This window comes from Saccopteryx leptura, chromosome 2 (genome assembly GCF_036850995.1).
Source record: "Saccopteryx leptura isolate mSacLep1 chromosome 2, mSacLep1_pri_phased_curated, whole genome shotgun sequence".
Classification (NCBI taxonomy): Eukaryota; Metazoa; Chordata; class Mammalia; order Chiroptera; family Emballonuridae; genus Saccopteryx; species Saccopteryx leptura.
In genome coordinates, this window is record NC_089504.1 from 266722403 (window position 1) to 266967527 (window position 245125).

The window sequence follows — 245125 nt, forward strand, 5'->3', positions numbered from 1 at the left end:
TTGATAACTTAGAAAAGTGCGATTTGGACAACAATGGCTCTGAGTTACAAACACAATCAAATCACTGAATATAAGGCTTCTGTAATCAAAGTCTTAGAGGGACATCTGCTCCATTTCTCCAAGCCCCAGTCCTATAAATCAAGGCAAGTCAAGTAATTACGCCTCAGCTATTTTGGCAGCTTTGCAATTGGGGTGGACAAAGCACTACATCTATCCTTTCGTGTACTCTAAGTATTATAGCTCTATCTTCTCACACCATATTTCACATGCAGTGACTAAAAATATCCATTTTGGTGTCAGGTTTAATTAAGGGCCAATAAAGGTCTTGTGATACTACATCCCCCCCCAAAGTGAATTCTCTATTAGATTTATTACTCACTGACCCAATTAAGTTTAGCTGGAATTTTTGAAAGCAGCTATTTATCCGCTTCTAACAGAATACGTTAGCCTGGCTCTAAGACACACTGTACATGAATATACACAGCCACACCTAGCACCGCTGTTCTCCGACCACCGAAGACAGTGCAGTGCCAGGCCCTCCGACTGCTTAGGGGAGGGTGAGCATATGACGTCACGGGAAGGAGAAAGATACACGAGTCTCATGAATATTCCTTTAGAACTGATTCGGGTTAGGCTTTAACAAATAAATAAAATGAATAAAGCCATGATTTCAACTACAGAGCTGTCTACAGATACCAACAACAAAATCTAAAACTTAAATGTGGCCAGCACCAGACTGCCACCAAAAAAAAAAAAAAAAAAGGGAATTATAAAGCTTGTATGGCTGTATGTTAGTTGCTGCTGTGTTTTCTACACAGGTTACCAGACTAATTTTTCAAGTTCATATCAGAAGAAATATTTGTTTAAAAAAAAGCAAACTTAAAAACCATGATTCAATAGAAAAAGTGACAGACTCCTTAGATACAACTTGAGAAACCAGAAACTATAGTTTCAAAAGAGAAAAAAAAAAATAGGTACCCTGATCACTACCACAGTTTTATCATGGCTTTCTAAGATAGAAAATGGAACAAAATGTATTTAGCTATCGGTGATACAGGCCTTGGGGCTCAAACTACATACTAACATGGGATGGAGTCAGGCTGATGACTAGAGGTAATGACCTCTAAGAGACATGAATGGGGAACAATTTATCACTCACCCTACCAGAGTATATATAACCTTAAGTTCCATCTCAGAGTAGTCACAGCTTTTCCTATGGAAAGCCCAATGGCAAGTTAATATGCAACATTATATAGTTTCTCCCTTGCTCCATTTTTCAAAAGTATTAAGTAATCAACTTCCAGCATATATTTTATGACCTTTTTACCTGGTCCCAATGATTAGTCTTTATGCAGAGAACTCATTGAGAAAGTACATTGGCTTCACCTTTGGTTTAAATGAAAAGGACACTGTTAAGAGGGGAAAAGAAATCAAGTCACCTTGATCATGTTACACAATGAAGCAAGTGAGAGAGATGAGCAAAGACGGTCAGCATGGACCCACTTGCTTCATTAACCACTTAGGTCACTTCGAGTGTTTCTGTGAAGGCAGCACAACCAGAATGCCCACAATACACATGTATCCCAAGAGAGCCGCGAACCCCAAGCCAAGAAAGCCGAGCTCCCTTTCCTTAGAGAGTGGTGCACTCCTATTCCCCACCCCTACCAACCGGCTCTCGTCTCCAGCGCTGCAGAAACCTGGAGCCTACGTGTGTCCAGTGGTCCTCTCGGGCCTGAGGCGCCACGGGGTGCTGTGATGCTGCCATCTGAGGGGACTGAGTTTCCACTTATCGTGGGACAACCGGAAACAAGGTCAGTTCTAATGCAGCCAGCGCCAGCCTCCTAGGATACCCACCGCTCCCAGCCGAACGCGGCTGCTCCTCACCACACTGAGCGCCTCCCACTGGAGAGCCTGCTGAGGAGGGTGTCACTAACCACAGTCTGCCTATTCTGTTTAAATACCTACCACCAGATTCTTCTGTGAGTCATAGCTCATCCTTCTCCATCATTTCAAATGCTTCTATATCCTCATTCCAGTCTGCTAATATGGAATCTATGGGCTGGACCTTTTTACCCCAGCTCACGCTGGGACTGGCATCTTCCTCAGTTTCTGACTGTTCTGGAGGTTGGTTATCTAAATCTGTACATTCACCATCGAGGCCTGCAGGCTCACGGTCTCCCGGGGGGGTGAGATCCTGTGGGGACGGAGTCGCGCCTGCAGCGCTGTCCATGTCCGCTGGAGGAGACGGTCCCAGGTGGGAGCCACGCGGGCTCTCGGGAGACCCCTGCTCTGCCACGTCCCCCTCCTGCGAGCCTGGGGTGGACTGCTCAGCGCTCTGGTTCTGAGACTCCTGTTCAGAGAAGGGCTGTTCTTCACCTTCTATTTCAGGGTCTGCATATGAAAGAAATGAGCTTCATGAAACTTTTCCCCTTAAAAAATTCATCACACTTTCAAAAGCATGCTGGTCTTTACAGTCAAATGAAAAAATAAAAGCGAAGGGAAACCCGTTACTGCTGAACAGTGACATTAACAGTAAAGAGTAAAAGACTGTCATACATTGCAATCATGTTTTTCAGTACCTTCATTTTGCAAAATGGGACGTTAGAAAATAAATGTTCTTCCAAATTGAGAGGAATGGCTAACAACTGGTGAGACTGCCTTCAATGGATACTATTAGTAAATGCCAAGAAATGCACTAAAGAGTAACACTATTCAGATGCATATACACTTGCACTGTACGGCAACATTTTATTAAATATCTAAATTCAGGGAAGCCTGCACATGAGAACATATCAAATAGAATTCTAAACAACACATATCACTGCTATATTTTTAGATAAGTCTTTTAGAAAGTAAAATTTCCACTCAGTAAGCCATAAAAATGCAGATAATACAAAATTTTGGATCATTTAAGGGCATTAATGTGGTAATTAAAAATTTTCACAAAGACAACTGAGTTAATAAAACTTCTACTCTTTACCTTTGGTCTATTAATTATAAGCTATAATCATTCTAAAATCCACTGGAAGCTGAATAGTAAGTTAAAACCTCCTGTAAAGAATGTACAATGAAGACACTAGAGGCATTTTATTTAGGGTTCCGACAAAAAAGTGCTTAAATAGCGGCCACGCCCACGTGCTACATCCCCCAGTACGGTCAGTAACCATCTCCCCAGTGTCCATGTGGGGCGGGCACTGTGCAGGTGCTGGGGCTAAAAGGAGGCAAAAACAAACACAGACCTGCCCCTGTGGGTCTTAACAGCTAGCTGGGGACAACATTTACAAAGAATCACAAATAAAGGGAGAACTCTGACACATCATCTGGGATTAGAAATAAGGAGATTTCAAGGTTTCCTTGAGACACTTGAGCGGAGATTTAAAAGAGAAGTGGAGTAAATTAGTTCAAGAGGTAGGGAAGATGGGCCCCTTCTAAAACCAGGAAAACTAAAGGAAACATAGGCAGGAAGGTACAGGCAGGTGCGTGTGTGTATTCACCAACTGATTAGGTAGGGTTCCCTTACTAGGGAAGTTCAGGTACTCGGGGCATATATGCTGGGGTAGTGGTGGCGGGAGGAATGCCCACATTCTCTCCTAAGCTGTGGAAAAGGTATATGTTAAAGAGACAATTAGGGCCTGAAAAGGCAGTGGTGGGCAGTGGCACAGTGGAGAGCGTCAAACTGGGATGCAGAGGACCCAGGTTCGAAACCCCGAGGTCACTGGCCTGAGCATGGGATCATAGACATGACCCCATGGTCACTGGCTTGAGCCCAAAGGTCGCTGGCTTGAGCCTAAGGTCACTGGCTCTGCTGTAACACCCCCAACCCCATCAAGGCACATATGAGAGAACAATCAATGAACAACTAAGATGCCACAATGAAGAATTGATGTTTCTTATTTCTCTCCCTTCCTGTCAGTCCCTCTCTTTCTCCATGACACACACACACACACACACACACACACACACACACACACACACACACACACTTAGGAAAACTGGAAAACTGTTGGGAGGGGAAGCAAGAAGAGAAAACAGGGGCTGCTTAGAGCTCATCAGTGCCAGGCTACCCAAAGTTCAAGAGAAACAAGTTAAAACCTTCAAGTTTCTTTCCAGTTTGCATTAGTCTAGTTTAGAAGGATGGGAAAAGGTGTAATGCTATCTCATCTATGTTTAGGCGTAATCTTGATTATTTAAAAAAATAACTACCCTAGAGGTTATTATACATTATTTTAGAACTCTAGTTAATACAATAGAATAGCATGATAGTCAGTGTAAATATAAAAAAAGGAAAGATTAAATTATCCTTTTCAGATTGTGTTGTATACTTAAACTTCAAGCAACTCTTAATTTTAAAAACATTAAGAATTTGATACCAAGAGTAAAATAAAATAAATAGGCATATACCAATAACCTCTCTATAGTAGCAGAACTAGTTAGAAATAAAATTAAGTACCCTTTCCATAATAAAAATAAAAGCTAAAGACACAGAAATGAATTATGAATGATACCAGAACCATGTTGCTTAATACTATTAAATCTTAATAAAAATAAAAAACAAGATCTGATTAAACTGACACATAAGTGTATGTTCCTAGATGGACAGTCTTAATATTTAACAAAAATTTCCCATTTATATGTAAAGCATGCAATTATACATTCTAAAATCCCATTTCTACTTCTTTTTGTTTAATTTGAGGACCAGAACAGAATCATACTGCTCACAAAAATTAGGGGATATTTCAAAACGAATATGAAGTGATAAAATATCCCCTGATTTTCATGAGCAGAATTAGGGGATATTTCAAAATGAATATGAAGCAATAAAATATCCCCTATTTTCTGTGAGCATAATTAGGGGATGTTTTAAAATGAATATGAAGCAATAAAATATCCCCTAATTTTTGTAAGCAGTGTATTTTTAAATTCCTGTGGAAGAATACATATCAAAGAGAAAAAAATTCTGAAAAGAATTAGTAAGAGGAGAGCTGCTTTATCAAATAAAAAAATTTATTCAAAACAGCAAAGCATTTACTTTTGGCAGAGTAATAAACAGATTAGTGGGCTAGAAGAGCAAGTCCAGAAACATCAACACGTAAGAATATCTGACGGAGTACTGCACAGAGGCAGCAGGCAGGGAAGTCAAGATGGCAGCTGGAGACAGACAAAGAGGAACAAAGGCGCGCCCACACTCTACAAGCTTTACTCTCCAATGTCTGTGTCACTAGTAACGCACTACAATCTTTACTCTCAGGTGTCTGTGTCACCAGCTTGGAGTTTCAGAGCCCTAATAGCGTAATGTCTACATTGTTACATTCAGGAACAGTGTATCAGAAACGTAGGAAGCAGAAGAACAAAGAAAATGTCAAGATACAATGAAAAGAAAATTATGTTTTAATAACAAAAGGACAAAGGAAAACTGGGGGTTCCAGAGCCAGAGGTTCTAGAATCATTCATTCACCTCCACAACCAGCGTTTACTGAAAGCAAGGAATGCAGAAATGAGAATTCTGCAGGTAAAGAAGCACAATGTAATATATATATATATATATAAAGGTCAAAGCAGAACTGTATTAACAAGATGCCTTTGAGACTAAGAGAAGATTTCATAAAGAAGATGGCATTTAAACTGGGAATATAGAATGGCTAAATTCTGAAAGGGAACAAGGACCATGGCTTTCAGGGATTGCAAAGGCACTTCCAGGAAGAGGGAAGTGATTTTGTGAATGTAAAAATGCATGAGAAAACATGACAGGGCTGAAGAAGGGGAGGTAAGTATCAAATCTGCTAAGAAGAATGATTGAGGTGCTACTACCCTGGCAGCAAGCCACCTACACGCATGCTAGATTCTTCTCCTCAGAATCAAACCCTTTCCAACAGCAACCTAACATCCGCAGTTCAACTTAGGACAGGTCCCCCCAGTACACGTCAGTGGGGGAGAAGCTTAGGGAAAGTAACTAACACTGCCCGTTCAAACCAGGGGACCTTCCTTTTCTCTCCCGTTTTCTCTGTCGGCCTCTTTATCAGAGTAACCCTGAAAACATCTGTCCACAGCTCTCAAGGCACTGTGGCCCTACTGCAAACTGCAAGCACGATCATGAATGAAAAATCCTGACCTTTATTTCCCTTGAGAAATATACTGAGAAAAGGAAACTGATTCTTAATTGCAAACTGTTTCAACTTGGAGCTAAAAAGGTAAAAAAAACAGTGTCTTTTGTCCGGGACAGAATTAAAATTAGTATTAAGTACCTTTATAAACTTCACATTTTGGAAAGATGAGACACATGAGAGACACATACTAAAACTTCTGTGGATAACTGAACTGTTAAAAGTGTGACTATTTTGACCTGAAGAAGCCTTATTTTCCCTTGATAAATTACTAATTCTTTACTTCTGAAGAGGAGTATGTACATAGCATACATCCTTATTTACAGGGATACATTCCAAGACCCCAGTGGACGTCTGAAACAACAGATGGTACCTGACCCTATATGTAATTTTTTCCTATACATATATACCTATGATAAAGCTTACTTTACACATTAAGCATAGTAAGAAGTTAACAATAACTAATAATAAAATAGAACAACTATAAGACTATACTGTAATAAAAGTATGTAAATATGGTCTTTCTGACCTGGCTACTAAGTGGCTAATGGGCAGGGACTGCATATACGGAGGCCGGGCCAGGTGATTCACGACCAGAACAACAGGCAATTTGAACTTGTAAACTGTTTATTTCTGAAATTTTCCATTTAACATTTCTGGACTGTGGTTGGCCATGGGCAATTGGAACCATGGCAAGAGAAACTACAGATCAGGGGGTACTGCTGTAATGGGATCTCTGAACATTTTTGCTAGCAGATATTTCTGTATTAATGGTTGGGCCTTGTCATCAGACTAAGGAGGAAGGAGAGCGGGTGGGGGCTTGTTCCGGGGCTTCTACTTCTGTTAATATGTGGGAAGAATTGCTCAATCACACCATGTGACTTTATAATGGAAATATGTATTTGTGGAGTAAGATCTTTAGAAAGGGCAATCTGAAGGACATTTCTTTGTTCAGATTTTTAGGTGCTATTATTTGTTGTGCTTCTATAATCGGACCTGGACCCTGGGTGGGACAATATGTCCAGCTGCACAGTTGGGAGAAGAAAGGGTGCCTTCTTGGTCTTGTTCAGTGTGTCTCAAAGTGTCTAATTACTTGGGATGCTTAACATCTCATTCTGATCCTCCGCCTTCAGAGAGTCTGATTCACTATTCTGTAGCAGGATCAGGAATCTACACCTCTAACAAGCTCATGAGCGGGTTCTGAGGCAGCAGAGAGCATGATTGTGCAGTAACGGCACGGACAAACTAGTGAGGACTGCTACAGACATGAACTTCTTAGGATATTTTTCTAAATAAGTAAAGTAGGTGACTTCATAAACCCGTTATCACTGACGTTTCACATTAATAAATATTAGCAATGATACTGTAACTTGTTGTTGATTTAGTTCATACAGCTGCACAGTTCTTGAAAGCGCTCCACAAAGGGTAGTTTGTAAAGACTTTTGGTCAAAAGATCGCTCTATTACAGAATCCCAGTTCAATAAATGTATCGACTACCCAAACTTTAAAATACACACTATAGTTTAAAAGCCTCTTCACTGCAAGGTGAAGAGAATATTGCTCAGATAAAATTTTTTTGGTAGTAGTAGAAATTTCTTATATATCTGGTATGGGAAGCACATGCTTTTACATAATCTCATAGTCCTAACCCCATGCATCCATACAAACACACAAGTTTTTAAAACAAGTCAATATTTTAAATATCTGACATTGTATTCAAATAAGAAGTGATCAAAAGTAATACATGCCAAAACAACACCATCTTTGTTAGGGACTCTTGCACAGACATGGACCAGTGAATTCTCATTATATGGGGTACTTAATTTACAGGATTTTTTATAACAGGATCAATAAAGAATTATTATGGAATAGCTGACTAGACATGAAAATAATCTAATTACATTAAACCAGATACTATCATGGTATCCACTGAAACAAAATTATATATATATATGTCCATGTATATATGTATATATATATATGCTTACATATATATACACACCAACATGGATATATATACACATATGTAATTTAAGGCTTATTAATGCAAGATACTTACTACTATTAATAATGTAGCTTGGAATCATTTTACCTTTTAATATTGCTGCTGAAATTCCAATGGTAGCACAAAATGGGGAAAAAGCAAAGGCATTAGAGTTATATGGAATAATCTGCCCACTGGATGTGCCAAAATGCACGTCAGTAGGAAAGATCTGAGTTTAGAAAAAGGGCTCATCAACACCAGGTACATAGGAGGATTAAAGACGACAAGAAATCCTCTCTACTCTGTTGTTTCCATCTATCACATCCTTACATGGCATCTACCCTACTCACTCCACTGCTCTCAAACAGCTGACATTAGAAAGAATCTCAAAGAAGAATAAAGCGATACAGAAAGACAAAACACTGATTTGCTAGCAGTAGAGTATTGCTAAACTTTTATGTTTTCTTTTTACTGTTCCACTTGGAAGTTATGATGAATTAAACCAGTTTCCTACATATCCGTCAAACAGACATCCCAGGGGACTCAACACCCCTGTATAAATTATAAAGCTTCATCCACTTAAGAGGGATGAGGGTCTATAGCCCTCTCTGTAGATCTCTCTGGTGGGTAAGAAGGACTGCTACCATAAGCAGGATCACGTCTATGTCTGATGGTTTCCTTTCCCTCACTTCTCCCCTATTCCTGAAACTATAAGACTACTAGGAAGACCTTGCATTTATACAGTAATAGGGATTTCAAAGATCTTTCAAATTAGAAATATTTTGGCCTAGAGAGGACTATATACTCTCATGATTTAATAAGGCATGCTGTCTTCTTCAGACATCAGCCATTTGCAACTACTGTAACCTATAACTAGATCTCAGTGGAGAGAAGCTGCTAGATTCCTATCGCCTTCGCCACAACACTGGTCATTCGATTACAGGTGCCTGGTGAAACCCAACTATTATACTGTATATACCACCATTCTGTGTGATCTCTTTTTACTCCTTATAAAAGAAGTATAAGGTGCAGTTATCAGTAAAACTGAATGGTGACCATCTGAGAATGTGAAAATGATGTAATTGCTTGTATTTTTATCACTTGGCAGAATCAGAGCAAAATTATAAATTACATATAAAAACAGAGTTCAGCCTGACCAGGTGGTGGCACAGTGGATACAGCATCGAACTGGGATACGGAAGGACCCAGGTTCGAGACCCCGAGGTCACCAGTTTGTGCGTGGACTCATCTGGCTTGAGCAAAAAGCTCACCAGCTTGGACCCAACGTCACTGGCTCGAGCAAGGGGTTACTCGGCCTGCTGCAGGCCCGCGGTCAAGGCACATATGAGAAAGCAATCAATGAACAACTAAGGTGTCACAACAAAAAACTGATGATTGATGCTTCTCATCTCTCTCCGTTCCTGTCTGTCTGTCCCTATCTATCTATCCCTCTCTCTGACTCTCTCTTTGTCCAAGTAAAAACAAACAAACAAAAGACCAGAGTTCAAAAGCCAAGTAAGTGTTTTACTCCTCTTATTTCTAAATGAAGAACATACTTGAAACCATTTTCTAAAAACTGTACTTATTGTACCAGTAAACCGAAAACACCTTTTTTCGCTCACTTTTGTTATAAGACTAGAAACATCAATCCTCAGCCACATGCGGAGAATGCCTTCCCCTACCTCGGTCCCTGGCCTTGTCGGACAGGAGCACCTCCACGGCCTCGTACTCGCGGACGGCGTCCAGGATGATGCTCCCTTCCTTACTGAACAGGAACAGCATGGGGATCCGGATGTCGTCGGTATCCTTTCCGTCCCCTGCCATCTGGAACAGCGGGGCAGTGTCGCTGCTGCTCCCCTCGTTGTCATCTGGCCAAAAAATGAACACAGCAAACAGAAAGCAGTCACCCTCAAACAGATCTGTGCACCAATCGGTACGGTTGGCGGCATTAACCTTATGCATCAAGAACCATAAAATAACACACTTTTGGGGCCCACTAATTCTATTCCTAGATATTTATCCTGAGAAAAATAATTCAAAAGAAGCAACATGACCTATGCCCAAAGAAGTTTACTGAAGCATGTGTTATCTGTAATTGTGAACTATAAACAGTTATAAATAAATTACAGTGAACTACTTAATGGAACACACAGGAAAATAAAATGTTACATGGAAAAAGGAGAACATAAAATTTTATGGTTATGACTGTAAAATACTCATAAGCTTATGAAAAAGCTTAGAAATGGAAAAATTCAAAGACTTGGTTGGGTGACAAAGAATTAAGAGTGAAACTTTATTGTTAAGATTTCCTCTAATGGCATAATATTCTTTTACAAAATTACAATTGATAGTTCTTTTTTTATATACTACTCACAAGAATCATTATGACTACAGTGGTGTTTCCTCCGTAAGTAGGATTAAGCAGCTCATTTTTACACTGTTTAAATATCCGTGGTTGGACACTGAAACACACGCCACTCTTGTGTCCAGCCCTGGTCTCAGCAGCCGGTCTCCCTGGAGAATGCCGGCCCCTCTCAGAGAGCGTGCTCTGACAGGCCCTGCTATGTGGGGAAGACCAGGGAGGACCCTCCCCTTAGCAGTAACCGATTAGACAAAGAACAGCGATGTGACCACTGGGCTCTCGGGGCACCTGGAAGTGGCACGAGGAAAGTGGGAATGGCCATTGGAAACCTACCGGCAAAGAGGGAGCAGGCTGATGAGAAGCTGGAGAAGGGACGAGAACCACGTCCCAGGAGGACACTGCGAGACAGAGCCGTGGGAAGCCCAAGCTAGCATGGCTCCTGCTGACTCTAGTTCCCACCTCACCTTCCTTAGAATGGTCAGTCGTATTTCTTACTCGTGGGTCCAATGAAAACCATCCATTCAAACACAGTAAACAAACCTCTTCCTAAACCAGCTTAAAAAACTGTCTCTTGCAGCCAAATGATTTCTAAGATAATTTGTATTTCTAGTACTTGCAATAAAGACAACTAAATCCTCATTTGCTCACTTACATACAATTAGAGCCAATAAAAACCAAACAAAATGCCTCATCAGAAACAAAAATAGACTTAGGGGAAAGAAGTTACCACACAAGAAAGTTTCCTTTCAAAAATTAAGTTTATTGAGAGAAAGGATCATCGCCTCTTAATTTATTTACCTACAGAACTCTTTAGAGAATTATGTAACAAACAGAAAATGTTTGACTTGACAAACCTTGCAGAGTAGACAATACATGAGAATTAAACTTCACCACCAAACGGGGAAACTAAAAAATACTCCACGTATATTGCAGACTTTATTTTTAGTATTTTTATAGTTTTAGTCTCAGTAAGAGATATTCAAAATGATAGTGATGTCAAGCTATTAAATTCTTCAATAAAAAGAATCTCAGGGTGGAAAACCGCCGAGGATGAAAAGATGAGTTAGGCCAGGCACCAGCGAACGTCACGTGGCACGGGTCAGACGGTGAGTACATTAGGCTTGTCAGCTCTGCTCAGGCCACCACCGCAGCCTGAAAGGAGGCACAGGTAACCTGCACACAGTCTGGCACGGAGGGTGCCGATGAACCTTTCCAGAAACAGGCAGTGGGTTGGCACTGGCCTACAGGCTGGAGTTTGCCAACCGCTGATTTAAGGTATTTGGCAGAATTATCCTAATACTTAACTAATGAAATCTATGCATTCATTAAACCAACACTTGAGTGCCCATATGGGATAAGCAAAAGGAACAGTGAATTTTTTTTATAAAAATAATCATAATATTTTAGATGTCTTAATTTTGATTCACCCTAAATTCAAAAAAGGAAATCTATCCCAATCAGAAAGAAGAAAAATCAAAATGGATTTTCCCTGTGAGAGAAGCTATGCAAAAGAACTGACTTCCCAATTCGGATGGGACTTCAGGGCGTTTGGTTACATTTTCTAAGTATTAACTCCTTCCTAATTATAGCATAGACATATTTCTATTTCCCCCAAGAGTCATGGCCTGCCTGTTATAAGTGATTTTCTATGAAAAATAATTAAAGCACATTGGCTGAAATACATGAGTGAAATGATTGAAGGTGTGTAATTTCAGTAGAAAAAAACCCCAAGATAAAAATTTACTAGCAACTAGCGCTTATACCTATGATATGTCAGCTATTATGCTAAGAAAATTTACATATGTTATCTTCAAACCTTATAACCACCTAAAAGACATTTATTACTATTTTCACTGGAGCTCAAAGACTATTCTGCTGAATGAACAGAGAAACAAAGCCAGACCAACGGGACACCGTGATTCGGGGCACTCCCCAGGCCTGACTCCAATGCCTGGGTTTCTGTGGTGGAATGGGTAAATTCAATGGCTCCCCCTGGAGGTGGCAGGACGTAATTCTTGCCCTTAGGGGCCTCTGGATATCGTGGGCACACTTTCTTATCCATTTTCCCACCGTCACACCTCTCTCTAAGTATCTGACTGGTAGTAATATGTATATAGAAACCCAAATCTTAACTTTCAAAAAAGATTATGAGAAACCTGAAGGTGGCAGCAGAGTAGGCGGACGCACAGACGCCCAGCTCTCACCACCAAACTGGAATACAAATCAATTTAGGAAAAATCAGCGTGAAAAACCAACTCCGGACTACAAGAACAGCTCTCAAAAACCAAGGAGCAAAGAAGAAGCCACAACAAACCTGGTAGAGAGCGCCTGAATCTCCTCTGCTTACAGGAACGGAGGGAGGGGGTGAGGCTGAGAGCCCAGAGGGGATCTCACTCCAGGGAAAAGAGCAGAAAATATTGCTCACAGCCACTTGCCTGGCGACCAGGGAGCGAGGTGTGTTGAAAAGACCAGTTTATCTCCCAAGTGGAAAGGAGAGAGAGAGGGAAAGACTGTGAGGGGCTAAGGAATGCAGGAGACGACCTAAAAAAGCTGACTCATCCATGCTGGAGGCGGCCATAGCTTGGGGAGGGACTGATCCTTCCACAAAACAGTACTGAATTGCTTCCGGATCAGAGATCTCCAGACATCTCTCCAGTTCCAATCAGCGCAACAAGATACAGCTGAAAACAAGATGTGGGGAGGAGAGGCAGTAACTTAGGTTTCATGGAGATCTGAGATACACCTCCCCCTACTGAAGCTGAGAAAACACCCTGCCCCCAGAGAGATTAGTTGGCTAAAGAGGCCTTCAGAGTCTCAAGTTACACCCATCGCATTCCTGGATACAGTTTCAAGGAAGCCCCCTGCTGAGATCAGTAAACAGGACTATCATCTGTTAAGAAAACAAACAAATCAAGATTTCAAAGCTGTCCAAATCCGAAAGTGGATCACAAATAATAGCTGATACCAACCTAAGAAGACCTAGAAATAACACAACTGAAAACTGGAGGCAGACAACACCAAGCCTAGACTCAACCAACTCTACAAACAAAACACCCAAACACAGACAATGAGAAGACAAAAAAGTGCAATCCAAATGAAACCACAAGAGAAAGCTTCAGGAGATGAAATGAGTGATATGGAAATAATCAAACTTCCAGATGCGGAGTTCAAAATAATGATTGTAAGGATGCTTAGGGATCTTAGAACAACAATGGATGGTCATTATGAACACCTAAATAAAGAAATAGCAAGTATAAAAAAGAATCAGTCGAAGATGACAAATACAATATCAGAAATAAAGACCACAATGGAAGGAATTAAAAACAGGATAGACAGAGCTGAGGATCAAATCAGCGAGTTGGAGGACAACTGGAATGAAGGCATGAAAGCAGAGAAGAAAAAAGAAAAGAGACTCAAAAAGTCTGAGGAAACTCTTAGAGAGCTCTGTGACAACATGAAGAGAAATAACATCCGCATCATAGGGGTTCCTTAAGAAGAAGAAAAAGAACAAGGGATAGAGACTTTGTTCAATCATATCATAGCTGAAAACTTCCCTAAATTAATGCAGGAGAAACTCTCACAAGTTCAAGAAGCACAGAGGACTCCATTAAAGAGAAACCCAAAGAAACCTACACCAAGACACATCATAATTAAAATACCAAAGCTAAGCGATAAAGAGAAAATATTAAAAGCTGCAAGAGAAAAAAAAGCTATCACCTACAAAGGAACCCCCATAAGGTGACATCAGACTTCTCAACAGAAACACTTGAGGCCAGAAGGGAATGGCAAGAAATATTCAAAGTAATGCAGAACAAGAACCTACAACCAAGACTACTTTATCCAGCAAGGCTATCATTTAAAATCGAAGGAGAAATAAAAAGATTCCCAGACAAAAGCAACTCAAAGAATTCATTACAACCAAACCAAAGCTACAGGAAATGTTAAGGGGCCTGTTGTAAACAGATCAAAGTGGGAAAAGAATATAGCAAAAAAGGAATACAGCTTTAAAGAATAAAATGGCAATAAACAACTACATATCAATAATAACCATAAATGTAAATGGATTAAATGATCCAATCAAAAGACATAGGGTAGCTGCGTGTATAAGAAAACAGGACCTGTGCATATGCTGTCTACAAGAGACACACCTTAGAACAAAAGATACACATAGATTGAAGGTAAAAGGATGGAAAAAAAATATTTCATGGAAATGAAAAAAAAGCTGGGGTAGCAATACTTATATCAGACAAATTGGACTTTAAAACAAAGGATATAGTAAGAGATAAAGAAGGCCACTACATAATGATAAAGGGAGTAATCCAACAGGAAGATATAACTATTATAAATATTTATGCACCTAATATATATAAAGCAGACTTTGATGGATTTAAAGGGCGAGATCAACAGCAATACTATAATAGTAGGGGATTTCAATACCCCACTAACATCACTAGATAGATCCTCAAGAAAGAATATTAACAAAGAAACAGACTTATTGGACACACTAGATCAACTCGATTTAATAGATATCTTCAGAACCTTTCACCCTACAGCAGCAGAATATACATTCTTTTCAAGTGCTCATGGTACATTCTCTAGGATAGACCACATGTTAGGGCACAAAAGTGGTCTCAACAAATTTAAGAAGATTGAAATCATATCAAGCACTTTTTCCAATCACAACGGCATGAAACTAGAAATGAACCACAACAAAAAAAGCTCAAAAATTCTCAAACACATGGAAACTAAGTAGCAGGTTGTTAAATAACGAATGGATTAAGAATGAGATCAAAGAAGAAATAAAAAAATTCCTAGAAACAAATGACAATGAGCATACAACAACTCAAAATTTATGGGACACAGCAAAAGCAGTCCTGAGAGGGAAGTTCATAGCACTACAGGCACACTTTAAGAAGCTAGAAAAAGCTCAAATAAACAACTTAACCCTGCATCTAAAAGAAATAGAAAAAGAACAGCAAGTAAAGCCCAAATGTGGTAGAAGGAAGGAAATAATAAAGATCAGAGCAGAAATAAATGACATAGAGGCTAAAGAAACAATACAGAGGATCAATGAAACTAGAAGCTGGTACTTTGAAAAGGTAAACAAGACTGATGAACCTTTAACTAGACTCATCAAGAAAAAGAGAGAGGACTCAAATAAATAAAATTAGAAATGAGAGTGGAGAAATAACAACTGACACAACAGAAATACAAAATATTGTAAGAAAATACTATGAAGAACTCTATGCCAAAAAACTAGACAACCTAGATGAAATGGACAAATTCCTTGAAACATACAATCTTCCAAAAATCAATCTGGAAGAATCAGAAAACCTAAACAGACCGATTACACCAAATGAGATGGAAACAGTTATCAAAAAACTCACAACAAAGAAAAGTCCGGGGCCTGATGGCTTCACAATTGAATTCTACCAAATATTCAAAGAAGAACTAACTCCTATCCTTCTCAAACTATTTCAAAAAATTCAAGAGGAAGGAAGACTTCCAAGCTCCTTTTATGAGGCGAGCATAATTCTGATTCCAAAACCAGGCAAGGAGTACACAAAAAAAGAAAGTTATAGGCCAATATCTCTAATGACTATAGATACTAAAATCCTCAACAAAATATTAGCAAACCGGATCCAACAATATATGGAAAAAATCATACACCATGATCAAGTGGGATTTATTCTGGGGAGGCAAGGCTGGTACAATATTCATAAATCAATCAATGTGATTCATCACATAAACAAAAAGAAGGAGAAAAACCATATGATAATTTCAATAGATGCAGAAAAAGCATTTGATAAAATCCAACACCCATTCATGATCAAAACTCTCAGCAAAGTGGGAATACAGGGAACATATCTCAACATGATAAAAGCCATCTATGAGAAACCCACAGCCAACATCATACTAAATGAGCAAAAATTAAAAGCAATACCCTTAAGATCAGGAACAAGGCAGGGGTGCCCCCTTTCACCACTCTTATTTAACATGGTCCTGGAAGTCCTAGCCACAGCAATCAGACAAGAAGAAGAAATAAAAGGCATTCAAGTTGGAAAAGAAGAAGTAAAACTATCATTATTTGCAGATGATATGATATTGTATATAGAAAATCCTAAGGTTTCAGTCAAAAAACTACTGGACCTGATAAATGAATTCAGCAAAGTGGCAGGATATAAAATTAATACTCAGAAATCAGAGGCATTTTTATACACCAACAATGGTCAGAAAGAGAAATTAAGAAAACAATCCCCTTCACTATTATAACCAAAAAAAATAAAGTACCTAAGAGTAAACTTAACCAAGGAGACTAAAGACTTGTACTCAGAAAATTACAAAGCATTGATAAAAGAAATCAAGGAAGATACAAACAATTGGAAGCATATATACCGTGCTCATAGTTAGGAAGAATAAACATCATTAAAATGTCTATATTACCCAAAGCAATCTATAAATTCAATGCAAGACCAATTAAAATACCAATGACATACTTCAAAGATATAGATCACATATTCCAAAAATTTATATGGAACCAAAAAAGAACACGAATAGCCTCAGCAATCTTAAAAAAGAAGAATAAAGTGGGAGGTATCACACTTCCTGATATCAAGTTATACTACAAAGCCATTGTACTCAAAACAGCCTGGTACTGGCATAAGAACAGGCATAGATCAATGGAACAGAACAGAGAACCCAGAAATAAACCCACAGCTCTATGGACAACTGATATTTGACAAAGGAGGTAAGGAAATACAATGGAGTAAAGACAGCCTCTTTAACAAATGGTGTTGGGAAAATTGGACAGCTACCTGCAAAAAAATGAAACTAGATCACCAGCTTACACCACTCACAAAAATAAACTCAAAATGGATAAAAGACTTAAATGTAGGCCGTGAAACCATAAGCATTTTAGAAGAAAACATAGGCAGTAAGCTCTCCGACATCTCTCGGAGCAATATATTTGCTGATTTATCTCCACGGGGAAGTGAAATAAAAGACAGGATAAACAAATGGGACTATATCAAACTAAAAAGCTTTTGCACAGCTAAAGACAATAAGAACACAATAAAAAGACAAACTACACAATGGGAGAACATATTTAACAATACGTCTGATAAGGGGTTAATAACCAAAATTTATAAAGAACTTGTAAATCTCAACACCAGGAAGACAAACAATCCAATCAAAAAATGGGAAAAAGAAATGAATAGACACTTCTCCAAAGAGGACATACAGATGGCCAATAGGCATATGAAAAAATGCTCAACATCACTAGTCATTAGAGAAGTGCAAATTAAAACCACAATGAGATATCACCTCACACCAGCCAGAATGGCGCTCATCAACAAAACAACACAGAATAAGTGCTGGCGAGGATGTGGAGAAAAGGGAACCCTCCTGCACTGCTGGTGGGAATGCAGTCTGGTGCAGCCACTGTGGAAAACAGTATGGAGATTCCTCAAAAAACTGAAAATCGAACTGCCTTTTGACCCAGCTATCCCACTTTTAGGAATATACCCCAAGAACACCATAGAACAGCTCCAAAAGGAGAAATGCACCCCCATGTTTGTGGCAGCATTGTTCACAATAGCGAAGATCTGGAAACAGCCCAAGTGTCCATCAGAGGACGAGTGGATTAAAAAGCTTTGGTACATATATACTATGGAATACTACTCAGCCATAAGAAATGATGACATCGGATCATTTACAATAACATGGATAGACCTTGATAACAGTATACGGAGTGAAATAAGTAAATCAGAAAAAACTAAGAACTATATGAATCCATACATAGATGGGACATAAAAATGAGACTCAGAGACATGAACAAGAATGTGATGGCGGCCCTGGCCGGTTGGCTCAGCGGTAGAGTGTCGGCCTGGCGTGCGGGGGACCCGGGTTCGATTCCCGGCCAGGGCACATAGGAGAAGCGTCCATTTGCTTCTCCATGTCCCCCTCCTTCCTCTCTGTCTCTCTCTTCCCTTCCCGCAGCCGAGGCTCCATTGGAGCAAAGATGGCCCGGGCGCTGGGGATGGCTCCTTGGCCTTTGCCCCAGGCGCTAGAGTGGCTCTGGTCGCAACAGAGTGACACCCCGGAGGGACAGAGCATCGCCCCCTGGTGGGCAGAGCGTCGCCCCTGGTGGGCGAGCCGGGTGGATCCTGGTCGGGCGCATGCGGGGGTCTGTCTGACTGTCTCTCCCCGTTTCCAGCTTCAGAAAAAAAAAAAAAAAGACAGTGATGGCTATGGGGGTGGTGGGGTAGGGGGAGGGGGTATGGGGCGAGGAAGGAGAGAGGGAGTGGGGGAGGGGAGGGGCACAAAGAAAACCAGATAGAAGGTGACAGAAGACAATCTGACTTTGGAGGAGGGGTATACAGCACAATCAAATGTCAAAATAATCTGGAGATGTTTTCTCTCAACATATGTACCCTGATTTATCAATGTCACTGCATTAAATTTAATAATAAAAAAAATCACATCACAAAAAAAAAAGAAAAGATTATGAGAACTATAGAAATTATTAAGAGAGTCACTGGATAACCTACGTATTATGCCACCTAGTAAAGTGAAAATACTACAAACTTTTTAATACAACTCTGGAAAATACCTTAAAATCACCTCCTTTTAGTCAACAGACTTACCAATAACAATGCCCCCGATGGCCCCAGCATTCTGGATGTTGCGTGCCTTCTCTGCAAACATGCACTGTCCTCTTTGTATCAAAGCAATTTTCCCCATCACAGCCTCGGGGTTTGTTAGCTCTGAACAGCCATTGTATGGTTTACTGCTTGCAACAAATCCTCTTGTCTGTCGGAAATAAAAGTGACTTAAATATTCTTTTATCTCTGCAAATCACTATCTAGTCATTAAACACAATTCAATATCTAGAGTTTTAGACCTCATTTCTTTACTAATAACAACATATCCAATCTATATTTAGCATGAACTTATGTTATGAACATTTTGTGTATCAAGTATGCAACCAATATTTCTATTGTGCTTTGCAGTTTATAAAGCATTTTTACATAAATTACTAAACCTGACCTTTATAACAACCCTGAATGAAATGACAAAGATATTTCATTTTACATATGAGAAAACTGAGACTCAGGTTAATTTGCTCTCAGACACCATGTTAGTGGTAAAGTTGGAGCCTGTAGGCAGATTCATGACACACCCACACCCACATTTACAACAGCTGGGAACCGCTATAATTGGTAACCAGAAAATGTTTTCAAAGAGAAAAAAAAACAATTTAGTCTACGTGAATCTGCTAGCAGGTCTTCTTCCTAAAAAAATTAAAGCCACCAGAAAACTGATTTGAAAGATGTTAGTGTAAAAATGTAATAATACTGGTATTCCTTTAGAATATAAACCAGTGAGGGAGGGCATGGGCCTTCACTGGTTTTGTAAACCTGATAGACAGCAAACATCTAAAATCGTTCTTAGATATGGTAGGGACTCAAAGAGTTGTCAAATGGATGAATCAATCTATATATCTACATAGCTTTAAGATATGCATAGAATTAGTCTAAATTAGGGGTAGTAGAGTTCAAAGAGCATTGTCTTTAGGTTGTCAGGATTCTTGGGTTCTGGTTCAAGCTCTGTAACCGGTTAGTCTGAAGAACTTGTGAACTGTTTGACTATGCAGATCATTTCCTAGGTGAAAACTGAGAGGACCAACTAACCCAGTGGTCGCCCCAGTCTGCCCAGTGGAGCTGCGACTCTGCCGCTCTCAGCACCACGGAGCACTCGGCAGCGAGACTCCAAGTCAGATTTGTGTTCAGAAAAAGGTTCTAGTCATTTAAACATCTGAAAACCATTTTAGGTCAAAATTCAAGGCACTACAGACCAAAAATTGGACAATGTCTGAACAATGTTTTAAGTTAAAATCTATAAACATATTGCATAGACAAATTATGACTCAAAATTTTCAAATTATGCTTTTAACTTTGTTTTATTCTGGAAGGTTGAATATTTAGGTTTAAATATTTAGGTTAATAGATTAGAAAAGAGACTAAGAAATCAGACAATGCTTAAACAATATTTTTAACTCAATCTCAACAAGCATGCTATGCATACACACACCTCTTTGTGTTTGGACAGATCCAGCCCAAACTGAGCGGGCCCCGCGGTCAGCACTACCCTGCCAAAAAACGGGTGGGAAATAATTTGCACAGCTCGCGGAGGCAGCTGCTGCTCTTTCTGTTGCTGACTTGACAATTCAATCATCTCCTGCATGAACCTCAACCCGTCTTCAGCATCAATTGAACTAGCAGCCTAGGAAAAAAATGGATCATTTTATTCTTCCTGGAAATGTACAGCTTTTTTTTTTTTTTTGAAACATTTAACTTTTTGATTTCTTAAGTACTACTGCAACTATAGTTTCTACTCTAAAGGTTTTGGTCCTTACCAAATATTTATGACCTGATTTGCCCTAAAAAAATTCTGGAAATATTTTCTGAAAATTACAGTATCTTCTTTTTTGTGTGTGTGTGTGTTTTTCTGAAGCTGGAAACGGGAGAGACAGTCAGACAGACTCCCGCATGCGCCCGACCGGGATCCACCCGGCACGCCCACCAGGGGCAACGCTCTGCCTACCAGGGGGCGATGCTCTGCCCCTCCGGGGCATAGCTCTGCCACGACCAGAGCCACTCTAGCGCCTGGGGCAGAGGCCAAGGAGCCATCCCCAGCGCCGGGGCCATCTTTGCTCCAATGGAGCCTTGGCTGCGGGAGGGGAAGAGAGAGACAGAGAAGAAGGAGGGGGATGGAGTGGAGAAGCAAATGGGCGCTTCTCCTATGTGCCCTGGCCGGGAATCGAACCCGGGTCCCCCGCACGCCAGGCCGACGCTCTACCACTGAGCCAACCGGCCAGGGCACAGTATCTTCTCACTGTTCTATAAGCCACTTTTTTTTTAAATTTTATTTATTCATTTTTAGAGAGGAGAGAGAGAGGGAGAGAGAGAGACAGAGAGGGAGAGAGAGGAGAGAGAGGAGAGAGAGAGACAGAGAGAGAGAAGGGGGGAGGAGCTGGAAGCATCAACTCCCATATGTACCTTGACCAGGCAACCCAGGGTTTCGAACCGGTGACCTCAGCATTTCCAGGTCGACGCTTTATCCACTGCGCCACCATAGGTCAGGCTATAAGCCACTTTTGATACAAACTGAGAACTGACTTCTACCCAAGGATCAAATGCTCACTCTGCTTGTTGTCTCCACTGTTTCCCCTTTCAAGGAGTAAACCTCAGACCTGATCCATACTTCCTTTCTTTGAAATTATGAACCAACACAAGATTAAATTCAAAACATATTTATCAAGAAACTATTGGCCCTAGCCGGTTGGCTTGGTGGTAGAGCGTCAGCCTGGCGTGTGGGAGTCCAGGGTTCGATTCCCGGCCAGGGCACACAGGAGAGGCACCCGTCTGCTTCTCCACCCCCCCCCCCCTCCTTCCTCTCTGTCTCTCTCTTCCCCTCCCGCAGCCGAGGCTCCATTGGAGCAAAGATGGCCCGGGCGCTGGGGATGGCTCCTTGGCCTCTGCCCCAGGCACTAGAGTGGCTCTGGTCATGACAGAGCGACGCCCCGGATGGGCAGAGCATCGCCCCCTGGTGGGCGTGCCAGGTGGATCTCGGTTGGGCATATGTGGGAGTCTGTCTGACTGCCTCCCCGTTTCCAGCTTCAGAAAAAAAAAAAAAAAAAAAAAGAAACTATTATAATCCAGTACTTAACTAGATACTGGGGAGACAGTCGTTTACTTGAAGAAGTCCGTATCTAGAGAGAGACATGTAATTTTAGCTACACTGAACTTTTCAAGTGGGAGAGTGGACAAGGAAACGACCACCTGTGCCAGTGTGGGCCTGGAAAATACTTAGAATGAATCGGAATGAGTCTTCACAGAGGGCCTGACTATAGTAGAAAACAGATGCTTCCTGACACTTTACAGGACAAGTTGATGGGACTGGTAGGGGCTAGCAGCTAGAGGAGGACAGAGAGAAGCAAGAGACAGAGAAGTGCAGGTCTAGCCTGAGATTCCTAGCTTCGGTGACTGAGAGGATGGCGACAGGGTTTACTGAGACAGAACAAAAAGGATGCGAGATGGACCGCAGTGGGGGTGGGGCAAGAGGACTCAGGCCTGCACAGACACCGAGACGGGGAGGCAGAACCTACGACAGGTGCATCCAAGCTGGTCCTCGCTGAGGAGTCAAGTTCAGATCAGGGTTACACGTGTATGTCTACGAAATCAAGTGTACAAGGATGACAGCGGGCTTGTGGAAACAGATGAGACCACAGAAACGACCAGAGAGACGAGTGTGCCCCAGACTCTCTGCCAGTGCCTACGTTGAGTGGTCGTGCCGGGCAAGAGGGCCCCAAAGGCACGGACAGAGACGTGGAAAGGTATGTGCTACTGGAGTGCCCTGGAAGCCAAGAAAAGGACACAGTACAAAGGGGTCAGTCAACAGTTACAGAAAGGTTCAATCATATAAGGATTAAGGGGCCACTGGTGGCAATTCTGTTGCTGTTGAAAGCAATGTCACTGGATGTCACTCCCACTACTGAGTGAGGGTGACTGAAACATAAGGAAGCAGGCAGAATATTCCTTAAGAAAGAATGGATGTGGCAAGAACAGAGATGAGAATCAAATCTGGGGGGGGGATAAGACTGTGGGAAGTTTGAATTATACCTCATTATGGTTCTAGGTTGAAATTATTTAACAAACTGTAGTTTTCTCAGGATTAATGTACTAATATGGTGAATAATTTAAAGACCTCATGTTACAAAAACTTCTAAAGCAAAAATCAATAAAAATTTCCCCCAAAGAAATTATCTTTTCTGGACATAAACAAATAAGTGCAAATTTTCACTGCTATAGTGAATAAAATAATTAGATTCAGTAGCTCTTTGGAAACTAAAATAATGTAAAATATAGCTATAAATATTAAAACTACTACCTTTTAAGATTATGCTCTAAATAAAAATAGTGGAAAGACAAGGGACTAAGAACAGAAAACTTAGCCTTGAGTCCTACAACTGATTTTATTAACTTAGGCAAATTATACAACCTTGCTGTGATTTAATCTATACTATGAAGGGGTTGAATTAGATAGCTTTCCAATATACTTCCAAGTCCTGAAATTGTGTTCTCTAACTTTAAACCATACATTAAAAGTTTGTTAAAAGCCCAATATCATATCTTATTTAAGCCAATGAGACCAAAAAGGGCAGAGTTGGAGCTAATTAGTACACCAATGTCTTACTTGGATTGCATGTTGAACCAACTGGACTCTCCCATCTTTCAGGTGAATCAAACTCACCCCCATCTTCTTCAAGATTTCTAAATGCTCAGGGTTAGTGGCCATGAAATCTCTGGCTCTCAGAGGGGGTTTAGCTCCACTCCTGAAACTCTCCTCTCTGCTAAAAGTAATTACAGGCAAGGCTTAAAAAACTACAAGTCAGAAATGGGGAAAAACATAAAGCAAATAAAAATAATGTTAGATACTTGCAAACTGCTTGTTTCAGAACTAGTGAAAATGAAATTGAAAACAGGCATTTGCATATTTATAACTTAGATTATTAATAAGTGGTATAGCTTTTAAATATAATGTTTTACAATTATAAAATCATGTATATTATCAGTAAGGTAGTATTAGTCAAGAGAATTATAACCATTTAAAAGTACAGAATAGGTTGGTTTCGGGATTTTTTACTACTGATTTCTTCCTCAAAAAACAAATTTTTCTTTCCATATTTTAAAAGTAAAACAATAGTTACATCACTGAATGATAACATTCACTTAAAATTTTTATTTTAATTTCCTAGTGATGGCCATTCTAATTTAACTATTCAGAAGAAAATAAACTCATTAAGGCAAAAATTTTATTTAACAACCAATAAGTTACCTTAAAAAAAAATAAAAGAAAAACACTATATTGGCATTGCACAAAAATATATGTAAAAGGAAAAATATTTTCTATATCTAGGAGACATCTGGAAATATTTGATGGAACTATTTTGTATAAAAATGAGCTACACAAGTTAAAAACTATTATATACTGCCCACTAACAATTACTTAGTTCATTAAACAAAAGATAAAAAGAAAATTTTCCATAATAATAAAGACACTGTAGTATAAAATTTTCAATAACTATACTAATTTTTATTTTAATCAGCGATAACTACATACTTCAATATTTTTGGTCTAAGCAAATGTCTACTGTGATATGTCCCTTATGTTCTCTGCCATTTACTAAGAATCACTTTGATCTTAACAAACGTAAAATAAGACATCTTACACTCTGATGATGCCTCTGGGACAGCTCTTATCCACCACATTTTTTAAGGGTTCACGAATGCTCTGAGCATACAGGGGATCATTAGGGAAAAGAATCTGAGTATTTGGACAAGTCCAATCAAAATTACTGTCATCCAGTTCTGTATATTCCGAAGTCTACAATATAAAAGAATGTCATTAATTATTTTACTTAACATTTTAGCTTGTTGAAAGGAAATACTAAATAAAATATAAGTGTATACAGGATGCAATAAAACAAAATAAGAAAACACAGTGTACTTTTCCTCCTACCATACTAAATTTATTGAATTCTAGTCACGGATTACTTTTCACTTGGAAAAGTAAAAGAAACACAGAGAAGTAATAAAGAAAATAAGACATCTGATTCAAAACGTAACCTACTGTGTTCTTCTTAGCAGTGGTTTGATTTGTAGTAGAAAGCCACAGAGGTAACAGATGAGCTTCTGTTGTGAATATGTAATCTTCAATGTCAAAAATAATATCTTCTTTATCCGCAAACAACAGGTAAAGATATTTAAACATTTCAGCCAAGAAGAAAGAATCCATTCTAAAATAAGAGGTCACAAGTAAATGTAAGAATATAAAAATAACCAAATGCCAACTATCTGAAAGCCAGTCTAGGCCAACAGATCTACTTACACCAATTTAGATGTACAAAGAACTATAGACTATATCTAATTCCTAGGGTAACAGCCTTGACCCAAGTATTTTCCAGAGAAATAAAAAGACCAGTGTACCTGCCTACCACACAGGTAACACTAAATTTTGCCAATACTGCAAATAACATTTTCCTACTGGCCTTCCAATGAGGGAGGGTTTTCCATGTCTTCTATAGAGAACCAAGAGCCAGGAAGTAGTGAAGATAAACTTCACTACTGAGAACCATGTCATCTTTAATTAATATTAATTGAATGAAATGAAGTAATAAATTTTTTTGAAGTACTACAATATTTTTGAAGTAATACAATTTTTTTTTTCCCCTGATGCTGGAAATGGGGAGGCAGTCAGACAGACTCCCACATGCACCCAACCGGGATCCACCCAGCATGCCCACCAGGGGGCAATGCTCTGTCCATCCGGGGCGTTGCTCTGTTGCAACCAGGGCCACTCTAGCGCCTGAGGCAGAGGCCATAGAGCCATCTTCAGCGCCCGGGCCAACTTTGCTCCAATGGAGCCTTGGCTGCGGGAGGGGAAGAGAGAGACAAAGAGGAAGGAGAGGGGGAGGGGTGGAGGAGCAGATGGGCGCCTCTCCTGTGTGCCCTGGCCGGGAATCGAACCCGGGACTCCTGCACGCCAGGCCAACGCTCTACCCCTGAGCCAACTGGCCAGGGTCTGAAGTAATACAATTTTGATAGCAGTTATTATTCAGCCATTTAAGTGATAAACAAGAAGGCTTTAAAGGCAAAGGAATCATTTACCAAAAGTTGCATTAAAAAAGTATAATACAAAATCACATGGAGTATAACTTTTGTAAATATTTAAATATCTGTCAAGAAGGGAATATGAAAAAATTAAGGGGATAAAAATATGTGACCTTACAAACTAATGTTATGATGTTTTAATAAGCAATATTTAAAAGCTTTAATAAAATTTAAAGCGGCAGGAAAGAGTACGGTTGTTAGATAGAGTTACTGAAACATGAACTTGAATTCAATTGCCACCTCCCAAGGCATCCAAGTTCTTGGCAGTAATGAGTAACTTGTAGTTTACTGGACAGGTTGCAAAGTTTCACACCTCTTGCCAAGCACCATTCCTGGCACACTGTAGGCACTCAATAAACATTTAATAAATTGAATGCAAATTTAAACAACATTACTAAAGAATAAAGTGGAGAGGCCGTGGAACATAGCGGTAAAGACGTGGGCTTTGGAAATAGAAAAGACCTTCCACCAGCTGTGTAACCACGGGGACATTATATACGAACTATGAGCTTCAGTTTCTTCTTCTGTACAGAATGTCATCATTACACACTTAACACTAGTGTAAAGACTAAATAAACGAGATGCTGTATGTCCATGACTTAGAATAGCACCTGGCATATTGATGAGCTCAAAAACAGAGCTACCATAATTTTTCTACATATACATGATGTTTTACTTTGGGACAACTCACCTGTCATGCTTCAAAACCTTTTTGAACATGTTAGATGTTAATCTTTATAGAACAGATAAAATACTTCTTTGTCAACCTGCAGTACACTTACAATAATTTTATACTTTCTGGAGGACTGACAGTTATTATCATGAGCGAATGCTAGCTTGAGCACTGGAGACTTGTGAGCAGGATGTTGATTTTTGACAAACCCTACAATTGATTACAAAACACTTGGAAAAGACATGGTAAGATCACTACATATGAGTTGTGTAAAGCTAGCAAGTTGGGTATCTTATCTATCTAATCTGTATTAAAAAACAATAAACATGTACACAAATGTAAACACATAGGCAAGGCATTAAAAATGTCTGCAAGACTATTTTTTTTATTTAATTTGTGTTTACATAGATTCTAGTGTCACCCCGATGCAAGACTATTTATCAAATATTCTTTTTGCCATTTAAATTCTTTCCGGTGATCAGCCACTATCAGGAAAATAGATGCTTCCATCTGGGAGCCAGTGCATGTGTGGATACTGGTGAGCCAGATGACAGCATGGACAGGTGTGCAGGGAGGTCACAGAGCCAGATGCACAGAGCTGGTCACAGGACACTCTCAAGTGCCACACCATGAAGTCGTGGTCCTAGCCAGCATTCTTCCCAAAAATGTAGGTGGAAAATTTTTAAGGCATGCTTATCTAATCTGCAGCTCACTAAAAACAGGTGGCTTAGCTAATACATTAGATGGCTGAGGTTAAGATTCAAGCTCTCCTTTGATCTAAAGACAGATACACAAAATAAAACAAAATATGAAATACAGTGTGTCCGTAAAGTCATGGTGCACTTTAGACCAGTCACAGGAAAGCAACAAAAGACAGAAATGTGAAATCTGCACCAAATAAAAGGAAAACCCTCCCAGTTTCTGTAGGATGATGTGGCAGCATGCGCACATGTGCAGATGATGACGTAACACCATGTATATAGCGGAGCAGCCCACAGCCATGCCAGTCGAGATGCAGATGGTACAGAGGAAAGTTCAGGGTGTTCTGTGGCTCGCTAAATTCGAATCCATGACCAAAGTGCAATGTGAATATCGGCACGTTTATAACGAAGTGCCACCACATAGGAATAACATTACTTGGTAGGATAAGCAGTTGAAGGAAACTGGCAGTTTGGTGGAGAAACCCCATTCTGGTAGGCTATCAGTCAGTGATAAGTCTGTAGAAGCTACACGGGATAGCTACCTAAGGAGCCCTAAAAAATCTGTGTGTGAGCCCACATTGAACTGCACTGAATAGGTATAAAACTGGGAGAGTTTTCCTTTTATTTGGTGCAGATTTCACATTTCAACCTTCTTTTGTTGCTTTCCTGTGACCGGTCGAAAGTGCACCATGACTTTACGGACACATTATATTGGTGGGATAAGTAGAAAGTTCTAAGTTTACAGGTTTAAAAAAAAAAAAAAAAAGTCGGTTGCTCAAAGCCTGGTGGAAAGTTAAGTATCTAAGGCCAACTGGCCACAAAGTTCACTGTAAGTTGAACATAAAACAGCTGCTAAAAAATCTAAAGTACATCTAACAGCACAGTATTAGGGAAATTGGTAGTTCTCAAGCTGAGGCTGGGCCCAATGCAGCAGCGTGCACCCTGCCAGGAGTGAAGTCACGAAGCAGTGGTCCCACTGCAGAGAGTGAGCCCATCGGCCTCAGCAAGGCACAATCTCAAGCCTGAACCCAGATGGTAACTGTGCTGTGGTGCCAGGCATCTCTCGGGTACGGCTAAGTCTGGATGTGATATTTTAAGAGACACATTAAACACTGGAACACAATCAGAATGGAGCAAAGGCAGTGTAAGGGGTCCAGAAACAATGTCATATAAGACATACTCAGTGGGGGGAACAAAGAAAGGAATTACACTTGGAAAACTGGAACTCTCTAAACAGAGGGAATCATGGCTTCCTCTGTAATTCCTCACTGCTACTCCTCTCTACTGCAGCTTCCACTATGTGGTTGTGACTCAGCCTTTACACACCTATTTTCTTCGCTGACTGTAAGTCACGAGAGGACAGGGACTGACTCTAATTTACGTTTCCATCCTCAAGTTTAAGTGCAGTGGTTGAAATACAGTAAGTGATTAATTAGTACTGTAGTGAAAAGCCAATATGCCTTGTTTAGAATTGACTCAACCTTACTGACTGTGTGACCTTGGGAAAGTCCCCTAACCTCTCTGAGCTTTGGTTTCTTCATCTATAAAATGAGAATTATAAAGAAATTATACATCAGAAGGTTTTTGTAAACATCAAATGAGTTAAGCATCAGAAGTGCTTAGCTAGAAGAGTGCCTGGGATGTAGGAAGCAGTCAATAAATGTTAGATGAATGTGCAGGCTACCCACTTTCATTACTTGTTGTCTGTCATCTGTATGCTTCCTTTCAGAAACTATCCATTTCTCACCCATCAGCTGTGCTCTGGAAAGGGGGTTCCAGGCCTAAGTCATTCTTATCTACATGCTCTGAGTGAAGGACGAAGGGACAGCTCTGAGTAGACAAGTGCCGTGTTGCACCTGCCTCTAGTCCCCTGCCCGAATTCCTTCTACCACTTTCTTCTAATTCTTGCTCATATAATGACATAGGATCCTCCAAACCTTTCAGTGACGATCACATCCCAATTTGTACTTCATGTCCTTTAACATGTTTTGTGGCAATTACACAATGTTTAAAAAGCCTGTTATTCTGCCTGTCCTCGGCAATTCAATGACAGAAAAGACATGTTTCCATTTCATTAGTCCTCAAAAACTAGTGTAACTCTGGCAAATAAGACACCTTGGCAAACATCTGTGGAATGAACATTTGCTAACCAAATGGACAAACAATCTTTATTGTTCTTTTAAGGATGTGTTGCTATGTTCTAACAGTTAAAATAACCAGAGAAGTGATCTCGGATAACTGGAATGCTAGTCAGTATCATTAACCAAAGCATGCCTTTTTATATCTTGAATACTTAGTGCCATCTATAGCAACCTAGTAGCCAATGGAACAAACTGCAATGGTCCTGCCCAGCTCTCCAAATCAGACACAGAACAAGAATACACACATAAACCACTGTTCTCTTTTTGAGGAATTCTTGTCTGAACACAAATCATAATCCAGATCATTCATCATCACCTTGATAATTTCTAACATTTTATACAATATAAAAAAGCTATTAACAAAGGAGAAAAAAACCTCAATATTCCTAATATTCCTAATATCAAGATTCTGAAAATTAACAATCATTTATTCATCCTTTTAAAAATCATTTGAGGCCCTGGCCGGTTGGCTCAGTGGTAGAGCGTCGGCCTGGCGTGCAAGAGTCCCGGGTTCGATTCCTGGCCAGGGCACACAGGAGAAGCGCCTATCTGCTTCTCCACCCCTCCCCCTCTCCTTCCTCTCTGTCTCTCTCTTCCCCTCCCGCAGCCGAGGCTCCACTGGAGCAAAAGATGGCTCCTTGGCCTCTGCCCCAGGCGCTAGAGTGGCTCTGGTCGCGATAGAGCGACGCCCCGGATGGGCAGAGCATTGCCCCCTGGTGAGCATGCCGGGTGGATCCCGGTCGGGCGCATGCGGGAGTCTGTCAGACTGCCTCCCCATTTCCAGCTTCAGAAAAATACAAAAAAAAAAAAAAAAAGAATAAAAATCATTTGAGCATCTACTATACGCCAGGCCCTATGATAAAAATATAAACTTTTCAAACAATTTAAACAATGAGCCTATTTAAGAGTTTTAAAGTATAAACACAACAAACGAAGGTTTGCATCTTCAAACACCCTCTGTAAAAGCATTAAGTGTATCTGAGTTCTAACCAATACTTGTATTTTCAGGAGCTGTTTTACCTGTCCTCATGACTTCCAGTACGAACATCCTTCATGGCAGCGAATCCACAAGGCACTCTAGCATATTTATTTAAATTTTCAATAAGGGTTTTCCCTACTTCAAGGTAGTAAGGGTCTCCTGTAGCCTATTAAAAAGGAGAATATACATATATACATATATGGCTTATATATTACCATACATTCATTTATCAAAATTTATTGAGTACCTACGAGGTGCCAGGCATTCCAGCAGGCACTGGACACAGTTACACAGAACTGAGCTCTGAAAATAAGCCACAGAACCTGCTTTACAGAATTAAACTCAGGATTGGGAAGCCATTCAATTGTATGTCTTAGCCTTTACATCAAACTTCTGATGCCCCAAAAGCTTTCCTGATTAAAGGAAGACAAGAGACATGCTTTAGAAAGCAGCTCTAGAATATAAAATTTCTCCTTAAAAAGAAATATTTACATAAATAACATAAAAAGGCATAAAACTTAGGTCTCAATGCTTACATCTTAGTAACTCCAGGAGCTAGATGAGTAAGAACCATGATATAGCCAACCATATAACATTAAATAAGGTCTTTGAAAACCCAGTGACTACTATAAGATAATGAGATATACAACAGAGAATTGAGAGGAGGGGTTTAGAACAGCACAAAGGGAGGTAAATTAGCCTACCTTATACAAGAAGTAGGTGCTTTCTGCAAATTCTGGTCTTAAAGGATGTTGAGCCCAATGTACCCTGAAATCTGTGGTAAATGCCTGGACAAAAAAAAAAAAATTTGAAGTAGGCAAAAAAGTGATTAAAAATAATAAACAAGTAGGTCTAGAACAGGGGTCGGGAACCTTTTTGGCCGAGATAGCCATGAACGCCACGTATTTTAAAATGTAATTCTGTGAGAGCCATACAATATGTTTAACACTAAATACAAGTAAATGTGTGCATTTTATGTAAAACCAACACTTTTAAAGTACAATAAGTCTCTGAATTCTTTTTAATAATATTGTTATGCTGTTGCTAACCAATGATGAATAAAGTACTTCTTACCATTAATGCAACTTCTGGTGCTGCATGGTTTTGCTGATGGCTTTGTAGTCTGGTTGATATGTGGTGAGGTTAAGCTGCACGCAGGTGTTGAGACATACATCCGTTAAATGTGATCGTATATTGGTCTTAACGTTCTTTAGATGTGAGAAAGACTGCTCACATGCATAGGTAGAGCCAAACATTGTCAGTACAGCAATACTCACATGCTGCAGTGTGTGGTATGTGACGGGAAGCGCGTTCCAAGTTTTGACAAGCAGCTGGTCCGCAGGTTGAAGTTTTTTCATTTCTCCCCACTTGTGTTTGCTTGCCAACTCTGCGTGCTGTCCTGCAAGTCTTTCCAAATCTTCATTCAGTGACTTGAACTTATTCGCCCACATGTCTGAGGCCTTTTGGTCAGCAGCTTATAGCTCAAAATCTCTGATGGAGACACGGGGGAGGTAACTCAGGTCGGCGCTGTCCACTGCACACTCAAAGATGAGTGCGCTCACAAAATTCTCCAAAGCACGCTTTGAATGACTGCAGGAGATTAGATGTGAAGCCAGCTAGCTGCTGGAGATCAAGATGTTGAGCAGGGTCACTTGCTGTGCATGCATCTTTAAATTCTCCCCGTTTTTCAAAGTGTAGTAAACGACCTGTCTCAATGTCTGCGATGAAGAGTTCCAGCTTGTTTTTCAAATGCAAACACTGCTTGTTGAAGGGATAAGACTGTATTTCCAACGCCTTGCATTTTCACATTGAGCTGGTTCAGATGTTCAGTCATGTCCACAAGATAGTAGAACTTCAGGAGCCACTCAGTGTTAGCTAACTCAAGATGCTTGACATTTTTCATTTCAAGAAAAATCCGAATTTCGCTCAGACAAGCCGTGAAACGGCTGAGCACCTTCCCTCTTGACAACCAACACACATTGCTGTGCAGAAGCAGACCAGAATAATTATTCCCAACTTCATCCAGCAGTGTTTTAAACTGGCGATCATTTAAAGCTTGGGCAACAATAAAGTTGACCACCCGAATGACCAGCGACATCACCTCACCAAGCTGCTCGCCACACATCTGAGCACAAAGCGCCTCCTGATGAAGGATGCAGTGAAAACTTAGGATGGGTCTCTTTTCATGTTCATGAAGAAGCGCTACGAATCCTCTGTTTTTCCCCACCATGCACAGAGCACCATCAGTACACACCGAAATAAGTTTATCCATCAGTAGATTTTTTTCTTTAGCAAACTCAGTGAAAGACTTGAATAAATCCTCCCCTCTTGTTGTCTCTTTCATAGGCAAAACAGCAAGACTTTCCTCACGTAGTGTGTCACCAACAGCATATCTTGCAATCATGCTGAACTAGGATATATGACTTACGTCTGTTGACTCATCCAAAGTGAGAGAAAAGAATGGTGCTGCATTTATGTCCTTCACTTGTGTTGCCTCAATTTGATTTGCCATCATGATGGTATGTACGATCGTGAACAGTTCTTGCCGACAGAGGCATGTCTCTTATTCATTTGATTATCTTGTCTTTATCCAAAAAATTGTCAAAAAGTTCATTGGCAACATCAAGCATGAATGTTTGGCATACTCCCCATCTGTGAATGGCTTTCCGTTTTTCACAATTGCTAAAGCACCAGCAAAGCTAGCCAAATTCCAGTCACCTTGTTGGGTCCAAACACAGAGTTGCTGCTGAATAGCTTGCACTCTGCACAGTAGCTCTTGACATGCTTTCTTCCTGCTGTCCCCCGCTGGATATTTCGATGCAAATGTAGTATGGCGTGTGTCAAAGTGCTGCTTTATATTTGACCGTTTCATCGATGCAATTTTTCATTGCATATTAGACACACTGCAGAACCTGCTCCCTCCACAAAGGCGAATTCCTCTGTCCATTCCTGCTGAAAAGTATGATACTCATCTTTTTTTCTTTTAGCCATCTTCTTCATCAAAAGGATTTCTGCAATTAGCTAGCTGACTACTTGATTAAAAGGAAGGAAGTTTACTTCCTGACCTCACAATGACCCGTGTACATTACGCATTATCCAATAAAAATTTGGTGTTGTCCTGGAGGACAGCTGTGATTGGCTCCAGCCTCCCGCAACCATGAACATGAGCAGTAGGAAATGAATGGATTGTAATACATGAGAATGGTTTTATATTTTTAACATTATTATTTTTTTTTATTAAAGATTTGTCTGCAAGCCAAATGCAGCCATCAAAAGAGCCACATCTGGCTCGCGAGCCATAGGTTCCCAAACCCTGGTCTAGAATATATAGTAGTACATAAATTAGATTATAAACACATAAAGATAATTAAAATACTGATAATTTTCATCTATAAAATGAAAAAGTTTCATTGCTTAAAATCACAATTCAGTTTTCCTAAGGCTCTTAGTTTTACCAATTAAAACAATTATTTTTAAAACGATCATCTGGCTAAGAGGAAGTTTAGAAGAAACTATGAAACTGGGTAATGACACCACATGGGCCCTGACGGTCCCACATAAGCCTGTTTTCTTCTTTTTCCTTGTCTTTCTGTCTTCTTCTCTTAATTAGTAAGTCCCTAGTTCTCACATTTCTATTTCAGCATGTGCTTTCTTTCATAATAACCTCAAATCCTCTGTGGAATAAGGAAAGCATCATTTAGAAATAAAACTTGTCTCAATTGAAATGCAGTCAATAACAGAGCCAAATGCTTTAAAGGAAAACAAAAGCCCAAGTGAGAAAGAACCAAATACAATTTCATCAATGTATTTAGTTGAAACCTTAGTTTATTCTGAGTAAATATGGACTGTCTACAATGCTTAGTCCTGCTGAGCTGAAGGCTAATAAAACTTTACTTTCTAAATTAAGCACTTCAGGAAGCACTCTAACTTGGCAGACGGCTTAGCTCACAGAGGGCAGTGAATGAGCAGGGACAGAACAAGACCATACATGAATTTGGAAATTTTTAATGGTACATTTCTGGAAAGCCAAAAGGTATGTTATTAAAATCTTGCCCTATGAAGCTAGCAAGAATATTTATTACTGAACAATACATAAAAACCAGGGAGAATACTGTCAATCAGCACGAGGAAGAGATGGCACACCCCACATTCCCAGGGGGAGTGTCTGATTGGCAAGCACACGAAGTTTACCATCTTTCTAAAATAAAGTCAAGTTTCTAAAGCTTTAGAAAATAAATAGTAAAAAGGTCTCCCTGGTGGCTAGACATAAAAGTTAGACTGAAATAATGTGAAATTTCATTGATTAGCAAACATTAAGAAATACTAACTAGGGCCCTGGCCAGTTGGCTCAGTGGTAGAGCATTGGCCCAGCATGTGGAAGTCTCGGGTTCAATTCCGGGCCAGGGCACACAGGAGAAGTGACCATCTGCTTCTCCACCCTTCTCCCTCTCCTTTCTCTCTGTCTCTCTCTTCCCCTCCCCCAGCCAAGGCTCCATTGGAGCAAAGTTGGCCTGGGCACTGAGGATGGCTCCATGGCCTCCACCTCAGGCACTAGAATGGCTCCGGTTGCAATGGAGTAATGCCCCAGATGGGCAGAGCATCGCCCCCTAATGGGCCTGCCAGGAGGATCCTGGTCAGGTGCATGTGGGAGTTTGTCTCTCTGCCTCCCCACTTCTCACTTCAGAAAAATGCAAAATAAATAAATTAATTAATTAAAAATAAAAAAAGAGCCCTGGCTGGTTGGCTCAGCAGTAGAGCATCGGCCTGGCGTGCGGGAGACCCGGGTTTGATTCCCGGCCAGGGCACATAGGAGAAGCGCCCATTTGCTTCTCCACCCCCCCTTCCTCTCTGTCTCTCTCTTCCCCTCCTGCAGCCAAGGCTCCATTGGAGCAAAGATGGCCCGGGCGCTGGGGATGGCTCCTTGGCCTCTGCCCCAGGTGTTAGAGTGGCTCTGGTCGCGGCAGAGCGATGCCCCGGAGGGGCAGAGCATTGCCCCCTGGTGGGCAGAGTGTTGCCCCTGGTGGGCGTGCCGGGTGGATCCCGGTGGGGCGCATGCGGGAGTGTGTCTGACTGTCTCTCCCCGTTTCCAGCTTCAGAAAAATACAAAAAAAAAAAAAAGAGAGAAAATACTAACTAGGAATTATTTTTACATAAAATTAATAAAATGTCAGAATTACTATAGACTTCTCTGAATACATGAAGAAAAGGAAAAATATATATAATATTGTATAAACCAAAAATAAAGTATATAACCAGAAAAAAATTAATGAAAAGAATAGCCAACCTGAACACAACATTTGCTACTTTGAAATTAGCAATTTAGAGTATATGAAAATTAGAATTCCAAAGATAATTTGCTTACCTCTGGTAGAAAATTGTGTTTTTTAATCACCTGATACAACATTTCATGAGTTTCAATAGCAGGTCTAATATCCCCCTTTAAGACCTAGAAATCAACATCACAACAAAATTACCTAATAAAATATGAATTGATTTTTTTCATCTTTAATCATTTTAGAAACAGGAAAATGTCAATTAATACAATTTTGAAATGTGACTCTGTTCAGTAACTCAATTTTAGAGATCACAAATGCACTTAGTTATAATCATTTTACTTTAATATTAGGCAAACAGAATTTTTGCTTTTTTTACCTGCAGGCCTGGAAAAAAGGCAAGCAAAGCATCCATCCAAGTCCGAGCATTCAGCATTGGCTTGTGGATGTGCACATCGAGTAGGAGCGGGGGCTGGCTGATATACCGCATGATGGCATCGTAGTGCTGAACGGTCACCATGTGTGTTCAGGAAAGGAGATAAAAAAAAAGAGCTATTCATAAAACAGCACTGGAAAGAAATTAAATCTGAATTCATACTTTAAAAAATCTACAATGTAAATAGTCACTTTAGATGAAAATTTTTCTAAAATATATTGTATATTCATTCTCCCGTGTTAATTCTGATGCAGAATATAGATTACAGTTAATATGCAGCTGTCTGGAGGAATAGATCTGAACGTGACTACGCTGTGGGATTAGTCCACGGTTAGTATACCCTGTGGCCCAAAGATGCTCTTACATCCTCTTGAAATACAGTTACAGGCTCCTAGACAAATAGAATGGTTTCATTTTCCCTTGTGTCTTGGAAGGTTGGGCCCTTCTTGGCTAATGTAATATTCTGGTGCTCAGCACTACCCAAACTAATGCATCTATCTAATCACTATTGCTACTCTGTGGTCTGCTATGTCTGCCTTTTAGATTCTTAAAGACTCTTTCCTGGGCCGTTACTGAAGCTGCAGCTGCTTCGAAAGAGCTGTTGTGGTCAAAAAGGAGCCCAGAGTGACCATTTTCCTTGACAGTCACTGTTCTGTTTCCTGTAACTAACTGATCTGCAACATTTCAGGAAGAGATGGTTTAAAAAAATAAATTCTTTTCCCCTTCTTTTATCTTCTTTTCCTAGTTATTTCTCTCAACTGTAACAATACTTTGAGCTGTTAGTCAATGAATGACAATGAACCAAAAAATATGTCTGTCCTCATTCACCTCAAAAAAATCTTGTTATAATCCAACTAATGACTTATTAGGATTCTTACTATTTTTTTTCTAACTCATCTAGTATTTAATCACGCCATATGCATTAACTCATTTAATCCTCCCCAAAACACTATCAATAGTACCAGTGCTCACATTTTGTAGATGAGGAAAAGAAGCAAACAGTGTCAAGTTATTTGCCCAAAGCCACAAAACCATTAGTGTGACCAGATTAAATAAAACCCAGGCAAGAAAACTGCCGACCTTTAACCACTATCTCATACTGTCTCACAGTAATGTGGGTGAACTAATGGGGAAGCAAAGAAATGATAGATTATTTCAAAAAGAATAGTGACATAGCTGATGAGTTTACTGTATTAATTTCAGTTTCCTTCAATTACAGGCAATAGTGATCCAATCAGATTCAATAATACTCCTTCTGCCCTGGCCGGTTGGCTCAGCGGTAGAGCGTCGGCCTAGCGTGCGGAGGACCCGGGTTCGATTCCCGGCCAGGGCACACAGGAGAGGCGCCCATTTGCTTCTCACCCCTCCGCCGCGCCTTCCTCTCTGTCTCTCTCTTCCCCTCCCGCAGCCAAGGCTCCATTGGAGCAAAGATGGCCTGGGCGCTGAGGATGGCTCTGTGGCCTCTGCCTCAGGCGCTAGAGTGGCTCTGGTCGCAACATGGCGATGCCCATGGTGGGCATGCCGGGTGGATCCCGGTCGGGCGCATGCGGGAGTCTGCCTGACTGTCTCTCCCTGTTTCCAGCTTCGGAAAAATGCAAAAAACAAAAAAACAAAAAAAACACACAAAAACAACAACAACAAAAAACAATAATACTCCTTTCACCTAAAAATGTGACTATGGCTCTGATCCAGACTTAAGACTTATAGACCTGCTTTTGAAATTAATAATCACTAGTTTCTTCAAGTTTCCAAAGCCCTGCACACCTGATATAATCAAGGAGTAGGCCAAACTTCCAAGATTAAAAAAAAATAATCCAAAGAAGAAAGCTAACTAGTACTTTATTCCAATAAATACTCTTTCCTCTGTAAAATATTAAGTTAAATTCAAATCTACATATTATATTACTTATTGTCATATCCTGAAACCTTCTGATAAAAGATGAAAATAAAACTTTGTAAACTAATTTTGGGAATGTATTCAGCTTTTACCCTGTCGCTGTCTAACATCATCAGAGAAGACTGACAAAAAAACTACTACACATTTAGGAATAACTATTTTTCAGAACGTCATTCAGATAATTGAGTATCAAAATCTGGCACTCAAATGAAAATTAGTTCTAAAGTTAATGCAAAATTGGATCAACTTACTGTATTAAATCTTTCCAGAAAACTGTCATCTCCAAGCAAGACATAGGCTTTCAATAGATATTCATAATAAGAATCAATGCCCGCTCCAACTCCACTATCTATGGAAAATACAGATAAATGTGACTCTTTATTAAAGTAGTCAAAAATTATTTATAAGTACAAGTGAGGGTAACAGTAACATGAAAATATTAAGTAAATATTACACATTTACAGAAATATTAACCCTACTATATGAATAATAGTTCCTTTGCTAGTAGTTTATATGTTTAAAAAAAACTGCTTTTCAAAATTGCTTACAAAGGTCTTATTTAAACACAGGGCATACTAGCTTTAAGAATTTTTTTAAGCTCATTTCCTCAGTGAGGAACTCCAGAAAGGAAGCACTACATTACACATTTTTTTAATCAGACCTTTAATCAGGAAGACATCAATCTTTAAAGATATAATAGGTATGAAAAAAAGAATGCTACTATTTGGAGATGCCCCATCTAATTGCTAAAATTAGCACCAATTGTTGCCTTCTTCCTCCAAGATCATCAAAGAGGTCCAAAAGAAAAAAATAAGAAGAAAATGATGAAAGTTGGCATGGTGGGTGGGGTGGGGAAGGGGGGAGAGGGGGGGAGGGAAGAGGAAGAGAGGAGGATGGGGAAGAGCGGGGAGAGAGTGGCTGTGGCCTAGAGCAGGGGCAGCCAGCCAGGCATGGCCACGGAAGGACCAAATAGGAGGGACACCGCTGGAGCTTTGCTCTTGCTCCCCCCTCCTCCCCCCACCCCCACCCCAGCTGTGACTCAGCTAGCTCTAAGCCCCAGGTATTCTCAGGAGTAAAATCCGGGCTGCACAGAAGCCCTGCACATGAGGAAGGAACTAACTTGAGCCTTTCCTGCTCCAAACTCCGAAGGCTGGTGAATTAAATCTAAGTTATAATCTTAGACATCCCTATACTCAGGGCATACTCCAGGACAATTAAGTCAGAATCTCCAGTGTTCCAGGCATTGGTATTTATTTAAAACTTCTTGGAACTTATCGCTAAAATCACTGGGCTGAATAGGAATTGGGATTTGACCTTGCCACAAAGTAGGTGATAAGGAAACATGAACTTATAGGTCCAAAACATTTAAGAAGCATAACTCTTTAAAAAGAAAAAGAAAATACTAGAATGAGTTCATCAGAAGAACCACTAGAACAGGCAGACCAAAAAACTTAAATTAGCCTACTAAACATATTAAAGTGATAAGGAAGATATTAGCAATACAAAATTTAAAAAAAAATGTAATTGAGCAGAAGTATATGGAATAAAGTCTACAACAGTTAAAATAACATAATAGATGAAATATAAAACTGAGGTACATATTAGCAAACTGGAAGACCACAGGAGGTAATCTTCCTGAAGAAAAAAGGGCAGGGGGGAAAAAAAATAAAAAAAATACATATATGCATATGTATATTCTAAGCTATATAAAAAAATAGAAAAAGAAATGATATAGATAATAGAAACTGCAAAAAGAAAGATAAAAAAAAAAAATGAAAAGGGCCTGACCAGGTGGTAATGCAGTGGATAGAGCATCGGACTGGGAAGCGGAGGACCCAGGTTCAAGACCCAAAGGTCACCAGCTTGAGGGGGGCTCACCAGCCTGGACCCAAGGGTGCTGGCTTGAGCAAGGGGTCACTTGGTCTGCTGTAGCCCCACGATCAAGGCACATATGAGAAAGCAATCAATGAACTAAGGTGTTGCAACGAAAAACTGATGATTGATGCTTCTCGTCTCCCTCTGTTCCTGTCTGTCTGTCTGTCCCTATCTATCCCTCTCCTGACTTTGTGTCTCTGTTAAAAAAAAAAAAGGATAAAATATCTAAAAAATAAGGCCCAAATTTCCAGGAATTAAAAACAAAGGTTTTTATTAGGCTCTACAAAATACCAAAAGGAGAAATAAAGAAAATTCTACACCTAAAATATAACAGCATTTTTAGAAATTTCTCTTTGGCTTTGATACTCCTACTCTTCCAGAATGAAAAAGAAGATCATATACAAGGGCATAAAAATCAGAGTATCAGATTTTTAATAGGATGCGAGAAGACAGTTGAGTTGTATTTTCAACGACTTGAAAGAACTTAAACTGAAAATTACATCCAGCCACACTGTCACTCAAATATGAAGGCATAATAAAATTATTTTTGGCACATAAGGCCTCAAAAGCTATTAAAAGCTATGGAAAACCATTTGGGATAAATAAGAAGAAAGACAAATCTAAACACGTTGCAAGCAATATACAAAGTACTGTGACCAAATGCCTTGATAAAGCTTGTTATCTTTAAAGAAAGACCAAAAGAAAAAAATATATTCATAATGAACAAGAATGTACTATATATCTCCACATAAAGGGGGTAAGTGTTGGAGCAGGGTGGGGTAGAGACAAAGGGATAGGAGAGCATGCTAAAGTTCATGTTTTACAAGGAGGCAAATATAGAGTCCAATAAAAATAAAGGAATCCAAAAGAAACGGAAAAGGTGGGACACACTGAAATAATAAAGATAGTATAAATAAGCCCAAATATATTGCAGAGGCAGGAAGAGTTCAATGACCATATGCAGAAGTAACAGGTTGTCAACTAAGTTGCTTCTGTAATAGATGGTCCATTTGTGGGTGCTTGTTACATATTAGAAGTGACTGAAATAAAATGGGCCATGCACAGACCAGTGATGAGTGTCATAAGCCAACAATTGTAATTTATTTAAAGTTAATTATGATTAATTTGTACCTGAGTTCCAAAGTAGGTAAAAAAAAAAAAAGAAACTGCAGAATTCTGAAGCCAGGATTCAGATTAGTTTCAGAAATCATTTAGATAAAAATTTAATACAATACTGAGTAGAGTCAATAATTTTAATATGTTCAAATTAATAATTATCTTTTTAATTTACTTAATTATAGGCAGTTATTTTTTATTTTATATGTAATAACATAAGCCTTTTGGGAAATAGAAAAATATGTAAAAAGATAATCTTATTAGGACTATTCTAGTGTATTTCCATTCTTCTATACTTGTTTTTAAAGGTGTCCTAAAAAGATAAAATCATATTCATTATCCAATCCTATACCTGTTTGTTCATAAACATTGTTATATCCTTTGTCTCATGATATGAATTCATTTTAATAAGAATTGGTAATAACATTGTTAAACAGATTTCCACTTAACTACACCTTCATGCGAGATGGCTGAGGTCCTCGAAGAAAGTAGCTCTAATTGTCTCTTCTACACCCTCTGCCTAGAATGCTATACCCATTAAGATATGAAACAGCACACTAAGTCATCTAGAAGAACTGTGCTATTTATTATTTGGTACACCAAAGAAGAAACTGAGCTAAATTAGGTATAATTCCAGCAATTTTGTGAGAAACACTGCTCTGTACTGCCCCAAAGATTACTTTACCAAATGACAATCCTTTATTTCTCAACCGTCTTGAGGACATGGAGGCTCAGCAAAGCCCAACAGACATACCTTTTCGTACCCAGTCTCCAGTGTGGATGTTTATGGTCACGCCCACCAAGTTACTACTTCGCTGTCTTTTTTCCCAGAGAAAATCAAGAGCTTTTCTTGCATATTCCTATAATTAAAAAGAAAGAAAAGTATACTTGAATAACTTCATGTTTCTGGCAAATAGGAAACAAAGAAACAAAAATCAAAGGCCCACACTGTATTTTAAGGATTAACTAAAATTCCTAGAATAACCATTATATGTTAAATTTCCTTACAAGTCAAATCTTGGCTCTTTTTCAACTAATCAAGACTAGCTAAAAAGAATGACTAAAAATGAGCTTTAGTGGCAGTAAACTCACTTTAAAACCACCCAGGCTCATCTACTCTTATAGTACAAGTTCATATTCACATTCAAGTATTATTAAATACTTGGTAAAATCATTTGTCATTTAAATGCAAAGGAAAACTCAGATACTCATAATTAGGAAACAGGAGGAGATATCAAATTTGTACAGTGTCTCTGAAACAGTCATTTCATTCAACAACCAAACTTAGAACGTTGTAACAGTTTCTTTTCTTTTTTTCATTTATTTTTATCTATTGGACACTAAATTAAAATAATTTTTTACCAAATTCTTGGCTTTGGATAAAATGAAGTTAAAATGAACATAAAAGCAAAAGGACATGTACAGGATCATTTCTAAGTTAAAATTAATTTCAGAGCATAAGTCTATTCAGCATTACAGAAGTTCTATAAAAGAAAGAAATCAAGCCAATCTGTCACCTTGTAGATTTTAATTCTTGATTCAAACTATGTATTTATGCTAATTTTTTTAAACAAAGCACATTACAACTTTAATTACAAGCTATAATTTCAGAGCCAGAAAGTTTCATAAAGATCAAAATTCCCTACTCCTATATTACAGCTAAGAAAAGAGGCCCAATAAAATCAAAGATTTAAACTGAATTATAGGGCAACTAATATGAGAATTCAGATACCTTTATAGATTAGATCAGTGTTTTTCAACCTCCAGTTGAAAACCAGTGGATTAGACCAAAAGTCAGAAAATTTTTACTGACAAGAGCCAGAGAGTAAATACATATTTCAGGCACAATTATTCAACTGTGTCACTGGAGCACAAATGCAGCCATAGAATAAATAAATAAATGAGCATGGCTGTGTTTCAATAAAACTTCATTCACAAAAACAGGAACAGGCTGAATCTGGCTTGAAGACCATAGTTTGCCAACCCTGTAACAGACTGATGCTCTATCGCTATATGAGGTTGCTTCTCTTAAATTACTGAACATTCAGGAAGTTTGGAAAAATCAGGATTTTCAACAGATCTATTCATAAATACCAAATAGCCTAGCGGAAAGAGTATGAGCTTAGAATTCAGGAAGGCCTGGATTCTGATTCCACCGCCCCTCATTCACCCACTAAGCTGTGTATCTTATCTTCCCTGAGACTCCCTTTCCTCACTGTAAGTGCATCAGTATCTCAGAGAGTTGGCAGTACAAATCAGACAGTATGCAAAAAGTGACTCCACTTTTCAGTAAGGAGAAATGTTAACAAGGTATAAAAAAAAATTAACCAAACATGATAAATCTGTCCCTTAAGACACTCTGAACACACACAAAGACCATTTGATTGGTTTTACCCACACTCAAGCCCCATGTCTCTAATGCTGGTATATATTCCTATTTTGGCTTGCTCAATGTACTCCGCTGGATGAATTTTTAAAAAGTCTCCTGTCACAATGCATTAAAAAAGAGAGTGTTTCATGTTAATACTGCACTCCAATGACAACCTTAAACTATTTAATAAAATAAAAAGTGTGAGACATAGCTAGTCTACAACAAACCCCTTAGGGGCTGTTAAATCTCTTGGATAGTGAAAAACATTTCCCTTGGAGTAACAAACTTACAGATAAGAATCAATCAAGACTTAAGTGCAAAAGTTTCACCATGTTTTAGATTAGTGAAGTTTTCAGAAAGCATTAGACCAGGGGTCCCCAAACTTTTTACACAGGGAGCCAGTTCACTGTCCCTCAGACCGTTGGAGGGCTGGACTATAAAAAAGACTATGAATAAATCCCTACGTCACTGCACATATCTTATTTTAAAGTAAAAAAAACAAAATGGGAACAAATACAATATTTAAAATAAAGAACAAGTAAATTTAAATCAACAAACTGACCAGTATTTCAATGGGAACTATGCTCCTCTCACTGACCACCAATGAAAGAGGTGCCCCTTCCAGAAGTGCAGCGGGGGCCGGATAAATGGCCTCGGGGGGCCGCATGTGGCCCACGGGCCGTAGTTTGGGGACCCCTGCATTAGACTATCTAAAAGTGCCTAACAAATAAAACATAGAAATATCCTATTTCATATAGGACATTTGTGATAACAAATTCATACAGGTAATATGGCTTAAAAAGAAATCTAAGAATAAACCTAAAAATGTATAGTTTATGAAAAAATACCAAGTTATATTTAATACATTTACTTCACAATGACTTCTATGTTTCTGACAAAAACTGTGATGAAATTTAGACAAAAGTCCACTGATGTAACAGTAATCCTCTGCTTGATAATCTTAATAGCTGATCAATGAGGAAAAGATATGAAGTTAGGTAGGCCCAATACCCAGGAGATCAAAGACTATGAAAAGCAAACCTCAAATATTGTTGCTCCTGTGAATCGACTTAAAGCAGCAAACTCAAGGATCAAGGTACCTGCACACGCAGTACAGGTATCGGTCTCAGTTCCGGTCCGAGCTTCTGGTTTCCTAATGCCAAACTTTAAATTAATCTAAATAAAATCAGATAATGATTATTAGCAATTATCAAGAGATAATGACTCTTGGATAAGCCAATATTTTTCAATCAAGACTTTTTATGAAAATAATTCACAAAATAACTAAATACTGAAATTTCATCTGATGATCTTTGTGACTTTCCAATTAACATCTAGGGAAGTATATTTTATGCACATAATATTCATAGAATAAATAAGTTTCATTTAGTTCCTTCCTCGATGATTCTGAAAGTCAAAATCATTATCAGAATTACATAGAGAAAATAACTTCTACAATAATTTTGTTTGCAGGACAGTTTGAACTGATTAGCACAAGAACAAGGAACCAGACCAACACTAGAAGAACTTATGCTTAATTGAGAATTTGTGAAAAAACATATTAAATAGTTCTTCATATTTAAATACTGAGAAAATACTGATTAAGTTATGGTATATATTTAAAAGGAAATTAAAATTTTGTTTTCAGGTTTTAAAAGTTTTGAAATACAAAGTATATTCCCTTGCTAATAGGCTAAACAGGCTAACAAACACAAAAGAATTCTGCAAAGGAATATTTTTTTAATGATTCAAAGACAGCCATACTGTCTTTTTATAATACTACAGTATAAACCTGAATTAACCAGATCCAAGCTGACCAGTAACTGATTAAAAATAGAATGTTTTTCTGTCATCCAAATAAATAACCAAAAAGCAAGCATATGCCAAGGATTTAGCATAAAAACAAACAAAAAAAATCAAATATAAAACATCACGAGTATCTCCCCAAGTCAGTTATGATTCAGATTCTTACAAAGAGGAGCTCAAATACTTATCTGCAGATACCAATAGCTGGGTATGCTATAACCATACAGGCTCTAGGAATATCTGAGCAAAGAGACAGGGAAAGAAGCCACTCAATCTCAACCAAACACAATGGAAGTGAAATGCAGGTGAGGCGTGGGGAGTGGTCACTACACTGGGTTCACTGCTGCAAACAATGTGAGTCCATTTTTCCTCAGTAAGTTGACAAAAGGATAACATACAATAATAGCAACAGCACAATGACGGGTGTACTTCTATACAACACTGAGGAACTAGAAAAGTAGAAACTTTCTGGAGAGCAACTGGGCAATAAGTACCCAAAGTCTTAAAAAGCATTCCTTATTTCTGTGACTTACTGTTTCCTCTTCTAATAATTTATCATAAGAAATAAGTAAAAACACGTTTATAAAGAAGAGCTATTTAAAATACCAAAAATTAGAAATTTAAATAAGAGATTTAATACTAGTCTGTTTCTGGGAAGAAAAAAAAAAGTGACCATCTACTAAACCGATGAGTCAAGTCAATGGGCTGTGACCTCTGGTTTGAAAAGCACTGCTCTATATCATGCTGTATCTCTGCCCAGAAACTTCTTAATGGAGGAAATGAGTCTTATTTGATTTATATTGCTAGAAGTTATTTTAGGTTATATAGATGCAGGCTTAAAAGCATGGCAATAAAAAATAAAACCCTTGGCAGTTTGGGGGACACTAATCAATTGTTTTGAAATGGCACACTCATTTCCCTGGAGTTCAGGATATGAGAAAACATCAGAAAGCAAGCATATTGCCAAACCATAAGGAATTCTGAAGGTTAAAAGACACAAGGTACAACAGGAAGAGTCAGTAAAACTTCTGAGGGTTATCTGATAAAAATGTATTGGTAAGATTAATTCTTTAAGTCTCTGAAGCATAAACCACAGAGAAAAGAGGAAGATGGGTATTTACTATGGCTCTGGAATACAATCAGACTGATTACAACTAGCATGGTAGCAATGAGAAAAGAAAAATATGAATAGAGGTTGGTAATGGCTGAGGTGTCTGATTTGGGTAAGAGGGAGAGAGAAACAGTGTTCATAAAGAATGAAACAAATTAGAAGAGAATTCTTCCCATCTTCAATGGCTTCTTTCCCTCCGCTTTAAATACAACCTTTTCTCTTGGGGGAAAAAAACCCACAAAACTCCTTCAAATGACTTGGCCGCCAACTCGCCTTAACCTGGAGAGAAACCTGAAAATGAACGGTCCGGTTCTGTCCTTGACTGAGCCCTTCTTTCCCTCTATTCCGCCACTGTCCATCTTCAAGGCTCTCTTAGCACCCACTCCAATGTTCTCTAGAACATCTCCTTTTGAAGCTTCTCTCTGTATTTTCTGATAGCATGCTCACTGTGGTTTCCCTCCCCCGTCTGCACACTCTCCTCCTCGCCGCCCATTTCCCCCGCATCCCCTCCATCCTGGGTCTCCCTACACCTCTCCTCTGGACAGTTAACGCCTGTTCTCACAGCTTCACGGTTATCTTCTGCACGAACCATCCTGTGCCCAAATTCTAGTCTGGCATCTGTTTCTTCCTTCTGCAGTGTAATTCAATCTGCTTTGCGGTGACACATAAAAGGCTTAAATTTACCTAAACTCTCACACCACTCAAATCCAAATTAATTGGAATGTCAAAATAAATTGGTTATTACAATGGCTCCCACCACAAACATGTGTTGTTGCTGTTTCTAAATAGCAAAGGAAGTCTATAAAGACGGCCGAACGTGTCAGAAGTACTCACTCTCGGGTAGGGAAGGCCGCTGGTCGTATTGAAAGCTGGCAGGAGCTTGTACCCCAGCTGCTTGGCCATCTGCAGCAGCTCGTCATTGTACCACTGCATGTACTCGCCCTTTTCTCTCAGCATGATGGCCAGTGAGTGTCCACCCAAAAGACCCCTGCAATCAGAGATGGAACGTCACCCACCGTTCACAGACTCGTGAGAGCCACCTCCTCAAGAGATGTGGGTGTCTTGTGACCAACAATGCTGCATACATAAGGAAAGGCCGAGGCCACAGAAACACTTAATTTTTTACCTAACTCCAGCTACTCACTTAGGGCAAAGCTTTATAATTATGTAACAGTATTAAAATTAAAAAAAATAAAAAAATTAGGGCCCTGGCCGGTTGGCTCAGCGGTAGAGCGCCGGCCTGGCGTGCGGGGGACCCAGGTTCGATTCCCGGCCAGGGCACATAGAAGAAGCACCCATTTGCTTCTCCACCCCACCCCCCTCCTTCCTCTCTGTCTCTCTCTTCCCCTCCCACAGCAAAGGCTCCACTGGAGCAAAGATGGCCCGGGCGCTGGGGATGGCTCCTTGGCCTCTGCCCCAGGCGCTAGAGTGGCTCTGGTCGCAGCAGAGCGACGCCCCGGAGGGGCAGAGCATCGCCCCCTGGTGGGCAGAGCGTCGCCCCTGGTGGGCGTGCCGGGTGGATCCCGGTCGGGCGCATGCGTGAGTCTGTCTGATTGTCTCTCCCCATTTCTAGCTTCAGAAAAATACAAAAAAAAAAAAAAAAAAATTAGGATGTTCTACCTATTGTAAAATGTCTGGCATTCTTAAAAACCTTAAGTTTTCTTAATGGAAAGAACAACAAAGAAGTAACTTATTTTAACAAGATTTAAATTATTAATTTAATTATTAATTAAATTTAATTATGTCATCAAATCTTTAACTCCCTTAGCATAACATCAAAAAATAAAAATTATTTCTCTACTATGCATTAAAGGTAATACGTTAATAAACTCTCAAAGCTATATAACTATTTAACTTTTTAATTTTTAAAATTTCTTAAATTTAATTGAATAGACTAATTTTGACCAAAATGAGTTACAATAACACAAAAGTAACCATTAAGTATAAAAATGTAATAATGTCAAAATTTGAATTAATAAATCCTGTAATTCTGTATTTTTAAATGTTCCAAGGGTATTTCAAATTATGGCGCTGAAAGGTAATCCTATAAATTCAGTTTTATTTGGCTTGAAGAAGTGTTGGTAAAGTTTAGCAAACTCTACTGCTAGTGAAAAACCTGTGTATGTCACTAATATGCAAATGTTCAACTGACAGGCCTTTTTTACCAATACGCAAGGATTGCCTTGGATCTGAGTCTGCAACTATTTCCAAAGCCTGCTGCTGACTGCGTCTCATTTAGAGCAAGGTCCTCCCACAGCCTGTTTCATAGTCCCCCAACTTTTATCTTTTAAACATAGAAATGTCTTGATTACCATCAAGAAATAAACAGTATACCCTAGGTTTTTGTTATTATAATTATAGCTTTAGTGTTTTACATACTTACCCAAGAACTCTGATGTTTGTTTCAAAGACCGATACAACTACATCATTATCTAAATTAACATCTCTTAAAACTTTTCTCACTGCATCTTCAAATTCTTTAGTTTTATTTAATACCTAAAAGAAAATTATGAAAATAAAGTTACTGTCTACGAAGTCAAAGAGAAACATCCTCAGAATGAGCTACTAAAAGCAAGTTAATATCTTAAAATTTTAAAAAGTAACACATACAAAATATTCCCCTTAAGCATATAACAAAAATGTAGTATCTAAAATGGAGGAAAAAAGTAAGTACTAATTATAAGGAATCTTTATAAACTTTTTGAGACACACAATTATTAGGACTTTAACCAATCATCAAGAGAAACTGTTAACTTGTTTCTTAACACAGAACCCATGACCTACAGCTACCTGAAGTGGGCTCTACCTGGATGTGGCTTCCAAGTCTAAACTAACAAAAAACCATCCAATGCACTACACATCATTTCAAAAGTTGCTTACTCAGAGAAGCAAGCACATCCTTCAAGGGCTGACCAACCAACCCTAAACCACAGACCACCTGCCACCTCTGCCACACGGATGCCCGCACCCCTAACTACAGAAGCAGTACAATGCCCTGATTTGGATTTGGATTCCTTCACTTACCACCTGTCTAATCCCAGTTATTTCCATCTCTGAGTCTGCTCCTACATATACAAAAAGAGGGAATACCTATTCTCATACGGTTGTTTTCTTAAATGAGGTAATGTCTACAAAGTACATACTTCTTGTAGAATGTCTGACTTAATAAGTGCTTCATATCATTGCTACTACTAGAATGCTTACCAAGCTAAGAAATCTGCGGATTCTGCAATGAGCTCCATGAAAGGGTCACTGTCACTACACAGTTGCTTTGATTTTTCAGTCTAAATTAAGGCCGCACAATTAGATGATATTTAGATCCTAGATCAGTCAAAAGTAGTTTTTCTTTACTTGACTGTTTAATCTTTTCATGGGATAATATTTTGCAGTACTTCTTCTTTTGATTTGATACTTTCACTAAAAATTCTAATTTAGAGCCTGACCAGGCGGTGGCGCAGTGGATAGAGCATTGGACGGGGATGCAGAGGACCCAGGTTTGAGACCCCCGAGGTCGCCAGCTTGAGCGCAGGCTCATCTGGTTTGAGCAAAGCTCCCAGCTTTGGACCCAAGGTCGCTGGCTTGAGCAAGGGGTTACTCGGTCTGCTGAAGGCCCACAGTCAAGGCACATATGAGAAAGCAATCAATGAACAACTAAGGTGTTGCAACAAAAAAAAACTAATGATTGATGCTTCTCATCTCTCTCCGTTTCTGTCTGTCTGTTCCTATCTATCCCTCTCTCTGACTCTCTCTCTGTCTCTGTCAAAAAAAAAAAAAATCTAATTTAGATATAAAACATTCCATAAGAGTACCTGATTAAGATTCAAATAAAAGTAAAATTCAGGTCAAGCCTTGGGCAAAATATAATTAGAAACCCCATTTTAAGTTGACTGCTTTCTCTTCTGAATCTCAAAGTCCATGTAAATCCTGCAGCAACCACCATCCTGATTAAGGTGCCATCACAGAAATTGACATACCTATGGATTATTTGAGTAACTCCATGATTCTACATAATTTCACTTGACATTCATGTGATGTTATTAACTCAGTAGTGTGCAAGACTTAGATAGAAGCAAAGACCAAGTACATCTCAAATTCTAAAGGCTTCTATTTCAGACTTACTGTGTACATATTACAAAATTTATAAAATAAGTAAATTCAAGAAGAATCAAACCTACCACAAGAGTGTCCAAAGAATCAATCAGCGTCAGAGAAAACCTAGGAAACAAGTATAAGAAGACACACATTAGAATTCTGAATATTTTATCCATTAATGTATAAGCTTTCAAGCAAATAAAATTATGAAAGCATCAATTCCTTATAATATGTCAATGACTTTACACACATGTTAAAAGTGACATCCATCTTAAAAAACTCAACCTTTCACTGATTCAAGAGAGAAACTGATTAATTTTTTTTAAAGGGTAACAGAAGGAATAAGGAACTTAATGTGGTACTTAAAGTGGTGATTGAAAGCCAGGCAATCGCCAGCAAGCAGACAGTGAGGTACCCCTACGAAGTCTCAGCCCTGGGAACTCTGAGGTGCCCCACACCTCGTGTGAGCACTCACTTTCCCAAGGCATCGTCAACATCGCCCCGACTTGGCTCCTGGCCTCGCACACGACCTCTGCAGGTCAAAGGCATGAGTTCATCAGCTGGGTAAGCATGTTCCTGCAAGGAAATCGTAGTGAGTCACCAGGAAAATAAGAGAAAGCACACATCATTTAGAGAACAGAACCTTTCCACAGTTTTTTTTTTTTTAATGAAACTAAAGGTTAGTCAAAACAAAGAATTCTACTATCCTTATAGTTTATAAAATCTTTTTTAAATTTAATTATAAATGTAATACATGCTTAAAAAAAAAAAGATTTCTTTAAATATCTGATCATTTGTTTCCCTTCCACCCAACCTCACTCCCCAGAAGTAAAGACTGTTGATTAGAGTTTAACCTTCCAGATGAATTTACATATGTTAAATATATAAACACATATTTTAAATTTTTATTTACAAACAGGTGTTCAGGTCATATGCAAATACTGCTTTAAAATTTGTTACTTAAATTATGGTGGGGTTTTTCCACTATAATTTTATAGATGTCTTTTATTCCTTTTAATAACTGCAAAGCCATACATTAACATAGGCTAATGTTATGGAGTACTTATGTTCTAAGCACTGTTCTGTACACTTTAGTTCATTTAATTATCACACAACCCTCTGAAATAGATTCAATTATCTCCAATCTACAGATCAAAACACTGAGGCCCAGAGGAGTGACGTAAGCGTATGTCATGCGACTAGCAAATAATAGCTCCAGAATCAAACCTGACCACCTGCTCCCAGAGCCTACACCTTCCTCTCCGCATCCCAAAGCACAGACATGCTGAAGGTTATTTAGTCCTCTACTGATAAACATGCATGTTGAACTGTTTTTCACTGCACCAACAATGCTGCAGTAAACATCTGTATGCATGTATCTTTTATACAAATATTTGTATTACAGATTAAATCCCTAGAAACGGATCCAATGGGTCAAAAAGATAGGAATGTTTAATTTTAGATAGTTATTATCAAACTGAAGACACAATTTACACTATTTCTTGTTCCTCCTATATTTGTATGCCCATATGACTGAATTTTTTAAGTTAAGCAAAAACATTCCTGATTCCATGTCCAACTCTATCCTGCTGCCTGCCTCTCATTAAACTCAATTATGTAATTCCAAACCCACAGCACAGTAGCAGAAAAACAGAACAGAGGACAAGAACTCTAAACACATGGTCAACAGAAAGGAAAAGACCCTCACCCCCAAATAATTAAAGGAGGTTAAAGAATACAGAAAGCATGGAAGACTGCAACCCTTTAGATACTTAAAAAAGTTCAGTGCTCCAAAATGATTCATTTTCCAAGTAAAAGATCCCAGGTAACAAGTGTGTTGATAGAATTACTTACAATCTACATACAGCTACTAAATTCTGAATTTAATATTTTATAATTTTACTATCACATATAATCTTAGTATAAATTCCTAATTATTTTGTGTCTTTTACGTGTCAAATTCCTACTTTTTCAGTGTTACTACCAATGGAACTATGATTTCCCAGAATGCACACGATTTTTATTGCTTTATACTTTCATACTTAACACATATAAAATAAAAACACTTAGAAGTAACTCAAGAAAAGTCATATTTTTTAAACTTGCTGATGTATTTTGAAAGATGTCATCCAAATGTTAATGTGATTTTCAAAAGTTCCTTTAAAATCAAAAGTTACTTTAAACCACTGCTTAGAAAGTTTCATACTGCTATTTTTAGGGTTTTGCAATACACACACACATAGATAAACCCTGATGTCTGAAATTAAATATGAAACTCAAACCCTAAGCTTATCCAGATAAGAAAAATATTAATAGCAATTGCAAACCAGAATCAAATAAAGGAGGTTTGAACGAGGTGTAAAAACACTTCCTGTCCCATTTCAAGATTAGGGATGAAAATAAAACCACAGCCTTTTCTTCGGGTTAACCACAAAGCAAACTACAGTTGGTCTGCATAAATCCAAAGTAATGCATACGTGGCAAATAAACAGCCATATTATGCTGAAAACATCCTGGCTATTTGAGGTACAGTAATATTTTCTCTTAACAATGTATTTATTACTAGAACTAGGGGTAAGTAATTCACATTGCTATGACTCAAAGCCATGAAAAACATTTATTAATTACAACTCAAAAATCAAACTCAGGTGATGAAAGAGTTCAATAGGAATTAAACAAAACTAATGCCTAGCTAAAAGCAAGAGCAAAAATATAATATAAAACAAAACATAAGAAACTCTCCACATCAGACTCCAGACTCCAAATTTCCTGGAGTTTTAAATTGACAAAGCCTTATCTGAAAATACTCAGGGTCAAAGCAGCATCAAAAACTGACTTTCCATAAAACCAATCCCAAAAATTAGGCAAAGGGAAGAGACTCTATTCTACTGAAAACATTAATAAAGCAAAAAGTATTATTTACAAAAATGAGTTATTGAAAATATCAAATCTATTCAATTCCCAATAAAGTCATTTATATTTTTAAATGTTTTATTCTACATCCTTAAGGCCCTCCCTCCTTGAGGCAGATAACATACTCCTTCTTAAAAAAATAAATGACATTTAATAAACTATCACATAAGATAGCAAGGCTAATTAATGATTGAACTTGCAGATTTTATCAGTTCCCTTTTCATCCCAGGTCAAATTTTCATGTTCCTTTTTGTTCACTATTTATATTCACTTAGCAAACCATATTTCAGGTGTTTAGGACTGCATTTATTTGGATTTGATCAATGATCAAATAAATCAACTCTGTGAAATGTTATCTGAAATAAATGATAATAAATAATAATGTTATAATGAAATAAAGTCCTGCTATTAACAGATTTTTTTTAGGAAGATTGTATCAATAGATGCAGACAAAGCACTTGACAAAATTCAATACCCTGTAATGATGCAAATTCTTGGCAAACTAGAAATAGAAACTTTAATATAGGGCATCTATGAAAACCAACAGCTAACATCATACTTAATAGTAAGAAGAAATTAAAGGCATATAGACTGAAAAGGAAGAAGAGAAAGTCTCTTTGTTTACAGATGACATGACTGACCATGTGGGAAATCCTAAGGAAATCTACTTCAAAAAGCTACTAAAAATAAGCGAGTTTTACAAAGTTGCAGGATATAAGGTTGGAAGACAAAAAGCCTTTTGTATTTCTATATATCGATGGACAATGGGAAATTAAAATTTGAAAAACTACAATTTACGACAGCATCAAAAATATTAAATATGTATGAATATATTAAGTTGTGCAAAACCTGTATAATAAAAACTACAAAACATTGCTGACATTAGATAAGAACTAAATAAATGAACAGAGACACCATGTTAAATTGGAAGACTCAAAATTGTTAAGTCAATCTCCCCAAATTGGTCTATAAAGTCAACACAATCCCAGTCAATGGCTCAACAGGGTTTTGTCTTGTTTTTTTTTTTTAGAACTTGACAATATGATTCTAAAATTTACAGAGAAATGCAAAGAAACTATTCAGAATAAATTTGAAAAAGAACAAATCTGAAAGACTTACTATCACACTTAAGATACTGTGAGACTGGTATATGAATAAACTAGAAAGCCCAGCGGTCATACAAAATGACCGCTGTTCTAGATATTATAAATTGTAATTAAAATGATTTGTGCAAAGGTGTCTGCTAATTCAAACTGAATTACCCAGGGCAGGTGGCGAGGACGCCCCTTTGCTTAGTGCCCCACGGGGTTTCCCCCTTCTACTTGCTTAATTGCTTAAAGTAGAGTGCAATGAAGGAAACCACTGGTGGTACATTTCTTAAGAGCCACCGCTAGTCAATAATTTATTCAAGAGTGGTGGATAATTCTCAATTAATGGAACTACAATGTTTCCGTACTTGCAACATTGAGAAAATCCTTTCTTGCCACATCAAATCAATTAGTTTCTAACTTGAAGTTTAAGGACTGACAGTGTTCACATTTAATATTCATGTCACCAGAGGAATGCTCAAAAATTAAAGTTTCTCCGTTTGAAACTGTTTTAATCCTTTTTGCATTTCGGTCAGCATTACTCTGTCTTTTTTTGCATTTCTCTCCTGCCTTTGTTCAAGGGACTCATTTTGTCGAGACAGGCTTTTTTGTCTTGCATCTGAGGCAAGCCTTGTTTCTCTATGCTCATCAGTCTCATTTTGCCGAGAAAGACACATTTGCTCTGCGACTGAAGCAAGCCTTGTCTTTCTCTGCTCAGTGGTTTCTTTTTGTCGAGAAAGCCGTTTTTGTGCAGCTTTAGCTCCTTTTCTCTCCTCTTCAGTGCTGTATTTTCTAGGAGGCATTCTTAAAAGAAATTACATTAAGACGTAGTTTTTATGTAAAACAGATGATTGCCAATGCAAACAAATGTTCACCTTCCCCCTGACACGCTCAATTTGCGTTCAGCCGTGGCAACTTCACCCTATTGGCTAGTACAGTTACACAAGCAACCAATAAGCTATCGGCGACAGACAGACACTTAAGCCACATATAATAAAGATATTTAGATCAATGGGAAAAAAATTTCAGTCTAGAAACAGACCCATGCATTTAAAGTTAACTGCCTTTCTGCAGGTGCCAAAGAAATTCAGTGGGGAAAGGGTCTTCTTTCAACAAGCAGTGCTGGAACAATTGGACATCCTTTGAGAAAAAATACATGTAAATCAACCTTTACCTCATACCATGCACAATCATTAACTTGAAATGGGTAACAGATCTAAATAAATGAGCTAGAGTTATAAACACCTAGAAGAAAACAAGAGAATCTTGTGACCCTGGCTGGCTAGGCAAATATTAGGTAGGTAGGATATAAAAGACATGAAAAGTTAAAAAAAAGGGTGTGGGGGATTGGACTTGGTCACAATTTAAAACATTTGCATTTTAAAAGATATTATAAAGAAAATTAAAAGGCAAAACACAGACTGCGAAAATATCTGCAAAATATAAAGGGGTGAGCAAAAGTAGGTTTACAGTTGTGAGTACGAGAAACACAGAGTTTATCCTTGTATTATTATTTATTATTGTATTATTTATTACTAATCTACTTTTGTCTACCCCTGTTTATGTGACAAAGGACTGATATCCAGAATATATCTCACAACTCAGTAATAATAAGACAAATGACCTGACTTTAAAATGGGCAGGAGATTTGAACAGACACTTCACCAAAAAAATAATTAAAAAAAAAAAAAAATAATAATATATGTGTGTATATATATATATATATATATATATCTCCAAAGCACAAGAAAAAAATTTTAACATCATTACTCATCAGAAAAAAATCAAACTGAAATCACAACAAAATACCCCTACATACTCACTAGAATGGTTAGCATTAAAAGACTGAGAATACCAAGTATTGGAGAGGATGTGGAGTAACAGAAGTCCCTATACACAGCTATTGGGAATGCAAACTGTAACAGTTCCTTTAGAAAACTTTGGCAACATTTTTTTTCTTTTTTAGAGAGAGAGAAAGAGAGAGAAGGGGGAAGGAGCTGGGAGCATCAACTCCCATATGTGCCTTGACTCTGGATTTTGAACTGGTGATCTCAGCATTCTAGGTCAACGCTTTATCCACTGCACCACCACAGGTCAGGCTGGCAGTTTCTTATCAAGTTAAACTTCCCCTTCCCATATGACCCAGCAAGCCCATTCCCCGGTGGGAAATATATAAAAATGTCTACACAAATATTTGCATTTATAGGTTCATAGCAGTCTTCTTAATAATAGCCAAAGACCAGAAACACGTCAAATATTTATCAACTATTGAATAAACTATATTCTAGCAAATCAGACACTACAGAGCAATAAAAAGTGACAATAGAGCCAACAACATGGGTAAGTCTCAAAAACATCATGCTAAATGAGAGAGCCTGAATCAAAAGACTCCACACAGTGTGAAGGCAATTATATGAAAACCTGGAAAAAGGAAACCACAGAGGCAAAAGGCAGGTGACAATGGTTGCAGGTTGGGAAAAGGAACTGCAAAGGAGGGTGAGGAAGCTTTCTGGGGTGATAGGAATGTTCTATGTCACAACTGTGAGGGTAAACAACTGTATGCAATTGTCAAAACGCAAAATCGAGCATTTAAAACTGGAAATTTTTTATCTGGAAATTATACCTAATTAAACAGAAAGACCTGGTTCTACTGACTTAAAATCCTACACAGAGTATATCAGAGTGTGATATTAAAACGTTATGAGGCCTGACCTGCGGTGGCGCAGTGGATAAAGCGTCGATCTGGAAATGCTGAGGTCGCCAGTTCAAAACCCTGGGCTTGCCTGGTCAAGGCACATATGGGAGTTGATGCTTCCAGCTCCTCCCCCCTTCTCTCTCTCTCTCTCCTCTCTCTCCTCTCTCTCTCTCTCTGTTTCTCCCTCTCCTCTCTAAAATGAATAAATAAAAAAACGTTATGAGGATACTATAGAATTTCTGAAGTCACTCTGGCCGAGTTTCAGGATGTTCTAGAAAAAGAGGCCAAGGAACAACAAATGGTTAACAAAAGTAGTCTCACAATCATCTACACAAAAAAAGGCATAAATTAGTCTTTATTCCCTCCTCTGAGTCATTAGTACCACTTCTAAAGCACTTCATTTACAGAATTACTTTTTGACAAAGAAACGATCAAAAAGAAACAGGGAATATGAAAAATTCTGGAGATGGATGGCGACGGTTGCATAATGTGAATGTATTTAATGCCACATAACTACACTTAAAAACAGGTAAAATTAGCCCTGGCCGGTTGGCTCAGTGGTAGAGCATTGGCCTGGCGTGCAGAAGTCCCGGGTTCGATTCCTGGCCAGGGCACACAGGAGAAGCGCCCATTTGCTTCTCCACCCCTCCCCCTCTCCTTCCTCTCTCTCTTCCCCTCCCGCAGCCAAGGCTCCATTGGAGCAAAGATGGCCCCGATGCTGGGGATGGCTCGTTGGCCTCTGCCCCAGGCGCTGGAGTGGCTCTGGTCTCGGCAGAGCGACGCCCCGGAGGGGCAGAGCATCGCCCCCTGGTGGGCATGCAGGGTGGATCCCGGTCTGGCGCATGCGGGAGTCTGTCTGACTGTCTCTCCCAGTTTCCAGCTTCAGAGAAATACAAAAAAAAACAAAAAAAAAACAGGTAAAATTTAGGTAAACTTTGTCATGTATATTTTACCACAAAAAAAAAATGTTTAAAAGAGCGTTAGGAAAAATAAAGTAATTTTAGAAACCTCACATAAACCAAACATCCATAAAGTTCTTTTGGTTTTAAAAGTTCCTTTGGTTTGAGTTTTGAATGATAAAAAAACTAATCTGCTTCTGTGAACTGTGCTCCCACAAGTCACGTGTAGAAGTAGTAGTTACATATGATTCTACCGGTTCAAGGGAAGTGTGCTTACCAACCCTTTTAGTCTATTTGCATTGTTTAGCACTCTACCAAAGTGCAGTTTTTGCTTTTAGCAGTTTGAGCTGTCTGCAGGGGACAGAAACACCCTGGAAGACAAAGATCAGCTCAGAGCTCAGGTCCTCAATGCTGCTGCACTGGGTGCCCAAATATATGTTATTCTGTCACCTAAATTAACCTGAAACTGGACCTCAGCACAAACACTAAAAACATGCTAATAGAAGCCGTAAAGTGGTTGTTGTCTGAGGTTAAATAAGGGCACAAAAGAACTGCCAAAACAATCAAATCTCATGTTATTTAGGCAAAAGAGAAAACCATCCGTGCAATTCATGTTGTGAGTTACAGCCCAGCCGAATTTTAGGAGGTCAATTTCAATCTCGGGCAGAGAATGACTGACAACAGTAGCAGGGACAGTGGCAGCAGCGGTTAGGAGCAGTAGTAAACTCCCAGTGCTTCCCACTCCGGGACAGCAGTTCTAAGCCCTGATACTAACTGGTTCATCTTTACAACAACACTGTGAGGCAAGCCCACCGCTGCAGAGAGATGAGGAAACAGCCTCGGGAAGGCTGTAACCCAGCTGGTTGGCGGCAGAGCCATTTCCGGGTGTCCGGCTCCCTTTCCAGAGTTCTTGCACTTAATCATTCTTGACTGTGTATCTTTGGAAAATACCACCGTTTTCCTGGGAAGTAAGAAGGTAAAAAGGAACTGCTCCAACTGTAGACTAGACTAGAGAGTAGTATTAAGAAGAATAGTAGTCTACGGCCATACCACCCTGAACGCGCCCGACCTCGTCTGATCTCGGAAGCTAAGCAGGGTCGGGCCTGGTTAGTACTTGGATGGGAAGAATAGTAAAAAATTTAAAGCTAACTACATTTAGTAAAAGCCCACCATTTGCCAGGCATTTTTACATTTTAGCACAGTAGACAACTGACTACTACAAAGAAAATTAAATCTAAAGACTTTATATCCCCAAATTCACCATAAATCTGTATTCTTTTCAATTGAATTTTATTGGGATGAAACTGATTAACATAATTTTAAAAGTTTCAGATGCCATTTGTATTTTTAATGAAATTTATTAAATGGTTTCTTTGAATTTAAAAGGCATCTTGCATCTTCACAAGAATTCAATTCAGTTCTTTCAAAAACAACTTATAAGCATTTACATGCCAGGCATGATGCTAGGCACAGGACATATAAAAGAAAATGGTCCTTGTCTTCAAAAATCTTATACTCTATAATCTTATACCCTTTGCAGTTTCCTCCATTTTATACAGAAAGACATGGCTCAGAGGGGTTAAATAATCTATGCAGGTCCAAACTATTAAATAGCTGAGATGGGATTTGAAATCAAACCAGTCTAACTCCAAAGCCCATACACTTTTACTCTACAGCAAGCTAATGGTGCTTGCTGACCTCAAATAGTGAATACAGGGAACCTGCTGTTTAATATTTTAGAACTGTTTCATATTAGTTAGGAACCTGAAAAGGGGAAGTGTAAATATTAGACTAAATCTTGGGTTATAAACCTCACATAAATTGAGCATGACACAAATATACTGTAGGAATCACTCATGTTATAAAACAGGCATTTTAAAATAAGCATTGCATGGACTGCAGATGGGTGTGTCTCTACCTCGAAAATGGAAGGCAATGTTAATTCCAGAGTTCCAGTCTTTGGAGCTGAAACTCCTCTCCTTTAGTTTATAGGTGGGTAGTTGTAATAGAATGTTACCCAGTTAGGGTCCAATAAATAGGAATTGAAATAAGAAGTCCTTCAAGGACTGCCCTCAATATCTGCTCTGTTGCAAACGCATTTATTAAGTGCATTCTATAATAGGAAAAGTATGTTGATTAAAAATACTGTGCTTTACAAAGAGAGGATCCTCTTCACCGTGAGATGTACTGAATCAATGCAGCTATATATTATTTTATTTAACTCTGGATCCGAAAGTATACATTTATGAGATAGCTAAGGTGTGAGGGTACAGCCTGGATCCATTCGGCCCCCTCAAAGCCACTAGCCTAGATGTTATACTAGGCTTTTGCTCAAACTGAATTAAGCAGGGGCAGATAACTCTTTTCCTCCATGGGCACCAGGGCCAATGCTCACCTCGCTGCCCAGACACAACAGTATGCTTCTGAAACATCTTGCTGTCAACGCTGCACATGTAGCAATCAAACTGCCCTACAAGTGCCACTCACAAAGGAAGCCCTTTTCTTTCTCTGGATAAATGATTTTGAAAAAAATATTAAGAAAACGGCTGAGATTTTAAGAAATGATTTTAAATCTGTGCTTTTGATTATGGTTAAAAAATACCCCAAACTGGCCCTGGCCGGTTGGCTCAGTGGTAGAGCGTCAGCCTGGCGTGCAGGAGTCCTGGGTTTGATTCCCGGTCAGGGCACATAGGAGAAGTGCCCATCTGCTTCTCCACCCCTCCCTCTCTCCTTCCTCTCTGTCTCTCTCTTCCCCTCCTGCAGCCAAGGCTCCATTGGAGCAAAGTTGGCCCGGGCGCTGAAGATGGCTCCACGCCTTTGCCTCAGGCGCTAGAATGCCTCTGGTCGCAACAGAGCGACGCCTCAGATGGGCAGAGCATCGCCCCTGGTAGGCATGCCGGGTGGATCCCGGTCGGGCGCATGCGGGAGTCTGTCTGACTGCCTCCCTGTTTCCAACTTCAGAAAAATACAAAAAGAAAAAAAAAATACCCAAAACTTCATTATCATCATACTCTAAAAACATTTATTAAGAACTCAATATGTACTCTTAAAAAATGTACACTATAAAAGGGAACAGGATCATCAAATATAAAACATAGTTAAAAAGCACAAAAGTGAAAAAGTGTATGTACTCAGACGTTATGTTAATATATGAAGATATTGAAGCAATATATAATGAAAAATGGATTCACAGAATCACATGAAAATATTAAAAGCCGAATGACCTAAACTTAGTTCTGTCAAACATTTCCCAACAACATTTTTACCGGCCTTAATCATCAAAGAAAATCTGCTGACATTTTAAAATGTAAAAACAAGGTCATAAGCAGAATAATTTTACTAAACTATTCACAAAATTACACATAAAATTTTCTTTTGAATTCTAAAACTTGCCTGCTATTTCATCGTTTTAGAAATTAAAAAAATTTTTTTTTCCAGTTTAAGGACCATTTTATTGAAGGGCAAGAATTTAGGAGAGACAGGGCCAGGGCAGCTACAGCACCTCCCATGCCCACCATGGGAAACACCTTCCACCTCCCAAAAAGTTCCCTCTGTACTATGAGGGAATCAGATTATTAACTGGGGTTAAAAAAAAATTCTCATAACATAAAATTTACCATTTTTACCATTTTTAAGTATAAGTTTAGCAGGCTTAAATTTCTTAACTCTTGTGCAAAAGACCTGAACTTTTTCATCTTGAAAAATTGAAACTGCTACTTCAGTTTTTGTGAGCAATAAGGCATTTTAAAACAGTGTGGATCAGTGCATCAGAAAGCCAAGTATGGCCTGGCCAGATAGCTCCGCTGGTTAGAACATCGGCCCGAAGCACAGAGGTTACTGGTTCAATCCCTGGTCAGGGTACATACAGGAATGGATTGGTGTTCCTGTCTCTGTCTCTGTCTCTGTGTCTCTCCCTTTCTCTCTGGCTAAAATCAATAAATAAAAAATTTTAAAAAAAGGTAAATTATATTCCAATCAAAGCCCTCCATGAGGACATAATTTGGACAGAGACTTCAAGACAGTGTGTCCTTTTTTTGGCAATGATTTTCTTCATAGAGTATATAAAGTATTATTGTAAACAGTTATTTTACTTAAGAAAATAATTTCCCCTAGGGCCTGAGATAACATCTTATTCATGTTTATGTCCACAGTCTCTAGCTATAGAAAGCACTCAATAAACACTGTTGACAGCATTAAAGGAAAATGTTTAAATATAGTTTTATAATCTAATTCAACTTATTCTTACCTAGTCCATAAACTGGTTCTCAAAGAACCACCAGCAGGAATACTGTTAGCCTATGTTTGCACTAATTTTTAAACACATTTTTTAATTCAAGTTTCAAATTCCCAGGGCTGTGCTCACATACCATATTTCTCCACGTACAAGACGCACCTTAATTTTGGGGCCCCAAATTTGGAAAAAAATGTATTACATAAAGTTACTGAACTCAAGTTTTATTCATCATAAAATTTATACAACTCCTCATTTGCACAAAAAAGCGGGAAATGCAAGTAAGAAAACCTACAACCACTGTATGAGACGCACCTGGTTTTTAGATCCCAAATTTTTAAATTTTATTTTATTTATTCATTTTTAGAGAAGACAGAGAGAAAGAGAGAGAGACAGAAAGAGAGAGAAGGGGCGACCTCAGCATTTCCAGACCGACACTTCATCCACAGCGCCACCACAGGTCAGGCAGACCCCAAATTTTTTAAAAGGGTGAGTCTTATACATGGGGAAATACAGTAATCAATTCACACAAACTGTATATAAAGATAAGCCTTCTACTTACCATGTAGTTACCATAAGCATGATCAAACATTTCCAGTACTTGATTCCTTAAAAGAGCAGAAATGAAAAAAGTTAAGTACATTCTCATTGTCTTCCAAAAAGCAAATTGTTCCTTCGTAAGCAAACATCAATAAAAAAGAAAAAATTTACTTAGAAAAGGACATAAACAGAGTCAGGAAATACACCAGTGTCAGTTGACAAACTTTCATGAACCACACAGAACTGGGCCAGACTTTTACTATCTCTTCCTAGCAACTCATGTAAAATTCATCTTACAATTTTTCCAAAGAAAACTGATGAATGATGTATGCCATGCAGAGAGAAGGAAATCTGAAGTGAAAAACAGTCACCTCTTAGCAAAAGTATTTAACATCTGTCTTGAAAGGGAGAATATTGCTGGGGAGCCCCCAAAAGAAATAATTATTGCTTATACTATATATTCCACCAAAAGAGAGGCATGGACATGTGTCTATATAGATATAAAGTAACAATACCAAGTCTCTCGCCTTAAAATTAATAAAATCACTAATGCCGAGTTAAATACATATTTATTGATATGTTTGTCACATTTTCAGAAGAAACATTTGATGATTTTATGGTATATTCTCAGCTCCTTAAAAAAAAAACTGTCAAAAGTCAAATACATAATATTTACCTCAAAAATGAGAAAACCAATCCTCAAAAAGAAATTTCTGTGTTTTGGCTGTTTCTCAAAATTCCCAAATTAACTGTTTAAAATGGAGATTTCTAATCCCTACACCAGATTTACTAAGTCAAAATCTCCAAGGCTGGGACCAAGTAATCAGTCTTTCAATTAAATGGTCTCAAGTTTAGGGGCTTAAGAGCTATAGAAAACACTAAATAAGTTAATGTTTTGGCTAAAAGCTCCCAATAATTAGCATGGGAAAATAGTTTAATAATTTTTTATTAACTATTACTATTATTCCCAAGTTTCTCATGGCAAGAATTGAAGAAGTGTTAGAGAAAATTGCTGGGTATATATATTTTTTATTTTGCTTCTTGTTGTATTGCAATTGTCAGTTTAAATATTATAATCATGAATAATGAAATACTGGCAATAAAGCTAGCAGATAGAAAGAGACTAATTTCCAGATCCTGGCTATAATGACCAGCAAAATCAAAGACAGTCAAACTTGTAAAATGAATAAATTAAGTCCTGACAACTTTTTCTAGTTATCACTTATAAACACCTAATCACTAAAAACAAGATCTTATCAGTTTGCTAAAACATTAATTCTTTTGTGTTTACATGTATGATAGGATAAGGATCAAGTTATCTCAGAAAATTATGGAGTATCTTAAAAAATCCTTCTAGACATTGCAGGTGATACAGATCTCTCAAAAATTAGCTAATAAACCTGCCCTGGCTAGATAGCTCAGTTGGCTGAGGGTGGGGGTGAGTATAGAGATTGCAGGTTCGATCCCTGGTCAGGGCACATACAGGAACAGATTGATGTTCTTGTCTTCCTCTCTCTCTCCCTTCCTCTCTCTAAAATCAATCAACAAAAATTTTTAATTAGCTAATAAACCAAAAAAAATAAGTTAACATTTCCTTTTCAAACAATGAGATCAATAAATGGAATGTGGGATTTTCCTTCCTCTGAAACAAAATACAGATTATTGCCAAGAAGTAGAAATTACAGAGTCAACGGCAATGCCTAGACATGTGTATGACAGATAACAGAACCCTTAACCTGTTAACCCAACTTTGCAAGCATTCAACTTCCAAGATTACGAATAAATTCAGAATGCACACAAGGACACACTATTCTCCAATCCTTAATTACATTTATATCATACAACACATGATCAACAAGTTTCACAACACATACTTCAAAGTGGAGATACTGAATATCCACTTAACTTTCTCTCTTCCTTTAAAATCCCAACAAAGTCATATTTAAACACAGAATGGTAGGATATTAAACAAAAAAAAGTTTCTATAAAGTTTTATATCTACTTAACAAATTGGATTAAAATGTATTGGAAATCAGATCTACAGTGCAAAAACTGTCTCTCTTCATTTCAAAATAATTTCTGTAAGTCAGCTTTTTCTAAAGTTACATTGCCTGCCAACGTGCTACAGAAATTTGTTTTATTCTTTTTATTGAAAAGGTAATATTAACAACCACTGTAACATTTAAAACACAAACACAAAAAAAGAACCTACCAGAAAGGATAAGACTACATCGGGCTAGGTAAATAATTCCAAAACTGTAAGCTGCAAGCAATTGAGTACTTGCTTACTATCTGGGACCAGTCTCTATCATCAGTTTGGTTTGGGAGGAGAGAAAAAGACATGGGGCATTCTTCTTTTTATCATAAATCATTATTTGAGCTTAAAAAAGCAAACAAACCTCACAGTTAAATCTCATGAATCAATAATTCATTTTCCTGAAACTTTCCAGAAAAGAAGCATCAAACAATTGTGTATTTACAGTTTAAAGCTAGAACTCTTCTTCTACCCTTACCCTAGAAAAAGAAAATCTGTATCAACAAGCCGAAACCACTGTAACTTCACTTTCATAAATGATCTCAAAATTTGACCTGAATTGGACTTTTTCAGTTAAAAATTAACTTTGGTCAAAAATGAATACTCTTCAACTAAACATTTTTAATTAAAAAAGGGAGAAAGGGGAGTAAGCGGTTAAATAAGATACAGGGTGGAAGCTTCTTTTTCCGAGTCTTAAAGAAGTGCAGGATAGTGGATAGAGTATGGGCTCTGAGGTCATACAGACCAGCGTTTGAATACTGGCTCTACCAGTTAGTAGCTCAGTGCCTTTGAACAAGTCAACCTTCAAACTCAATTTCCAAATCTGCAAAATGGGGATCACATTCACCTCATTATGAAATAGGGAGAATTATAGACATGTCAAGTGCCTGGCATAGAGTAGGGTTTTCAGTAAAACAATTATTGATATGCTCATTTCATATAGAGAAATGTAAGGTACTTTACCAGAGTTTACCAGTGGTTTTGTTTTAATAGCTGATATTTTACCTTCTTTTCCACCAAGCTCTCTTATTGATATTTTATTTAAAAATACAAGACTCTTGCAACAATACGGACAATAAGGAATTATATAAAATAAAACCTGATGGTTTCACCTCACCTCTTAACCCCAGAAAGTCATTCTCTTTTCCTTTTTTTCTGAGCTTATTTTCTTTTCTATTATCCAAAGGGGAGGGTACTATACGTATTATTCTACAACTTGTATTCTTTTTTCTTTTTGGTGTTAGGAATAATATATCCTGGATGTCCTTCGAATGGTCTACTTTCTCCTCAATGTCTGAGTATTATTCCATAATAGATGGTCCAAGAAACGTCTCGTTCTTTCACAATGCACACCCTTGTAAACTTATCTCTATGTTAAGTGTTTTTATTTCAGTAGGAAAGGGGTGGGAATCAATGAATCACAGAGTACAGACAATTTAAATTTTAGGAGTTACAGCAAGTGTCACTCCACCAAGGTTTACTTCTCACACCTCAACTAGTCAGTGCTCTATCCATATGTTTTGTATTTACTAATCTGATGATAAAAAGCAGCCGTGTCATTGCTTTAAGATGAAGTTACTTTTCCCGTTTATTGACCATTTGCATTTCCTGTTGCATGAATTAGCTCTTTAAGCCCTTTGTCCGTTTTCTACTGGTTCTTGGCTTTTTTCTTCTTCATTTGTGGGACCTAGGATATATCAGGAATCTTGACTGGATTAATGCGATAAATATAACAATTGATCATTTTATGACACTTTCAGGGGGTGGCAAAACTACTTTGAGTCAAGTGAACAGGTATACTTAATTCGGGCTTTTGAAAACATCATCGAACATTGTTCTATTATGAAAATGCACATTGCTCTATTAGGAAAATGCGGTGCAAGAAATGGTAACATATGGCAAGTGCAACTTCCAATGAACGCCCCCTTTTCCCGTAACAGGTGTAAACATTACTTCCTTAACTACTATGAAATCAGCAACATTTTCCCGGCGGGGAGCTTCACCTGTGCGGGAAACCTAACCACAGCTCCCAGGAAAAACAGCCGCAGGACTCTCCCGCGCAGCGACACGGCCAGTGGCCCCCTTCACGGGCCACTGACAGAGGAGCGGCGCTGACACACCTCGGTGGCCTCCAGGAGCCTGCACATGTCACCGACGGTCAAGGCAGTCCCCCGAGGTCGCAACGCGGGCGGCGGCCCCCACCTTCCCGGAACCTGTGCACTCGCCAGGGTCCTCGCGAGGCCAGACGTCCCATCGCGACAAGACAGGCCAGTGCGCGCCCCGGTCGCAATGACAGGCACCTCGCCTGGGGTCAGCCACCGGAAGAAACCCACCCAAGTCTGCCAAGCCCCCTTACCCGAGCTTCTGTTTCTCCTCCCTGCTCATGGGCGCGGCCCCCGCGGTCCACACGGACGTGACCGTCACCAGGCAGAGCGCTGCCGTCGTCGCCACCAGGCTCCATGGCGCTCGCTGGGGGACCGGGGACCCAGAGCCCCAGCCGCCGGCGGCTTCGCTCATGGCCCCGGGGTTCCGCGCACGCGCAGCGGCTAAGCCCGGCCGGCGGGACACATTGCTGGACTCGGGTGGCGAGGGGGCTGCGAGTCGTGCCGAGGGCGGGATGCGGAGTCAAGACAGCGACCGCCGTCGCAGAAGTGTTTCCCGAAGCCAGCCAGCCAGCCGGTCCCCAGCGCCAGCGCTGCCACCGCCCTCCGCCCTCGGCAGCCGGAGCGCCTCCCCCAGCTTTCCGGTGTCGTAGTCTAGGAAACCGCCTCCTCGGCGCGACTTCCGGGTGCGGCCCCGGACGCTGAGCCTCAGGGCCAATGGGGACCGGATAGAAGAGGGGCCGGCCCCTGGCACGGGAGACAGCATTGGCCTGGAGAAGTGAGACGTGGACAAAAGGCGGGACCGAGGAGGGATCTGTCGCTTGGGCCCGCCTCCGACCCGTGAACTTGCAACCCGAAGACTACGAGTCCCGGCGTGCACTGCACCCTCCCTGGCGGTCCCGCAGCTCGACTCTGCCGGGCTCTGGTGGGCGCGCTACACTCTGGGACATGTAGTCCTCCGCGGGTCACGGGCGTTTTTCTTGGGATTCCGCTGTCCCCGGCTCCCGGCGGTCAGCCCTCCTTTGGTGGAGCCAGCCCCTCCTCTCTGGAGCTGGTCAGCTTGGTATCCCTCTTGCGGCGAATGACGTTTCCCTGAAGGCTGGCAGGATGTGGCTCACATGTCCCCGGCTCGGTGCCACTCACTTTAGGGTATAATGTTGGTTGGAGTAATCCTCTGCCTTCAGGAAGATTACAAAACAGTAACAGCAATAATGAATTGAACCTTCGAGGGCTTTATACGGAGAGTTTTATTTGCACTCTCTCATGCACTCCTCCCAACTGTGACAGATAAGTATCCCCATCCCCAATTTGCAAACGAGGAAACTCAGGCTAGAGAAGTGAGTTGGAGAACAAACCCTTGTCACACTGCACTGGTGGATTAGGTAAGAGTACAACCAGCCTTATAACTTTGGAAGCCGCTGCATGTAACTACTGCATAACACCACTAGAGTGAAAGGAGAGGGCTCGTACTTGATTAATAATAGTTATCTATAAAGCTCACTGTAAGGAAAGTAGCGTGAGCTACTAGGAAACTTTAATGCAGGAGATTGGAACTTGCAATTCATTTCTGATGACGGAGTCCCGGGTTAATCACTGGTGAAATGAGGCATAGGTTCCACTTGAAAAACCACATTGTTTTTCTTGTGTGATAATGCAATAGTTAGGTGCAGAGTTTAGGAGCTTGGATGTGGCCTCTGACCACAGGAAATCTCTTACTCATCCCCTCAGCAGCATTCAGCTCTCTTTCTGGAAACTTCTTCCTTGATATCTATCAACTTGCCATCATCCTGTTCCCCCTCAGACTGACCATTCAGGTAATTCCTCTTTTTTTCACTGCCTCTCTTACCTCCGTGTTAAGATTTTAATTTTGCCTTTATTTTTCTCTTTATATTCTATTCCTTGGGATTTCTTCCACTAATATGGATTCAACTATCATATCCCTGTGGTTGATTTCTAAATCAATATCTGTCCTGATCTCTAGACACACATTTCCACCTGCATGGTAGAAATTCCCTTTGTTTGGCCCAAGGTTAACTTGAACATCATATGTTCACTGGTGCAAATTATTGCATCAGAATCATCTCCAACCCATCCTCCTTCTCCATTGTTTGTGCCCAATCAGTTGCCGAATTTTATAGAGTCTACTTCTGCTGTCACTACCTTTCTTTCCCCTCCTTTCTGCTCAGTTCCACGCTCCGTTACCTCTTTCCTGAACCACTGCAATGCTCTCTTAATTATTTCCCTGCCAACCTACTTTTCTGTATATTGCTACCAAAGTTGGCATTCAAGTACATCTGTAAACCCTCTGAACACATCGTCTCCCTTCTACCCCTACCCCACTCCCAAATCATATAGAACTAACAGATTCTCGTGTTATATACCTCATAGAAAGAAGAGCCTTTGCTCTTCTTATCTCCACATCTATCCCACCGTCTTTGGCTATAGAACACTCACCACCCATTCAGTCTCAGATTCCATCTCCTAAAAAACCCTTCCAAACCCTTCTGATCATCAGAAGTCATCTTTTTCGCTCATCTTCCCTTGTGTTTTGTGTCATTATTGTGTTTCTCAGTCAGCCATGTCCATTAAACTGTGACTGCTTTGGAGGGTATTGATGTTAACTGATGTTATGCTATGTTATGTTTTATGTTATGTTATGTTATGTTATGTTATGTTATGTTATGTTATGTTATGTTATGTTATGTTATGTTAAAAAACTCAGGACTGTGCCTCTCATTTCAGATGCTCAATAAATGTTGGACATACTTATTTCCTTATTCCTTCAGTTACCTTATCTATAAAACGAGAATAATATAGTCCTCTTATCTACTTCCGTGGAGGTTTTGAAAACACATGAGGTCATTTCTGTACAATATTTAATTTTATCCTCTTTATGAACCTGAAACCATATATTGGTTATATCCTGGATCCTCTTCGGCAGCTTTCATGATGAAGTCAGCTAAATAAATAATACCTGTGAATTGTTCTTGGCGCTGGCAGAGAGAATACGCTGAGCTAAAGGTCGATACGCATCATACAATATTTGAAAACTAGAAACAAAGAAAACAGAAAAATAGTGACCTTCAATTATATTGAAGTGTAGTCAGTTCAATTATATATTAATAGTGAATTGTTGGCAATGATTGTATTTTTTTAAACCTTCCTGATGCCCATGCCTTTAAAGAAAGTCAAAATTGACTAGTAATTATCATTAAGAAACAACAGTCTCAAGAAGTACTGGCTATTAATGTGTAGACTTTCTGGGGTTTTTTTCTTCTTCTTCTTCTTCTTTGGCTTATTTTCAAACTAACACTGCATTTTAAAAGTATATCATGAGAGGCCTGACCTGTGGTGGCACAGTGGATAAAGTGTCGACCTGGAAATGCTGAGGTCGCCAGTTCGAAACACTGGGCTTGCCTGGTCAAGGCACATATGGGAGTTGATGCTTCCAGCTCCTCCCCCCTTCTCTCTCTCTGTCTCTCCTCTCTCTCTCTCTCTCTCTCTCTCCTTTCTAAAATGAATAAATAAAAAAAAAATAAAACTGTGAGTTAAAAATATACCATGAGAACCTAGAATATGCTCTTTGTTGACTCGCTAAATAACAAGCATCTTTTTCTCCCTTACTGAAATTTAATTTCAAGACAATGATTGAGGCCCTGGCCGGTTGGCTCAGCAGTAGAGCGTCGGCCTGGCGTGTGGGGGACCCAGGTTCGATTCCCGGCCAGGGCACACAGGAGAAGCGCCCATTTGCTTCTCCACCCCTACCCCCTCCTTCCTCTCTGTCTCTCTCTTCCCCTCCTGCAGCCAAGGCTCCATTGGAGCAAAGATGGCCCGGGCGCTGGGGATGGCTCCTTGGCCTCTGCCCCAGGCGCTAGAGTGGCTCTGGTCACCGCAGAGCGACGCCCCGGAGGGGCAGAGCATCGCCCCCTGGTGGGCAGAGCGTCGCCCCTGGTGGATGTGCCGGGTAGATCCCGGTCGGGCACATGCGGGAGTCTGTCTGTCTCTCCCTGTTTCCAGCTTCAGAAAAATACAAAAAAAATAAATAAAAAAATAAAAATAAAAAAAAGACAATGATTGAGTCCATTTTCATTAATCTCTGCAAAACCCCAGGAAGAAAAGCCTGCACAGCCTAAAAAGCTTTTGCATCTTACCACCTCTAAGGTGGGGCCCCTTAAAGTGAAAGGAAAGTATATAATTAATAGTGTGCATTTCAAAAGAGAACCCATTTTGACCCCTTAATGGAAATAATAGAAATTCTCAGCTAATTGGTAGTTTATGGACACTGGGGGAAATTTTGCATTATTTCAAGCCTACACACGTTATTTTAGAACCTATACATGTGGTGATGAAGAGAATATAGGAGTTAAACAAGAAAAACCTTGATGGGAAGCATTAAGAAAAATAAGGATAAGGACTTTTTTTAAAAGAGTATGGGCAAAATTTTAGATGTGTGAAGCCCATTAGAAATGACAGGAAATAAGTACCATTTATAAGATGCCCTTTAACCAGTTCAGAGTTTGTTTGCACAGCCCTGTGGCTTATGTAAATATGTATGTAGGCTCCCCGTGGTTCTATTTACTTGCCTGGATGAATCAGGAGTTAGGGAGGGGTGCGAGTCCTGGTTAGAATCCTGTGGATTCACAAACATAAGAGAGAGTCTCCACTTGAATATTATGGCTCAGGCACAGTCCCAGGAGGCTGCGGCCAGCTGTGTGACACTGACTCTACAGCAGCAGTTGCCCCTAAATGACCGTGACAGATCTAATTACTCCTAAAACGCTGGGGTGGAATTTGGGAGTGGTGATTTTGTCATTCTTCAAATCACTGTTCCCATTCTATGCTAGTGCATGGCATTTACAGAACACTTTTCTTCTTAAGAACCCAATCTTGCAACCATTAAAAAAATGAAAAAAAAAAAGACAGCACTTATTCTAGGTTCACAACTAGGACTTTAGGGCCCTGGGAAGGGTACTTCATGAAAAAGATATTCAGTGAGTGTCGTGGACTGACTCCACACTTGGCTGTCTGCCTGACTTATCCAAATTCCAAGACGCAGAATGAGAAATTTGGATGGTTTACTACCCCTAGTGATGTTCCCGGGGCTTTTTCTACTTTTTAGTCATGAGTTGAGATCTTCAAAACCACTTCACCTTCAGATTATTGTTCTATTCTCTCAGGGACACCGGCTCCCGCTCTCTCAGGCAAGAGATTTTGCTCCTGAGTCATGTTGAATGTCAAGCTTACGCCTGTGGTCAGGTCTCTGTTTAGCAGCCATTTCCATTTGCTTTCATGTATCAGGGGGAAAAAAGAAGGCAAGTCACATGGCTGCTCACGAGCTAGTGCATCCTGCCACTGGCCCTGCTCCTGAATGCCCACTTTGCACTACTAACAGTTTTTAGTTGACATTTCAGTCTGGGCACACAGGTTGTACATTCGCACTGTCCAACCACATACCGCACAAGTAGCAAAGGTAGCACAGTGGCCAAGAACGATGGCTCTGAGCCAGCGCTGCTACTTATGAGCTATGTTATCTTAAGCAAATTACTAAAATTCTTTGTGCCTTAGTTTCCTCATTTGTAAACAGGAATAAGAATACAGTGGGTCCTCTGTATCTTTTAGTTCGCTTCCGGGATTCAACCAACAGCAGCTGGAAAAGATTCCTAAAAAAAAAACTTACATTGTTGCTGACGTGTACTATGTAGTTATGCCTGGGATGGTCCCATCTCTAGTTTACACGTACAGACATTTTTTTTCTTGTCATTATTCCCTAAACAATACAGCTCTTTACAAAGCATTTACATTGTGTTAGGTATTATAAGTAACCTAGAGTTGATCTAAGTAGTCAACCTGGTCCCTACCGCCCACTAGTGGGCATTCCAGCTTTCACGGGGGGGGGGGGGGGGGGCGGTAGTGGAGCAACCAAAGTATAAATAAAAAGATAGATTTAACTATAGTAAGTTTTTTTTTATAAAGATTTATTCTGCCAAACAGCGAAAATCCGACATAAAGTACTTGGTAAGTAATTATTATTATATGCTTTAACTTACTGTAACTCTCTGCTTTATAAATTTTATAAAGTAAAGTTACTTCCCTATTTTATAAATAACCATTACTGTGGAATCAGTGGGCGGTTAGAAAATTTTACTACTAACAGAGATACAAAAGTGGGCGGTAGGTATAAAAAGGCTGACTACCCCTGATCTAAAGTATACAGAAGGATGTGCATAGGTTAGATGCAAGTACTATGGCATTTTAGATAGGGGACTTGGGCATCCGCAGATGTGAATATCCAGGGAGTCCTAGAACTAATCTCCTAATGTCACCAAGGCATGACTGTAGTACCTAGTAACTCAGCATTTTTAAAGAGGATTAAACGGTTTAATTGTTGGAATACCTTCCTTTCAGGAGTGTTGTAAAGATGATAAGATGATGATGTGTAAAATATTTAGCACAATATGAAAGAGCTTGATAAGCAGTCGCTATTGGTATTTTCATTATTATGGGGTAGAAGGTTAGGGTTGAAAGGAAGACTCCAGGGTGGAGGCAGCTGCTCCACAGGCCCCAGGGCCCTGATTTTACTCTCAGCCCTAAATCTTTTGTATAACAGGAGCACTTTAGTGGATGGCAGTGCCACTCAGCAAAATAGAAGCCACAGGATGAAGAGCAGCTGAGGACGGGGGGATAGGTGATGAGTTCAGTTGCGACATGGGGAGTTAGTGTTTAAGGTACATGTTTGACAACCCAGGGAGGAATATGATAAGTAGCTGGATGCATGTGGGCCTAGGGGGAGAGAGAGAGATTCTGGCTAAAGATTAAACCTTATGAATGGTAGTTAAAGCCATGAAAGAGTAGTTCTTAACCTGAGCGATAAGGACCCTTAGGGAGTCGCCAGTTCCTTCAGGATGTTCATATACTCCTTAAATCAGGGGTCTCAAACTCGCGGCCCGCGGGCCGCATGCGGCCCGCCGAACAATTTTGTGCGGCCCGCAGACTAATCCACGAAGTTCAAAATATTTTGGATAAAATTAAGTAAGCCTAGGGGCCTACTTGTGTTTTTCATTTCTCTAGCATCCTAGCTAGATATTAGCTTAGTTAACAGCAGTTGTGATGCGAACTACAGTTTCTGGTCGTTTTGTGACACTGAGTAAACTGCATGTACGATTGTGCTTGTTGTACTGATTTTTTTTTTGTTTTCAACTGCAGTGAGAAAAGTGTTGCGTAACAGTTGCCTTTTGTAGACCTAGTGCGGCCCTCCGAACGGCTGTGATCTTGCTCTGCAGCCCACATGCTGAGTTGAGTTTGAGACCCCTGCCTTAAATTATACACAACCAGCCCTCCCCACAGAATGTATTTCATCACATTCTCCAAGAGGTTCATGACTCCAACAAGGCTAAGCATGAAGGGTGAAGAGAGAAGGTTCAGGAAGGAACACTGAGGATCTCCAACATTTACACAGTGGAGGAATAGCAAAGAATAGATCAGAAAGTTGGGAAGCAAACCAGAGAAGAGTACCAGAAGTTAAAGGATGTAAGTGTCAAAGAGGGAGTGGCCAATAGCGTCATGAGATCAGGACTGAAAGCTCTTTATCTTGCAAATTCCCTCAGGGTGGGTTTGGAAGCAGTGAATACTCAGTAACTGTTAACAGAAAAATTAATCCATTGAATAATTTGAAAGGAGTGAAGCACAAACAAAATGATACGTCAATGGAAGGATTCATTAGAATTGCTTTTATATTAACAAATGGAACATGAAATTAGATAGTACATATGGGGCCATTTTATAAAGTCTGTTAAGTGGTAAACTACGTCAGTCTTCCAAATAACTGGAGCTAACTTTACACACAGGTGAAGTAAGTGGCCACTTCCATGAAGTAATTGAAAAGATAATGTCTCTACATATTTATACTACAGTATCCCTCCTTTTGGTATATTACAATGCCTGGAAGTATGTGCATGTCAGCTGGGTTATGTTACCTGGAGGTGGGCCACATGAGCTGGCTAAAATGTTTGCAGAAATACCACTAACCCAATACTATCACGGATAATGAGCTTGAGATTAACATATGGCTTTTTATTTGCAACTCGTTTAAGTTTACAAAGGTTTCATAAATACTGTGCTGTATCATTTAATATTAGTAGCAACCCCCCAAGCAAGGGGGGTTAGAAGCCTTCTTTCTAAGTTTAAAAAAAAAAGTTTCTATGTCTGTTAAACAGAGAGTCTCATATATATAGATGATTAGAAATAGACAAAAGGTTTGAACATAGAACAAATGATAGTGACGATGATGCTAAACCCTTTTATTAGTTATGGTACAAGCCAAGGTGCTACAAGAAAGAGAGCCCACATACAATGATTTGTACATGAAAGAACATTGTTTCTCAGATAATATCAGAAACAAGTGAGTGATTCAGGGCTGCTGATGGGCAATTCTACTCCAAAAAGTCATACAGGAGCTCAGGTTGCTATTCTGTCCCCTCATAGGCATCTTTCTGGTAGAAGCAGGTTCACCAGCATCACATAAACCTTTCAGCTAGTCTGGAAGGGAAAGAGAGAGGAGGGCAGGCAGTTTCCTTTATAAAGGACCAGGAAGGTCCATGCATCACTTACGCTTATAATCTCATCGGAAAGGAGTTAATCAGTTGGTCACACATCACTGCAAGGAAGGCTGAGATTTTTAGCCTTTGACTGGGCAGACAGGTGCCCAGCTTAACCTCAGGAGATTCTGTAACTAGAAAGAAGAAGAGGAACAAATATTAGGAGTCATTTGACATTCTATGCCAAAGCCTTGCTTTGGTGCCTTTATAATCATGGTTATACTTAGTGAAAATGCACATGACTTTTTGGTACATACAGGGATTCCTAAAATGAGTTAATTGTGAAAAATCTGTCCCATTTTACTTTTAATTTTGCTTATAGTTCATCTATCAAATCCCTAAATACTATCAACAAATAATAGGATCTCCTTGGAGAGATGTTAAGAAAAAAAAAATCATTATTTTGTCTGAGCCTTAGGTACGTTTTACTGCAAAGGTTTCTACAGCTTATCTTTAGGACTGTCCTTTCCCTTTCCCCTCTAAGATGCAGAGAGATCACACGTGACTGGAAACACTGCCCGGCAGCCTCCCCAGGGAGTGCTGAATCTCCTAGCGATGAAAGACACAGCTAGTCTATAGTGAAAGCTGTAATGTCAGTAATGGCCGTTTCTCCTGGAATAAATGAATGAACGGTAATGGGGTTAACATAAAAGTACTAGAGGGCTGTTATTTACCGGTCCACTGTTGGACAGGCAGAGTCTGTTAGAAGTTGATAAGAAAACTTCACGGTTTGCCAAGTTATTTAATTTATTTAATATCAGTTTTTGGTGAGAAAGCAGGGACATTAGGAGAGGGGTCACCAAAGGGAGTGGAATGTATGCCAGCCCCACAGAAGTGCACCCTTTTGGAGCACTTAGGAAGCTGTCTTTGTTTTTAACTCCTAGAAATCTGATTCATGGTTTCATTAATGGTGTGCTCGAGAACTGTGCTGTTCAATATGGCGGACACTAGCCACCTGTCATTATTGAACACTTGAAATGTGATTAGTTCATCAATGTATATTAGATTTCAAGGATCCGTTACGAAAAAGCAGTGCGAAGTGTGTGATGATTTTTAACGTTAATTATATGTTTAAGCGATAATATTTTAGATACCATATATTGGGTTAAATAAAATATATTATGAACTAATTTCACCTGTTTCGTTTCACTTTTTAATGTCACTGCACCCCCTGGCTATCTCAGGTGATTGGGACCAAGGGTAGACACCTGACCCAACTTGGGCCTTACAGAGTCTCTCTCCCAGGAATCTGGGATCAAGATTCAGAAATTACAGTCCTTGCTGGTTCCTGGAAATGGGAATAAACCCAGGGCTGGCAGTTTGTCCCCGTCCTCCCTCTGTACAGGCAAGTAGAGAAAGTTACACTGCAGAGAGATGAGAATGGAACAGATGTGCACAGAGGAGCAGACGTGGGAGACCGGGTGGCCTCAGACACAGAGCAAGATGGAGAAATGATCTCCTGGTGAATCTGAGGTGCTGTAGTTTCCATGAAATCCTTCTATACCCGTGAAATAAACTCTCCTCTTTCTGCCAAAGCGAGTTCGAGTAGGGTTTTGTTTCTTGTATCAAAAATAGCATTGACCAAGGTTAGCACTTGGCAAGTAACATCTTATTGGTGCTACTAAAATACTAGAGACTAGAGTACCGGGAAACAAATCCTATCAAAAGGCCGAAGGATGGGACTTAGAGGTCCAGGCAAATAACAGAGGAGAAGAAAGCAAATTCTACATACTTCAGAAACTTCATCACTTACATCTTACAATTAGTTTAGTTAGCAAGAGGTCTTAGGCATAAATTTAATGTGTAATCCTATTATTCTCAAGGATTTTACTATGACACTGCTGATTCCAAACTAATATTTTTCAAAACAATTCTTGATGATGGCAGCTGCGTATAATTCAGTAAGGGTCATCACTCTTAATTAAGTGGAACAAAGTTATTGCTTTTTTTTTTTTTTTTTTTTTACAGAGACAGAGAGAGAGTCAGAGAGAGGGATAGACAGGGACAGACAGACAGGAACAACGCAGAGAGAGATGAGAAGCATCAATTATCAGTTTTTCATTGTGACACCTTAGTTGTTTATTGATTGCTTTCTCATATGTGCCTTGACTGTGGGCCTTCAGCAGACCGAGTAACCCCTTGCTCAAGCCAGTGACCTTGGGTCCAAGCTGGTGAGCTTTTGCTCAAACCAGATGAACCTGCACTCAAGCTGGCAACCTCAGGGTCTTGAACCTGGGTCCTCGGCATCCCAGTCTGACACGCTATCCACTGTGCCACCGCCTGGTCAGGCAAAGCTATTGCTTTTATGGTAACTATTTTATAATTAAATGAAAAAATATTTCACTTAAAGGAATGTCTAATTTTTATGGGTTTACTTAATTTTAAAGAGTAATTATGAGACAATCTTGTCCACAAAGACGTGTTTAAAATGCTTTGTGACCATGCATTCAATCTCATCCCCTTACTGGAGGCTAGCAATTTTATCTTCAGGTGATTTTTACCCACCTAGGGAAGGTTTCCATCTGTGGTTTTGATCTAGAAACCACTATTTTTCAAAGAGTCAAAAAAAAAAAAAAAGGTTTATACATCAAAGGACATTCAGAAGAAAAATTTGAAACTCAGGCTTTTCAGACTTCAAATAACCATGTGTTGTGTTTTTCCCAGCATGTCATGCTGTGCTTTAATGAATGTGATCTCTTTCGTATTTGTAATTTCTTAAGGCGTATCAAGCGAGCGGTAATGGCCTTATAAAGAAACATGAAAGTTGTCTTTCATGTTTGACCTCCTGGGGGCTGCCTCCGTAGCACATGATTGCAGACAGAACCTAGGAGTTCCTAACACCCCACTGGGCAGCCTGTAGGGACCTGCCACGCCCCGGTGCCTGGCTCGCCCTGGTCGAAGACAGTGCGGCAAGATGGTCTGGCAGATAGAATTCTGGGGAAGAAGATTTGAGTCAAGATCAGAACTTCAAAAAAGCAGCAGAGCCCTTCAACACAGTCCTCATCAAATGGCTGCCATCAGGAACTATTTCCCTTGGCAACCGTTTCTGGTGGCCTTTTCTCTTTCGCTTTCTATCGCTCCCATTGCTCATGGGCCTGAAGATAGGAGGAGGTGCACCCCAAGAACCCCTTGTCCTACGGGATTCTAGGAAAACGGGACACTTTTGCCAAATTTAAATTCAAATTTTAAATATTGTTGTTAAACATTTAGGTTTTTCTGATTTTGACATTGTGGAATAAAAGGGCCAGGGTGGAGGATACAAAAGACAATGATAACTATTTAAAAACTCACCAGCTGAAGCCACAGTTCCTATTTCTTTAAATTTCTTTGAGGCTTTTATGGTTATGCATGTGTATTATTCTTGTGATAAATAAAAACAAAGAACAAAAAAACAACCAACTCAGAACCGTGGCCAACCGTTTCCATTTGTACACAATTCTTTCCCAGGTTGGTTGGTACACCCAGATATATGGAAAATAAAATAGTTCAGCAGAAAACGTTAAATGGTGCTTCCTGGTGTTTTTTTAATTCAGTGCATCTATGAGTTTGGAGACCTGCAGGTGAAGAAGGCAGTTCTTTCTTTTCTCTCTTCTTCCTGCATTTTAAATGGAGACTCCAAATCCACTTTAGTAGATGAGTGGTGTGGGCTTGTTGTAGAGCTTCTTGCTAAAGATGGTGTCATTCACTCTCACCACGAGCTAGTGGTATGGAAGTCATCGCCAAGCACAAGTCACATTTCCCAGTGATGACCGAAGGCACCACCACATCTGTGATGTAGTCTTAGTTTGTGTTAGTAAGGATCTGGTCATAAACAATTATCTTCTTTTTTTTTTTTTTCAGTGAGAGGAGGGGAGGCAGAGAGACAGACTCCTGCATGCACCTCAACCGTGATCCACCTGGCAAGCCCACTGGAGGGTGATGCTCTGTCCACCTGGAGCGCTGTTCCATTGCTCAGCAACCGAGCTCTTCTTAGTGTCTGAGGCAGAGGCCATGCCTGAGAGTTCAGGGCCAATTCACCTCAATTGAGCCAGAGAGAGAGACAGAGAGAGACAGAGAGAAAGAAGCAAGAGGGGGAGGGGTGGAGAAGCAGATGGTCGTTTCTCCTGTGTGCTCCGACTGAGAATTGACCCCAGGACATCCACACACCGGGCATATGCTCTACCACTGAGTCAGCTGACCAGGGCCATAAATATAATTTTTAATGACTGTTATATCAGCCCAGGTTCTTGGTTGTATACAACACTCTAGCTAATTAAATTAATTCATTTAAAATCTAAAGTAATGTAAATATGTTAAAATCTTGGAGGGCCCAAGAACCAGGATTGAGGAGTATACATTCCAAACCACAGCACCAGAATGCTTCAGGAATTTAACTGCACCATTGGCTTTGGAGGGGACACTGGCTACCGGACCCTTTGTCACTGCCCCTCTGAGAACTGGGGTCTCTCTGCCACAGTCCACCACCCACAACAGAATGGATTTTTCATTGACACCTCCTTTTTCTTCCCACTCCATTGAATCAAAATTTGATAAGAGTGAGTCTGACTGGTGGAGCATACATCAGATACCTGTGCCCTAGCTACATGGGGAAGTGTAAAAGTAAGTTGGCACCTTCTAATTCAGAAACAGAAATTTCACACATATATGAAGGATGTTTATAACCTGCTGAGCAGAGAAAAAGTATAACAAAGTCCAAAGCAACTGTGTAATAATGTATCATATAAGTGTTTCATAATATAGTTCATATTTTCCTTGTTGAAAACTTGGACCATTGAAGAAAAACTATTTTTAGTCATCTTATTGAGGTGTGATTTACACATGACTAAAATGCACCCTTTTCAGTAGACAGTTATAGGAATGTGAACAAATCCATATGGTCATGGAGCAACCACCATAATCACGTTATAGAACAGTTCTCCCCTCATGTTGCCTTACATGCTACTTCACACTACCAACTACAGGCAACCAAGAATCTATTTTTTATTTTTTATTTTTATTTTTGTATTTTTCCGAAGCTGGAAACGGGGAGAGACAGTCAGACAGACTCCCGCATGCGCCCAACCGGGATCCACCCGGCACGCCCACCATGGGGCGATGCTCTGCCCACCAGGGGGTGATGCTCTGCCCCTCCGGGGCATAGCTCTGCCACGACCAGAGCCACTCCAGCACCTGGGGCAGAGGCCAAGGAGCCATCCCCAGCGCCCAGGCCATCTTTGCTCCAATGGAGCCTTGGCTGCGGGAGGGGAAGAGAGAGACAGAGAGGAAGGAGGGGGGCGGTGGAGAAGCAAATGGGCGCTTCTCCTATGTGCCCTGGCTGGGAATCAAACCCATGTCCCCTGCACGCCAGGCCGACGCTCCACCACCGAGCCAACCGGCCAGGGCCACCAAGAATCTATTTTTATCTCTATAGTTTTCCCTTTCCCAGAATGTCACCTAAAAGGAAGCATGTAGTATGCATCCTTTTTTGTCTGGATTTTTTCACTCAGCCTCATTATTTTGACTCATCCATGTTATTGCTCTATCTGTAGGGCGTTCCTTTTTATTGTTCAGTAGTCGTCTGTCACATGGACGTACCACAGTTTGTCCGTTGACCAGCTACAGGACTTTTGGATTGTTTTCTAGTTTCTGACAATTGCTAACACAGCAACAAGACACTGGCATACAGGTTTAGTTGACTCCTTTCAAGACCTCCATCAGTCCCATCCCAACCACACCAAATAAATATATATGCCCTAAGAAAAATGATGCAATAATTTTTCAAATCAACCTGCTTATCTCCAATTCCAAATATTGGCCCTAAATAGAAGTTGTGGAAGAGCCGGTCTGGGGATGATTCTGGCATACTGGATGCTTGGTATGGAAGGGGGAGAGGAGAGGTGAGGTTTATGACACACCAAGAGTCCCATCACCCTGGGGCTTTACTTCTCCGATGTTTCTTCCTCTCTTGTCTGAAGCTGTTGGTATAGATAGAGTTAAAACTGAGGTTATTGACAAGGTTTGTGCCAGGCAAGGAAGCAAATACTCCTTTTGGGCTCTCCCTGGCCATGTTCACCCTGCGAATTTGAGTTTGCTGTAGGAATCACGTCCGTCGTGTTCACCTCTCTTTCTCCAGCACCCATTAGAGTGTCTGTAGGTAATAGATACACAGTCATTATTTTGTGGATGAAATGAATTCATGGGTGAGCAAGCAACTGTCAACATTGGTGAGTGAATGTCGTTTCATTTATCATTAGAGAAAGAATGAATGTTTCACTCAGTGTCACCCACTGGAAATAAATTTGTTTGAACAGCGGTTCAATTACATCATGAGTAATTGCCCGCTGCTGTATTTAGACATAATCTAATTCCTAGAGAAATAAGCATTTTCAGTTGCAAAGTGTAATTACATCTGACATTAAGTGACTTCGCCGTGGATTTCTTCCTGATGACAGAAAATGAAAAGTTCCATAATACAGTCACAGTGACTCACCTTTTCATCTCTGACAGCTCAAGTGACGACACTTGCTTAAAAGATGAAACCAGCCCCCACCCAAATAAAAAGGACATCTGGACACCTCTTCAAGGATGAACATTTTATTGGGATATAGGCACTTGGCAGGTAACTACATGGTTACAAAGTGTTTTTAGTTTATTTGCTTTACATAGTGACCAAAAAAATAATAATAATAAAATCAATCCACAGTGTCGATTTTTTTCTTGACGTTACAAACTTCAGAAGGCAAACCCAAACCCATCTGTTTATGGTAAAGAAGACGTGTGGCCAACTTTTTTACCTAGTGAAACTGTATTATTCTTTTTAGCAGTGATATCCTTCACTTCCCCATATTAAAATGGCTATGTAGCATATATCATGTAGCACTTATTATAAAGAAATAAAGTCATCTGTCTGGGAGGATTGTGAAACCCTTAGAAATCACTGGCTTCGACCTGGAGGTTACAGAACCAGGCTTGAGAATCTTCTTGATAAATGTAGATGGTCAGGCTGAACAACATGCAGTTTTTCACACTTTATAAAGCTTTTGGACAAACTGGGAATGTTATCCTTGTGATCTCCAAAACGTTTTTTATTTTTTTATTTTTCTTAAAGAGAATTTTCTCTCCATAATGACCAGCTAATTATTTTTTAAAGGAAACTATTATTTCTTTGTAAAAGGTCAATAGTAACATAGCTACTTGAAAGTCATGATATTTTTGCCAAAAACCACATCTTGAGGTTTGGTGTATTTCTAATAGATTTGCCCATAGGAGAGACCCTCCCCATCCTCCACCCCCCGCCCCTGCCCCAAGCAGCTTGCAAAGGCTTTTCATGCTGTTCACTGAAATCACAGAAACCTCGCTCCAACCTGGAAACTCAGAGGCCACACAAAGAAGTCTGTATTAAAAGCAACAAACTCATGGCAGTAAGAATTTATTGCATTCACCCTGTTAAAGTGAACAAGGAATATTTTTAATGCACTTTAGTTTCCTGTTCCATCTACAAATGGAACAATCATCCTACACAGTCTAGTGAACTCGTCTTTTGTGCAATACGTACAGAAAAATTCTCTGTGTCCTCAGGTGCATCCTCCTACTCAGTGCCCAGTCCCCTTGGGCTACAGGACCGGTCAAGGGAGGGCACTGATGTTCTTCTATCCATCCAAGGCCGTGAAATGTACTCTCTTTTAGGGTTGGAATAAATTACTCAGCTTCCCAAGGGTTCAAGAAGCCCTGATGTGAGAACGAGGAGAAAGCTGAGAAGCTCCTGCTGGTGGCAGCCTGGGCTGTGACCTTGTCACCATTCTCCCAGAGAGAAGGGCAGTGGTTGGCAGGGCTGGGCACTGTTCCTTTGGCTCCTTGCCATACTGGGCAGAGCATCTGACCATGTGGCCATCGGCCCTTCAGACTTGATTTAAGGGAAGACTCCCCAAGGGCAGAGAGCCCAATTAAAAAACATCTCCCTGGCTGACAGCAAGCCCCAAATAGCCCCAGCACGGACAGCATAGTTAAGGGGTGTGGGTTCTTGCATTTCCTGAGCAGCCTGACATAGGCCAGTTCCTTGCTAGGCACCAGGGATGTTAAAGTGACTTGAGGAGGCACAGGGCCATTGCTCAGGGCTGTACGTTTCTAGCAGGAAGCACATCTGATGACTAAACCCTAGTTTCTGTCCTTGAAGAGAAGAACCCTGGAAGAGATGGGAAGTAAACATAGCTTTGGTATTCCATGCTAAATGCAGGGATAGGTGCGAGCACTGGGAATTACAGGCACCAGGGAGACGTGGTCTCCGCCTCCTTTACCCGTAAGGAGATCCTTCATCGATGTGAGGATCTAGGTGCTCTGAGAAAAGCTGTAATAGGAGATTATATTGAGGCTGATAATCTTTCTTCCTTTAAAACCGAGAAATCGAAGAAATTCTTCATGGTGAGGTAGAGAGGGAGATGTTTGACTTCCTGCTTAAATGGTTAAACTGGGAACAAATCCTCTAAAGAACCGATATAAACTTACTTGCTGATAGTGATCAAAACAAACAATTGGGACAATATATTGGGATCTAATATTAAAATTTGTGGAGGGAAATATGAAGATACAGTCCCAGGGCTGAAGCTTTTAGGAAGTAGATATTTTCTAAAGGACAACAGAATACTCCTTTGTTCAATGTTTTGTGTAAGTCTCTTCTACATCTAGCATTCGATTCAGATGTGTTTGTGTCTGTTTCTGCTAAAGTGTAACTTCTGGGAGGAAGGAACAGATCTTTTTAACTACAGAGCTCCAGCGCCTGAGACATAACAGACTCAATTAACTTGCCACATGACCGCACAAATGATTTCTACTTTTGCTCACAACTTTGGAACTTAAATGTGTGCATATTTTTGGCTTTTTTCTTTCTCGCTCTCTTTCTCTCTCTTTACTTTTTGATTTATTTTATTTATTTATCTACTTTATTTCCTTCTGGGAGTAAACCAGGACTGCTTTGATAGGAAGACAGAAGGCTTTCATGTCAGCACAGAAAACCTATCTTTTGAAAACTGGCATTTTCTTAGATTAAATTGCCTGGGCTTTTTAATTGATACTGAACAAAAGCACTTTACCTTTCTTCCTCTTTTTTTTTTTTTTTTTCCTTTGGTACTATGCCTAACCCAGCATGTGGCACAGAGTAGCTGTTTCAATAACATTTGTTTAACTGGCAGGCTTTATACCCAAGTTAGCTAAGCTCCTTCTCTGCACAGTCTAAGGTTAATTTGGGATGCTTAAACGTGCCAGGGAGATTTTCTTGCCTCCTCTGAATTTCTCCAAAAGCTGATTAATTAGAATCAACATGATTAATTAACAAGACATTGATAGCAGAATTATTAGGAGGCCCAGCCCACCCCAGGGAACACAGCCTTCCTCAGATCCTGCTCAGCGTCTGGAGACCTCTTGGGCTCCGTGAGCTGCACACAGCGGGGTGACCGGTGGTCACCACCTACCTTCTGCCTACCCTTTCCTGCAGCCTGACTGTGGACACCTGCTGAGCCCTTAGTGAGGTCGGTACAGTAGACGGTGGAGCTGGAATCGCATATTTGCATCCTGACAAAGATCTGAAAAGCCTTAAAGTTCAATAGAAGAAAGTGAGCAGAGTGCACTCAAACCGTGCTCCTGCCGCTTCCCCGTCCCGGTGCGACACTCCCTCCCTCCCCCAACAGCCTCAAGCCGCCTCTCACCCCAAACCCTCCTTTACCTTAATGTCCCTATTAAAATGCTAAAGCAACAATTCGTGAGAGTTCAATGCCACAAAGGTCTGCCTCAGTGCTCGTGCCCTGCGTGCATCCCCTCTGATTTCATTTCACAAATTAAGGAAGTACTTAATACATTTTTTTTGTAACAACCCCCATGCACCCCTTATGTGTACCCATAACTAACCCACTGGCTGAGTTTGTTCAAAGAAATGCTTTTGCCAAATCGTGCCTTTCACTCCTCCGACGGTTGCTCGGAGGGACTCTCCCTCGCATCCCCTCCCTGTGGACCCAGGATGTCGGTGTCTGGAGCGTCCTCAACCACCCACTGACACTCGTGGACACGGGCGCCCTTCATCTCTGCACTCAGGCTGGCAGTCGCGTGGGCTGCCCCGCCCTTCCCCTCCACCATGTCTTCTCCCGCAGAGACCTGGCTCTCACTGGGGCCGAGGGGCTCAGCACCTCCCTGGAGCGGGGCCTCCCCTCCTGCAAGGGCGTCCTGGCTGGGAGGGCTCCGTGGGCACTCCCTCCCCGCGGGACTCCCAGCCTGTGCCGGCCCCTCTGCGGGGCCCGGGCCGCTGGCACCCTGGCCGAGCCCCCGGCAGGCCGGCTGAGCCTCAGCACTCGGCCCAGGCCCCACCGCCCCAGCCCGGGCCTCGGCGGCCAGAGAAGGGACCGCCCTGTCCCTGTCCCCGCCTCCACCGTCTTCACAGGTGTCCTGACGGCAGGCAGCGGCCCCATGGGCCTCTGTGTAGGTTTGGGTTGTCTCCTCTTCTTTTTCAACTTCTTGGGGGACAAGGGGCTCCTGATGTGCATCTTTTTCCATCTCGAGGGCGTCAGACACCACTGGCACTTCAATGGTCACCGTCAACAAATTTCTGAGCTCCTTCAAGGAGCCCGAGGCGGAAGGGGGTCCTGGCTTTCCGCGGCCGGGGTCTCCGCCCTCAGGAGTCCCTCCAAACTCAGGCTGCGAGGAGCGTGTGCCCCCGGCTCCCGCCACGTCCTCGGTAGCCACAGTGTTCACGACAGTGTCCCCCATGCTGGAAAGAATCACCTGCCCGGCCGCACCTGGGAAAGAAAGGCTCTCTCCTTTGGCCAGCGGACTGGGGACCCCAGGCTGTCGCTGTGCCCCCGACTCCTGGAATACTTCATTACTGGGGGTCTGGCTGTCCGCAACCTCTGGCAGAATGGCCGAGGCTCTCCTGGCCGGGCTGGCTTGGTTTGACCCCGCGGGGGTCTTCAGATCCGTTAGGCTGGACACGCTCTCGCTGGGCAAGGCTACGTTGTCTTCGAATAAGTTGTGTTTTTTCAGGATAGCAGCTTCCTTTATCACTGAAAGAGACCAGAAAACAAAGCATGACGTTTATGCTCTGCGCTGGCCAGCCTGGCTTTTCCTGATGTTACCCAGAAGCCAAACTCCCCTCTCAGCCTTGCTAGCTGTCCAGAGTTCTCAGGTTCAAGTTCCAGCTTACATCCGCCCTCTTCCAGGTAGCCTTCCCTGATGATCGAAGCCTGCGAACTCATTCCAAACTCTGGACCTCTGCCGTATTCATTCATTCATTCATTCATTCATTTATTCGTGCACTCATTTATTCAAACAGCAAACACCAGGTATGGCTAGGGCAGTGGTCCCCAACCCCCGGGCCACGGACCGGTACCGGTCCGTGGGCTGTTTGGTACCAGTTCACAGAGAAAGAATAAATAACTTACATTATTTCCATTTTATTTATATTTAAGTCTGAACGATGTTTTATTTTTTAAAAATGACCAGATTCCCTCTGTTACCAATCCGTCTAAGACTCACTCTTGACGCTTGTCTCGGTCACGTGATACATTTATCCGTCCCACCCTAAAGGCAGGTCCGTGAAAATATTTCCTGACATTAAACCGGTCCGTGGCCCAAAAAAGGTTGGGGACCACTGGGCTAGGGGATCAGCTCTGTGAATCCAAAGATGCGTAAGATATGTCCCTTGCTACCAAGGAGCTGACAATGTATCACTCGCAGAGGCCCCCAGCACATTTTACTAGCTGCTAAGCTACACTGACTGAACCGCCCCTCGGACAGGCCTTACGTTGCTCTGCTTTTCCCCACAGGACAGTCCTGGATGGGTAACAGATTCTCAGCACTGAGCATGCAGCGAGAGTTGACCCGTTGCATCCAGAATGGGTTTTGGTACACTCGCCACGGCATCTTTGCTGTAGATACCTTTGCCACAGGCATTTCTGCCACAAACATTTTTACTGCACAACTTATTGCTGATTCCACACCGGGTGCTAGAGTCCCAGCAAGCTTTCCCAGCTGTGCCATCACCCGGTGTCTTTTTCTGCGCAGCTGAGAGGAGGTGAGGAATGTGTCACCAGGAGAACAGCTGCTCCTGGGCTCCCCTCCTCCCTCTCTGGGCGGGGCTGTGCACCTGCGGCTGAGAAGAGCCCTGTTTCCTTTGTTCTGTCGGGAACAGCTGGAGGAAGACAGCTGTCCATGAGACACCCTAGGTTTAATCTCCCCGAACCTCAGTTTTCTTGTCTGAAAAATGAAGCTTAACATTCCCGGCTCATGGAGTTCTTTGCATTGGAAGAGGAAGACTATCTAATGGGCCGGTATAGTGTCAGGGTTAGTTAGTATCCCTCCCTCCTTCCTGCTCTCCCCTCTCTATCTGCCCAGCAACATCAATTTCCCCTTCCCCTCGCCCACCTGCTGAGAAAACCCAGCTGGCCACAATGGGTCCCATTTCTCAGGTGACCCCTCTATTAGAATGCCCTCCAGCACCAGGTAAACCTTCCTCACCTTTCAGGGTCTCATCAAGGAGAATCTGATGTAAAATCTCCTCGTACACGTTTTCAACGTGGATCATGTTGGTGTGATCTGCGAAGATGAACTGCTCGTATTTCTGAAGTTCCTAGAGAGTGAGAGGCAAAGGGGACAACGCGTGAGGCCAGGTCGTGGAGGAGACACGGAGAGGACGAGTCCCACCCCGGACCCCCGAGGCTCGCGCCCTTAGACCAGGGTGCACACTGTAAGTGCTTCAAGGGATAGACCCAGAGATTAGATCAGCTCAAGGGGTGACAATGAATCTGGGCTCTTTCTTTTTTTTATTATTTTTCTATCATACTGAAGTGTTTTCTTTTTAAAAAAATGCCAACAGTGGGCCCTGGGGCCGGCTTGCTCAGTGGATAGAGCATCAGACCAGCATATGGACATCCCAGGTTCTACTCCCAGTCAGGGCACACAGAATAAGCAACCATCTGCTTCTCTCCCCCTCCCACTTCCTCTTTTCTCCCTCTTCCCCTCCCACAGCCAATGGCTCAATTGGTTCAAGCATCAGCCCCGGGCACTTAGGATAGCTCAGTTGGTCAGAGGGTGTCAGCCTCAGGTGATAAAAATAGCTCAGTTGATTAGAACATCTGTCCCAGACGGGGTTGCCGAGTAGATCCCGGTCAGGGAACCTGTGGGAGTCTGTCTCACTATCTCCCCTCCTCTCAAAAAAAAAAAAAAAAAAAAAAGCTGCAGTACTTAACAAGGTACATGTTACACATAATAAAATGCAAACATGTTAAAAGTACAGCTTAACGATTTTGAAGATATAAACCCACGAAACCATAACCCAAATCAAGAGAGGACATCAGTCCCGTGCCCCTTCCTAGTCGACATCTCCCCAAAGACAAGCACTGATCTAATATCCATCACACTAGCTTAGTTTTTCTTGTCCTTGAACTTTATGTAAGTGGAACCCTCTATTCTTTTGTGTTTGTTTCCATGATTCATCCACATTGCCACGTGTGTCAGCGGCCTGGGTGAGGCATTTGTCATGCGGATAAACTGAAGTTGTTTATCCATACTCCTGTTGATGGCTGTTGAGATCCCCCCCCCACTTTTGGGGGGAGGAATGTCAATGCTCTGAACATTCTTGTGCATGATTTTTGTAGATTTGAGGACTGAATTATTGTGAGTCAATACCTAGAGGTGGGACTGTTGGATCCTAGAGTAGATGTGTGTCTGACTTTATCAGAACGGGGCCCCTTCTCAGATGTGAGAATCTCTAGTCAAGGACCCTTCTGGAACATTCTCCTCACTCCCTCCAAATGGCCCCGGCACTCATCAATTCCTCTAAGACAACCCAGGCAGGATGCAAAATCTTTTAACCCTTCTTGCTTCCCAGGGGTTTCCAAGTGGCTTGCCAGTTATCAGCAGAAGGACAGAGCAGGGATCAAAAAGTACTAAATGGTATCCCAGCGATCAACTCAGCAGTCCCAGCCCCTGAGGATGCTGGAAGAGGGCCCCTGACATGTGGCTCTCAGAGAGCCAGGGACTTAGCAGCAGGGTTTGATGTCTTTTGCCTGGAGGGACCGAATTTACAACAGGTGATCAGAAGCCACCACATTCAGACCACGCTCAGCACTAGGACTTGGGGGTCTGTAGTAGCCCGGGACCAGATCATCAAGAGCTCTCCTGGGATCCCTTTCTATGTACCCTAGAGCAGTGGTCCCCAACCCCCGGGTCGCGGACCGGTACCGGTCCGTGGGCCATTTGGTATTGGTCTGCAGAGAAAGAAAAAATAACTTACATTATTTCTGTTTTATTTATATTTAAGTCTGAACGATGTTTCATTTTTTAAAAATGACCAGATTCCCTCTGTCACATCCGTCTAAGACTCACTCTTGGCGCTTGTCTCAGTCACGTGATACATTTATCCGTCCCACCCTAAAGGCTGGTCCGTGAAAAAATTTCCTGACATTAAACCGGTCTGTGGCCCAAAAAAGGTTGGGGACCACTGCTCTAGAGGAAAGATAAAGGATTGAGAGCCATGAGCCTCCACGGCCCAAGGGGGTCTGTGGGACAGGACTGGCACGCAGATGAGAACTGTACAGGAAGCACACTGCCCAAGTGACTGACACGGCCCGGGACTGGCTGCGGGGCCCTGGACAAGCCTCATGGCCGCTCTGCACCTCTCTCTCCCTCTGGGAAGCAAGGGCACAGGTTCCCGTCTGCGACACCCTTTCATGCTGCCGCGTGGTCTCCCGTTCCTTGTTCCCCTGATTGCTCGTCATCCCTCGGGACTCTGGGCAGAACCCCCGGACCCCACAAGCAGGGCAACCTCCTCGGATCTCCAGCCACAGAGAACTCTTCCCACAAGGCTATTGCTGTGCCTGTCTCCTGCCTCCAGGCTCTGGACCCCAGGACAGCAGGGACAGGGTGCTGGCCTGGCCCAGCACCTGGGTCATCTCTGATACATATTTATTACATTTGCTGAGAAAACAGGAGGCCGTTAAAATGTTAACCAGCTAAATAATTCTGTGGAGAGGGACAATTTCAAAGGACATTTATACTGTCGTGATGTGCCCAGCTTCACAAAACAAATCTTTTATATTAAATAAATTGAACTATGACAAGTGTCTAATTCTCTAGAGCAGTGGTTCTCAAACTTTTTGAAGTCGAGGCGCATTTGAAATCCTATGAATAATTGTAGGCACACCATATACAAATTTCTGAGAAATATGTTATAATAATTAAGTCAAATATTGAAGAAAAAAATATATAAAGTCCAAGCGTGCTTTTATGGAAATTAAACAAAATAAATATGACAAAATTAAATTTATTCTGACATTAAAAACATTTTTATGTTACATTTTTTTGAGTTATGTTTTTTAGAATTTGTAATAAAGGGGTTAAAAAATAAAATATATATATAGATACATTCTTAGTAAGATTTAGTAAATTCGGCAGGTCCCGGTGTGAATGTGTTAAGTTGTTTCATTCTTGTGTTTATGAGAAACATGAGCCTGATGTGTCCTAGTAATTTCTTCAATGTTTGGACATATATTTGAAAGGCAAACTCTCATTTCCTCATCAATACATTAAATAATTCCTCTCTTTTTACTCTTAATTGTGTTGAGTGCAAAAAACCCCCACCATACATATCATCTTAACTTTACAGCAAACAAAGGATAGAAGAAACTTGCCTCCAGTCTTTCCCGGGAACATGGGGGGTAGTGTAAACAATCCAGCACCACAGCTTAACAGCCTTTTGCAACCTAATCAGGCAAGTGAGGTGGGGGATTGGGCAGACTGTCAGTTTACAGCCAATTCCCCACACCTCTGTCCCCCCAAAATCTAAACTCCAAAATCTCTGTTTGTTTTTTGGTCCCCAACAGGCACATACTGTATTTCTCTGGAATACCATAGGGTGCACCAGGCGCACCCTTTGAGAACCACTGCTCTAAAGCAATTAAACTGAATCCCTTAGAGAGGGTCTTGAGGAACCAGAACTTCTTTAAAGCTGCCCAGGCAATTCTAACGTCAATTTTGAGTTAAGAACCTCAGACCTAGGAAGCTGCAACTTACAGACCCAAAGGAAACACATACTCTCACAAAATAAAGAATTCTTTTCTAAAGCTGATGCTCCCCTAATTTATCTATTCTGTAAACCCAGATTTAAAAAGAAAATCTCTTGACATCAACACCATATACTGTACTTCATTACAGAAAACTCTGGGTCTCAGCTTCCTTTGAAACTAGTCCCTCTTGATTAAAAAATACAAGAGCCTCTTGCAACTTGGGTACAGCTCTGCTGATGTTTGCAAAGAGGAGGGCAGATGGAGGGGAGATTTTCCTAACCCTTCACCCTTTCTCGGAGGAGGGGGTTCCGAGGCCGCAGACTTCCTTTGGGATCAGAAAAGGACAGCATCCTAAGCACGGAGTCTGTGTGCAGACACGGCCGGAGGCAGGCTGAGTCATCCTCTGGACGGCTGAACTTTTCCATCTACGTGGGTCAAGGGGCGATCGTATAGACAGATTCTTGACTCCTCTGGCCTCATCAAATCCCTTTCTATGGAAGAATTACACCCCCAGAAATAAATGCCAGGGACTCAATATGCTGATGACACTTTGAAGACAGACAGCATTTACAGAATATAAAAGTGACTGAAGAGACTGTCACAGTGAAATAACTCACGCAAAGGACTCTAATGTTCCCATGCTTGGAGACTCTCTAAGCTGCCAAAGGCCCCTTTTAAATTAGAAACACTCTTTATCATCTACTTCAAGATAGAGCAAGCCTTGCAAATGTCCAGCCTCATAGATCATGTCTGAAACGCATAAGGAGTAGTAGTACCATTAACCATTTACTAAGAGCATCCCATGTTAGGTGACCAGCTCTGCGATTTTGGGCCCACTACGTAACCCCTCATTGCTGCAACAAGGATATAAATAGTACCTCCTCATATACCTCCTCATAGGGCTGTCCTGAGAATCTTTGAGCTAATCCACGCAAAGTGTTTAACATAGTGCCTTGCATATAGTAAGCGCTCATTAAATGGTAATTGACTCATTCTAGTCTTCTCAATCATAAGAAGAATACTTGCAAGGCATTCCTATCTCCATTTTCTAGAAGATGAAGTCTAGGACAAGAGAGAGGAAAAGTAACTTGCCTGAGGCTCAAGAGCTGATACCTGGATGAACCAGGACTTGAACCCAGGTCTCGACCCAGCCTCCAGAGTCGGCTCACCCATTACTCTGCTCTGCAGACTAAGTCACACTTCATAATAATGGCTGTCCCTGGCTGCCTGGGATTCAAATCAGCTTTAAATGATTTTTTTTCATTGACTTCACTAAACAAACATTTCTGGATTCAACAGAACATAACCTCCCACAATCATGCTACTTAGGATCTTTTTCCTGGATGGAGTGGTCAAGTCTCAGAGGCCATGTTGGACCTCGGAGTCATACTATAATAAGGCACATCTGGTATTCTCAGGTGTCCTATAGCAAGCCTTAGCTTGGCTCAAACTCAGGTCATTACCCTTTGAGATTTTTTTCTAGTCGACGGGTCAGCAAATCCGGCAGGCTGCTTGGTTTTGTAAATAAAGTTACGTTGAAAGACAGATGTGCCTATTTGTCTATGTAGAGTCTATAGCTGCTTTGGGGCCATAACAGCAGATCTGGGTAGTTGCAACAGAAAAAGTATGGCCCATGAAGCCTAAAATATTTACTATTGGACCATTTACAGAAAAGTTTGCTGGCCTCTTCTACTGTTTGAAAGCACATCATAGCAAACAAACAAACAAACAAGCAAAATGCGCTTAAACTTCACAGGCAATAAGAACAGGATCTCTGGAGTATTCCAGCCCTTACTGGTTTGCACGTGGATGCCAGGGCCTTCTGCACAGTGGGCAGTGTGATTTGAACGAGTGCCTCTTGAAATATCCTCTTCCGGATGGTGCTGCTGTCATAATCATATTGCTGTCAATAGAGATAGAAACACATGCTAAATAACAACACTACCATCTGTTAGGTTACACTGAAACAAAAAACTCAGCCACCTACTTCCTCTCCCCCTCCCCTAATTCCTGAGGACCCTTGCGGTGTTTCCAAGATCTCTGAGATCTTCCCACACAATTTTCTCACACTCTAGGGGGAGGTTGTGACTGAGAATGACCCATCTCACCCTCCCCTCTTGCAGATATGGAAACTGAGGCAAGATCAATACAGCAACTTTGGCACGGTCTTGCAGTTAAACATGTCCAGAGAAAAAACGAACTGTCCTAAGAAGCACGAAGTGTCCTGACACTGGAGGGGATATTGACATTGATATATTTCCCTTCTCAATTTCAAGTTCATTATCATGTATGTCACCAGGATAAACATTGCTTTTAATTTCAATAATTTGGTTGCCAGTGTTTCTAACTGCCTGTGAGTCCTCAGGATCAGGTCTGAAATTCAGGGACCCCTCCTGGGTGCTGTGGAACTTAGATCCGCTCCAAGCACTGTTCAGGACAGTGATGTTCAACCTTTTACATCTCGCGGCACACATAAGCTAATTACTAAAATTCTGCGCCACACCAAAAGATCTATTTTTTGCCTATCTGACAAAAAGAATAGGTATAATTTTGATTCATTCACACCAGGTGGCTATTGTTGGATTGGCTGTTGCCATTTTTTAATTTGACGATCTAAGGGTTTAAAAGAGGTCAGTTCCCTGACTAAATAGTTAGGTATTGCAAGTTTTAAAAATTATTGTGGCATACCAGTTTAAAAAATGGTGGTTTAGGGGAAAGAGGAAATAAAAATTTAGTGCAGCAGGTTTAAGGATAATTTAAGCTCTAGGTTCACAATTGACTAGCCTATTGATCTTACATAAGTCACATTAGTCCTTAGAGAGCCAGTTTCCTTATGTTTACAATGGGGACATATTCTAATTATCTCACAGGTTCTTGTGAGGATCAAATTAAACAAGATTTTTCCCCCCAAAAAGCTTTAAAAATATAGCATACATGTGCAAGTTCCTATTATTAAAACCATATATACTTAAACAGTAAGCACATTATAAATAACATGATTTCACATGGCAGGTATATCTTCTTTTTCCTTTTCTTTTTTTAAAATTTTTGGCTGCTTTTTTTTTTCTTGGAATGTATTTTCTTTGCCGTGAGATGTTGATTTTTCTTTAAAAAGTTGGCTAATTTAAATGTAAACTATTTGAAGAAATAAGCTGTGCCTTCCCTATTTCTATATTTCATGCAATACCTATCATTCTGCTTTGCTTATAGTGGACAGCCAATAAATGGCAAGTCCAAGTGCTTTGAAAGTAAACTGGGACATGTCACTTCTACTGATGGGCAACGACGCTGAGACGCTGAGTACCTGCAGTCCCTAAAATAACCACTAGATGGCAGAAGAGGCATGAAAGTTGTGCTGGGGAAACTGCTGGCACTTAACAATCACTGGCACCTTGGGGAGGAAAGATGGAAAAGATGAGCAAGAAGAGGAGGCTAGTGACAGAACTGGTATTTTCCAGTTTAAAAGAAACAGGATTTACATTCTTGTTTTATGCTTCCCACAAGTGAAAAAGTACTTTTACCTTTAAGACTCGAAGCTTAACCTTCTCGATGGCGACTGATGTTTTGGAGGCCTCTCCTTGGAGATGTGGGGAAAGCAGCTGTTCAAAAGTGAAGACTGCATTCTCCATGAGCTAGAAACCAAGCAACGCAGAGAGAGAGAGACGGGGTCACTATCCCGGGTTTAAGTCGCCTGGACAGGAGGGAGGGGATGACCAGCAGAGATGACCTCAGGCGCTACTCTGAGAGTGACCCAGGGCAACAGGTCCTCATCCCACTGCCTGAACTGTGAAATAAATAGGCTTGTGGCCACCATGAAGTAAGAGACCCAGAAACACACACACACACACACACACACACACACACACACACACACAGATACATGTATGTAGCCTTTCTTCTCATCTCTTCTCCTAAACTCCTGAATTAGAAAATGACCATAAAATTAAAAACATTGTCACCTCCTGGGGTCATCCCCTTCCTCCAGCCTTTGGTACCTGCAGCCAGGGCTTAACAGAGGAGGTGGGAGTCCTCTTCAGTTGTTTTTGGCTGCTTCTGTTCTGCACATGCTCGCTCAGGTGGATGGAAACCCAGCAGTGTCTCCCCACTGCGTCCCCCTCCGCACACCTCTGCCAGGATGGGAAGGGAGGCAGGGCCAGCGCGCCATGCAGGCAGTGGCTGACCCGCGCGTGGGTTAGGAAACGAAGGCGCTCACAGCTCTGACTCCCCTGCACTCCCCTGTATATGCTTCACCGGGGGTTCAGCATTGTCACAGGGCCTTGTGTTCAACAGGTGCCCAGTTCTGTTCCTTGTCTGTCTTGAATCCCTCACAACACAGAAGTTAGACACTAAGGTGTGTCACTGAATCCTACCTATACATATATTTTTAGGAAATTTATCAAGTATTCTTATTTTTAATTTAATTTTTTTTTTAATTTATTGATTTTTAGTGAGAGAGGAAGTGGGGGAGGAGAGAGAGAGAGAGAGAGAGAGACAGAGACAGAGACAGGAACATAGATCTTTTCCTGTATGTGTCCGGACCAGGGATCGAACCAGCAACCTCTGTGCTTCAGTAACGATGCTCTAACCAACTGAGCTATCCAGCCAGGGCTGCCTATACATATTAAGGGGGCAAAAAAATCCCCTTTTCTTTTCCAAGCCTGTGATCCCGCAGCATCCAGCACTAGGACTCTGTCTCCCTATCAGCTCCCTGAAGCGGATCAAGCAGGGTGTCTGGCCCCGCAGTAAGCACCTCGGAGAGCCTGTGACATAGCCGCTCCGTGATCACATCTGTTCTTCCTTTCTAAATCGCCATCATATGGAAAGAGTCTGTGCTGTCCATCCCTGTTCCTTGAGGGGAAAAAGGGAACCTATCAAATACACACAGAAAAGCCAAGTGTGAAGCTGTGATTGAGTCACGAGCTGATTCTGCATCAGGTTAGGGCAGTAACTGAAACAATGGACCTCGGGCCCAGACACATTACTAGAAACAGTGGGAATGAGTAGGGTAAGTTTCTTCTTTAAATTATTATAATATAATATTTTAAATTAAATTATTTTAAATATTATTTTAACTTGTTAAAAATTTTAAAATATTGAAATATATATATATAATTTCAATTATTTAAAAAATCGTTAAAAAATATAGAGAGAATCAGAATCCCTAGGAGTGGGGTTTAGGCATCAGTATTTCTTAAAAGCTTCCCGGACAATTCTAATGTGCAGCTGAGGTGAGAAGCACAGATTTGACAAATCAAGTGATTATTAATTAATGTCACTGCATTTCCCTGAGCTGTTTCTACTCTATGACATTCATCAACATGGAAGAAAGACGAAGCCAGCGGGAAGGACAGACACGATGGGGAAAGCCATGGCCACACTCCTGAGTCCCATCGCCCCCCCACTCCCCCCCCCCCCCCGGGGCTGGCCTCCCTGCCGGCCCCACCCCACCCAGGATGCCCCTGCGGCTCCCACCTCCTGCATGTAGTTCTGCGTCCGCTGCACCACAAGGTCCACGTGGGGGAACCGGAAGCGGCTCTGGAGGTCCTGCAGTCGCTCCTGAAGCAGGTTGACTTTCACGTAACAAGGTTCCATCTTCACGGAGTCCAGCGGAAGATTCCTAAGCCGGTCCAGGTACTGCGTTTTGGTGACGGGAAAAGTTAAACACCTTCTGACTGATGAGCAATATTATACACATATTACATACTGCATAAATTCTAAACAACTGAACCGTATGGTGTTGGAGTGGATCACTCCTTGGATCACTGCACCTGTGACACGTACAATTCTCTTCCTTCCTTTTGTGAGTCTCTGGGCAGCTCTGTTGCAAGGACAGAGGCTGGAGAAGGACCAACTGGACCATGGGAGGGCCCAGGATGCATTCAGGGGTCCAGCCTTCTGAAAATCTTGATGGACTGGCTCCTAGCTCCCACTTCCAGAACTCAAGAACCAGGCAGGTAGATCCTTTGGCACATGGAATTATTACTGGGTCCATGAGCCTCCACAGCCTTCTTTAATGAGTGACATCCCTCTCAGAAAATCCCAGGGAGGTCAGGGTGCCCCCTGGACTAGGGGATGCCAGAGTCCCCACAGTTCGAGGCGCTGTCCGTGTGCCCGGGACTTCCGGTGCTGTAAGTTCTTTAGGGTGCAAGTGGATGGGGCGTAAGAGAGAGGAAGGGGCCTGGGAGATGTACCCAGTTTTAATAACTGGGGTCCTTCCTTCTCTAGTTTGCACAAGATGACTTGATCATGATGCTTCCAGCAAGAGGACAGTGACAGACCTTTTCTCCACATGACCCCCAATGTTGTCACATACTCATGCACCATGAGTGTTGTTGCCAACAGAATACATTTTATATTCCAAGGTTATTTAAAAACAATATTATAATTGGAGATTGGAAATCTAGAATAAACGAGTGGGTGGAAACAGACAGAAAGGAAGACGCTGAAAGCGGAGTTCTCCGGAGAACAGGAGTGCTCTCCAGCCCTGGGGGCGAGTGTGGATTGTCTAGGATGTGCTGCTGTCTCATTTCCAGGTCACCGGGAAGAGATAATTCTACATTTCTAGATTTCCCTGAACAGCAAGGGACAGGGGGCCCATTCTCACTGTGTTTGCAATGGGAAAATACTGCTACGGGGTCCTGAGAACCAGCGTTGGAAGCAGTCAGGCGATGCTGATGCTGCTGGTCCAGGGACCACACTTTCAAAAACACTGGGTTTTTTGTTTTGTTTTGTTTTTTACCATGAGTCTATATTTTTATAAACCAACCAACCAACCAACAAAATGTATATAAATTAGGCTATCTGGTTATATATTTGTATGACCAGGAAAATGTATGAGAAGACACATTCTAAGCTACTTATATTAATTCATTCAGGGAGTTGGGAGGGAGGTAGCCTAGGATTGGAGGTGGACTAGGATTGGGTAGGTGGGTATAATTTTGCATATATGTGTATGCTGTTATTTTGGCAATTTGAAGCCATTAATAAAGGAAATCAGGTAGATGGGTGAATGCATTGCTGGATAAATGAAAGACAGATTAGATGACTGGATAGGACAGATGAACGAAAGGAAAGAAGGGAGGGTGCACGGGAAGAAAGAGGGAAGGAAAGAAGAGACGAATGCAGATAAAGCTCCCAGAAAAGGCAGCCCCGGCCTGAACGACCATTCCCACTGAACTCCTTGGCTTCACATCTTACCTCCTTTAGCTGGGCACTGTCATGGCTGGTCTGAAAGTTCTGGTTGAGTTCATCCACCTCTTTCTCAAAAAGTGAGCGCACTTCGCTGAATCCCGAGCTCACTGGCCCCATGAGCTCCTCCAGAATGGACGCCAGGAACGGCTGCACGCTCTCAGCACAGGTTTTCTCTGCTGGCTGCGCCACCATCGCTGAGAGAAGAAATAGCCAGAAAACCAGGACTTACAGTAAAGTTGGAATCAAAGGCACTCGAGCCAGGCCGGGGCTGGAGAGGTGCCACAGAGCCCTGAGTAACCAAAGTGATCTCCAACAGCAAGACACACCAGCACAGGGAGCCCCATGCCAGCAGTGCAAGCCCTCACCATGCCCAAAACCATTCGGTGCTTTGAAAATGAAAACACACAGTACCCCTCCCCTCCCTACCTACTCCTTCCTCTGCCCTGGGATGAGATGCATTCTCCTGCTTGCTCCCTAGACGCATGCAATGCCTAATGCAACACAGATAATGCCAGTGACCCATCAATCATCCTCATTATACATGCATAGCTTGTCTTCTGAAAACACAATCCACTAAGTTTTTTTAAATTGAGGTATCAAAAAAATAAATAACTGAGGTATCATTGACATAGAACATTATATTAGCTTCAGGTGTACAACATCATGATTAATTATTTAACAATTTATTACATTTTAATTCATTTCTCTAAAAGTTAATCCATATAATTCAATTCCCCCCTCCCCTCCTCAAGAGACTTTCTAAAAACTCAAGTATAGTCTTTTCTTGGACAAATGGGAACAAATTCGTTTTATCTTGTCCCCCACCTCCCATTCCCATCCCAATTTTTTAAAAAAACATTATCTTTTGTTCTGATGATCGAGGATGACATGCCGGTGACACTAATGCACAGAGCACAGAAAATGAGAAAGAGGGAGGGGAAGAAATGTAACCACATCCCCTTTTCCCTAAGGCCAATACTGCCCTTTGATTTACGAGATCCTGCTTCAGAAAGTCTGGCTAGGACCTGGCAGTCGGTATTATCATTGTTGTTGCTGTTGCTAAGTGCTTAGGTGATGCTCACGACTGCCCAGATTTGGAAGCAGCGGTCCAGTGAAGGAAGCTCGGGCTGGAGGAGGCCTGATTTCGCTCCTGGGAAGCTGGCTTTGGGGAGCTAAGAAGTCACATAGCCTTGTCACGGCATCACAGAACTGAAAAGGGAGGTACACACTCATCTGAATGTCCAATCCTCCTCTTTACAGAAGGAAAAATAGAGGCCTAGAGATGTAAGATGGTTGACCAAGGTCACGCCCGAATGTGCAGAAACAGAACTAAATTTCCAATGCATTTCTTACATTTTTATTGGCAAAAGAACTTGCTCCCAGTGAGATAAATGGTCCCATTCCTATTTTAATCCACAGAAATAGTTCACAGAGTTATTTCACACTGCCTCTTATTTTGAGAACCTAAAATGACTAATACGGTTAATATTATGTATAATTCATAAATACGTGGGATATGGACTATTAAGCAGGTCATAGAATTTCTAGGGAAAAAGAAAACTTTTCAATTGCATGATTCACATGTGCCACAACCTATGACTCTTAAATGGCTGGCTTGATACCCCAGTGTGACATTATTTGCCAAAAGAATAATGAATTATTTATCAATTAACTTTGAGAGAAGACCTATTTGAAAAGCACCCAATGGGAATTTCAGAGTGATTGTGAACATGGGTCAGAAGCTGTGGCAATTCAGTGTAAAAGTGTGACAACGGGAGTGGGGGTGCAGGTGGCATCAGACTACACAGGCACCACTCCAAGTCAAGAAGCCAAGTTTCCCCCACCTCGTTCCACTGGAGTTTCCATGGGGAGGGCCAGGCCCTCCGTAGCATCTCTAAGCAGGCTCCCATGGCAACGGGTACCACTTCTCCCCAGTTCCCTCAGTTTAATTCTCCTCTGAAACCATGAATACTCACTATGGGACACGGCCCTAAACGCACGACTTATTTCACTAGTGGGAACCTGGATCGTCGCCACTGACCTTTGATCTTCCCAGTTAAAAAGTTCTTTGAGGTCACGATCTGATCCATGTCGGACCGAATGGTTCCTTCCAGGCCCTTCGTCAGAGCTCGACATTCCTCCTTCAAGGTGCGTAAGCCTTCAGAGACTTGGTGCTGGACCAGGTTGTAGGCCTCCTCGAGGAGCTGCAACGGGCATCGGCACGCACGTCAGGCTCTGTCGCGGGTGTGAGCCTGGCGGAGTCGCGTGCAGGATGGAGGCTCAATCACGAATTAGTATAATGTAAACCAGGGGTCCCCAAACTTTTTACACAGGGGACCAGTTCACTGTCCCTCAGACCGTTGGAGGGCCGGACTATAAAAAAAACTATGAACAAATCCCTATGCACACTGCACATACCTTATTTTAAAGTAAAAAAACAAAACAGGAACAAATACAATATTTAAAATAAAGAACAAGTAAATTTAAATCAACAAACTGACCAGTATTTCAATGGGAACTATGCTCCTCTCACTGACCACCAATGGGGCCATAGTTTGGGGACCCCTGATGTAAATGAAACCACTCACATTCTAATTTTTCTTTCAAAGCCAGAATCTGTTCAAATTAGTCCTTTTTAAGTGAGATGTAACAGACTCAAGGCACACCATTCTCTACCCGGAGAAGGAATTCGTTAAAAAAAGAAAAAGGAAAGAAAAGGTTACCCTAAAAAGAGATGAGAAAGGAACGTTTATTTTGAGCAGCTCAGAGCAAAGTCACCACTTACACCAAGCCAGGCCCTCTTCCGGTCGTTCTTCTTGCCCTTCATCTTAGGCAGGAGGTCGGTCTGAAGGGTGGGCAGCAGCTCCTCCATCACCAGGTGGCTCAGGATCTGCGGAGCAGGGGAGGAAGACAGCCCCGAGTCCCTTAGCTGGTGGTGGCGAAATCTGAGCAGCATGTCAATGGAAGACGCCAGGACTGGCCTTCCCCTTACCACTGGCTCCATGAGTTGTCCTGAGCTACATGAGACCTGCTAAGTGAATAGTTTCCCTCTGGGTCAGGGGCCACCAAAACCTCAACGAGGACAACCTTAGAAGGTAAACGTTCTTAAACATCCCCAAGGAACGATGACGTCTGCTAATGTTTTCCCATCAGAAAGGGCACATTCCTCAAATTCAGTCTTCTCATATCCAAACTAGAAGAAGCTAATGCATTTAGGAAAAAAGGGTTAAACTTTAATTCTGGACAAGGGCATCCTCAGCAAAACTGTGAAAAGATCAGGCTTAGTTGTGGTGGATTGAGTCTGCATCCCGAGACTATCGTCCCTCCTCAGACTCCCTTGGGATCTAAGTGCCTTCCTGCTCTTTGACTTGACTGTCCCCTAGATCCCACCTCCATTCTCTTTAAAGTTTAGAAAAAGAAGGGAGTAACAAAGACTTTGGAACAACTAGACATCTGTAGAATGAGCAGCATATAAGCAGGGAGGTCTAACATTTTCAGGGCGATTTTTAAAAATTGTTCCCTAGTCTCTCCTAAAATTTCGCCTGGTTCGGCAAAAATGTTTTTTCTGCATCTGAGCAGCATTCCACATGTCCCCACAAAATAAGCCAAGTCACACTGGCCCCTCCTTCTAACCCTCTCCCCCCCCTTGCAGCTCCCCCCTCCATTGGAGCAGCGTTTTTGCTCAAATTCACTTTCTAGGGGGGCTTTCTTTCGGGGCTTGGGTCTCGCAGCTCAACTTTCAGGCTGCAGACCGAGATTTGCAAAAGAACAAGAGTCACCTGGGGATGGAGGCGGGCTCAGAGCAGAATCATTTGACATCTGCTCCATGAATGTGAAATAATATTTGTCCAAAATAATCGACCTGGTGGAAATTCAAATTAAACTTTGCGAATGAGGAAAGATTTTTCTCTGTGGTCACAGGTCAGCCTCATGCTAGTGGAAACATGCATGAGCTCACTAGATATGCCTTCCACCAGGGATCTGTTATGGCAGCATGTAACGCTGAGCTGAACTGAATAGGAACACTCTCAGGGGAGGTGGGCAAGCCATCCGGTCCCCTGTGTGCCTTTGGTTCCTGGGAGAGAAGGTAGCTCGTGAGGGGCCCAGTCTCTGCGGTGCGGAACTCCATGGTGTGAGAGAGTATAGGACTTCCACTGGTGCCGGTAATTCATTGGTGGGATGTTTTGGCCTTTCTTAACCATTCTCTTGAGGCGGTCAAAAGGTGAACCAGCATTTTTAAGAACTTAAAAACTTGACGTGTGCAAACTCCATGAAAATCAGCAGGTCCAACGATTAGATTGGAGTAGGTAATTAAGATCCATGGACCCCCACCTGCTCGATGGAGCCAGCTCTTGTTGGGAACACGTCTGAACAAGAGCGGTGAAAGTGCAGTGCAGAGAGAGTGAGCTAAGAGCTAAGGGGACTGAAGCCAGTGCTTCAAATCTGTGGGAAATATGACCTCTGTTGAAAAGCGGTCAATTCAAGATAATTACGCTAATAATATTAATTGCCCTAATCCGTCCTTTTGCAGAGACTGGTTTGCATCTGAGCTGAAGCGTGAAAGGGATTTAAAAAGATGAAAATGTCACAAAAGGCCAGAGAAAAAGAGTGTTCTGTTCGGGTGGGTGCCCTTCCCGTGTAATGGTCCAAGAAATGTAGTTCTATTTCATAACTTAAGCAACTGAAAATAAAATATATCTTGAAAAAAAATTTAAAAAGGAGCAGGTGGGAGAGGGCTGCAAGGGCCAGGGGCTGAGGGCAGAGCCACAGGGCAGGGCGGAGCCTCAGGATGCGAAGCCCAGCTGTGTCACAACCTAACACAGCATCCTACCCCTCTGACCCCAAAACCTCTGGATGAGGCCTAAAAAAAAGGAATAGTTTTCTCGTATGTACTGAAGTCACTTTATCTTGTTGGCCCATCTGGGTGATTTAAAGGCAAATAAGGGGCCTTGGCCAGCTGGCTCAGTGGCAGAGCATCAGCCCAGCCTGTGGAAGTCCCGTGTTCGATTCTCGGTCAGGGCACACAGGAGAAGTGCCCATCTGCTTCTCCACCCTTCCCCCTCTCCTTTCTCTCTGTCTCTCTCTTCCCCTTCCACAGACAAGGCTTCATTGGAGCAAAGTTGGCCCGAACACTGAGGATGGCTCCATGTCCTTCACCTCAGACACTAGAATGGCTCAGGTTGCAAAGGAGCAACGCCCCAGATGGGCAGAGCATCGCCCCCTGGTGGGCATGCTGGGTGGATCCCCATTGGGTGCATGTGGGAGTCTGTCTCTTTGCATCCCACCCCCAGCCCCACCCCACTCCTCACTTCAGGAAAATACAAAAAAAAAAAAAAAAGGCAAATGATAAATACACCAAATAACTACATGTTTACATTTTACAAAATGCTTTCCATCTTGACCTCATTTTGATACACTTATATTGACAAGGAAGAAATATATTTACTGTTGCACAAATACAGTCGTCTCTCCTTATCTGCGAGGGAGACATTCCAGGACCCTCAAATGGACGCCTGAAACTGCAGATAGTACCAAACCCTAGATATGCTAGGCTTTTCCCAATATATACACACCGGTGACAAAGCGTAATTTATAAACTAGGCAGAGCAAGAAATTAACAATAGCTAATAATAAAACTGAACAATGTTAATAATATACTGTAATGAAAATTTATGTGAACGTGATCTCTCTCTCTCTTTGATAACTGATTTGATGACCATGGGGGCTACTAGGTGACTAATGGGCTGGTAGCACAGGCAGAGTGGACACAGTGGACAAAAAGATGATTCACAAACCAGGCAGAATGAAGCAGGACTGTGAGAGATTTCATCACACTACTCTGAGTGGTGCTCAATTTAAAACCTATGAATTGTTTATTTCTGGAATTTTCCATTCAGTTTTTCCAGACCGTGGTTGACCACGGGTAACTGCAACTATGGAAAGTAAAATCTCAGATAAAGGGGGACTATTGTATTTTCATCTGTATTAATATTCTGCATTAATAGTCTGTCAGGGAAGTTAGTCTAAGATATTTGCTTTGCCTGGACGCTTGCCTAAAATAACCACGGCCGTGAAGGCCAGCGGTACTGGCTGTGTGAGTCATGACTGTGAAGATAATAATGTAACAATGATGAAAATCTGAATACAGACCCCTAGGGTAGAGGGGGTTAGGGCAATTTTATGATTAAGTTCTTAGCAGAAACAATACAAATAAACCCAGTGCTTTAAACAAAAGATGTCATATTCTCAAACCCAGGAATGCGGTCACATTCTTTAACTACTCGGCAGCTACTTTGGGGCCCTGACCTTTTTTCTGTGAGTCTGAGGACAGACATTGTTTCAGCTCTCTGTATAAGAGGTTACAGCGAAGGTTACCCTCCCCAGGACCCTGACAGGAAAGTTCTGGAAGCCATTTCCTTTCACCAGCTTCTCCAAGGATAGCCCAACATGGCTCCAAATGCATTTCTGTCACAGACTGGCTTTGTGGCTTCAGCCAACTAATTTTCCTGAAAGTTCTTTCTCTCACCTGGAGGGTGTGAACACACGACCCCAAAATGCCCCTCCAAGCACGCACATTCTGTAAGTCTAGGATTTCCCCAAAGATACTCAGATTCTTGAGGGAGCAGAGCTTCTTGGGTCAATTGACATCTCCAGCTTTGAGTGATCTCAGCTCTGGGTTTTTGTTTTGCTTTGTTTTGTTTTCCCACTTAAGATATTTCTAGACTGTCGAATTAGCACCTTCCTATGACTGCTTTGTGCTAATGCTTTAAGATTCCTATATATGTACAGAACCACGTGTGTACCCACACATGCTTCTAATGCTGCCTTGTTCTCCGCCTGTTTCTAGGTAGGTCTTGCCTCACTGAGACAGCAAGGGATGAGTCATTTAGTTCTCTGCACCTCAGAGCACTCCACACATATTAGCCCAAAGCAAAAAGCAGAAAGGCAACAGAAGGGGAACAAACCACAACAAACACGATGCTCAACCCCCAGAAGGGCCGTATGAAGCACCTGCTCTCAATGGCATGGTGAAGGAGTGTGAGCTGACAGGAGATTTCAAATGAGAGAAAGAGAGGAAGCAAGGCGCTAAGTCATCACGTAAGGGTAGATTCCCACACTGGTGCGGCTCTTTCACTGGACTGGGAGTCAGACGCTGTCAGCTCCACAAGGCAGGGGCCAGGCTGCCTTGCCAATCTCTGGATCACTAGCACCTAGCAGAGTGCCTGGCTTAGGGCAGCTCAGTAAACAGTTGCTTTTTGGTTTCTGTTCTAATTTTTATTTATTGATTTCAGACAGAGAGGAAGGGGGAGAGAGAGAGAAACATCAATTTATTGCTCCACGTATGTATGCATTTGTGGGTGGATTCCTGTGTGTGTCCTGACTGGGGATTGAACCCACAACCTTGGTGTGTCTGGAAGACACTCCGAACAGCATGAGCTACCCAGCCATGGCAAACAGCTGTTGAATGAATAAAACTGGGCAAGTCACTTAACTGTTACATGCCTCCCTCAATTTTCTCATTTACATAATGAATATAATAATAACTGCTCTACTCACTTCGTGACATTGGTATGACCAATGGAGCAAATTCGGATATGAACATTAAAAGTATTGCACAGGGCAGTTTAATCCTGGTGTGTCTATTAAGTCTGTTTTTTTGTGTGTGTGACAGACCAATCAGGGTCAAGTTCTTCAGCTTCCCCTTAGGCTTTTGTTTTCTTCTTCGCATAAGTCTGGGTAGTCCTTAATCCTCTCAGATTTATAAATGGATGTGCTTCCTCCAAATATCAGAACCAAGATTTGGTTAAAGTCCTTGAATAAGTCTCAGGGTGGGAAATAAAGGAGTTTAGAATCCACCAAAAAATTTTAAAAAGAAAACAAGAAGGAGGAGGAGGAGGAGAAGGAGGAGGAGGAGGAGGAGAAGAAGGAAAAGAAAAAGATTCTGAGTCACGTGGTAAAACAATAAAGAACAGCCTTATCATTATTTGAAAGGGTTTTCAGCTTTAGATGCTTAATGACCATAAAGGCCAGGCACCATCTGGCATCTTTCAAATATTGCTCCCTAATAACAAATTTTACTGGCCCCTAAAAGAGGCACTCTGGGAGATGAGGGGAAATTAAAGCACCCCATTAATTAGACTCTGTGTGCCTCTAATTAAATAGTGCCCACACCCAGCCTCCTCTTCCTGGCTCAGTCAGCCCTGTGATTGGCGTCCTCATGGCGGATGGGCTCACATCCTGAAACACAGTTTCATTGGAGATTTGTAACAATGTCCCAGGGACAAAGTCATGGTGCTTAGCTCAGGACTGGCATTTAATTAAGATCCTGGAGAGTTCTACTGGACCACAGAGAATGGAAAACTAAAAAAGTAAAAGAAATATATAGAAAACGGTCTCATGCTTTTAAAATGTGTCTCCCTTAATTACTTCATTTAGAAATCATTCAAAAGGGACAGACAAGTGTGTGCCAAATTCTCTTCCCCATTATCTCACTGAATTCTCACGACCTCGCAAGGCGAACATTAGCTTTCTTCCAGAGGAGTCACCTGGGATGGAAAGAGGTTAAATAACTTGGCAAAATCTCACCCAAGTCTGCTACCCTAAGTCCCCACCCCACACTTGGCACTCCACCACGCCGTTCACATCTGCTTCTACTCGGAAAGCAGAAGGTCATCTGAAAGAATAATCATTTCTATGGAAAAAGGAGAAGCAGCTCTTCTTTCTCACTGCCCTCACAGTGATTTTTGGTTATTTGTCTTTTGTTTTGTTTTGGTTTTGGCCGCCCTAGTTCCTACCTGGTCTGGTGGTCGTTGGAGTGGGTTCCCTATCGTGGCCTTGCGGACCAAATGCTTCTAGACAATGAGAGATAATGGTCTTTGGTTCCGCATCTTCCATTCTTGTAACTTTTTTGTTGTTTGAGTGCTGGTTCTGACCCTGACCTTCTCCCTCCCAGACAGAGAAGAAGATCCAAACTTCGTGTTACCTGGATTTCGTCGCCGGTGATCATTTCCCATGAGCCATAGTGACCTTTCTCCTGCCGGAAGAACTGCACAGCTTCTAAGAAGGCCTGGGCCTCGAACGTCGTCTGCTTCATGTAATCTAAAAGAAAGAGGCAAGGGTATTTAGTGAAAAACAACAACAACTTTATTTTCCATTTGTCCATGGTTCTTCCAGTACGATGGTTCAGCAACCCAGCATTACCTGAGTATTATAAGGAGCAGAATTAGGAGACTCAAAAAATTAAGCAAGTGCTGAATTCAAAATTCATGGGCAGGTGTACATCACGTTACTTGCTCACCTACTAGCTAATTCTGTCCATTATTGGGCGTACTAGTGAGGATGAGAAGCGGATCCAGCCCTCTTTCTTTCCCTTGTAATTGTGTCCCTGTCTTGGGCACTCAGACACTGGTGGCTGCACACTAGCTCCCATTAACACCTCACATAGGCAGTCCATTCCTTAACAGTGCCTCGCATCTCTGTGGTCTCCACCCCTTTCCAGCCTCCTGAACAAAACTCCAACTTCTTTATGACCTGATATCAGCTTTCTGTCAGAAGAATATCGATATCATATGCTGATTTATGCAAATGAAGGATGATCATTGCTAACGCATATAGCAAAATGTTGTTCTTCTAAGCTCGTTAAGTATTTCATTGAAACCTCACAAAAACGTCTGAGATAGTATTGTTATCATCCTCATTTTACAGACAAGAAGACCCAAAGCACAGAGATTAATTAATTGCCTAAGGTTATATAGAGCCTACTTCTAACCACTACACTATACTACCTCACATGCTAGGTTTATGAGTTTGCCTTTTTAAGTATATTGGATTTTAAAAGGTGGCTCTGGCTGGCTAGCTCAGCGGTAGAGGGTCGGCCAGTGTGTGGAAGTCCTGGGTTTGATTCCCGGCCAGGGCACACAGGAGAAGCACACATCTGCTTCTCCACTCTTCCCCTTCTCCTTCCTCTCTGTCTCTCTCTTCCCCTCCAGCAGCCAAGGCTCCAATGGAGCAAAGTTGGCCCGGGTGCTGAGGATGGCTCCATGGCCTTCGCCTCAGGTGCTAGAATGACTCCAGTTGCAGCAGAACAGCGTCCCAGATGGCCAGAGCATCACCCCCTCGTGGGCATGCCGGTGGATCTTGGTTGAGCACATGTGGGAATCTATCTCTCTGCCTCCTTGCTTCTCACTTCAGAAAAATACAAAAAAAATTAAAAAAAAATAAAAGGTGTCATATCTGAGAGGTGATATCCTAGCACAAAGACTATCCAATGGTAGGATATTAAGTGAAGTTGAATGGCCTTCCCAGATTTCCACAAATCATACCGTGCAGGCAAATGTCTTCATTTCTATTATAGAGTGAGTGTTTGTATCCCCCGAATTCATATGTGGAAACCTTAATCCTCAATGTGATGATGTTTAGAGATGGAGCTTCTGGGAGATAATTACATTATGAAGGTAGAGCCCGGGGTTAGTGCTCTCTTATAAGCAAGAGCATGAGCACTCTCTTACACACACTCTCTCTCTATCATTCTCTCTTTCTCCCTCCAAACACTGGATCTGCCAGTGCCTCAATTTTGGACTTCCAAGACTATGGCATTTTTGTTACAGCAGTCCAAACTGACCAAGACAATTTTCAACACGTATAGCCAGCTCTTGAAGGATACAGTGATAGCAGAATTATAGATATCTTAGCAGGGAAATGAATTACAGAAATAATATGATCTAACAAAAGGACATCAAACTGTAGAAAGGGGAGATAAAAGGGGCCGAGTGAAGGGCTTCAAAGGGCCTGAATCTCTTGCCTCCTGCTTCTTCCCCTGCAGAACACAACGTCCTCACCTGTGGTCTGCATTCACAGGGCATTCTCACTTGGTCGGCTGATTCACGAGTGGCCCTTCAGAGCTTTACAGTCAAGGATTGAATGGCTGGTGGGTGGGACTGAGCAGAACTAAAAGAGGACCCATTTACTCAGAAAGGTGACAATCAATGAATAATTGTAGATGACTCTTTTAAGATTGGCTTATTAAGTCCTAAGCCTCAGGACTTAATCTTCTCTTTCTCTAATGAGAAAGAGAAAATAAAATTCAAGGCACAGCATCTAGTAGAATCCAAGCAAAATTCTTTGTAGTGAAGGTACCAAGAATCCAGAGCGCCATCTTCAACAATGTGGAGTGGTAACTGACATTTCTAATATCAACATTGGGATCTGGCCAAAATCTAAATCAGAGAAAGAAAAAAAAAAAAAAGGCTTGTCCCAAGCATCAAGTTTTTAAATTGAAGTCTTTTCTTCCTTGTTATTTTTTCTGGTTTGGCAATTGCTTTAGTGTTTAATCTTAGAGGATTGGGAAACAAAAATTAAGATCTTGGTATAAAATTGACAGCAAAGGGGTTTCAGTACGGGGCTCAGGACGCTGGCAGGGACTTCACCAACGGAGACGGAAACTATAATCACCACATTGAGATTCCAGATCGACTCATGTGCTCTTGTTTTTAACAGCTGTATTCATTTCCAACCTCAGGAAACAAAGAGACGGAATGAAATGCGGTACTTGGATGGGGTGAGTCTTGCCAGACCCGCGAGGCTGGGAATGGAGTTGTAAATCCTCCCGTCCTTACAAGAAGCATACACTTACTTATTTCTACCCTGGCTGATCTCAGTCACTGGAGGAGGTATTTGAAATCCTGTCCATACATTTTATACCTATATCAAAGCAAATGATGACATTCCCACTGGTGGTTGTATTTTCAGAGATCTTTGGGAAAAAGACAATAACTGAAGGAATGGGATTTGAGACAATGATGTGTGAGTCAGAGAGCAGATGAAGAAGAAATAGAAGAGCTAGAAAGTAGTAGTGGTGGAGGATAGGCACCTTCATATAGGCAGAGAAGGAAAGTATTACTACTCAAATGGACCACAGAGAAAATTATAGTAATTGAACAGCAGCAGTGAAGTCTAAAAGAATGAGGATATAGATCTGAATTTTGGTCTCTTTACTATTAAGAGAGACTTTAATGAGTTTTAACTACCATTTTTTTATAGAAGAAAAAGGATCTGATCTACTGATTATTAGATTTTTCAGTTTATAAGCTAATTAAATTAATCCATATAAAACTTGAAGAACAGTATCTGCCACATGGTAAGTTGCTTTATGGACACTGGTTCTTATGATTATATATGAAGTTCAACAGCAATAGCCAGATCGTTGAGGAAATAAAAAACAAAAGTGTGCTTTGCAAAAATAGAACTCTATTGCAATTGTAATATGATCTTCATTTCTTCTAAGTTGTTTGTAGAGGTGTTGCTGAACTTGGCCAGAAAGTACAGGTGTTTGAGAAGAACCAGATTATCAGTTACTTGATCAACTTCCTGCCCCAGATCCCATGGGAACAAATTCTAGGATCACAATCACCCATTCTCTTGCCAACAAGCAATTGAGACTTTAGTTCGATGGCCCCAGAATCAACAATGGGTTTTGGTCTTTAATAGCCTCCTCCCTGCAAGCTCACTTAAGAAAATGGCAGGTGTCAGCTCAAACTCTACTTTCCCAACACGCTGTAATTACTAGGATGCTTCAGGAGACAGATGTGCGGGGAGAATTCAGATATCATTAAATCCAGCTCCCTCGTTTTGTGGATGAGGAAACTGGAAGAAATGGTTAATTTCTTTGCTGAAGGTCACACAGCTGGTGAGAATCAGAGCCAAGAGTTGAAAAAGCATGTCTGGCATGTCATAAGTGACCTTGGCATTCATGCTTACTTAAATCATAAACTATGGGAGTTAGGAGTAATCTTAAAGGCCACCTATCCCAAGCTCTCGTTCAATGCTGGGAACCTTCAGGATTCCAGACAGAGACTCATTTGGCCTTAGCGTGAATATTTCCAGTGACAGAGAGATCACAATTTAATGAAACAGTCCTTTTCATCACTGAACTACTCTAATTATTTGAAAATTTTTCCTTTTACTGAGCCAAAATCTGTTTCCATGAACTCTCATTAATCCTATTTCTGTCTTTCAGAGCAAAACAGAGTTATTTCTCTTCCATATGGTAACTGTAAAAGATAGTTAAATATCCTATTTTTCTGTAACCAAAAGAACATAGTTTTGAGATTTGGGGGGAAATTTTACCCTTCTTATCTCTCCCTTCCCTTAGAAACCAATTCCAATTTATTGATATCGTTCTTAAATTTGGCCTCTAACCTGAATACAACACACTAAATATTGTCTAACTAGTGCAAATTATGTGAAGTAGAAAGATTCTTTTCATTTTTCAGGTCCCTAACCTCTCTCTCTTCCCACCACCTTGTACTGTTGACTCATACCTCTCTATGATCAAAGAAAATCCTAGGTCTTTCCCTTGTCAATCAAAGCCTTTCCTAACCTGTACTTTGCTCTTGATTTTGAAGTACAAGTTTTACAGAGACAGAGAGAGAGTCAGAGAGAGGGATAGATAGGGACAGACAGACAGGAACGAAGAGAGATGAGAAGCACCAATCATTAGTTTTTCTTTGCAACACCTTAGTTCAGGGGTTGGGAACCTATGGCTTGCGAGCCAGATGTGGCTCTTTTGATGGCTGCATCTGTCTCGCAGACAAATCTTTAATAAAAAAAAATCACGTTAAAAATATAAAACATTCTCATATATTACAATCTATTCATTTCCTACCGCTCATGTTCATGGTTGCGGGTGGCTGGAGCCAATCACAGCTGTCCTCCAGGACAACGCCAAATTTTTTAAAATTTATTTTTATTTTATTTTTAGTATTTTTCCAAAGCTGGAAATGGGGAGGCAGTCAGACAGACTCCTGCGTGCGCCCGACCGGGATCCACCTGGCATGCCCACCCGGGGCGCTGCTCTGCCCATCTTGAGGCATTGCTCTGCCGCAATCAGAGCCATTCTAGCGCCTGAGGCAGAGGCCACAGAGCCATCCTCAGTGCCCGGGCAAACTTTGCTCCAATGAAGCCTTGGCTGTGGGAGAGGAAGAGAGAGACAGAGAGGAAGGAGAAGGGGAGGGGTGGAGGAGCAGATGGGCGCTTCTCCTGTGTGCCCTGGCCGGAAATTGAACCTGGGACTCCTGCACGCCAGGCCGATGCTCTACCACTGAGCCAACCAGCCAGGGCCCCAAATTTTTATTGGATAATGCATAACGTACATGGGTCATTGTATGGCTCTCACGGAATTACATTTTAAAATATGTGGCGTTCATGGCTCTCTCAGCCAAAAAGTTCCCTGACCCCTGCCTTAGTTGTTCATTGATTGCTTTCTCATATGTGCCCTGACCGTGGGGCTACAGCAGACTGAGTAACCCCTTGCTCAAGCCAGCGACCTTGGGTCCAAGCTGGTGAGCTTTGCTCAAACCAGATGAGCCCGCACTCAAGCTGGTGACCTCGGGGTCTTGAACCTGGGTCCTCCGCATCCCAGTCCCATGCTCTATCCACTGTGCCACCGCCTGGTCAGGCTGAAGTACAAGTTTTAACATTACCTCTATTAAATTACAACTTTCTGTGATCAGCTCGGTATCCCAGAACCAGACAAAATCATTTAAAAATGGTAATTCTGTCGCCAAACTCACTTTTACCTCGGTATCATTAAAAATTTAGTAGGGTTGCCTTCTGTGTTCCTAGCCATCTCACTGATAGAAATATTCATCGGGTCAAGGGTGAGAACAGAGCCCTGAGAGACTCTGAACATGTTAAGAAACATGTGGGAGATGCATCTTGGTCATTCATTCAATAACCACATCCTCAGGACCAAGACATGTCTCTTCTCCTTAGTCTCTTCCTATCTCTCATCTGTGCAGCTGCCTGGAAAGCCCATATTCAGGAGACATGATTAAGAATTTTTCGAGGGAAGGAACAGTATTTTGGGTCCCTTGGGGACAATTATTTAGGGATCCAGCCAGAGAGAAACCACTTTTGTTTTTCCCACTTAAACAGATTTACAACATGACTGAGTCAAATGAAACACCAAAGCTCCAAGGCCCATGGAGTCATCCTGGATTCTGACTTGGGCTGCTTTGTCAGGACTCCCGGGCTCGGGCTGGGTTTGGAAGCTGCCTTGTTATTTTATCGGTCAGCTACGCCAAACCCTGTTAGCTGATCCGGCTGGTGATTTGCGAAAGTTATGTAATAGCATTACTCATTGCCCGGCTATGCGGCTCATCTCACTAATGTATACTTCTGAACTGTCTTTAGCTTCAGGTCATGTGTCTTTTCTAGGTGAGCTGCAGCAAGGCTGTCCTACTTTCTTCCCTAAACCAAAGGACAAGAAGCATGGGGGGGAAGGTAACTAGCATTTATTGAGTATCAGCGTGGTGCACGAACCATGTGCGATGTTTATGCACTGTCTCATACAATCCTTCCAACAATCCCATGAGGTACGAATCAATAGGCTAACTTTAAGGCTGACAAAGGAGCTGAGTTTCAGAAAGGTTAAATAACTCGCTTAAGCAGATATGGGGGTTAAGTAAGGCCTACTTGCTTCCAAAATCCTCTTATAACACCCTAAGGCTTAATGTTTTAAAAGTCTTTATTTTGATAAAACTATAGATTCACGTTTTTTGTAAGAAATAATATAGATATATCTAATTCTTTCACCCAGTTTCTCCTAATGGGAATATCTTGCAAAACTAGAGCATAACAGCATAACCAAGACACTGACATTGTTGTATTCTAACCACTTTATTTGGATTCATTAGTTTTACATGCATGCACATGTACACGTGACTGTGTGCGCGTGTATGTACTGATTTTTAAATTATTTTAAATTTCCTTTCCTTCGCAAAGATTAGAATCCTGTGATTCATGAGTTTAAGTATACCAGGGGAATCAGCTGGTCCAAAGCACTCCCTTAATGAGTGAGCAGATTGAAGGCCAGACAGAATGTGACATGATGTTATATTATAAATAAAACGAAACCCCCTCACTGGAACTCAAAATGAATGGTGTCCATTTCAATGAAATGGTAATACAAGTCCTGCTTTTTATTAAAACTCTCATTTATTCATGACCAACCTAAGCAAATATTTATTACCACTGATAAATGATAACCCTTCTAGGATCTAGCCCCAGGATTACTCAGAAGTCCCTGCATTGTATTTTATAAATTACTAGATTAAAATATTCATCTACTGACTAAATCAAATCTGTGTTAGTGGACACACACTTAACAGGAAGAGAAAAGACATAAGCCAAGAAAAAAAAAATATATCTATCTCATGGAGATACAGGGACACTAGGATGGGTTATAATGGTATTGCTCTAGATGAAAATAAAAAGGAACAAGAACTCACGCAGAGAATATAAAAGGCTTCTCAAATAAATGGAAGGTTCTGGTGAACATATTGTTTTGGTAGAAATTTTAAACCACACAGAAAAATGCTGCACACTTCATCCAGCTGAGAGCAGTGCATCTCATGATCTCTTGACTTGTCAATAAACGTTAAAAGACTGTCTGTCAACAGAGAAGAGGAAGTGGTGAGGACGGGCTAACCTCATTTCGTTTAGACAGACATACCAGGTTGGTAGACTAGAAGGCTGCTGGAGACATCTTGCATCTAGATTTTATCAAGGCAGTCATTTAAGTCTTGCATGATTTTGACCGACATACTAAAAAAATGTAGATTGGTTGAAAATCAAAATAAACAAAATCAAAGAGTTAAACGACCTAAATGGTAGGTGCTAGTTAAAGGGCTGAGGTGACTGATTTCCCAAAGGAAAATCTCTAGGGCTAATGGGATGTCAAAAATCCCCCCTGGGAGAGGAAATGCTTCCTCAGGACTACGGTGCTTGTTGAAACTGTGATTCTTGACCTTACCTCAGAGATTCCGATTCAGCAGGTCTAAGACTGGACCGAGACATCTGCTTTTAAACAAGCTCTTTAGGTGATTCTGTTGCAAGTGATTTACAGACCACATTTTGAGGGGAAACATCTATACACAGAAAAGATATGATAGCTCTTGAATGCTTAGAGTCTTAATGACCTATGACCTCATTTTCTCATTATCAGGTTAAGAAATGTCCCTATTGATTGCTCACCTGCTTAACAGGTATGAACCCTTGCACTTACTCAAAGTGGCATATAAAAATAGTGCCATGGTGAAGCTTTATCAAAAGGTTTGTGGAGAAGGAGACACTGCTTCGGGCAGGTTTATAAGGACATGATCTCAATCAACTAGAACTCTGCCCGTGAAGGAGAACCACCCCCCACCTCATTTCAGAAGCAATCATTATTGTCTGGCCATTAATCCTCAGATGTAATCGTGGTGGGTCTCATTTTTCCTTTCTGGGTACTCAATGGATATGTGGCCTGTATTTTCTCTGTGACAGCCTTCTCTTCTCTCGTGGTTTCCTTTACCTAAAGTTTTTTTTCAAAACGTTAAGAAAATAAAAATAGCCCATGCTCCCATCTCTTCCTAAAGTGAGGATGGTGCTATCAGGCCCCAGATCCTTGGGCAGAGTCAGACCAAGAGAACAAGGACACAATCAATGATTAACTCTCAGTGCAAGACAGATATAGATGGCTTTATAGAGGTGAGATTTGTGTTCTAAGACAGTGAGTGCAGAACTATCCCAATCCCCTAGTAACTGTTTGTGGAGCTGGTGCTCAGATGACCTCAGGGGGAAAAATAAATGACACCCCAAAACCTAAGCAAACAAATGAAAACGATTTCATTTCCTCTCTAACATGAGAATTTTATAAAGCATGCACTGTGTCATCGTATAGGCAGCTGTGGCAGTGCACACACTCAGGCGATCTTTCGGCTCAGACCACAGAAACTGGGTCATGTGTCTCTTACTGACATTGTGGGCAGTTGTGTGGCTGACTCCTTGCAGGCAAAAATCCACTGCATAACCTGGACACAATTAGAAGCAAGCTTGAATTTTCAAATAAATACAGAAGATACTCCCCAGCCACAGACATGCCCTTTATTTTCGATGCCACTTTCTCTTATTCCTGGAACATGACTAACTGGTATCATTTGTCACTGGAGCACATACAAACATCAGGGAAATTTTTCCTGACTGATCTTTGGGTGACCTTTGTCTTGTGAGCTTAGAACATCTTGCCTGGTCATACCCACGTCCATGGGAGCCCGTTTTCCCCAAGTAAAGGCAGACAATGGAATGACCTGGCCAGGTTTACCTTACAGAACCAGTTACTGGTGTTAGGTGGCATCATTATATCCTAGCCTGACACATCCACACAGCATCCCAGTCTGATGACACTATCGGGGGACTTCCTGCTCATCCTCATAACCGGTGATTAAGCACAGCATCCACCTTGCACTTGTCAGAAGATTTCACAGTTTACGTCTCATTTGATTCTTATAGCAATCTCTTAAGACAAGTAAGTCAGAGTAATCATTCCCAGGTAGAAAATGGGGGGGGGGACCGCTGAAAATAAAGAAGTTTATGTCATTGCCCAGTGTCATATAAATACATAACTCATTTTACTGGGTCATCAAATGAGAATAAAAATAATAGGATAAAATAAATTTCTGGTCCCCTATGGAGTCCATATTGCAAAGGACCTCATCTTACTTAAAAACTTCCAACTACCTCAGAGGCTATAAACATCTCGTTTTCTTTATTTGTAAACTTTCCCCAAAGACCTAAAATATTAAATCGACCTGTGCTCCATTCTCTTCCAAAGAGATGCGGATGGCAGCCGCAGACACCTGGGAACACATTACACCTCTCAGAATAGGCGGACGACACCAGTTAGTTTCATGGCCTTCTCCTCAGGTTCCTAGGGAGGGCAGGATTCAACCTAGGCCTTGGGTTCTTAAGCATCAGATCATTTTGTTTTAAAACTGAGAACTTGAGCAGTCATGTACCAATAAAAACAGCGTCTGCATTCCTGATCCATTACAGAAAAATGCAGCACTGCCAACAGAGTTCTTTGGCATTTCTGGGTTAGCTGAGCCCGTGATGTGTACCAGTTTTGCATAATTGCCTTAAGCCAAGAGACACTTGGGTGGTTGAAGGCCCGTGACTTTGCATCAGCATGTCTTGTCTTACTAAAGGGCCTACAGACAGTGGTTTCACACTTACAGTAAATACGCAATTTTATTGTGAAAATTCTAAGCATTCACAATTCTTTTCAGTTAAGTCCAAAGAGCATCGCGTTTAAAACAAGTTTAAGCCCTGGCCGGTTGGCTCAGCGGTAGAGCGTCGGCCTGGCGTGCGGGGGACCCGGGTTCGATTCCCGGCCAGGGCACATAGGAGAAGCGCCCATTTGCTTCTCCACCCCCCTCTTCCTCTCTGTCTCTCTCTTCCCCTCCTGCAGCCAAGGCTCCATTGGAGCAAAGATGGCCCGGGCGCTGGGGATGGCTCCTTGGCCTCTGCCCCAGGCGCTAGAGTGGCTCTGGTCGTGACAGAGCGAGGCCCCGGAGGGGCAGAGCATCGCCCCCTGGTGGGCGTGCCGGGTGGATCCCGGTCGGGCGCATGCGGGAGTCTGTCTGACTGTCTCTCCCCGTTTCCAGCTTCAGAAAAATACAAAAAAACAAAACAAACAAACAAACAAACAAGTTCAAGTAAACCGTAACAAGATTACTGAACGAAGTATTAATTACCCAGCCACTAAAATAACAAATATGATGACTTAGATACATTGTGGAAACATCGTTTGGAGATTATTTTAAGTGCAGAAACCGGATTATAAAATTACACATAAATCCCGATTAAGCAATGTAAAGGATTCGCCTCATGAGCCAGGACTGCAAGGGAATGCATAAGAAATAAAAAGTGAGTCATGGCAGGGGTTGTATTTGTGGCTCAAACTCTATGAAATGTTACACCTGCTCACAGAAATTAAGGGATCAGGGAATGTGCAGATACTCCAGTACTTTCAGCCTTCTGTATAGTGCATTTTCACCAGTGAAATAAAAGATGGTTTTGCATCTCGTTTTCATAATCAAACAACTTTCTTTGACTTGTCATTTACTTTTCTGATGTTCTTGTTTAATAAAAAAAATCAAATGCTTCTTTTTTTTATCGCGTCATAATCATTTTGAAATATCCCCTAATTTTTGTGAGCAGTATACTATCGTTAGCAAAATCCGTGCTGACCTAATGCCTTTTTTTTTAAAACCAATCTTCTCGTGAACAACAGTTGCCTTTCCAGAGTCAAACACTGTAGCAGTGAGCCTCCTGGCACCTCAGAGAGCTCCCGTGAGCACCTGCAGCTGCCAAGTCGTGGCCTGTTCCAGGGTCCATACTGCGGCGTTTGTAAAGTGAATTCACAGACATGAGTGGACCGCCTCTCTGTCCCTCAGGACGGGTGGAACTCAAGCCTGGCTCCTCACTCAGTTCACCAAGCAGTTTCCAGTGTGATTCAACTCAAAGGTCCTTCTTTTTTTTTCTCCTAAGACACTGCTTAATGTGGCTTATTCAGAATAGTTTCTGCTGCCTCCTGCACATGTTTCCTTCCCACAAATGGAAGGAAAACTCTTATACCTTGAAGCACCTTTGGGCTCATCGCAAGTGTACTTTAAAGTACTGTTGCTATTCCCTGCTCACCACGAGAACAGAGCAAGGTCAGGGGATGACGTGAGTGTGATGTGCATCGGAGGCTGGAGGCCCCTCTGTGCCACAGCTGGATGACTTGTGTGCCCCATGCTACAGGGTCCTTGAGGACAAGGACTGTCATGGTCATCACTGTACCCTGAGGCCACAGCACAGTGCCTGGCACCAGGTGTTCTTTTGATAGACCAGGGAATGAAGAATGAGTGACAGTAATACAGAGGCAGCACACAGAAGTGGGGACAACTGTCTAATGAGCATCAAAACCAGGTGCTATTTCTACTCCTGCCGCTTTGGCTGTGGGACTTGAGGTGAGCTACTTTGCTTCTCTGGGCCTGATTTATCTAATTTGAAATGAGAAACTGATGGTCAGGCCTCCCTTTTTAGCTATGAAACAGTGTAATTCTACGATAAGCTACAAGTACAATGACTTTATCAGCATCTGTAGAGTGCTTTTCATGTCCCAACTTGGGGATATAACATTCCAGCTGCAGGACCACCTTACCCCTTTTTTCCCACTAAACTCTCACTCAAATATGCATTTTCCTCTGGGCTATAGAAACTAACCAATGCAGCTACAAGAAAACATTAAATTATATATTGGCTTTCGTTATATTTCTATTCTGATTTGAGTCTCTTTGTCCTCCCCTCTTCCCTTTCCATTAATCTGAGTGACAGTTCAATTCATGGTTATTTCCACTGGGCTCACCACATGGGCTATTCAATTAATCAACGTAATAAAATAAAAGATTCAAGCTTGCCATTTCATGGTCTATGACAAGAGTATAGAAAAACTGGTTTGTCTCAAGAGAAACACTAAGGCATTAGCTTGGATAATCCTAGGGACTTGGTCTCTAAAAGACCCGTTTTTCCTCTTGGAAAAAGTCGAACCTGCCCGTTATCTCTTAATTTAACATTTCACAAAAGCACTGGGCCTTAAAAAATCTTCCAGTTCTCCAAAAATACCAGCGCATCGTTTTAAGTGTTTATTTGAGCCTAACCTGTAAAGCCATTAAAAGATTCCATCTCAGCCCGAAATTTCTCTTTTATGAACGGGTGCCGGAACAAAACAAAACGCCTCCTACCCTCTCTCTGTTCAAATCAGAGCTGGCACAGGGATGCAGGGATGCAGACTGTTCTCCATTGTCTTTGTTCCCTAAGGAAAGCGATGACAATGACTCTTGAAACGTGCTGTGTGCTTCTACACTGACGTTAGAGAAGCTTTGGGTGCCTTTATATTGGATGAGGCTGCTGTCCCAGTGACTCCCTCTATTTTAAAATAAGGAGCAGAGCTGCCCTGTGGGGGGGGGGGACTAACTTGTCGCAGCTCCTCCTCCTCCTCCTTCATGTCAGAGTGGATGGCATCTCAAACAGAAGTTGATCGAAACTGCTTACTTCTCTTTCCATCCCTTCCTTTGCTCCTCCCTTTTCCACCTGAACATTCGCGGGTCTCCATGCCCACCCACCAACACAAGCACACACAGAGACAGAAAGAAATCTTGCCCTGGGCTGCAGACAGTAATGAATCCTGCCTTTTTTTTTTTTTGTATTTTTCCGAAGCCAGAAACGGGGACAGACTCCCACATGTGCCCGACCAGGATCCACCCGGCATGCCCACCAGGGGGCGATGCTCTGCCCCTCCGGGCCGTCGCTCTGTTGCGACCAGAGCCACTCTAGTGCCTGGGGCAGAGGCCGAAGAGCCATCCCCAGCGCCCGGGCCATCTTTTGCTCTAATGGAGCCTCGGCTGCGGGAGGGGAAGAGAGAGACAGAGAAGAAGGAGAGGCGGAGGGGTAGAGAAGCGGATGGGCGCTTCTCCTGTGTGCCCTGGCCAGGAATTGAACCTGGGACTCCTGCACGCCAGGCCGACGCTCTACCACTGAGCCAACCGGCCAGGGCTTGAATCCTGCTTTTAAAGGTCTCGTCCAGGGTAATGGAAGAGGTGGGAGGGCAAAGACACTCCAGAGCAATGCTGTGCAGTCAATATATATATAAATATTTATATAATGAAAGCCACATATGCAATTTTAAATTGTGCCACATCAGAAAAGTAAAAAGAAACAGTTATGATTAATTTTAAGAACATATTCTATGTATACCAATATACCCAAAATATGTAAGCACTATAAATTATTAGTGAGATTATCTTACAGTCTTTTTTTATTTTTAGTACTAAGTCTCTGAAATCTGGTGTGTATTTCACACGATGGCACATTTCATGTCAAACTAGCCACATTTCAAGTGATCAGTAGCCGCATGTGGCCACCATACTGGACAAGCACAGCTCTAAATGCTCATGGTTTAAGAGTTACATCGTTTATCTGCATGGGTACGGAGGAGAGAGGCAATGAAAGTGGGCGTGTCACTAGATTCAAACAGCATTATTACAAAGTGGATCTGTTCAGACATATTTCTACTCTAAATCAATAAAGAAGGAAGAAATCTGATTTTCTAATTCATCATTACACACACAGTTCAGTTCATCTAATAGAGCAATCCCAGGATTTAAAAAAAAATGCACAAAAATAAGAAATGAGATGACTTGTAACAAGTCCCTGTATGGATTAAAGTTAGAGTTTAAGAGCCTTGACAATTACATCTCACTCCTAAACTGGGCATTATGGGAAGTGAGGAATCCTTGTGGCTTTAACGGTGAGGGCGCTCTAACAACAATGCCATATCATAATAGTCTTGTGTGGTAGAAAACTGCTAACCACCAACAGACACATTAAATGAGATCATTTTCAAACAGGATACAACCTTACAACAATCTGCCCTATTTGTTGTAACAAATCGTCCACCCTGCCTCTTATCTATCCTCCTCAAATAAAAAGAAACTGAAATGCTTGATGGATTTAAGTGCCTCCTGTTCTCATTGCAGACAATCTAGGTAGTTGCTATAGACTTGACATACATGACCCAATTAATTCATCCCATGAAACTATTTGGACAAATTGACCCAATGATCTAATTTCCTCATGGTAAATCAGAGAAAGAGGAAATGAAAACAAAACCTCAATTCCTGTGTTGGACATGTCAAAGCCTCTGAATGTATGACAGGGGGAGGGGGAGGGAAGGAGCAGAGGGGAGGAGAGACAGAGAGGATGTATGTACCTCTCCTATGACGATGTGTTAGTTACAAGGAAATGCCTTTTGAATGTTCACAGTTCTTAATGGAATTTTTACCATTAAGAAAGGCATGCTATGGAACCATAGAATTCGAATGGGCTTTTAATGTCTTCTTCATTTTTCTACTAACAGAGTGTATTTACTTATTAAAGAACTAAAACAGCGTATAAATATTTCCAGACCTATGATCATTATTAAAAATTGTAAAAATAAATATTATATTTGTTAAATAGTGCACTCCACATGGGTTTGCAAATATAAATTAATCAAGTGTAAGTCCTTCTGAATACATTTTCTTAATCTTTTCCATATATCACATTTTAAAACACAAGAGTTTTCAGGACCAGGCAGTTCCCGCACATTTTTCATGGTACAATTAAGAACATTTTTACATGTGGCATCTTCAGCAGAGTTAGAAATACCTTGCAAAGTCTTTGCGTCTCCCAGACCCTTTATGTATTTCAAGCTGGTAACCCATGTATCTCTAACGGTCCTTACGTTTTTTAATTTTTCATCCCCATACCTTCATTTTTGGCTCTCCTCTGACGGCACTCTACAACTCCACATTTCTTATATTTTAGGCAGGACATAGATCTCCTTTTTTCATTCTGTGCGTGTTTAAAATAACATTATTTTATATGTAGTTTGCCCTCAGCCCTCGACCTCCTTTTGAACCCCCTTGGTCTACTTTTCTACAGCACTATTGCCTTTTATCATATTATATAATTTGTTCATTTATTCTGTTGAAGATTTATTTTCTGTCTCCACCTTTGGAAATAGTGTATCTATTTTAGGCTCCTGACTGACATCTTTACCTGAGTTATGTTAGAGCTCACATGATTTTTGATTTAAAAATCTTGTGCACACATGCCACCTGGAGAAAACAGACTCACCTTTCAATTTTTTAAATACTATTGGTGTGGATTTATTTTTTATCTTTATTTTATCCCCAGTGCTTATCATGATGCCTGAAATATTGATATATAGTAAGGCTTTAGAAATAGGTATTTATTTATTTATTTATTTATTTAATGAAAAACTAATTCTGGCAAACTTAGAAAAAAATCTGACCAAGGACATTTGAGGTGGAATAGCAACAAGTACGGTATATTCTAAACAAGGATAAGGATTTAAAAGCGAGGGGGGAAGTGATATAATTAATTGATGTGGAACTGAGAACACTGTACTTCAACCAGAATTATTACTCCTGTGGCCTCCACCACTGACTCATCCAACAATGAGGAACATACTTCATGCATGAGTCACTGTGAGGATGCTCTGAATGCAAGGGAGTAAGATTCGGTTCGCAGCATGACGTGCATTGTGGGAGACGATGACAAATCCACCACCCGTTCACCATTGTATCTCCAGCACCGCAAAACAACCACAAGGCAGATGTTCAATTTGGTAAAAGTTTGGTAAAAAGGATGCATAATTATCCATAGTACAATAGGGAGTGTGAGAAATGCTACCTGTCTACGGCCATACCACCCTGAACGCGCCCGATGTCGTCTGATCTCTGAAGCTAAGCAGGGTCAGGCCTGGTTAGTACTTGGATGGGAGAAATGCTACCTGAGAAAGCAAAGGCTCATGGGAGTTCAGAAGAGGGTGGGTCTCTCTGGTTTGGAAGAGGGACATTTTCCTGGAACACAGAGCTAAGTCTGTAGGGTAGCTTGCACTGCGGCAGGTGGCAGGTGTTCGAGGCAACAGGGAAAAGCTGATCCAAAGCACAGAGGCAAACCGTGCAGAGTGCACGCGGCCTCTCCGCATCCAACAGCATTTCCTGCTTTTAAACATACAAGCTAGGAAACCTGCAAACCGAACCTACAGAAAAGGTTTTAAATTCATATTCGGTGAAAATATAAAAGTTTGTGGTTATAGAAGCTTCAGATAGACAAGAGTGGAAGCCGGTGGGCTCTGGAGCCCCAGAGGAGAGGATCATAGTCCTAACTGTGATCCAGATGCGGCTGTGTTATGGGACACCATGGGCACGGAGCCTGGCACTGTGGGTTCTCTACGGCTGTTAGTAACGTTCCTTCCTCTCCCTTGCTCAGGGTCCTACCTACAGACTTGAGCTTAGTGCTAGTGGTGAAAATGCACATTACAACATTTAGACTGTCCCCATCAGTGTGAGTCAGGTCTTTAAAATGAATTTTTAAAATCCTTTGTGGAATAGAATATGTAATATGCTAATAATATTTTCTAAAGTAATTTATAAACAAATGTCATTGCAATTAGAATCCCAAGAGGCATTAGGAGATAATTAGCTACAATAAATGTAAATTCACAAATAAGAATATATGGCTTAAAATAGTCAAACAAGTATAATGTGAATGAATTATAAGGAGAAATTTCTTTTATCAGATATAAGAACATACAACAAAAATTTACTATACCACAGGGGTAGTCAATCTTTTTATACCTACTGCCCACTTTTGTATCTCTGTTAGTAGTAAAATTTTCTAACCACCCACCAGTTCTACAGTATGGTGATTTATAAAGTAGGGAAGTAACTTTACTTTATAAAATTTATAAAGCAGAGTTACAGCAAGTTAAAGCATATAATAATAGTTACTTACCAAGTACTTTATGTCAGATTTTCGCTAAGTTTGGCAGAATAAATCTTTTTTTTTTTTTTTTTTTACAGAGACAGAGTCAGAGAGAGGGATAGATAGGGACAGACAGACAGGAATGGAGAGAAATGAGAAGCATCAATCATCAGTTATTTGTTGCGACACCTTAGTTGTTCATTGGTTGCTTTCTCATATGTGCCTTGACTGTGGGCCTTCAGCAGACCAAGTAACCCCTTGCTCGAGCCAGCGACCTTGGGTCCAAGCTGGTGAGCTTTGCTCATACCAGATGAGCCCGCGCTCAACTGCATTCCAGTCCAATGCTCTATCCACTGCACCACCGCCTGGTCAGGCCAGAATAAATCTTTATAAAACAACTTACTATAGTTAAATCTGTCTTTTTATTTATACTTTGGTTGCTCCACTACCGCCCACCATGAAAGCTGGAATGCCCACTAGTGGGCGGTAGGGACCAGATTGACTACCACTGCTATAACAGAATAAAAATTGTGTTAACATGGGAAGAAGATACTTAGACAATCTCAAGGTAACATACAGTGTGTCCGTAAAGTCATGGTGCACTTTTGACTGGTCACAGGAAAGCAACAAAGGACGATAGAAATGTGAAATCTGCACCAAATAAAAGGTGCAGTTTCATACCTATTCAGTGCAGTTCGATGTGGGCTCATGCACAGATTTTTTAGGGCTCCTTAGGTAGCTATCCCGTATAGCCTCTACAGACTCGTCACTGACTGATGGCCTACCAGAATGGGGTTTCTCCACCAAACTGCCGGTTTCCTTCAACTGCTTATCCCACCGAGTAATGTTATTCCTATGTGGTGGTGCTTCGTTATAAACGTGCCGATATTCACGTTGCACTTTGGCCACAGATTCGAATTTAGCAAGCCACAGAACACAATGAACTTTCCTCTGTACCGTCAACATCTTGACTGGCATGGCCGTGGGCTGCTCCGCTGTATACACGGTGTTACATCATCATCTGCTCATGCGCACATGCTGCCACATCATCCTACAGAAACTGGAAGGGTTTTCCTTTTATTTGGTGCAGATTTCACATTTCTATCGTCTTTTGTTGCTTTCCTGTGACTGGTCAAAAGTGCACCATGACTTTACGGACACACTGTATATTATATATATAACTTAAATGGCAGAGATAGCAGCTTAATTTGATAGGGAATGTTAAAATTAATAAATGGTGCTGGTATAATTGTTTTTTCATTAAAAGGGTAAATGTTAAGACTACTGGCATATGTATATAGACATGACTTCCAGGCAGACTAGAGACTTATATGTTAAAAGTAAAGCAATATAAAAACTTCAAGGAAATTACAGAAATGATCTAGGAGCAGGGGAAAGCTTAACAAAAGCAAGACATCCAGTAGCCACCAAAGAAAAGATGACCATATTTAACTGGACAAAAATGAGATAATTCTGTATGGCAAAATCTACCCTAATTAAAGGTTAATGACAATATAATTAGGGATAACGAACAAGCAATGGTTTGAGAAAGATGTTTTTAATGAAGATACCAAAAGGAGGTACTATCTAAATTTTCACATAGTTCTTATAAGAACAAAAGAATGAATCGATGAAAATGGGCACAGAGCATAGACGGGGATTCACATCAAATTAAGTCGCAATGGGACCAAATACTGGGCGGGCTGCTCAGACTCCTGGTTGGCAGGAAAGGGCATTCAAAGTAATAAGGAGATCCCCTCCTTCCCTGTCAGCTTGGTAAGAAGAGGAGCACCAGGGTCTGTTGGTGGCAGGGGTGCAGGAACAGGAGTGCTTGCATCCATGCAGGATGCGAGCCCATCTGGAATTTAATCCGGCAACATCCAGGAAATTAAAAATACATTGACCTTGCAACCGAGCAATCCCTCTTCCTGGACACTGCCTCATCAAACTCAGAACATGAGCACACATGGGTTATGGTGGCAAAGCTGGAAACAAAGTGAAGGCCATTGAGAAGACAATGGTTGAATAATGTAGGACATACACAGCCACTAATAAATGGTTTATAGCTATGTCCAGTGATTTGGACAGATGTCCATGTGGCCCTCTGGAGTAAGAAAAGCAAAATATAGAAAAGTATGTGTCACATAGTCCTATTTTTTTTGTGTGTGTGTATTTTTCTGAAGTTGGAAATGGGGAGGCAGTCAGACAGTCTCCCGCATGCGCCCGACCGGTATCCACCCGGCATGCCCACTAGGGGGCGATGCTCTGCCCATTAGGCATCGCTCTGTTGCAACCAGAGCCATTCTAGCGCCTGAGGCAGAGGCCACAGAGCCATCCTCAGCACCCGGGCCAACTTTGCTCCAATGGAGCCTTGGCTGTGGGAGGGGAAGAGAGAGACAGAGAGGAAGGAGAGGGGGAGGGGTGGAGAAGCAGATGGGCGCTTCTCCTGTGTGCTCTGGCCAAGAATCGAACCCGGGAGTCCTGCACGCCAGGCCGATGCTCTACCACTGAGCCAACCAGCCAGGGCTCTATTTTTTAAAAATCAAAGACCAAAAAAAAAAATCCCACAAGACAACAAACCTGTAAGTTATGCATGTATGTATATATATATGGGAAAAAGTGGAAAGATACAGGGTTTGCAATATAGTTTATGGAGGAATGAAGAAAATGGAAGGAGAGAACAAGGGAAAAAAAAGCCAAGCATTTATAATATGATCCAATGTATGCATTTACATAAAATTATATCTCAATATATAAATGGATGGATGGATGAATGGTTGGCTGGACATATGTATAGATAAGTGACAGAATTTTTAAGTAAAATAAAACAAAAAAAAAGGAGAAACAATATTCGTCTTAAAAAACCATTTGGATCATTAAAACCCTCTGCTGCCTGCAAATTTGCCCTCTGCCTACCCACATTGATCAACTCTGTTCTTCTTCCGTGTGATTCTGGGTAAGGTGCTCAACCTCCGTGTCCCGGCCTGTCAAAGGTACCAGTGGCGCACATGCTCTCTAAGGCTCTTCCCAGTTCTGACATCACTTGCTGCTTCTGCTTCCCATGTCACTGAGTCCAGAGAACACAAGTCTATCGGTTCCTTTTCTCAGTAATGAAGTAGCTTATGGAAATAAATAAGAAACGGTCCAAAAGAAGAAAGTACACTCTATCTGACTTCTGTTTTACCCATTCTCATTTTTTGTCTTGACCAGGCAATCGGACCAGTTATTGTCTTCCTGCTGCTGTGAGGTCATCACCATGTGTGTTAACATACTCACTTGCCCTGTGTTGCTGGTGTGCTCTGCAATGCTCACTAAGTTTCTGTTGGGTGACTTTTGGCCGTTAAATAATATTTTAAGGGCAGGCTGAGTGCCAGCTTTGTGAACAGCATGGTGAGAATTCCATTGCTCAGCAGGGAACTGAGACCTGGAACAGGAAAGGGGACAGCTGAGCGGGGCGGGTGGAAGTCAGTCAGCGTTCACCCTTGCCACCCATTCGCCTCCCAGCTTTTCAGATGATATTCACTCAGCACCCATGTGCTCCTGCCCACCAGAGCCAGAGGAAGTTGTAACCAAAGCCAGAACTTCAGGGTATAGTGAAGTGGGGGAGTGAGTAGGTTGGGACAAGGACTATAGATGACACAGAGAGAGAAAAAATAAGAAAAGGTTGGAAGAATAGGACCTCTCATCACCCAAGAACTGTGGTGTTGGGGGGGGGGGTGTGGAATTAAAGCTATAAGGTTAATATAGGTCAAGGTTGTAGCCTGAGGAAGCAGTGAAGAGGAAGTCATGTGCTGATGGGCATTTAGAGATACGCAAAGGCAGTTGGAGATAAAGACAGGAGTTCAGTATGAAGTATACACCCCCACCCCTGAGTCTCTGTATCAGTGGGGGGAAGTGGTAAGAGAGGCACAGTAGGCAAATCCCTTAAATTTAATTTCAATAACATGCTAAAACTTTCAAAGTATTGTAAAATCAGCTTCATAATAAGATTGTAAAAATTTGACTTAGCAGTTACCACTTTTATTTATCCTCAGGCATTGTGAGAATAGTTTTTGCTTTAAAATAAAACAAAAAACTGCAAGCCCTGTTTATGGGTGGGATGACATTACAAAACTGACACGTGATTTTATGAAAACAGTTCTGTATCTTAAAACCAACAATAAAGTATGATATGTAGTCTGCATTTAGTATATGTAGGTCATTGCCCTAAGTACTCTCTTGCCTTATCTCCTGTAATTTTCACAATAATACATTTCACAAAATAAATATATTAAGCCTATAGCTTTAATTCCATCCCCACATAACACCACAGTTCTTGGGTTTATTTTCAGAATATATCTGTCTTACTGATGAGGGAGTTGAACACTAATGAGGGTAAAACATACTTCTTAAGTGGCGAAGCCAGGATTTGAATCAAAAATCATCTGATTCCAAATATAAAGCTTGTGACCACCATGCCATAACAAACAGACAAGCCATCTGAAATATGCAATGTCAGGTTTTAGAGGAAGTTTCTTGTCTGCTTAAAGCCTACTTCATGAAGGGGCATACACTATTCTTGTCCAAATAGTTTATGCCCACCAATGATTCAGTCATGTAGTCTATGGCCCACGGTGCCTGAAAATGTATGGTTCAAACTAAATAGCGTAGCTCTTATTTTCAAGTATTTCCTAGACCAGGGTCAGCAAACTTTTCTTCAAAACACAAAATAGTAAATATTTTAGGTTTTGCAGGTTACACAGTCTCTGATGCAATTACTTGAATCTACCATTGTGTAGCAAAAGCAGCCATAGCATGCCCAGGCGAATGGCATGGCTTGTTTCACACAAAAACAGGTGGAACCAAATTTGGCCTAGAGACTATAGGTTACCAACTCTTGCTCTTCAGGGCTAATTTTTCAAGTTATTCCTTCACATGATCATTTCCTTGAACCATTCTAAATCAATTCCTTGTGTTATAATTTTTTTTGGTGCATCTTTTATACACGCATCTCAACTTTTAATTAAATTTCTTTAGTATTATGAGTTTGCAACCTCCAAGAATAATTAAACTAAGTAGACCCAACTGAGCTACTGACCCAGAATTTATCTCTAAGGCAGAAAGAAGCAAAAGACAGTGAAAATAGTGTTGTAATTCTAAGATGTGTTCTTTGGAGGAAATTTAAGAAGACAGAAAACATAATTTTAAGATTATAACGTGTAACAGTCCATTTAGTCCCAATTCTTAGGTCGCTCTTATAATATTTCCATTTCAGAGCTGCTCCCATCTCTCCAGTTATTAAATTCACATTTCTAGGAACATCTTCATCAGACTATACACAACTTAGAATCTTGACCTGGTAAAAGGACAAATGGTATAAATAGAATGTTTAAAAGTTTCTGGCAATCTTAAGAAACTTCTTTTTGCAAGCTACTTTGAGAAGAAACACTGGAAATTTTGCATTTGTTTCAGCCAGTCAGAATTCAATATTTCTTTTCCCTGCTATTGTTGCTCAATCAGCAGCACACATGAGGGGCAATCAGTTCATTTTAAAATAAAAAACTGAATATGATGACCTGTCTGGTCAGAAAGATATGAAGCGCAGACCTGCATTAATGCAGCAGCATGGATAAGGCCAGCCGGAAAGCTGGGGTGTAGCTTCCATCACACACAACACAATACACACACACACAATACGCATATCAAAAGTGGCCCAGTTGAATGCCCTTACTGAATGGTCCTGTTGCAAAACTGTGTGGTTTGTGATGAGGGCACACGATGCCAGGAAGTACGACTCACTCTGTGTACGTTAGGTTTCATCTGCCAAGAAGCGTTAGACGGGTGCAAGCTACCTGTGTTCTCGGCAAGAATGACTCATGAGTGTTACCAAGGAGTCTAGAATTCTGTGGAAAGGCTCTTGATTCTCAGAACGTGACAATATGTAATCTGACAGTGAAGAAGAAAAGAAGAGGGGAGACCTTCAACTAGCATCTTCCTCACAGGGACCGAAGCAGGAGAAGACCCGATGTAGAGGTGTCACGAGAGGGCATCTGGCCTGACTCCCCGTGTTCTCTGGAACAGGGCCACCTCGAGTTGGGCAAGAGCTGACTTGAAGTGAGATGGAATGAGGTGAGACGATGTTTCTACCTTCTAGTTTTTCTTTGCCACCTCCCTTTGAAAGCCAGGAGAAAATAATTCCAAAAGCTCTCTCCTATCGATTGAATGGGCGACCCTTAACAAATGAGCCTTGGTTATGAGCAGCGGCCATAGGTGTTTAGTTTCCCCTCACCCAGCATCTAAGACAATGTTCTGCATACAGTAGGCACTTACTAAAGGTCCTTTTGTTCTGCTTTTGCCTACCTTGTCATCTAAGGTGTCACATACATGCTCAAAAACTAAAGGAAAAGTGACTATGCTCAATCTGGGCCTTTGGGCAGTCCTACTTTCTTTGGAAGACTGGGGAAGGAACAGGGAAGTAAAACAAAAGGAAGTCTCCCTTCTTTGCTTTTGTTTTCTTGCACAGACCATGCCCAGATATCCCGCAGGAAAGGGAAGTTCGGTAATAGCTTCGTCTGAAAGCGGATATTGTGATGTCATTGCTCCTCTTCAACTTCCTTCTCTTTCACCTCCCTTTGTAAGTCCCTAAAATAGGAAGCTCCCAGTAACAGCCAGATGGTGGTCACTTGAAGCATAATTTATGGTCTCCACTGAAAAATCAGGTCAAGTCAGAACTTCCCCTTAGCAATAGTCAATGGAGGAATCCAGTCAACAGCTAAAAATGCCGAAAGGAAAAAGTAATAGTAAGGGCTAAGTACTTAAAACATAAGGAGGTGGTAGTACACATATAACTACCGTGAATTTTCAATCCATTCCTGCAACATACCCCACAAAATATTCTCAAGTGTACATCTGCATAAGCCAACCCCAGTTCTGACTTTGGAGAGCATTTTTACAGTTCACAATTTACCATGGAACACCCATCTGGGTCAAGGCACAACTTCATGTTCCACCGCGGAGAAAGCACTTAACTTCTGCATCTCAGTTGCCACCTGAATTTCAACAAATGTGCAGCAGCTGACTTCCTTTTCAGATAGAGATTATGAAATTAACCATGCTGGGGTCAAGTCCAGTAAGAAGTGATTAACCCCAAATCATTTGGCCCTGAATAAGAAACTGGATTTGATTTTTTTTTTTATAGCATCTGGACAAATAATGGTTATACAGTAGGTACTTAATAAGTACTCGCTGATGGAGAAGGCACATGGTACAGGGGGTGAGACAGCGCATGGGCTTTAGAGTCTGACCGCCTGGGGTTAAAATGTGCTAATCACCAGCTGTCATTCTGGCTGCCTCAGAATCCTCATCTATAGAATAGTAAAGATGGAAATCATTATGCTGGCGGGGAAGGAGAGGGGAGCAAACTGTATTTTAAGCGGCCCTCCAGGGGCTCTGATGCCCCCTGGAGTTGGAGAATCATGGAGTTAATTCCCATAAAGCCCTCACTCACTGTTAACTTTCTTGTTACTATCACTACTTAGCTATATTACACTTCCAGGGCAGCAGCTAGGTGAACTCAAAATTTTAAAACACAAGGTTCCTCCTCTCATGAAGGACAGCTTCCAAAACAGCTCAACAGAAAGGGAATAGCCTAAAAAACTTTTAGAGGTATTAGTTTACCTCTGGAATTATATAGCTATCTCTAACTGAAAGGTAATAGAGAGTAACAGGGTTCAAAACACGGTGCCCACAAAGGGCTGATGATTATTAGTGAGTACTGTATATTAGTTTACTGTTGCTGCAAAACAGATTACCTCAAAGGTGAACGGTTTAAAATAACAATAAATATTTATCTCATCTCATAGTACCTGTGAGTCAGGGATTCAACAATGACATGGCTGGGTGATTACAGTAACATGGTAGCCAAAGCTACCATCACCTGAAGGCGTGACTGAAACAGAAGCATCCACGTCCAAGGTCATTTGTTCCCATGACTGACAAGTAGGTGCTGGCTGTTGGCAGGAGGCCTCAGTTTCCCTCCACATGGCCCTCCACTACGGGCTGCTTGTGTGTTCTCTCTAACGGTGGCTAGGTTCACCGAAGTTAGTGATCCAAGAGAGGGAAAAAAGCCAGGAAGAAGCTATTTTTTTGTGACCTATTCTTGAAAGTTATATACCATTACTTTTTTTTTTTTTGACAGAGACAGAGAGTCAGAGAGAGGGACAGACAGACAGGAAGGGAAAGAAACAAGAAACATTAATTCTTCACACTCAAGCTGGATGAGCCTGTGCTCAAGCCTGCGAGCTCAGGGTCTTGAACCTGGGTGCTCCAGGTCCCAGTCCAACGCCCTATCCACTGTGCCACAGCCTGTCAGGCCATATACCATTAGTTCGGCCACATTCAATTTGTGATGGGGGAGTCACTAAGTCCAGCCCACATTCAAGAGGAGGAAAATCAGGCTCCACTGGGTCTGAAGGAAACAGTGTCAGAGAATTTGCAAGCACTTTTAAACAATCACAATGAGCTAAGCAGCTACCTTACGAGATGAGGGAAAAAAACTGAGCAAAATAAAGCCCAAGGAAATAGAGAACAAGCAATTAGAATGATAACATCAGAAATCAGCGTAATGGAAAACAAATACACAATAACCTGCAAAGTTCAAGTTTGGTTTTTAGAAGAAGTTCATAACACTAGGAAGACTGACCAAAAACTAATATTAAAATAAAATAAAATAAATAATATTAAAAACACAAAAAGAACAGCTGTAGATGCTACAGAGAAGAAAGGGGGCATCATGAATATATGCTTAAAAGAAAGAGGATACTACACATAACTTTATACCACTAAATTTTAAACATGAAAAAATGGATAAATTTCTAGAAAATTGTAATCTCCTGAAACTGACTTAAGAAATAGAAAAACTAGCCTGCCCAGGCAGTGGCACAGTAGATAAAGCTTCGACCTGGACACTGACTACCCAGGTTCAAAACCCTAAGGTTGCAGGCTTGAGTGCAGACTCACCAGCCTGAGCGTGGGGTCGCCGGCTCGAGCATGGGATCACAGACATGACCCCATGGTCACTGGCTTGATCCCAGTGATCATTGACTTAAAGCCCAAGGTCGCTGGCTTGAGCAAGGGGTCACTGGCTTGGCTGGAACCCCCGTCCCCTGGTCAAGGCACGTATGAGAAAGCAATCAATGAATAATTAAAGTGCTGCAACAACAAGTTGATGGTTCTCATCTCTCTCTCTTCCTGTCTGTCTGTCTGTCTCTCTCTCTCAAGCTCTCTCTCTTTAAAAAACAAACAAACACCAAGACAAAATGGTTTTATAGGCAACTCCCTCAAATATTAAAAATACAAATAATTCCAGTCCTACAAATAGTCCATCCAGGTTATTGAAAAGGAAAACAGAGGAGGGGGCACACTCTCTAACTCATTTCATGAAGCAAGCATAATTTTGACAGCAAAAATTTAAAAATGTCATTGAAAAATAGAAAAATTACAGGCATAATACACTCAAACACAGATGTAAACATTTCCTTAAAACATTAGCAAGCCGGTGCTTGCTTCGGCAACACATATGCTAAAACATTTGTGAACCAAATCCAAGTTAAATGTCTATAAACCAGCAACAAACAGAAAGTGCTCAGCACAGCATTGCTAACAATCAAAAATGGAAACAACCTAAACACCTATCATCAGTAAAATGGATACTAGAAATTATGGCATAATGAATATAACAAATTATATTCTAAAATGAAAATCAATGAAATACAGCTACAGGGACTAACATGGGTGAATCACTGGGGTATAACAGTGAAAGAGGAAGCCGTAAATGAAGACATGTAATCAAATTCCACAGGATAAATGTCTAAAACGTGCAGAACTGATTACACGGACATGATACAGCTATAAAAACAAAACAAAAAAGCCAACTACAAAATCCGGGACAGTGCTCTCTCTAAGGGATAAGAAAGTAATAGGGCCAGGGAGGGGCAGATAAGAAAAAAATAGAGATCACAGTAATGTTCTTCATTAGCATTCTTTTATAGCTACTCAATACTTACTCTAAAAACTCAAAACATCTCATAGAATTAACAAAAGCCAGCTCCTAGCACAGTTCTCTCCCATTTCACATTCTCTGACTTAGTTCACAGGATGAGACGGGAACTGTGGCTCACCACATAACCATAGGTGAGCATTTTCTCTGAGCTCCCCTGAGTGTTGGATTTTCAAAGAAATCCAGAAATATATGCCAAATAGAGTTATTTCATAATGTGGATTATCTAGCCACATGTTAACACAGCTACCCCACATGCTCTGTCGTTTTAACAAGTTTGTTTCCATCTTACCATATTCCACCCACAACTAAAAAAAAACACAAAAACTTGAAAGCTATTTAAGCTTTGCAAAGTCCACCATAATAACATCACAAACTGTCCAGTGATGTTGGAATTTACCCGGTCCAAATAGCACAGACCAAAATATAAAATAAAATAACTGCCTGAATTAGAGTCAACTCTGTTTAATCTTTTCTATTATTGTTGTAATTTTTCACCCTTAACTACCGTAATGATGCAACTTTTAGACCCTCCTACCCAGATAACTACTGGTTCATTGGAAGTCAAGGGGGTGGGCCAGAATCAGTGATTTCGCTGAAATGATAACAGTGTTTAACAGACCAAAAGAAGTATTTAGAAGTAGTTCCATAACAACACCGCTTTAGGCAACAGATGACTAAGTCTCTGCATGTTCTGGTGCTGATGAATGCTGAACGGCTGAGAGACTATTCCTGTTGCCCACGGAGACCTGTTCTTTCAGTTCTAACTCTTGGATTGTTTTTGAGAGCTTCAAGTGATTTAAGTAAACCCATACATATAAATAGCATGTTTGGATAATATGTTTGAATAAAACATGTTTGGATCTATTATTTCAGCTTGATTGGGGTATACTTTGACATAAAATTATAAGATGTTTGAAATATACATCATGGTGATTTGATATAAATATACCTTGTGAAAGGATTTCCCCATTTAGTTAATCAACTCATGCATCATCATATGTATTTATCTTTTTGGGGGGGAAGGGGACAAGAACATTTAAGTTCTCTTCTCTTAGCAAACTGCAATGATCTAGTGCAGTGTTACCAACATAGTCACCATGTTTTACATTAGATCCTCAGACCAAATTCATCTTATAACTGAAACTCTGTACCCTGTTACCAACCGCTCCCTGTTTTTCTCTCTTCCCAACCCTGGAAATCATCTTCTACTCAGTTTCTATGGCGTTGCCTTTCCTTAGATTCCATGTTGAAGTGATACCATGCAGTATTTGTTTTTCCTCGTCTGGCTTATTTTAGATCTATTATTTCTAAAGTATGCCAACCCATGTCCTCACAAGCAGCATAATCTTCCTAAAAACAAGTTAGTGTTTAAGTTGCATAAAATCATATATGGTTTGCATTTTACACTACACAAAATTTAAGCAGTAAACAAGCTACGTTATCAAATACTTTACCTCCAGAGCATACCCAAGCGAAAAGATATACATACTCATGTTTAGCTGGTGAACAAAGTAACAAGTTAAACTTGGCATTACTAACCAAGAAAGCAGACATATATCAGGTCTCAGATGACCTCAAGTGAATAGCTCTGGGTTTGCTTCACTTGGATCATGTAAACATAACACAAGAGTAGTTTGATTTTTCAGTAATGTGTTTTAAATGACAAAGAGACAAAAAGGTCTTTAAAAGTAATGCTGAAAAGACACTATGATATATACAATTGAAACTGATGTCAAGAACCAGCTGTCAGAACAACTAGTACTCTACCTCTAACTAGCTGTCACCTTGGACAAGTAAGTCACCATTTGAACCTTGTCATAAATCAGGCCTGAAGGTTGAAATAGGTAGCCACTAAGGACCCTTCCAAATTTATAGTTTTACGAACAGTAAGCAAGGGTCAGTGAAGGGAAGTGATAACTTCCTAAGAGAAAATGGCATACTCAAAAGGACAGAGAGAAATATTTATAATTGGTAGAGTATGAACCGTGTGAGTCAAAGAGCATAGACTAAACTTAAGGAGAGAATGTAGTCACCAAGCAAAGAGAGCCCTTGTAAAGAATTTCATTTGGGACAGTCCTATGAAAACTGGAATTAAACAGTCATTTAGCAATTATTATTGCATATAATGAACAGAGGTTTTTATGCATTGCAATAAAAGTACAGTGTAGAATATTTTTGTAAGTAAAAGATGTTTATAAAAATTACACCTTTATTTATCTATGTACAGACATTATTCATTTGTAGTAAAGTGTCCCCAAGAGCCCATAGTTTGAATGTTCTAACTCATAGATGTGTCTATAAACACAAGCATGTGCCACAAATTTAGAAGTATGTTTTCTTATATAACAAAATAAAATTCATTGTCTATTTTCTGTTAAAATCAATTGGTGCTGACATCAGATGCTCAGTCCCTCAAGTAATGACTTTGCTTCATAGATGATAATGGGCTGAGAAGATACTGTTCTAAGTAGAAATTTAGTGAAAATACATTTGAGATCTGCTGTTAAGTACTGAAGAGTACAGAACATTGTGTTCAAATAAACATACCAAAAAGGATTTGCTCTAATTCAAATTGTAAAATCCTTTTGTGTTTTAAAATCTAATTTGGCCCTAGTTGGTTGGCTTAGTGGTAGAGCATCAGCCCAGCATGTGGATTTCCTGGGTTCGATTCACAGGTTCAATTCCCAAGAGAAGCAACCATTTGCTTCCCCCCCCCCTTCTCTCTCTCATTCTTTCTCTCTTTCCCCTCCTCACAGCCATGGCTCGATTGGTTCAAGTAATTTGGCCCCAGGTGCTGAGGATGATTCTGGAACCTCCACTTCAGGCACTAAAAATAGCTCAGTTGCCAAACAACAGAGCAACGGTCCCAGATCACTTGTAGGGTGCTTGTCGGGTGGATCCCAGTTGGGGAACATATGAAAGTCTTTCTCTCTGCCTCCCCTCCTCTCACTTAATAAAAAAAGAATCCAATTTGATTTAGCAACATTGAACTAAACATACAAATGTCAAAATCAAATGTAATAAAGACATTTGATTTAACATGGGATTTCTGGGATAAGAGGTCAGGCATACAATCGCAACAGCAACTGATTCCCAAGTTTAATCACTGCCATAGTTCTACAATCAGCCTGACTCCTACATTCATCACAAGAACCCTTGGATGTCACAACTGTCGGGGTGATTGAACAGTCAACTTGAAGTAGAGGTTTGCTGAGTATCATTTCATGAAGTATCTTTTCATCAAAATCCTCTGGGCTCTTCTTTTATACTATTTTTTTCAACCCCTGTGCCCTCATGCTTCCCAGATATCCTACTGTCCCTCCTTCCTTAGTGTTTATGATGATGGGGACACTGGCATTGGTTTAGGGGCAGTACTGGTTGTCCTTCAAGCTAGCACAGTGCTACCAAACAAAACTTTGCCAGCATCCTATCTCCTTTCCAGAGTCACCATTCATTGGGTGGATGGTGGCTTTATAGTGACATACTGAAAAATACCTTCCCTTGCTCAGGCCATTGTGTTTATCAACGTGGCCAAACCAGACTTCTAATTGTCATCCCTAAAATCGCACTGAAATTCTGAAATCAGTTTTACCTTAGTATTAAGTTACTAAGTCATTAGTGTCTTTGAATTGTTTTGTGAAACACAAGATATCTGAGCACCACGAGGGATAGAGAGTATGACACAAGATTTCCCTCACAAGCCTTGGCTGGCATTAGAGAAACAGGACAATTAGACGTGAAAATGAATCGTGGAAGGCAGAAGGTAGTGACCCTTCGATCAATGGGACAGATAATAGGTACTAGTGAAATTATCTCTGTGGCCCTCGTGGTAGGGGTCAGACTGAAGCTTGTTCTCAAAGAAGGAAGAAAGAATCTGAATAGGTGAGGAGTGGGTGTTCCAGGTATATTAAAAGGCCAAAGATGTGCACAAAAAACTTCCATTTGACTTGGGCGGGTGAGGTAGGGCAGCCAGGTTGGGTGAAGGAGGCTTATGTTTGGGAACAGTAAGACGTTAGCCAGCAGGTCAGTCTCTTTAGCATGAAGGGTTTCACCTTTTTGACAACGGCAATGCCACTAAAAATTTTTAATCAAAAATTGCTTGAAGATGATTTATCTGACTGTCACATGTAGAAGGAAGTGGGAGTAACTGGCAAAAGTAAGATCAACTAAGAGCCTCTGGGAATGTTTTATATGAGTTCCAAAGCAGGGTGATGATGATGAACTTGAAATAAAATACAGAAGAGACACTGGCAATTGAGTGGGAAGAGGATAAGTCACCCAATTTCACAAGGGCTTTGTGTTCCTAATAAAAATGTTGCTTAAAGTTTCTATAGTAAAATCATAGATCCATGTAGTGAGTGAATAAGTTAGTACTTAACACAAAAGCACCAATCCATTTTACTTTAAGCATCTTTAAGCTGCAGCAAGTCACATGCCCCATGTTTTTTCCCACATGGGCCTATTTGCAAATCCACCTAAGGATGGAGCGTGGACATGTTTGCAGACCCTGCATCATGCACCGGACCCTTGGCCAATTTGGGGGAATTCAGAGATAAAAGACAGCCTGTGCCTGTGAAGGCTACATCCTTCTTCCAAAGTCAGCAGGTCTTCGATGGTCACGCCCAGGCTGCTAACTTCCCACCTGTGTCTCCACACCGGACTGTGTTCCTGCTCTCCCGCATTGTATGTGCGCCTGTGGCCTGGTTGTCCCCACGTGCCTCCTTCTTGACATCTGCAATACCGGACACCAACCTCTTTCCCTGGAACCAGCTTCTCCTCCGGCAAGGTCTCCACCCCCGAGAATGGCAGCAATGCAAGCTCTTCCTTCGGTGGCCCACTGCTGCCTCGCTCCCACGTCACCTCTTCCTCATTTCTATCAATTTGACTTCCTGGCTATCTCGTTCATCCAGCCACCTCTTGCCATTTCCATGGTCCCTTTGGTGCAAGCTACACCATCTGTTGCCTGCCACAACTTCCTAAGTGGCCTCCCAGCATCCCAGCCTGCAGCCCTCCCGTGTGTGTGTGACCTTTCTAAAATGGATAAATGACCGAGTCGCTTATCTGCTTAAAACCATTTAATGGTTTCCTACTGCTGTTGGAATAAAGTGCAAATCCCTTAATATGCATTGCAAAGCCCTTTATAGCCTGGACGCGGCTCATCTTCCCATCTTCACTTGGCTCCTAGCTCCTCTCTGAGCACCAGCCACACATAATCCTTTCAGTTCCTCTAATGGCCCTTACTCTAACTCTCTTCCTGGCCCCCACAGATCCTAGTCTGCCTGCCAGAAACACTTTTTCCTTTTCCTGCAAATTCCCTGCCGAGAAACGATTATCCTGAGCTGCAAGGACAGACACGCATTCATAATGATCACCATCCCACACTGCATGTGTGCAGCTGTCTACATTTGCTGAGAATTTTAAGTATATCCCTATAACTACAATGTAGCATAAGTCCAGTATTGTGCAAACAAAATCCTGGAGAATAGGACTGAATTTTGGGCAACAGAACTACCTTGGGATATGGTGGCTTTATAGAAGTCCCACTTTGTGGCAGCAGACATTTAGATCCCGACCTTCCTTCATCAGGGAAAAGGAATTGCAGAGTAATTCCTAAAGGACAGGGTCAGTAAATGCTCTAGGCACAAGTCATGCAGTGAATTGGATCTTTAGTCCAGTACGCTGGAGAGGGATGTTCTGCTAATGTTAATCATGGTGTTTTCATACGCCTGTTCAATGAAGAGGTGCCAAAAACCACACACACACACATAACACATGCCTCTGTGCTCCTCAGAATCTTTGAGGCATCGAGAGGCTGCTTCCTTTCTTGAAGGAAGGAGGAGCAGACAGCCCTCTATTTGTCCTTACTTACTATTGGGCAGATAAGTTAATTTATGCTCCCTCTGTTAAAGATGGCCACTGCTCTCACAGGGCGATGCTCTCGGGTGATACAGCTAATTACCTTTCTTGCTTGGGAAGGGGCTTGGTTATGCTAATGTGTGTTGGGGGAAGGGCTTTCACGCCAAAAGGTTTTAAAAGGAGGAGCTAGGAGGCCATTTTGGGAAAAAGAAACCATGTTCTTAGAAAGAGAGGAGGAGACCACGTTTTTCCAGGGGAGGGAGACCACATGGGGTAGAGGAGCCAGCCAAAGTAGCGGAGTGCTGAAGGAGAAGCCAGTGTGTGGAGGAGAAGGAGATGGGGAACAGAGGTGAATAAGACTGGTGAGGTGGAAGCTTTTTTTTTTTTTTTTTTTCATTTTTCTGAAGCTGGAAACGGGGAGAGACAGTCAGACAGACTCCCGCATGCGCCCGACCGGGATCCACCCGGCACGCCCACCATGGAGCGACGCTCTGCCCACCAGGGGGCGATGCTCTGCCCATCCTGGGCGTCGCCATATTGCGACCAGAGCCACTCTAGCGCCTGGGGCAGAGGCCACAGAGCCATCCCCAGCGCTCGGGCCATCTTTGCTCCAATGGAGCCTTGGCTGCGGGAGGGGAAGAGAGAGACAGAGAGGAAAGTGCGGCGGAGGGGTGGAGAAGCAAATGGGCGCTTCTCCTGTGTGCCCTGGCCGGGAATCGAACCCGGGTCCTCCGCACGCTAGGCTGACGCTCTACCGCTGAGCCAACCGGCCAGGGCCGGAAGCTTTTGATTATAGCAAAACTCGGATGAGTCAGTGGCTTTGGGAGCCCTGAATGGAAAGGGAAGTGTTTTTCCGTTGTGTGTTTTTCTCGCTTGCCAAGTGCGAGTCTAGAATAAAGGAAAATGGACCACCAGTTTTTGGCTCCACTGTTTCTTTATGATTGATCTGATTTAAATGCGAACCTAAACCTACATGGGCCAGGCAACTTTGAAGGTGGCACGGCTATTGGCTTTACACTTACCTTAGGAGACATTGTCCAGGAACACGGTGTGATCAAAGCCCTCTATCAGGGTTTAAGAGGAAATGGATCCAACCCATAAGGAGGTCTGGATTCAAAATGACTGGAGGTGGGTACCTCAACCAGTGCGAGCCCAGTGCAGAACTCCTGGGGCCAGTGGGTATTGGTGGGATTTGAACCCTAAGGGAGGTATCCTGGGAACACCAAGTGACAGACATCCTTGGTGGAACCAACCACAAAGGCAAGAAAATGATCTTCCCTCAAATCTCCCTTGAGAGCATTATGCTAAGTGAAATAAGTCAGACAGAGAAAGACTAGTGCATACTATCACACTTCTATTTGGTATCTTATAAAACCAAACTCAAGAGAAACAGAGAACAGACCATTAGTTGCAGAAGCAGGGGGTAGGAGGTGGAGGAAATGAGTGAAACGGGGTCAAAGGTCTAAACTTCCAGGTATCAGAAATTCTGGGGATGGAATGTACAACATGGTCAAGTGGCAACCAGAGTAAGACCTTAAAAGTTCTCATCACAAGGAAAAATTGTGAGTATGTGACATGATGAATGTTAACTAAACTTTGTGTGGCGATCATTTTTCAAATCATTAAACTAATACAATATTATATAACAATCATATCTCAACAAAACTGGGGTGGGGTGGGAGGGTAGAGATCCCCGAAGATCTGTGAGTGGACAGTGTCAGTCGTGATCCGCCATCAGCTGCAGGAACGTCCCATACCTAGTTGTCAACAGAGGTGCGTGGTGGCCTGAGCCAGCGAAGCCATAGAAGCAAGGTGCAGTGCTTACTCCAGTTAGTTAGGGGCAGAAGTCAGCAACCTCCTGAAGGCCAGTCTCACAGCCCTAATTTTACATCTATTTCTAAACTCTTCTGATAATCATGGAAAAAAACAATGGTTAACTAGGAGTCTGCGAAGCCTCTTATTGGTTAACTCAAGATCACACATGGAGTAACAGGTAGAGACTAAAACAAATAAAAAATGCTTCACTAAAGATGAGTGGTACATTGTGCTGCCAAAAACACAGCCACAGAAGTGAGAAGGGGAAGACCCATGAGCTCATCGGCTCATGAGAGTCAAGGACTGCTCCCTACAATGTTTTCATGGCCTCTGGCTCAGTCTGGAGCTCCTGGAAATTGTGCCAAATCACAGTAAATCTGCATAAAGTCTCAGTGAGGAAAAGTGGTTTCTGGACAGAGGAATGTGACACAGAACCAGGGCAACATGGCTAGACCTCATTATCTTAGTGCCTTTGAAAATGCACTGGAGAGCTGAATCGGGCTTCGAATCAACTCAAAGCTTCCATAAATGGAGTCTAAATGCAGGCTACATGACCTCCAAAGACTCCCCAGAGAAATTCCTATTATGTCCATGGAAGAGGAATGAAGCAAGTCCCATCTGGTTGGGCCAAGAATATTCTCTGCTTAGGAAACTGTGGTTGTTGCGTTTCGTGCCAGCTGCCTGTTCGTACTAGACCCAAGCCCCAAACACAGAGGTGTAAATGCACTGACAAACGAGCCAGATGGAGCAGGCAGTGCTGGAAGATTCTGACTTTAAAACACCCAAACCACATGGAAAGTTATTAATAAGGGTATTACGTTTATAAAGTCTAACTAGTTATGAGACAATATTATGATCAATGTTGCTCAGAGTTGCTATAGCAAAACAGAATGACAGTATCTTTTTTCCATTAGTCTATCAAAATGCAAGCTAAAATTGAGAACTGGCTGACATGCAGCACTAGTGACATTTGCTCTGTGGGACCGACACTCTCAGGGAAACACCAGAACTTTAAGTAAACGCACAATGACATTAGCCTTATTAGGAAACCAAGGCACAGATGGATGAGGTGATAACTCCGATGCAACCCACTCCAAGAGGCTGACATGCTGAGCTCCCTTCTTCACTACGCAGTAACCGCTAGTTACTCTCTAACACCTGAACTTTGACAACTAACAAGTTATCTCAGGAAGTATCTGTAACCGAAGGCTTCGTGGAGTCTAGAATAGTAGCATTCACATCCATTCGGCAAAAACACGACTTATTGGAATGGAACGTCTTTTTTATAGACACAAAGGTAATTAAATCCATACCTCAAGGCATAGAGTTCTGAAGCCACACCGTTGCAAGTGTGGTCGATGGACCAGCGGTCACCAGCCCCTGGCAGTGTGTCAGAAAAGTAAACTCGGGGCACACCGTAGACCCCGTGAATCAGAACAGCTGAGAGTAGAGCCCAGACATCTGTGTTTAAGTTTTCTAGGTGATTCTTCAGTACCTTAAAGTGTTGAGTAACTATTACTCAGAAATAAAGATGGAAATAAACAAAAAGTGTCATAAGGACTAGGATTTTTTCCAAGGACAACTGCCATATTCTTGCTGTCATTTAGATTTTTAAAAACCAGGAGAAAGGAGGAGGAAGGAATCAACGTGCAAACTTACATATTTTGCAAATACGTGCCCACCTGTGCCATGAGATACCTGCTCGGGTTCCCTCTCCTTCCCAGAGCATCACTGTCTGTGGCTCTCTCTAGGAAGCATCCCAGCAGATGACTGACCAGATCAATAAAGAAAAAGCAGCCCGGCTGGGGACAAGCAGGCGGGCGGGCCATACCGTGGTTGAGATGCCTGATGCAGTCGCTCAGGAGGGCACTGAACTTCTTCTGGCCAGCGGCCTCGTGGAAGCAGAAGTAGCCGTGCCTGAGGAACGGCTGCCACAGGTACACGGGGAACTCCTTCGGCAGGACCACGAAGGGCTGAGCGTTCTCCTTCTCGTTGGATGCTACGGAAGTATTGAAAACACAAAGATGTTTCAAGATGGGCATCTTTTATTTAAATCCTTAGTCCGGGCTGTGAAGGGAACTCTCTGGGGCAGGCCATAGGATGGAAAGGTGGCATTTAGATGTGTGTGTGTTTGTGGGGGGGGGAATGGGAGTTCAGGCTCCTCTCACATCGCTCCACCAGCTTCACGAGTGGCCTCACCTACCCCACAGGGACAACCAGGCCATCAAACGCAATCCTTCCCAACTTGCTCACATCAATGGAACGAGCAAGCAGAGCTCCCTCTTCCCCACTGGCCTCTGCAAGCTAACCCGTCCACCTGTGCAGCTACTCACCCTCCTGGCTCCCAGGATCCTTGTCACCCTCTCTGCTCTCTGCCCTGTCCCCTCTCTCTCCTCCCTGTCATTTTCTGTTTCCACGCCATCAACGCTGTTCTCACCTCAGTCTTGTTCCTGCCCCATCACTCCAGGAACCAAACGGCCAGGGTCACTATGTCACCCTGACTGCCAGCCTATGGCTTCTCCTTTGTTATCCATCCTTTTTCAAACTGATCTGGAACATCTGTTGCTGCTAACTACCCTTTCTTTTGAAAACAGATTCTTTCCATGACTTCCAAGAGCAATTCTCTCTTGCTGTCCTTTATGCTTTTTAAAAATTGTCTTTTCTTTGTCGCTTTTATTGCTTCCTCTGCCACTTCTCTCCATCCCCCAGTGAAGTGTTGGTGCTAGTTTCCTACCCTGAACTGGCCTCCACGCCACACTCAGTCTGCACTCTCTCCGAGTGTGGTCACCGAGTCCGTGCCTTTGCACACTGCTTCTGCAGTTATATTACCTTTCCTCTTTCCCTTCCGTCCTGATTTTGCATAGAACATTCCTATTCTTCTTTCAAAAGTCAATCCAAAAGACACCTGCTCTAGGGTACCTTCCTCTGCCATCTGAGACAGAGTTGGGTACTCCTTACCTTGTTCTTCCAAAATATTGTAGTGCTCTGTTTCCGTGTCCGGCACCCACACTGAGAGCGGGGGCACAGACTGAGATAAGCTCCCTCAGTGGTTCTCCCCAGGAAGCCGAACCACTGCCCTGGGGCCCCCAGGAGATGGAGACTGCATTGGACATATCTTTGCATCTTCAACACACGGCACAGCCATGGACCCTTTATATGCTGAGCTATAATTTGTTGAGTGAATAAATGTGCCACATTGTCCCAGGAAATTTTAAAAACTTTAAACAACAGGGGTGTTTACTTCTTCCCTCAAAATCAATTTCAAGAGACTCATGTTAAGCCCTACTACTATTCAGGTCCCCTACCTATACTTTGTTCCCTTCCAGGCATTACAATTATATGATCTTGCACGTGGTTAAATGAAACCCAGCTTATGCCCCAAGGCATGTACAGCAAGTAGATGAAGAATGATCCCTGTGCTCCTGGCCGACATCAGAAGCCTTGGTCTTGGGGAAAGAAAGAGAAGAAGGGCCCCCACAAGAAGCCACTGAAAGCCCTAGGCATTCCAAGAAATGGATCATACCATAAGGGCGGCTCTACAACCGACTCTTGCTACTGGCACATTAATAAATCAAGATAGGCTTAGAAAAAGAGTAGATTTCCCAGAGCCTATATGTAAGCTGTTTCAGTGTCCTGGAACCTGAAGGGGACATGGAAAAATGCACTGGGAGCACACTGGGGCCCATCAGTAAATTATCCGACATGTGATGACCTAAAAATGAATCAGCATATGAACAAACGAATGAATAAATGACCACTGTAGCAGAGGTCTCTAGTTGTCACACATATCTATTCTCCCTTTTTTTCTCAGTGATACAATCCTTGATTTTTAGTGGAGCAAATGCTGCACGGAATAAGGTCTACATTTCCAGCCTCCACTTCAGAGTGGAGGGCCACAGCCACCATGCTCTAGTTAATGGGGTGTCAACTGCAGAGGCAGTGACACTTCCTGGAAGTATCCTTTAAGAGAGAGAATGTTCCTATCTCCTCCCCTTGGCCCCTTCCTGCTCTCTGGACTGAGAATGCCAGGCTGGTTCTCCAAGGCCACCTAAACTATGTCAACAAGGGCCACAACTTAGAGTAAAAGGGGGAAGAAAGCTAGAACAAGTCCCTGACATTCATGGCATTGCCACACCTGCCCTGGACTGCTCATATCCAAATACTTTAAACAAGATAATAAAACTTTTGTGTATTTAATTTGATTTTTTTTGTTGTTGTATAGCAAACTACAGTCTGACTAATAGGACACCAAATAAATAAGTCACTTTCAGCAAGACGTAAGGGCACCTTTAATACCTCATCTTAGCAGAATAGACATAGAGAAGACACATTTATTGATATGCCTCCAGTGCTTTTTTTCTCAAGTGAAATGAATTCCTCTCATCTTTATTGTGCTTTTATCCTTCCCCATAGGATTAGTATCGCATTTGTTAACATGGTTTTGTCAAATGACTCTTGCCCTTTTGAAGATGTCACAATTTTGTACAAACAACTAAAAGAACATTGACCCTTTGTATTTAAAAGCTTCAGAAAGCCCTACACAATTCACTCCTATTGGCTTCCAGATATCTCTCATTTAACCTTTTACAACAATTTCCCAGATGCCTTTAGTCTGCATTTTCCCCCCTGAGCTGTGTTACAAGAATATCACAATTGATCTACTGTAGAAATGTTCTATTTTTAAAACTCAGAAGGCCACACCATACAATAACAAGTCATTGACATGCCCCAATCTGAAGTCCTGAGCCAAATGGCATTAGTCACACAGGACTTGTGATTTTTACCCCTTTTCACTCCTTCTGATACAATTTCATCAATAAGTCAGTAAATATATTGTCTGTTCTGACTGATTTCATTAGAAAGTCTTTTGGGGGAGATTCTGAAGACTCAACATGTTGGTATTCCCAGTCCCAGCAGTAACTCTAGAGCCACGATGACATATAAGTAGATGTTGAAAGAAAATATAATAATATGTATCGTGCACATAAAGTGTTGTTTTAGCTTGAATTACTTAATAATAGTTTGCAAACCTAGGTTTATGGTCCATGTACTAATCTAATAATAGTGCTATTAAAAACGCTATGCTAAGCATTCTGCACCAAAATAACAATTGAAAAAGTAACTATATTTTCTCCATAAACTCTAATGAAATGATTATACCCATTAATAAGAACCAGTGCTCTCTGCAAGAAACCAAGTAATTACTGTGTGGGATGATTTACACAAAGTCAGATGGAATTATTACACAGTTCATGAATCTCTATGAAATGCACTACTTGGTCTATATATACATATCATCCGTCACTTTCTCTACATGGAAAAAGTAGAATGAATGAGAATCCAAGTATATTAGAGATGGAAAAATCCTTCTAGATTTTCAAGTTCAAGGCCCTAGAGTTGGAGAAACATCAATCAGAGAGGTTCAGGAACACTAGGGAAAAACACTTGGTAGGGGGTGTGGTTAGAACTAAATAAAAAATCCAGTCTTCCTGTTCTCAGTTCAGTGCTCTTCCCATGGCAGCATTCGGCTATTGTTTATAAATATGCTAATTAATTCTATGCTTTTTTATACTGTAGCTATGAGTTACTGTAACACTTATTAAAAACATTTTGTCAGCCCTGGGCATTTGGCTCAGTGGTAGAGCGTCACCTGGCGTACAGGAGTCCTGGGTTTGATTGCCGGCCAGGGCACACAGAAGAAGCACCCATCTGCTTCTCCACCCCTCCCCCTCTCCTTCCTCTCTGTCTCTCTCTTCCCCTCCCGCAGTCAAGGCTCCATTGGAGCAAAGTTGGCCCGGGCACTGAGGATGGCTCCATGGCCTCTGCCTCAGGCGCTAGAATGGCCCTGGTTGCAACAGAGCAATGCCCCAAGATGGGCTGAGCATCGCCCCCTGGTGGGCATGCCGGATAGATCCCGGTCGGGTGCATGCAGGAGTCTGTCTGACTGCCTCCCTGTTTCCAACTTCAGAAAAATACAAAAAAAAACCACAACCCAAAAAAACATTTTGTCGAGGCCCTGGCCGGTTGGCTCAGTGGTAGAGCGTCGGCCTGGCGTGCAGAAGTCCCGGGTTCGATTCCCGGCCAGGGCACACAGGAGAAGCGCCCATCCGCTTCTCCACCCCTCTCCTTCTTCTTCCTCTCTGTCTCTCTCTTCCCCTCCTGCAGCCAAGGCTCCATTGGAGCAAAGTTGGTCCGGGCGCTGAGGATGGCTCTGTGGCCTCTGCCTCAGGCGCTAGAATGGCTCTGGTCGCAACAAAGCGACGCCCCGGATGGGCAGAGCATCGCCCCCTGGTGGGCATGCCGGGTGGATCCCGGTCGGGCGCATGCGGGAGTCTGTCTGCCTACCCGTTTCCAGCTTCAGAAAAATACAAAAAAAAGAGAAAAAAAAATTTTATCGATTAAGGATATTTTATTGAACAGCTTTTAAAATTAGAATAATAGTTCCTGACAGCTTACTGAAAGATAAGATCATATATTTCACAGACTGGGCCCTATTATGATATTTATTTTCACAGTCCTATGGAGTGCTAGTAAAGCCTCCAATATTTCCCAAAAGCCTCAAGATGCCCAGGCAGTGGCATAATTTTGATGCACTAAAAACACAGCAACTGACTTGTGTATGTACGTGATTTAAAATAAGAGAAGTGGCACAATGTTTACCTAAATTCGGGAAACTACGTCTCCTATTTGTCTATGAAGTATGAGTGTCTAACCAAAATCTTTCACCTTCAGCGACTGTTGATATTGTATGCCAGATAATCCTTCATCGTCAGGGGCTGTTCTGTGCATGGCAGGATGTTCAACAGCATCCTGGGCCTCCACCCACTAAATGCCTTGTGACTTCCAACTCCTCCCACGTTGTGACAACCAAAAATGTCTCCACACACAGCCGGATCTCCCCGGACAGTGTTACCGCCCCTGCCCCCTGCCCCCCTTGAGAACCATGGTCTAGCTAAACAAAGCAAGTCTAGGAATTTTGCCTTGGGAAAGAATGCTCAGACTCACCCAGAGGGTCTGGGAAATGCCGATCAGATAACAAATTGTATTCATCTTCTGAGGTTAACACCTTGCCACCAGCGGGAAGAATCCGGCTTTTAGGAGCAGCTCCTCTCTGATAGGCCTGGGAAAGGAAAAACAGAAATGAGTGATCCTTTTTCCCCATATAGATTTCTGAAAAACATTAAGAATATTAGAAATAGACAGACCCGGACACAGACACTCAGAGGTAAAACAATTCCCACACTATGTCATCGAGTAAGAGCTATTGATTTAAAAAATACACTTTGTATAACTGCTACTTGCAAGGTATTACTTTAGTACTTTTGTGTGATGGTCACAACACGGTAAGCCAGAGTGCCTAATCTCAAAGAAGAGTCACTATTGGTATGTTTTTCAAGTGAAGAAAACACGATCTTAGAAGCTTCTAGAAACCCTGCACCACACCATTTCAGGCACCTGAATCATTCTAGTAACCACAATGGCGATGATGCATACAGACATTTACTACACAAATGCTTGGAGGCTGATGACTAATGAGACTGGGCGACAGGTAACTGCAATCATGGTTGCCATGGATTTTCACCCAAAACATAGAAATGTTTCTATGATAAATATGCCACCACTCTGCCCTTGGAGGTGAGACTGTTTTGCAGTAAAGCGATCTGGAATGGCAGGGTAATATAATGACATCAGAACCAATTCTGGCCAGCACCCAGAAAGCGCTGCTGTTTGGGTCACGTACAGGAGGCACAGGGAGAACATTACTAAGGCACTAACACGTTTGTGAAGCAGAAAGGCCCACAAGGACATAAAGATAAGATAAAATTTAGTTGTGTGTATCTGATAGCAGGGCTTAAGTCTAGGCAAGATTTTAAAAATAACAAGCTAAAGGCAAGTTGAGAATTGAAGCCAAACAACTGTGGGACCCAAAAATGTCCAGTGAACTCTTGGTAATAACTAAAATAATGCTGATCAGGGCAACCTAATATGAGTAAGAATAACACCTTCTCTATCTATAAGGTAGTGACTGTAGAGACCCAAACAAAACAAACTCTCATATATCTGAGAAGGTTGCTTTCATACTTGTGAAAACCACTCATGACTGCCTAAGCACATCAGGGATCCAGAGCATAACAGAGAAGAATCAAAAGTTGTGTGGTGCCTGACCAGGCAGTGGTGCAGTGGATAGAGCATTGGACTGGGATGTGGAGGACCCAGGTTCGAGACCCCGAGGTCGCCAGTTTGAGCGTGGGCTCATCTGGTTTGAGCAAGGCCCACCAGCTTGGACCCAAGGTCGCTGGCTCAAGCAAGGGGTTATTCGGTCTGCTGAAGGCCCAAGGTCAAGGCACATATGAGAAAGCAATCAATGAACAACTAAGGTGTCACAATGAAAACCTAATGATTGATGCCTCTCATCTCTCTCCGTTCTTGTCTGTCTGTCCCTATCTATCCCTCTCTCTGTAAAAAAAAAAAAAAAAAAAAAAAAAAAAAAAAAAGGTGTGTGATTTTGAAAAGGTTTAGAAGCAGTTTGATTCAGGCTGGCCTCAGCTTTTATAAACATCCTATTATTTAATCCTAAAAGCAGCACTGTGTATTAGTTCCTATTTCCATCGTATGAATGAGAAAAGAGGTTCAATGCCCTGCCAGTGGCCCATTGGTGAGTCGGTCACAAATTCAGCAGTCACACCTGGGTCTGTCCGGCCAGTGCAAGCGTACAGGAAGTGCAAATTAAATAATTATGAAACAAGAGTGCTTATCCCTTTCCTGCTTAATTACCAGCCAAAACTGAACACTCAGTAAAATAAGCAGCAATTTGTAGGTACTGAATGTACACCTGTGAGGTGTAATTTTTAAAAACATACTCTTCTATAAATGAAAAAACAAAAAAATATATATTATTATTAAAACTTTGAGGAATTATGGCAAACTGCATGGCATTAGTTTAATTTCCAAGTTTTTTAAATACTTGTTTCTTATCCAATTCAGTAATCATATCTTAAAAATTCATATCTTAAAAATCCAAGCAGGATCCTTTGAAAATGATGAGCAAAAAATTTTAATATGTGGTTATTATCCATCTCAGTAACCATATCTTAAAAATCCAAACAGGGTCATTTGAAAATAATGAGCAAATAAATGGAAAGTTGGGGGAAATGTTTTAAAAAATGAAAAGAGGAAAACCACCAATTTCGATTCAAAATGAAACTCCAGTTAGTGCCAAATATGGTGAAAAGCATCATCAATCCAAGGGTAAGTTCTGTGAGTGTTTCCTCCCAAACATTCAGTCATCACACCAACAACCACTCTGCACTGGGCTCCGCCGGTGCTTGGCCATGTGCTGACTGCTGCAATGCACGGTTTGTTTAATGCTCCCAGCAACACCATGAGGAAGGGTTCCTGTGCACCTCTGTACAGGTGAGAAAGCTCAGGCTCAAGGAGATGTATGATCTATGAAAGGACACATCTAGTAACTGATAAAGGTGTAAGTCCAAGTCCACAATATCAACTATTAGATGATACTGCCTCTCCTCCAACTTCCCTGAGAGGACACTGTACCATGCCAGACAAAATAAACATGATTTGTTATTATTATCATTGTTATTTGTGGTGTATTAGTAATTTGCTTCAGAGAACAAATCAAGTGTTGAATTAAATCCTAATATAGATATGCAGAGAAAACATGAGCTTAATGAACGTTGAAAAGAATAAGACTACTCAAGACGGCATTACCTGCTTGCCTGTGGAATAAGTTTGTATTGTGTGTTATTTCTATTTTCCATCAGAAATATGAAGGAAACACATTGGTCTGTCAGTCTGAAGCTTCTTCCTAAAGGTTTAGCACCAGGGGGGTTGCTCAGAGTATCGGGGGTGGTTTTCCTGCTTGTTCTTGAACTTATTCGAGTCAAGAGAACAGGGTTTTACATCTGTTACAACTTTCAATCAATAAATAAAAACTATTCATGCCTGACCAGGTGGTGACGCAGTGGACAGATCATTGACCTGGGATGCTGAGGACCCAAGTTCAGAACCCCGAGGTCGCTGGCTTGAGCATGGGCTCATCCAGCTTGAGCACAGGCTCAATAGCTTAAGCGCGGGGTCACTGGCTTGAGTGTGAGATCATAGACATGACTCCATGGTTGCTGACTTGAGCCCAAGGTCGCTGACTTGAGCAAGGGGTCACTCTGTCTGCTGTAGCCCCCCAGTCAAGACACATATGAGAAAGCAATCAATGAACAACTAAAGTGATGCAATGAAGAACTGATGCTTCTCATCTCTCTCCCTTCCTGTCTGTCTATCTGTTCCTCTTTCTGTCTGTCTTACTGTCTCTCGCTCATAATAATAATAATAATAATAACTATTCATTTCAAAGGTAGCTTGAGAATCTATGTAGATTTAAAATATGTACAGTATGAGATCTGAAAGGAACTGGGATCATTCAGCCTAACTTCCAGTTTAACTGAAGACCAACCTACACTTGAGTTTTCTAAATTCCCGGCCCAGTGTTCTTTCCTCTCCACCATTACACTTTCCATGGGGAAATAAATGGGAACCAATGAAAACTGAAGTCTTCCCAGGTGCTAGGCCCTTGACATACATTATCTCATTTTCTCCACGTGTCACAGGCAAGAAAAAAAATGAAATAACGAGGAAGAAGTTAAAAGGGGGGGAAAAAAGGTCCCTAAGTATAAGTGGTATAAGTATGTAAGTGTTCTAAATTGCTAGGAACTCGTGCAAATTCAATCACACTCTTATTAAATAACTCCCCAGCCACCTCTCATGTAGGAGGCGTAAGTGTGGGAAGACATGGAGACACAGAGCAAAGAGAGTGATATTGGGGCAGTGACTGGGAATGACCTTAAAGGGGAATGATCAGAGAAAAGGATCCTGTGCTGGTCACTGGACATAACCTATTTCACGTTCACTTGCTATTATTTGCTCAAAGTCTGTCTTGCCCACTAGACTGCGAGCATCTGTCAGATTCACTGCTATACGCCCAGAACCTTTTATGATATGCGGCATATAACAGGCACTCAGTAAACATCTGTTAACTGAAATGAGTACCTGCTCGAGAGAGAATGCTTATTAAGGGAATCGATCCTGAAGAAGAGGGCACGACAATTGACCCACCCAATTGTTAAGGATATTTCAAGAGCCCAGGGTAACCAGGAAATATCTCACCTCTTTGTTCTCATAGCTCTCCACAGCAAAATCATTTTTAATCACAACATATCTCTCCTTCCATTTCTTTATATCTTCAGCAAACTGTGATAGCTCTGCTTCATACAAAACAGTTCCAGGATCCAACGGCGGCTTAAAGAAGATAAATACGATTAATTATGGAGCTAAAAAAAGATAACATACCATGCTGCTGCTAAGCTGTCCGTGGCATTTGCAGGACTATTTCAGGCAACTCTCTTGTGCTGAGATCCTGGAGAAATGGTTGCCTCTTTCCCTCCCTCCACACTTCCCTTCCCTCCTCCTCCTGACCAAATGCAAATAGGCATCTTATTGATATTTTTGTGATTTTCATTTCCTCCATTTTGCTACAGAAACAGAAGTGGTGGACAGGGTTATAATAATAATGTTACGCCTGGTATACACACGGCACTTAATAAATCCTTGATAAACTCTGTGGAAGGAGGAAGTGAAGCAGTTAAGTATAAATTGCAGACGTTTAGTCCAACACCGGGAATATGCCTCAAGACTAAGTCCTGAAGAACAGGGGAATTAACAGGCTGTTCCCCCAGCCATCACACCGCCAGGCAGCCCCAGAAGTCCATGCTCAATGGTTTTTCCAGGCCCCGTAGCCCTGGGGACCCAGGCTATAAACACTGAACCTCTATACCTGTTCTTAAGGAGACCGTGTTGGCTCTCTGATCAAAGAAGAAAGGAAACCAGCACATTTCAGTGCTCTCTCTTCTACTGAAAGCTTTGAGGATTTCTCATTAACTCTGGTGCCAGGCACTGTAGGGGAGTTTCTATAAGATGCCCAGTTAGGTCTCGCAATGGGCAGACTGTGTAAAGAATCATTCCTGCCCTGTCCCACAGTGCAGTTTCTGTTTTATCTCAAAATATAGACATGAACCTCTTTCTTTCACATGAATTTACATCTAGTTTCCCTTTATTAAAAAATCATAATGCCTTTAGAAACTCAACCTTCCACTTTCAAGCAAAATTCACAGGTACCATACGGAGAGAATAGATATGCTAATGTTTTCCCGACTCTTCTGCGGGATAAACTAAATATCTTTCCGAATCCCAGGACTTAATATTCTGTCCTCCCCCAAAATGAGGCAGTCTCTTAGGTGCCTCATTAACAGGCAAGAGAGGACCTCAACTCTTCTCGCTAAATGAGACTGAAACCACATTCAAGCTGAACTCTTTATAGCGTTGGTGGGTTTTTTGTTTGTTGGTTGGTTTGTTGTTTTTTACTTATTGATTGGTTTCAGAGAGAGAGGAAGGGGAGAGGGAGAGAGAGATTGAATTGTTGTTCCACCTATTTATGCATTCAGTTACTGATTCTTATATGTGCCCTGACCAGGGAAGCAACCTGCAATCTTGGCACATCAGAACATCACTCTAACCAACTGAGCTGCTCAGCCAGGTCTGAATTCTTAATACTGTAGTTCTTAAGTTTTCAGCAGTTCTTAAAGCTGGGCCACTTAAATCAACTGATATGCTTGTTTAAAATGTGGCCTCACCCTATACTTACAATATCAAAATCTCTGGGAGTGTGGACCAGAATTTGCATTTTAACAGCTTCTTAAGTTTTGAGAATCACTGTTTTATGGAGGTAACAATCAGTTATCCCTACACACCCATGCTGCTAGAACTATTGGTCACCTTGCTCAGCCTCTCAGCAGCATTTGACCCATTTAATACTCCCAACTTCTCAAAACCCCCGTTATATTTGCCTTCTGGAACATTTCGCTTTCCTGACTTTCCTTCTCTGCCACTGGCTATGTCTCCTCTGCTCATCTTGCCGGATCCTTCTCTTTCTGATCTCAAACTATGGAAGGAGTCAGGGGATGGTCAGGAAACCTCTTCTTCTCTCTCTGTTCTCCCTTTATTATGTCCCATGGCTTTGCTACCAGTTATCAGCTAGGAAACCCCAAACTTCTATTCTCTGGCTTCTACCTCACCACTGAGCTCCAGATCAGAGCATTCAACAACCTACTCAATATTTCCACGAGTATATGTCAGATAAGTATCTTAAACGTAAGATGCCAAATGTGAACTCATGCTTTCTATCCACTTCTGAGGCTTCTATCCAAAAGGCAGCTCCCTCCACTTATTTGTTTACCCTAGAAACGAAGAAATCATCACTGATTTCTCTCCTGTTATCTCTTACCCAATCCATCAAGTTCTGCCAGCTGTATCTCAAGTACATCTTGACTTGGACCTTTCCTTGTAACTGCCACCATCACCACACTACAGTGTCCTCCTCATCAATCCCCCCCCTTGCCCCTCCCTGTAGTCTTTTCACTATAGAGAGGTCAGAAAGATTACTTAAAATTCTAAGTCACTCTGTATTCAATACCTTCCAATAACTTTCCATCACACTTAAGATAAACACCCAGTTGTAGTCTACAGGTTGCACATGGTCTAACCTTAGCTGTCACTCTCCAGTCATTTCCCGTCCCTTCTCCCTTGCTTACACAGCTTTTCTGATATGCTTGTCACTGATGCGGGGTCTCTGGACTTGCTGGGACACTCTTCCCACAGGTATGCACAAAGCCTATGCTTATTTTACTCTAGTTTCTGCTCATGTGTCACCTCTTCAGAGGGCTTCCCTGGCCATCTTCTCTAAAATAGACTGCTTTATTTTTCTTTGTAGCATTTATCATCACCTGATATTCATTTGTTTATTTGTTTATTAGAAGAAATATGTACCTGTCTCCTACACTTATTTATTTTATTTTATTTAAAATTTTTTTATTTAGTGAGAAGAGAGGAGGCAGAGACAGACTCACGCATGTGCCCCAACCAGGATCCACCTGGCATGCCCACTAGGGAGTGATGCTCTGTCCATCTGGGGCCCTTGCTCTGTTGCAACCAAAGCCATTTTTTAGCGCCTGAGGCAGAGGCCATGTAGCCATCCTCAGCACCTGGGGCCAACTCACTCTAATCGAGCCATGGCTGCAGGAGGGGAGGAGGAGAGAGATATGGAGAAAAATGAGAGGGGGAGGGGTGGAGAAGCAGTGGGCACTTTTCTTCTGTGTGCCTGACTGGGAATTGAACCTGGGACATCCATATGCCAGGCTGAGACTCTACCACTGAGCCAACCAGTCAGGCCCTTTATTTCTTACATTTAAATATAAATAGAAAGTCAGAGAATTTGTCTTATGCCCCAGTTTTTGGAATAGGGTCTGGCACATAGTTAGTGTAAATAATTATTTGTTGAGGTCATGGATAATTGTTATAATGGATCAAAGGAAAAAGGATAAGTTAGAGGATTAGAAGAGAAAATCATATTTGATCAATGACCAAAATAAAAATATCCATAGTACAAGGCACTAAAATTAGGATTTTTTAAAATTAAACTTCAGTACAGCAAGCCAGATTCTCTGATATCCAAAGTATCAGTGTGGGGAAAGCATAATAAACTTGGATCATGCTAGTTTCTTAAAATATGGATTACACCATCAGCAAATAAAAAAAATAATAATATGTTTTAACTTCTGGGTAAATAGAGTTTTTCTGAGCATGAAATGATTTGAGAACACATATTTTTAAAACTGCTATTCACAGGATTGTTTCCTTCAGATATACTGTGAGTTATAAAACATCCTCAGTGGGAGAAGAAGTATGTAAACCAAACAGCCATGGGTTACCTTGGTCTTCAAAAATTGTGACGTTAAATCCCTCTGCTGCTCGACTTCACTGCGCACATGATTGCAGAAGGCCACGGAGTACTGGCGAAGGTAGTAGGGAGTGAAGTTTTTGATAGCAGCCTCAGTTTTCCCTGGAAAAATATGAAAGTTACAATTGAGAAAAGTAGCATCTCTCATGGAATAAACACACATCTACATAATTCTATGAACAGTCCTCCAGGCTGTCTTACACCACTGTTCCCCAGGAATTTACTGGTCCACGTGCCCTGAGAACGAGAACTTCGATGCATGTGGCACATGCCTGTATCTCTCCCTCTCCTCCTCCTGAGAGACTTGGTTGCCCCTAAGGACCATTCATCCAATAACCAACAGAATTGCTCTTCATTTTACATCAACAACCCATTGCCATGGCCATAAACTCAACATCCTTTAAATCTTCTACAATTACCATTCTGCCTCACCCTGTTCTCACTTCAACTGGCTCTTTACTCCCCTCCAACTCCATCATTCCACTCCTGCACAGCAGGGATCCCAGCACCCACCACTTCAGCTCTGCACACTCCTCATTCCATCTGTCCTCTTGTCTGGCTGACCACCAACCCTGGATGCAACACCAACAAACTATTTCTTCTTGCTCTGGTCCTGTGTTTCTGGTTTAAATTATTTGTGTGTGACTCAACGCATCATAAAATTACGATGAGGTAGAGAGAAAAGTGCTATGAGTCTAGAGACCTGAGTTCTAGTCCCAATTCTACTAAGACAGAAACCAGTCAAGTCACTCATTCTCTCTGGGTTCCAGTGTCTCCAAGCTTAAAGGAAGGTATCCACTAGCCCACACTTTTCTTGGGATTTATGTAACACTGAAGTATTACCTTGGAAGTACAGATGCCTCACAAGAGCGACCTACGACTACAATATGGCCTCTCGGCACCAGAAGGAAATTAAGCTGAGAATCAACCACATGGGGGCAGCTTAAGGACTTGAGATAGAGGAACAGGGAGAGTCAGGCACTGGGAATATTGTTGAGTCTTTTCAACCTGTGCTTAGCTTTAAAGAACAGGGTAGCTGCAAAGGAAGGAAAAGAGTGGAGAAATAATGGAGAAAGTGTAAAGGAGTATTCTAAAGCAGATTAGAAATCTTCATAACTTTTCAAAGACTTGCTACTGGGTATAGAAATAACTATAGGTTCCATTAACTGTTAGTCCTCGGAATAATTATTGAGGAAAAAGAAACCTGATATAATGCTCCAAAATAGTTTTAAATACTTTCACATGAACTTTTGCTTTCAAATTTGATATTACAGTCTACAAAGAAGTATTAAAATGCAACATACTGGCAAGATTTGTTTAGAACTATTACTCCTGTAGAATTTTAAAAATCATTAAGAGTTCTAACCACACACATTGAGATACTCAATACAAGAACCTCGCGTCCACGGCTGTCGACTTCTAACGTATAGAATCACAGCCCCAAACAGCCATAGTGCATGAATATTCTCTTTACATGGAGAAGTCTGTTTTAGCTCAGGAGTTTGGGTCTCGTGATATGTCTGAGGTAAAGGGGACTTCTTGCTTATTCCCTCAATAAAATGACATTTTGAAGCTTATTTATGGGCTTCAATAATTACTACTTGTTAGGCGCTTTGAGACTCACTAATAATAGGTTCTATGGAAATGCAAATGAAAGCTCCTATAATCTGAACCAGGCATGCTTTTGCTTGCTCTGTGAATTTATGGTATTACTGTTAATCAATATTTGCATAACACTTTAATACACGCAGGCTTTATAACTATCTAATTGGTTATAATTTTCATTAGCTTTTATATAGTGCATAAAACATGAAATTCAATACTGTTGTCTATAAATTTTCTACATAGGAGTAAGACATCATTGAGAATTCGCTCATCAAAACATCTGAACAATCAATACGTAACCACTTTGGATCCAAGTAACCACTATTTTGTCTAGCTGAAGAGCTGCCTGTTAGTTTCTAATGCTAATTTTGGCACAACTGCAAGAACATGGATTTAAATGAAAGGAGGTGGATGTCGCTTTATGATGAGCGAAAGCTGATTTCCTGCCACATCTCCAAGCCTCCCTCGAGGATGCCCAGCTTCTGCTGAGGTGCTGGGTGCCACCACTCCCTCCCAGTGTGCGAGAAAAATGCGTCTGTGATTTGCATACTGCATATGGTACCATCAGGCATCATCAACGGGGCAACACATAAAAAGGGGATGAGAGCTTGCTTGGGTAATTAACCTAATGACAGCTCCCAAAGGTAAGTAAAACAGCTAACAACATCACAAGTTCCAGGGGAAAGAGATCCTAAAGCAATACCCCAAATGACCTAGAGTAGTTCAGCCTATCTAAACCCAAATACAAGAAAGTCCAATGGAGGGATCTTGATACTTTGGGAAAAGCCTGGTGTGGGGGCAGAATGCCACTGTGGTTAGGGTGATGGTCTCCAGAGTCAGACAGATGTGGGTTTCAGTACCACCTCTGCTACTTACCAGCAGTGGCAACTCATGTAGCTTCCTCTTGTATAAAATGAAGACAAGAGGAACAATCTCATAGTGTTATTGTAATGACATGAAATAATGCAGTAAAGTGCTCAGCACTATAGTTGGCGTGTGGAAGGTGTTCAACAATCCATAGTAATTAAACTGATGGCAATGGCAATGATGGGCTCCCAAGCCAACCACCAAGGGAATGTCCTTTAGTTGAACAAAGATATCGAGGAGAAGCCAAAAGCAGGTCATCTACTATAACTCTCTAACTGGGGCCATCCCGCCTAGCTGAATACAGAATAGTGGTCCCACTCATTCCATGCACAAAACAAACATCACCTACATTTTCACAGATGTTTCAGAAACATGTATTGGCACCTCAGAGGCCCTCAATGCATCCCTGAATTGAAACCAACTAAATAAAACATTGGCATTAATAAGCCAAAGCGAAAGCATGAGTCAGTAGCTGTGTTACATTGAGCCTCTCCTTCTGAGCCTCAATTTCCTTGCTTATAAAATAGGGATAATAAGACATTCATTTTCACAAGATTTTGTCTGGATTCAATGATGTGGATTCTGCAGGTAAAAGAGATTCTAGAGTAGTGTCTGACACTTTAGTTGCTCAATAAAATTTGACTATTATGACTATCATTTAATAATCCACTGTGAAAACATTCAAATAAAATGAGTCAGCACACAGGCACCACATACAATGTCAGCTGAAAACAGCTTGTTTTCAGTTTTCAGGATTTTTAGGTATTGAATTGTCTTCGTTGCCCACCCCACTCCCCAACTGAGTATCACCTTCCCTTTCTTAAATTGTTTGTACAACACAGCGCCATGGCCTTTCACTAAAAGGCAGTTACTCACTAATGTAAAGACTAGAAGCAATGGAAGGGCTTCTTCCACACTGGATTACCCCAGCATTTTTGGTACATATTTCTAATCCTCAGTCATTGCAGCCTGTGCTGGGCATTGTGTGGGTACAACTTACTTCCCCAGGCTGCTCATAACACCCTTCAGGGTAACCATCACTAAAGCTAAAAAAAAAACCTCCTCTTCGACAGCTCTGACCACAACACTTAGCTTCAGTTCAGCTTTGTAAAAGTAAGAAAAATGTCTTCTGGCTCTTTCAAAACCATTTGAATTCACAAAGGTTAAAAAACTCAGCACAGTCATTTGATTCCTTCTTCCTCGTGCCCATATTCAGTCATCAGATCTTGTCACAACTATTTGTACAATATTTCTTTTTTTTTTTAGACTGATAACCAATTACTTCTATTTATTTCAGGATATAATATACTTTTTAGATCCATGGATGATACTAAGTTATAACCCTGTTTAAATATTCATAGGGCATTTTGTTTCAGCAAAAGTAGGTTCTGAAATCATGAAACCAGATAGATTAATAAGAATACAGATACCAAAATTAGATTAAAAATGTAAGTCGTGGCTCTCACTCACTGTCTTGGCATTAATGTTATAAAAATACCTATTTAGAATACGACCAAGTATTTCAACATACACAGACACAGGTATGGTCAAAAAGGTCTTTCTCTGATTTTAGCAAAGAGAAACCATCCAAGTTTTATTCTTTACTTGACATGATTTAGCTCTAGAATATGGTATTACTATTTCCTCTATTGTAGCAAGTTCTAGTTTCCTCAGGGCCTTTTCCAGCCTTTTCTGGAAATGAAGTGCATCAGGTTGGTATATCCACATATGTGCTTCCCATTTTTAGGTGAAGCAAAGACAAGCATTTAAGGCGGTATTAATGTTATTAAGGCAAAAGACAACCCAACCTATTATCAAGAGAAATTGTGACCTTTCTAATGCAGTGTTTGATACAAAAAAATGTTGATTTTGACATATCTTTTTTTTTTTTTTATCCAAATAGCATTCTGATCACTCATGGTCCAAGAATATTCAAATAATAAACCAAAACGAACCAGATGTTAAAGGTTGGTCTTCACACATGATAGCCAACGATGCCACGCTTGCCTATGATCTCGCCGACATAAAACCACATCCACACCTCAGTGGCCACCAAACCGTTCAGCAGGGCTTCCTCAAGAGCTGTTTGAAGCTGCCAGCTTGAGCTCTATTGGCTATTTTTTTTCAAGCGTTGAATAGCTGTAGGGTCTCAGCAGGGGGTGGAGGAATCCGTTCAACCTTGGCATAGTGCCAGGATGTGGCCAGTCAAGGTCTGGAGTAAGTCACGGCAGCCTTTACCAGCACGGGGGCTTTCTCCGTGAGGTCATGGACAAACTGGGCCACGGTTCTAGGATGGAAGTTCTGCACAGTATTTCTTGAATCCATCCCCTTTGACCCTATCTCCCTACATGTTTAACCAAATCTTTATCATCTTTTTTAACAACAATGTAAAAAGTCTCTCCATCTGCCCTATGTCAGCATCACAACAGATCCAAAAACTTACTACCTTTCTGCTCTAAAAGAGGAACCAAAGGAAGTCAAAACCAGAGTAGGAAGGGGAGTGCCCTTGCTGTTACGCAGATCCTGCTCAGTGTGGCGTAGGCAGGTTCTGGGAAGTGGACCGAGTGGGTCCAGGGCAATGGAGCAGAGCAGGAGAGGCTGAATCCAAGCTGCCCACATGGTCTCGCTCAAGAGAAAGCAGGTGCGGGTGATCAAGGCCCAGAGGTAAGAGAGGGGAACTGTCCTTCTGAACCAAGTCTTGCCATTCGTGCTCCCGCAGAACTCCTTTGAAAACCATACAAGGTCCACCTCAAATCACAGAGGCACAATTCTCTGGGTCTTTTTCTGATACGTTTCATTTGACACCTCATTTCAAGACAACATCACTACCTTCATAAAAACCTTCAACAGTTCCTCATGGCGACTCCCAGAGTAGTAACCACCTAGCCTAGCGCCTAAGGCCCGGTGACCTGGCCCACACTGCCCTCATTTCTCACCCCTCCTCCTCACACTATACCTCCCTGTCCCCTGCACGTGCCCAGGCCTTCACCATCCATCGCCACCTAAATGCCCTGCCAGCCACCTTTAGACCCTTCAAGCCCAGATGGCAATCCCAACCCAAGAAAAAGCTTTTCTGCCTCTCCCCAACTGAAAAGAGTCTCACCCTCTATTGCATGCTCCGAAACTGCGTACCGCTTTTGCTCCAACTGTTTAAATACAGCTTATCTCTCCTCCGAGGGCACACAGTACCTATGTACTCAGCAAATATTTGGTGGATGAACAAAAGAATGACTGTGTAATTATTTAAGAGTGAAGTAAAGTACAATGCATCATAATCGTGGAACCCACATCAACACCCCAAGACAGGAGAAAGGCCCTGTTCTCAGCTTGAATACTTATTTTTACAAACAGACACTCCTGAAGCTCAACTGATTTGTTTTTGGGGAAAAAAAGTCAGACTCTTACTGACTCATTCCTTTTAAGTTTTTCAGATGAGTTTTGTCCATTTAATGATATGTGGGAAATTATTTACAAACAAAAGCCTTTCTTTGTTTTTCTTGACCAGTCTGTAAAACACGGGAATTATATCAGGGACTAGGTAAAACTTACACGGAGTCTGAAGCACCTAAAAGATTTGTATATTTTCTCATTTTAGGAGGTTCTTTGTTCACGTTCCAGCTCTGTAGTAGTTCAACTCAAATCTAGTCGTTATCATTACTTTTCCTCCTTGAAAAACACTGTTTATAGGGGTGGGTTTCTAGGTGCCCCATTATTCCCAGCGTCAATTCAACTATATGATATTTTATAAAATCTTCTCTGAAATGCAGATTCTTTCCTGTTTCAATCACTTTTAGAAAAGCAGCTCATAAGCACAGAAAGAAATAAAAACCTGAACACTATTTTTGGTATATTTCCTTCTAATAATTTTTACAATTATTTTTAAATAGTTGAGGTTACTATATTTGTATCTGGTTTTATTTCTATAACATTTCACTTTGGGGCTGTATTTTTTTTTTCTATGACATTCCCAAAATAAATTAACATTTTTTCCGATGTTATAGTTTTACGGCCTTCGGAACTGTTTCTTAAAATCTGTTGAGGTTTCAGAAGAAGATTAATTTGGAGGAACAGAGAAGTGTCTCTAAAATTATGTTTAATATTTCTAAAACAGAGTCCACGGTCCACCACTGTTTATTTTCCTTGGAGTTTCCCGGATCGCCGAAGTTGACAAGTCCCGGTGAACTATAACATCAGCTTTAGTCTCAGGATTCCGGCGCATCACTTTGCACCTTGGGGTGGAGACACGGAAACCCCAGTTCACAACTCAAAGGTGAAAAAATCTAATTACACAGAATCAGGCCCAAGGACTCTCCTTTTCTTCTAGTAAATGCCTGAGAGAATGGGGATAAATTGAATTCTTCATAATTGAACTAAATAATGTGTTTTATTATTTTTTTAAGCGCATTTATTATTGGTGTTCAAGTGGCTGCTTTTTGAACAGAATCTAGTAGGCAGAGTCAAAAGTTCTTCCTAGGCCACCTTGATGTTAGCAAGTCCTGCATTCTACTTATTTTTTGAGCTAAAAATAGGTGACATATAAACCAACTTGTGTTATCTGCGATTTACTTCAGATACTAATCCGCAGAAGGGAAACACGCAAACACTTACGTTCCCAAAGCTCCTATTAAATATATAAAAGTCATTCCAGGACCCTCTCCAGATTCAGAAAGCATCTGGATAGAAAGCAGACACGTTTAGGAACAAACAGTTGAGCTGTTTCCTGGTTTCCAAAACTCACGCTCATGGAGATCCAAAACTCTGAGTGAGGCTTGCAGTACTGTACACCTGACCTCGAACTGGAGACGTTCAGTTTTTCCCAATCCCTGTTCTCAAAGCAGGCCAGCAGCTTTAACTTGGCCACAAAGCTTAATCCCTTAAGGCCATTCAATGAATCCACATGTACTTAGAGACGCTAACATCAGCTCCGGTGGGTGAGGCAGAAGTTAAAACACTTTTCTATAAATGATCTCAGGCACTGAAATAAATTAAGGTTGCTCTCCCTCACTACGTATTTAGAACAATACCTTCACAGGTTAATAATATAAGTAAAAAAAATGGGAGGAGATATTTTAAAAGGAAAAATACACTACTATTTTATAAGTTACAGTTCCCTTCATCTTATTCTATGAAAAAATAAAAACTTCACTGTGGTCGGCTATTCCAGAGAACAGCTTTCTAGAACTAGAAGACCTTACGTCTGGTCTCTTGGTTTTTAGGGGGAGAAACCAACGGTATTGTTGGAAAAATATATATGCCCGTATTTTTTATGCATGCATCTTTCTTTAGCCATAATTAGATGGAAGCTAGCTTTAAACTTTCTTCCATTTCATTTGGAAAAAGTACTTGGAAAGTTTTGAGATTATTTTGCCATTACTTCACAGTGTGTGTCCAATTTTTTTTAGGACACAGCTGATGAGAATAAATCGTGTTTATTTTGCCCCTTCTCTAAGCTGTCTAACGTCCCACAAGGACGTATAAAGATTGGCTTTTTTTTTTTTTGAGAAATGAGAGAAAAGAATGTGAAAAAAGAAAATTAAATCAATCTGAGATCATTATATTTTCCAAAAGCATCACATGAATGATGAATTCAGGAGCAATAATCACATTTTTGCCTAGTAGACAACCTTTTTGGGTTTTGAAGAAAGCAGATAACCAAAATTCAGAAACTGAAATAATGAGATTCCCTTTGCTCTTTTTGAGTCTATTTATAGTTATTCAATTCTTTCTGCACATGTTTGTCAGAGGCTCTGAGATTATTCCAAAATCCTGAAAATATTCTTTGCTTTGAGATCACAACCATGCAGATGAACACAACAGGCATTTTAAAGAAACCAGGCCGGACTTAAAAGAAACCAGGCAACAAGCCTAGGAATTTAATTAAGAGCATCTCCTTCCAAACCAATAGGTTCTGGTGTCTCCTCCAGTTTTCTCTTTTATTTCCCTAACTATAACCTTTCTTTCTCTTCATCCCACTCTCCACTTTCTTTTCTTTCCACACATAAGTATCATATATTTGTCTGGAATGCTTTCTATTAGAGTTTCTACTTCTCTTTCATGAATATATGCCATTACTGTAAAAAAAAAAAAAAAAAAGGAAACATTTCTAGAGAACTGTGTTTGGGCCCAGATACGCCTGTGTTGTGTTAGTCTGGGGATATGGTAACAGTAAGAAAAAGTGGACGTGGCCAGAGAAATGAAAGGTGGCGTTGCTAGGCTTGGGAGAGGGGTAGTCCAGGAAGAAGTTCATAAACTATTCCACATTTCTGCAGGCCGGCTGAGTTTTTGGAACTATTTACAAGGCAGATAAGGTACTCATTAGTGAAAATGATCTCAACAGGCTCTAATTTGTCCTCACAAGAATGTACGAACGGGCCCTGGCCTGTTGGCTCAGTGGTAGAGCGTCGGCCTGGCGTGCAGAAGTCCCAGGTTCGATTCCCAGCCAGGCACACAGGAGAAGCGCCCATCTGCTTCTCCACCCCTCCCCCTCTCCTTCCTCTCTGTCTCTCTCTTCCCCTCCCGCAGCCGAGGCTCCATTGGAGCAAAGATGACCCGGGCGCTGGGGATGGCTCCTTGGCCTCTGCCTCAGGCGCTGGAGTGGCTCTGGTCGCGGCAGAGCGACGCCCCGGAGGGGCAGAGCATCGCCCCCTGGTGGGCAGAGCGTCGCCCCCTGGTGGGCGTGCCGGGTGGATCCCGGTCGGGCACATGCGGGAGTCTGTCTGACTGTCTCTCCATTTCTAGCTTCAGAAAAATACAAAAAAAAAAAAAAAAAAGGTACGAACGGTCACAATGATTCTGACTCCTGTCCACTTGATTTGGTCAGGCACTGTGCCTTCGAATACAGTTTTCTTGACAACAACACGAATGTCTCCAATAAGAAAGTCTGACCCAGCACAGTCCAAAACACAGATCCTCACAGTCAAGTGTTGCTTTTTGACAGCTGAAAGATCACCAGTCAGTGGATCAGTTAATCGTCAAATTGAAAAATTCTTGAGGAATGTACATTAGTGAAAAATTATACAAAAGTTATGTTATGTTCTAAAAACAGAGAGACCAAAACCACCAATAGCACTAATTACTAAGGTAGTACCATGTTCTTTAAAATTACCCTTTTTCCCTGTGGAAATTGCTCTTCTATAAAGTGAATTCACATGGCACTTAGTAAGTGTGCTGGAACCTCATAAGATTAGCTCTGTTAGGAGTCCAACCCCCACTTACTTTAAACTAGTCATTACAGGCACCAAGGGAGAACTGTAAGTAACTGAGAATACCTTCCACAATACCCCCAAGGAAACAGCTTGAGTTCATCCGGATGGCAATACAGCCACGCCAATGTCATTATATTCTGACTTCCATACATTGATGAAAAGACCAAAGATTATATTATAGACTCCCAGAGCTGAATGGGATTATAATGCTTATTTCCATCCTGCTCCCATTTTCAGATCAAGGAATCACTTGGTCCCTGGTCACAAAACTAGCTAGTAATGGAACATTTATGAAAATAATAAAACAATTAACAGTTTTCCTCTCTACTAATACTGCATTGATTTTTTTAAATAGAAAAATCCAAGCACTTCCTTTCATATGCAGATATAATCGATTGACAGACATTATTGAGTCCCAACACAAATATGACCTTATTTAATGAATATTAAACTATTGGATCAACAAGTTAAAAGCGATGCAAATGTCTAGTGCTTCAGTATAATGAGTTCTCAATTTATCAGCAGAATCACCCTGCCAGTGTGTTTCAGAACACACTCTCAAATACAAGGACTCTGTGTTTAAAACATTCCATTAAGCGACTGACAAGGATGGTAAAAGCATTTGGCTCAGGTTCATTCCAATTGGCAGAAGTTGCCAGCAAGAAGGCAGAGACCCAGCGAAGCTCTGGGTACCAGGGAAACGAGCTGACCTTCTCCGTGTACCCCTTAATCTCATTCATGTGTTCCAATTAAGTGGCATCACGGTCTCAATTAAAGCTGCAGTCTTTGCTGGCTAATATAAGACTCCCTGGGAAATGCATTAAGTAGATTTTCTTATCTACTGATTAAGAATCTGTTTTGCACCAAATTAAGGTTAAAAGGTCCCAGTATGGACGAGCCCAGTCGCCAACATGACACACTGCTCACAAAAATTAGGGGATATTTTATCGCTTCATATTCATTTTGAGATAACCCCTAATTTTTGTGAGCAGTATATTTGAAACGTTTTTAGCAGAGTTTCTCTGGTTTCTTCTCTGTATCTTACTTGATATGAATCAAAAGATGAGATCTGTTCAATTAAAGACCACTAATAACAATGGTTTTACATATGTCTGTATTTTCTTTAATTATGAACTATTTCAAACATACAGAACAATAAAGGGAATGACATCCTTTCCACTATTCAGCTAAATAAAATCTTAACATTATGCCATATTTGCCTCAAAAGATTTTTAAACAAAACACTGCAGCTACATTTGTAGCCACACACACCCCCACGCACACCTGCCTTACAACACTAGGCACCACCACTATGCACAAAGTGATATTTAATCCTGTTCATCACTTTAGACCCTTACAATATGCATAAGTGTTCATACATAATTAATAACATATTTTTAGACTTGATTCTACCTGTCATTTTATAGCTTGCTTTTTTTTAGCCATATTACAGTTTGATGAATAGATATCATATATCTCATATATGGGATATTTAATTCTAGTTTATTCATTTACACTACTTTCTATACTTCTAACATGTACTATAATTTATCTCCTTGTCGATGACTTCCCACATGTTTCTTCTCTTTTTGCTCTTATACTCAATGCTGATGTGAACATATTTGGTACATAAATGGGAGACTTTTTCTAGAGTATGTGCTTCGAATACTGGGGCAAGAGTGGGTATCTTCACCTGCACTTGATATTGCCAAATTTCTCTCCAAAGTAACTGTGACATTCACATGCCAACAGTAGAGTATGAGAGTTTCCTTTTCCCACATTCTTAGAAACTTTGGGTATTGTCCTACTTACACATTTGTGTCTATTTTCATGGGTAAAAAAAACAACAAAGTGACTTCATTTACTTTTATCAGATTGCTAGAGAGTTGAGCATCTTTTTATATATTTATCTGCCATTCATGTTTCTTATTCTGCGAATTCATATCCTCTCCCCACATGTCTTCTTTTTATTGAGGGGTAGGCATTGTTCATCAATTTCAGATATGGGCCCTTCTGAAATATAGACACTGCAGTTCTTTTTCCCAGTCTGTGACTATCTTTTCCCTTTGATTATACAGTTGAACAAGAGTTTTAAAGTTTAGTGGAGTCAGATTTAACTATCCTATTATTCTCTCTGGTTTGTGTTTCTCGTGTCTGGCTTAGGAATTTCTTACTATTTTCTCCATAAGGATGGTCTACATTTTTATCAAAAGGTGATTTAGCATTAAGGCTTTTTACAACCTGGAATTAATGTTTGTGTAGAGTGTAATTCAGGAAAAAAATACTTTTGCACACAGTTAACTTATTATTCTGGAGCTATTTATTGAGCAGTCCACATTTCTCCCAAAATGTGGAGCCACTTCTGATATATGTCAAGTTTCCATATACGAATGGGTTGTTTTTTGAGCTCTCTAGTATGTCCCATTGGTCTACTGTCTAGCCATGTACCATTAGCACCATGCCGTGTTCATTATTACAGTGCTACAATAATTTTGGGTATTGGGAAAGTAAAATCTTCCTACTTGATTCTTCAAATTTTCTTATATATTCTTCAGCCAAAGCTCTTCCACTTAAACCGAAGGTGAATTATATGAAGTTCTATGGAAAAACAATGTTGGGATTTTGATTGGAATAACAACGGATTGGTGATTGCTACGAGACTACATGATAGCTTTATGATATAATCTTCCTAATTAAAGTTCCTGCTAGCCCATGCAGCACTTGTGTGCAAACTAGGAGAAGTTACCCTTCCTCGGGACAGGAGCAGCCCCATGAATGGAGAGTGCAGCACAGACTAGATTTTAGTCTCCACTTTGCCCCTGTGTGGTTAGGAGACTTTTGCTGTCAATATTCTGAACAGTTACAGAGAGAGGTCTTGTTCCCATGATCTTGTTCCCTTTGTTAGCATGATCTTTTCATTCATTCAATCTTCCTTTGTGTTCTTCAATACATTCTGTCATTCTTATTCTTAAAGATTTTGTACTTCTTCATTATATTTATTCTGATATCCCAATTTCATATGGATTTTTCTTGTGCATATGAATGGAACCTTTCTTCTTCTACATTTTCTAATTGGTTATCACACCTCTCAACTTTTATATGTTTGTCCTACATGCGGGAACATTTAAAAACTCTCTAAATTAATTTTACCTTTAAATTATCTTGGATGTTCTATGTACTCAATCCTGTCTTCTGCAACAAAGTATGAATATTCTCATTCATGCTTCATATACAATTCACACTCTAGATTACATTAAATCCCAAATATAAAGCCACATTTTAATTCTATGTGGGGATTTTAAAATCAGATGGGTTATTTCAGACGAGATCGGGCACGTTCAGGGTGGTATGGTCGCAGATGCCTCAAATGGGTTATTTCAGTTTAGAAAATGTTTCTATGTTCCTGTTCAACAGATCTGAAAAATATATGAATAGAGTAAATTGGTTTTGTCTGCCGTTTTTGTCCCCAATTATAATTAGTTCACTATTAAATTTAAAAAGATCTGTGTTTCATTAAGAGTTCATTCAATTAGTATGGTTTCATTTTGAATCCCTGCCCATTTCTTCAAAAGTCTTCATTTTAAAACAATTTTTTGTAGCCACTACAGTGAATTCTTTTTCAAATTAAGAGACCCAGAAAATATTTTGGGTTAACATAAGTTCCCATAGAAATACATAGGTATGATAGAAATACTATAATATACAGTGTTTCCCCCCAATTTTCCTACATGGAAACAAAATCTGAAAGGCAGTAAGACTTATAAAAAAGAGGTGGCCAGATTATGCAATGCTTGTGGTATTCATGCCAAAGCAGGCTAAAGAGTAATTGGATTTTACACATGTAATTGCCTTTCCAATCCAATCCAACAAATAATTAGATCCTTTTGTGTTTAAATAAGAGTCTATGAGGTCAAGGAGCATATAGCCGAGAAAGGAGAAATCAGATAGGCATCCGGGTTATTGTATTCTGTGACATGGGAGACTAGAAGCATTAAAAGCATTAAAAAACATGGTTTCTGGCTTGATCAAGGAAGGATATTTTATTGGACTCTTTAAGAATGTTTAGGTTTTGCGGGATAGAAGTCAGTGAGATTATCAGCTGTGAGCTTTGCACCTCCCTTAGACATTGTATGGACCTGCTATTGTTGTACAGCTGGACAGCCTCCAAAAAATGAGATCTTTGAGTCCAGTGTCTCCTGTAGAAGGGACTGCTGCTCTCTGCCCAGTTGTGTGTAGAATATATGGCAGCAGGGTGGTCAGTGTGTAGAAAAAACTGAAGTGATATTCATTCATTTTTTAAATTTTTATTTATTTATTTATTTTTAGGTGAGAGGAGGGGAGATAGTGAGGCAGACTCCCGCATGCGCCCTGACCAGGATCCACACAGCAACCCCATCTGAGGCTGATGCTCGAGTACTGAGCTATTCAAGTGATGTTTAAAGGAAACTAGAACTAATGATAATGATAATAATAGCTAGCATCTAAGCCCTTTATGTTATTACCTGATTCTACAGATGAGAGCATTAAAGCAGAGAAGAAACGTTTATAGTTCAAGCAGAAACAGAAATTGAACTTTTTCAAATCCTGCCCATCTCTGAAACAACAGACTTCTGAGGGTCAAATGAATCTTTCATATAAAAACATTTGGCAGGCAGAATGTCTGGTACATTCTAAGCCCTCAATAATTACTAGTAAGTATTTATAAAAGTGCCATTAAAAAATTGTGAAGTAGCCACTTTAGTCCCTAATAAGAATCATTGGCCTTAAATGATTTGTCTTTCAATTTATTTTTAATTGTGTTTATTTTATTAAATAGGTAATATATTCAAATAGTTCAAGAATAAAAGTAATATAGAAAGATATATTTTGAGACATATTCTTTCCACCCCAACCCTGGCCATTCCATTTCTACCCATCTCTTAAAAGCAGTCCACTTTATTAGTTTCTTATAGTATATCTTTCCAGTGTTTTATTACATATATACATATATTATTTTCACCTATGTATTACATAAAGGTTAACATATTCATACACTGCTCTGAACCTTGCTTTTTCACTTAACAGCATATCCTGAAGATTTTTCAACATCAATGCACAGAAAGTGTCCTCATTCTTTCTTTTTTTTAACACCTACATGGTGTTTCATGATTTGCATGAATTAGTTATTTAATCTGATGGTTCCCAAAGTGTGGGCCGTAGAGCAGCCTCATCAGCATCACTTAGAAGCTTTTTAGAAATAAATACAAATCCTTGGGCCAGCTGCAGACCTTCTGGATCAGAAATTCTGGGAGAGGAGCTCAGCAATTCGTGCTCAGCAAGAAGTCCGAGTGACTCTGATGAGGAGTGAAATTTGAAACCATTGGTTTAACCAGTCGCCTTTCGGTGGATAATTGGACAGTTTCCTTTATCTATTATAAGCAATGCTGTAAAGAATCATCTTATTTGAACCTGTGTAAGTATATATGTAAGATAAACTTGCAGAAATGGAAATACTAAGTCAAAGAGTAATGCATTTGTTATTCTGATTAAAATGAACAAATTGTGCTCCATAGTAGTTAGACCATTTTGCACTGCCACTAGCATTATAGAGATTGTCATTCACCCACAGACTCACCAGCAGCCTATTCTCAAACTCTTGTATTTTTGCTAATGAGAGATGCCTATTCAATGCAGATAAAGTTACTAAGAACCAAGACATATCATTCCACCTACCTGAACTCTGCCCTCCATGAAAACTACTGAGTTAATAGGTAATGGGAAAAATTATTCCCCAGTATAGATTTGGAATGTTCATTGTATAGTGTCAAAAAAGAAGAGTTGTAGATGGCAATTAAGTATAACTAATACTGTCCTTAGACATCTATATTTTAATTTAAGTCACCATTTCTTTCACATACCTTGCAGATTGTTTTGTAGGCCAGCCTAGAAACCAACCAACAGTTACAACATTGTCTCTAAAGAAAGAAAAGGCATTCCAAAATCCCAACCACTGACATAAATTGGAGAACATGAAGGACTGTCCAGATAGGAGAAGAGAAACTGCTATACTACGTTGCAAAAGAAAGGCATTTCAAAAGTAGATTGTCTCTGGGATCAGGTGAACTTCCTGTTGTTGACTGAATGTAGGGCAGAGGTGGACTGCTCCCATGGATGCCAGTTTGACTGTACAGTCAGATTAGTGGCTGTCGTCTGTCTGCATTATCCCAAAGACGGCACCATTAGAGGTTTAAACCAAGCACTCTCAAAAGACCCATTTGGTTTCAAAACTAACACCCCAGAGGGGGAAACCTGTGGTTTCAGATAGATCTGAAGAAGGCTGGTTCAGTCTCAGCACAGAAAAATTTCTCAAGCCTTTCCCTTTGGACAGATCCATCCTCTGCTGAACCAATAGAAGTCTATTTCAGAGAGGTGTAAGTCCAAATGCCCGTTACATTGGTCTCACCACTTATTAACCGCATGACTTTACCTCTAGCACAGTGTTGTTTAATAGACATTTCTGTCATGATGAAAACCTTCTACACTTGTTCTGTGTAGTATGGCTACTGAAATGTGGTTAGTGTGACTGAGAAATTTAATGGAAGTTAAGATTTTAGCCAGTTTCTGTTAACTTTAATAGCCACGTGAGGCCATTGGCCAACCAAGGTAAGTAGCGCAGCTCTAGAAAACTTTCATGCCTTTATCTTAAAATGAATATAAAAATCCCTGACTTGGTGTTTTCTTTCACCTTACTGGTCAAGATTCTCCTAGGTTGCCTGATTAAAAAACATAAATTCCATTCCCTATATCAGACCCCACTGAATCAGAATGTACCAAGCGAGACTAGCAATCCTGTATTTCCAATACGTTGTTCCAGTTGATTCTTTTGATATTTAAGGTATTGAATAACATTGTAATGAAGAATAGATACTGCTATTGGTAAGTGTTAGCAAGGTTCCTAGCACAGTACATACTACAGAGAAAACAGGCATGGGCTCTGTGGGAGTCAGTTTATTGTCCTGACCTATGTGCTCATTAGTATCTAAAGGACAGAAGGGGGTCATGAAATTCAACCCCAAAATAGGTCACTTTCACATAAAGCTGAAGGCAACTAAAAAGCAGCTAATGCAGAAAGAACACTTCGCCCGCCTGCCCCCACCCCACTGCCTCAAAGCAGGGTATACATTTCCCTTTGTGAATGTGTTACCCTTCCCCTCTCCCATACCAAGAGGAAGAAAACAACTATTATGGCTGGAGACACAAAGCTGGCACCCCAGTGGGTCTGAATAAACAAATCTTACTAAAATAACCCTTAACTTCCATTAGTTTCCCCCATATATTTACCTTCCCACAATTTACTGCCCTTAGAAGTCCAAATCCCTTTTCCTTGGTCTTGTCATTTCTCCACAAATTTATTACTCTTGGTTACAATGGTACATAAATCCTAAATTCTAACCACTCTTTTGAGACTCTCATCGCTCCCATATTTATGTGTGTTGTATGCATAAGTAAATGTTTATTTTCTTCTGCTTTTTTATCTTTGATCATTTTAAGTCATAGCTCTTAGCCACTGAATTTAAGAGGGTAGACAAAAGTACCCAATTCAAAGGTGGAAGTAAGATAGTCTAGTTTTGAAACTTTGGGGTGTCAGAGTGTTCAGAAGGCCGAGGGGACTTGACCTATTTTCCTTTGTTCTGTCATAATGAGAAGAGGTAGAACAATACAAGGTATGACGCTGACGATGGGAAGCTTGAGGGCCAGATGATCTCAAGTCTTCTGGCTGGAGTATATCAGACCGGAAATGTGGTGAAGGAACTTGGATATCTGGGAGGCAACAGAAAACTACTAACATTGAACTATACCATCAAGGTAATTAGAAAAACACAAGTACAAGAGAAAGGAGAGGGGAAGGTTGAAAAAAATTTCTTTTGCATAGTGAAGGCTTTGTTCATGTCAAACTTGTTAAATTTGTGAACTAGAGAAAAGAGAGATCTCAATAGGATTTAAAAAATGGCTTTTTGACAAATGGCTTGCGTTCTAGTCCATTCCTGCATTTGTTGCCGTTTCAAGAAACAGATTATATAACCACCAGAGGGAATCTCAAATTTCAGTATTGTTCCAGAAATCCATGAACATCCCCATTCAGTGGATGCACAAACCATCTGCTCAGATACTTTCCTTAAGAGAATATAATAAGATTCTTGCAGAGTACTCGAAGCTTTCCAAATAAAAGACATAAAACATTAAAAGAAAGGTTGTTACTTGCAGAAACATTGTAAGCTAAAAAAAAATGTGTCTATTATGGCTTTTGTGGGCTCTTCTCATCAAGGAAACTGATCTGCCTGACTGGTGGTGGCGCAGTGGATAGAGCACCTACCTGGGACACTGAGGATCCAGGTCCGAAACCCCAAGGTCACTGGCTTGAGCGCAGGCTCACCAGTTTGAGCGCAGGCTCATCCAGCTTGAACACAGGGTCACCAGCTTGAGCGTGGGATCATCGACATGATCCTAAGATTGCTGGCTTGAGCCCAAGGTCTCTGGCTTGAGCAAGAGGTCACTGGCTCGGCTTGAGCCTCCCCAGTCAAGCACTTATGAGAAGCAGTCAATGAACAACTAAAGTGACGCAACTATGCGTTGATGCTTCTCATCTCTCTCCCTTCCTCCCCCCCCCCCCAAAAAAAAAGAAAAATCATCTGGAATAGCACAAATACCACTGGGTCTGCTTTGTAGTAGAGATATGAGAATTGGAGAATAAAAAGATGGGCATGACGGGGAAGGAGAAAGCTGCAACAAGGAGAATAAATGATAAATAGTAAAGCTCAAAGAAGCTTGGGCTGGGAACTTCACCTGAGTTTACATTTTAAATTTCACTTTATTTAATTAAAACATGCATATTATAATGTTTGGCTAACTGGCAGATTTGACTTTTATTTTATGACTACAGCAGATGGAAGATAATTTAGCTATGCAAATAAATGTAAAATAATTCATTAATCCTTCTTTATGCCCTTTCAATAATTGTGTTATGTTAAGAAAGCCAAATAAATGATATACAACTTGGCCAAAGTTTTATTTGAGAGGTTTTTTTAAAAAAGAAGTGAAATATTTAACTTCTGAAATAAGGTTGAAAGTTGTTTGTTCCATTCAATGTAACAAAATATAAATACTGTATGTTAATAATAATAGAACAAAAATATTTTTATTGAATAAATATATGAATGAATGAACTGGGTATGCATGAAAACACCACTCCTTGTCTACAACATTCTCTCCTTTTTTCTCATGCACATTCATACACTTCCTCTCTCTTTCCTTCTATTTAAACTTTCAAGTCCCTTTGTAATTTTTTAGAAAACTCTATTTCAAAACGGGTCTGTTTTATATACAGAGAGTTTATATAAGTTTATTTTCCTGTCATTAGACGACCAGAAAGCCTTCAAAAAATAATAATTTGGCCCTGGCCAGTTGGCTAGGTAGTAGAGCATTGGTTCAATGTGTGGATGTCCTGGGTTCAATTCCTGGCCAGGGCACACAGGAGAAGAACCCATCTGCTTCTCCACCCTTCCCCCTCTTCTTTTTCCCTTATCTCTCTCTTCCCCTCCCGCAACCAAGGCTCCAATGGAGCAAAGTTGGCCCAGGTGCTGAGGATGGCTCCATGGCCTCTGCCTCAGGCGCTAGAATGGCTCCGGTTGCAACAGAGCAACAGCCCAGAAGGGCAGAGCATCACCCCCTGGTGGTCATGCTTGGGTGGGTTCCGGTCCAGCACATGTGAGAGTCTATCTCTCTACCTCCCTGCTTCTCACTTCAGAAAAATACAAAACAAAACAATAATAATAATAATTTGTCAAAAAGATTTGTTCTAAAGCAATGTTTAGCTATGTAGTGATTTAGTATGAGACAAATAGCAAAAAAATAAAAATTAAAAAATACATAAATCAGTAATTTTAAGCATTTAGATATCTTGTACAAACAGGACTCTCCTGACCTGTTGATGAAGCAGGGTGAACAGTATTGAAAAAACATTTCATGGTTTTTTTTTTCTCTAAATCTGATCTGAGGTTCACTGTCCCATTGGGAGCAAACCCTCACAACTACACATTTATAAAGAAAGTTGTGACATAAAAATTTAGATTAAGGCCATGCTTATATGGCACAAGAATTCTTGATTGATGTAGTCCTATTCAGCAAGAAGGGGAAAGAATCAAGTTTAAACAGTCTGAATATTAGAAATTTGCTGCTTTTAGAAAAGCAAAACAGGCCAACTTTTATGCTGGAAATAGTTTTAAAAGAGAGACCTTAGGAAGAAAAGACGTGAACTCCTTGGTCATCCGTTCTGCTCTTTGACAGGCAGGGTCTCTGTGCTGCTATAGACGTGTCTATATTTAGGTAACGGCAACAGGTGAGGAATAAAAATCAGGTGCATATGAACTCCCTGGGGAAGGGGAAATTCTGTAAACATCCTGGGTAATGAGGGCAAAATACACCTGAATACACAATGCCTTTTATGAGTCATAGGCTCTTTAATAATCTCCAGATAAACAAGTAAACAAAACAAATACCAAACAATAACCAAAACCAAATTTTAACCACACATACTCAAAAACATCTCCAGATTGAGGGAGCTTCCTTTAGAAGGGAAAGAAATGAAAAGCTTTGTCTCTTTCAGTTACCTTAGACTAGAAAGAAAAAAAATGTGTGTATGTGTATATATATCTTAGTTGTTATGGTTTTAAATAAATAAGACCTGCCAACCAAAGCCAGGGAAATGAACGGCAGGAAATGAGGCAAACTTAAAAGAGGAAGTGGTTTTGCATCAGCAATAGGAGATTGAGGAGTAGGAAACCCACAAGATGTGTAAAAATGGAAAATCAAGGGTCTCATCTTAAGAAACTCAAAGTCCACGACTAATTTATCACCAAGATGCATAATACAACCAAATAGTCTTTTATAGTTATTTAAAAATATAAAAAGAAAATCAAGAAAGACCATGAAGACAGAAGTATTATACATAAAACCTTCTAAATTCACCATTAAAATGTATGGAAATCATTTAAAAATCTAAAGAAGACATTTTAAATGTGACATATGAATACCTTTTTAAAAATTATATACACATCTGGGATTATTTAAAATTTGGTAGTTTGACTTTAAGTATCTTAATTGTTATAAAATTTAGTGGTTTATCTGACACTTTAAGGCAGTGTTAGTCAACCTGATCCCTACTGCCCACTAGTGGGCGTTCCAGCTTTCATGGTGGGCAGTAGTGGAGCAACCAAAGTATAAATAAAAAGATAAATTTAACTATAGTAAGTTATTTTATAAAGATTTATTCTGCCAAACTTAGCGAAAATCTGACATAAAGTACTTGGTAAGTAATTATTATTATATGCTTTAACTTGCTGTAACTCTGCTTTATAAATTTTATAAAGTAAAGTTACTTCCCTACTTTATAAATCACCATTACTGTGGAACCGGTGGGCGGTTAGAAAATTTTACTACTAACAGAGATACAAAAGTGGGTGGTAGGTATAAAAAGGTTGACTACCCCTGCTTTAAGGTTTTGGTATAAAATTTGAAACAAACAAAAATTTTCTCCCATCAGCCGGCCCATGTCTCTGTTACACGTAGACCTAGGAGGCTTTTTGATGCAGAGAGGATATAAGGCAGCAATAATTGTAAAAAAAAAAAAAAAAAAAAAAAGTCACTTGTGCATGTGACAATATTATTCAAAAACAAATAAATTAAATCTTACCCTTCACATTAAAAAATTTTTTTTTCTTCGGTCATAAAGAAATGGATTTCTGATTTAATTATGCATCATACAGTATAATAAGAAAGTGTTAAAATCGGGGAAGTAAAATATGGTACATTTTAAATTGAAGGCTACTATCAAAAATATATTTGTGAGAAGGAACTAACATGGAAAAAGGCATGTCATAGTACTTAGCAATGACGGCCAAAAAGAGTGAACACAGATGTTTACAGAGAGACTGGGAACAAAGGAGTGAAAGATGCAGAACCAGCTGGGCAGAGAAAAAGACTGGAAGGAACAAAACTAACCCAGTCGCAGTGGTTATCACTGGGGAACAGGCCCATGGGTGCTTTTTTTTCTTTCTATTGTTATAAGGGCTCTGCTTTGTAGACAAGTTTTATTTTAAAATGAGTTAAAAAAAACACACACAAAAAGCTTTATCCAGAGAAACAGTACAGAAAAAGTAATAACCTGCTAAGGTAAGGGCTAAAAAACCTACTCAGCAAGCCAAAATAAAAACATTACATATTATTGAATTAGTATTTAGAAATCAAGGAAAATGCCAAAATGTGATAGTTTATCTGATACTTTGAAGTTTTACTATAAAAGTTGAAGCAACTAAAATTTTTTTTCCATAAAAATTTTTTTCTGTCCCTAGCCGGTTGGCTCAGTGGTAGAGCGTCGGCCTGGCGTGCAGAAATCCCGGGTTCGATTTCCGGCAGGGGCACACAGGAGAGGCGCCCATCTGCCTCTCCACCCCTCCCCCTCTCCTTCCTCCCTGTCTCTCTCTTCCCCTCCCGCAGTGAGGCTCCATTGGAGCAAAGATGGCCCGAGCGCTGGGGATGGCTCCTTGGCCTCTGCCCCAGGCGCTAGAGTGGCTCTGGTCGCAACGAGCGACGCCCTGAGGGGCAGAGCATCGCCCCCTGGTGGACAGAGCTTCGCCCCCTGGTGGGCGTGCCGGGTGGATCCCCGTCGGGCGCATGCGGGAGTCTGTCTGTCTCTCCCCATTTCCAGCTTCAGAAAAACACACACACACACAAAAAAAAATTTCTAATTTAATTATGTATAATAAAGTATAAGAAAGTGGTAGGATCCGGGAAGTAAAGTATGGAATATTTTTAATTGCCAAAGCATGGCAAATCAATCCAATTGTTTTTAAGAGTAGACAGAATCAATAGCAATCTCTTAGACAGCAGCAACTCCGCCATCATTTTCAGGAACATTTACACAGTTAAAATGAGTAACTGGTTTAGCTAAACTCTGATTCTGTGTTCTAGTTATTTTCAGCATGTGGTCCCAATTTTAAAGCGCTGGTCATTGTATGATAATAGCAATTTTGGCTTAACTATTTCTTTTCTCATTTTTTGCTTCTCTATTACAATTTTGACACATGATTCTTTCACAATTTATTAAATGTTTATTTTATGCACAAAATTATAATAAGTGAATAGATAGGAGTAGAATTAAAAGAACTAATTCTCTCCACGGGGCACCCTCGCTGATTCCCTTCTTCCTTCTTTTTACTTGTCCATGAGGCACACCCACCCCTACCCCATCACCCTAGCCTACTCCACCTCCACACTAGAAATGGTTATAGAACTGAGGAGAAAACTCAGATGCACCGAGAAGTATAATAAGCAGGTAAAATACAATAACCCTAAGTCATTTATCTTAATAGTTTCATTCCATTTGGCTTCTGATCAAAATAGTAATAATTTTTGTTCCCATCTATGACCTTGATGTCATAATTTGTTCATAGATACTCCCTTCCTTGAAATCTCAGCCTGTTTTTTTCTAAACCCCAAAATATTTTTTGTCAGTGTTATTGAAGTATAATTTACACAAAATAAAATTTATTGCTTTTAAGAGTATAATTTGATGAGTTTTGACATGTTTATAATTTTACAACCACCACGTCATCGTGATTTGAAGTATCTTTATCACTCCCATAAGCCTAATTTTTAAAAACCAATTCAAGTACCCTAAGGTCATAATATTTAAAATGCTTACAAATAGTGTTGCCTTGTGACAGATTGAGATTTAGTAAGTCTGTTTTCTAAAAGTTTGAAAGAAAGGTCTATAGGACTTATTTTTTGTGAATAGCAACTTCTTAGAAGAATTTTTTTACCTCCAGAAAAGAAGAAATATATCTTTTAAGGCACTGATTTAGTTTTTGAGAAATAAAACTTACTTGTATAAGAATTTCCCTCTGAAAATGTCTTATTTTTCTCCACCAAATAGATGTACAGTTAAAAAAAATTTTTACTATAACAATAAAACAAGTGCTGGTTAATTGTGTCAGCTTAGTCAAAAATGTGAGAGTGTACTTAATAGGTTAGACTATTATGAAAGGCTACTAGAAAGATTTGTCAGACTTCTACGGAACAATGTGCTTGGTGCTTTAACTGTGGTCACATTTTATCATCTAACCAGCCATAAGACTGCACTTAGCAGATTAGACTGAAAACATCCCACCGGAGATGGTAACAGGAGTAAGATAAAAAACAGAAATCAAGAACCCTTTCACCCCAAGATTACATCCGAAGGATCAGTAGTACATCCAGCTCCGAGCTGAAGTTGCCCTCTTTGTGCTCCAACGACCTTAGGTGCCAAAAACCAAAGCCACCACTGTCTTCTTGACATGTCGTCTCTCGCAGACTTTTCAGGACTATCCAATTTCTAGGGTGTTGCATTGTCCTCTTTCACAACTTCCTACTCAGTGTTTTTGTTACCAGTGAGTGATAGGAGGAAAAAGGTTAGGGTAAAACTCAAATCTAACCATCTTTTAAACAATCAGCAATGACTTACAAGTCTTGAGAGATTAAATCTAGGTAGACTACTGAGAGAAAAGTTTGAAATCTGCTCAATTCAGAAGGAAGGCTGTCAAAACAGTTGTATCTATCCATCTTCAGCCTGGGAGATAAAGAGACTGACAGTTTGATTTCTTTTGGCAGGTTTCCCACATCTCAATTTGTGGGGCACACTCTGCAGTACAGAAATGCCTGTAATGAGCATGTGCAATGTGATAAAAAAGTGAAACTGACTTGAGAATAAGTTAAGTGATTTCAACTTTTGCTTCCTGTGTGTGCATGAAAAGATATGCCTTACTAAATGAGGACCATCAAGAAGTAAATCAAATAAGAAATGCACAAAATCATCTGACAAATAAACTAATTTTTAAAGACTTAGTAAACCTAAGTGGTGCCCGCATTTTGTAGATGGAAGGGAGCGGAAACAAATATGCCAATAAGGATTCCACACGTAAACGTACAACCATGAACTTGGAAAACAGAGTGCAGGAGTTTGAGTGCTCAGTGTTTCAGCCTCCCTCCTGGCAAATCCCTTTGGTAAAGTGACTGTGGTCATCAAATGTGCATTATGGTTTTAGGACCCATGTTAGAGCACATCAAGAAACCACAAAGGGATGTGGCTCAACCAATTTAGCTTTTAGTGATAGAGGCAATACTTTAGCAAGTGGTTAGATGGTCCCTGGGCATGTTTTAAAGTAAGTGCATTTCACGGCTCCTAAAATGCATAGTTTCTTCACATTTTAACAGCTCCAGATTGGGAATGTGTGCTATAATCAATAGGGTCTTATAACTGTCTTCCACACAGTTACTATCCTGGCTTTCCTTCCATTCAGTACCAGTCTTGTTCCATTTTCTTTAGCGTATAGAAAAATTATTCTTTGAGCCCTACCAAGGACTGCCTATGACCCTTCCAACAAAAAGTAGAAACACAACAGATGACTATTATAGTGGTTAACTCTCAATAACCTAGAAAGCATGACAAAAAGAATCTCTCCCCCCAATATTTGGCTGGAGAGAAATCAGAGAGTATCTCGATTGAATTACGTATTAAGCACCAAGTCTAACACTGGAAATCCTTTCAATAACCACAGAATATTCCCAGTATACATTTACTTCTCTTCTTCCATTTCCCTGCACTCCCGTCAAATTAGACGGTCCTGCCAGCATGACCTGCACCTTCCCATGTCCATGCTGTGCTCTCTGCTTGGCATGCTCCTTCTCCAAGTCCAACTCAACCCCCAGAATCTCATCCATCCTTCAACGTCTATTCATTCAACATACAGTATGCACAGCCTATGTAGAGAATAATAAAGATTTTTAAAAAGCAATTTGGAAGGTTCCTGACCTAGGAGCCACCAGTCTGACCTAGCTTAGATGTTACATCTTTCACAATTCAACTGTGATCTCTCCTGCCTTTAAATCCTCATCTCTTTTATTATTTTAATGTAAGAATCTTACTGACCTCCTACTATGTACCAGGAATTATGTCTGGCACTTTCATTTACATGTACATCACTTAATCCACAGAACACCTCCACTAAGTAGATTCCCCACAGACCCACGGGACGTATGAGAAAACCCATGTTCATCAATTCCCGTTCATAGCAAGTGTCTGTTAGGGACCTAGAACCTAGGCTTATTTCCATCATTTTTTTCATCAGCACTCACTTTATCTAATTAGTCATGTGGTTATCTTATCTTTTCTAGTACAATAAAGCCCTAGCCAGTTGGCTCAGTGGTAGAGCTCCAGCCCAGCATGTAGAAGTCCCAGGTTTGATTCCCGGTCAGTGCACACAGGAAAAGCAACCATCTGCTTCTCCACCCCTGCCCCTCCTCTATCCCTCTCTCTCTCTCTCTCTCTCGCTCTCTCTTTCTCTCTCTCCCCTCCCCTCCCACAGCCATGGCTTGAATGGTTTCAGCAATTTGGTCCTGGGTGCTGAGGATGACTCCATGGCAGCAACGGAGCAGCAGCCCCAAATGGGCAGAGCATCACCCCCTAGTGGGTTTGCCAGGTGGATTCTGGTTGGGGTGCATATGGGTTTCTGTCTCTCTGCCTCCTTGCCTCCTTGCCTCTCACATAATAAAAATTAAAAATTTCCCTGGCTGGCTGGCTCAGTGGTAGGGCATTTGCCCAGAGTGTGGAAGTCCCGGGTTCAATTTCCAGCCAGGGCACACAAGAGAAGCGCCTATTTGCTTCTCCACCCCTCCCCCTCTCCTATCTCTCTGTCTCTCTCTTCCCCTCCCGCAGCCAAGGCTCCACTGGAGCAGAGTTGGCTGGGATGCTGAGGATGGCTCCACCGCCTCTGACTCAGGCGCTAGAATGGCTCCAATTGCAGTGGAGCAACGCCCCAGATGGGCAGAGCATCGCCCCCTGGTGGGCATGCCAGGTGGATCCCGGTTGGGCACATGCGGAGTCTGTCTCTCTGCCTCCCCACTTCTCACTTCAGAAAAAAACAAAATAAGTAAATAAATAAATATTAAAATGAAAAATTAAAAAACAAAACCTTCTCTAGTACAATGAAAATTTAAAACATTCCAATGCATACTTTGAACACTAACTACTATATGAAATGTCTGGCTTCTAATAGGTGCTCATAATGTATTTACAAAGAAAGTTGTTTTCCAACTATTCTGGAGAACGCCAATATTGGTTCATAGAAATGTAGAGATGGCCCTCGCTGGTTGGCTCAGTGGTAGAGCGTCGGCCTGGCGTGCAGAAGTCCCGGGTTCGATTCCCGGCCAGGGCACACAGGAGAAGCGCCCATCTGCTTCTCCACCCCTCCCCCTCTCCTTCCTCTCTGTCTCTGTCTTCCCCTCCCGGAGTGAGGCTCCATTGGAGCAAAGATGGCCCAGCGCTGGGGATGGCTCCTTGGCCTCTGCCCCAGGTGCTAGAGTGGCTCTGGTTGCAACAGAGCGACGCCCCGGAGGGGCAGAGCATCGCCCCCTGGTGGGCAGAGCGTTACCCCCTGGTGAGCGTACCAGGTGGATCCCGTTCGGGCGCATGCAGGAGTCTGTCTGACTGTCTATCCCCGTTTCCAGCTTCAGAAAAATACAAAAAAAAAAAAAAAGAAATGCAGAGATGAGGGTCTGAGAACCAGTTGACCAACCTGACACTGTGTGACGTGGGCACATGCTGAACCCTTGTCAGCAGTGGAGATGAGAGTTGTGAAGGATATCAGACTGTACATGAGAAAGTCATTGGTTCAAGAAGGAGAAAATGACCTATGTGACCTACTGAGACTGGATGGCCTAAAGCAAACAACATGCTGGAAATGCATTAAAAGAAAAAAAATGTGCAAAAGAGGGTATAAGTTTGCAAGAATCCAGACTGGCTTGGCTGAACTCTGTTCACAGACACTGGGTGAAGTGTACGGACCTGGGACCAAAGAAAACCTAGTGGGTAAATTCCAACCTCTGAATCTAGGAATACCAACTGGGTTCCGAATTAACTTTTTTTTTTTTTTTTTTTAAGCTTTGACCAGGACCTGAAATCCAGAAAGAAAAATAATCCTCCTTCTCTGGGAACTTAGGTAGCTGAGAGAAAACTCAACTATGTAATAATAGAGGAGGATGCTACAGCGAGAAAAAGCTATAGGCTCATGGTTGAAAGCTAACCCAGACGACTGAGACAGTGACAGGATTTCAGAGCTGGAAGGAACCATGGCTATTATCTAATCAAACCTATTTTTTTATAGACACAAAAACAGGGGAAAGTTGAATCTATTTACAGGTCCACACTTATGCTAAACTAAGTAACACGAGCTTGCCCACTTATAACTGATCTCACCCAAATATAATTGTGATCCCAAATTCCGTCAGTAGGTCCTGAAAGCCTTAGGAACTCCAAATAAATGCACATGTGCCCTGCTCAAACTGTGATGGGTACCAGACCAGAGGATGCTGGAAAGGGAAGAACCATTGCTGGAGAGCTCATGAATTCCCAAAGTATAGTTCTAGAGGTAGAAACTCTCCATTCTTGATACCCTGGAAAGTGGAAATAGAAAGCCTTCCAGGGGAAGTGAGATAGGGAGTCATTCAAAGGAGCTCTCTGTTAATGAGGCCTCATTGCATTCTGAGATTACTGCCTCCCAGTGTGCATTAGTTTTCTGTGGTTGTTGTAGCAAATTATCACAAGCTAACAATAACTAGAACTTCTCTTATTCTTTGCTTGCAATAGCAGAAACTTCTTCTCTCATGGTTCTGGAGGCCTGAAGTCTAAAATCAGTATCACTAGGATGAAATCAAGGTCAGCCGGCCCACCCCTGCTGGTGGGGCCACACTCCCTGAAGAGGAACCAGGAGAGAATCTATTCCTTGCCTCCTTTAGCATGCCTTGGTTTGTAGCTACATCACTGCAATCTCTGCCTCAATTTTCACATTGCCATCTCATGTGTGCATGTGTGTGTATACGTGTGTGTGTGTGTGTGTGTGTGTGTGTGTGTAATCTCCCTCTACCTCTTTTATAAGAATATATGTGATTGGACAGCTGTCAGAGGGGATGGAGGTTGGGGACTGGGTGAAAAAGGTGAAGGGATTAAGCAAAGAAAAATAAACTCATAGACACAGACAACAGTGTGGGGATTATAAAAGAGAAAGGGGGTGAGGGAAGGTAGAAGGAGGTAAAGGGGGGATAAATGGTGATGGAAGAAGACTTGAATTGGGGTGACGGACACACAATACAATATACAGATTATGTGTTATAGAATTGAACACCTGAAAGCTATATTTTATTAACCAATGTCACCAAAAAAAATTCAATAAATATTTTTAAAAGAATACATGTGATTTACTATGGGGCCATGAAAAAGAAGGAAACCTTACCTTTTGCAACAACATAGATGGACCTGGAAACTATTATGCTAAGAGAAATAAGCCAGACAGAGAAAGAAAAATATCATATGACCTCACTCATTTGAGGAATCCAATGAACAATATGAACTGAGGAACGGAATAGAGACAGAGGCAGGATCAAAGGGACCAGAAGGAAAGCAGACAGAGGGAAAGAGGATGATAGGATGGGATCAGAGAAGAGTAAGAGATTGGTGAAATTATATACACATAACAGCATTATAGAGAGCAGGACAGCAAATCCTGGAGGGAAGGGGAGAGGGCGTTGTGGGGAGGGGGCCAAGGGGGATGTTGAGGGGAACACGGGGGTCGGGGGATGCATTCGGGGGACACTAGAATCTATGTAAACACAATAAATTTTTAAAAATGTGACTTAAGATCTAGCCTGAATAAAAAGAAAGATAGCTTTGCGCGCACACGCGCGCACATACACACACACATAAAGAGTACATGTGATTGAATTCGATCACCTTGTCTCAAGATTCTTAAACTTAATCACATCTGCAAAGACTTTTCCCAAATAATTAACATTTACGGGTTCCAGGGATGGAGACCTGGTATCTTTAAGGGACATTCTTCGGCCTGCTCTACCATGTTAACAAAAGTCACTTCCACTGCTAATATGAAAATATTTCAAATAAAGAAACCTAGGGTCTCGTACGAAGTCACGCTGCAAGACTCCTCCCCTCCACGCCACGCCCCTTGGTTACTTGCACAGCCACATTTCTTTATAAAACTTAATTATCAGTTCATCAAAGAAGCAGTAATATTAGCCAGCACAAACGTTCAAAAAAATCTAATAAAATTATCTAGGTATTCATTCCTGGCTTCTTTTAGTAGCTGATTTTTAAACCCTTCCCAAGATGGTTCTAGAGGCTGCACGGTTCCACGGTCCTCCTGGAACCCTTCCCTCAGAAATGGCCGCATCAGTTCTCCCCTTCTGCTTCTCCACACCACTACACAGAAAAGGCCAAGTTCAAGAACTCTCACAGGCGGTGGGAGTTTATACACTACTTACATATTGTTTGGCTCATTCACTAACTCAGTAAATATATCTTAACTACCTATCATGAGCCAGATACTGTGCTAATCCTTGGAGAAACAAAGATGAAAGGTGGACCGATGCCCTCAGGCAGTGTAGCAGAAATGGAGAATTGTGCACCCAGTAACTGTAATGAAATTAAATACACAGAGAGAAGATGAGGAAGATGTGAGAGGGCGTTGGCTAGGGAGCATGGAAAACTGTAGGACAGGCTTGGTCATGGAAACCACGGTAAACAACACGTTCACATAAGAGCAGCTATCTCAACAGCAGGGGAAAGGAAGACTGGGGAAGATGGATTTCATGAATACAGGTCACTGACAATATGAAAGTAATAGTTTTTGTAGATGAGTATGGGTGGGGACGGGACTGTAGGGTAATACAAAGTAACAGTGAGAGAAAGCAATGACTATAATCCTACTGTTGAAAAAAGGGTGGTGGTGAAGGAGAGGAGAGAGCTAGAAAGCAGCTCAAGGAATAACAACTCTAAAGATCAAAGGCAGGGACTTCTTGGTGAGAAGGATGGAGAGCCCGGTGATGGTGCAATGCGAGGCAGGAAAGACATGATTAGCCTGTTTCCAAGATGAGGAGATGCAACCAGTGAGGAAGCAAAGACTCCAGAGAGCGAGGAAGAGGGAATGGATGAGGATGTCAGGTCCTGGGCTAACTTGGGATATGACAATGTGGCCAATCGGAGACCATGATGGCCAGAGAGCCCAGCAGTCAATGCTCCTGGATTTCTAGAACAGCCTTCCCTGTTGTTGGTGCTCAGTAGAACCACAGCTGGACTTCAGAGGCTAAACGAACACCAGGTTTTGAAGAAATCGGCAATTGTGAAAGGTAGTAAGGAAATATGACAGAGAATAAAATTCTCTAAACTACTTTTGCAGGCCTTTTGGATCTTTAAAATTCCACAAATCATATAATACTATAGACTCTTTCTACACCACTCAGCAGCATGTGGCTTAAAAATATAGGGAAGAAAACAATTTATGAAATACCGCTTTTAAATGCTTTTCTGATGAACTCACAGTGATAGGTCTATCACACCTAATTGGTAGAGATCAGTTTGTCTTATTTTAGTAGGAGACTGGGAAGAGGACCACTACTGTCTTAAAAACCTTGTGACAGTAATATGATTCATATTAACCTATTATTAAAGCAGACACTTGGCAAGAAAGTTAACCAAAACAGTTGTAGAATATTTTTTTTAAAGATTTGTTCTAATTAGTTCCATGAGCAAAAATGCCTAGGCACAGTCTACATTCTCAGTTAACAGATGAAATAAATAAGCTCTGTAAAAATGTGAGAAGGCTCTTTCTATTTCTGGATGAAAAAGATATAGTGAAATCATCAACAACATTGTGCTGCTCCTTGTGCTTGAGACGGGTTGAATGAATTGATTTCCTACATCATCTGGCTGGTTAAAGGGGCAATACACCCCAAACATAGATACGACAGAAAGGGTATGTGGACCCACTTCAGTCTGCCTTTTCTTAGTTTTAAGAGTTTTTTTTAAATTAAATTTATTGGGATGACATCGGTTAAGAATGTTATACAAATCTCCAGTGTACGGGGCTATAACATATCCTCTGTACGTTGCATTGTGTGCTCACCACCCAGTCTAGTGTCTCTCCGTCACTACATATTTGACCCCTCTTTGTTCTCCCTACACCCTCCCCCTTTCCTCTGGTAACCATCCTTCAGTTGTCTGTGTCTAGGCATTTGTATGCTTTGTTTGTTGCTTTGTTTTACACCCCACATATGAGTAAAATCATCTGGTTCTCAGCCTTTTCCATATGATTTATTTCACTTAGTAGAATACTCTGAAGACCCACCCATATTGTCACAAATAGTCTGCCCTTTTTCATGTCCCGTTTATTTTCTGGTTCACGTTATGGGAAAATATGACAGATGTTTTATTGACTTTGGGCGTCACTTATAACAGTACCTAAACCACTTAGGGATTTGGCAAACAGAAGAAGAAAAAGGAAAGGAGAGAGTTTAAAGAAATAGAACAAATTGAGGCAAGTAAATTAAAGCCCACTGAAGCTCTTTGGTGGGCCTGTCTCCTTTCCAACGAGTCTCGTTCTAAATTAGAAAAGTTAAATATCTAAAATGTTAATGCATTTTGCAGGTTAAAAAAATACAAAAACACTTAGTTTCGAAGCAATCTGTGGCACAGCAGGAAGAACACAAGTGAAACAGACAGAAGCCTTGAAATTCACCACCTGTTTGAATAAATATTTACAAATATATTTAGTGGGTAAACTTTCATCTTAGACATGTGCAATAAAAATATATTAAGAGCTGCCATTTTTATTTATTTTATTATAAAAACAATGTCTGTTTAATTCCTTTGGTTAGAAATCTTAAATGGCTTACTGGAAAAGCTTCTGAATGATGATGATTTGCTTATACTTAAGTATTTGCTTCAACTCTACCTTTTCTGAGCCCAGCTGCTCCTTAAGGAAAATTCCTTTCCATTTTCCCCCATATTCTGATCACACAAAATAGATATAAGCCATGAGAAGAGAGGGAAGCAAGAGACAGTGTTGCTCTGGGAAGTCAGGGAGCCAGAGGTTCTGGGAAATCCTACTGGAGAATGCCTTTTGAGCTTAAAAATACATTTCTGCCCATCCATTAGGCAACGTTGAAAACCCTTCAATCATAATAATGATTTCCCACCAGCTAACGTGAGCTGTGTCCCAGGGCTGAGACTCTAACAGTGACGCTGCAGCCTCCAGAAGACAAAGCCCTTTTAGAAAGAAGACCACAGGGTTCCTGGTCAATTTTCAGAATCTAGGATAAAGGTCTTGGGCAACATTCAGAACCACGAATCCTGGGACAGCATCTACAGACTAAATTAGTTTTGACTTTCCTTTCTAAAACAACTTAATTTCATTAGTACTTTTAAATTCTTTTATTTATTGATTTTGAGAGAGAGAGAGAAACATCCATCTGTTGATCCACTTACTCATGCTGTCTCTCCACTCAAACTCTGTAGCTCCAGGCACTAACCACAAAACCAGCCCCTGTGACTGCACATCAAATACTTGCAGGTGACTTGAAAATCAACAATGTTTCAGAAAAATCCTCTACCCAGAGGAAAAAGAAACATGAGAATGTGAGCTAAGGGTTTTTGCTCACTTTGGAGAGAAAGTGATATATTTTCTTGTAACCTATGACATCTAGGAAAACGGTTCAGCCTTTAAAATATGCTAAAAGTTTTCAATACCAGAAAAATGAGTAAAGACAAAAAATTCTGCCACTTCAAATTCCCTGACCCCAAGTCAAGACGATTTCATTTAGATGTCTGTGAAGAACCCTTCTGAAGTTCTCAAGACTAATATTCTAGGTTACAAAATTAGATCAGAATGAGTTCTGTGGGAAGCCTGCAATGGCCAACAAATAATAACATTGGCTTGTTCTGAAAGAGTCAAGGAAAGGAGGAGATTACAGCTAAATGCATGTAATGTTTTAGTTCATAATTAAACTCAATTTTTTAAATGGTGACTCTTTGGAATTAATGGACCCCCCCCCCCCAACCACTGCAACTTTAATATACCAATGCATCAATGCCATTTCTTAGTGAGAAATTTCTATTTTCTTAATAGAAGCAGAGAGGTTATATTTGGTTTATTTATGAGGCTAATGAATGCTAATGCTAAATGACACACACACACAAAAACAACCATACCATTCAGAAGTTGATCACGTATCTTGCTGCTTGAATATCTGCAGCTTGCAAAGGAAATGCAGTGTAGCAAGTCAAAACTGGTAACTCAGCAACTGCAAATTAATGTTCAAAGATGTCTTCCGAAATCTTTGTTCTCATATGAAATAACCTCAAAAAATCTTTATTTAGTGCTAAATTCTCTAGCATACTACACTAGACACAGTGGGTGATACAAAAGAGTATATGTGTAGTTCACTATGGAAGAATTATGACCCAAAGGGGAAAAAGAAAGCTCAGGATTTGAAGCTGATAACAAAACCAGTAGGACAATCTTCCAAAAAATACATGTAAACTCATGACTACTCTTATCCCTGCCTCATTGTACAGCAATTGCTATACAGTTATCTCTGTGGATACCACAACTGCTGTCTTTGCGTACGTGGGGCATCAGGAGTCATACCCAGAAGACATCCAAGCACCATTAGAATAAAGAAACCTGCTACTGCCCTGGAGGGGAAGGATGGGTAATGGTTACTGCTCCTTGTTGGGAGTCTTAAGGGCTCTGTGCAGATAAGATTTGGTCAGTCATGCTTGCTGTCCATCTTTCTTTCTGGTGAGTAGTTATGGAATATAACAGTCTACTGAAATATTCGAAGCTCCACTAACCCAGGCTTCAGTCCTTGGATCTTCCTGGGAGTGGTTCACACCACTAGAACACAAAAGGAGCATCATTAGCACCTAAGAAGTCACAGGTTGGAGACTGAAAGACCCAGGAACACAAGTGGGGTTCTTAGGCCTCTTCTTCTCAAGGGTTAGGACTTTGTTAAGGTGAAAATAACGAGGCAATGGACAGCTTACAGTGAAGAAGTGATTGGCAAATAAGATGTCATTTTCTGTTTGATATCTTAATATACTGCAATGATGGACTGTAGGTAGGGGTGCAGTCCATCCCATGAGGACACGGAAGAAAGTCTTGAAGATGATTAGTCGGTCTTTAAATTGAAAACGGAAGAAGAAAGAAAGCAACACACATATAAAACCATGAATCCGTATAAAACCATTAAACCAGTTACCGAAAGGGTCTGCAGTCATTTTGTGGAAATAAGAATAATAGTTAAGGAGACATAATACCCCTATAAGAAAACAACTGGGAAACTTGCCCAAAATGATACTCTCAAGGGTCTCGTAGTTGTATGGGACCAGTACAGAGTATGGTAACTTGAGAATAAGACGATAAACACAATCTCATAATAATTACTGGGAGTTGGTAGTATTCCAAAGAAATATCTCCAAGGAAGGGAGGTAAAGAAATATCATTTATCACCTGTGCGAAAACCCATGAATCTAGGTTGTAAAGATGATGAAATGGCATTCAAATGAGGATGAAATGAGAGGAAAAGATATCACATTACTGATGAAACTGAAATTAACAGACTCTCTGGCCCAGTGGAAGACATGGATGATATGTTCTTAATTTAGTTTGCAATGTTGGTACAGACGTACAGAATAGTTGGGATGGGAACTACAATAACCTAAACATTTGATTGGAGATGCTAAACTAAAAACAGAATGTCTCACACATTACTGCCTGCACTGGATGGCAACTTTATTTCTCTATAGAGAGAGGAAGTAACCAGGGGAACTACTACTTGGATCTAATTGTAAACAAGAAAGATGTCAACTAGTGAAGTGAAATAATGAACTGTGGGTGAAAACAGTGATGTCATTTCAGCATATGAGGGACCCTTTTTCACCATCCTCCACTCACCCAAGGCTTTTTACTAGCTTTGTTAAACAAATATGCTGGGCCCTTGCTGGTTGGCCCAGTGGTAGAGCGTCACCTGGTGTGCAGGAGTCCTGGGTTCTATTCCTAGCCAGGGCACACAGGAGAAGCGCCCATCTGCTTCTACACCCCTCCCCCTCTCCTTTCTCTCTGTCTCTCTCTTCCCCTCTCGCAGCCAAGGCTCCCTTGGAGCAAAGTTTGCCCGGGCACTGAGGATGGCTCTGTGGCCTCTGCCTCAGGCACTAGAATGGCTCTGGTTGCAACAGAGCGATGCCCCAGATGGGCAGAGCATCACCCTCTGGTGGGCATGCTGGGTGGATCCCGGTCGGGCACATGCGGGAGTCTGTCTGACTGCCTCCCCATTTCCAACTTCAGAAAAATACAAAATAAATAAAAACAAATATGCTGATGCACAGGGACCTGGGTTCAAGTTCAACAGACTACTCACTACCACCCTTGCACCACCTCCAAGTTGTGTGCTTGACCCTGACCAGTTAGCTCAGTGATAGAGCGTCCACCCAGGGTGTGGATGTCCCAGGTTCAATTCCCAGTCAGGACACATAGGAGAAGCGACCATCTGCCTCTCCAACCCTCCACCCTCTTCCACTCCCGCAGCCATGGCTCAACTGGTTTGAGCACATCAGCCCTGGGCACTGAGGATGGCTCTGTGGAGCTTCCGCCTCAGGTGCTAAAAATAGCTCAGTTGGGAGCATGGCCCCAGATAGACAGAGCATTGGTCCCAGACAGAGGTTGCCAGGTGGATTCCAGTCAGGGCCCATGCAGGAGTCTGTCTTTCTTCTCACTTGGAAAAGAAGGGGGGAAAAAAATTGTGTGCTTATCAAATGTCTGTTGTGTTTCCTTCCAAACCTGTTCATCCTAGTTGCACTTGCTGTGGATAAATAATTTAAATTCAATATTATACAAACTGACCAAATAGTAAGGCAAAAAAAAAGAATTGTTAACTAAGTTAAATGTTTTGGAAAGTTTTGACAGAGTTCTATAAAGAATTGTTAAATTAGGTATGACAATTCAGTGAACATCATTTGAAAACTTAAAAACCACAAAAAAATATAGATCTACTTAGATGCTGTGATCATATTTTTTAACAAGATTTTCCCAATTTAAAGGAAATAAAAACTGAAAATTATAGATGGTCCAAAAAATGACAGTGTAGAACTCTAATAAATTTTTTTTTTAAACTTTGCCTTATGTCAAAATATTGAGAATGAATAAATTTGTTTCATTACTGTATTTTAAGGAAAAATATTCAAAGCATATGTATCTTTTTATAATTTGGCTCTTTTTAACTGTCTTTTTAAATAATTGTCCAATGTTATTCCAACAGCGACAGATAAACATCCTATATCCTGAAAGTTTTTGATCGTCGGGTAAGGGGTGGTCAAAATATGATAATAAAAGCTGAACTTCCAGAAGGCAGAATTCACAAGGCTCGGCAGAAACAGAACCATGACTCTGGTGCGAGAGATTGAGTGAAGGCTGAGTGGCACCCACCTGACCACCTCGTCTATAATTCTGTCTACACAATCCTCTATTGTGATTCCACCAACGGAGGGTGATGGCGGTGCCTACATAGTTCTATCATGATCTCTGATCTCAACTGGGCACTTGCTAAAAACAAATGTGACTGCTAGGGTTTTCCAAACAGATAGATCAAGACCCACAATTTTTAAGTACAACAAAGAGTGTGCTTTTAGTTATGTTAGAAACAGAAGGCGGGCCCTGGCCGGTTGGCTCAGCGGTAGAGCATCGGCCTGGCGTGCGGGGGACCCGGGTTTGATTCCCGGCCAGGGCACATAGGAGAAGCGCCCATTTGCTTCTCCACCCCCCCCTTCCTCTCTGTCTCTCCCTTCCCCTCCTGCAGCCAAGGCTCCATTGGAGCAAAGATGGCCTGGGCTCTGGGGATGGCTCCTTGGCCTCTGCCCCAGGCGCTAGAGTGGCTCTGGTCACGGCAGAGCGACGCCCCGGAGGGGCAGAGCATCGCCCCCTGGTGGGCAGAGCGTCGCCCCTGGTGGGTGTGCCGGGTGGATCCCGGTCGGGCGCATGCGGGAGTCTGTCTGACTGTCTCTCCCCGTTTCCAGCTTCAAAGAAAAAGAAAAAGAAAAGAAAAGAAACAGAAGGCATACCGGGAAGAGATAAATAAGATGTTTGGCACCAATGACATAATGTTGGTGGAATAAAAAAGAGATGCAAAACTGCTCCACTATTATTTTTATCCTTGTCTTCTCTTCCATGAAGAATGATTTTTGGACTTAAAATAGAAGATTAAATATGGTAAGGGAAAAAGTAAGCCCAAGATTGGTAAAGAGACTTAAAGGGAGCAGCAGGATACTGTAAAATAACTGCAATCCAGTGGCTGAGAAAATCCACAAATTAGATTGCTAAACTGTTGCCAACCAGTAGAGGTTCTGGAAAAGGCAAATGGACAAATCTAGACCTGATTCTCAAAAAAGAAGAAAGAAAGAAAGAAAGAAAGAAAGAAAGAAAGAAAGAAAGAAAGAAAGAAAGAAAGAAAGAAAGAAAGAAAGAAAGAGAAAGAGTCAGGGAAATGATTTTGATTTTGCAATATGCAGGCCTTTGAGCTTGATTTTAATGCCAGGAAAGATTATAAAATTGCTATTAATGGGATGTTTAACATTTCAAAATAAAATAGAACATAAACAGTCTCTGTTTCAAACTGAAAGCAACAATTAAATTTATTGGTGAAATAATAGAGTCATTTCTTTTAAAAAGTAAGATCAAAACCAGAATGACTGATATTGGGGGTGGGAGAGACAATTATTCTCCATTCTAAACATTTTCATAAAAGGAAATCTGGTAAACAGTAAGGAGAAATTGCCTAAAGAGCAGTAGCAGTATAGAGTTGAAGACAAAGAAATAAATTGTGTCTCCTTCCTTTTTTTTTTTCAGGTGAGAGGAGGGGAGACAGTGAGGCAGACTTCCCCATGCACCCCGATCAGGATCCACCTGGCAACCTCATCTGGGGCCAGTGCTCAAGTACCAAGCTATTTTTAGCACCAGAGGCTGATGCGCTCCAACAAGCTATCCTCAGTGCCCAGGGCCATGCTCAAACCAATCGAGCCACTGGCTGTGGGAGGAGAAGAAGGAGAGGGGGGAGGGGGAAGAAGCAGATGGTTGCTTCTCCTGTGTGCCCTGACCAGGAATTAAACCCGGGATGTCCATACACTAAGCTAACACTCTATCCACTGAGCTGCCTGCCAGGGCTCCTTCCTTGCTTTTGATTCAAGCAAAGTACATGCAGACAAAACCTCTGAGATCTTTGTAGAAATGTGGCAGTTTGGGAAACTGAACAAGTTTAGGAAGCTTAAATAGACAAAATGCTTTAGTGATGGAGAACAATACTATGAAGGTAGGGTGTTGTAGTAAGAAGAAGTCCAGCTTCAGACACAGAAGGATAAGTCATACATCTTATATGATTCCACTTATGAAGTGAATAGACAAATTCACAGACAGAAAGTAAAATAAAGGTTATTGTTTAATGGGTGTAAAGTTTACATTGGGAATTACCGAAAAGTTTGCATATACATAGATAGTGGTGATGGTTATACAAGATTGTGAATATTTCAATGCCACTGAATTATACACTTATAAATGGTCAAAATGATAAATATGTTATGTATATTTTACCACAATCAAAAAAAGAGATCTGGATTTGACCAGAAAGACCTGAGTTCAAACCCCAACATTATAGGTTGAATCCCTTTCCTACATGCACAAGAGCCTGGGAGATGAGGAGGGATCAGAGACCGGGGAGAACTGGCTGGTTTGGGCAAGAGGGGGTGGCAGAGGGCCAGGGACAGAAGCTAAGTGTGAGCCAGGAAGTAGAGGTAAAACTAGGAAGAATTCAGTTCTGAGACAGTTCACTAATAAAACAAGCTGTCCAAAGATGGACTGATTGGCTCTCAGCTGCCCAATGGATATACTGTATTGAAAACTGCTCACGGGTTTATTAAGAGCATTCAAGCTAAAACGACCTTTAACTACAGTTACATTCCCTTCTGGAAGGGCAAGAAAGTGATGTTTATTTTTTTAACATAATCTCCTTAAACAATGAGACATATAGAGTGATGCCCCTAAATAGTGGTGAAATGGAAAAATAATGGAGATGGAAAAAAAGTTCTCAGACTAATTAGTTACTCAACCTACTCCCAGGTAGGCACGATGAGCAAGATATTCAAGAATATGCCGCAAGAAGAAAAGCTCCTTAGGAATGAGAATTGTCAAATGCAATAATCACTATCACATATGCTTATGGAGAATCCGTAGGTAAACATGGTGTGGAGAAAGGGCTAATTCAGATACAATTCTGTCCGAAAGAGGTCTAGATTCAGTTAACTCTGGTTCAAAGCATATGTTTATTAATTTATTCATTCATTCAACAAATAAGTATTGAGGACAGATCATGGAATATAAAGGGGTTAGGGAAAATTTTCCGATGCCACGAGCTCAGATTAGTGACCGTGTTTCAGAAGGTTCAGAAATTCAATGTGGCTGATACATTACACTTCTACTGTGCCTTTCATTTGAAAGCTATAAGTTTTAAAATTGTTCACACTATTTGACATCTAAGAAGGACTCGCCAAGAAATAATCAGAGATGCACATAAATATTTATGCACTGGTTGCTCACTACAATATTATTTATAATAATGAAAATCTGAAAATGACCTTCATGTCTGACAACAGGAGAATAGTTAAATAAATTACAGGATATATGAAAGCTAGTGTTCTCTCACAGCCAATAAAACTTATGCTTTAGAAGAATATTTAGTGAAGTAGTGATAAGGGAATTGTTTGTGATATAGTGTGCAGTAGCAGTGGACAGGCTTGTATAAAAATATGATCCAGGGAGATATCACACTGCACTTTTCTCTCAAAACAGAGCGGTTATTAATCTTGTGATAACGCTTTTCTTAGAGTAACTATCAAAACCGAGCCAGGGCAGTAAATCGCACACATTCAAGTATAAATCCCGAGCTGGAATTTAAGTCTCAGTTCCTAATCTGGAAACTGAGGATGATCACATTTATAGAAAATTATTCAGAACTGGGTTTCACTTCCTGTTCCACCACAGACCAGCTGTAAATAAGGCTCTTGCACCACCATCCAGACAGCGATCATCACCGTCCCTATTGCCATCATCATCGAGTGGAGGCCAAGAAAGAAGCAACAAAGAGGTCATTCAATGGAGTGTTGATTTCAAACAACTCAATCAAGATAATGACTTTTCTTTTACAGCCACTCTATCTCCAACCCCCCTCCCAACTTGAGCGATTGTATTAGCCCCCTTCGCTAGTGTGGAGGAGTCCCCGTTACTTTCGAAGTTGATGTTCTCATGATCGACCACTTCTCAGCTTGACGCTGAATGTGGAACCTGAGCCTGTTGGTGAGAAGGTGCATCATTTTTTTTTTTCCAGGCTGTCCAGGATTGTTTAACCTGGTACAGTGAAATTGGCAGAAGGTAACTGAATAATGAGAAAGCGCTAATGTAAGTACTCTCCGCTGTAATTTACTCCCCGTTCTCAAACAGGCGGGCCCTAAATACACTGCCTTTCCACTCCATCATTCTCCTGCTATGTAATCGGGGCCATTAAAGCAGGGAGGAAGATGAATTGCTAGAGATGATTATGCACGCCTTCAGCAGCCCATGAAATGTATCCAAGAACAATAAAGATATCTGATGACCTGTCAGGGAGCTGCCTATGCAAATGAGAACATCGTGATTATATTTCTGCTTCGTCTAAAGGCCATCATGATAGATAGAGGGAAAAGTTTCGCTTGCTCATAGCATCACGAATAAGAAGCCGGTTTCAGATTAGGACAGGCTACACATGAAAATTCATGGCCCAGTGCCTAATTCAGCTATAAAAGAGGACAATAATGGCCATAGATCAGCAGCCAAGCTTATTTCCTTTGGAAACAATAATTTCATCAGATGACAGTCCTTACTGCTCTCCTGAAATTATAGTATTTGGCAGTGAAAATTATTTGCATTCCTCAGAAGGAAAATATGTTGTAAATATACGTCATCAGCATCTTTCTGCTCTTAAATATTAAATGATGTTTCTGAGCAGAAACCAACAACCTTTAAGGTGTCCACAAGAATGAAGGTACAAAGAGGTCAAGACAACCCATGTAGAGGCACTAAGCATTCTCCTTTTGGGAGAAGGAGTTCAGCTCAGTTGTTCTGAGACCAGCCTTTTCTTGGGGCTACACAGTGACATTGTACATAAGAGCAGGACTTGTATTGAAGGAGAACTTTATCCATTTAGCATTACACGTGTGGCTTTAACCCTAGACTTAATCTCCCTGGGCCTGTCTTTTTTTAAAGTTCTATTTTATTTTATTGATTGATTTTAGAGAGAGAAAGAAACATCAATCTGTTTCTGTATGTGCCTTCACTGGGGATCTGATTTCTCCATTTGGATATCCAACTAGCATGTCCAATACTGAACTCTTCATTGTCACGCCCAGTCTTCCCTGTTTCAGTAAGGGGCAACTCCATTCTTTCTGTTGCTTAGCTCAGAAACCTCAGAGTTGTATTGAAGCCACTGCATTGCCTCCTATTCTAGAGACATCATCAACAAGTCCTGTTCGCCCTACCTTCAAAATATATTTATAGCCCCGCCACTTCTTGTTGGAAGCAGATCAACAGCTGCTGGTTGACATGGTCACAGCAAAGAAGATCAACAACTGCTGGTTGACACAGTCACAGCAAAGAAAAGACTCAACGATACTTCCCCCTTTAACTTTTTGAATTAATTTGGTTTTTTATCCCCCCTTTTCTGGGTGTGTGTGCTATCATTTATGGCGCAGGGATAATAGCACCATGCTTTCCCTGCAGATTTGTAGTAATTTCTCTGGAAATGAGACAGAGGGTGTGAGTTCCACAGAAAAGCTTATAAACCCCCTTGCCTGGGCCCATAGATATAGGAGGCTGGCTATGATATCCCCTGAAAAGGGCTTAGTCTGTGGGAAAATTCCCTCCTATAAATCATATTAGGAAAAAATAGATTGTGACGTATGAATAGGTAGGAAACAGTAACTATACACAAAAGCACCTTTCAGCCTTCACTTAATTCATTACTTTACCTCCCTAGCCTTTTCATATAATAGAATAGAAAAACTTTCCTTTCCTCTTGCATACCTGACCAGCAGGTAGTAGAACACTCTGAGAAAAATAAAGTTAGAACTTAACTAGTATATAAATATAGTAGACAAATAAAATTTGACTAGACATTAGGCCATTAGGTAAGGTAGAGTTATTAATCAATACTGACCTTTTAGAAGCTTGCACCAAAACCGCTGTTGCTATTTTCAAGTTATTGTATAACTGTACTTAGAATGACTTACCATCTGATTTATAGCTTATAGAAATGTATTACCGTTGCCAAGAAATATGTAACCATAGTGAAATAAAAACAATTATTAATCAATGTATTCTGCATACCATGTGATTGTAAGAGTGTGTGTGTATAAAAATAAAGCTATACTAACCATTGGCGGAGATGCCTGGCAGTGAATGCTAAAGAATTCAGCTCTCTCACTTCTTTTGTGCTGATGCCGTCTCTTCCTGTAGGACCCCTGGATTCCCCTGGGGCTGGACCCTGGCAACTTCTCACTACCACCAGCTACCCCCTGGCCCAGACCACCCCCTAACCTAGATTATAGCTCTAGCTTCCCAACTGACTTCCTGCTGCCTCCCTTGTCCCCTTTACCATCTGTGCTCTACATAGTAGTCACAGGAGTCAGATTATGTCATTCCTGTTCTCAGAACTCCCCATGATTTCTCAAGCCCAAGTCTTCACAATGGCTGTAAGTCCCTCCGTGATGTGGCCTCCCTGCCCTCCCTCTTCATTAGCACACACTGCCTATGCCTCTCTAACCACTGTGGTGTTCTTGCTCTTCCTAAGACAAGATGAGCTCCTTTCCAAAGGCAGAGCCTTTGAACTTGCTACTTCCTCTGCGCAGGGTGTACCTCCCCAGGCCTTACCGTGTCCCACCTTGGCACTGCATTCAAAGGTTAAGAGAGGACTTCCGTGACCCTTGTCTGAAGGAGGAGCCCTCATCACTCTCTTTCCTCTTCCCTGTTCTGTGTCCCTTCATAATTTTATTACCACATACTGTCTTATTACTTGTTTATTTCCCACCACCACCTCCATAATGAAGTCTCTCGGGGCAGTTCAGTCTGTTTTGTTCATCTCAAGTCACAGAACAGAACATATTCTATTTGATGACTGGAATGAAAGGTATGAAATGAACGTCTCACCATTAGAAATAGATGTGTTCTGTGAAGTTTTGTAAGTTCATCCTCAGTAAGATTCTTTAAAGAGACTTAATCAATTAAACAACCTTTTCACTAAGAAGAAAACCGAGGCCTAAAGACAAGCCCAAAGTCACATGGTCAGTGTTAGAACCAGGCCTCAAACAACCTCTTCTGGACCAAAGTTCGGGTTCTTGTCCTGAAAGTCCATGCTTTCTATCTGGAGCACCGTCTAGTCTCACCTCCGTAAATTATAGAAAATGTGTATCAGCTCAGTTCTGGTTCGGGCAGTACTATGAAGCCCATTTCACAGAGGGAGAAACCAAGGTTAGAGGAGTTTCAAGAATTTCAAAAGGTTGCACAGCTGGCAAGCGATGGGGCCGATACCTGAACTTGGGTAGTAGGCCTGCAGAGCCAATATTCTATTGAATCAAAAAGCTGCACATTTCACATATATGATGAATGTCTTATAAGGATTGATCTGCTCTGTAAGTTCTTATTTTGTCCACTTATCTGAAAATGGGACAGACATATTTTAGAAATTCTTCCTCTATTGGAGTGACATTGGTTAGTAACATCACAGAGGTTTCAGGTGCACCATTCCATGATACATCAACTGTACACTGCACTGTGCATTCACCACCCCAAGTCGAGTCTCCTCCATCACCATTCGTCTCCCCTCTGCCCCCACCCCCCCCACCCCCCCGCCATTTCCCTCTCATGGTCACCACACTGTTGTCAGTGCCTATGATCTTTTTTTCTTCTTGGCTTAATATCATTTTGAAAGTTTTTTTTTCAAATGATAAGGGACAGTTTATTCAGAAAGTTAGAGGTAGTAGAAGTGAGTAGAAGAAAGGCCGTTGGAGCTTAGGAGAGAGAAAGGCAATGGGTAACGCGCCTGGAGGAAGAAGGGGGGGATGGGAAAGGTACGGGCCTGTTTCTGTGAGGGAGAGCGGGAGAGCGCTCATTTTGAAAGTTTCTATTATGAATCTTCATGCCTTAACACTCATTTGCAAAATACATCATATGTATACATTTTTTCATTTTAATTAACAATGCAAAGTTTAAAAATATCCTCGGAGAAATGCTGAGTGTGGTTATTAACACATCTCAAGGCATCATGTATTTTCATAAAAACCATATGGAAACTCTAAGAGCTTGCACTCTCTCTCTGGAGCATCCATTAATGCCAATAGTTACGGCGATCTGAAATAAGCAAAGTACTTACGGGATGTCTTGAGACTTTCTCATGAAAGAGTCAAATAATAATACTGAAGAAAGAAAATACCAAAACGCAAAACATGTGGGTATGGTAAGTGGGTCACTAGTGTTGTCATAGGTCCGGAGGCATCCCTATGGCTCTTCTCAGAACTCAGGGTGCTTCAAGACCACAGAAAATGCAAAGAAATGCAAGTACAGAGAAAATGGAGCATCCCAGAGTTTAGGTGACATATAATCTTTTGCAAAGAGTCTAAGGTACTACATTATTTCAATTTTAACAGCAAATCATATGATTCAAAATCACTTACATTATTAAAAAAATTCTAAGAGGAAAAAATGATGCATTGGCAATACATCTTTTTAAGATAAAGGCTTTTAGCCTGACCAAGTGGTGGCGCAGTGAATAGAGCATTGGACTGGGATGCGGAAGACCCAGGTTCGAGACCCCGAGGTCGCCAGCTTAAGCGCGGGCTCATCTGGTTTGAGCAAAAGCTCACCGGCTTGAACCCAAGGTCACTGGCTCCAGCAAGGGGTTACTCGATCTGCTGAAGGCCCGCAGTCAAAGCACATATGAGAAAGCAATCAATGAACAACTAAGGTGTTGCAACACGCAACGAAAAACTAATGATTGATGCTTCTCATCTCTCCATTCCTGTCTGTCTGTCCCTGTCTATCCCTCTCTCTGACTCTCTCTCTCTCTCTCTCTCTCTGTGACTCTAAAAATAAATAAATAAATAAATAAATAAATAGAAGAGATATTTTTTAAAAAAGATAAAGGCTTTTAAAAATCTAAACTTATCTTAAATATAATTAAAATACACAAAGGCCCAAATGCAATCCTATGAAAATTGATGCATTACAGAGCAAGAAGGAAAAATCCCATGGGAAGGAATATTCTGGAACCAAAAGGTCATTAAAGAACCCAGATAGCCTCTTAAACCTGGCTATAGAGTCCAGAGTGGAAGCCAAGAAGAGAAAATGGAAGAAAAAAGATTAAGGTCATCATTTATTTATTTTCATTGCTACCTACTCTACCACTTCCTGGCTGGGAGAAACGGTGGTCATGGTAAGTACTAGGATGCCACATGTTTCCATTGTTTTCAGATGAGATAAGCATAGTTTAGCATTTCTTTATGAGCTTAAACATTCAACAGAGGGAAAGGCAGGGGACCAGGGACAAAGGAGAACGACCTCACGGCTCCTTTTATCTGGGTTCATCAGAGAGCCAGCTGGTCTACCCACCTGTGCATGCAATTCTTCAGTACCAAGGGGAAGCTAGATGTAAGTTTTACATTTAGAGCTGAATGATGTAATACATAAGCTTTAAAAAAGAATTTGCCGTTCTCAGGATTTTTACATATAACTCTGAATTAGAGTGTATTCCGTTTGGACAGGAAACTCAAATCTTGGAGATTTTTGGTTTGGTTTAGTTTGTTTGAAAGAGCATAGTCTATAAAAAGAGCTCTCTACCAGGGTATGGAGACCTGCATTCCAGTCCTCTACCTGTCATTACCAGCAATGTGGACAAGGGTGGCCCACAGCTTATAATGAAGAGATTGGGGTGCTTCTCTCTGAAGTCCCGTGCAGCTCTGTGACTCTTCTCTAAATGCTTATTCAGAAACAAGAGTCTAAAATAAATATCATGTGAGCCACAGATGTGAGCATAAGATTTCTGTAGCACACTGAAATTTCTAACAGATTAAGTTAATTTTAATATCGTTTATTTAAACCAATAGAACCAAAATAGTATTACTTCAATATGTAATTGCTATTAAATAATATTAATGAGGCATCTTACATTCATTACTTTGTACCAAGACTTAAAAACCCACTGTGTATTTTTCACTTGCATCATATCTTAATTTGAACTAGCCATGTTTCAAGGGCTCAACGGGCATATGTGTCTAATGGCTACCATATTAGACAGCTCAAGTTTAGAAGGCGTAAATGTTTCTTACCTGAAGATATTGTAAAGATATAGCCTACCTTCAAAGTGAGAATACACTGAAAGTAGGAAAACTACTCGTTAAGGTATTAGGCTCAACATGTTGGGGGAGTATAAGGGAAGAGGTGAGTGACAAAAGGATAGGACTTCTGAGGGAAATTGCCAAACAGATACAGAAAGAAGCTGTGTCACGCAGAAACTTGAAGCTTGGACAGAAATGGACCTCCGGGCCTGGTCCATAAAATGTTCACACCTAATCTGCCACCGTCCCTCCACTTATCTGCAGACATATGCAGGGTATCCAGTTAAGGTCTTTGTGGCACTAAGAGTAATGGAGGCACTAGATCAGGGGTCCTGCTCTGGAGTCTGTGGACCCTTATGGGATCTGCAGATAGAATTCAGGGGATCCAAAAGCTAAAATGGGGGTAAATAATGATTTTTTTGAATTAACTTCCAATTCAAATTCAGCTTTTTCTTCAATTAAGTGTGCAGGCAAAAACCACAGTAGAGTATATAGCAGTACCTGTGACTGTCATCAGTAGAGATCACAGATGTTCTCTCTCTGCACATTTCATTTGCTGCATATCTTAGGATAGCATTATATCAAGATGACAGCAGTTTTCAGACCTGCCACAAGACCTTGCCATTGCATGCACAAAGCACATATATTATTACATTACTGATTTAAAAATATTTTGATAATGATATTTTCATGAAGTTAGTTTCTTTTGTAATCCTGTGTATATATTATTTTATTTAAAAATATTATTCTGAGAAGGGATTCATCGGTTTCACCAGACTGCCAATGGGCTCCTGACACAATACATTAGACAGAAAGAGGCTGGGTCCCTAAATGACCCCACTCCCATCTCTATCCCACAGAGGATGACATGAGATTGTGTAATGAATGAGACATAAATCATTATCATGTCAAGCTACTGAGATTTGGGGAGTTTTAGTTCCAGTAGCCAGCCCTTTCTAATATACAACTGAAACTGGCTTCAGACCCCTGGCAATTGCTTCTCACTGCCACCCCAAAGAGAGGGGCACTCCAGTGATGGGCTGGTCCACTGGGTCTCAAAAAAACCTGTGGCTGACTGCAAGCTACCAATATGATATCACCCAAACTCTGAGTTAGGATGAGATGCCCACACTCAGTTCCTGCCAGACCACGTGAGCTAATTCCTGGCACACCACAGGGGGGCTCCCCCCAGGATCAGTCCTAGAAAGGTGTGTTGCTACTGTCCTCCTGATTTGATGGGAGGGGTATGCAGAGAATCTTGAGAATAATTGTCTAAAGGCTTCTATTTCAACCATTGTGCCTGACTCTTTCATAAGGGATAAATGAAGCAGAGTACCATAGATGCAGTAATTTGTAAATGCAACAAGCTGCTGAAAGGAATCTAATTAGTACTAATTACAATCCTAGAGTGTCCCAACAAATTATAATGCCATTGCTTCCACAGAGGCATTGTGTTTAAACACTCTGAAACATTAATTAGTCTGCAGAACAAATGTATGAGATAGGTATTATTCAGTAGCATCTGAAAGCCAATTATTTATTCTGGGCAGGCCTGATGCCATTTCTGAGAGTAAAACAGATTTACTGGAGTAATAGTAGGATTTGGAAATCAGAGAATGATATCATCTTCGTTTCAGAGCTCTTCCTATCTCCCTGGGCATTACAGCTTGTCCCCATTTTACGTATGAGACACTGAAGGTGGCCAGCCAACAGATCAGTAATCACAGTGAATCCAGCTTCAGACTCAGTGGGTCCTCAGGAGATGATCATGCCTGTTTTTCAAATTTGAGAGCTCCATTTATGGGTCTTTTGTGCCTTGCCTTACAAATATGAATATTTTCTTCTATAACAAAGAAAGTATTTGAAGCTACCATTGTACTTAAAGTTTTAAACTCTATGCCAGCTTTCACCTATTTGTAAATTCCATATTATGTTTTGTTCATTTTAATTTTAATTTGTTAGTTTTAATTTCTAGATTAAGCTATTTATAATCACATCCACTAAAAATATTCACTTCAAAAATCCAATCATTCAGAATTAAGATACAGGATCGCCTGACAAGGTGGTGGCGCAGTGGATAGAGCGTTGGACTGGGATGCGGAGGACCCAGGTTCGAGACCCCGATGTCGCCAGCTTGAATGTGGGCTCATCTGGTTTAAGCAAAGCTCACCAGCTTGGACCCAAGGTTGCTGGCTCCAGCAAGGGGTTACTCGGTCTGCTGAAGACCCATGGTCAAGGAACATATGAGAGAGCAATCAATGAACAACTAAGGTGTTGCAACAAAAAACTGATGATTGATGCTTTTCATCTCTCTCCATTCCTGTCTGTCTGTCCCTATCTATCCCTCTCTCTGACTCTCTCTCTGTCTCTGTAAAAAAACAAAAAAACAAAAACAAAAAAAACAGGATCAAAGGTTTAGTAAATGTTTGTTTATCCAGGGGTAGTCAACCTTTTTATACCTACCGCCCACTTTTGTATCTCTGTTAGTAGTAAAATTTTCTAACTGCCCACCGGTTCCACAGTAATGGTGATTTATAAAGTAGGGAAGTAACTTTACTTTATAAAATTTATAAAGCAGAGTTACAGCAAGTTAAAGCATATAATAATAATTACTTATCAAGTACTTTATGTCGAATTTTCGCTAAGTTTGGCAGAATAAATCTTTATAAAACAACTTACTATAGTTAAATCTATCTTTTTATTTATATTTTGGTGCTTCACTACTGCCCACCATGAAAGCTGGAACGCTCACTAGTGGGTGGTAGGGACCAGGTTGACTACCACTGGTTTATACTGAGGGATAAATTACTGACTTAGCTCTTAAAGTAAATAAGTCACTGTTCAAATCCTACCAAGTTGATAATCCTTTCCATTAAAGCAGGGATCAGGGACCTTTTTGGCTGAGAGAGCCATGAATGCCACATATTTTAAAATGTAATTCTGTGAAAGCCATACAACGACCCATGTATGTTATGCATTATTCAATAAAAATTTGCTGTTGTCCCGGAGGACAGCTGTGATTGGCTCCAGCCACCCACACCATGAACATGAGCAGTAGGAAATGAATGGATTGTAATACGTGAGAATGTTTTATATTATTAACATTATTATTTTTTTTGTTATTTTTTTTTATTAAAGATTTGTCTGCAAGCCAGATGCAGCCATCAAAAGAGCCACATCTGGCTCGCGAGCCATAGGTTCCTGCATTAAAGAGAAAGCTATGTGGACAAGACTTATTCTGAAAGAATATTTGATAGCCTGTTAACTTTTCTCTGGGACATTTACTTCTTGGCACATAGTAAGCATTCACTAAGTATTAGTGTTTACTGTCATTATTATCATCATTCCTCAGACTAGTAGCTACCTATTTTATTAAGAATTGATACCGCAAGCCCTGGTTGGGTTAGCTCAGTTGGTTTGAGAATCGTCTTGGTATGCAAAGTTTGTGGGTTCAACCATCAGTCAGGGCATATATAAGAATCAACCAATGAATGCATAAATAAATAGAACAGCAAATCAATCTCTCTTAAATCAACAATAAATTTTTTAAATTGACATCCCATGAAAAGTACAGTATAGCGTATATAGTCAATAATATCATAATAAATATGCATGGTGCCAGGTGGGTACTGGAAATATCGGGGGACCACTTTGTAAAGTATGTGATTGTCTAACCACTGTGCTGTAAACCTGAAACTAATAGAAAATAATATGGAATGTAAATTGTAATTGAAAAAATTTTTTAAATAAATAAAAAGATTTTAAAAAATCAGAATTGACATTCCAGTTGATAGTCATCCTCTTAGGTCTTAGTCATATGCTAAAATTCTTATTTACTTTAAGTTTAAACAGTACATTTCAATAAATGTTACTAACGTAATCCTCTCCAACGAAACCATTTTAGATATTTATATTCCACATATTACACATTTTTCTATTATTGCTAATAAAATTTATCTTAATCTAACTCCAAGCCTGTGTCTGTTTTGTTCAGGCAATTAACCAGACATATCTATTTAACTCATTCAGCATGACTTACACAGGAAATCTTTTTAAAAAAAAAAAAAGTGTTCAATTCAAATTGAGGAAAACCTCTGAATTCTTTTGATTGAGTTAATCACAAAAATTATCACTTGTTTTGTGTGAGCCCCAAAGATAATGGCACATGACCATTATCAACAATGTCCTTTTTGAAAGAACAGCCACAGTTTTCCTTCTAAGTTGATCCTGCTCGTTTGTCCTGGCCCCAGACCAGCACATGTCAGCCATTCCACACATAGATCTGCTCTGCTCCTCTCCCTGATCTATTGAGAATATTGGTAACGGGTAGAACAGCTACATTCTCCAACAGATGTTCCAACAGACTTCAACAGTACAGTAGTCACATTGCTCTTTCCGAAGTACTGGAGACAAGAACTATTTTTTATATCTTCCATGTCTCTCCTCGTGTGTTCATGTTTTCCTCTTTAGCATATGGGACATATTTATGAAAGCTGTCTTAACTTCCTTGTCTGCTGTTTTCATCATCTCTGTAATTCCGGTCTGTTTCTATTGATGGATACTTTCCCTTAAAGTTATGGAAATTTTCCTGCTTCTTCATTTGACTAGTAAGTTTTTATTGGACAATGGATATTACGAATTTTACATTGTTGATTTGTATTTTGTTGTATTCATATAAAGAGTATTAGACTTTGTTCAGACATGAAGATAAGTTATTTATGGTCAGTTTGGTCTTTCAGAGGCTCACTTTTACTTTTTTTTTTTTTTTTTTTTACAGTAGGTCCAGGGCAATCTTGAAGTCAAGGGCTCACTACTGCTGAGGACTCTATACAAGCCCTGTGTATGACAAGGTCTTTCTGTTTTGGATGACGGGAACATGAACTAGGCTCAGCTCTGCATGAGTGCCAGGAATTATCTGGCTCTATAGAACCAGAAACAGACATCTGCTGTTCAAGAAAAGGTTTTGTATTATTTTTTGATCATTTTCTCCCCTTTATTTTCTTTGTTCTCTGTTTTCTGGGAGTTCTGTGAGTCAGACATTGAAATTTTTAGATTGACCCTTAATTGCTTTTAATATTGCCTCTTCTATCTTCCATCTTTTGGTCTTTTTGTTCTATTCTCTGCAAGATTTCCTTAACTTTAGTTTCCAAAGCAACAAGTGGGTTGTATAAAATTTTTATCATTACATTTTTTTAATTTCCAAGAGCTATTTCTTATTATATTATTGTCATTTCTTCATAGCATCCTGAACTTGTTTTTTTTTAATTTTTTAATAATTTTATTTTTTTAATGGGGCGACATCAATAAATCAGGATACATATATTCAAAGATAACATGTCCAGGTTATCTTGTCATTCAATTATGTTGCATACCCATCACCCAAAGTCAGATTGTCCTCTGTCACCTTCTATCTAGTTTTCTTTGTGCTCCTCCCCCTCCCCCTTCCCCTCTCCCTCTCCCCCCTCCCCCCCATAACCACCTCACTCTTATCAATGTCTCTTAGTCTCACTTTTATGTCCCACTTACGTATGCAATAATGCATGAACTTGTTTTACAAATCCAATACTTCCCATATTTTAGAATATTCATTATAGTTTTTAATTTTTTTCTCCTTTCATTCACTTATTAGTCAAATATCTATTGTTAACAAACCATGTACCAGACACTGATCTATCTACGGAGAACATAGCAATGAATCAAGACTGCTTTCACAGAGCTTACATCCTAGTGGTGGGAGGCAGACAATAACAATTCAACAAATAAACATATCATCTCATATATCTGCCAGTAATTGTGCTATGAGGATCCTCTCCCATGAAACTCTCTTTCTCTCTCTCTCTTTTTTTTTTTTTTTTTGTATTTTTCTGAAGCTGGAAACGGGGAGAGACAGTCAGACAGACTCCCGCATGCGCCCGACCGGGATCCACCCGGCACGCCCACCAGGGGCAACGCTCTGCCCACCAGGGGGCGATGCTCTGCCGCGACCAGAGCCACTCTAGCGCCTGGGGCAGAGGCCAAGGAGCCATCCCCAGCGCCCGGGCCATCTTTGCTCCAATGGAGCCTTGGCTGCGGGAGGGGAAGAGAGAGACAGAGAGGAAGGAGGGGGGGGTGGAGAAGCAAATGGGCGCTTCTCCTATGTGCCCTGGCTGGGAATCGAACCTGGGTCCCCCGCACGCCAGGCCGACGCTCTACCGCTGAGCCAACCGGCCAGGGCTGAAACTCTCTTTCTATTGCTCACTACACTCTAGCCATACCCCCCTTCCTTCAGTCCTTTCAAGTTCAATCTCCTCCTTCCCCTTCTACATGCTGTTTCCTTGACTCAAAATATTCTTCCCCGGGTCCTTCACATGAATAGCAACTCATCATCTTCTTGAACACTATTAGTTAAGTATACTTTCTCTGTCTCAGTACCCATTTGATTCCCTTCATACAAAACTTGCAACGTTGGTTACTTACGTAATAGCTATTCAGGCTTCTTCCTTGCTAACTGAACCTGATTTGTTCACATAGGTATCCAGGATCCTCTGTACAGCCATGTGCTTCAGAAAAGCCTGCCCTTAGGCCCAGTCCAGGAGTACATCTAGATCAGTCTAACCCAGGGGTAGTCAACCTTTTTATACCTACCGCCCACTTTTGTATCTCTGTTAGTAGTAAAATTTTCTAACTGCCCACCGGTTCCACAGTAATAATGATTTATAAGGTAGGGAAGTAACTTTACTTTATAAAATTTATATAGCAGAGTTGCAGCAAGTTAAAGCATATAATAATTACTTACCAAGTACTTTATGTTGGATTTTTGCTAAGTTTGGCAGAATAAATCTTTATAAAACAGCTTACTATAGTTAAATCTATCATTTTATTTATACTTTGGTTGCTCCTCTACCGCCCACCATGAAAGCTGGAACGCCCACTAGTGGGCGGTAGGGACCAGGTTGACTACCACTGGTCTAATCAAATCATGATAACTCCATGATTTTGCCAGTGGAGGCTGAGAAAGGAATGTGTGACTCAACTCTGATCAGTGGGAGTCTACTAGTAAGGCATCTGAGGAAGGTTTGTTCTCATGAAGAGACTCAAAGGAGAGATAGTCCTCTTTTCAGCCTCTGAGACATTGTTTTACCTAAGAACTGTGACCCTTTGAGTCGTCTTTAACAATAAGGAGAGCTAGCCCTCAAGAGTAGAAAGATAAAAATAAGCTAATATTTGGTGATATCTCTGAACCACTCAATTAGTCCATCTTTATATCTCCCTATGTTCCCATGAGCTCTTCTCACGTAATCTATCAGATACTGAGCCTCAAATGTCAGAGATTGATGCATTAAATAATACTTCTAAAAAAGAATAAGAAAAAATATAACATATTAGTTATATTCTATGACATAGGAGAATCTTAAAACAAAATTGGAAGAGAATGGGACTAGCATATACAAAAATTCTATTACTCATTCTTAAAATAGTTTGTTTACTAGTTTTCTACAATTATAATTAATGGTTGTATTCAGGTTATTGTCTGAGACTTGTATAATATTAGGTGAGTTAAAGCAAAGGAGAATTGGAGGATATTTAATTTTATCATTTTGTGCTTTGAGAACCAAGAAAAATGAGATATAAACATAATGTAGGAAATATACACTTCTTCCTAGTTTTGTTCATTAAAAAGGTCCAGAAACAATGGTCAACCCAGTCATGGCAATGAGCCTCCTCAAGCCCAAACTGTCATCTTAAAATACTATTTCTCTCTTATAGATATTGTTCCTTCCAGGTATTGGGTAGGAAATAAACAAGACAAGCCTAGAAAACACCTGACCTACCAGATGGCAAGGAAGCAATCCAATACTATTAGGGTTCTTTCCAAAGGACTCAGAAGCCAATTTGATGAGTTTTTCATTGCCAATAGAAAATTTGAGCTTCAGTAAGGATAAGAATTACAATGGAATTCGTGAATTCATAATGATATTTTTTAAGTTAGTTGGTCACCTTTAGGGGATGACAGGAAACCAATAAATTATCTTGAAAAGTGGTAAATAAAAGGAACGAATAAAGTTTCAATCCTGCCTTTCCTATATGAACTATAATACGAAGGAACCAAATAGTAGTTAAGGAAAATATCATTCTATAGAATTAGTCCAGCTAATAAATGAAAATAAAACGATATACTTAGCATGACACCATACGTTAATCCCTGAGGGAATGAATGGGCCCTGGCAATGAGCATCAATGGCTGCTAACATCACAGAGAGACAACTAGCTGTATGTGCCTCCAATGAAGGACACAGGACAGACTGCAGTCTTCACAAAACCACTGATGGAAAGTCTGATCAAGTCTCACTGTCCCTCTGTCAGTTTGTAGAAAACTCAGGAGAAACTTGCACCATTAGCGAATTCCAGACTGTGGGCAACATGATATAGCAAATAGCCCAGACCCTTCAACAGATTATTTACAAGTCAAAGACAGAGGTGTAGGGGCCCTGGCCCGACAGCTCCTTTGGTTGGAGCATCATCATCCCCAAGCACAAAGGTTGCTGGTTTGATCCAAGCTGTTCCTGTCTCTCTCTTTCTCTCTCTCCCTTCCTCTCTCTCTCTCTAAATATCAATAAAATAAACATTAAAAAAAAAGAGAGAGAGATGTAGGGGAAAATTGTAGATGAAAAGAAATGTAAAACGGCCCTGGCCGTTTGGCTCAGCGGTAGAGCGTCGGCCTGGTGTGCAGGAGTCCCAGGTTCGATTCCCGGCCAGGGCACACAGGAGAGGCGCCCATCTGCTTCTCCACCCCTCCCCCCTCTCCTTCCTCTCTGTCTCTCTCTTCCCCTCCCACAGCCGAGGCTCCATTGGAGCAAAGATGGCCCGGGCGCTAGAATGGCTCTGGATGCGACAGAGCGACGCCCCAGAGGGGCAGAACATCGCCCCCTGGTGGGCGTGCCGGGTGGATCCCAGTCGGGCGCATGCGGGAGTCTGACTGCCTCCCTGTTTCCAGCTTCGGAAAAATGAAAAAATATAATAATAATAATAAAACGGATATTTTTTAAGTGGGCAAGACTAAACTTAAAAATGCATTGTTGAGATATAAAACCATAGGGAAATACAAGGATGTTCTTACTATAAAATCTAGGATGAGTGAGTGGTGTGGTAGTCTGTTCCAGTGGTCACCTGCAATGAACCATAACTCATGGTATCTATGACTTTGTGGAGTCCCTCCTCTTGAGTCTGGGCTGGCCCCAGGATTGATTTACCAACAGAATATAGCAAGTAACGCTGTGGCCTTTCAGGACTAAAATATAAGAAGCTTTTGTACTTTTGCAAAGCCTGACCTTCCATTTTAAAAGTCCACTATCTTACTGGCAAGATCAGGTAAAAAAGGCCGCCTGGGAACACAGAAAGTCTTCCAAGTTGAGGCCAGCCACCATCCAATCTGCCAGCAGAATGCAGCCACAGGAATGACCACCAGGAAATATAAGACACAAAACTGCCCAGCTGAACCTAGGGCAGGTAGCAGAATTGTGAGCAAATCAAATCGTTGTTTTAAGAGCCGTTATCTTTTGGGGGAGCTTGCTGGGCAGTAATAGATAACTGAAAACAGTGGTTATTTGGGGAGAGACAGAAGGTCTAGGATTGGGACAAACCACCCCAAGGGCTCTGGGATAACTAGTGACATTCTTTCCGTTTCTTGACCAGGGTAATGGCTACAATTATATTTGCTTTATAATGATTCAATAAGCTCTGCATTTGTTTGGTGTGGTTTTCCAAACCTATATTTAATTTTTTTAAAGGTTTCTTAAAAAGAATAAGAAAAAAATCCACATGGTTTGGCATAGAGACATTTACTCTTCTTCCAAAATTCCTTCAGACGATGGAATTTTTCTAAATCGCTTCGGGGCTCTGAGTAAAAATTATTAATTTAATCTAATCCAAAAGACATCAACATCCAAATGTCATCAAGCATAAAAATATAAACTTCTTTGGGTCCTAGACCTTGCAATTTAAAAAACTGAATTAATTGCTTTCACATCTCTAAATCTCTCCCTCTCTCCTCTAAGTGAGAAGAAACACGTAGTACAAAAAATACATATAGGCATGTTTATAAGCTGGCTTGCATTTTCTTATTGGCAGCAACTTGCTAGTCTTTTTTTTTTTTTTTTATGAATTTTCAGTTTCAAAGAAGGAAATCTGTATTGCATTTGGACTTTTGTTTGGTGATGACGGTGGTGGTGGTGGTAGTGGTGGTGGTGTGTGTGTGTATTTTAGTTTGCAACTGTTAGCATTTTAGCCTTCAAGTCCTAACTTACTAAAGTATATGTTTTACACAGACTGTAGCAGATGAATTATGCTCTTTTATTCTTTTGTTTTCCTTTCCATTATTCTTTTGTGTTCACTTCTGACTTCAGATCCCATTACATAATGTAAATGGTTATAGGTACTTTTTTTCTTTAAATGGTTATCACCTAGCTTTATTGACAAAAACACAATAAAGTTTTGGATTGGGAGATTAAAATTCACAACCATAATTCACACTGCATACTTTGTAAAACTTTCACAGTACATTTATTTTAGTTATATTAGAAATTACTGTTATGACCCTGGCCAGTTGGCTCAGTGGTAGAGTGTCAGCCCAGAGTATGGATGTCCCAGGTTCGATTCCCGGTCAGGGTACACAGGAGAAGCGCCCATCTGCTTCTCCACCCCTCCCCTTTACCCTTCTCTCCCTCTCTTTTCCTCTCCCGCTGGCTTGGTTGGAGCAAGTTGGCCCCAGGCGCTGAGGATGGCTTCATGGCCTTGTCTCAGGAACTAAAATAGCTCAGTTGCCAAGCAACAGAGCAACAGCCCCAGATGGGCAGAGCATTGCGGTAAGGAGCTTGCCGGGTGGATCCTAGTCTGGACACATGTGGGAGTCTGTCTCTCTGCCTCCCTGCTTCTCACTTAAGAAAAAAAAAAAAGAAAAGAAACTACTGACTACTGTTACAAATTGAGCTCCTGATTTTGCACTTTCTACCTGGAAACCTAATTCAGACCTTCCCAAAGATTACAAGAGTGAAACTACAATCAGTTCAGTAGGCTACAGCAAAAGGAAACAAAAATAAAAAACATTAAAATCACTATTGTCATGTTAGGACGTACAATAATACTAAATCACCCTTGGTAATGTGGTCTTCTTGCAGCTGATGCTCACAGGAAAAAAAGAAGGGTTTATCATCAAGAGCAGAGCTTGATTGAATGTCTTTACTCTTTGAGCTCATCACAGAATGAATGGGGACCCAAGAAGAAAGGTCACCGCTTCTTCTACAAGTATAGGGGAAAAAATGTTCATTCACCTCAGTTTTGTGTCTTTCTGTTTGTGGAATCTAAGAAATTCTCAGTTCACACTAAATTCCCAAATAGTCTTGGTTTCCATTCACAAAAGCTGAAGGTGGTAGAAAGTAATTATTGCCACTAGAAATACCTAGTCTGCAATTGTTTCCCTCATTTACAACACCTACTAGCTTCATCAGTAGTTCGGCATTTTCTTAAAATTTAATGTGATCAATACATATTTGTGTGTTATTTATACTGAGTCCTCTCCTTCTTTCTCCCATCCCTGATATTCCCTCCTGGGGAGCTGCAATTCTTCATTTCTTAGGAGAATCTATTTATTTATACAAATTAGGGACTGAGGCAAATACTGATGGTATAATCTATACCCACTTCCTACTGCCATTACCAACCAGATAAACTGGACTCTAAGATAACCTTGTCATAACTATCGAGACAAATCAGACCGAGTTGTATGCCCATCTCTTACCAACAAAGTGTCGCTAAAGCATAACCAAATGTGTGAACTGGTGCTACACGTCTAGACTGAGAAGCCTGTAAATGTCTACAGCTCTCCTACCTTTCCCTCACCTGGTCTATGGAGCCTTCACTCTAGACACTGTCATCGGCATAAGTTTCTTACACAGCCACCTAAGGTAACCCTTACGGTATAAATTTGAGCAAATTCCCCTGGGACAAGTACACATGTATTTTAAACTGAAATGAGTTTAAAGCTGAAACTCGGCCCTGGCCGGTTGGCTCAGCGGTAGAGCGTCGGCCTGGCGTGCAGGGAACCCAGGTTCGATTCCCGGCCAGGGCACATAGGAGAAGCGCCCATTTGCTTCTCTACCCCCACCCCCTCCTTCCTCTCTGTCTCTTTCTTCCCCTCCCGCAGCAGCGAGGCTCCATTGGAGCAAAGATGGCCCGGGCGCTGGGGATGGCTCCTTGGCCTCTGCCCCAGGCGCTAGAGTGGCTCTGGTTGCGGCAGAGCGATGCCCCGGAGGGGCAGAGCATCACCCCCTGGTGGGCAGAGCGTTGCCCCTGGTGGGCGTGCCGGGTGGATCCCAGTCGGGTGCATGCGGGAGTCTGTCTGACTGTCTCTCCCCGTTTCCAGCTTCAGAAAAATATAATACAAAAAAAAAAGAAAAGAAAAGAAAAAAAAAAGCTGAAACTCATTTCTGACTTTGAAGCATCAGATCGCTGATAAGCGTTTCAGAGGAAGTCAATGGGCCCTTTACAGGTTAAGTGTGACTGACTATGCAATGGGAAGTCTAGGAAAAGAACAGTTTTCCTAACTGCTGGTTTGCTGCTACCAGGCCTAGAATTGTGCAGTAGCCCCTACCCTGGACCTGGGTACTGCACAGTTCTCAGCTGCAGCCACTGACTTTCCAGTACTTTTCTGACCCTCCATAGGACCTATGTGGGAGAGTTTTTAGGGTTTGTTTGTTTTTTTTAAGGATCGATTAGCAATTCAATGGTAATTTTTAAAAGGAAAAAATATTGCTTAAACTGGAAAACATTGTGTTTTTGAAGCTACCGTTCACTTTTAGGCATACCAAAAGTTTAAAAAGCAAAAAGAAATGAGGCATAGAAAGAGAAAAGTGTCCTAAACTGGCTACTGATACCTAGATCACATGAGCTCTTTCTCATTAAAGGAAGACACTTTTAGGTCATCGCTGAAAGCTAGCTGATGACACTGCCCATGTGATTACAAGTTGGTCCTTTATGTACTAATAGAAATATTTTGTCAAGGAAAATTACTGAAAGTCTTCTGGAAACAATCCTAAAAATTTTTGTTGTTGTTGTAAGAAACATGAGTGTGGAAGTAATTTTCAAAACTAACGTCTTTAGAAATGACGTAAGTCCTTAACACTTCTGCTACCCCTTAGCCTAGAGATTTACTAAACCCTAAGAAATAATGTACTTTCAGAACAGACATGTGATAAAGATCACTATTAAGACAAAGTTTTGAGGCACACAAACCCAATGGCAGCTGTTCAATGATTCCTCTAAAACTAAATGCTGAATTCAGACAGCTGCTTCTAAAACAAGATTAAGTTAACAAACCTCACTCCAAATATACTAACTCGTTATTCTCCATATGTTAGCAAGTTTATCAAGCTTGAAAGAAAGTTATTGTCTTAGCAACAGAGCTTTCAAATCTATACTATTTCTCTGGCAGCTACTTTATGAGAAACGGGTCATAAAATTGTACTTAAAATTTACTGTCATACTTTCAATCATTCTGCTTACAATTAAATCAAAGCTTAAGAAGTTTATGGGCTAAGGGATGGGCAAAGTGGTGAAGATAGGGTTGTGGGTGTTTTATTTTTTCAGGGATCTGAGGCTTCAAAGCCATCAGGAAATCACAGCCCTGTGACCTTTATATGCTCATGCACCAGCAATTCACAACACCATGCATTTTTCCAACATATTTCTCTTCTTTGGCAAGACTTGCCTGCTCAAATGAGGCAACGTCTCATTTTCTCTGGAGGTATTCTAACATTAACGCTTCTCTTCCCTCTGTTCCTACACACCTGGAAAGTGCCTTCCTAAACAAAGAGTGAGAAGGTACAACTGAATAAGACTAGAGCATGGAGTGACTGTCACACAAGTCTTTCCTGGGAGCTAGCTGTCTTATATGTAATAAACTAATTTCAGAAAAACAGAGGTAATATATCTTCTTATCACAGGAGTACAATGTTTGCATCAACAGTGGTTGAGGAATCCCTGTCATTGCTGGACTTCCAGTGACTACTGTAGATGGCCATGCTTCAATGTTAGGTGCTTCCAAGCCTTTCGGTGAGATGAAGTCTTATAAAATAAGAGGCTATAAACATGTTTTGCTAATAACTCAATGCAAGCCCCTTCTCCCTGTGTTCTAGCACATTGTTCTTTCACTCCCCTGCACACTGGTGAAATCACCAAGCCTATAGCCAAATGTGTAAGACTAAGGCCAGTTTAGCTTAGCTCTTTCACTAATATAAATAAGTCATCCATATTTTTCCCATTTAAAATAAACAACAGCGAAGGGATACTTGAGCACGTTTATCCCCTGACATTATGTGTTGTCGATGACCTCCTCCCAGTTCCAAAACACCAGAGCAGGAATCTGCAGAATCAATTACACTGCACTCAAGTGCCCTGATCTGACATCCTTTTCAAATGGATTTAAATTTTGTGGTGGCTAAAACCAAACATGCAATAAGAACACTAAATAAATATGTTCTTCTTAGAAAAAGATTCGGGGGCCAGAAAGAGGTATCAGAAAGGACTTAACCATTTCTTTACAGAATCAGAGTTTCATGTTAGAGTCTCATGCTTAGTTAAGAAGGTATTTCTAAAGCCAGAGCAACACTAAATTCACAAGATAACCAAACGTTAGGTAGTGGTTGTGGGCAAGGTGGTGGGGAGGGAAGACAGGGAGGTCAAACACACCCAGGAGGTAAAGAGTCACGATTTCCTGCCGTTTCACTTCAGTTTGGTGGTTTTTTTTTTCTTCTTCTTCTGCCTCACACTCTTTTCTGAGTCACCATATTTCTGAAAGTCTCTCCAAATGACTTTCTCCCTATCTATGACTTTAGCAACAGTTACAAAATACGCTAGTGTTCCTCTTTTGCTTCCCCCTTTCTCTGGGCAGGAAAGGGAACCCTACAACCTGAGAGGTAATGGCATTGTTCTTTTTGCCTCTGATGAAATTACCCTCCCAAGTGACACACTGAAGGTCAAGTGATGTGGCCAAAGCCATGTTTTACACAAGCAGGCCAGCAAAACCAGGAGGGAAATTCTGCTCCAAAGGCCGGGAATCCCCAGGGAAATCTCTAGACATGAGGGATATCCCCGCAGTTCCCTGCGGCAAGTTCAGTAACAGCTCAGAATCACAAGGTCCAGGGAGGGGAAGGCCAGGTATTTCTGGGCGGGGGACAGACCAGACCTGGAAAGGAGGTCGCGCCCCACCCAGCAGCCTGCACCTGCCTCTCCCAGCCGCACACGGCGCTTCCCCAAGCATCCTGGCGCCTCCCAAGCGGGAGGGCGCAGACCAGCTGCGCCGCGCGGGATGGCACTCGGGGACCCTCACGCCAGCAGGTGGAGAGCCAGGCGTGGAAGCGGGAGCCTCTGCGAGTACTCGCTCGGGACGCCCCGTCTGCGACCAGTGTCCCGGCGGCCCGACTGTCCCAAGGGTCCCCGGGGCAGTGTACCTCGGATGTAGGCGCACTTGCCCTCGTCCAGCTGGCTGGAGGTCGAGGCGCCCATGGCTGCGGGGCGCTCAGATGCTGAGCGCGGATGTGGCCCGGCGCGCACCCCTGCGGCACTGACGGCTCCGACGGGCGCCTGCTGCTACCTCCTGCAGGCTGATGCGACGGGCAGTGGGGCTGTGCAGTTAAAGGGCCAACTTCCTCCAAGAGGCGCCGCCTTCTGGGACGCCTCCTCCGGGCCCGCGCCCTCCGTGGAGCTGTGGGCTGGCCCCGGCCAGTCTTCCCGCCCTCGCTTCTCTGCTGAGCTCGAGGGGATATTTAGTCGCGAAGGACTTCCCGATCCTTCTCTTCCCTGGCCACTGCTTCTTGTTCTCAGTGGTTTAGAGCAGCTGAGAAACACCCTGGGGTAAATGCACCATTTCCGTGGTGACTGGAAACATCTGCAGGCTGGCACCTTCCCCATTCACATCCCACCAGGTGGAGTTCTAGATTCCATTGCTTTGCACATCCTCTTATACCAGAAGCAAGAGTTCTTCTCAAGCATCACCTAAGAACTTGTTAGAAATGCAAAATCTAGGCTCCCATCTACAACACACACACACACACACACACACACACACACACACACACACACACGGCCCCAAATATAATAGAAACTCTGGGAGTGGGGTCCAGCAGCCTGTGTTTTCACAGGCTCTCCTGGAAACTATGACACCTGCTGAATTTCGAGAACCAAGGGTAACTGTACCTTCCTGCAGGCAAGACGTTGGGCCAAGCAGGGAGTAGAGAATGAAGGGGGAAAAATAAAGAAAAATTAAAACACTTAGGGAAAACCCAGGACCGGGTCCTACAATATGCTCCCAGCTCTGAGACTTCCTAAGGCTTGATCAGTCTGTTTTCACACCTTTAGGTTCAGTTCTTCTCCTTGCCAAACTGGAAATAGTTCATTAGAAAGGGCATCTGTTCTTTTCCCACAGTCTCTATTTACCTTGGCAGCCTCCCCCAAATAAGAACCAGCTTAGGCAGAAGGGTCACCACTCATTTCTTAGTAGTTAGATTTTTAATGGCTCCTGTTGACTTAACCTCCAAGGTCAAACGATCTGTATACACAAGAACCAGGCCTGAGAAAGACTTTGAAGGTTCTTCCCTCCAAAGTTAATTCTCTAGTATTTTAGCACAAAGATTTCTCACACCTCACACTCAATCAATCATACCCTACATTCCAATCTACCCAGAAATCCTCTCAGTTCCACAGTTGACCCTTAAATGACATGAGTTTGAACGTCACAGGTTCACTTATATGATTTTCCCCCCCCAGTAAATATACAGTATCCCCCGGTTGCAAATTTGTGAATTTTGGTATCTGCAGGAATCCTGGAATCAATTCCCAATGGATTCAGAACATTTGGGGAGTCAAAAGTCATATATGAATTCTTGATTGGGAGCTTTCAACCCCCCTAGTCCCCTGTGTTGTTCAAGGGTCAACTGTACTTTCAAAATATCTTCAATATCCAACCATTTCTTATATCATTGTCATCACCCCCATCATTTCTCACCTGGGTAATTTCAATAGCTCCTAACTTTCTTCAGAGAAAAGTCTATCACTGACACTAGGTTCAAATTCTTCTCACCCTCATCTATGACAATTCCCTCCTTCTTCTCTCTGTTACAGCTCCGATGGCTTTTGTGCTCTGCTAGGACCACACAAAGCTCAGGGCCTTTGCACATGCTCTTCTTTCGCTTCAGAAACTCTTCCCTTGAATATTCATGTGGTTCACTTTCTAGGTCTCTCACTTCATTTAAATCTCAATTCAAATGTTAACACCTCAGAGAGGTTTTTTAAAAATATTTTTTATTTATTAATTTTAGGAAGAGAAAGAAAAAGAAAGAGACAGACACATACGGAGAGAAAACATTGCTTTGTTGTTCTGCTTGTGTATGCATTCATTGGTTGATTCTTGTGTGGGCCTTGACCCAAGATGGAACTTGGAACCTTGGCATATCAGGGCAATGCTCTAACCCAGTGGTCCCCAACCCCCGGGCCGCAGACCGGCACCGATCTGTGGGCCATTTGGTACCGGTCTGCAGAGAAAGAATAAATAACTTATATTATTTCTGTTTTATTTATATTTAAGTCTGAACAATGTTCTATTTTTTAAAAATGACCAGATTCCCTTTGTTACATTCGTCTAAGACTCACTCTTGACACTTGTCTTGGTCACGTGATACATTTATCCGTCCCACCCTAAAGGCCGGTCCATGAAAATATTTTCTGACATTAAACCGGTCCGTGGCCCAAAAAAGGTTGGGGACCACTGCTCTAACCAACTGAGCTACCCGGCCAGGGCTCAGAGAGGCTCTGCTTGACTTCCTATCAAACACCAGCCCTCAGCTCTCTCTGCTCCTTACCCTTCATATTTCTATTCATATCACTTAGCATCATCTGACATATATTTCTTTGTCTGTCTCTCTCTACTGGGATAGAAACTCCGTAAGGTCAGAGATTTTCTTTGTTGATGTTGTTTCTCATTTGTTTTTTAATTGTTTTCTTTTTATTATTATTTTTCTTTAAGGGCAAGGATTTTTATTAAGTTCTGTGCTGTATCTCAAATGCCTAGAATACCACCGGGCACATAGTAGGTACTCAGTAAATAATTATTGAATAAGTGAATGAAATAGAAAATACAAGAATTTGGAGTCAATAAAAGTTGTGATCTCAGTGACTAAAGAACATTTCCAGGTAACTATATATGCAATAATTTAAACTATTCAATGTTCAATTCTTCTCTCAATGTTGGTTGGCTCTTAGAGTTAAGCACATCTTAGAGTAGTAGTAACTTTCATTATATAAATTGCTATACTTGTGCCTCAGAATACTGTTGTTATTATTATTAAAAACTAATTTGGATCGTCTGCCAGAATATAGTTTTAGCTTGTCACTTTTTGTTTGGGAACACTTTGTGAAAAAAACGACTATTCTGATCTACCATTCTTTGTTCATTTGCAATATTCACAGATGGAATAAGGTGTAAGGAAGAATTTAGATGTTGTGGTATTAATAAACTTTGTAACCCAACAATTCTGGCTAAAAATCTTAACCTGAAAAGTTAATAGCCATTGGATCTGGTCAGGTTGCTTTAACTTACCTCTCTCAGTCTCCGTATCTGTTAAATGGAGCTAATAACATCTCATGGGCTGTTGGCAGAATCAGGTCTGTGAGGCACTTCCTGGGAACATAGTGTTCAGTAAATGCAAGATAGGATTGTTGTTAGCAATAAGGACAAGAGTGGTCACAGAAGCAATTTTCTAGAGAAAGTGAAATTTTAATTGGATCTTGAAAATCATTAAGAAAGAACTTCTGTTCTCTTTTTTGCCCAAACAAATAAAGCACTTTTTTTCCCAATTGGCTTACAGGAAAAAAATTAAGGAATTCATTATTTTAGTCATAGTATTTAACTTTTGCAAATCCTATGTGGGCATCATTTTATTAATCATACACTAAAAATGAGTCTCCAAGCAATTCAATAACTTTATGAACCAGATTCAATTTCATATGATTCAAATCAGCTAATTTAGAAATTTTTCTATGCAATGTTAGGTTTTGTACTGCATCAGTGTATTTTGTATTAAAATACTCTTAAAACCATTTTTTTCAGGTCAGTAACACATACTAAAATAATTGTCTTTATTAACATCTCAATAGAGAGATATTCACATACCATAAAATTCACCCATTTAAATTACCTCTTTTTTTTTTTTTTAAGGAGCAAAAATAAACATTTAGTACCTTTAAGATGTATATTTTGGGATTTTCTTGCATGTCATAGAACTATGTTTGGGTTTTGTTTTTCTTTTATTTTATAATTTTATTTAGACAGTTAATTTTAACAGGGTGACACTGGTCAACTAGAGTACATAGATTTAGAGAAAACATCTCCATATCATTTTGACATTCGATTATATTGTATACTCATCGCCCAAAAATATTGAACACTTCACGAATTTGCATGCCATCCTTGCGCAGGGGCCATGCTAATCTTCTCTGTATCGTTCCAATTTTAATATATGTGCTGCCGAAGTGAGCATGTCATAGAATTATAAAGCCCACAGTTGCCGTGGTCTCATATGAGTTAGTGACATCTGTCTATTTGGCAGTTGATGATTTTGTCTATTTAACTACCAACAGAGAAGGGATAATCTCAACCTTCTTTGCATTTCCCCAAGTACCTTGCACTGCTCTGTAATACTATGTAGGTGTCGAAACTTTGTAATTACTTGATTGATTGCTAACTATGTACACTACATTAACTTACATAGTTATCTAACATCTAACTTGCCACATGATTTGGGTAAATAACATTCATGTTCTAAGCCTTAAATACCTTATCTTCAAAATGAGTATCTTTGGAAATGAAATGAGATTATAGATGTAATACATTAGATACATATTACTATGCCTAGCACATATTTAACATTCTTTAAGTGAAGCTAGAATGACAGGAAGTGATAAACAAAAAGGTGTTTTATTCATTGTTTAACTGTTTATTAACTATTTTATTACCATATCAATGTGTGCCCTTTTTATTCTTACACTTATTATAGTACCTTTGCTTTGTGACTTGCAAATCACACTTCACAGGGGGCCAGGCACTAAGACCAATTTTGAAAAGAAAAAATATGTACCTGTTATATTTAAATTGTATATTTGAAAGACACCTTAAATCAGTGTTTTCATGATACAAACAATAGAAAACTAAGCTGGATAAAATCTTGTCTAGGGAGAATATGTGGAAGGTGGAATCCAACTTCTGCTTATCAATGATTCTTGAGAAGTTTGAGGAGCTCCTGGGGTATGTGGAATTTTTATTAGAAAAAAAACATATTTTTTAAAATTCAGAAACATTGTTTTTGCTCAATGTAATTTTCAAATGTAAATCATCGCAAATTTATATAGATCTCTACATAAGACCCTAGATGCTGAGTCCAAGTTTTTTAACAAAAACCCATGAAGACTTAGAACTAAGAATGACAAACACTAGAACAAAAAGCGCATTTAGATGTGTAGATACCAATCTTCAAATCTGACAAAAACCAGATCAGCACAGTCGCTCTTGTAAAAGTTATACCATTATTGCTGTAGAGAAACAGACTTTATATGGATTCTTCTGAAGGCAAAGCTCTGAACTACCTTATACTGGGCAAGTTGTTTAGTACTAGTGCACAAAGGGAAGAGTGCCACCTGCTGGATCAGCAATGATACTCCATGCTGGGGCAGGACTCACCTGATCATGAGGGAAATGACAGCCTCTGGTCCAAATCAAATTCATATGCTTGCACTTAAATTAGCTTAACAGTCATTTCGCATTATTCAGCTATTTATTACAAGCTTCTTATGCTCATCTGAGAAGTGAATTACTCTTTCAGAACAGACTTTTCCTGTTGAATTAATTTGGGGGACTAATTCTATTATTTTTATAACCCAAGCTTATATTTACTGCTTATAATCCATTTTTTTTTTTTTTCATTTTTCTGAAGCTGGAAACGGGGAGAGACAGTCAGACAGACTCCCGCATGCGCCCGACCGGGATCCACCCGGCACGCCCACCATGGGGCGACGCTCTGCCCATCCTGGGCGTCGCCATATTGCGACCAGAGCCACTCTAGTGCCTGGGGCAGAGGCCACAGAGCCATCCCCAGCGCCCGGGCCATCTTTGCTCCAATGGAGCCCTGGCTGCGGGAGGGGAAGAGAGAGACAGAGAGGAAAGTGCGGCGGAGGGGTGGAGAAGCAAATGGGCGCTTCTCCTGTGTGCCCTGGCCAGGAATCGAACCCGGGTCCTCCGCACGCTAGGCCGACGCTCTACCGCTGAGCCAACCGGCCAGGGCCTATAATCCATTTTGTAAAGCACAGTCTTTTGCTGAATTCTTCTTGAAGTTACAGTTCACTCTTTTCCTTGTAGCACAAGTCACCAATATATTAATTCACCGAGTCGAGTATCAATAGTTGTAAAAAATAATATGCCAGGGCTCTGACTTCTACACTGGTGTGCTAGAATGGGGAGATGGAACTGTTGGCAAGGAACCCCAAGGGGATGCAGGAACAGTGATGATAAAACTAAGGCAAGCTGACTTAGTTTTATCATTGCCTTTCTGTTCTCTGCAAACAGTACAGCCTTTATTGCCTGAACCAAGGGTAGACCACTCCCATAGCATCCTCCAATACACCTCCAAATATCTGCACTTAAAAATGGTGTGGGCAGTCGGGCAGAGATGTCGGATTTGTATGCCTTGAGTATGGAAAGGATATATGGCTTCTTTGGCGTTTGGTTGGATTTATTGTACCTGCTTAAAACTGTCTTCATCTACACTACCTTAAATTACTTTTCTTATTTTGATGTTGTACCAATTTTCAGTTCATTCAGGGTACAGATGATAAAGCTATAGTGAATAGCTTAAGGTGAATCCATTTAATTAGATTACAGACTCCTAAAATTTAGCTAAAAAATCAGCTCCCTGCAGAAACAATGGTTTTGAAAGAGAAAAGCACAATCTAGAAGCATGAGGGCCTTTAAATATATTCAGTTAGTCTACTTCCCAACGGGCCAATCAGGATCTTGCCCAGGATTTCTTTGTTGTAGCTGCTACTGAAAAAGACAGTTTCTGGGTTGGATAAGCTGGCAGGATATGAATGGTGAGCTACTTTGTGTACATTTGTCCACCATAAAGAGAGCCCCTGATTGAAAAAAAATTTTTTTCTGGTGATATCACATTAGTTGAGTCCTGGCTGGCCCAGTTACATGAAACAATAACTGTTCCCTGTTTTTGTTTGTTAAGTAAATTTGAATTGGATTTCTGTCTTCCTTCCCAACCTAAAGCACTATGACCAAGATAAGGCTTTAAATATAGGGCTTAAGTGGAAGATTAAAACTTCTATAACTATACTATATCCCTTTATATAATCGATTAAAGTAAATATAAGTAGACATTGCTCTCTATGAGTGATTTGCGGCGTATGCCAGGAAATGGCATTTAGCACAATATATAACAATTCACTTTCCTTTTCTTAGTCATTTTTTATTCTCTATATTCAGTTCTGAAAGTAATTTATTTTCTTTCTAGACATTTGATTAAGTATTGTCTCTACATATATGTTAATTCCAATTTAGATTTCAACCAGCTCAAATTTTGGCAAGAGAATTAGCAGTCCTTCTGTACATCGTGACTTGAATATATAAATAGAGTCCCTTATTACTCTCATTTTTACATTCATGTTTTTAACAATGAAATTCATAAAATTCAAATTTTTATTTCAAGTCACGCTGCAATTAAATTGGGAAGCATGGCAGAGTTTGGATTAGAACTAAATCATGCCAGGGGGTAGGGTGATGGAGGAGGTTTTAGGGGTGACAAATGGTGATGGACTAAGGCTTGAGTTGGGGGGTGAACACACAGTATGGAGTGCATGGATGTGTTGTAGAATTGGGCACCTGAAATCTGTAAAATTATGTTAACCAATGTCACGCCAATAAATTCAATTAAAAAAAAAACTAAATCAGTTTCATAGAAAGTCTGCAGCTTTAATGGCTAAGTTTTACATGGTTTTATTGAAGTTATAACCACATAAATTATATCACTTAATCCTAGAATTCTTAAAAATTAACCACTGTAAGAATCATAACTTTAACTTAGAGAGAACCCCGTGTAGATAAACGACTCTGTATTGAGAAAGCTACCCTGAAAATGCAGTATCAGTAAAAAAACAAACAAACAAATAAAACCTCCTGGAGAGTAAGTATAGTACGGTGGAGAATGAGAAAAGCTGGGGAGAGATGTGATTGAATTGGTAGATTTTAAGCACAGGACTCTCTAAGAACTCTCCCAAGAGCTGAACGCTGAGTAATGAGGACACCTCCATGCCAATGTATGGAGAAAGAGTATTTCAAGTGTAAGTGCAAAGGTCCTAAAATGGCAACAAGCTTGGTTGAACTTGATAGAAAGAAAAACAACCATAGCCCTTTAACCAAAATGAAGAAGAGAGAAAATGACAGATATGAGGTTAGGTAGGTGGATACCACATACTACAGAGATCTGTGTCTCAGGAAAGAAGTTGGGTTTTATTATAGAGAGTGAGAGACACCATTTAAAAGGTTTTGAGAAGAAAGGTCATGTAACCCAATTTTCATTTTAGAAAATCAGAGGCTGCTGTGTGGTGAAGAGACTAGAATAAGAAAGAGAGAAGGGTGTGAGACTGATTGGAAGACTGTTCTAGTAATCCAGGCTGGATGGTGGTCACTTGGACTAGGGTGCAGCAGTAAATGGACTTGACATGTTTTCTAAGTACCTATAGGTCTTTCTGGTAAATGCATGTGAGCATTTGGGGCAAATGTAGATGCCATTTAGAGTAATGGGGAAGACTTTGGGAAAAATGAATTCGGAGGGTAGGAGAAATGATGAGTTTTCCTTTGGGCATGTTAAGTTTGATACTCAAGTGGAAATGCCAAAAGGTAGTTTGATGAGTAAGTCTAGACCTCCAGATAGAGGTCAGGAGAGGAGTCATGGGTAAATCGATGATATTGAAAGCCATAGTACTAGGAGAGAGTGCAGGTACTAGAAGAGGGGTGAGACCAGAGCCTGGAACACTGCAAGATGCTTACTGGGGGAGGAGGAGCCAGAAAAGGGGGCTGAGAAAGACCTACCAGGCAGGTCGGAGGAAAATCCAAAGAATCCGGCTTGATGGATGTCTACACAGGCAACCTTAAGAAAAAATGCTTCTTATCAATGTGGGGGTGGGAGGATGGGGGTATGAAAGTCCGACTGAAGTTTAAGGAGGTAAGAATAGGAGGTGAGGGCCCTGGCCGGTTGGCTCAGTGGTAGAGCGTCAGCCTGGCGTGCGGAGGTCCCAGGTTCAATTCCTGGCCAGGGCACACAGGAGAGGTGCCCATCTGCTTCTCCACCCCTCCCCCTCTCCTTCCTTTCTGTCTCTCTCTTCCCCTCCCGCAGCTGAGGCTCCATTGGAGCAAGAAATGGCCCGGGCGCTGGGGATAGCTCCATGGCCTCTGCCCCAGGCGCTGGAATGGCTCTGGTAGCAACAGAGCGATGCCCCGGATGGGCAGAGCATCGCCCCCTAGTGGGCATGCCGGGTGGATCCCGGTTGGGTGCATGCGGGAGTCTGAGGTGAGGACAAAAAGTAACTTTCAGAAATTTTTCCGTTGTATGAAAGAGAAAAATGGAGTGGTGGTTGGAGGGAGATAGAGGGCCGGGAGAGAGATGTCAGACTGCTAATGGAAACAGTGCAACAGAGGGAAATAATTGGATGAAAAAGGAGGGCAGGGGAATAGCAATGCTACACAGCTGCATGGAAGACACTGTAAGTCAATGGAAAGACAGGGACCTGGGTTCCGAGGCAGGTAGGCTGCAGGATTTGGAAAGAAACTGAGGTTGCTCATGTCCAACTCCATGGAGTTGAATCCAGTTTTCCCAATTCTATACCAGAGTGTAACCCCATAGCCTCCATTAGAATAATACATTTGAGCCCTGGCCAGAGAGCTTAGTTGGTTGGAACATTGTCTCAATACAGCATGGTTTCAGGTTCAATCCAGGTTCAGGGCACACACAAGAAGCAACAAATGAACACATAAATGAGTGGAACGACAAATTGAAGTTTCTCTCTCTCTCTCTCTCTCTCTCTCTTTCCCTCTTCATTTCTCTATTAGAAAATATTTTTTTTCAAAGAATAATAAAGTTGTATATTGGACACAATAGCTAAAACTTTCAAAAGATGTGATTTGATTGATTTACAGTGTAAAAATGTTCTGCAAATCTGGTCATCTAAGGTTAGTGGAACAAAATGTTCATTTTCTAGTTAAATAAATTTTTACAGCTCTAAGCTTGTTTTGTGTACATTGTAAAAGAGACACAGCCCTCAACTTCAGTTTGAATCAAGGAATAAAGTCAACACACTGAAAAAGCAGAAAGAACCAGGGTCCTTGAAGTCATTGCTGAACCTCTGAATTAACTCTGGACGACCTTACCCCTGATTCTTTTGTTATGTGAATTAATAAATGTATTAAATTTTAAAGCTGTTTTGTTGTTGGCTTTTGTCACTTTTGGCTGACAGCATTTTAACTGGTAGAGCATTTTACTACAACAACTGGTAGCCATCTGGAAAAAAAAGAAAACTCAAACTTTACATAAAAATACATTCCTGATAGATGAAAATATAATTTTAAAAGTACGGTACAAAGTTTGGGGAAATTATGTTATAATCTTGAGTTAGTAAAAGCCTTTCCAAATATGATACAAAAGAGTTAAGGCCCCATCTGGATGGAATAATTGTGGAATAAACCACATTGCAATATTTATGTGGGGGAAAAAGAAGATACATACTGTATAGACCTTGGATGAGAATATGGCTCCATGTCCATTGGGTTCTTTTTATTTTACATAAAATTTCTTAGATATCTAGCTTGTTTTAAAGATTTCAATTGCATTATCGATAGAATACAACATAAAAAAAATCTGGAGGCGTATAAAGATTGGTAAATCCATGCAAATATTTTAAATTATTCATTTAAAAAAATATTATGCCCCGGCGGTTGGCTCAGCAGTAGAGTGTAGGCTCGGCATGTGGAAGTCTCAGTTCAATTCTGGCCAGGGCACAGAGGAGAAGTACCCATCTGTTTCTTCCCCCTTCCCCCTCTCCTTTCTCTCTATCTCTCTCTTCCCCTCCTGCAGCCAAGGCTCCATTGGAGCAAAGTTGGCCTGGCCGCTGAGGATGACTCCATGGCCTCCACCTCAGGTGCTAGGATGGCTCCAATTGCAGTGGAGCAACGCCCCAGATGTGCTGAGCATCGCCCCCTGGTGGGCATGCCAGGTGTATCCTGGTCAGGTGCATGTGGGAGTCTGTCTGTCTGCCTCCCTCCTACCCCCACTTCTCACTTCGGAAAAATACTATATATATATATATATTATGTAAAGCCAGTAGCCATGGCCTCCATCACAGCTGCCTGGCCCCTGCAGGTTCACATTTGATTCAGACAGACGGTAATGAAACAACGGAGCCAAGAACTGGTGGACCATTACCTTTAATCCTAGTTTGCACCCAGTGAACTACACACAGTGAAATACACACAGTAAAAAAAACACTTTCCTTTCCATTCAGGGCTCCCAAAGCCACTGACTTACCTGAGTTTCCCAGAATCAAAGGTTTCTACCTCACCAGCCTTATTCACCTCTGTTCCCCATCTCTTTCTCTCTGCACAAACTGGCTTCTCCTTCAGCACTCCACCATCTTGGATGCCTCTCCTTGCAATGCTAATTTCAGGAATCGAAGAGAGAGCAAGCCCCCGGTCTGCCCCATTTTATAGTGTAGAAATCAGAACCTTTAAGCCAATATACAAATAAGGAAGTCTCTGATACAAAGTCACTTATCTGAGGCATAAATGGGATTCCTCATAAGAGTGCACCACCCCACATCATGCAACAGTCAAGGGTGTAGGGAAAAGCTTAGTGTTGAGAAGATTTTAATATTAAAAGGGTAGCAAAGGTTTAGCCTTAAAACTAAGCCTTAGGCTATAAGGACCCTGCCTACTTACAGCCTGTCTCCCTCACCCAATGCAAACTATAAGTGAGCAAACATATATATCATATTTGCAAACTTATTTGACCCACATATTATAAGTCAAAATATAATGAAAAGTTGGATAAATTGCGATGAACCAGAAATGGAAGACTAATTTCCCAACATATAAAGGGTTTCTTTAATTCTATTAAAAAACACCACCACCAAAATAAATAGTGAAAAGGACATTAATAGATGTGTTGGCAAACAAGTGGCTTTTAAATATAGGGAAAGATGCTCAATTTACTCATAAAAAGAGAACATCACATTAAAACTATACTGAGATACTATTTCTTGGATCACATCTTCTATTGGGGAAAGGGTGGGAAACAGGCCCTGTCATACATTGTTGGCCGAGTGTAAATTGATACAATTGAGGAATAATTTGCATATCATCAACATTACAAACGTGTTTCCTCCTTGAGGAAGCAATTCCATTTTAGGAATGTATCCTAGAGAATTATTTGTGCACTTGTAAAATGATCTGTGTACAAGGTTATTCTTTTTGCATTATTTGTAAAAAAAAAAAAAAAAAAAAAAAGATGTTTCACCATTCTCACAGTGATTATACTCTTTATTCCTAAATCTCGCCTGAGAGAAAAAGAGGGCTTGTCAGTAATAGATGACGATGAACATAACTCCTGTTGGTCTTTCTCTTGGATCTGACTCACCCACAGGCTTCTCAGGAGATGAAGGCAACCGCTGTGTTAGAATCATAGGCTCATGGATTGGCCTTGGCATTGCTCAACTAAAGATCATGATGCGAAATCTAACCAGAACTGTTAACAGAACAGCCTGCTGAGCCACTAAAGCTAAGAGTGCCCAGCTAAAATCTTTAGATTTCCTAGTCTGGGGAATCCACAACAAAAGAATTGCTTTAGAGGATTTGCTTGCAATCCAGGGAAGAAATCAAATAAATAGTCTCTGTTTTATTAGAGAAGCAAAACCATCAATAGACAGGGGAGAGATTGCACTAAATTAAGGACACTTACTAGTGGCAATTAAGAAGCACATTGCTTCGCACACCAGAAAGTACTTAAATAGCTATTTATCTCGCCGCATAAAATACATAAAAATAGCTACTTAACAGATTATGACTATTAAATATATGAAAGGCTTTAGCACTAAATCATGTCCGCTCAAAACACAAAATTCATTACTCAGATCTACTGCTATTTCTCGTTTTCATATAAATGTCAGCCTTTAAACAATCCATTTTCTCAAAATTGTCCAAGAGTTATTTTTTATGCTAGTGCCCTTGGACCTTTTATCTTCATTTTTTGGAGCCTAGCTTGAATTATTATTTGCTGAAAATAGCAAACTACAGATTCTTTTTTTAAATTTTTTAATTTATTGATCTTAGCAAGTGAGAGAGAGAGACAAGAACATCAATCTGTTCCTGTACGTGCCCTGACAGGGGATCAAACCAGCAACCTCTGCCCTTCAGGACAACACTGTAATCAACAGAGCTATCTAGCCAGGGCACAAAGTACAGATTCTTTACTTCACATCTAATCATACCCTCAGTGATAATGACAACTTATTATAACTCAGTAAATTATATTACTGTAAAGACAAATTATGATGAGTCCAGAATACCTAGTTACAGATCAGGGTCACTATCTAGTAAGAACATGCTGAATAATAAAATAGGTAAAACTTAGCCATCTATCATGTCTAGTTATTTCAGATACATGTTCTTTAAGCCTCACAACCTGGCTGCAGGTGAGTATACACATCCTATTTTATAGATTAGGAAGTGACAGGGTCTCACACCCCCAAATTAAACACTTAGGTAGTGACAGAACTTGATATATAAACTCATTCTTTTTCTGACTCAGAAGCCTATGCTTTTAACACACTAAGATTTTGTCACATGCTACTGCTGTTCATTTGCACTCTGGGTGTTTTTATCTGAAATTGGGAATTAAGGCAGCTTGTTAATTCTGTAGCTCAGTGAGCTGAACGGATACATTTAAGGTAACATTAGACTACTTACAAAAAACATGCAACCTGTTTTAAGTCATTTTAATACTTCCAAGAAACACTAAACTTATTCTTCAAATAACAGCCTTATTTATGTTTTAATAGATGAACAATAAGAATTTTCCAGACATTACTTATTGAATTCTGGCAGATTTTTGTTTTTCCCAAAACATAAACATACAAAATAATTTTTAAAACGCATTTCTTAATAACTATTATTAAGAAAAATTTTATTTTACATCACTCCTTCGTTTTTCTATCTCTTATTTATGCTGTGCAGTAGCTTTTCTGCCTCCTGCCCATACACATATAAACACATACCCAGGACCACAAGTACAAGAGTCCCTGGTAACTTCCTGTCGACAAAGTTCAAGGATAGTGCTTTTTTCTGTGTGTCCTTTATAGAAGGACACAGATATAGATTTGTGAAAAGTCTGCTGACCAACAAAGTATTGACTTTGGTTTAGCAATCCTGCTGACCTGAATTAAATACACTTCAGTGACTTAAAATGAAATTTTTAACGTAAGTTTGTTATTGTGGTTCAAGAGGGGCTGCGTTAAATATGCAATGAATTACAATTAATTAATGCAACATTTATTATTGAATTAAAGGTTATTCCCAAATGAGGAACACCAATGGTTGCTAGAACACAAATTTAAGCAACTTGAGGGGACTCTAAGCTTTTAAGGGTTGCTGCTAGATTGATAAAAACTTTTAAAGCTTCAGTATCCATTGTGGGGGAGGTTTTAGGGGAAGTCCCTTTTATATACTAAAGGTAAACATAAAGTTAATGTAACTTTCCAGCTGGAAAATTTGATAATGCTATCAAAAACATTAAAATGAGCCCTGGCCGACTGGCTCAGCGGTAGAGCGTCGGCCTGGCATGCAGGAGTCCTGGGTTCAATTCCCGGCCAGGGCACACAGGAGAAGTGCCCATCTGTTTCTCCACCCCTCCCCTTCCCCTTCCTCTCTGTCTCTCTCTTCCCCTCCCGCAGCCGAGGCTCCATTGGAGCAAAGTTGGCCCGGGTGCTGAGGATGGTTCCATGGCCTCTGCCTCAGGTGCTAGAATGTCTCCTGTCGCAACAGAGTGACGCCCCAGATGGGCAGAACATCGCCCCCTGGTGGGCATGCCAGGAGGATCTCAGTCGGGCCCATTGGGTAGTCTGTCTGCCTCCCTGCTTCTCACCTCAGAAAAATACAAAAAAGAAAAAAAAAACCAAAAAACACGTTAAGGCCCTGGCCGGTTGGCTCAGTGGTAGAGCGTCGGCCTAGGGTGCGGAAGTCCCGGGTTTGATTCCCGGCCAGGGCACACAGGAGAAGCGCCCATCTGCTTCTCCACCCCTCCCCCTCTCCTTCCTCTCTGTCTCTCTCTTCCCCTCCCGCAGCCGAGGCTCCACTGGAGCAAAGATGGCCCGGGCGCTGGGGATGGCTCCTCAGCCTCTGCCCCAGGTGCTAGAGTGGCTCTGGTCGCGACAGAGTGACACCCCGGAGGGGCAGAGCATCACCCCTGGCGGGCAGAGCGTCGCCCCCTGGTGGGCATGCCGGGTGGATCCCGGTCGGGTGCATGCGGGAGTCTGTCTGACTGTCTCTCCCGTTTCCGGCTTCAGAAAAATACAGAAAAAAAAAAAAAAAAAAAACACGTTAAAATGATTAAACTCTTTGGACCAGTATTTTCTCTGTAAGGAGTTCATCCTACAGAAAATGCAACATGTAAGGATGTTCACAAACTTTATGTGCAAGTATGTTTACCATAGATTATTGTTATTAAAAAAAAACTTGAAACAATTTAAATATTCAGCAATAGGTAATCTGTTTATTAGTTGGTGGCACATCAACATGATGGTATACAATAGGTAGTATAATATAGTAGTTAGAAGGTAGGCTTGCAAATCAGACAAACTAAGATTTTATCCCAATTCAGACACTTGCTATGTGACTTTAATATCTCCTAGCTTTAGAATTTTCATCTGTAAAGTAGTAATAATAGTAACTGCTTTGCATAGATATCATAAAAATTAAATGAATGTGTGTTTCTAGACACAGATTATCTAATACTTGAGAAATATTATTTTTGGTCCATTAAAAATTATGTTCTAAGTGTTATTTCAGAATATGGGGAAATGCTTACAAAATAATAAGATTTAAACTATGTACTGATAATGATTGTAATAAGTCCTATAACCTATTGGTATGAATACATTAATTCCAACTTTTTTTCTCATTAGCCCCTTGCTGGGTAAGTATGAACATAAGTTTGAACTCAGGAAATTACTAATGTAGTCTCAAAAAGGCAATAAGAAATGAATCATATGATAGGTAACTATGACTCGGCAAGAAGTTCTTTTACCTTAATAAGGCATGCCGGGTGGATCCCGGTTGGGCGCATGCGGGAGTTTGTCTGACTGTCTCTCCCCGTTTTCATCTTCAGAAAATTACAAAAAAAAAAAAAAAAAAAAAGACAAGACTTTACATGTGGACTTCCCCCATCATTCCCCACACCACCACTATCCAGTCCAGCCCTTGTTCTGAGCTCCTCTGACCTGGCTAATTCCTCCCACATGTGGGCTACTGCGACTGCTGAATCTGAGACATGCTTCCTTAAAGAACAAGGCAGATGGAGGCATTGGGGTGCTGCATTCAACACGTGCTGCCCTGTCTTCTTGTCAATTTTTATGTGTATCCTTTCTTCTGTTTCTTTGCTGATGCTAGATGAAAATGAAAATAATCTCAATCAGCTCGTCATTCACACCAAGACTTAAACCTCAGCCTTTGAGGTCTGACCTGGTTTATCAGGTACAATTATAAATCCTTTACATACAACATTTCATTGATCCTCACAAAACAAGGGATGATGTAGCAAAGCCAGTTAGCGCTCACCAATGACTCTATAACCTCCTCTACATTTCCCAGCCTCCCTTGCAGATAGGCTGAGGCCACATGAGTAGTTCTGGCCCATGGACTGTGCAGAAATCACATTTGTTTCTTTTGAGCCGAGGAAATTAAAAGCTGGTATGCTTCTTCCATCTCCACCCCTTTCCTGCTATCATGACCTTGGATTGCAAGCTATCAGTTACAAGAGGGAGGACAGCTGCCAGACCCACACAGGAATCTATAAGGGCAAAAAATGTAATTTCATTGTGTTAAACTGATCAGCAGGAGCTGAGTCAGAAATTATTACTGTAGCATAGCCTATTCCTGATTGGCATAGACAATATTCAGAATATTTAATAACTAGTTCACAATGGGCACTGGCCTGTCAGAATGAGTGCAATGACCAATGGGAACCGACATCAGGTATAAATTACTGGTATGGCCCTCTGAGTCCGTATCAGTTGAACAGCCCAGAAAATAATTCTATGATTTATCCCAATTTTATGCTCGATGAAATTGAAGTTCAAAGAGGTCAAGTAGCTGTGTAAAATTAATACTCATAAGTGATGGCCAAGCCAGCTCTGTTTGACACAAAGCCCACTGCCTTTGTCTGAGCTGTGGTGGTGCAGTGGACAGGGTGTTGACCTGAAGCATTGAGGTTGCTGGTTCAAAGTCCTGGGCTTGCTTGGTCAAGGCACATAATGGGAGTTAATGCTTCCTGCTCCTCCTCCTCCTGCTTCTCTCTCTCTCTCTCTCTCTCTCTCTCTCTCTTCTCTGAAATGAATAAATAAAATATTTTTTAAAGTATTTTTTAAAAGGAAAAGAAAATAAAGCCCACTGTCTTTCTTTCTCAACACTCTGCTTCCTATTTTTTGGATGATGCCTAAATTACCTCAACAACTCATCAAAAGTTAGGCTGCGACAGGATTATCCTAATAGCTAGACAGTTATCTAAACCATGGTAATATGGTCCCAGAGTGTATGTTTATTACTACTGAATGTTCTTTAACTTGAACAGACTCCTTAATCTGTATAGAACATCAGCATCAGATTTTGCCTTTTCTTTTAAATTTTCCTTTTGTCATTATTTATCATTAATCCTGAAACTATATTTTTTAAGTGGATGCATCCAACTTTATGATATAATATATATTTAAAAGGCAAGAGAAAATTAAATTGGATGCAATGTTTAGCTTTTGGCACAGTTACTGTATTTTGCTCCTGCTGCTCATTCTTCATTTAAATTCATGTCTCTTTTCTCCATGACAGGATGATCATCTCCACAGCAACTATTATATCACAAAGGACTTGCCTGTGAATGAAACTGATCAGCAGGAGCTGAGCAACACTTAAGCAACAGAGATTCTATTTTCACACAAATATCTCTAATTATAATAAGCTAAAGAAGAAGTAGATCATTCTCCCCCTTACTTCAACCCCCAATACAAGCAGAGCTATTACTACATAAGGTACCTTCAACCACAGACAGCTTTAATAAGAGCATAGTCCTATGAGAGATGATACCATTTGTTATTGCAAGGCAAACAAGACTTTACCAAAGGAGCAGGGATAATACTATACAGTGAAAACACACTAAAAGTAACCAATCACGGCCTGACCTGTGGTGGCACAGTGGATAAGGCGTCCACCTGCAATACTGAGGTCACTGGTTTGAAGCTCTGTGCTTGCCCAGCCAAGACACATACATGAAGTAATTGTTTTGTGTTTTTTTTTTTTAATTTTTTTTTCAAAGATTTTATTTATTCATTATAGAGAGGGGGGAGAGAGAGAGAGAGAGAGAGAGAGAGAGAGAGAAGGGAGGGAGGAGCTGGAAGCATCAACTCCCATATGTGCCTTGACCAGGCAAGCCCAGGGTTTTTGAACCGGCAACCTCAGCATTTCCAGATTGATGCTTTATCCACTGTGCCACCACAGGTCAGGCTACATGAAGTAATTGTGATTTGATGTTTCCCTCTTCTCCCCTCCCCACCTTTCTCTCTTTTTCTCTCCTTTCTCTAAAATCAATTTTTAAAAATCTAAAAAAAAAAGGTAACTGATCACAGGCTACTAGGTAATTGCTGTTCTCAGGGCCCACAAACCCAGCTGATACTCCTAGCAAAAATTTCATAAGCCCCCCTCACCTAGTTTCTGACATGAGCACATGGGCAGAAGCTGGCTTTACCCCTAGCAAGGCCAATTATCCTTAGGCACAGCACCGAGGCCCCCAATACATTTAGGGACCCAGGCAAATGTTTTAATATTGGTTTTTTAAATGGATATAATTATAATAAATATCATATATGTAAATTATAATAATGAATCAAGCCTGGTTGTACAACATAGTGTTATACATAAAATGTGTGTATGTATATAAGATGACCAATCATCCTTCTTTAGGGAGGACAGTCCTTCTTTTGTAAGTTCTGTCCTCCCTTTAAAAGTGTCCTCCTACATGTCCTCCTTTTTGAAATTAGAAGACTAATCTGTAAATGTCCATATTTGATCAACGCAGAGTAGATCCATTGCATGTGATGTGACGTATTTGTATTTGACATGATGATTTGTCAAGGATCAGTACAGTGCGGCAAGATGCGATTATGAGAGGCATGCGCTCCACATGTGAGACCTTGAGAGAGTGTGTGATATACTGAGCACGCAAATGGCTTTGTGTACTTCTTACTGAAACACGGCATGGCACATACGGCAATGTAGACTCACAATTATTTCTTTCTCAGTGAATATACAATCATAGACAAGTAAGCACAATTCACGTTTTATTAACTCATTATCTGTTTAATAATTTCCAAATACATTTAATTTTGTTTACAAGTATTTTCCCAAAATTCAAATTTTAAACTGGAAATCTAACCTCAAACCATATCTATTAATAATGCATTTTGATTAAATAGTTGCATAAAACAGACTTTTTTTAAATTAGAAAATGATAAATACACCCGAATATCACTCCAAATTAGTGGTTTTGTTTGATATTTAGTTTTACTAAATGAGTACTTTTTTCTTACAATTATTATTAAAAATTAATAGGTATGTAAGCATAATTACAATATAAAATATTATAAATGTTTTATTATTCATTTATCATATTGTGTATTATTGTTGTAATGAATAAAATGTTTCTTTTATTTATGATATTGTTTTCTTCAATTTATTTTTGTCTTCCTCTTCATTGTAAAAAAGTTGGTCACTGCAGTATAGGGCATAATAATAAAATAAGAAATACACCTTCACGTATACAATTAATTGTTTACCAAGGTGCCAAGTTAATTCAGTGGGATAGGGAAGTCTTTTAAACAAATGGTGTTGAGCCTGACCAGGTGGTGGCGCAGTGGATAGAATGTCCGACTGGGATGCAGAGGACCCAGGTTTGAGACCCTGAGATCGCCAGCTTGAGTGCGGGCTCATAAGCTCACCGGCTTGAGCCCAAGTTTGCTGGCTCGAGCAAGGGGTTACTCGGTCTGCTGAAGGCCTGCAGTCAAGGTATATATGAGAAAGCAATCAATGAGCAACTAAGGTGTTGCAACACGCAACGAAAAACTAATGATTGATGCTTCTCATCTCTCCGTTCCTGTCTATCCCTCTCTCTGACTCTCTCTTTCTGTTTCTGTTAAAAAAAATTTTAATTAAATGAATGGTGTTGAAACAACAGGAAAAATGCATGAAAAAATAATAATAAAACTTTGAGTATTTCTGGCAAACCGAATACAACAACATATTAAAAAAATAATACATCATGATCAAGTGGGATTCATCCCAGAATCTCAAGGATGGTTCAACATACGCAAAACGGTTAACGTAATACACCATATCAACAAAACAAAGAACAAAAACCACATGATCTTATCAATAGATGCAGAAAAGGCTTTTGATAAAATACAACACAATTTTATGTTTAAGACTCTCAACAAAATGGGTATAGAAGGAAAATATCTCAACATGATAAAGGCCATATATGATAAACCATCAGCCAACATCATTTTAAACGGCAAAAAACTGAGGACTTTCTACCTTAAATCAGGAACAAGACAGGGTTGTCCACTCTCTCCACTCTTATTTAACGTGGTGCTAGAAGTTCTGGCCAGAGCAATCAGACAAGACAAAGAAATAAAAGGCATCCATATTGGAAAAGAAGAAGTAAAGGTATCACTTTTTGCTGATGATATGATCCTATACATCGAAAACCCGAAGGACTCCACAAAAAGATTATTAGAAACAATAAACCAATACAGTAAGGTCGCAGGATACAAAATTAACATACAGAAGTCCATAGCCTTTCTCTATACCAACAATGAAATATTAGAAAACGAACTCAAAAAAATAATCCCCTTCACGATTGCAACAAAAAAAATAAAATACCTAGGAATAAACATAACAAAGAATGTAAAGGACCTATATAATGAAAATTACAAAGCATTGTTAAGGGAAATCGAAAAAGATACAATGAGATGGAAAAATATTCCTTGTTCTTGGATAGGAAGAATAAATATAATCAAAATGGCCATATTACCCAAAGCAATATACAAATTTAATGCAATTCCCATCAAAATTCCTATGAGATTTTTTAAAGAAATGGAACAAAAAATCATCAGATTTATATGGAACTATAAAAAACCCCGAATAGCCAAAACAATCCTAAGGAAAAAGAATGAAGCTGGGGGCATTACAATACCTGACTTTAAACTATACTATAGGGCCACAATAATCAAAACAGCATGGTATTGGCAGAAAAATAGACACTCAGACCAATGGAACAGAATAGAAAGCCCAGAAATAAAACCACATATATATGGTCAAATAATCTTTGATAAAGGGGCCAACAACACACAATGGAGAAAAGAAAGCCTCTTCAACAAATGGTGTTGGGAAAACTGGAAAGCCACATGCAAAAGAATGAAACTCGACTACAGCCTGTCCCCGTGTACTAAAATTAATTCAAAATGGATCAAAGACCTAAATATAAGACCTGAAACAATAAAGTACATAGAAGAAGACATAGGTACTAAAATCATGGACCTGGGTTTTAAAGAACATTTGATGAACTTGACTCCAATGGCAAGAGAAGTGAAGGCAAAGATAAATGAATGGGACTACATCAGAATAAAAAGTTTTTGCTCAGCAAGAGAAACTGATATAAAAATAAACAGACAGCCAACTAAATGGGAAATGATATTTTCAAACAACAGCTCAGATAAGGGCCTAATTTCCAAAATTTACAAAGAACTCATAAAACTCAACAACAAACAAACAAACAATCCAATAAAAAAATGGGAAGAAGACATGAATAGACACTTCTCCCAGGAAGAGATACAAATGGCCAACAGATATATGAAAAAATGCTCAGCTTCATTAGTTATTAGGGAAATGCAAATCAAAACTACAATGAGATACCACCTCACCCCTGTTAGATTAGCTATGATCAACAAGACGGGTAATAGCAAATGTTGGAGAGGCTGTGGAGAAAAAGGAACCCTCATTCACTGTTGGTGGGACTGTAAAGTAGTACAACCATTATGGAGGAAAGTATGGTGGTTCCTCAAAAAACTGCAAATAGAACTACCTTATGACCCAGCAATCCCTCTACTGGGTATATACCCCAAAACCTCAGAAACATTGATACGTGAAGACACATGTAGCCCCATGTTCATTGCAGCACTGTTCACAGTGGCCAAGACATGGAAACAACCAAAAAGCCCTTCAATAGAAGACTGGATAAAGAAGATGTGGCACATATACACTATGGAATACTACTCAGCCATAAGAAACGATGACATCAGATCATTTACAGCAAAATGGTGGGATCTTGATAACATTATAAGGAGTGAAATAAGTAAATCAGAAAAAAACAAGAACTACATGATTCCATACATTGGTGGAACATAAAAATGAGACTAAGAGACATGGACAAGAGTGTGGTGGTTACCAGGGGTGGGGGGAGGGAGGACAGGGGGAGAGTTAGGGGGAGGGGGAGGGGCACAGAGAACTAGATAGAGGGTGGCGAAGGACAATCTGACTTTGGGCGAGGGGTATGCAACATAATTTAATGACAAAATAACCTAGACTTGTTTTCTTTGAATATATGTACCCTGATTTATTAATGTCATCCCATTACCATTAATAAAAATTTATTTAAAAAAAAAACAAAAAAAAAAAACTTTGAGTATTTGTTTTGGTGGCACAAATGCTAAACTTGGAATGATACAAAGATTAGCCTGAACTTTGTACAAGAGTGACATGCAAATTAGTGAAGTGGTCCATGCTTTTTAGAAAGTTGATCTTAAGTGTTCTCATCACATAAAAAACAATAACTATGTGAGGTGACGAATGTGTTAATTAGCTTGATTGTGTTAATATGCTTACAATGCATACATGAAGTTTTAAATTAGAACAATCTGATTAAATAATGGGCAAAAACCTGAACAGACACCTCACCCAAGAAGATCTACAGTTGGCAAATAATCATACGAAAAGGTGATTGATATTATATGTCATTAAGCATTGCAAATTAAAACAATAATGAGACACCACCACCACCTACAAGAATGGCCAAAATCCAAAACACTAACAACACCAAATGCTGGTGAGGATGTGGGGCAACAGGCACTCTCACTCATTGCTGAGGGGCATGCAAATGGTGCAGCCACTTTAGAAGACAGCTTGACAATTTCCTATAAAACTAACCACATTCTACCCTATGGCCCAGCAATTATACTCCTTGGTATTTATCTAAATGAGTTGAAAAGTCATATCCACATACAAACCTGTACATGGATGCTTACAGCAGCTTTATTCATTAATAGCAAAAACATGGAAGCGACCAAGATGTCCTTCAGTAGGTGAATGGATAAACTGTAGTACATCCAGAAAATGGAATGTTATTCAGCACTAAAAAAAATATAGGCTAGCAAGCCTTGAGAAGACATGGAAGAATGTTAAATGCATAATTTTTTTTTTTTTTCTTAGCAAGCGAGCAAGCGAAAGAGGCAGATAGATAGGGATAGGCAGACAGGAAGGGAGAGAGATGAGAAACATCGACTTGTTGTTACGGCACCTTAGTTGTTCATTGATTGCTTTCTCATATGTGCCTTGACCGGGGGCTACAGCAGAGCTGGCGACCCCTTGCTCAAGCCAGCAACCTTGGGTTCAAGCCGGCAACCTCGGGCTTTTGAATCTGGGTCTTCAGAGTCCCAGGCTGATGCTCTATGCACTGTGTCACCGCATGGTCAGGCCTCTCTAACTTCTGATCAATTTTTCTGTTAACCTAAAACTGCTCCTTAAAAAGTCTATTTAAAAGCGCAAATCAATATATTGCCAGATGGATACTGGAAATATCGGGAGGAACACTTTGTAAAGTATGTGATTGACCACTATGCTGTACACCTGACATTAATACAGAATAGAGACTGTAATTGAAAAATAAAATTGTTTTTAAAAAGTTTAGAAAAATGGGAGAAGCTACCTTAACAATCAACACAACAAAAATGCAAAACTGAGAGGCAAATATTCTTAATACATATATCTGGTAAAGAACTTACAATGCATAAAGGACTCCAACAAATCGAAAATAAAAGGATAAAAAAATTAAAAATAGGCAAAAGACTTGACCAGACATTTCACAAAAGCAGACATAAAAGTGGCAAATAAGCACATAATAAAATACTCAGTATCATTAGTTATCAGGGAAATAATAATTAAAACCACATTGAAATTGTACTTCACATCCACTAAAATGGCTAAAACTAAAAAGACTGACAACATCAATTGTTGCTGAGTGTATAGTCCAAGTTCCTCTGTCATACACTGCCGGTGGGTGTATAAAATGACACAGCCTCTTTGCATAAATGTTTGGGAGAGTGTTATAAAATTATACACCCACATAATGTCTAAGCAGTTCCACTCTTAGCTATTTATCCAAGAGAAAGAAAATATGCATTCACAAAAACTTAACCAAGAATGTTGATAGCAGCTTTATTTCTAACAACCAAATACTGAGAGCAACTACAAATGTCCATCAATAGGAATATGGATTTTTAAAAACTGTAGTGGATAGAGCATCAGCCTGGGACACTGAGGACCCAGGTTCAAAACCCCGAGGTCGTGGGCTTGAGCAGAGACAGACAGGCTCATCCATCTTTAAGCATGGGCTCACCAGCTTGAGCACAGGGTTGCTGGCTTGAGTGTGGGATCATAGACATGACTCCATGGTCACTGGCTTGAGCCCAAAGGTCGTTGGCTTGACCAAGGTTGCTGGCTTAAACAAAAGGTCACTGGCTCAGTTGGAGCCCCCGTGCCGTTAAAGCACATATGAGAAAGTGATCAATGAAAAACTAAGGTGCCGCAACAAAGAACTGATGTTTCTCATCTCTC

At 40.9% G+C, this 245125-nt stretch overlaps 2 protein-coding genes, 4 non-coding genes and 1 pseudogene across 7 annotated transcripts; 3 read left to right on the plus strand and 4 right to left on the minus strand.

The window, feature by feature from the left end:
* Nucleotides 1–1310: 1310 nt before the first annotated feature.
* On the minus strand, nt 1311–67811 carry EDEM3 (ER degradation enhancing alpha-mannosidase like protein 3). Of its 2 annotated transcripts, none has more exons than XM_066361714.1 (20): nt 67410–67811; nt 63041–63086; nt 51128–51228; nt 50736–50775; nt 48944–49056; nt 47395–47548; nt 44685–44819; nt 42027–42132; nt 38533–38630; nt 36328–36453; nt 36038–36121; nt 31380–31463; nt 30717–30841; nt 25142–25307; nt 24741–24895; nt 23705–23858; nt 20540–20731; nt 19093–19258; nt 9768–9953; nt 1311–2391 (listed from the first exon to the last, which is right to left on the minus strand). In XM_066361714.1, exons 1-20 carry the CDS (start codon nt 67568–67570, stop codon nt 1985–1987), a joined length of 2799 nt encoding a protein of 932 aa, XP_066217811.1. In that variant the 5' UTR covers nt 67571–67811; the 3' UTR covers nt 1311–1984. The 2 variants fall into 2 exon arrangements, with proteins under 2 accessions (XP_066217811.1, XP_066217810.1); XM_066361713.1 differs by having other exon boundaries at nt 23705–23861.
* LOC136396023 (small nucleolar RNA SNORA16B/SNORA16A family) lies at nt 36946–37084 on the plus strand. Its single transcript, XR_010749457.1, has one exon. It is a non-coding gene; the product is annotated as a small nucleolar RNA SNORA16B/SNORA16A family (small nucleolar RNA).
* Nucleotides 67812–84600: 16789 nt separating the features above from the next.
* On the minus strand, nt 84601–220870 carry NIBAN1 (niban apoptosis regulator 1). The gene is made up of 14 exons (XM_066361715.1): nt 220272–220870; nt 157706–157836; nt 154050–154181; nt 149877–149991; nt 144703–144870; nt 107946–108061; nt 101748–101852; nt 101004–101166; nt 98969–99156; nt 97244–97405; nt 95293–95403; nt 93567–93674; nt 88224–88335; nt 84601–86770 (listed from the first exon to the last, which is right to left on the minus strand). Exons 1-14 carry the CDS (start codon nt 220324–220326, stop codon nt 85674–85676), a joined length of 2763 nt encoding a protein of 920 aa, XP_066217812.1. The 5' UTR covers nt 220327–220870; the 3' UTR covers nt 84601–85673.
* Nucleotides 162182–162531, minus strand: LOC136393988 (ATP synthase subunit g, mitochondrial pseudogene; annotated as a pseudogene).
* A 3377-nt stretch (nt 220871–224247) lies between the features above and the next one.
* LOC136396431 (U6 spliceosomal RNA) lies at nt 224248–224354 on the minus strand. Its single transcript, XR_010749718.1, has one exon. It is a non-coding gene; the product is annotated as a U6 spliceosomal RNA (small nuclear RNA).
* A 10751-nt stretch (nt 224355–235105) lies between these two features.
* TRNAP-AGG (transfer RNA proline (anticodon AGG)) lies at nt 235106–235181 on the plus strand. Its single transcript has one exon. It is a non-coding gene; the product is annotated as a tRNA-Pro (tRNA).
* A 7737-nt stretch (nt 235182–242918) lies between these two features.
* Nucleotides 242919–243022, plus strand: LOC136395973 (U6 spliceosomal RNA). The gene has a single exon (XR_010749418.1). It is a non-coding gene; the product is annotated as a U6 spliceosomal RNA (small nuclear RNA).
* Nucleotides 243023–245125: the final 2103 nt, after the last annotated feature.

Bases quoted from the DNA above. Each gene is read 5' to 3' on its own strand.
- EDEM3 (XM_066361713.1), bottom strand. From the start codon at position 67,570: ATGAGCGAAGCCGCCGGCGGCTGGGGCTCTGGGTCCCCGGTCCCCCAG. The intron at 36,122-36,327 runs GTAAAAAAAGCA...GTTGATTTCTAG, and splicing joins CCTTTTTTCCAGGCCTGCAG to GTCTTAAAGGGGGATATTAG. The intron at 31,464-36,037 runs GTAAGCAAATTA...TTTTTTGTCCAG, and splicing joins AACACAATTTTCTACCAGAG to GCATTTACCACAGATTTCAG.
- NIBAN1 (XM_066361715.1), bottom strand. From the start codon at position 220,326: ATGGGCGCCTCGACCTCCAGCCAGCTGGACGAGGGCAAGTGCGCCTAC. The intron at 157,837-220,271 runs GTACACTGCCCC...ATATTTTTCCAG, and splicing joins CAAGTGCGCCTACATCCGAG to GGAAAACTGAGGCTGCTATC. The intron at 154,182-157,705 runs GTAACCCATGGC...ATCTTCTTTAAG, and splicing joins CACAATTTTTGAAGACCAAG to CCGCCGTTGGATCCTGGAAC.